General features: G+C 46.6%; 8 protein-coding genes and 2 long non-coding RNA genes across 13 annotated transcripts; 6 read left to right on the forward strand and 4 right to left on the reverse strand.

The window, feature by feature from the left end:
* The first annotated feature begins 2,102 nt into the window (after nucleotides 1-2,102).
* Tlx2 (T cell leukemia homeobox 2) lies at nucleotides 2,103-3,407 on the forward strand. The gene is made up of 3 exons (XM_057788228.1): nucleotides 2,103-2,502; nucleotides 2,874-3,111; nucleotides 3,191-3,407. The coding sequence occupies exons 1-3, from the start codon at nucleotides 2,103-2,105 to the stop codon at nucleotides 3,405-3,407; spliced, it is 855 nt and encodes a 284-aa protein (XP_057644211.1).
* Nucleotides 3,408-5,112: 1,705 nt separating this feature from the next.
* On the reverse strand, nucleotides 5,113-13,894 carry Dqx1 (DEAQ-box RNA dependent ATPase 1). Its single transcript, XM_057782134.1, has 11 exons — nucleotides 13,502-13,894; nucleotides 13,097-13,290; nucleotides 12,428-12,815; nucleotides 11,846-12,079; nucleotides 11,657-11,756; nucleotides 11,416-11,574; nucleotides 11,147-11,338; nucleotides 7,237-7,356; nucleotides 6,890-7,080; nucleotides 5,483-5,667; nucleotides 5,113-5,367 (listed from the first exon to the last, which is right to left on the reverse strand). Exons 1-11 carry the CDS (start codon nucleotides 13,727-13,729, stop codon nucleotides 5,208-5,210), a joined length of 2,151 nt encoding a protein of 716 aa, XP_057638117.1. The 5' UTR covers nucleotides 13,730-13,894; the 3' UTR covers nucleotides 5,113-5,207.
* A 639-nt stretch (nucleotides 13,895-14,533) lies between these two features.
* Aup1 (AUP1 lipid droplet regulating VLDL assembly factor) lies at nucleotides 14,534-17,560 on the reverse strand. 2 transcript variants are annotated; one of them, XM_057777211.1, is made up of 12 exons: nucleotides 17,395-17,557; nucleotides 17,179-17,316; nucleotides 16,949-17,099; nucleotides 16,573-16,757; nucleotides 16,281-16,353; nucleotides 16,046-16,119; nucleotides 15,769-15,835; nucleotides 15,569-15,671; nucleotides 15,340-15,456; nucleotides 15,124-15,239; nucleotides 14,822-14,940; nucleotides 14,534-14,718 (listed from the first exon to the last, which is right to left on the reverse strand). In XM_057777211.1, the coding sequence occupies exons 1-12, from the start codon at nucleotides 17,529-17,531 to the stop codon at nucleotides 14,682-14,684; spliced, it is 1,317 nt and encodes a 438-aa protein (XP_057633194.1). In that variant the 5' UTR covers nucleotides 17,532-17,557; the 3' UTR covers nucleotides 14,534-14,681. The 2 variants fall into 2 exon arrangements, with proteins under 2 accessions (XP_057633194.1, XP_057633204.1); XM_057777221.1 differs by lacking the exon at nucleotides 14,534-14,718 and having other exon boundaries at nucleotides 14,877-15,001; nucleotides 17,395-17,560.
* Nucleotides 17,561-17,760: 200 nt separating this feature from the next.
* On the forward strand, nucleotides 17,761-21,193 carry Htra2 (HtrA serine peptidase 2). Its single transcript, XM_057777419.1, has 8 exons — nucleotides 17,761-18,308; nucleotides 18,413-18,617; nucleotides 18,707-18,901; nucleotides 19,160-19,192; nucleotides 19,396-19,501; nucleotides 19,654-19,723; nucleotides 20,636-20,731; nucleotides 20,830-21,193. The coding sequence occupies exons 1-8, from the start codon at nucleotides 17,803-17,805 to the stop codon at nucleotides 20,993-20,995; spliced, it is 1,377 nt and encodes a 458-aa protein (XP_057633402.1). The 5' UTR covers nucleotides 17,761-17,802; the 3' UTR covers nucleotides 20,996-21,193.
* On the reverse strand, nucleotides 21,134-38,852 carry Loxl3 (lysyl oxidase like 3). 2 transcript variants are annotated; one of them, XM_057777405.1, is made up of 14 exons: nucleotides 38,755-38,852; nucleotides 37,319-37,657; nucleotides 35,590-35,753; nucleotides 34,525-34,739; nucleotides 24,406-24,625; nucleotides 23,717-23,897; nucleotides 23,449-23,603; nucleotides 23,087-23,254; nucleotides 22,788-22,950; nucleotides 22,375-22,618; nucleotides 22,158-22,273; nucleotides 21,948-22,084; nucleotides 21,723-21,834; nucleotides 21,134-21,602 (listed from the first exon to the last, which is right to left on the reverse strand). In XM_057777405.1, exons 2-14 carry the CDS (start codon nucleotides 37,632-37,634, stop codon nucleotides 21,529-21,531), a joined length of 2,265 nt encoding a protein of 754 aa, XP_057633388.1. In that variant the 5' UTR covers nucleotides 37,635-37,657; nucleotides 38,755-38,852; the 3' UTR covers nucleotides 21,134-21,528. The 2 variants fall into 2 exon arrangements, with proteins under 2 accessions (XP_057633388.1, XP_057633379.1); XM_057777396.1 differs by lacking the exon at nucleotides 38,755-38,852 and having other exon boundaries at nucleotides 37,319-37,911.
* Nucleotides 38,853-39,581: 729 nt separating this feature from the next.
* Dok1 (docking protein 1) lies at nucleotides 39,582-42,158 on the forward strand. Of its 2 annotated transcripts, XM_057777954.1 has the most exons (5): nucleotides 39,582-39,665; nucleotides 39,980-40,279; nucleotides 40,421-40,514; nucleotides 40,635-40,819; nucleotides 40,983-42,158. In XM_057777954.1, the coding sequence occupies exons 1-5, from the start codon at nucleotides 39,606-39,608 to the stop codon at nucleotides 41,790-41,792; spliced, it is 1,449 nt and encodes a 482-aa protein (XP_057633937.1). In that variant the 5' UTR covers nucleotides 39,582-39,605; the 3' UTR covers nucleotides 41,793-42,158. The 2 variants fall into 2 exon arrangements, with proteins under 2 accessions (XP_057633937.1, XP_057633946.1); XM_057777963.1 differs by lacking the exons at nucleotides 39,980-40,279; nucleotides 40,421-40,514; nucleotides 40,635-40,819.
* A 726-nt stretch (nucleotides 42,159-42,884) lies between these two features.
* Nucleotides 42,885-126,099, reverse strand: M1ap (meiosis 1 associated protein). Its single transcript, XM_057776476.1, has 10 exons — nucleotides 125,997-126,099; nucleotides 117,234-117,532; nucleotides 109,939-110,124; nucleotides 92,018-92,186; nucleotides 72,443-72,616; nucleotides 68,861-69,023; nucleotides 68,095-68,236; nucleotides 47,476-47,682; nucleotides 44,352-44,492; nucleotides 42,885-43,210 (listed from the first exon to the last, which is right to left on the reverse strand). The coding sequence occupies exons 2-10, from the start codon at nucleotides 117,471-117,473 to the stop codon at nucleotides 43,052-43,054; spliced, it is 1,581 nt and encodes a 526-aa protein (XP_057632459.1). The 5' UTR covers nucleotides 117,474-117,532; nucleotides 125,997-126,099; the 3' UTR covers nucleotides 42,885-43,051.
* On the forward strand, nucleotides 65,905-67,188 carry LOC130878498 (uncharacterized). The gene is made up of 3 exons (XR_009057445.1): nucleotides 65,905-65,919; nucleotides 66,175-66,295; nucleotides 66,964-67,188. It is a non-coding gene; the product is annotated as an uncharacterized LOC130878498 (long non-coding RNA).
* Nucleotides 69,966-72,672, forward strand: LOC130878491 (uncharacterized). Its single transcript, XR_009057443.1, has 3 exons — nucleotides 69,966-70,023; nucleotides 70,511-70,670; nucleotides 72,433-72,672. It is a non-coding gene; the product is annotated as an uncharacterized LOC130878491 (long non-coding RNA).
* Nucleotides 126,100-128,461: 2,362 nt separating the features above from the next.
* Nucleotides 128,462-157,528, forward strand: Sema4f (ssemaphorin 4F). The gene is made up of 14 exons (XM_057788520.1): nucleotides 128,462-128,744; nucleotides 131,088-131,239; nucleotides 132,249-132,308; nucleotides 132,529-132,627; nucleotides 137,384-137,477; nucleotides 149,501-149,620; nucleotides 149,724-149,875; nucleotides 150,489-150,667; nucleotides 150,865-151,012; nucleotides 151,142-151,364; nucleotides 151,501-151,610; nucleotides 151,717-151,877; nucleotides 155,090-155,148; nucleotides 155,391-157,528. Exons 1-14 carry the CDS (start codon nucleotides 128,579-128,581, stop codon nucleotides 156,002-156,004), a joined length of 2,337 nt encoding a protein of 778 aa, XP_057644503.1. The 5' UTR covers nucleotides 128,462-128,578; the 3' UTR covers nucleotides 156,005-157,528.
* Nucleotides 157,529-284,074: the final 126,546 nt, after the last annotated feature.

Raw genomic sequence — 284,074 nt, forward strand, 5'->3', positions numbered from 1 at the left:
AGACTGCCTTTCTAGGCCAGGTCCCTAGACTCCCATGGAGCAGAAGGCTTTGCTTGGGGCTTCATGTTAGGAGCACCTTCCCTCTGCAGCTCAGAACAGGGAGGGTCCTGTGGAAGGAAGAAGTGATAGTGTTCTCTAGGGACGTACATAAAAAGCACCAAAGCCAAATTGCCGCCCTCGTCCCGCGCACCCTCTGTGGCCAGTGCGGTGGAAGGAATAGCTGAAAAGGATAGAGATGGCCAAGGTGGGAGAGGGCTCTCACACAGTACTGATGCCCTCCTGGGTCCGGAACCACTATCCTCCGTCGCCCCTCCCCCCGCCCTTGCAGGCTTCTGAGAACACTGGAAAGGAGGGCCCACTTTTATCTACTTTTATGTTCCTGTCCAGATGCCCAAATATCCTGGTTCCCAGGAGAGAAAAGACCCCTTCACCCTGCCCCAGGCGCCAGGCTGCCAGCCCATCTGCTGGGAGAAAGGAGGGGCGCCTTTCCCTGGGGGATCCTGGAGAAACAACCAGAACTAGTATAGGGAGGTCTACACTTGCTAGACACTTCGCTTCACGCGGGAAAGCCGCAGGGTGGAGCAGAGCTCTGAGGCGGGCAGGGGTGAGGGTCCAGGCTTGGCAGAGCGGGGCGGGGTCTTCTGGCCAGAATGTATCCAAGGCAAGCTGAGCAGCTCCTCCGTGCCCACCCGCTGCCCCCCTCCCCGGGCCCAGTCTCACCGGCTCGGAGGCGCCAGGGCCCCCCCTAGGGCCGGGGCGGGCTGGGGAAGGTAATGTAATTCCGGCCCAGCTAACCCGATTATGGCGGCCTGCACCGGGCAGGGTGGCGGCGGGGGCGTGTCTTCGGCTTAGGGGCCCGCCCGGCAGGGGTCCCATCCAAGAGAGGGACACGGAGGTCACACACTCTCAGCTCCTGGGTCCGCGCCCAGAGGTCACAAGGTCACCGAGCCACTTCATCCTTCCCCCACTCTACTAGGCTGGCATGCTCCGGGCCCGTTTTCTGAGCCTTGGGTGGGGAGAAGTGTCTGTAGGATGCGGAGCGGGGAGCCTCCCAAGGCCTAAGCGAGTCCCCAAGAGAAGGGAGGAGAGTGTGTGAGGATAGATTTCCGAGATGCAAAATAGAGTGGAATCCCGCGGTGGAGGCCCGGGTTGGTCCATTTGAGACCCAGGTCCGATTTACAGCAATTTCAGAAAATCGAAATTCAAAGAAACAGGGCACCGATTCCTGGCCGGCCAGGACCAGGGTGAGGAGTGCTACAGGAAAAGCCAGGAGGTGTGCCACAACCCCAAGTTCAGATGTTCGTTCCCTGCCCGAGCCCACCAAACACGCCCTGTCACCGTCTGCTTCCCACACCTGGCCTCTTCCTGGGACTCCAGGTCGCGGATCGCCGTCCCCCAGCCGCTTCTTACATAGCCAGGAAGCCACAACGAGATTTGGTCTCAGAGGGCATTTGGGTAGGGGCCACAACGAATCCAGTAGCTGGCCAGCGGCACCCATCGGGAGGCGAAGAGTGGGGGCTGGGGACAGAAGCACCAGCCGAGGAACCTGCGAGGTCGAGGCAGCCCGAAGGCGGAGGCCGGCGAGGATGCGGGCGCACGAGCATCCCGGCTGAGTCAGCGGCCCCTCCCGCGCACCGCGCCTTCCTGACACCCGCGCCCTCCTCTGCCCTGCCTGCGCCTGGCACATCCAACCATCCCTTTCCCTTTAACAACAGGGCCCCGCCCCTGCCCTCCCTCAGCCCCTTCTGCCCACCGGAGGCCGATCTGTCAGTCACTGCCCCTGCCTGAGCTGGCCACCCTTCTCCACACCGGACTCGGGCAGCGGCCTGGGTAGCCTAGTGTCCACCTGCGCTCCCGAGACCCCCGCCCGCCACGCTCCTCCGGGATGCGAGTCCCTTCGCTGACGCCCGGGAGGGGCGGGCACGCGCGCGGCTGCGCCCGGTGCACAGGGATGCTGCTGTCCCGGGGGCCCCGTCGCCCGGCCGTGGCCACCCCTGCCGGCCCCTGAAGCCGCTGGCCCGAGCGCGCCGCCGCCGGGCTCCCGCAGCCGTCAGAGACACCTTTGCTAGCCATCCAGCCTCCGGGTCCTCTCATTTGGACCCATGGAGCCGGCGGTGTTGGCTCCGCACCACCTTCCGCACCACGAACCCATCAGCTTCGGCATTGATCAGATCCTGAGCGGTCCCGAACCCCCGGGGGGCAGTCTGGGCCAGGGTCAGGCGGGCCAGAGCCACGGGGAGAATGCAACGTTCTCGGGTGGATTCCACGGAGCCTCCGGCTACGCTCCGGCCGGCTCATTGGCCCCGTTGCCCAGAGGCTCGGGAGTGGGCCCGGGCGGCGTGATCCGTGTCCCCGCGCACCGCCCGTTGCCGGTGCCGCCGCCCTCGGGTGCGGCCCCCGCGGTGCCCGGACCCTCGGGTTTGGGCGGCGCCGGGGGCCTAGCGGGACTCACCTTCCCCTGGATGGACAGCGGCCGCCGTTTTGCTAAGGACAGGCTTACGGGTGAGATTGCCCAACCCCTCGTAGACCCCGTTTCTTCGCTCTTAGCTTTCTGCCCCAACTCTCTTACCCCTTTCTCCCTCCCTCTCTGCTCATCCCCGTGAAACCTCCGCGACCCCACATTTCTCGGTCCCACAGAGGAGAGGCAGTAAGGAGAGAGCTGCTGTCGTCGGGTGCATGCGCCCTTCCTCTGCAGTCCTACCGTACTCATTGTAAGGAGGGACAGAGTGAAGTTTGGGAGGGACCCCATTCTTCCTAGGTCCCTTCTTGAACGAGGCCTCAGTGGATGCGGGGCCCCAGTAAGGACTAGGGGCTCTCTTCTTAGTGTCACCTCGGACCACCCCCAAACTTTGCCCTACTCTTCCGCCCCATAGCTGCGCTCTCGCCCTTCTCTGGGACACGTCGCATAGGCCACCCCTACCAAAACCGGACCCCCCCGAAGCGCAAGAAGCCGCGCACCTCCTTTTCCCGCTCGCAGGTGCTGGAGCTGGAGCGCCGCTTCCTGCGCCAGAAGTACCTGGCTTCGGCAGAGAGGGCGGCGCTGGCCAAGGCCCTGCGCATGACCGACGCGCAGGTCAAGACCTGGTTCCAGAATCGACGCACCAAGTGGCGGTGAGGCGAGGGACGCGGGCGGGCCGAGTGGCGGGGAAGGGCTCTCCGCCACTCTGACCCCGGCTCTCCGCTCGCCCAGGCGTCAGACGGCTGAGGAGCGCGAGGCGGAGCGGCACCGTGCGGGTCGCCTGCTGTTGCACCTGCAGCAGGACGCACTGCCCCGGCCGCTGAGGCCGCCGCTGCCCCCGGACCCGCTCTGCCTGCACAACTCTTCGCTCTTCGCGCTGCAGAATCTGCAGCCCTGGGCCGAGGACAACAAGGTGGCTTCGGTGTCCGGACTCGCCTCGGTGGTGTGAGCGACCCCTTCCCGAGGAGCGTTACCGCGGCTGTGTGCGGTGCCGCCAGCGGAGCGTGCAGAGCAGAAGGCCTGCGACTGTCCTCCGAGGCTCCTCGGCCACCAAGCGGCCCCTGTCCTGCACTTTGACTCTGCCCTCCCACTGCATTTTTGGACCCGCTGGAACTTGGGTCGCGAGGGCAACCTGCAGGATGTAGTAAATGGGGCACGGATGCTGCCATGCACTTGCGATTCTGCCCAGAGTGGGCTCAGAGCTCAGGTTCCACTGGGAAAGGGTCATTGAGCTGGTGTGAAGGAAGATCTCAAGGACATCGGGGTAATGGAAGAGGTGTTGGTACGGGAGCGTGCGAATGTGGCTGACTGTGACAGGAACCAGATTGTCCACCTCATCCCCTCAACGGTAAAACAATCGCTAAGGATTCCTTCTTGACTCAGTCTTACACGTTGTCTTGTGTCTAACCTGCGGGCCACTCCCCCATCTTGAAAGTCACACTGCACCTATGCTGTAGGTAAGATAGCTACTTACATACTCAAAGGATAAAAATCTAGGAGAATCTGGCTCCGGTGCCATACAGGGTCAGAGAACCAAGAGGAGAAGCCAGTGGACAGTTTCTTGGTCCAGTGTTATAGTGATCAAGGTATACTTTGGGACTGGCAAACCTAAGACTCCGAGACTGGAGATGTGGAGGTCAGGAAGTCAGTGGTGCTGTGGACCAGGAGGGGAAACTGGGGACCTGTGGCAAGATTAACTGTAGGGAAAACTAATGCTAGATCTAGAAAGAAGATTCCGGATGCCTGCCTTTGGGGGAGCTCTCTGACAGCATAGGGGTGGAGACAATGGATTGGTGAGACCAGGATCTCCAGGGGAGAGAACTCTGGGGTTCCAGGGATTAAACCTTTCTTTTCACCATATGCCACAGATACATTTACAATGTGTGGGATGGCGGTGGCTTCAGAAATAAATAGACTAAGGGCAGAGGGAAGGAGTACCCAGACAGAAGGAAAACATTACACCTTTTAGATAGAAAGAGGAGATGGCTTTGCAGGCTAAGACACTTGCCCCTACTCCTGACCATCCGAGTTTGAGCCTTAGGACCAACTTGCTGGAAGAAGAGAACTAATTTCTACAAATTGTTCTGTCCACCGTATGTGTGTCATGGCATGCTCGTGTATGCACACACACACACACACAATGTAATGAAAAATCAGAAAGACTTCAGAGTATAGGTGAGCCAAAGGCTGCCGCAGGCTTTCTGATAGTCAGTCAGTGGGAGGGTTGCAAAGCTTTCTGGTCTAAAGGGGTACTTTGTCTCTCTCCAGTATTCCCATCTTGCTTCTGGCAGAGGCTTTGACACTGTGACAAGGACAGAGACCTATGGCAGCCAGACCACTCACGTTCCGTGCTAATGACAGCTATGCAGGCTGCACAAAGACTTGGTCTGAGGTGGAAAGGGGGAAGAGGCTGCACCTGCAGAGGTCGGTGTCGTTTCTAAAGTGTCATCTCTAACTCACAGATGTTGTATATGGCACTGGAGAATCAAACTCAAACTCGGCATCATAGGACAAGCTTTTATAGCCCCTAGGAGAGTGCAAGGTTGTGTGGGGTGAGCAGTGTTTGCTCCTTTGCCGGTGGACAAAGGGGAAAGAAAGGTCTGCATCCTTCTGGACCGTGGCTCCCATTCCCTCCCCGCCCACTGTGTCTTGGATCTTGGGTTCCAGGAGTATATTTGACTTTGGGTTTCTAAGACTGGCCAACTGCCTTGGTGCTGTGCGGTGAGGTTGGCTCCATTCCTTAGGCAGCTCACTGCAGAACACAGCCATCCCCATATTCCCGGGGAGAGGAAGATTCAGGCTCTGCTGATGGCTCTTCTGCAGTTCCTTCTCTCAGCTGATTCAGGAAGTCTCTGCTCTCACTGGGGGGTAAGTTACTCAGGAAGTATGGAGGGGCTAGCTCCACCAGCCTGTGGGAGAAAGTCAGAATGAGATCCTATGTGTCTCCCCTCAGCCTCCTTCACAAACCCTTTTAAGTCCCCCTCCCCAGCGTTAGGTTTGGTGAGTGGGGGTCAGAAAACTCACATCTGAGGTTGAATCTCAGAGACGATGTAAAGGCAGTTGTCTTTAGATATGGAGAAACTGTGGTATAGCACCCAGGCCGGTGGTGGGGCCCTGCGATTTCGGTAGCTGCAATATGAAGACAGCTGGGCTACGTGGTTGTGGGTGAGAAGCAGGTAATTTCCAGCTCCGTCTATGTCTTGGGCCACCTCATTGAAATACAAATACATGGATGGAATAAGTAACAGAACACAGGGGAAAAAAAGAAAGAAAAAAGGAGGCCAATACTGGGTGTGGCGACACACACTGTAATCCGAGCATTAGGGATGCAGAGGCAGAAAGAGCAGGAGTTTGTGGCCAGCCTGAGGTACACAGGAAGTCCGAAGTCAGCTTGGACAGCATGAGACCCTGCCTGTCTTATCATTGCCTTTAAGAAGAGAGGAGAAGAGTCACACTTTTAATCCCAGCACTTGGGAGGCAGAGGCAGGTGGATTTCTGTGAGTCTGAGACCAAGGCTACATAGGAAGCCTGACTTGAAACAAAACAAAACAAAACAATCAAACAAACACCCCCCAACCCCCCCCACCCCACACACACAAGGAGAAAAAAAAAGGAAGAAATGAGGAGAAAAAAATGAGGGAGCATGAAAGGATTAAGAGTATTGTGGAGCCTAAAAGTGAATCTTCAGTTGTGGTCTGGTCCTTGCTTCACCATATGGCATTTTCCATGGCCCCTTGTCCTCTAAACCCTCAGATTCTTAGTTCTAAGAAATCATGTGTGTTTGTCTGTGTTCATGGAAATGCGTGTGTGTTAATCTTCAGGTCATTCCTCAGGTGCCACCCACCGTTTTGGAAAGTGCCAACAGGCTAGGGTGGCTGCTAGACAGCCCCAGGGGCCCGAGAGTCTCTGCCTCCCCAGTGGCAGAATTGCAAGTGAACCCATAGTTCTGGGGACCAAAGTCTATCCCTGAGACTGAAGCAAGGTGCTTAGCCTATTCAGCTCTTCCCCTAGACAACCCCCCCCAGGCCTTTGATCTTTTCCCTAAAATTAAAATAATATTTATTTATTTTATTTTATGTGTATGAATGTTTTGCTTGCACATACATATGTATGCACACCATGTGCCTACCCTTGAAGGTCAGAAAAATGTCGAATTCTCTGGAATTGGAGTTGAGGATGAACCTGGGTTCCTTGGGGCCTCTGAGGAGCCTTAACTGTTAAGCTCACCTTCCAGCTGTGCCGTCACTCCTTTTGGAGACAGAATCTCACTATGTAGCCCTAGCTGTCCCAGAACTTACTTTGTAGACCAGGATGGCCTCAAACTTAGAGAGCTCTGCCTGCCTCTGGAGTGCTGGGATTAGAGATGTGCACCACCACATTGGGCAAAGCGCCCTTTCATTCTATCAAGTTCCCTTCCGCCCCCTCCCCAACCTTAAGGAAGAATCCTGACAGCAGCGCTTTCTGAAGGTCTCTGCGATTCTGCTCAGAGCCAAAGGCTGGCTGAGACAGGGGAAGCTCAATCTGTTGCATGAGTTCCACGAGCTCGGCTCGCAGTTTACGGGCTTGGCACAATGCTGCCCAGTTCAGCCCCCGAGCCTGACACCAAACCTCATCGGCTCCACCTAGGAGAAGAAAGGAAACAGCTATGATTAAGTCCTTCAGACTGGCACAAAGAATGACCCCGGCAGAGGGCCTCCTCTTCCCGCACACACAGAGAGGTCTGCTGGCTGATTGGGTATTTCCTGGGAGTCTTTGAGGGTGTAGAGTGAGCCACTCACTTTGTACAAAGGCTTCATAAATCTGGATCAGCGAGCTGTGATCGCCATCTGCATGTTCCAGGGCCCGACGCAAGGCAGCTTCTTCTGCACACAGTGGAGGTCCCGTAAACCCAGGAGCAGCTGGAGGTGGAGACAGGAAGGTGGTTGGAGAGGAACCAGGAATGACAGCAGCACAGACAGACTACTGAAGAAGTAGGAGTAACCCTCTGGGAACTTAATTTAAAAGAAAATAGATTCCTGGGTGCTCTGCCCTTGACTCTACTTTGTTGACAGATGCAGCCAGCCCTCCACAGCCAAGGCTCTGCATCTGGGGATTCAACCAACTGCTGGGCCGAAAGAAAGTATTCAGAGAAAACTGCATCTCTAGAGGACATGCAGATTGTCCTTTGCTGTTATTTCTTAATAACGTAGGGTACCATTTACATAATGTTTGCACACAGTCCAGGGTACTGTCAGTGACCCGGAGGCTATGCAGCAGCAGCAGAGGATACAGGAGAACAAGCACAGGTTTTGTTCAAGCACTCCAGCATTTTATCCCAGAGACTGAAGCACTATGGGCTATGGTATCCACAGGGAGTCCTGGAACCCATCTCCCACAGATACTGGTGGCTGGAGGTCCAAGTCTTTGCCTTTAAGATTAGAATCTGGTAGGAGAAAGGTCGGGCAGATGAAACTCAGTGGGTACTTGCTGTACAAGAATAAAGACTTGAGTCTGAATCCCATCACCCACATAAAACCAACCAAACAAACAGAAAAAACGGCACTGCTACCTGTGCCCGTAATCCCAGAACCTAAGAGGCAGAGACAGGCAGATCTGGGGAGCTTGCTGTCCAGTCAGTCTAGCAGAAAAATGAGCTCCTTCCTCTGGCCTTTGCGTGCAAGCACAGTGATGCATCTACACACACACACACACACGCACGCACACACACACGCACACGCACACACACACACACACACACACACGCCCAAGTCTGGTAGGAGAGTTCAACAAGGAAGTGGAAGAGTAAGAAAAACAAGTGTGTCTGGCATTCTGGAAGAAAAGAGAAGGTGAGCTGATCCAGGCTCTGGTGGTGGAAATGAGGGTGAAGTGGGAGAAAAGCCCCAGCTCTTTGAGTCAGCGTCAGAAGTGTGAGGGGAGAAGGGACAGAGGGACCATTTGAGACTGCAGGACGGCATGGCACAGAGGTTAATGGCACGGCTTATTTGGAGCACTAGAAGCCATCTGGTCTGGGTGGGACGAGTGACACGTGGCAGAAGGGCAAGGGAGGTGCAGAAGAGTTGGCACAGTCTAGGAGGCAGAAGAGCTCCGAGGAAGGCTAAAGTAAGAAAGTCCAAAAGTCGTCTACGTGACTGGTTAGGAGCTCACGGCAGGAATCCAGCAGAGCAGGGGGGAGGATCCCACACCGGCATTGGCCGTGATTATGCAGCAGGAGCTAAAAGGAAAACTCTAGAGGCGGATGAGCACAGGGGAGTGGTAGGATTATCAGAAACAGAACAGAGAGGGAAAGACAGGTAAGGGCGGGTGGGGGCAGAGTGCCCGAGCTCAGTTCTGAGCTGAGACGCTAGGGACTAGTCTAGCAGAGATACTTATTAGGAAAGACAGGAATGTGGCGCATGTCTGGAGCCCTACTACCTGGGAGACTGTGGTAGGAGGAATGCCGCAAGCTTGAGACTAGCTTGGAATATACAGTAGATTTCAGGCCAGCCTGGGCTACAGAGGAAAACCCTGTCTTAAAAAAATAAAATTGGGGCTGGAGATATACTCTTCCTGAGGTCCTGAGTTCAGTTCCCAGCAACTACATGGTGGCTCACAGCCATCTAGAATGAGATTTGGCGCCCTCTTCTGGTGTGCAGACAAAACACATGGACAGAACACTATACATAATAAATAAAAATCTTTTTTAAGATCACACACACACACACACACACACACACACACACACACACCTGCAAACCTGGCCGCCTGAGCTTGATCCTCAGAATCCATACATATATAGAAGGAAAGAATTCTACACTCTTGTCCCCTGACTACACGTGAGCTATGGCACACCCCATCAGCCCACATCATACATCATGCACAATAATAACACTTTTTAAAAAGAAAGGAACACGGGACTGGAGAGATTGCTTAGCAGTTAAAAGCCCTGGCTACTCTTGCAGAGGACCTGAGTTTGGTTCCCAGCAGTTACATGTGGCTCACAATCACCTAAAATTCCAGGTGTGTGTGTGTGTGTGTGTGTGTGTGTGTGTGAGAGAGAGAGAGAGAGAGAGAGAGAGAGAGAGAGAGAGAGAGAAAGAGAGAGACAGAGAGATCAGATGCCCTCTTATGGCACCCACAGGTACTGCATGCTGTGATGTACAGATAAAAATAAAATAAAATCTTAGGGGGGTAGTCTTCAGGAGTTGAATGTCTCTTTTCCTCTTCTTCCATTTCTCCCTGTACCCTTCTTTCTTCTTCCTCCTCAGCTCCTTTTTGCCTCCCCATCTCCTCCTTTCTAAGTTCTAAAAAAATGGTACTGGGGAGGGGAGGGTGGGAAGCCAGGAGAGGTGGCACAGACCTTTTATATCCCAGGACTTCGGAGGCAGAAGTAGGCTGTGAGTTCGAGGCCAGCCTGGTCTACATAGTGAGACCCTGTTTGTTTGTTTGTTGTTTAAATGGCACTGGCAGAGAGCTGCAAAGCACAGTCTGGGATGTCGGTACAGAAGCAGCACTTCTGTGAATGGGCTTGCTCAGAATTCTTGGAATGAGAAGACACACAGGTCAAAGGTTAGAGCCCCGAGGGGAGTTCACGATGGAAAAGCAGAAGATGAAAATTCCAAGGACAAGATGAAGACAGAATGGCCAAAGAGGTGGGATGAAAACTACAGGATGCCGGAAGTGATGGTGCACATCTATAATCCCAACATCCAGGAGCCTGAGCCACAAGGGCCTCAAGTTCAAGGCCAGCTTGGGCTCCATAGCAAGATCCTGCTTCAAAAAGAAGGGGATGGCTGGTGAGGTGGCTCAGTGGTTGAGAGCACTTGTTATACAAGCATGAGGACCTGAGTTCAAATTCCAGGCACCAGTGAAAATGCCACCTGATGTGGCCAAACACAACCTGTAACCTCAAAACTGCAGGGGGCGGAGACAAGAGGGCCACTTGGGCTTGAGGGATGCCAGCCTAGGTCCAGATTCAGGAAGAGACCCAGTCTCAAGGGAATACAGTAGAGAGTGACAGAGAGTGAGTAGGAACCCGACACCCTCTGGCCTCACAGTGCGTGTGTTTTCACGCACATGTTTACATACATGTGTAAGCACTACACACAAATAAAAAAACCAGAATTCCACCCCCCAAAGAAATCACAAATAAAAATGGTAACAGAGGCATAGGGAAGAGACAGTTTAGTTTAAAGTGGAAAGTGGTAAGCATTCTTGTGTCAGAAAGTTGTGAATAAATGCTCAAAAGTGTCCCTCGAGTTAAATATCTGGAACCTCACTAGATAGTTGCCATTCGGGGGTGGGGGTGTATGGCTTTGCTGCTGGAACTCAGCAGGTGAGATTTCCATAGGGATCATGTTGCATAGCTGAAGGCGGGGGTGGGGTGGTGCAGTGGTGGTGGTGGCAGGGGATGGGGACATAGGAGGACAGGTGAGTGGATGTAGTCACAGTGTGGGTGAGATGATGTACCCCGAGAAGAAAGAAGCATTAGAGAAAAGGCTATGTTAGGGAGAGATGGGGAAACATCTGGCTCGCTAGGCACTACGAGGGGGTGAAGGCTGACGTAGCTGAAGAACCAGTGAGTCTGGCTTCACCCTAGTGCAGGGCTGAACAGCTGCCTAACATAACATTCCCAGCACAGCAAAAACCCAAAGTCCCTACTAACACGTGACAGGATTCCTAACCCAAGGAAGATTAAATCTAGAAATGTACCAGTGAGCATGGCAGCAAGAGTGAGCATTTCATCCACACAGTTAAACTCGCAGGAGGCCAGCAGGGCTTTGGCCAGCTCAGGGGGCAGGGGAAACTCCGACAGAATGATCCCCAGATCCGACAGGTCCCCATCGTCATCCAGCGCAGCCAGATAGTCCAAGTCTTCCAGGGCCTGCATCAGTGCTTCTGGTGCTGGTATTGACACAAGGCTTCAACCTCAGGTCTGAGCCCGCAGTCAGAGGTAGCCCCGGGGCAGGATGGGGGCTCACCAGGCCTGTCCAGGAAGTGGCATTCCCCTGGCTCTGCAATCTGTTTCCTCATGAGTAGCAACACCAGGGAGTTTAGATTCTCCTCAAACACTTTGGGATGGGGCAGCGGGGGAGCCTCTAGTTCTAGGACTGACTCAGAGTACAGGCGGAGGCAGGATCCTGAGAGGAGAAAGGCCTGGGGAAGTAACTTCTCAGGGCTTGTGTGAGATTGTTTTGGGGGTTCTGAGGCAAAGGCTCTTACCTGGTGGGGACCCCTTTGCCCGCAATCGTCTTGCCTCTGCCTGACACTTGCTAACTGGTCTCAAAACCTGGGATTCTGCCCGGATCCGAGGATTGTAAACCTGTTATCCAGTCCCCAAACAAGGCCAAGACAGATCAGAGCGGTCCCTTTCCAGCTGAAGCTCCATTCCCCCTTGTTTCTCTCACTCACACTGCGAAGTTCCAGTCCTGAGTCAATGACATGTCGGATGGACGGGAGGGAGAAGGAGAAATCTGCCAGCCAATGAGTGACCACGATCTTCCGGACACTCACGCCTGTGTCCTCATACACAGCTTGGATGGCCTGACCGCAGCCTGGGTGAAGGGGCAGTACCCGTGGTGGATGCCCTGGGCCAGCCAATGTCCCCAACTCCCTGGACAAGGATTCACAGCACAGGGAAATTTCCTAAGGAGAGGGGTGGGGCATTAGGGCAGGTCTCACCTTTTTTTGGGGAGCACAGTTTTTTTGACAAACTGATGAAAGTTAAGGCTTTTCACTCATAGAAAAAAAATACATACTTCTAAAGGTGGGGACATTATAATTTCAATTAGCTGTGCATACAGTTCTGCATTATAATGCAGAATTTTAAAAGGTGAGTGGCAAATTTCTTCATTTTAAAATCTTTGGTCTCCCACTAAGACTCTAGCAGAGCAAACACAATCACTGCTCCGAACGAACGTTATGTTGCCCCATTCCTGGGACAGGAAGGCAGCACTAAATGCTTTCGATAATCCACTATGTCATTTTGTTTACCTCCTCACCGGGCAGGTACACCAGCACATCTCCTGGTGCCTCCTCTCGCCGACACAGCTCAAGCACAGCTTGGCAGGCAGCTTCCACTAAGTCACTAGGGACAGTGTCTCTGTAGACAAGAGTGGGATCTCCACCAGGATCTCTGGGTACACGCACAATAGGAGAATTGCCCCAGAAAGCTTGGAGTTTGGGCTCAAGATCTGGGTCAGTAACCACAACCACTCGGGGATCCCCTGGAAGGTTTTTCAGTCTGGTGTCTCTCAGGAGACCCTGCAGTAAATCTGAGGCCACTGACCGCTCCTGAGCTTCATCCAGGATCAGCACACTCCAGGCTCCAGGGCCCCGGGTGGAGGCTACTTCCTGCAGAAGCAGCCTGTCCCAGCAGAACCTGTTGGCATTGGTAATGGGCAAGGAGTCAGTGAGGACACCGACCAGACCCAAATTCAAAACCTTTCCCCCAAGGTGCCTAGATTTTGAAACTGAAGGTCAGAAAAAGATGTTGTCATGGATTTCCTAAGCCTGTGGACCACTAACTGTGGCCCCACCTCTTTGCTGAGGATAGCTGGTTCACACAGCATAACCTGTACCTTGGGGTGAGGGTGAGGGGAGGGCCTAGACAACTGGGCTTGTTTCCACTCTGTAAAGGGAACAGGGCTGCAAATGGCCCACCTGAGCATGGTGCTGGGCCCTGTGCAGTCCTCCTGAGGAACGCTGTATCCAATCTCATGACCCAGGGTCAGGTCCATCTCATCAGCCACCCTTGAAGCCAGGCTCATGGCTGCAAGAGGGTAGGGCTGAGTGACAGTAACTTGGCCTGTCTGGAACCCCCTGGCCAGTGCAAACTCTGCACACCATTGAGGAATCTGGGGTGGGGAGAAGGAAGGGTCATGGTCAGGGGACTGGAGGACTGGAGACAGAAGAGCGCAGGAACTATGGCCAATTGACTTGGGATTCCTTACCACCGAGGCCAGCCAATCCCATCTTCATTTGCCCGCCTCTCCCACATGCCCATTCTTTACCCAGGAAAAGGCAACTTAACCCTGCCCTCTGTCCACTCCCAGAATCTTCCTCCACCTGGGTGCTCTTGCCAGAGCCGGGCTCCCCAGACACCAGCACCACTCCAGTGGGGCTACTCTCCAAATGTTCCAAGAACAGGAAGCGAGCAGCCCAGATGGGCAAGGCTCTGCGCTGCTCAAGCAGCTCATAGTAGCCGGAAGAGAAGGGGAGCCCATCAAAGGGGTTCACAGCCAGTTCAGACTCCCCAAGACTTGGTTCAGACTCTTCTGCCAGCCCAGAGGCCATGGAGGCTGTCCATAGAACCTACGGGAAGCAGGGCAGCCAGTAAGGCCTTGGATCTGGTGGCTGATACCGAATTCGCATCTCAGCTTGATCCCCAACCTCAGCCCATACAGGATAATGCCTTGGGGTCCATCCTTCCCAGCGAAACTTGCTTGCCAGGAAACAGTGCTGGGTGTTTCTAAGGAGCCATCACAAGTGGACTTTTACCCTGTTGTAGTTGGGACAGTAAAGACCTTGTGACTAGCACAGGGCCCCTTGTGGGCATCAGGAGTTATGTGAAGCATAGTAATCTGTGGGAAGGACCCAAGGTGGGAAAAAGTAAGAAATCTGGGAAAGAGAGCGAGCAGGACAGCAGGGCCATAAGGATCCTGGATTCAAACCTGTCAGCAGCTCTGAGACGCGTCAGGACAGCAGCCAGTTCTGGACACACCCAGCCAGTCACCACCAACCCAGACCCGCCTGAAGTACAAAGGTAAATTCTGGCCCCACCCTGAGGCTGAGCTCCAACTCCAATCCCCGAGCTTGCTTTTAGGGGTGGGGCCTTTTGCTCCACCTTAGTTAATTTAGCTAGGAACCCATGGAAAGCCGGTTCCTGCCACCACACTGAGCATGTGTGAACCTGACAGGCCTGTGCTCATGAAATGCATTCTGGGACTTGTAGTTTTCCAGTGATAGCCTCCAACCATAGCCAAGCTGGGATCCAGTTTTCTTCAGTTTCATGGGGATCATCCTCACCCATATACTCTCTGATTGAGGAAAAGGAACCTACTTGAGGGGCTTTTGACACCCAGAGAGGCAACAAAGACATTGAGTGAAAACCCTGAATTTAATGTGACATTGGGGGAGCTCCATCCCTCCCTTTTTACCACCCACTCATCCCGCCTGTTCTGAGCTGGATGAGGGCTGCCCCCAGTCTCCGTCCTGCGGCTCTGGGTACCATCCTGTTCCTTTGGGCTCAGTCAGCCTCCTGGGCCTGTTTCTCTCTGAATCTCCTGTGGGACATGGGAGAGACAGGGTGTAGACTTTGTCACATTAGCTTCATTGGGCTCTTCTCCAACTCGCTCCTTCCTACATACTGTCCTCTCACCCCCTCACCTTCTCGCATATTCATACAGTGCCTGCTTGCGCTCCTGCAGGCTCTCCTGCCGGGCCCAGGAAGACTTGGCAAATGTTAGGGCTGTGGGCTGAGGGGTCACCAGGCCAGAGCTGGGGAACTGAGGTGATCACAATGTCAGAGGGCTTGCGAAGTCATCATCATTAAACACCCATCGATGCCTACTTTGCAAGAGAGGCACTGTGCTAGGGTCTCAACATCAAAAAGAGAGTCAGGGAGAGGGAGCAAAGAGACTGCCCCGACCTGCCCTAAGTCTTGGCCTTTATTTATCCCTGGGTCTCACCTTTGGGGCAGAGGCTGTGGGCAGGGGCTGAGTTCCCTCAGTGACATCTTCAGGCATGAAAGCCACAGCCCCCTCAAGCAGATTTGTGATGGTCAAGTCTACACACCCGGTTCTGGCTGGGAAGAGAGGGGCAGAGGGTCCATTTCCTGTACACCCTCTCTGCCACAACCCACTTTTCCTGTATCTGTCATTCTGTGAAGCTACCCTGTCCCGTACCCAGGTCTCTCTGGATGATATTCAATGGCACATGGGGCAAAACCTCCTTGACTCTTTGAGCCAGAGTTGTCATCTGCACATTAGAAGGACTGGGAGAAGAAGGGAAAGAAGACTGTGCTGTTAAAAAAACAGAAGCATTGGGTGAGTAGAGAGATAACGAGGCGGCTGACAAGCACACACCACTAAAGCCACCACAGGAGGCAAATGTCTCTGCACAGAGACCACACACCTGATGGCGGGCGTACTCTGGGGTGTCTCTGTCGCTTCATGTGCTCTGCTTTGTCTGCTGGAGTAAGCCGGGTCCCTGTCTGGCCCAATTCCTTGGCCACCAGCTAGGGAGAATTGTTAGGCTATAACTCCAGCCCCTTCAGGCCTTCTTCCCAGCCCCTGAAGAGGGGCCCCACCTCCACCGCCTGTGTTCACTACCACCTGCTGGACACGGAGGGCAAACTCCTCATTCTCCTCCCCCACTTGCCGGTGAACGGGTTGGAGCCACCTGTAGAAAACAAAACAGTACCCTGCTAAGGCACCAGGGCGAAGGGTCTCATCCCCTCCCCATTTATTCTGCGACAGTGGTGATGAGACGGGGAGGTGGTAGGTAAGTGTTGCCTCTGTGGAGGAACTTTGACATTAACCAGAGGTCACTATGTCCATGACCTTGAAGTGAGCAACTTCCCAGCCACCAAAAACTGAGGACAATTAGTACCTTACTTGATACACCGTGAAAGGGACGAAAAGTGACCACAGCAGTTCTGAGACCCAGGAGGCATCTGACACCGTCTGAAGGGAGGGCATGAAGTGAGGTCTAATCCAGGGCCAAAGGTGGGAAACTTCCCCTCCAACCCTAACACGCCTCCCCCGCCCCCCCCCCCCCCCCCCCGCATCTTCCCCTCCAATCCTAACACCCTCCCCCCACCATGCCCTGTCCAGCAGGCACTCACCACAGAGACCAGGGGTCTCTGAACTTGCAGCGTAAGAGGTTGTACCACATCCTGGATAGAAAACGGCCACGAACTAAGAAAGAGAGAGTAAGATGGGAGTGCAGTGTAGCCCAGCCAACAACTCATACTTGCCTTAAACAAGGAAACTGTCCAACTACATAAGCAGATAACCATGGAATTCAGAATTTCGGGGGCAGTACAGAAAGCAGGCAGAGAGGAAATGAACTAGGGCAGGTTCACCCAGGAGCTTGACAACCCACTCCACTGGAGCCTGGGCCCTGTGCTTACCCACCTGAAACGCAGGAGTCCCTCTCGGCCGTTGGTAGCCTCTTCTTCAGGGAAGAGAAGCAAAGGTGTGGGCGGGAGCCTCGTGGAAGCACAGAATTTCTTGAGTGATTCCACTAGCTCCACCCGCCTATCCACCTCCATGAAGCCCCGAGACCAGCACACAAAGCTGGGGGGGCTATTGAGCAGAGGCTGGGAGCAGCGAGAAGAAAAGAATAAGGGGAAATGTCAAAAAAAAAAAAAAAGCAACATGTAAGGGGGGGTGTTTATAGGGTGAGGGAAAAGGATCGGTGTTCCCCAAGAGACCCTAATGGGTAAAGGTGAGCACTGAGTTCGGGCCTAGGGGGCCACCCGGTGGCGCTCTCGGCCTCGCCCCCACTCACGGTGCTACAGGTGGTGAGCAGGTTGACTATGTTGTGGTCAAAGGGTGTGACATGGTTGGAAATAAGGACCCTGACGCGGTGATCCCGGAGTCCGGCGTCCTCCTGCCGGGCCACGAGCCCCAGTACCGCACACATGGTCCGTACCACGAACCTGGGGACACAGGCGGCGGTGACTGTGCGGTCCTGAACCAGGCCCAGCCCGGGGGCTCCCCAGGCACCGCAGTTCGCACCTGCGGAGCACGCTGTCAGGCAGGGCACAGCTGACCAGGAAGACGTGGAGTCCTAGGAAGAGGCGCAGCACCAGGAGGCAGAGGCCGACCGGAGCGTAGAGCAGCAGCGCGAGCAGCAGGAAGCCGTCACTCGGGAGCCTGCGGCGAGAGGCGACGCGATCAGGCGCCGAAGCCGAGAGGACCCGCTGACCGGTCTCTTCCCTCCGCAGCGCTTACCGGTGCGAGTCAAAGAGCCGCTCCGGCCCCGGAGCTGGGGGAGGTTCCATCGCAGCCGCCTCAGGAAAGCAGGGCCTCTGTCGCCGCCATCTTCGCAGGGCCGCGGGGGCTCCTGGGAAGGCGGAGTCTTCGGGCATCCACAGGGATGCCAGAACCCGAGGTTGAGAAGCGCCCCGGAAGGGGTAGCGCTCCCAGCATGCCTTGCGGCCTGGGGGGGAACTTGTGTGTGCGTGTGTGTGCGTGTGCGCGCACGCCTAAAAGAGCGCGTCCTGGGTCCTGAAGGGACTACAATTCCCGGCACACACTGGACAGATACCGGCGTGCCTCGCTTCTCCAAGTGGGCTAGCTGGGCTTTAGGCCTCCGCCTCTTAGTAGGGCGGGCGCAAGGAGAGAGCCGAGGCGGAGCTGATGGCTGCGCTGAAGGCGGGGCGGGGTGCAGGCAGGAGCCTTCGGGCATGGAGGGCTTTGGGGGGCATCTTCTGGGGGAAGGGTCCCCTGTTAACCCCTGACCTCCGGGTTCTGATGACGTCAGGAACTCCTGACCCTCAGGCCCGGATGACTTATGGGACCCCCAGTTTCCCGGCCCGGGTGCCTGTAGGGGTCCCTGCATCACGGGCATGTCTGACGCCTGGGACCCCGGATATCTGGGCACGACTGACTGTGGGGACTCCAGACTCCGATGCCCAGGATGCCTGCAGGAGCTCTGGAACCCGTCGGCGCGAATGGCTGGCGGTGGCGGTCGGCGCAGGGGGAGCAATGTTGCTGCTGTTGTGGGGCTGGGGGCGGGGCCCTCCCGCGGTGCTGGCTGCTGTTCCGGCTCCGCCACCCAAGTCTCCCCGGAGCCAGTACAATTTCATCGCAGATGTGGTGGAGAAGACTGCCCCTGCTGTGGTCTATATCGAAATCCTGGACCGGTAATGGTGAAGTTGACCGGGAGGTGTTGAAACCAACTGCCCTCAGGCAAGTGAGCAGAATGGGGTGGCAGCTGCAGTGTAATCGGTGCTCTCCCCCCTCCCAGGCACCCTTTCTCGGGCCGTGAAGTCCCCATCTCAAACGGTTCAGGATTCGTAGTGGCTTCCGATGGCCTCATCGTTACCAACGCCCACGTGGTGGCTGATCGGCGCCGAGTGCGAGTGAGGCTGCCTAGCGGAGACACTTATGAGGCCATGGTCACAGCTGTGGATCCTGTGGCAGACATTGCCACGTTGAGGATTCAAACAAAGGTGGGGATGGAGGAGGCCTGGTCCGATGGCAGCTGTTCACTTACTCCCTTCTTAAACTGATCAGTTTGGGTGTTCTCATTTCCCTTAAGGAGCCTCTTCCCACACTGCCCCTCGGCCGCTCTGCTGACGTCCGGCAAGGGGAGTTTGTCGTTGCCATGGGAAGTCCCTTTGCACTGCAGAACACGATCACATCTGGCATTGTCAGCTCTGCTCAGCGTCCAGCCAGGGACCTAGGACTTCCTCAGAACAACGTGGAATACATTCAGACTGACGCAGCTATTGATGTGCGTCCCGATAGGGGAGAAATGATGTGGAGCTAGGTTGGAGTTGGGGAGAATGGCGGTCTGTTGTGGGCACCAACTGACAGGTGGTGGCTGGGCCTATATTAGAGGTTGGGCTGCAAAATGCAGCCAGTGTAGGTCATGGACTGGGAACAGAATTTGAAGAATTTCCCAACATCCTGGTTATGCCTACAGTCATAGAATTCCCAGAGGCATAGACTTTCAGATTCCTTTGATGTTTTCTTTCATCTTATCTCACAGTTTGGAAATTCTGGAGGCCCCCTGGTTAACCTGGTGAGTGCCATGTTCTTCTAAAAGAATCCATACCCCAGGTCAGTGTTGGGGAAGGATGGCTTTTCCTCTCATTTTTAAGGATTTTTGGTTAAGTTTCTGTAGTTTCTTGTTTATCTCCTGGTATCCAATCAGACCCCTGCCCCCAAATCCTTGCTGCTCTGCCGTCTGTGTGGGTTAGGGGACAGAGGGCTGTGTCCCTGCAGGATGGGGAGGTGATTGGAGTGAACACCATGAAGGTGACAGCTGGAATCTCCTTTGCCATCCCTTCTGATCGTCTTAGGGAGTTTCTACACCGCGGGGAAAAGAAAAGTGAGCCTTTCTTAGTAGGAAAGGGGCACCTTTAAAATGGAGGGTGGGACATAGGGGAGGGGCGTTCATTGCAGCTTGTTGGAGAGGGCTCTACTGGTAGGAGGGAGGGAAGCAGGCGTAGCTGGGTGGGTTCATCTGTTCTCTTTTTACAGATTCCTGGTTTGGAATCAGTGGGTCCCAGCGCCGCTACATTGGAGTGATGATGCTGACTCTGACTCCCAGGTATACTAGGGGTTATGGTCTGGAGGACCACGAGTGTATCTGTGCTTTACAGCTGGACTCCGTTATGGGTCATGAGATGGGGGACCATTGCAGTTGGACTCCGTTTTCGGTTTTGCTTTCATGTCTGTCTTTATCTAACATGAGCTGTCGCAAGAGCTCGTCCCTCTTCATCATAACTTTCCATCCTACTGCATCTTGTACCTTTCACTAGATTGGCCGCATCATGTTATTGCTTTGCTGCTGTGATTCAGAATCTTCATGGAGCTAGCATTAAAGGGCCATTTCCACTTGTCTCTAACCATCTTGTTGCTTCTCCAGAACCACTTTGATTTTCTACTTCTATTTTTTTGTTTGTTTGTTTTTGTTTTTTGAGATGGGTTTCTCTGTGTAGCCTTAGCTGTCCTGAAACTTGTTCTGTAGACCAGGCTGGCCTCAAACTCACAGAGATCCGCCTACTGTGCCTCCCTAATGCTGGGATTAAAGACGTGTACTACCACCGCCTGGCTCATTTCTGTGTCTTTTTTTTTTTTTTTTTGGTTTTTCGAGACAGGGTTTCTCTGTAGCTTTGGAGCCTGTCCTGGAACTTCCTTTGTAGACCAGCCTGGTCTCAAACTCACAGAGATCCGCCTGCCTCTGCCTCCTGAGTGCTGGGATTAAAGGCGTGTGCCCGGCTCATTTCTTATCTCATATGGTTGATAGGACCCATCCTTCTAGGCTCAGCTTAGGTCCTGCCTTTCCCCAAGGTGTAATTCCAGAGTGACGCAAGTGCAGTTGGTTTAACACTGCACGTCATTTGGAATCAACACCTTTCACATATATATCCCACCTCCTAAACACTGGATGACAAACAGCGACCTGCCGAGATGAGAGAGGGCCTGGGTGCTGCTAACAGGGTGGTCTGTACCCTTCCAGCATCCTGGCTGAGCTGCAGCTCCGAGAGCCAAGCTTTCCTGATGTTCAGCACGGTGTCCTCATCCACAAAGTTATCCTGGGCTCCCCTGCACACAGGTGATGGAAGGCCTGCTCTGTGAGGTGGGGTGGAGTGGGGTGCGTGTACCCTTGAACTCAGCTGTCTACCCCTTCCTCTCCCTGCTCATCCTCCACAGGGCTGGTCTGCGGCCCGGTGACGTGATCTTGGCCATCGGGGAGAAAACGGTACAAAGTGCTGAAGATGTTTACGAGGCTGTTCGAACCCAATCACAGCTGGCAGTGCGGATCCGGCGGGGATCAGAAACACTGACCTTATATGTGACCCCTGAGGTCACAGAATGACTGGACTAGCAAGAGTATGAAACTCCTGCTCTGATTTCCTTCTTGCCTTCCTAGCCTAGGTTCTGAGTGTACCTGGGCCAAGGAGTCAATGGACCTATAGAGGGCGGGTTCCTCTAACCACCAGTACCAATCCTGGGCTCTGAAGAACACATTTTATATAAAATAAAATTATATCTAGCAACACGTTTCAGTCAAAAACGGGGGCTGGATCTTTTCCCCCACCAGAAGGCTAGAGGTAAAGCAGCACTTAGAGCGTGAGAGCTGACCTCCCGGACCTCCCTGTTCAAGGAACGCGCTGCTGCCATCACGCGTGGGCAGTTCTCTGTGTGCTGTCTGTTGACTGAATCTCCATGCTTGGCCCAGTAGGGGACGCACCAACTTTTTTTCACCAGTTCGTCATCCGCAGTGCACAGCTGGATGGGTGTAGTGGGCCTGCTGACATCAGGAGTTCTTGTGGGGCGCTCCTGACGTAATGGCAGCCTCAGACCCCTGCCATGGGGTCAGTGGTGGTTTGCTGAGAGGGCGGTGTCATTTCAGACGATCTGGTTGCTGGTCTGGCCAGGGTAGCGCTCAAACCTCCTGTTGGCTTCCTCACTGAAGGCATCACCTGCAGAGCAGACAGGCACTGTGAAGGGCTCCCCGCAGAGTCACAAGGGGGGGGGGGATGCAGAAACCAGGCAGGGATGAAAGCTTTCTCCTATCCCCATTCGCCCTTCCAGTCACCTACCAATGTGACAGTTGTGTACCCAGATGCGATGCCCGTCATATTTGCAGTTACACTTCATCGCATTGTTGGTGAAGTCACTCTCTGCCACCTCAAAATTCGGGTTGATAACCACCTGTGAGTTAGAAAGAAGGCTGGTGTGACCCAGCCGCACTCCTCCTGTCCAAAGGTGTCTCCACCACCCACCCCAAACCGCAGTATCCGAAAGCCCAGGCAGATGCCAGACACCTGGAGAATGTAGTTTCCTGGTTTCACATCTGTGATGTCAATCCACTGACAGTCAATATCGTGCCTGTAGAGATCCCAGCATCCCACGGTGATGCCCTGCTCGCCAAAGTTGGCACACTCGTACCTCTTGGAGACATCTGAAGGGAGGGTTATATGTCAGTGAAGGGCAAGACAATGCTTGGACTTAAGTCCACTCTAGCCTCAACTCACCCTCCAGACACTCGGTGTCTTCTAGACAGAAACTAGCTTTGTGGCCCTCAGCCACCTTGGTGCCATTGGGGGTCAGGATATCATAATGAGTGAAGATGTCCATACTGTGGTAATGCCTGCGGGACAAGGGAACTTGTGATTCTTTCCCAGATTCCAGCAGGCTTGTCATATCCCCTGCAGCCTTGCCTGTTTCTCTGGCCCCCATCTGCCCTCTCACCCATGGCACTCATGCCACACCCAAGAATGGCGCCCAGCCTTGGGCCTAAAGTCGGCTCTTCCTAAGTTATGGATCTGGGAAGAGAATCGGAGCAGACGCCGGTGGCCGTAAGGCCAGTTGGCCGAGCGGGCGGAGCTGGCCAGGCAGTTCTCCTCAGCAGCGCAGTACAGCATGTGCAGCGGTCGGTCCTCAATGTAGGCAGTCTCCTGTACCAGTGCGGAGTGCAGCAGCAGGTCGGAAGCAGCTGCGTGGGACAAGAGTGATGGAGTTACCACTGAGGGCATTCCAGCTCCCTGTGGGACGCTGGGTTCTCACGGCCTAGAAGTGCCCCTCCAGGTCACAGCGCATCTCCTCCAAGGGAGGGCTGGTCCAGGCCTGCCTTCTCCAGCGCACACTACCCAGTGGTCACTCACTCTCAGAACAGATGACTCCTGCAGTGAAGCGGGTTCCGGTCCTCTTGCAGGTGACGTGGGTGCTGTGATGGGCACATTGGCTCAGGGACAGCTCAGACCCCGTGCAGCGCACTCCGCTCATTACCACCTCAGTTACGTTCCCCGAGTCCCAGTACCATGTCTCCTGGGGAGCGTGTAGGGAGGAGTTCTGGTGAGGCCATAGACTCCAGTTTCCAGGGCCAAAGGACTTGCTTCTAGTCCTTTGCCCAAAGCACAGACTTTGGTGACAACAGCTTCGTTTCCCACTTCTCCCCACTCACCTGCAGGCCATGGTTGGCGTAGCCCAGACCAAGTTGCCTGCAGGCCACCATGGCCTCCAGTGTTCCCCAGTCATCTCCACAGATGAGGCCCCAGCGAAGATGCCCAGGTACCCCTATTTGCACCTCAACTCGCCCCTCATAACGGCTTCGGCCCCCACTCAGTCGGATCTGTAGAGGTACAGGAGAAGCTTTGGGGGTGACAGGCTACAGCAGGGAGCAGAGACAGAGAAAGGACTAGCAAATGGCAGGGTTTGTGGGAGCTGTGGGCTGTGTGGGCCTGGGATGAAGGGCTGGATGCAGGCAAGCTGTCTTCCGGATGCTGGGCCTGTGTAGAAAGACCCAAAGTGGAGTGCATGACTGACCTTAGTCTCCACTCCAGTGTGGGGGAGGTTGCATCGTACAGCGGCGTCCTGGCTATGGGAACAGTCCTCAGCTGTGATGTTCTTGGAGGGACACTTCCAGAGGGAGGGCTCCTGGCCAGAGCACCGGACTTCACTCAAGTGGATCGCACCCATGCCTAGAGTCGGAAGTCAAGGCTGAGGAGGTTGTAGCTAGACCTTCATTGCCCAGAGGACTCCATACCTTCCTAAGGAATGTACCCATGGTAGTGTGAACATCCGCTCCCCTCACCCTGCCCCATGCGGGCACCACTCAGGGCCTCTCGAGCAGTGCCAAAGCCCAGCTCTCGACACACCACGCTGGCTGCTTGCAGGTCCCATTTTCGGTCACAGACTGTCCCCCACGTGCCAGCCTTCAGGACTTCCACTCTGCCCTCTCCCGGGTGGGCACCGCCCTTCAGACGCACACGGGCCTGTAGGAGACAGACGTGTCCAAAGAGGTGATGAGAAATGTTGGTTTAGCCGGGCGGTGGTGGCGTACGCCTTTAATCCCAGCACTTGGGAGGCAGAGGCAGGCGGATCTCTGTGAGTTCGAGACCAGCCTGGTCTACAAGAGCTAGTTCCAGGACAGGCTCCAAAGCCACAGAGAAACCCTGTCTCGAAAAAGAAAAAAAAAAAAGAAAAAAAGAAAAAAAAAAAAAAAGAAACGTTGGTTTAGGGAGGGCTGTGCAGCCCAAAGAGCTGAATGAGATTTTAGTGACAGTGGGTGTTATCAGGTCTATGGCACAGCTACCGGAGTGTTCCGTGTCTTCAAAGATCAGAGCTGTGCTTAGTGAGTAGAGGATGGGCTAGGGAGCTCCCACACTGGGTGGGAAAAGGTCCCATTGACTGTCTTGGGCTGGGGGTGTAGGTGAACGATAGGTTTGCCTATCACGTGTCATCCTCAGTGCTGCAGAATGAAAACATTCATGTGTGACATACCTCCCCCTGAGGCTTCGTCTGTTGGTGCTTCCTCTGAGCAGTCAAGGTGGCATAAAGAGGACCCAGCACACAGCTCACCACCGCAGGGTTTCCCCCAGGGCATCTGGTGGTGTCATTGGCGCGATAGAATTCCAGAGAACAGAGGGAGAGGTGGGCTTCTGTGCCCACACATGTTATCCCATGCAGACCGAAGGAGTGCTTCTGCTTCTGGGCCAGCATCCTGTGGGGAGGAGTGAGGTGCAGCAGGGTGAGGCCAAGTTCTTGCTTACCTGCCCCTCAGTCATCTGCCACCTCCACTCCCTACCCCACCCCAACTTCTCATGACCCCTCCTCCTTCTTCTTCCCCCTCTGTGTTCTCCTTGGGAGAAACAGGATTGTTAGTGCGTAGAGAGATATTGTGTAGTCTAAAAGAACTTTGGCTACTCAGTCAGGGGATTTGAGGAACTTTCAGCAGCAGAACCCTAGGGGAAGGGTGGCCAGGTTTGATAGCAATCTTGTTCTTTTTGTTGTTTTTGCTTTTTTGAGACAGGGTTTCTCTGTATAGCCCTGGCTGTCCCGGAACTAGCTCTGTAGACCAGACTGGCCTCGAACTCACAGAGATCCGCCTGCCTCTGCCTTCTGAGTGCTGGGATTAGTGTGTGCTACCACCACCAGGCTGCAGTCTTGTTCTTAATGACCCAAAAGGGAGGCTGAGGCCAATGAGGCCATGCAAATCGAATGGGAAGAGAGAAGAGATGGCTCAGAAGGAGTGCCTGACACAAAACTGGCTTGAATAGCCAGCGAGCGGGCCTTTCTGTCATGCTGTGACTGAACAAGCCAAATGACAATGAGCCAGGATGCGGAGGACCAAGGAAGTCTGCCTCTAAGTGGTTTCTCAGAGGTCAGAGGGCTTCCAGGTTAGAAGCCCTGTCATAATATGACAGGCGGCTATGGCAAGAATCGACTAGAAGACAACAGTATGAAGGACTAGCGGTGACCCTCTCTGGAACAAAGACGGATGCAAGACAAACGAAAGTTGGAGGGAAGGTGGCTGTGGACACCCCAGTGGCAAACATGACCCAAGACCTGAGTTGAGCTGCAGATGTCTGTAATGAGGTAGTTCATGCTTGTGCAATTTCAACTAAGCACCGTTGCACAGCCATTTGAGCAGGGAAACAGGACACAATTAGAGATGCTAACACTCAGAAACACGGTAGAGATGTCTGAGAGAAGAGGGGGTTTGTAGATAACAACAGAACGGGGGCTTCAGCTAGGTGACTGGAGGAAGACTCCAGTCCTGGAGGCTGAACGGGCTCAGGGAGAAAGGGAATTATTGCAGTCAGGTGCCCTATCCCTGACACCAGAGAAAAGAGGGAATTTGACAATTTAAAGCCATTGGATATGAAGACAAGAGGAAAGGATATTTGGCAAAGGGTGGCGCATGCCTTTGATCCCAGTACTTAGGAGGCAGAGCCAGAAGGATCTCTGAGTTTGAGGCCACCCTGGTTTACAAAGGGGCTTCCAGAACAGCCTGGGATACACAGAGAAACCATGTCTCAGAAAACAAACAAACAAAAACCACACACACAAAACAGGCAAAGGAAGTAGGACACTTTACAGAATACCTTCGGAAGCCCAGGATAAACGGATCCTGAAAACCAAAGTGAACAGGTACTGTCAGTGTCCTGTTTGGCTGAAATCACAGGAACAGACATCTAACTTCTACGCTCATGCTCACTCACTCCCTATAACCAATACAAAATGGTTATAAAGTGCATGCTTTAATGTGGGGGTCAGGAAGGACAGTTATGGTGGGCAAAGATGACTCAAGCCAAAGACGGTTGCAAGAACTTACACTCCTCAAATCCTGAGCTCGTTGACAGCTACCGGGGACAGAAGCCCATGGGTTTGGCATACCATTGTGGGGACAGGGAGGTAACCGGGGAAGACCGGAGCTTGCTGAGGAGGGGACAATGGAAAGGATGCCTGCACTGGTCCTCAGTCACAGGTTATCAGGGAGATTTTAGTGGTGCTGTCTGCCTTTTAGAGACGAGTTGGATGGGTTGGAAGTCTCCTACTCCTTTGAATTCTGAGGGAGCCCAGGAAGAAAATATGGGACCGGATGCCTAACTATTAGCAGGTAGCCAGGCAGGAGCCATGATTCTTAAGCTATTCCCAGAGAGGTTCCATATGCCACCCTCCACACCAGGTAAAATTAAAGTATTATGTGTAAATGCATGTGGGTTTGTGCCCAAGAAAGTGGGAGGAGGGCAGCAGCACCAGATCCTCTGGAGCTGTAGATAAAGGCTTTTACAGGTAGCCCAATGTGGGTATCAGGAATTGAATTCAGATTCCCCGGAAAAGCAGTGTGCACTCTTAACCATGAAGCCATCTCTCCAGCCCCTGGTAATATTTACTTTAAAAAATGGAAATAAGAAACATTCATCGAACAAAGCAGGACTAGAAAACTGATCTCTCGGCTGCACTGGGATCTTATGGGGAGAGCCCGGCATGGCACAGAGGGCTAGATTCTACTGGAACTCACAGGAGGAAGACAAGTACACAAGGCAAGAACCAAAAGCCCTATGACTAACAATCCCCAGAGACTCGCATTACAGCGCCTTACTTCACATTTCTAGAAGGATCTGGAAGGTGACTGTCACCGCTGCCACTCCGCCTCTCAACACTTCCATAGTCCAACCGGCTTGCCTTGGACCCTTCCCTGGTTACAGCCCTGCCCCTGCCCGCCCTGCTTTTTCTCTGCTTCCAACCCCAAACTCATTTACCTCTTGCTTGAGCCCCTGCCCACCCGGGGCTTGTGTTTGACTTTAAACTTGTTGATTGCTCTGCAAAAAGGACAAAGACATTGACAGAGGCGGTGCTTGAGGTTATGGTCCAGGAAAATGAAGCGTTCTGCATCTAGAAGGACCCTCTGTTCACAGGCGGGGAGAGCAACTGGCTTCCCTGTGCACTGAGATGCCTGATGCCACCGGAGCGCATGCACTTAGCAACTCCCAACACTCACTGGGATCGGTGCCACTGAAGGCAAATCCAGTTATGGGAAATCCAGGTGAGGGAGTGGTGGGAGGTCAGTTGAAGGTCAAGGGAGGAGAGAGTGGAAATGGTTTTGGATCAAGGGAGTGGTGGTGGGTGGAGAGGAGGAAGAACGCAGGGGCTGAGGCTGCAATGGAAGCCTTTTGGGAGAAAGACACAGTATTTCCTCAGCTGTTCCCACACAACTCCTTAGGATTAAAGCTTCCTAAGATCAAAGCTCACCCGACTCCCATGCTTGCCTCCCTCCCTCCCTTGGGAGTAACCACTATCCAGCTACATTCCTAATCCATAGGTTGGGTTCTGGGATGGATATGGATAGGTTTTCCATCCATCCATCCACCTCCTGAGCCCCAGGGGACTGGCAGGAGGTCCCGGGGCTCTTGCCCCTTTACCTTCCAAGGGGCTTGGGGCGTCGGGCTGCTCGCTTCCTCAACTTTCTGTGAGGGTAAGACAAGATCAAGTCAGAATTGGTGCAACACCAAGTGGAAAAGGCCAATGCAGCCAGAACCAGGGGCAAGATTCCTTTCCCAATAGAGAGCTTCCAAAAGTAGCGTGATGTCATGAGCTATTGCCATGACAGTTATAGGCTGTCCTAGCCCATGAACAGGGGTGAGCTTCAGTGAAAGCCACGGACTCAGAACGGTGTCCTAGTACCAAGACTGTTAGAAACTGGATCAAGACAAATGAGCTGGGCTGGGTGGTGGTGGCATACACCTTTAACCCCAGCACTCGAGAGGTAGAAGTAGGCCTATCTCTGTGCATTTGAGGTCTGCCTGGTCTACAAACTGAGTTCCAGGACAGTTGAGGGAAAACTCTAGGGGAGTCCAGAGGATGGGTGTTGCCGAATATTTGTTCACACTCTGTGAAGATGTGTCATTGTGATTGGTTTACTAGAGAGCTTAATGGCCAATAGCTAGGCAGGAGAGAATAGGCATGACTTCCTGGCAGAGAGAGGAACTCTGGATGAATCTAGGTGTGCATGAGATGCCAGGGAGACATTAAAGTTGGACATACAGTACAGAGGAGAGGTAGCTGAGCCACATGGCAGAACATTGATTAATAGAACAGGTTAATTTCAGTTATAAGAGCTAGTTGGGAAAAAGCCCAAGCTAGGGAAAACCTTTCATAATCAATAATAAGCCTCTGTGTTGTTATTTGTGAGATGGTGGCCCAAAAGGAAAGTCTGACTACAGAGGGGGCACTGGGATTTGGAGGACATAGGAATAGCTTGGGTCAGGTCTAGGGAAGCTGAGTGCACCTCTTTTACTCCTCTTTGTTTCTTTCTCTCTCTCTCTCTGTGTTTGTATGTGTCTATATATGTGTGTATGTGTGTGTGTGTATGTGTGATTCCTGATTCTTGGATGGTCTCTCCAAGGACCTGAGACTTCTGGAGCATGAATGAAGAACCACATATTTGAAGATGTTAGCTTGGTTTGGCTGTGAGTCTTCTTCCTGCCCAGGTTCCAATCCCATAAGTCTGATCATTCACAAGCTGAGCTCCTCTCCCAAAGGTGCTTGCAGGGAAGTCAATCTTTTTTTTTTTAAATATTTATTTATTATGTATACAATATTCTGTCTGTGTGTGTGCCTGCAGGCCAGAAGAGGGCACCAGACCTCATTACAGATGGTGTGAGCCACCATGTGGTTGCTGGGAATTGAACTCAGGACCTTTGGAAGAGCAGTCAGTGCTCTTAACCGCTGAGCCATCTCTCCAGCCCCGGGAAGTCAATCTTTTAAATTGGCCTCAAAAATTGACTTCCTTCCTTCTCCAGGAGGTTTCCTAAATTCAATTTATCCTTATTGTCTCTCTAATTTCGAAGACTTTAATTACGGCCACTCTTTGTCCTGCCCAATACTATGTATGGCTTTGTTTTGGTGGGGGATGGGGGCGTGCAGTGAGGTGGGGTACAGGGTTGAGGTAGGGTCTTGATGTAAGTTCTGCCTGGTCTATCACTTGAGCCAGTGTCGCACACCAGGGTTACAGGATAGAGCATGGCCTGGTCAGCGCAGGCCTCATCTGGTTTTGAAAAGGTTTGTGACTCCCTGTTGTCACCTTGGTTAGCATTTCTTTGTCCATATCCCTGCCCTGTCACTTCTCTTCAGTACTCACGTATTCTGGCATAGTATACCGTGTGAAGGTGCATAGGATTTTATATGTGCATTTTTATTGGTTTGCTTTTCTTCCCCTGAATGCTGTCCAGGCTGGCCTTGAACTTGGAATCCTCTTGCCTGAGTAATTAGAGATTACAAACATGTGCTATTGTTAGGCATGACATAATTCTCTTGCCCGAGTTTCCCAAGTACTATGATTACAAACACGTGCTATCATTGGGTATGACTTTTTAAAATTTTTTTGTGAGTTTAGTTTTATGTGTGTGGGTATTTTGCCTGCATGTATGTCTGTGTACCATGTGTGTGCCTGATGCTCTCAGAGATCAGAAGAGGGCATCAGAGTTGCAGAACCAGAGTTCTAGAACCACGGTGTAGGTGCTGGGACTTGAACCTTGTGTGGTCTGGAAATGCAGCTGGTACTCTTAACTGTTGAGCAATCTCTCCAGTCCTTGTATTTTTTGAGATAGGTCTCACTATGTAGCCGAGGCAGGCCTCAAATTTAAATGTAGCCAAGGATGGCTTTTAATGCCCGTGCTACATACCCAGCTTGTAATTGTTTTAAAAGGCATTTGTTTCATTAAAGTAATTATTTAAAGGTTAAATAATTTACTTATGTGTGTGTGTTTGTGCATGTGTGTTTGGTGTGTGTGTGTTTGGTGTGTGTGTGTTTGGTGTGTGTGTTTGTGCGTGTGTGCAGGCATCCATGGAAGCCAGAAGACATTGGATTTCCTGGAGCTAGAGTTATAAGTGTTTGTGGGACCTGATGTGGAAGCTGGGAATTAGCTCAAGTTCTCTGAAAGAACAGCAAGTACTTTTGACCACTGAGTCATCTCTCCAGCCCTGTGATTATATTATTATGAAAATCCATCTGAAAAAATAGAGCTACAGCCTGATCATGTAATCTCATAGACCTCTTCATTAAAACACCCTTTTTCCTCTCTTTTGGAGACAGGGTCTTCAAGTTGGCCTAGAATTCCAGATCATCCTGCCTTAGGCTCCAGGCTGCTGTTTGTATGGGTGAATACCAGCATTTATAGCTTCAGTGAAACACTCTACTGTCATGTGATGTGGTGGCGCCTTTAATCCCAGCACTTGGGAGGCAGAGGCAGGTGGATCTCTGTGAGTTGAGGCCAGCCTGGTCTACTCAGTGATTTCCAGGACAGTCCCGCCCCCGAACAAAATAACACCACAACCAACCTCGTTACTGTCTTTTCCCCATTGCCTTTAGTAGGAAGGTCCATGGTCTGGTACCCGACTACCTCCCTCATCATTTATCATCTTTATACTCTCCACACCTCGCACGGAGGTCAGGAAGCATGCGCCATAGTGACATAAACGAAAAGGTGACCTCTTAAACTGGGCACAGTGGGAAAAGCCTGTGTTCCCAGGACTCAAAGCTGAGGCAGAGGGCTTGCCAGTTCAACTGCTACATAGGGAGGCTGTCTTTTATAAAGAAGTGTCTTCTTATACAACAGGGAAGCTCCGAGAGCCTCGGTTTCATAACCTGCATAAGAGCAGCAAAGGATTCTGATAGCTATACATTTGTTCTTTCTTTTAAAATTCTGTAGCTTTCACATATTCTAGAACACCAAAGCAAGTTTGAAAATTATCGGTGCAAAACTGGGCATGGTGGTGCACACCTGCAATTTAGTTAAAAAAAGAAACACCTGAAGTTGATTGCTGGTCTACACATACACACACTCATGCACACATATGTGTGCATGCAACATAAACACACACACATAATAATAAATAACACAAATAAAACAATCCAAAGTCAAAGTAATGATTAGAAATGTGTCAAATGCCATACATCAGCTGGGCATGGAGATAGACAGACCCATAACCCCAGTACTTGGGAGGTGGGGGCAGAAGGATCAGAAGCTGAAGCCAGGGATATATGAGATGTAATTTAAAACAAAAAGAAAAGCAAAACAAAAACAGTTCTGGGAACAGGACAGGTGAGATGCTTCGCATATAAAGGAGCTTGGTGTCTAGACTGCCGATCTGAGTTCAGTCCCTGGGACCCACATGGGAGAGAGCCTCCTCTGGCACACCACCCTCTGACATCCATCTCTTCATAGTGGCACTCAAGTTAAGTGAAAATGTAATAAAAATTTAAAAAAACAGCAAAACCTCTGCTCAAAATCCTCCAATGGTCCCGCATCTCACAGAGTGAAGCCATTGTCTCCCAAGTGGCCCTTCTTGATCTAGCTCACCAATCCTCCTCTGCCATTTCCTGTATCATGTCACCTACCACGTTCTCCCTCGCCTCTCAGCGCCAGCCACACTGACCGGAAGAGAAGAATGCTTTCTCACCATCGCGTTCTCCTAATTCCTCATCCTCTCCGACACGTCTGGGTAGCTGTGCCCTCGCCGCTCCCACTTCCTTACCCCTTACTCCCTGCACACGACGGAGACAGGCAAACCTAGGAATCGCTTAGCAAACTGGACTCAATTGCCTTGAGATATACATACACATCCCCTTTCTCAACAGACCACGTAGCACCCTGGGACCTCTGCCTGCATCTTGCCACATGCACACCCATCTCTGAACAAAGCAATTAGGTCACTCTGGCAGACGGCTGACCTAGCAACCCTTAGTAACTCCCTTTTTGGCACAAATACATCCTGGAACATATTCAGGAACTAGGGAAGTGACCCTGTCCAGCCTAGGCAGGCAAACTGTATTCTCTGAGTATAATTTCAGGGAAAGGCCACAGTTTACCATTGCATGCCTATGCCATGATTGGGTATGCATAAGATTAAAATCAGATGCATCATGGGAAAAGATATGAGCAGTAAACAAAGGCTTCTATAACCCAAGTCTGTCAATCAAAATAGGAAATTGCCCACAGTTCATCCCTTAACAACCAGCTCTTCTCCCAGACCTCAAAAGGAAGTCTTGGCCAGTGACTAGGTGTCCTGGAGCACTCTGGCTCAGGTGTCCTGGAGCACTCTGGCTCCGTCCTGGAGCACTCTAGCTCAGGTGTCTTGGAGCGCTCTGGCTCAGGTGTCCTGGAGCACTCTGGCTCTGTCCTGGAGCATCCTGGCTCAGGTGGCCTGGAGTGCTCTAGCTCGTGTGTCCTGGAACACTCTGGCTCTGTCCTGGAGCACTCTAGCTCAGGCGTCCTAGAGCACTCTGGCTCAGGTGTCCTGGAGCACTCTGGCTCTGTCCTGGAGCACTCTAGCTCAAGCATCCTGGAGCACCCTGGCTCAGGTGGCCTGGAGTGCTCTAGCTCGTGTGTCCTGGAACACTCTGACTCAGGCGTCCTGGAGCACTCTGGCTCAGGCGTCCTGGAGCACTCTGGCTCAGGCGTCCTGGAGCACTCTAGCTCAGGCATCCTGGAGCACCCTGGCTCAGGTGGCCTGGAGTGCTCTAGCTCGTGTGTCCTGGAACACTCTGGCTCTGTCCTGGAGCACTCTGGCTCAGGAGTCCTGGAGCACTCTGGCTCAGGCGTCCTGGAGCACTCTGGCTCAGGCGTCCTGGAGCACTCTGGCTCAGGCGGCCTGCTGGCCTCTTGTGGTCCATCTGTTCCATATGTTTCACATTAGAATAAAATCCTTTCCCACGTGGCTATTTGCATGTGCTCTTTCAATTCTTTGAGTAAGAAGCCATGACACGCTAACACTACCATGCTCACATTTTATAAGTTCACTTATTTTTCAGTTGTCCCCTGGTCTGTGCTCACTGTGGAATCTCCAAAGTCTACAGTGGAAGCCGTCACAGAGTGGGTCATCAACTATGCTGGATGAGCGACTCTCTAGGCCTTGGTTCACTCCATCCTCTTCTCCTGGAAAAGCTTGAACTTAAATCCCACCACTGTTTTAGAACCTAGTGTTTGGTCCTGAAGGACAGCCTGGGTGACAACCAGGGCACAGCACAGCTTTTGTAAAATGGTGTCAGTCCACAGACAGCTCAACTGTCTGCCTTTGTACCACGACAAAGAAAGTTCCAATAAATATGGAAATGAATGGATATTAGAGAATGTGTTGACTTTAAAAAAACATTTTCTTACTCTACAGACAAATGCTATTTGAGAGGAAGTTGCTAAACAGAAAGTTTGTGAACACTTAAGGAACACGTGGTACTCCTTAGTGATCTAAAATTATTGAAATAATAAAATTGCGCTCAAGCTGCGCTGAGCGCTTCCTATGGAGGAGTACTGAATTCAGAGGCTGGAGGCCGCTGCGAGAACAATCAGCTAGAGTTTAGAAAGACTACAGAAATCCCCCATAATTTCATTAGAGACGAGAGAATGAAATATTGGTTACATTATCGCCGCTTTCTGCCCAGCGTATATTCAGGTTCAAAAGGCAGCTTTATCGGTATTAGAGATAAGACCTGAAACGGTTTCCTGTCTCAACATGAGGCAAATGCCAACTTTCTTCAAAGACTGGCACTTCTACAACACACTTCCCCAATGGATCACATCTTATGCAGTGTGCTCAATGGAAAGCCACCAGGCCGGCAAGGAGCCTGGCAGCAAGTGAAATAAGTAAGAGTCGAAGAAGGCGAACATTTTGGGCCTACAACTCTCCAACTGGCTGCCAGGCTAGTAGGGGCTGTTTATCCAAACTATCAAACGAGATGCTTCAGGAAGGAAGCTGCACAGAACCGTTCACTAGGGTGGGTGACTCGGTGCTGGCCAGTCCCAGTTCTGAGGCCCCAGGCGCAGCCTGGAGAAGACACCCGCAGGCCGCACCCTCGGTGAACTCTGAACTCTGAACTTGTAAAACTCCAAGGCCCAGGCTCGAGAAATCTGCCTGACGACCGATGACGTCACCCTCACGTCCTCTCATCCTGCCACTCGCCTATCTGCCTGTTTCCTATCCTGGGTAGGAGAGCCTTCGAGGTCGATTTCCCTGTTGCCTTGTGGCACAGCAGACTCCCAGGTTCCCTCTCTTACACCCGGGCTCCCCCTAGTACCCATCATCCTCGCCAAAGTCTGCCAACACCCCTGAGCCCCGCACCTGTAGAAGGCAATGTTGACTCTCTTTGCTCCGGGGAAGCCCAGCATACCGCAGACCACGTGGCTGTTGTGAGCACTCCAGCCTTTATCACACACTTGTGACCATCCTTCAGGAAGCCTGACTTCCACCAGGCCTTCAGTCACAGGCAGGGGTCGCCTGCCCCAATCCACAGCTGGTCGGAGCCGCACCTCCTCCACTTGCAGGTGATGCTCCACCTGAGATGGGACCAGAGGCAGGGGCAGAATAGATAGATAGATAGATAGATAGATAGATAGATAGATAGATAGATAGATAGATAGATAGATAGATAGACAGACAGATAGATAGATAAAAGAATAAAAATCCCATTAGCAATGCCGTGCCACCCTGAAGGAGCCCCGGTTGTGTCTACTGTTGGGACCACCGAGACAAGGCAAGGGGGAAGCCAGGCCAACTGCCTGTCAGGGGGATGTGCCCCAGGGCAGTGTGCCCCACGCGGCAGTGTGTGACAGGGGCAGAATGTGCCATGCCCGAGAGATAATAACAGGGCCCGAAGGCACTTAGGAAGGGAAGCTATAATAAGTCTGCTCGAAGCAGGAGGCAAGCTTCACAGGAACTGTCACCGGACGGGGAGAAAGTAAGAAAGACACCGAAGGAGAGCAGCGACGTCGGAGGGAGGGACAGGTGACCAGGAATGAACTGGAGAGGCTCGTGCCAGGTTTAGTAACTCGAATGTGAATACTTAAAATAGTTGAATTTGGGAGCTAGAGCTCTTCCAGAGGACCTGGGGTTCAGTTCCCAAGACCCCAAGACAACCACCTGCAATCCAGTTCCATGGGATCCAGCGGCCTTTTCTAGCCTCTGCCTGCACAGACACACATGACTGCAAAGCACTCATATGCAGCTTTTAAAACTGGATTTTGCAGGGCAGCAGCATCTCTTTTGCCTATACCTTCCAAGTTTTCCAGAAATTTACATTATCCCATAAAGGTTTATGGGATCCCTTTATATCTCTCCTAACCACATATGGCCATCCCACAGCTTTTTGGGGGTGTGTGTGCATGCGCGCACGTGCGTACTGCGTACCTCGATGACATTGGAGTCTGAGAAGCCAGGAAGGCGCTGGTCCTTGCAGATGACCCCAGCATCCTCATCGTGGGTGCAGTCACTGTTTCCCCAGCCCCGGGAGGCACATTCTGTCACACTTCCCTCAGTCCCACGGCAGCTCAGATTGTCCAACCAGATTCGGCCTGTGGAAAGGGAGGTGAGCAGACAGAGAAATGCTTGAGGAAGAAGGGTGAAGAAGAAATGGGGCTAGAGAGGAAGCTGGTGGCTTCCTGTGGCCTTAAGGATAATTCTGCCCCCTCCCTTTTTTATGAGAAGGGACAGGGGACTCTGGAGGGGAAGAGGAAAGAGGGTATAAGGTTGATTGCAAGGTTGGTGGTGATCTGGGACACTGAAAAATTGATGAATTAAAACAACACCAACCAAGAATCAATGTTTGAATTCTCGTCAATAAGGATTCATTCAATAGTAGCTATAATTAAGTCTCTATTATTGCCAAACGCTCTGCCATAGACTGGAGCTGACAGATGACGACTATATGTAAACAGACGGGGGCTCCAAATATGACGTAACTTACCTAAGAGTCTGACTTCTCACTGAGACTTGGGAATCCTAGATTCTTTTACTTCACTCTGGCGTTCTTCCCTGTGGCATTTTTCTGTATGCCTACGTTGCCTGCTGCCACAGAAACCCTATTTTTACTTTCCAGATCATATTGAGTATTCGCTGACCACTCAGAACTGGGAAGGACCTTCTCAAAGGTATGTGTCACAGCCGGTGTTCAGTGTGCCTCACCTAGTCGAACAAAGCTTACCGTTCTGCCTCACAAGTCCACATAATCACCAGAAAGTCCTTGTGCCTCTTTACAACTTTCCCCATCCAGGTCTGATTTAGTCCTTCAATGCCACCCAGAAAACCCTCCAGCCATGACCGGCCTTCCCGAATTTGAACATGTAATTGCTAACTGAGGCTTGTTTGCTTCTGGGCCAGACTTTTGGTTTTTTTTTTTTTTTAGCCATTCCTCCTGAAACGTGGCTTCTGAGAGCCGTTTCTCTCTCCCATCTCTCTAGAAGACTGAGCGGGGCAAACACCACCTCTTGAGCTACACCCGCCCAGCACTTCTACTTTCCTCTCTAGGTGTGCCATCTCCAAGTGGCACCCTGTCTCAGAAGGGGCGGAGCCAGTGGGCACAGGGGCATCAACACAACAGCTTGCATGTATATCTGCCGACCAGTCCACTGTGGGTCCTTCTGGTCTGCGCACTTCCAGCCTCAGAGGATTGTGTCCCAGTCCTCACACTCATACTTGTGCCCTGAGTTCCAGCTTGCTCATTTTCGCTCTAGCCTGGATCCTGATTTTGCCAGCTGTAGTATATGACCCCTTCTAGCCATGGACATGCACACACCATTCACCAGCTCTCACATTCTCATCAAATTAGCTGCATTTGGATCAGTCAGGGGTCACCTGCACTGGGCCATCCGCGTGCATGGCTCTGAAGAATCTTTGCAGAAGAGAACTTATCAGTGCCCCCTTTGTGCACATAGAGCATTGGAGGCTCATGGGAAGCCTGGGCTAGCTCCGGGGCATATGGCCCGGAAATCACTGTTAGATGGTTTATCATCCATGGAATTACTTAATTCAATCCACTCTCGGTGTACCACGTCCCCATGGCTGTGCCATCATGGTATTCTTCTTTCTGTGTCTTGAGCTACGTTAGGTAATGTCTGGGCTAGCCCGAAGCATCACTCACCTGTTCCTGGGCCATATTTGGCACTATGAGTCCAACCCGTGGCTTCCGTGAAGCCCAGCTCCCGGCAGAGGACGTGGGCAGCCTGCAGTGTGAAGTCATCATCACAGACGGTGCCCCATTCACCGGCACGTTGTATTTCCACACGGCCCTCATAGGGCTTTCTAGGAAAGCCAGCCAGTCGGAACCTCAGCCCCTGGCTTCCCGCCTTCTTCTCTGGGTCAGTGGAAGGGGATGGAGACCCCACACTGGTGCCACACAGCAAGGGCAGCAGCAGCAGTCCCCAGGAGCAGCAATACCACACACTGACAGGTCTCATGGCAGGCAAGGCCCGAGGGGGCACTAAGGGACAAAGAGGGAGAGACGCTAAATGAGATAGGGAACAAAACAGGCACAGCCTTAGAAACCCAGTTATGGGGTGCGGGGGGGGGAGGCTCGTTTTTCCCTTTGCAAATAACAAAACTGTTATAAGTTGTTCTGTCCCACAATGTCCTTCCATCATTCCCTTCCTCTTCATTTACTCCCATTCATGTGGAGGCGGGGTTACAGGCCAAGTGTGAGGATGGTCCAGATAAACAGAGCGATTGGGAAGAGACACACAGAGAGGGTGACCCAGACAGACAGGATGTGAGAGGAAGGAGGGAGACTGTGGGAATGGAGGGAAAAACCAGAAGGACACAGACTGGGTGACAGACACATTGAGTATGGATAGACATGATACAAACCCAAACGCATAGTACGGGGCGGGGTGACACAGAAGGAACAAGCCACGAGGAGAGGGAATAAAGGCCACAGTGCAGGCACAGAAGAAATGACAGGAGGAGCCTGCAGCAGCAGGCTCAGACAGCAGTACAGGCGCGGAGAGCCTGGGAGAACAGCCGCAGCGAGCTGAGAACTATGAATGAGAGGACTATGAGCAGCTTTCTGTGGAAGCAAACGCCCAGGCAGGACAGGCTGAGGCTAAACAGAAGGAGGACTTTCAGCCACCCTCCCTAGCACATGGGCTCCCGGAAAGCTAGGTTCAGCCGGGCAGGGTTTGTCCAATCTTCCTTTAACACTACTGTTTCTGTCACCGGGCAACCACAAGCTAGGGCTGGCTCCTTAGTTCAGGCCTTCTCTATCCAAGGCTGAAAACAGCCCTCCACAGCAAGGGGGCCCCCAGAACTGCTTCCCCCAACTCAGACAAGACAGCTTTGTTTGGGGGGCATTTGGCTTGGCAGCCCTGGTTAAGGGCCTCCTAACTACACCCTAAAGTCTCCATCCCCAAGATCTGCTCAGCTCGCCACTCTTGCTATTCGCTCCTTTAGCAATAAGAAAACTGTCAGTTGGTCGGTTTTTGGCTTTTCCGACTGACTCCATCCCAAATCAACTTTCCCCCTGGTCCACAGTCCTCTCCATCCCCAACTCCTCTTCCTCCTGGCCTGCAGTGACTCCCCTACCTTCTTCGCCTAGGCAGAGCTCCAGGGGCTGGGTGCAGAGTGCTGGTCCTGGAGATTAGTTTTAGGACTTCCCCCAAAAAATTGTTCGGCCAGGGGAGACTGGACCCCCCCTTTCTCCCCCCTCTTCGTTGGTCCCTCCCACATCCCCTAGAGCCCTCCCACATTCCGCTTTCTCCCTCCATTCCAGCCAGGCCAGTTCCCTCCTCTAGATCTTCCCCTCCCCCGTGGAGCTGGCTGCAGCCGTCCCCCTACCCCCCACCCCTCTCCCGATTCAATGAAGCTTTCTTCCCCCCCACCCCCCGCAGGTTGGAGGTCCGTCAGACGCCGTCAGGGTGCTAGACTTGCAAACCGTTTCGGGATCGGCCCCTGTGGAGGCGGGAAACTTTCCAGCCCCCAGCCGTTCCTTCACATCCCCCGCTAGGCAGAGTATCAACAGTCCAGTTCAGCTCCAGGGCTGGGCCATGGGAACTGGTCCCGCAAGGGGAACTAATGTTCCGAGGGCCCCCGTAGTCGTTGTGGTGGCCCCGGGGGCCTGCGGGTGATGTCACGGCCTTCACTCTGATGTCACGTTAAGCATCTGACATCAGTCTCAGCCCCCCACCTCCCAGGCACCACGGCCCTCTGGTTGGGAATCACAGCTTCCCTGAGTGGCACCACTGTGCGAACAGTAGGATAAAGGCCCCCGTTAGTTTATCTGGGCACCCTGACTTCTTCCTGCAGGCTCCTCTTCCTCCAACCCCCATCATCGCCGCAGGGGCCGAGGAGCGGGCACGCCTCCGGCACCCTGCAGCCCCGCCCCGCCCCACCCCCCCGCCCTCGGGCCAGGAAGCGCGGAAGGAACCGCCCGGGCCATGGAAGGGGCTGTGATGGAGGGTCCGCTCTTTCTGCAGAGTCAGCGCTTTGGGACCAAGGTAGTGTGTGTATGTGTTTGTGTGTGGCGTGGGGGATGGAGAAACCCCTCTGGACTAGAAGTGGGTGAAAGTATTCAGAAAGAGGGAAGGGGCCGGAAGCAGGTCGGAACGCCGCGAGGGCAATTGTAGAGCCCCACGACGTTCCCTTTGAAGCCCCAGGCTGTGCCCTTCTTGGTGCGGAGTTGGGATGGTATTATCTTTGGGAAAGTGTCCCTGCCTGGGAAACCACAGGCTCAGATCGGCCTGCATGGGGTCTCTTCTTCCCCGTGGGGCGCGTGCTGCCGCGCACTACCGCGTCTTTCGTTTTTTCCCAGAGGTGGAGGAAAACCTGGGCTGTGCTCTACCCGGCTAGTCCTCACGGTGTAGCGCGGCTGGAGTTCTTTGACCACAAGGGGTCGAGCTCTGGAGGGGGTCGAGGCGGCTCTCGCCGTCTGGACTGCAAGATGATCCGCCTGGCTGAGTGTGTGAGCGTGGCCCCTGTGTCTGTGGAGAGTCCCCCAGAGCCCGGCGCCACTGCCTTCCGCCTGGACACCGCGCAGCGCTCGCACCTGCTGGCGGCGGACGCCCCGTCCAGCGCTGCCTGGGTGCAAACTTTATGCAGAAACGCCTTTCCGGTGAGGGGTTGGGGGTGAGCTGCCCTGGGCCTAAGGGACCCTACGAGAATGGGGCTATTAGAGCGGCACTGGACCTCTTTGCACCTACACCAGACCCAAGGGAATTCTATATAAGGTTCTCTATGTGCCTTTTTTCCGCAGAAAGGCGGCTGGGCTTTGGCGCAGACCGAGAACCCGCCTAAGTTTTCTGCCTTGGAGATGCTGGAAAATTCACTGTACAGCCCCACCTGGGAAGGTAGATGCCTGGCATGAATGGAGTGGGGGAAAGGATGTGCTCTTGGGGAGGTAGTGTTGGAGTCTACCGAGTCCCTAGCCTGCCCCAGCGCTCCTTCCCCTTTCTGTGTGTTCCTTCCAGGCTCCCAGTTCTGGGTAACCACGCAGAGGACCGAGGCTTCTGAACGCTGTGGCCTGCAAGGCTCCTACATACTGAGGGTGGAGGCCGAGAAGTTGACCCTCCTGACTTTGGGGGCCCAAAGTCAAATACTGGAGCCGCTCCTTTTCTGGCCCTACACTCTGTTGCGACGCTATGGCCGGGACAAGGTGCAGGGGCTTTCTGGGAGGATGATTGTCAGAGAGGGCGTAGGGTAGCTGTAAGCCACCAATTCCGTCCCCAGGTGGTCTCTTCTCTGCAGGTACACTAACTTGGTCAGACCTGTGGGCATCTCTTGTGGCACTCGTAACGTGTTTCCCTTCACACCCCCAGGTAATGTTCTCTTTTGAAGCGGGCCGCCGCTGCCCCTCTGGCCCTGGGACCTTCACCTTCCAGACTGCACAGGGAAATGACATCTTTCAGGCAGTTGAGGCCGCCATCCAGCAGCAGAAAGCCCAAGGAAAGGTGGGACAGGGACAAGATGTCCTCAGAACTGACTCCCATGAAGGGGAGGTCGAGGGGAAGGTGGTTTCCTCTCCTGTTCCTCAGGAGCCCCTGGGCAGCCCCCCGGCCCTATATGCTGAGCCTTTAGACTCCCTGCGAATTCTCCCAGGCCCTTCTCAGGACTCTCTCTACTCGGACCCCCTGGGCAGCACCCCTGCTAGGGCAGGGGAGGGGGTGCACGCAAAGAAACCTCTCTACTGGGACTTGTATGGGCACGTGCAGCACCAGCTGCAGAAAACCAAGCTGACGGACTCCAAAGAGGACCCCATCTATGATGAACCTGAGGGCCTGGCCCCAGCCCCTACCCGGGGCCTTTATGATCTGCCTCAGGAGCCCAAGGATGCATGGTGGTGCCAGGCTAGGGCGAAGGAGGAAGGCTATGAGCTCCCTTACAACCCTGCTACGGATGACTATGCTGTGCCACCTCCTCGCAGCTCGAAGCCTGTGCCTGCCCCCAAGCCGCAGGGCTTGGTCCTTCCTGAACCTGGTCCCACAGGTGGCAGTGGCAGCAAAGGCCACAGCTTAGACACAGCTCTGTACAGCAAGGTCCAGAAGAGTGGGACCTCAGGGACTTGGGACTGTGGGCTTTCTAGAGTAGGGAATGACAGGGGAGGGGTCAAGTCGGAGGGCTCCACCTGAGGCAGCTGCCGATAGTTCACGGGGAGTTCATGCTGATAGTTCATGGGCACTGAAAATCAAACCTGTTATAACCAGCAGGAACCAGAGGGTGGGAGGGGCCTATGTTAATGCTAGGGGACCAGAGGCATCAAGGGATGGCCAGCTCCAGGAAGTCACAGAAGTAGAACAGATGAGAAGGACAAGAGATAGGCTTGTGGGGAGGCTCGTGGTGCTAAGGAATGGATGGCTCATGGACTAGGCCTGTGGAAGGGACCCCTAGTCAGAGGATACACTCTGGGGAGGCCAGTGTGGATCCTAACTCTTGTGTTGTTCTTTGCCAGATATATTTTTAATTTATAAAACAAATCTCATTAAAGCCACTTTGGGTTGAAACAGTTTCTCTGTGTGAATAGACACAGTGGCCATGTGCTGGGAGGGGTGTGGAGGGATCAGGACAAGGACCAGAAAGATGTTGGGGGCCGGGGAAGAAGGAAAGGGCCCCAGCGAAATGAAGTCTGCAGTGTGGTGGCCCTGGGTCAGTTGTCTGCTAGCCATGATCCTTAACTTTCCTCCGCAGTCCTTCCACCAAGGGGAGAATTTGGCTCAGCTTGCATTGAAATGGATACATTTCGCGAGCACTGAATGTCATCCAAAGCCTAGGGAAGGGACTTGACAAATGGTAGCTATGTTTCTGTAGTTCAGAGGATCTGACAGGAAGGTAGGCAGGTGTGGGGAGAGGAGATGGGACAGGGAGAAGGCTTCTTTCACAGTGTCCTCTCCCTTCTACTGGGCACCAGACAGCGCCCTGTCCGCTCCGCAGACACAAGCTTGCCTACAGGGACCGAATGTCTGACGCTGAAGGAACTGCTGTGGGCGGTTTGGGAAGGGTACTCTTCTGGACCAGGGTGCAGGTTCCAATGTCTTCATTTTTCTTGAGCTGTGAAAACCTCACCGTGATTCTCGAATTGCAGTTTCCCCAAGGGTGACCCAAGCTCATCCACCTTCTTACACAAAGCTGCAGGAAGAAATTCTGGCCTAGCAATGCTCCTAACAATGGTAGAGGCTTACTGGACATTTATTTGTGTCAACACTATCAAATAACCCAAAAGAGGAAGAAAATCCCTGCCGGACCAAAGACAGGCCTCGGTGTACTGCTTTCAGCCCCAAGTTGGGCAATGGCAGTACTGGGGACAGAAGTGGGGAGGCTCAGATGGAGAGCAGGCAGATCCGCACTCAGGCAGCCATCCTGTGCGGTGTGGCTGTGTCCTGGTGCTGGAGGCTTAGGTCTGAGAAGGATACTCTTCCTCTGAGTCAGAGGGAAGGAAGGTTCCCGAGGAAGTTTTGTTGGCTGCTGACATCTTGGGAGCTCTACGTGGGGCTGGAGCCACTGTCAGGGGGACCACCGTTGTTCGAACTCTGTTGGTCTGGGACTGTCCACTCTGCAAAGGACAACGGGAGTCTTGTATCCAGACCAGACAGTATCCACATTCTCGTCACTGTCTCTGCCAGACTCTGGTCCCAATTCCTTCCCAGATCTCATTTCTAGAGCGGCACCCTGAAGGCCCAGGGTAGTGACTGCATTCCCTAGGCTGCAGTACCATCTCCTTGCCCAATGCCCTTCTCTGCCAGCTTGCCCTCCAAGCCCTCATCTGGCCATTGCTACTACTTCTGGAGTTCAGAAACATCCTGCAATTTTAGCTGAGACAAAAATGGAAGTTTTTCCTAAATGCTCAGTTACAGAGAAACCAGGAAAAACCACTGAGCAAAAGGAAATGTTAATGCCAGGTGGTGGTGGCACACACCTTTAATCTCTGGCACTTAGGAGGCAGAGGAAGGAGGACCTCTGTGAGTTCAAGGCCAGCCTGGTCTACAAGAACTACTCCCAGAAGCAGCTCCAAAGCTACAGAGAAACCTTGTCTCAAAAAGGGAACCCTTAATACAATAGTCGGTTTGGCTTCAGAGGTACAACAATCCTCTTGCCTTAGCTTCCTGAGTGCTGCGACACAGGTATGAGCCACCACGCTTGGCTTCTGGCTTTAAGCCTTTTCTCTGGAGCCCCATTTTGAGGTACTGGTCCAGGTCTGTTTCCTCACCAGTCCTCAGCGGGGCTTCCCTTGCTGGTGTTGTGATTAGTGATAGGAGCCGAAGCTCTGGTCAGAAAGCCTGAAGCTCTAGATCCTTTCCCTTCCCTTAGGCGGTTCTACTTCCGCCTCCCTGTCAGCCTGTTAATCTTATTTTTAATTTTTTTTTCCCCAAAGAGAGGGCTGTAGTTCCAGTGTGGCCTGTATGCATAACAAGACAGGTAGTGGATGACTAAGAGTCACAGACAGAATACCTAAGCCACAGGCGTGGTGACCTCAGGAGGCTGAAGCGAGGTGAGGGCAAGCTCAAGATCAGTCTGGGCTATAATGTTACATCATGAGCCCAGTTTCAGGAAACCAAACCAGAACCCAAACCAACCGACCCCCTCCCTCCCACAACTGCTGCTGTTGCAGGGTGGAGATAAAGGACTCTCTTAGACCCAGGGCACAAAGGGGATGGGAGGCTAAAGGGAAGGATTGGGGAAGGAGGGAGAGGTACCTTTCTAAGGCCCCTGCTCTCCCTGCTTGTGGAGAGGCGTCCCTGAGGCTTGGCATAGGTGCTACTCAGATGTGAGTACAGGTGGCTCTCAACTTGCAGGGGGTTGTAGGTGGTTCCCAGCTCCAGGCCGTCTAGTGTGCTCTGAGGAGGAGAGGAGGCATTTTATTCCGGGAACTCAAAGTCATGGAATTCGAGTCCTGAGAGGCTGGGGGAGGGGAGGGCCCCAGCCTGCGGTTGAGGCTGAGACAGCTGAGTCCCATTGGTGTTCCGCCCCACGAGGATGTGCTGTTTCAGGCGAAGGAGTAGAGGGAGATGGGAGACTCTGAAGCCCTTAATATTGGCCCCAGGAAGGGATGCTGGATTCTGAGAAAAACCAGAACTCTCCCAGAGGTACAAGGGGTCCAGTGTGGAAGGAAGGGGAGGTGTGTCTCCAGGTTACACGTAGGGTAGGGGTGCTCCAGGCCTTAAAACAAGTACGGGGAGTTCCCAGCCAGAGGTGAGTGGGGCACAGCAGGAGGACATTGGAGCACAGCATTCCTGAGTAGTTAGGTTTTCCGGCCACAACATCCTGTGCCAGGAGCCGCTGGCCCTGAAGTGAGACCCGCCAGGGAACCACGGCACTCCTGCCCACCTCTTAGCTGCCAAGCAGCGAGCACAATCCCCGGCTCTGTCCTTCTGCTCCTCAGCCGGGAGCCAGCTGTGACTGTGGTTCCCATTCTCCCCATCCAGAGCCTCCTCTGTCACCCTAACCTGAGGGGCGCAGACACAGAGAGGAGGGGAGGGAGAGTAGAGAGGGAGGAGGTGGAGACTTGTACTCCTTTTCCCCAGCAGAGGCCCAGAGCACAGGAATGCGCACGCATATGACAGGACTACAGTGTCACACAGGTGCACAGGTGGAGTCACAGACATGCTGCCATCTGTCTAGAGGCTTGGCATGAACACACTCGAACACCATAACGAACACTTGAAGACATGAAAGTCCACCCACATCTCCCTTATTGGCCATCATCCCTTTGTTCCCACTCCTTTGATCCCTCCTCCCTGTGGTGCTCCTCATGGTCCCCTCTCCAAGGCAAGTGCAGATGACAGGAGGGTCATGATGGCTGGCTTTTGCAAAGGGCACTCCTAACCAAGCTAAACAAATCAAATTCAACTCCTGGACCTGAACTGCCTGTCTGGACTTCCTCCCCTGGCTGCTGGGATACTTGCCCTTTTCCCTTCACAGCTAGCTACCTGTTGAAACTCATTTAAATTATACATATATATATATATATATATTATGTATGCACTGATATATTGTGCATTTTGATAAATAAATCTTGCCTGAAGACCAGAGGCTACTAGAGGTCAGACAATGGTGGCACACACCAGGATTTGGGAGACAGAGTTAGATGGACCTCTGTGAGTTCAAGGTGACCCTGGGCTACACAAGATCAATGCAGAAATAAATCCAGGTGGTGGTGGCTCATACCTTAACCCCAGTCCTAGGGAGTCACACGTCTTTAATCCCAGCACGAGAGGGAATATAAAATGGGAGGAGAGAGACTTAGTTGGTTTAGTCTGCGGTCAGTCACTCAGCCTTGGTAGAGGTAAGACTTCTCTAGTGACTTGGCTGCCTTGATTTTCTGGTTTTCGGGTTGAACCCCAATATAAGGCTCTGGGTTTTTATTATTTGTGCTACATATATATTTTTTCTCTTAATTTATTATGTTGAATTTGATACCATAGGTAAGATTTTTTCATGTGTTTGACATCAAACACAGTATGTTCATTTTAAAATACAGAATGACAAAAATATCCATTTTTTGTACAAAGCACATGTTTTCATGGGCATAAGATTCAAGGAGGTGGTGGCAAGTCTATCATAAGGTGTATAGTATGATCATCTATACCTAAAGAAAACCAGTAAGAAAAAGAACCTACATAGAATTACATTTCTTCCCTAAACTCTGCAATTCTTTCAAGTGCTGGGATTGTCTTCTCTAATCACCTTTATCGTCCCTCTATCAAGAAGCCCATCCTATGAATATATATAATGCATAGTTGGTCTGTCTTTACAAGGCCACCAAATAATTTTTTCTCATTTTACAATCCCAGTTCCCTCTCCCTCATCTCCTCCCGCTCCCCCACCTTCCACTCACCCCACTCCCCAACCACTCCTCAGAGAGGGTAAGACCTCCCATGGGAAGTCAACAAAGTCTGGCATCACTTTGAGGCTGAGCAAGGTATACCTCCAAAGAGAATGGGCTGCAAAAAGCCAATTTAAGCACTGGGGATAAATCCTGGTTCCACTGCCAGTGAATCCACAGATTGCCCCAGCCACACAACTGTCACCCACATTCGAGGGCTTAGTTCAGGCCTATACATGTTCCCCCGCTGTCAGTCCAGAGTTGGTGAGCTCCCACTAGCTCAGGTCAGTGTTTCTGTGGGTATCCTTAGGGGTATGTGTGTGTGTACATGTTCATGCATGTGCCCATGTCTATGGGATCTTCTAAAATGGATGGCACTAATTCCAAATTACTTGCCTATGTCAAGGCCCATTTCTCTCTCAACTCTCTGCACAAATCTCTCCCTCAAACTAGGCTTGCTTCTCAATTAATCTTTGCTTTAATCAGACCATTGCCTTCTTCCCACTTCATTTTCTACTTTTGTTTTTATTTCTGATGGCCGCAACAAACCCTGCCTGCTCCCCATCTCTTCCTTATGACTGTTTTTCTCCCTCACGCCTTTCTCAAGCTCTGCTCTATTTCCCCATGGTATGGTGGTTTAAATGAGATTGACTACCGAAGGCTCATATATTTGCATGCTCAATCCCCAGTTGGTGAATACTTTGGAAAGATTAGGAGATGTGGCCCTGCTGGAGAAGGTGTGTCGCTGGGAGTGGGTTTTGAGGTTTCAGAAGCCCACAGCAGGCCCAGTGTCTCTCTGCTGAGCATTAGGATGTAGCTCTCAACGACTACCCCAGTGCCATGTGTGCCACCATGTTCTCCGCCACATTGATAATGGACTAAGCCTCTGAAACTGTAAGCAAACCCCCAGTTGAATGCTTTCTTTTTATAAGAATTTCTTGGTCATGGTTTCTCTTCGCAGCAATAGAACTCCAAGACACACAGGCTTCACTTGCCTCTATGACCTTTAGGCTGTCTTCAGGTGGCTCCTCGGACAGCGGGGGGAAGAAGCCAGGCAGCATCAGTTCCCTGGTGGCCACCAACTTCGCCAGCAGTGTGAGAGACTGAGACGGCGTGATCACATAGAAGTTGCTGGCAGGGACATTCTGGTTGCGTCTGGGGATCTGGGGTTCCCCTCTGGCCAACAGCAGCCAATCTCTTTTCTGCAACAAGGACACACATCTTCAGTCTTTGGCTTGTTTTGAGGACAGCCCCGACTGCAGATTCTGAGTTCTCTTTGGAGTGTCAAGGAGGCCTTTAAAAGGGAGGAGTTCCTAAAAGCACCATTACTGTTCTTCCTGCCTGGTTTAGGATATGCCCGAGAGAATACCCAAAAGGTTTTGGGGAAGATACAAACTAAATGTTCTTTAGCTTGAAGTGAGTTCATTCTAGTTAGACATCAGACTATTAAATACTAAGTGTAGAGTCTAAAAAAAAATGATAATCTTGTGTATGTTGTATGTATGTAATTTATGTGAGTGTGTGTGCAGGCATGCATGTGCCATGGTGTGTGTATGTCAGGGGACAAGATTTGGAACTTGGTTCTTACCTTCCACCTTGTTGTAGCAAGATATTTGTTTTTGAAATATATTCTAGGCTAGCTGACCCACAGTCTTCTGGGTAATTTTCCTATCTCCACTCCTATCTTGCCATAGATTAAAGACACATGCCACCAGGGCCTAGAAAGATGGCTCAGCAGTTAAAGGCACTGATTGCTCTTCCAGAGGATCTGGATTCAATGTCCAGGATCCACATGGTGGCTCACAACCATCTGTACTTCCAGTTCCAGGGGATCCAATACCTGTTTCTTCTGGCCTTCTTGGGCACCAGGCACCCAAGTGGTGCTTGGATGTACACGTGGGCAAAATATGTATAAAATAAAATAAAACAAAATAAAATGGACTAGAGTGCTTGGATTGAGCTTGAATGGGCAGGGTTGCACAGCTACTGGTTTTACTCACTGACCCATCTCTTCTACCTCAGATTTTTGTTTACTATTGGGTGTGGGGGTATTTACCTTTAATCCCTGTACTCAGGAGATGGAGGCTGGAGGCTCACCACTTGAAGGTCAGCCTGGGCCTATACATGAGACCTTCTCTCCAGAAAACAAAAACAAACAAAAGAACAATTCTTTCTAGAATTACAATTCTTTGTAAATATATTTTTTGTACCAGAAATTTAATATGATAACATTAAGCAACCTCCCTCCCAAGACAGTTTTTGCTTTGTGACCCCAGTTATCTAAGAACTCACTACTGTAGCCCAGGCTTCACTATTGCTAGGCTGCTCCAACACCCTGTGCTGGGGTGACTCACCATGCCTGGTTCCAAGAATTATAATTGTGTGTGTGTGTGTGTGTGTGTGTGTGTAGGACAACCTCAGGTGTCATTTTTCAGGTGTCGTTTTCTTAAACAGGGTTTCTCTTTGGCCTGGAACTCACCCAGTAGGCTAGGCTAGCTATCTGGTTTCTGCCTCTCCATCACTGGGATTATAAACATGTACCACAATGGTAATTTTTTTTAATGTGGGTTGTTCTAGGGATCAAACTCAGGTCTGACTGAGGCATTTTTCCAGCCTCTCTTTCTTTTTAATTTTTTTTGTGTGTCACTAGAAATGAAACGTCGGGCCTCCCACATGCTAAACAAACACTCCACCACTGAGCTATTCTTCCCACCCCTAATTCTTAAAGTTAGTCTTGAAATGGAGGTGTGTAGAGGATGGTGAGGGACATAGGGTCTTATTTTGAGAATAAAGTCTGGTGGTGTTGGCACCGAAGGCAGTTGGGATGGGATGGATGACTGTGGGGATGCCCCTGGAATACCCAGTGAAGGTTTAAGAAGAGGCTGAAGTAGCCTGCAGACCAAGAAGAGAAAGAGGAAGTGTACAGGGGAAAGTTTTAGTACAGCAAGACAGTGGGTGGGGACAGGACCCTTGAGATCAACTCGGTGAGTCCACAGAACAAAGTGAGGTGCTAGACCCTGTGGGCAGTGGCTCTGTGAATGTCACATGCCACAGAGACAGCAGAGGTTAGCACCCAGACAGGAAGACGAGACAAGCATTTACAAATGAATTTGTAGGCACACCCTTTTTTTATGAGATGGAAACAAGGCAACTTTCTTGGGTCCTTTTTCAAGGAAAACCACAAATCTCCAAGAAACATGGAGTCAAATGGTCATAGTCATCGGTAAGTTATGTCCTCTTGCTGGCAGAGACCATTAATCATCTCTGGCACAAATGTAACAGTTTCCCAGTTACACAACATGGGGAACAACAAACCCTTACTAGTTCTATCATTCTAATATAAGAACGATGTGGAAGACAACAGGAAAAGGGACCATCAGTGCTGAGTGGAAGACCATGGGAAAGGACCATCCATCAGTGCTGAGTGGAAGACCATGGGAAAATGACCATTAGTGTTGAGTGGAAGACCACGAGAAAGGGACTGTCCATCAGTGCTGAGTGGAAGACCATGGGAAAGGGACCTTCTGTAGCATGAATTCTAATTGTTCTTAATAATAAAAACTCAGAGTCAGATATTAGGAGATGAAAGTTGAAGGGTCAGAGAAGCAGAGCGGCCAGCCACTAGAGTTCTTACCTCTACCAATATTCAGACCTAAGGGACGATCCTGTTTCTATGAATCCTCAAACTGCATCTCCATACCGAATCTTGACTGCATCTGAGCTCCTGTCTCTTCCACCTTATATTCCTCTCTCTGCCCAGCCATATCACTCCTGTCTCCACCTCCCTAGTGCTGGGATTAAAGACATGGGATCCCAAGTGCTGGGATCACCTTTGTATGAATTCTGTTTCTCTTTTAGGCAGATTCAATCTTGTGTAGCCTAGGGTGGCCTTGAACTCACAGACTCCATCTGCTTCTGTCTCCCGAGAGGTGGGATTAAAGTGTGGGCCACCACTGCCTGGTCTTTTATGGCTAACTAGTGGCTTAGCTTTGTACTCTGATCTTCAGGCAAGGTTTATTTGTTAGATTACAAACAAAATAGCACCACACCCATCAGTACTTTGTGGAAGACAAGAGAAAGTGACACAGGGAGTCATCTAACACCTGCTGGTGGCTTCGGAGGGAGGAGGGAAATCTCTGCCATCTTAACTCAGTGTCATCAAACCACACAGCACAGAATACCACAGAGTCTGGTAGTCTTTGGCAAGGGGCAGGGAACCTGCTCATGTGTCCAAGAAGAAAAGCTGTGACTGATTATTCTTGTGGTTGACAGTCATGGGCTGATAAGGGAAGTATGGTGCCTCTTAAATAAAATCTCGGATGAAGATAGGTGAGAAGCATGATGCTTCCTCAAGAAAAGCATGGGTGGAGATGGGTGATCCAGGCATGGGAAAGCTAACTGTAACTATAATAATAATAATATACAACAGTGGAATGCTTACCCAGCCCCAGGCACTGTGTGAAGAGCATGTGGAGACCTTAGAAGTTCATATGTGGGCTGGAGAGATGGCTCAGCAGTTAAGAGCACTGACTGCTCTTCCAGAGGACCTGGGTTCTATTCCCAGCACTCATATGGCAGCTTACAACTGTTTATAACTCCAGTTCCAGAGGATCTGACACCCTCACACAGACACACATGCAGGCAAAATACCGATACACACAAATAAAAATAATAGTAGAAAGAACTTCATATGCTGATACTATCTTTCTTATATCTAGAGTTTTCCCCCTGAAGAACAGATTCAAACTGTGATACAAAGTCCATCTGAGGCTTACTGAATCCATCAAGCTAGGAGCAAATAATATTAAAATTATGGTGTATGTGCTTGTCAGGGTATTTGCCTACTCTACAACCTTGCTAAGTCTGAGGGAAGACTAGACAATTGCTTAGCTTCCACTGACTAAGGTAACTTCTGATTAGGGTTCAGGATTTTAATCATCATTGTTTTTCAAACTTCTTTTTGTATCAATCTAGGCATTTGTAAGTTTGTTAAAAATTTATTGAGTGGGGTGCTGCAAAGATGGCTCACTTGCAGAACTGAATACCTAGGTTTAGCTCCTGGCACCCTGGTGTTCACAATCACCTGTAACTCCAGTTTCAGGAGATCTGACATCTTGTGATCTTCATGGGCACTAGGCATTCAGGAGGTTCATACACATACATACAGGTAAAACATTTATGCATATAAAGTTTTTTTATTGAATAGTTATTAGGTTCTAAGCACTAGGTGTGTAGAAACTCACTAGATACTGTGTCCTCTTGGCATTTATAATTGAGTAAGGGGAAGCTTGTAAGGGATGTTTATCTAAGATGTCACGTGATCCACTCTTCTGACTGGTCTATATTTAGGAACGATTGTCCAGTGCCCAGAAAAGTTCTCAGTCCTAAACAAACTGATAATGTCAACTGTGTGCACAAGACTTAACTAAGCATGAGATATCTTGCCACTGAGACAAATGAGCTAGGGAGCATGGCATGTGATGTTTCTTGGATCTCATCATTAAAGAAGAATAATCTCTATTACACTATGGGCTTGCTAAGAATCTCTGAGTGCTGCACACATAACACCTTTGGCTACTGGACTTCGAGTCGACCAACCTGAGACGACAGCTAAGACTCTGTAGTCAGCTGGTATGTAGCAAAGACAGAGGAAAGACAGAAGTCTCAGAAGTCCCTGCTAACACTGGGACCATCAGAGGACCAAGAAGATTTGCTTTTTGCTGCTTAAATAATTTTATAATTTTTTTTTTTTGGTTTTTCAAGACAGGATTTCTCTGTAGCTTTGGAGCCTGTCCTGGAACTTGCTCTTGTAGACCAGGCTGGCCTTGAACTCACAGAGATCTGCCTGCCTCTGCCTCCCAAGTGCTGGAATTAAAGGCCGGCACCACCACCGCCTGGCTATAGAATATTTTTAAAATTTATGGGCTGGAGACAGAAAGAGATTGTCAGAAAACTCTGGAAGAGAAATAAATATGTTTGTATTAGATGGCAATGTTAATTTGTATTCAATTCCCAGGAGCACCTGGAGAGAGTGGGAGGAAGCTGAACTTTAAGGCTCCCGTTTAGGACAGTAGATTTCTAGCTTCTCCTCTGGGTAGTGGTTTATGGCACTAGAGACTTGAGGTCCAGGGTGTTAGCTAATTTATGGGTTGACCTGTTAGGAAAAGCAAGTATGACTAACTGCCACAGCAGGTATCTGAAGCTGAGAAAAAGCACTACTTGGGAACGTCTCAAAACCAGCAGCCTTTGGGGTCCTCGAGGGGAACAGTGCTAATGACCGTAGGTAAACAACTGCTAAGTTCTTTCTAATATACTTTGACTGGTTCTAAGGAAAAGAGCACGAATTAGATGCTGAACTTACCAGAAGGAAGATATGATGCTATGGATATAAAATATCTCCTATGGGCTCGTGTTTGCTGTGGTCCCGTCCGTGGAGCTGTTTGGGGAGGGAACCCTTAGGAGGTGGGGCCTAGCCTAAGGAAGTGAGTCAGTGGAGGGTTATAGTCTGGCCTGGATTCCTGGTTTGGTCCACCAAGATGTGATCAGACAGCTTGTGCTTCTGCCACTGTGAGCCTTCCTCGTGGAGCACGTCCCCCACCATGATGTATCTCCTCACTGTGAGACAAAATACATCTCTCTTCCTTCAAGTCAGTTGTATTTGCTCACATCTAGAAGAAAGGTAGCTAATATACAGTATGGGAAAATACCTGTGCTTAGGCTGGGATTGGAGATGCCACAGAATGTGGCTTAGACTTCACAAAGTGGGTGCCTTCTCTTCAGAGCAGGTGTGGATGGGGCAGGGTTGAACGGCATGCCTTACTCCAAGTTCAGCCTCAGTAAGGTCATCCACCCCCAACTTCTTTACGGTTATACTGACTTTCTTCTGGGTATAGCTTAATCATCCATTATGGATACCAGAGAGAAGGAAGAGGAGATGGTTACTGACCTCGGGCTGAAAGGAGTAGAAGTGGCACCCATACAAACCCTGCAAGGAGGTCAGCTGGGTATTTGTTATAGCTGGTAGGGACCTTAGTCTGCGGTTAATGAAGCATGGCCGGGTGTGGAGTGAGGCACGCACAGGGAGCAGGGGGGAACAAACACCCCCTTAGCCTTGCTTGTGGAAAGAGATACACCTCCTTGGTATAATGCACCCAGGAAAAGAAACACCAAGCTAAGCATATGCTGGGCCTTTGGAAATGGGAAGGGAAACAAGAAAGAAATTGGGTTTGTTTAGCATTTGCTTTTTCTCTCACCCCAGCAAGGAAGGAACGGGAAGAGAGAAGTAGCTGCTGCAGCACCCAATACTCTTCTCGTGGTTTGGATCTAAAATAACTCCCATAGACTGTCTGTAGAAATCTTGGTCCTCGGTCGTTGGGACCCTGCTGCAGAAGCTAGAAACTTTAGGAGGTGGGGCTTAGCTGCAGGAAATAGGTCACCTAGGGGAGTGTCCTTGGAAGTTAGACCTTACCTTGGTCTCCCTTCCTGTCTCTCTCTGCTTCCTGTCTATCACAAACTGAGTGATCTGTGCCACGTGATCTTTCTCATCCTGAGCCCAGAATCAGCTGAACCCAGGACTATGTTCTGAACATTGAAACTGTGATCCCAAGTAAGTTCCCCTCTCTTGATTATAGCAGGGATTTTGACATAGTGATAAAAATCTGACTAATAAAACCATTCTGCTCTCACACTGGCCCCCATAATCATTGTAAAAGATCCCCAGCCCTCTAAAACAGATTACCCAGTCCTCTCCTCGCAGGTGAACATTCTTCAGGACAGACAACAATGCAAGCCTTTATACATTTAAAAAGACTAAATGTTCCAAAATGTGTTCTTCAACCACTAGAAATCAGTACCGAAAGCATCTTGGGAATTTATGAATATGTGCAGACAATATGCTTCTATCTGTACTTAACTGAGGAACTCACAGGAGACGTTAGAAAATCATTAACTGTGAATGGAAATTAGAACCTAACACAGCAAAGTTGCCGATAACCTGCTAAGGCAGGGTTTACAGAGAGACAGGAGAAAAGGAACCACCAACTTTCTTAGCTGTGAACAGGGTGGGCCGCAGCAGCAACTGGTCTGCAAGTCATGTCCACTGGTGTCATAGTGGCATGAATGTCATCAAAGTAACAAGGCCCACTTCACAAGTTGAACCCACACCTGACATCATTACTGGGACCAAGAACCTATGACTAGACAGAGCATAGGCCCGATGGGAGAACCTACTTCTATTACTCTGCTAAGTGGACATTGTTATGGTCAAAATAAAACGGCGATGTTCCCCGAGTGGCTGCATTGGGCAGCAGGCCATGAGGAGCTGTGGTGGTAAAAATGCTGCGGTTCTGGAGTGGCCCAGGGCCACGAGGGGCAGCAGATCCCAGACAGGGAGCCTCATGGTGGGTGAGAGACAGAGGCACACCATGCAGAGAAAGTGGGTATTTATTTAGTGGGTTATGGAGGGGAAAGGGGGGAAGGGGAGAAGAGTGGGGGAGGGGTAAGGAGAGAAGTGGGAGAAGGTAGGGAGGGTAGAAGCTGCCTCTTCAGGAGACTGAAAGGGAAGGACTCAGGCTGGAAGTAGAAGATCAGCTTGCCTCAGCACTGGGGGAGATGGAGTAGGCGGGGCTTGTCTCTTAAAGGGACAGGACAGACCATTACAGACATAGTATTAAACCAACTCCTGATGAGTTGTCTTTATACCCATAGATTAGAGTGTATCTCTGCCCTCACCAGAGAAGCTTCTTTTTTGCAGTAGGTAGTGATCACAACTGGTCAAGGTGCAGAGAAAAAGAGACTGTGGACATTTATATGACACTCCTCCACCCGAAGCGCAGGGATGGCAGTGAAGGGGAGAGGCAGAAAGACTGCGAGCCACAGGGGTAGGTGACTACAAGGAAACTGCCTTCTGCACTTAGCAGGGGAGTGACACATACAAATCCACAGCAGCTGAGACAGCAAGCAAAGACAAGATTTGTTTTAATGTGTATAGGTGTTTTGCCTGAAGGTATATCTATGTATCACATGCACGCCTGTCTGGGAGGTGAGAAGAAGGCATCGGACATGCTGGAACTGTAGTTACAGAGGGCTGTGAGTCACTGTGAGGGTTCTGGACCTGAACTTGGGTCCTCTGTAAGAGCAACAAGTGCTCTTAACTGCTGAGTTATCTCTCTAATCCCTTTGCTTAATATTTTAAAAAATCAGTCAATAGATTATGCTATACTAATAAAATGAAGAGAAAAAGTTATATAATCATCCAGTAGATTTATTTATTTTTAACAAAATTCAATGACCTTCCACAATAAAAACGAACAACAAACTAGGAGTCAGGATAGAACTTCCTTATCTTGACAAAGTGCTAAAACCAAAATAAAACAACAAAAATGAAAAGGAACTTCATAGCTGCCTGCCGTAGTGGCTCATGGGAAACTGATGTAGGGGGATCACAAGTTGAAAACCAGCCTGGGCTGGATAGTGAGTTCCAGGCCAACCTAGACTACAGTATAAGACTCTGTTTCAGAACAAACAGGCAAGCAAACAACCCTATCCCTACAAAACTTCAAAATTCTAACTCACAGTGGTAAACGGTAGCTTAAATAAGAATGGCCCCACAGGCTTATGTTTGAATGGTTAGTCACCAGGGAGGGGCACTACCTCAGAAAGCCAAGGAGGTGTGGCCTTGTTGGAATAAGTGTGGCCTTATTGGAGGAAGCATGCCATTGGGGGTGGGCTTCCAGGTTTCAAAAGCTCAAGCCAGACCCAGTGACTCTCTCTTCCTCCTGTCTATGAAAACAGATGCAGAACTCTCAGCTGGTTTGCTAGCACCAGCATGCCTACATGCCGTCATGCTTCCTGCTAAGATGACAATAAACTAAACCTCTGAAACTGTAAGCCAGCTCCAATTAAATGTCTTCCTTTATAAGAGTTGCTGTGGTCATGGTGTCTCTTCACAGCAATAGAAACCCTGACTAAGTCTTATCCCTTGTCTACATTACTATACTAGGGGTGTGCTGAGGCCCAGAGGCCTTTTAGGAGGTTAGGATTCTGGGTGTGACCGCAGGGGAGAGGCATCCATGTAGATACCAAGTATATTAACAACATGGTGCATGGGAACCTGTATTTTCTGAATCTGATTTAAGAAAACAGCAAGGTGACAGTCATCACAGCAGGGAGCTACAGTGCAAATCCATGCTATTATTGGTGCTGTGAGGGCCAAGAAAGCTGTGACAACAGCCACAGGGATGGAAAAGGATAAACAAACAAACCAATAATGAGTGGGGACAAGGTCTGATTGAGCGGAAAAGGTTCACAGTGAAGACATTTAAGCAGAACCAGGGAAACATGAATAAAACTTTGTTAGGCGGACAGAGGCAAGAGCACAGTGTGTGAGCATGTGAAATCAGTTAGCGTATTTGGAGAACACTTAGCAATTTATTAATGTCTCTGGAATGGAGACTAGACAAGGCTGGGTGAAAGATGAAGCAGGAAAAGTAGACTAGGCTGGCTCACAGAAGGCCCTGGGACCTCATGCTAGCCTGCTGCCTTAGAGTTCTTCCCCACACAACCTTCAGATTCTAGGCTCCGCCCTCATTCTTTTTTTTTTTTTTTTTTTTTTTTTGGTTCTTGACCTGCCATCACCCCACTCTCTGCTTGGAATCTTGGTCTTGACTCTTGGCCTCTACAGCCAAGGCTTTTCATCTCCACACCCCACTCACAGCCCAACCAGCCCATAGCCTGTGTGCTCAGACTCCCGCTGGACGTGTCCTGGCTGGAACGCTGTCACTGCTGTGGCCAACTGGGGCAGACATGGACTGGAAACTCAGGAATGTGTCTCTCGAGACGCCGACATTTGAAGTAAGAAGCCGAAAGACTTCGGGGGTGTTTTCATTTCTTTTTCTAGTTCACACAGACCCGACTTTGTCGGGAACGAGGATGTGGACAGTGAGTCACCAGCTACATAACTGGGACTACACAGCAGTCTTCGGTGACTGGAACAGCTTTTTCCTGGCAAGGGATGGATTCATCTTGTAAAGACTTGGTAAAAATTAGTTTTATTTACTTATGTATTTATTCCCTACCACATTTCATAAAATTGTTGTGCAAACTTAGAACAAAAATGCACCAGCACATAAAGACCACATGATGAGTTAAGGAGGGAGATTGGCTAGAGGAAGGAGCTAAGAACAGGGCAATAACGAAGCCAGGACCAGGGACACTGCCAGAAATTCTAGAGGTCCCTATGGTTCTCCTTGACAAACAATAAGGAAGACTTGAATGGATGCTACCAAGAAGCAATGTTTCAGAGACCACCTGCAATCAACATGACAGCACACTCCACATGGCTGTAGAGTGGTTTAAAATTTGGGGCCTGGAACAAGCTTTCTGGGTTCAGTCCTGACTCCACCATTTCTCTGCACCCTACTTTCCTCATCTGCACGCCAGAGATGGCTTTTACAGAAGGGAGAGTAGCCCACTGGAGCAGGTGGCTCTGGTAGCCTCACCCATCTCCCCCATCCCCTCTGCCTTGCAGAAACTAGTAGATTACATTCCTCAAGCTGGCCACCAAGGTCCCTTCCACTATTTGTCCACTCCCTCCTCCTGAGGATGACTGCCAAGGTCTAGCTATCAAAGTATGGAAGTCCAGTAATCTCCTTGGCAGACTTATTAACATGCCCAAATAAAATTAAATACTTCATCCTCACGTGGGCTTTTCCATTTCACCTTTTTTTTTTTTTTTGAGACAGGGTTTCTCTGTAGTTTTGAGGCCTATCCTGGAACTAGCTCTTGTAGACCAGGCTGGCCTCGAACTCACAAAGATCCACTAGCCTCTGCCTCTCGAGTGCTGGGATTAAAGGCGTGCCCCACAACCGTGGCCCATTTTACCTTTATAAACTGCCATTTTCTTACACGCCTGTCTGTCTCGTCTCCCCTCTATCCAGGGGCGGTCCTCTGTGCCTGCAGGGACAGATATCCCCGCCCCCTCTCCCTTGTTCCCTTCCCCTTCTCCTTCTTCCTCTTTCTCTGACTTTGTCTCTTATTCCCTGTCCTCTATCCTCTAGGGCAAATAAATCTCCTTTGTGTTGAGAACTTGGCCTTGGGGTCCTGAGTCAATGTTTTTCCTTTCAGTTATTTTATAGGATGGTTATGGTAATAAAATAATACTTGCAAAGTACTTGGAACTGTGTTAGGTACAAAGTCAGCATAATAAAGGACTACATTTCTAAAATTAGCTACGCATAATAGTGTATATGTTTAATCCCAGAATTCAAGAGGAAAAGGCATGTGGATCTCTATGAATCCAAGGCCAGCTTGGTCTAGATAATGAATTCCAGGCCAGCCAGGGTTATGCAGTGAGACTTCTTTTTTTTTTCCTCCCTAAAATTAAGATGAATTTAATTATTAGTTGCTTCTTATTTTGTTAAATGTAAAATAATTGGGTAATTTTTAGATATAGGTCTATAAAAACATCAAAGGACGCTGTAAGGGCGCAGACACTTAGGATCTGGATTAATCTAAGAGTGAAATTGATGAGACTGTAGATGTTGTGTAGTTTTCTCTGGGAGTAAAACCCTCCATCCTGGAGGGAAGCTCCATAAGATACAGGAGTCAGAAAGGAGGTGAGACAACAGGATAGTCTAAGGGAGGTGAAACACTCCATCCTTCAGGGATGGTCATTAAGTTCGGGAAGTAAAAACCTTCAGGAAGTCCCTGAAACTGACCAGACTCTCTAGGCCCCTTTCCCTCAAGCACACACACACACACACACACACACACACACACACAGATACACACACACATGCACATACACACACGCATGCACACACGTGTGTACACTCACATGCACGTGCACACACACACATGCACACACGCACGCATGTATGCACACTGTAAGAACTGTTGGAGATATCCTGCTTACAGGAGGCTCAGAACAAGCAAGCCGCCTGGAAGAAACAGAGAGCAATTTAGTTGCTGGAAGAGGCATAGATCAACTCAGTTACCTGGAGTCAACACTCTAGGCTTGCAGATTTTGTGAGCTGTCACCCATGCTGGGGTGGACTTTTGGTGATTTCTGCTCCTGTAAATAACCCGTCACCCATCCTCTTGTAAGTAATTCCAATAAAACTCATTGGTTTCCCAAACTGAGCAGTGGTGGCATCTGTGCTTCGGTCTGTCATCAGTTTCCTATCTAGGATAAGGAGATGTTTGTTCATGTCTCCCGAGAAATGTCACACAACACTGGAGAATACCTATCTTCCAGAAAGACTGGGTAAAGCATTTTTGACGAAAGCAAACACTCAAATAAAGGAAGGTAACCTTTGGGGAAGACAGAAATGGAGTGGTCCCCAGAAAAACCTATCAGGGACTGGAAAGCAGACATCTGACTGCAAGTGACTCCGGCTTAGAGTGCGCAAAACGCAGCTGGAAAAGTTACACATTTGCAGCTGTGGAGTCTGTCAGGGTGGCACTAATGGCGAGGGTTTGACTATTGCAGCGTGTATTTGGTCCAGAAGAGCTGCTCTGAGTTAAGGCTGGAGGAGAGGGAGCAGCGAACCAACCGCCCTGTGCCTTCACCTGTGGGGAAGTTCACGAACCTGAAAGTGAAAACCTGGAGTCAACTAACTGGCCGGGGACAAGTTAGAAAATGTGCTGTGTATGTCGTCAGATGGCAAAGGGGACTAGTGGGCACGTGATGGGGTTACTTCTGCATTCAGAGGTCAGCGCAGGCTGCTTCTCCTTCTGAGGACAGTCAGAAAAGCTTGGTCGTGTATAGAGGCCGTTTGGAGTGAGGCATTGTCAAGGGTTTGAATACAGGGAGATGAGAAAGGGGCAGCATGAACAGGGGAGGATCAAAGGCGGGGAAATGCAACGCTCTTCATCTGGTTGGAAAATACGCTATGTGAAGGAAATAATGGGAGATAAAGCTGGACCTTGACTACTGGACTAAGAAATATACATAACAGTTTCTAGAGCGGGAAGAATCCAGACAGAGGAGGGAATTACACGGCTTCATTTACCCTGAGGGCACATGTGAATTCAAGTTGAAGGGAATGGCGGTAGTGGTGGTGAAGCTCAGAATCTAGATCCCCACCTGCTAAGAGACTTTTGCCGGGAAACACAGCGACTAGCAGATCTTTTGGTGGAGACCTGGGGGTGCGGTAGGGTGGGGTGCGGTAAAGTGTGGCTCCAGCCAGTTTTCCACTTAGAACATTTGTGATGCGCTGGAGTTATATGGGTCAGGAGGCAGAAATACTTGAGAAAAGCTGAGAGTGTTTCAGCAGACGTGGGGGCAGTGGGTAGAGTTGAGACCTTGAGGACAGACTGAGCTGAAGCAGGATGGCTACCCAGCCATGACTCAGCACAGTGCCCGAGGACTCTATCTGCCTGGTCCAGAGAAGGGTGAACCCTCTCTGCCAACTCCAGCCTCTACAGTGCACTTATACACAGGGGTGGCTTTCATTAAATAGTGCTAGACATGGAAAAAAAAAAAAAAAGAAAGGACCACAAGTTTGAAAACCAAAAGACAAATAAAAGGTCATGAGGCTTGAACTGACTTGTACAAGTTCTGTAATCTCCACATTTGTGGTCACTCTCTTATGCACACAGACACAAACATATGCAAGCAAACAAATAAATGTAATGATAGTAGAAGAAAACAGAAAGATCTGGACACCATGGTGCACACCTTTAATACTAGCCCTCAGGAGGCAGAGGCAGGTGGAGCTCTGGGAGTTTGAGGCCAGCCTGGTGTACAGAGTGAGTTTCAGGAAAGTCAGCACTATGTAGAGAGAGACACTGGCTCAAAAACACCAAACCAAACCAAAAACCAAAAAACCCCCAAGAGAACAGGAAGAAACAAGTGGAAATTATAAAAGCACTAACCAATAATGTTGCAAACCACGTGGCCGATATGCGCCAGGTGCTGTCCACATCTGGTTATCTTCCCTCCCAGACATGCAAGGCCCACCTTATAGCTTCTGTTAGACAGGACAGAGACAAGAGTTACTAGCGGGTCTCACACGTGCCTCCCTTTCCTTCTTTCTCCCTGCTGTATTGCTCATGGGAGAAGCTAGCGCTGGACTTGATCATTTTACACAGGAGCTGGCAGCGAGGCGGAGTTCACGTCAGAGAGCCAGTTTAGAATACGTGGCTGAGTGGGAGGAGGAAGGCGAGGAGCAGGGCCCCAAGGATGTGGTGAGAGCCTGAGCATGTGCACGCTTGTGTGTAGAGGGCCCAGGGTCAGCGCCAGGTTACAGATAATTAAGCGGAGGAGAAAGAACTGAGAAACACCATTGTGTTTATAAGATGGCTCTTCTTTGAAAACACATTAATTAATTAAAAAATTACTTTTGGGTCAGTGGATAACGTTTTTTTTAACATGTCATCTGTGCAGAGACTAAACCACATGGGGCCAGTGTGCTTGTCAGAGTAATGAATACATAAATACAGCATCATTAGAGATGTGTCTGTTGCTTAAGTTCACAGCCAGGAAACGAGGAGCAGGGCTGGAGGGTATCAGATGCAAAGCACGGGCTTTCCTTGAGCAATAGGGATATTTTCAGCAGAGTAGCTTAGAAAACTGCCTCAAACCACTCAAAAGTGGAGGTACTGGGGTAGGAGAGATGGCTCTGCAATTCTAAAGTGTCTGCTATTTAACAGAGGACTGGAGTCTGGATCCCAGCACCCATGGAACAAGCCGGGTGTGCTTGCAAGGATCTATAGCCAAGCTCTGAGGGGGTAGAGGCAGGAAGATCACTGGGGCGTGCTGGCTTCCTGCCTAGTCTAGAATTTACAAACTCCACTTCAAGGAGAGATACTGCCTCAGATGAAAAGGCAGAGAGAAGCTCTTTTCCACCCCATCACCCCATACATCCATACCCACGCACCCATCACCCCATACATCCATACCCACGCACCCATCACCCCATACATCCATACCCACGCACCCATCACCCCATACATCCATACCCACGCACCCATCACCCCATACATCCATACCCACGCATATAAACAAATATTTTAAAAAATAGAGGTAACAAAAGAGGGGAATTTCTGCTCTCAGCCAAAATTTGACTAAAGCTGAGGATTTGGTTGGTGAAGTGGGGAAGTGGCAGAAATACCAGGAAAAGGCAAGTGTGCCATTCGGATTTTAGGGTAAGTCACATTTACACCTCAACCTTTAAGTCAAATCAAGGACACATACTTAAAAAAAATGACTTGAAATATGCTTTTCTCTAAAAGGGAATAGAATACATAAATTCTAATTAAAAAAGGCAAGTGGGAAGGGTTCACTAAGGAAGCACCATTTGAGCTGAGTCTTTCAGGTTAGGGCAGGATTTGAACACATGAAGATGAGAGAAGAGACAGCATGAACAGAGGACCAAAGGAGAAATCTCATGCTTCTCATTTATTTGGTTGTAATATATACTATGTAAAGAGATAGTGAGTGATAAGGCTGGACCTTGAACACTAACTAGACTAAGAAATACAGGGCACAAGTAGTAGCAAGATAGTGTGTGTGCGTGTGTATTCACGTGTGCGTGTGCGCATATATATGCATGTGTGTGCTTGTGGTGCTGGGGACCAAATCTAGGGCATCACACACACCAGGCAAGTTCTCTCTCACTAAGCTACAACACTAGGTGCAGACACAAAATATTTTGAAGCTAAAGATGACAGACTCAAGGCCATTCTTCAAGGTTAGCTTATGGGCACTGCCATAAACCACACCGAGAAGGGGAAACAAGGAAAGCATCCGGACCAGTGAAGAAATGGCTGCAATATTAAAGCACAAGCAAAGCAGGATTTGAGTAGCACAGTGAGGATGTAGGGGAGAGAACATGCTGGCAGACTAGGACAAGCAAGGCTCACTAAACCAGTGGGTGTAGCTTCAAGAAGGTAATATGAGGGCTGGAGAGACGGCTCAGCAGTGAAGAGCACTGACTGCTCCTCCAGAGGGTCTGAGTTCAATTCCCAGCACCCACATGGCAGCTCACAACCACCTATAACTCCAGGATGCAACACCCTCACACAGACATACGTGCAGACAAAACACCAATGCACATAAAAATAAAACAAAAAGAAGGTAATCTGAAGCTGGGCATGGCGGTAGACGCCTTTAATCCCAGCATTTTGCAGGCAGAGGCAGGTGGATCTCTGTGAGTTCAAGGTCAGCTTGATCTACATAGTAAATTCCGAGTTGGCCAGGATTATACAGCAAGACCCTGTCTAAAAAGGAAAAAAAAAAAGGAAATAAGTTAAAAAAAAAAAAAAAGAAAAGAAAAAGTAATTTAGTGTCAATGTCCAGGTAAAATGGAACTGGAAGGTCAGGTAAGGGAAGTTAGGAGTTTATAAAAAAATTGTGAGTCAAGCATTGGAGACAGGAAACAAGGACATCTCCAGGTTAGGAGAGGACAACTGATGTGGCCTGGGGTGACTCGAGTGTGAAGGACACCACAGCTGAAAGTGGCTGAGGTTTCAAGCGTGGGTGGCTTAGACAATGGTGGGTGCTATTAACAGAAAGACAGAAGTCAGAGACAGAAGTTGGCTGCAGTGGAAACATCGGTGCGAGGAGAGGGCAACAAGGGCTCTGGGAACTGAGCAGTCACCAGATTTGACAAGAACAAACAAGCGTGAAAATATAAGACGAAAGATGGAGGTAAAGTTTTATAAATACGGGGCTGGGGGTATAGATCAGCAGTTAGGAACTCTTGGTATTCTTCCAGATGACCCAGTTTGGTTCCAGTACCCTTGTCAGACAGGTCTCAACTTCCTGCAGCTCCAGCTCTGGTCGCTGTGGGCAGCCAAACAGAGGAGATGCCCTCACATAGATATACATGCATACATAGATATACATACATACATGATATACATGCATACATAGATATACAATGCACACATAGATATACATGCATACATAGATATACATACATACATGATATACATGCATACATAGATATACATGCATATATAGATTTATGTATAATGCATACATAGATATATATGCGTACATGTCAATAAAAATAAATGGGGGCCCTCATTAGCTTCTTGTCAACTTGACACAAGCTAAAGTTATCTGGGAAGAGGCAACTGAGAAACGGTTTCTATGACATTGATTGGCAAGCAAGGCTGTAGGGTGTTTTCTTGATTAATGGTTTATGTGGGAGGGCCCAGTCCATTATAGCTTCCCCTGGGCAGGTGGTCCTGGGCTGTATAAAAATGTAGGCTGAGCTAGCCATAGAGAGCATCCTCTGTGTTCTCTGCTTCCGTTCCTGACTTGGCTTCCTCTGACGCTAGGTTGTCAGCTATAAGGGAAGCCTTTCCTCTCTAAGCCGCCTTTGGACTCTGTTCCCTCCTCTCTCCACTCATGCTGCAGGCTCCTGCACACCGCTGGGCTAGTCTCCAGTATCCAGGCATTCACAACTGCGCTTTGTTCATCTTTTACGTTTATTCACCTCCCTAACCCTGTTTTCACAAGTTGCCCAAACTTGTTTTCCAGATTTTTGTTTTTATTAATCCCAGTATGCAGCAGGTAGAGACATCTCAGCGAGTTCGAGACCAGCCTGGTCTATATGGTAATCGCCAGAATAGCCAGGGCTACATAAAAGAGAGAACTTGTCTCAAAATACAAAAACCAACACCAAAATTCCTGTACTCTAAGCACTGAACAAGGCATTGATGGTTCCTGCCCACAACACTAATACTCAGAAAGCATAGAGGTCATCCTCAGCCACACAGCAAAAAGGTCGACCTGGGCTACATGAGACCCTACCTTAAAAAAATCTTATTGTATTAAGATTGCAGACTCAGGCCTGTCATTCTAGCTACTTCAGGGTGGCTGAGACAGGAAGGTCTGGGATACAAGGCTTGCTTGCGCTGCAGATTAAGTTCAATTCCCTGGGTAACATAACATAAATGAGATTTGTCTCAGAACAAAAATAAGTAAATAGATAGATAGAAGGAAGGTTGGGGACCCAAGAGAGGGATAGGGTGTTTGCCTAGCATGTGTGAGATCCTGGGTTCAATCTCCAATATGTCAAAAAGAAAAGAAAAAGGATTGAAAGCACCTGGGAGAACCACCTGCTGAGTGATGGATGCTCTCAGAGATTTTGAGGAAATGGGTGGAGCACACAGTAAGCTGAGCTGCTGAGCACTCACTGAACTGATTGATCTGTGCTCTGCAAACACAGGAGGTGGGCGTTCTTCAGACCAGAAACAGGAACTGGGTGGGTGGGCCCCCAAAGGGAGTGTGAGCGAACTGGGTGGGTGGGTGGGTGGGCCCCCAAAGGGAGTGTGAGCTTTGAAACAGAAGTCCTCTCCTGATAGCGGAAGACACAGTGCTGTGCTGCCCTTCCATTCGGAGCCATCCTGCCGATCCGTCACCAGTGCCCACCTGGTCAAGCCTTTGCTTTTTAGTTTTATTATATATGTGTGGATCTGTGCAAGTGAGTGTGGGTACCTGTGCAGAACAGAGGTGTTGGGTCTCTCTAGAGTTCGGGTTACAGGGGGTTGTGAGCAGTCCAAGGTGGGTGCTGGGAACAGAACTCAGGTCTGCTGGAAGAACAGCATGTCCCCTTAGAGTCTGTGCCATCTCTCCTGCTCCAGGTCGATTATTTACTCAGTATCTCGTCTTGGATTCTCTTTTCACTTAGTTTATTTTGGTTTAAGTGTGGCATTAATTTTCTTTTTTCCTTTTTTAGGTTTTTGAGATAAGGTCTCACTCTGTAGTTCTGGCTGGTCCAGAACTTGCAACGTAGACCAGGCTAGTCTTGAACTCACAGACATTCACCTGCCTCTGTTTCCCAAGGACTGGGATTAAAGGTGAGTGTCACCACACCTGGTTTCTTTCCTTTTTTTTTTAAATTTGTATGAATGCACGTGGGCCTGAATGTGTGTGTGTGTGTGTGTGCATGGTGTGTGTCAGTGGAGACCAGAAGAAGGCATCAGACCCCCTGGAACTTGAATCACAGGAAGTTACGAGCCTTCTGATGTGGGCACTGAGAACTGAACCTGTGCCCTCTGCAGGAGCAGTAAGCTCTCTTAGCTGCAAAGTTATCTCTCTAGCCCCTTGTTAGTTTCCTTTTTCTCTTAAAAATTACTTATTGTGTAAAAATTATTTATTGTGTATATGTGTATAATTTGTGTGTGTGTGCGCACGTGCCATAGCACATGTGTAGCGTTAGAGGGCAACTGTGTGGAGCTGGTTCTCTCCTACCTTTGCCTTCTGAGTCATCTGGCCAGGCCACATTAGTTTTCCATGCATGTGCTGTGCTTTCTATTTGCTTTTGCTCCAAGCTGACATCTTGATGTTCAAGGCAGATGCCAAGCAATTGTTGGATATTGCATTTATCCTCCTCCCCACACTCCATCCTTCCCCAGGTTCTAATTGGTTATCTATGCCCACAAATGATTCTATGTTGGGTTTTGTTAACCTTGATTTCTGATGCTCATAGTAAGCCATGTATGTGTTTCTATCTCTTCCATTACAGGCTGTTTCTTGAGGACACAGCTGTATCTATTATACCACAACTGAATGCGTATCTAGGGCTTCACACAATGTCTGAGAGGGATCGGGACTAGAGACTTCTTCAAATGACCTGTGATGATGAGTACAGTGTTAGAAAGGCTGTGGGACTTTAAACATTTATCATTATTATCGTGTGTGTATGTGCAATGTGTGTGTATGTACAGGTGTGCCACAGTGCGTGAGTAGAGGCCAGAGGACAATTTCCTGAGTCCATTTTCATTCTCCACTGTGGATCGCGGGGATTGAACTCAGACTCACAAGGCGTATGTGGCAAGCACTTTTACCCACTGACCTGTTTTTTTTGAGCCCAGAAAGGAAGTGGGTTTTAAAGCAACATAACTTATGTCTAAAGTTTGTACACTAAGGGGTTCTGACTGATTTCAGGAAGCCTTCTGCTACAAACTGAGTAGCCTCGCTTTACGTTTTCATCAGTGCTTGTAACTGCCACCCCAAAACTGACCTTTCCTGACAGAGATATGATCTGAATTTCTGTTTCTAGCCATGCTATCGATGAGAACAGCACCTAGGCCCAGTGAAATGGCATGGTTGGCAAAGATTTTTGCTGCCAAACCTGAAACCACACGACTGAGGGGCAGCACTGACTCCCAGAAGTTGTCCTCCTCACTCTGCACATGTGCTGTGGCATTCACGCACCACCCCCCATGCACACAAAATAAAAAGATCCACTATACAAAAAAATGGCATTTGTCTCACACTCAGGAGCCAGAGGCAGGGGGATCTCTGTGAGTTCGAGGTCAGCCTGGTCTACAGAACTAGTTCTAAGACAGTCAAGGCTACGTAGAGAAATCCTGTCTCAAAAACAAACAAACAAACAATAGTGGGGAAGTTCTTTGATACCACACTTGATCAGTTGGTCAGACTGTAACAGACTGATGCCTGAAAAGCCATCTGGTAGAGTGTATTAATGTTTCCTTTGGGTTCATCTAACAAAAGTATTGTTAAATTTACTGTAAAATTCAAAGTATTTCCAGTTTCCCTATCCTTTCCAGGGTTGCTGCAGGTCTGGGGTTAGGGAGGAGTGAATGGCTGTTTTTCTCTAGTTGTTACTCTTGCCCGGGCACAGGGCACTCACCAGCAAGCAGTGACACAGAGCGTGAAAATGTTGCTGATTTGTCTCCAGCTCATCCCAGTCCAGCTTCCAGCAGCTTGTGGGTCTGAGGATGAAGGGGAGTCCGTAGGTCAGGGACTCACAGATCCCACTGGATTTTAGAGCCCTGGAAAAGAAAGCTTCTTAGTGGTGCCAGGACCTCTGACCACACCCAGCTCTGATCTAGGACTGTCTTGGGGGAGCTGATGAATCAGGGTGTGTAATTTAGAATGTGTGGTCAGTAGCACGGAATCTGGCACGCGGGAAGTTCTCAGAGCTCAACAGCCTTCGCCCGGGGCCCTATAGTATGAGCTGAAGGGAGCAAAGTCGGGCTTTCCCATTGTTCTGCCTGAGAGTTGGATCCCCTGAAGCAGCACTTAGAGGAATAGTAGGGTTGAAATAGACCTGGATATACTTTGTCCCTGAAAGGCTCATTCCCATACTAACCCCATGGCTTTTGGCAAGTGCACTGGGTGGCTGAACGCCTTTGCATCAATCTTGCTTTTCTCTGCACACAGAGCCCATGTTTCCAATTCCTGCCTATATCTCCAAGTGTTCTGTGGTAGCAAGTCTACATCTACCCCTCTGGCTGCCACTTGCTGAGGAGCCCAACCTTACTTTTTTTTTTTTTTTTTTTTTTGTGACATGCTTGTAACTGCCTGACTGCCAAGATAGACCCTGAATCTCTGCACTTCCAAGCCATGGGATTAAGAAGAATAAAGAAGAACGTTGAGGCCTTTTCAAAGCATACTTGATCACTTGCAGCTTGTACGGAGAGTCTGGAGACAGGGAAGCCATCTGGTAGAGTGTGCTGATGTCTCCTTTGGGATCATCTGTCCTCAATGTGCCATCGGCTGTCCCAGGAAGCAGGGATGGGCTGAGAAATCGCTCGTGGAGGTCACATTTCAGGCACACTACAATCAAAGGAGAGTTAGAGAAGAGGCTGGGTTACAAGTTATCTCAGGCTGCTATTAAGAGGCAAGTTCACTTTTGCTAGGCAGTCCAGGGTTAGAAGGAGGCAGAGGGATGGGAAGAAGAAGGCACGCTTGGTTGGAGGAGGAGAAGCAGATCTGCCCCCTCTGCTCCAGCTTTTGCTCCTCACTGTTTTCTTAGCCTCTGAGCTGGGCACGATCTTCCTTGGCTTTACAGCTGGGCTCATTGTCTCAGAGCAAGAGGTCTGGTTTGTCTTTCATTTCAGGAAAGACGTGTCCTTGCTGGAGCAGCTAACACTTGTTAAGTCTCGAACCTGGGATAATCCACAGAGGCCCTTGGGGAATCTTGCCTCTGCTTCCCTGAGGCTTATCAGATGAAGGAAGAGCAGGAAAGCAGAACTCAGATAGTCAGCTGACTGCTACTGTTTCTCTCTGGGCTCTTCTAGGGGGCGTTCAGGACTATGGGAGGAACAAGTTCCTGAAATAGCAGCTTATGTTTAATGTCTGGAAGGAACTGAGTATTGGACCTTCAAGGCCTCAGCGCACAGCAGTGGCATTAGATATCAGGAGTGCGTGGACTGGTACTGAGCTATGCTGTTCTCAGGGTCTGGCACTCTATTAAGCTTTTGATTTCTTTTCTTTTAAACTTTTTTCTTTTTTTATAATTTATTTTTGTGTTCACTGGTGTTTTACCTGCGTGTGTGTCTGGGTGAGGGGGTAAGAGGCCCTGGAAATGGAGTTACAGACAGGTGTGAGATGCCATGTGGGTGCTGGGAATTGAACTTGGGTCCTGTGGAAGAGCAGCCAGTGCTTTTAACTGCTGAGTCATCTCTCCAGCCCCCAACACCATTCCTCCCCCCCCCCCCAGCCTTTGAGAGAGGCTCTCCTGCAGCTCAGACTGACTTCTGACTTGCTCCATAGCTGAAGATGACCTTGAACTCCTGCCCCTTCTGCCTTTACCTCACAGGTGCTGTGGTTTCAGGTGTGTATTACTGTTCCTGCTCCTGGTTGTGTTAGGTTTCTACGCCAGCAATTACCTTCAGGTGCCAAACGATTTGTTGCTCTAAGCCTGAGTCCTTGATGCTACAAAGCATATATATATATATATATAGCAGAAGCAAACTTCAATGGCATACATCTATGAGCATGTTATCTAACTAAATCTGTCATGTTCTAATTTTAAAACCAAATAAAACAATGTCAAAGTAACCTGGGGAAAATGGAGTGGGTGATAGATTCAGGTGGATTTCCCGGGCCCAGTTTATAAGATGTAGACTTCAATTCACCTACATTGAACCCAGGAGGAACTCTGTCTAGGAATGTGGCTCCCTTCATTTCTTCTCTGCCCGACTCTCCATTACTGGTCACTGGGATTTAGGATTGGGAAGCTTTGTCCATCTGGACGAAAGTCTCATTGGTAGCAGTAGGAAAAACCCTAAGAGGTAACTACAGTCTGATCTTTATTGTAGTTGTTTATAATCTCCATGGGCCTCATCACTCTGGAGAAGACCTAATTTCTCCAGACTCCATTCCAGTTGTGCCTGACATCTGGATTCCAGTGTAGCAGTAGAGATAAAACAGTCTGCAGGAGTTCCTGGCCTTTGAGGGTCCCAGCTCCACTAGAGAACGGTGAGTCACTGTCCCTTTTGTTTAGAGTAGCCTAAACACCAGGTGGGTAAGTGGTAGAAGACAAAGGTAGAAGTTCTGGAGGTAGATAGACCTGTGTTTGATGAGCATATTCCTGACAAGAATTGTCAAGTGTACAAATAGAGATTTCTGGTCCCAAGACGAAGGGGCCCTGGAATCGCTTTTCTATGAAGCCCGAGGAAAGTGTTTAATTCTTTGTCTTACTTTCCTCATGTGTAAAAACAGGTATAGTATTATATTTGGTTTGTAGGCAGATTTTTCACACACTAAGACAGATCTTTAGATCTTTAGATCTGTCTTACAATTGCTATTGGCCAGGCGGACAATCTTAGGACTTATATTCTCCCAGGAACGATAACATTATTCTATGTCCTGTTTAATTGACAGCGCTCCCATTCTTATTTGTATAAAAACAGTGGTATGTCTTATCATTGACAGTGTCTTAGATCTGGTGATATATTCAGTGACAGCATTTGCCTGATGGTGCTGTGTAAAGCAGAATGGGATTAGGCAAGAAAAGAAGTTAGTATGGCGGGGGAAAAGCACAGAGATGTCAAACACAAGCTGGCTTCTGTGTACAGTTGCCGGCCACTTTTAATTGAGTGAAGTGAATTAGTGGATTCCAGAGGGTGAGATAGAGAGGGATTGGTAGGAGCAGCTTGGGACACAATACGAAGGAGGCCCTGGGAAGACATTTTACAGGCAAAGGAAAGACAGATTATGATATCATCAAGTTAAGCCATCCAAGGTATTTTAGGCCCTAGGTGCTATAAAAGAAAAATTCCTTATTTAGTGTATATTTGAGTGTGTGTGTGTGTGTGTGTGTGTGTGTGTGTGTGTATGTATGTATGTATGTATGTATGTATGGCATGGAACATATGTGTAGACCAATGAACAACCTGTGGGAATCTGTTCTTCCATAACATAGGACCTGGGGATTGAATTCCAGTTGTCAGGCTTAGTGGCAAGTGCCTTTATCCACTGAGCCATCTTGCTGGTCCCAAGCCCTAGGTTTAAATGGAGAAAGAAGCAAAATCTGATAGGTGTCCCTGGAAAGAGGGGAAGCATCCTTCCTATTTAATTATACTTTCAGAGGGCTTTTCCCCATCCTGAAAAAGCAATAGTCATGGCAGAGTTCTATTACCGTAGGAGAAGAGATTTCAAACAGACTGCTAACTGGGGTTGGAGAGATGGCTCAGCAGTGCAATGGCAGAAGAAGGTGTCAGGTGCCCTGGAGCTGGGGTTCCAGGAGGTTGTGAGCTGCCACGTGGGTGCTGGGAACTGATTCTAGGTCCTCCACAAGAGTAGCCAGTGCCTTTAGCCACTGAGCCGTCTCCCCAGACCCCTGAGAAGATTTTTATTTACTGTTATTATTCTTACCAAGGCAGCGTTGATATTATCAAGGTAAAAGTCTCTTGGATTATAGTACCAACAATACCTACCACATTAAGAGCGAGAATATTGAGGACAGTGCACGATTCAGTATATCCTGCTATGGTGCAGCGAATATCTTATCACTGAGGCATCGAGGACTTTGCCTCTATAACTACTTGGCTCTCGCTGGCTGGAATGGTCACCATTTAGAGCCTTTCTCTTTAAAGCCAAGCTGTCACTAGACAGTGTCACCCAGTCCTCCTCCAACCCATAGGCCTCAAATGATCTGTATTGTGAGGACTCCCCAGAGTCATCTAGACTTGTAATCTTAGACAAGGAGAGACTTCGCCTACAGAACCTATCTTTACAGGGTTGTGTACTTGGATTATCCTTGGCTGTGGAAGAAGGAGGAAGGCTCTGTGGAGCAAGAAGAAGATGGATGTGTTCTCGGTCAGTTTCACTGTTATGCAGCCAGGCTTTGAAGAAGACCTCCATGCTGACGACATTGTTGTCAAGAGTCTGAAGGACAATGTCAGCTTCCAGGAGAGCACTCTCTGCAGAAGGAGAAAGGAGAATGGTGGTTAAGGGGGTCTCTTTGTTTGTGTGTGTGTGGGGGGGTGAGGCTGGAAAGATGACCGACTGTAAGAATATTTTCTGCTCTTGCAGAGGACCTGCGTTCAATCCCTGGCACCTGTGCCAGGTGGCGCACAGCTGCCTGCAACTCCAGCTTCTGGAATCTGATGCTCTCTCTTCTAAACTCCTAGCCCCTGTACTCACATAATTAAAAATAAAAATAAGTCTTTATAATTATTTAAATACAGATTTATTTTAATTAAAATTATTTCTGTGTTGGGGCTGGAGAGATGGCTCAGCTGTTGAGAGCACTGTGCTTACGGAGGATCCGGGTTTGATTCCCAGCACCCACACGGTGGCTCAAAACTGTCTGTAATTCAAGTCCCAGGAGATCCAACACCCTCTTTGAACCTCAGCAGGCACCAGACATGCATGTGGTACACATATATGCATGCAGGCAAAATGATCATACGTGTAAAATAATAAAATAAATCTTGAAAAGGATAAAAATTGTTGTGTTTGGGTGTTTGGTCTGCATATAAGTTTGTGCACCACAAACGTGCCTGACACCCACAGAGGGCAGAAGAGGGTATCAGATGCCTCAGAACTGGAGGCATAGATGGCAGAAGATCAGATGCCTTAGAACTGGAGGTAGAGATGGCAGAAGAGGGTATCAGATGTCCTGAAACTGGAGGTATAGACAGCAGAAGAGGGTATTGGATGCCTTGGAACTGGACTAGCGGTATAGACAGCTGCTGTGAGCTATCTTGAGGGTGCCTGGAATTGAATTTAGCAGAGTACTCTTAACTGCTGAGTCATTTCTCTACCCACTTATTTTCATTTTTTTAAATTACGTGTCTCTGTGTGTGTGTCTGCATGTAGGTATGTGCATGTAAATGCAGGTGTCTGTTGCACTCAGAAGAGGGTGTCAGATTCCCCTGAGCTGGAGTTACAGATGGCTATGAGCTATCTGTGTGCTGGAAACCTCTGCTATGAGCTATCTGTGTGCTGGGAACCTCTGAGAGCACAGCAAGTACTAAACCATTTCTTCATCCCAATTATTATTATTGTTGTTGTTGTTGTTATTATTTTTGAGACAGGGTTTAACTGTGTATCCCTGGCTGTCCTTGGTCTCACTACATAGATCAGGATGGTCTTGAACTATTGGGATCTACCTGCCTCTACTTCTCAAGTGCTGGTATTAAAAGCATGCACCACCACACCCAGCTAAGTGTTAATTTTTTTCTATTTTTTTCTTTTTATTATTGTTATTATTATTATTAAAAATTTCCACCTCCTCCCATTTCCCTTCAAGGTGAGCATCCAAACAGACTAGGCTCCCACAAAGCCAGTACGTGCAGTAGGATCAAAACCCAGCTAAGTGTTTAATTTTTAACTAAACATTTTTTTCCAAGATAGAGTCCTGCTGGGCGGTGGTGGCGCACGCCTTTAATCCCAGCACTTGGGAGGTAGAGGCAGGCGGATCTCTGTGAGTTCGAGACCAGCCTGGTCTACAAGAGCTAGTTCCAGGACAGGCTCCAAAGCCACAGAGAAACCCTGTCTCGAAAAACAAAACAAAACAAAAAAGCAAACCAAGATAGAGTCCTGCTATGCAGCTCTGGCTGACCCAGCACTCACTGTGTAGAGCAGGCCTTGAACCTACCACAAGCCTCCTACCTTTGTTTCTCAGTTGCTGGGATTACAAACATGAACCGTTACACACATCTAAGTTTGTAATTATAAATTTTGAAAAGTATGAGCTTTAAGTATACCTGTCTTCTGACACATCAATTGTACGTCTCAATATCTGTCCTAGACACATTCTTGAAGCATACACAAGAGACATATAAAAAGACATCAGGCACAACATTGTCATACCAACAATCAAACTCCAAACAGGAAGCAAATCTAATGTCTAACAATAGAGGAATGTTTAAACAAATTACAAAATTACAACACACTCAAACTGGTGTGTACTATGTAACTGTTAGAAATTTAAAGATAAATATACCAACATGGGATCTAGAAGGGAGTAATGAAGGAAGTTGTAGGGCAGATATGATCCCATTTGTATAAACATAAAACTACCTGTATAAGTGCACACATGCGTATGTACAAGTACTTTATAAAAGTCTGGAAGGCTGCCATCCAACTGTTAGTTCTTAGACACATTCCCTTTTCATTCACACGCCTTCATTCTCTATATTTTTATGGGGGGGGATAGGGGGAGTTAAGACAGGGTTTCTCTGTAGCCTGTCCTGGAACTAGCTCTTGTAGACCAGACTGGCTTCAAACTCACAGAAATCCGCCTGTCTCTGCCTCCTGAGGGCTGGGATTAAAGGTGTGTGCCACTACTGTCTGGCTTCTACATTTAATCTAATTGTGTATTTCTGTTATAAAATACCCCAAAGGTCTGCAGAGATGACTCAGCAGTTAAGAATGCTTGTTGTTCTTGCAAAGGACCAGAGTTCAGTTCCAGCACTCACACTGGGCAACTCGCAAACACCTGAAACTCTAGCTCTAAGGGATCCAATGTCCTCTTCTGGCATCCATGGGCACTTGCACAAACATGGCATGTGTACATACATATACACACACACCCCAAATAAATAAAATATATCTTTTTAAAAAACACTAAAAATATTAAAGCGATGGAAAATTAAATTAACCCGCATAACAATGCAGGTTTAGTTATTAGTAAGGGACTAATTTTGTGTTGTCATTTATATATTTAGTTATTACCTCTTAAGATGAATCTGAACATCTAAAAGGAAAAGGATGAACCGCTGTATTGCTTTACCTTATGATATAGATTACAGAGTTAGCTGTAGGCAAACTGTCTCACAAGTGTGTTTGGCATGAAGAGAGGGGACTGTCTGGAGTGATGAGTGGCTTTGGGTAGGTGGGTTGACAGGCTTTCCTGGGTACTTCTGACTTCAACCAGATCTACCTCTGGTGCTGGGATCTGGTTCTGTAGATAACTGTTGTCAGGGAAAGTCAAACAGAAAAATCTGCGGGAAGAGTTGAGGAGAAACCCTGAGGGGCTTGCTGAGATACAAAGGGCCTAAGAAAAGCCAGTGGCTCAAATGAATTAACTTCTGTGTATGACTCATGAATGCCGGGCGGTTTATTTCTAGAGCGACATTCCTGAGGACAAGTTGGTAGAGGTGGCAGACTCCCCGCCATGAGAACAAAGAAGGTTCAGTCCAAGGTGCTGGCTCCACACAGGCAGTGCAGGGCGTTAGATGACTTCACATCTCGTTCAAGGACAGGGAGAGCAAGTACAGCTTTTTCTTTTTTCTGGTCAGCATGATTAACTCTGCTAAATAGTTCTGCAAATTCATTCACTACTAGCTGTTTCATTCACTCCATCGTGAGCACACAGCTCTCTGTCCCCAATGGAATTTTAAAAGCTGCATTAGTCTTGAACATTCATTCTCAATTACCCATCTGTACCATTGTGTTTTATGGTACTATGATAATAAGTACAATGATATTGAGTAATTAAAACTATAACTTTAACATAGAATGCTGAAGCCACAGAAAAACAGTTCCTTTAAGAAAAAAAGAATGGGCCAGGCGGTGGCGCATGCCTTTAATCCCAGCACTCGGGAGGTAGAGGCAGGCGGATCTCTGTGAGTTCGAGACCAGCCTGGTCTACAAGAGCTAGTTCCAGGACAGGCTCCAAAACCACAGAGAAACTCTGTCTCAAAAAACCAAAAAAAAAAAAAAAAAAGGAAAAAAGGAATGGGACTGGAGAGATGGCTCAGAGGTTAAGAACACTGACTGTGCTTCCAGAGGTCCTGAGTTCAATTCCCAGCAACCATATAGTGGCTCACAACCATCTACAATGAGATCTGGTGTCCTCTTCTGGCCTGCAGTCATACATGGAGGTAGAACACTGTGTACATAATAAATAAAATGTTTAAAAAAAAAAAAGAAAAAAGGAATGAAGTTGGATGTGTTGGTTCATGGTTTACCCAGTACACAGGAGGCAGAGGTAGGTGGATCTCTAGAAGTTCGAAGCCATCCTGTTTTACTTAGAGACTTCCAGGCCAGGCAGAGAAACACAGTGAAACCATATCTTAAAAAAAAAAAAAAAAAAAAAAAAAAGGAGAAATGTTTCCTTTAACAGCAAATACGCTAAGACTAGAACAAAACAAAACACAAGCATGATCCCCTGCACAAGGATGATGTGCAAAATTGTGAGACTTTGCAGTAGCTCTATTGTTGGTCTTGCAGCTTGGAGGATGGATATAGACACTGGAGGGAGAGAAGACTCACCAGAAATGGAACACAGATAAAGCAGCAAGGATGTGGGGACCTACACCTAAGCGTGGCTTCTACATTTGTACCAGTGGCAGAGATGTGGGTGTCATCTCTGTTCTTGTGAACTATGGCAGCTACAATTTTTTCTCTAAAATATCCTAGCTTTTCCATTAGTTCTGAACTAAATGTCTGAAAGGGTGCTGGCAAAAGATGCTCAGAATGACCAGTCCTTGAACATGGCACCTCTACAATGGAAAATGCCATGTCATCAAATGAGCCAAGCAGTCAGTCTTCCCCAGAGTGTGCATTGTTTGTGTTTCTAACTTTTCAAAAATTTAACTAATTTATTTTTATGAGAATAAGTATTTTGTCTGCACGCATATCTGGGGCCAAGTATGTGGAGTATCCACAGAGGCCAAAAAATGGCATTGGGTCCCCTGGAGCTGGATTTCCAGATGGTTGTGAGGCACCTTGTGGGTGATGGGAATTGCTGGGAATCAAACCTGAGTCCTCTGGAAGAGTAGCCTGTGTTTGTAACTGCGGAGCCATCTCTCCAACCCCATTTTTTCTTTCTCCCTTTCTCTCTTTCTCTTCTTCTTTCTTGTTTCTCTCTCTCTTTCACTTTCTTTTAGTTTTTTTGAGATAAGGTTTCTCTGTGTGACAGTCCTGGCATCCTGGAACTCCCTCTGCAGACCAGCCTGTCCTCAAACTCACAGATCCACCTGCCTCTGCCTCCTGAGTGCTGGGATTAAAGACGTGTGTCACCAGTGCCCAGCTCCACACCCCATTTCTAATTTCTTAACCTAAACATTCGGGGAATAGCAACAGCAGAATGTTTCCTTTGAAGGAATTCTCATGTTGTCTTCACAGCGGTGCTGCGCTTCTGGTTTGAGTCTTCATTTCGCTGCCTCAGGAGGAGTGGCATCCTTTCAGGGACAAGAAACAGATGGTTCCTCTGATGATGGCCGTTCTTCCAAAGGATTCAGGGTTGATTCTATTGTAACCTACTCATCTTGAAGCGCTTAGTATGACCCTTCACTCCTCAGGGATCCCACACTCCTCTTCCTCTGTGATGGCCCAGGCTGTTCCTCCTCATTGCCACCTGTTGACACCTTATTTTTCAAGATCAAGTTCAAATGCCACCTGCTACACGTTCTGATCTGTTTGTAGGTGGTGCTGGCAGGTCATATAGTTCATTTCACATTCTATGCTGTCACTGTGGTGATTTGGGAACACATTTGATCATCCCCCATTTAAACGTAGGCTTCTTTTCACGGACATCCTCCCCATCCCCCAGCTCAGGGCCTTGGCCAGAGCTGGAGCTGAGCAAAGCCTGTTGTTCCCTTTGCTTTTCCTGTGTCTCTTCTGCTTCAGCTAAGTTTGTCTCCTCGTCACATGACTTCCTTCCTTCCTTAGGGCTTTTATTACTCCATTAATCCATGGTGTGCGGCTCCTCCAGCATTTGACTCAGAACTTTGTCCAGGAGCTATGTTTAAATATCTTCTTTTGTCTGCTTTAATTAGCATCTTCTGGGTGTTTGTGGGCTCATTTCTACGCTGTTAATCATACTCGTTATTTCTTCCGCAGGATCTCTCTTCCTGAGCGTATGAAAGGCTGTGAGATTTAGTGGATAGAGCAGGGCTCGAATTGTGCCGTGCATATTGTTAGTTGTGTGTTCTTGGGTGGAGTGGGGACTCGAACCTATTTCCTACTTATCATGAAACACTACAGTGTGAGATGTTTGTGAACAGCATGCAGTAGGTACAACTCCTTCCTTCTCCTCCTCCCCTTCCCTCTCCCTGACACTCTGAGAAGAAACAGGGTCTCCTGCGGCCCAGGTTGGTATCACACGGTTCTGTAGCCAGGGATGATCCTGAACGTCCCATCTTCCTATTTTCACTTTCTGGGTGTGGGATGATAAGGACTGGCTATATCCAGTTTATGCGCTGCCTAGGGCCAAGCCCAGGGCTTTGTGTGTGTAAGATAAGCATGCCAGTAACCAAGCCACGTGCCCAGCCCTTTTCCTCTTCTCTCATCTATGGAACGGTTCACTCTCACAGGCCAAAAAAAAAAAAAAAAAAAAAACCAACAAAAAAAAACCAAAAAACTTTTATTTTTTCTTGGTCATCATTCTTGGCTTCTATTGCGGTGTTACTCATAAATATAACTAGATGTGCTAGACCTGGGAGTTGGAAAGGAAATATTGCCCTTAGCTGCTGGAGAGCAGCTCCCACATTGGCTGGAAGGCAGGGCACTGTGTGTCTGATGAAACAGGCTCCCTAGATTGGGTGCTCCGGTGAAACTACAGCTAAGTGTTCCGGTGGCCTCGCCTGAGTCATTGTGTCCCCAGGAGGCCGCATTCATATTCTATGTATGGACTTATTCTGCCCTCTAGTGGCTACAAGCCATGGCAGCCTTCATTGAGCCCTCCGAAGTGTGTTGTTTATGGGATTCTCTAATGTGTACCAGATGACTGGGTTCTTCTTGACATAAAATGTCTAAGTCCTCAGGCGGCTCCAGCGAAAGGGAACTCCCAGACCGTCCTGCATCTCATACCCACTCCCTCAAAAGCCCAGAGACTAGCCCTGTTCTACCAACGGCCCTGTGGTGGCCTGCCTTTGGGAATCCTGGGTGAGAGCCCTCTGGAATTGCATGCGGTGTCATCTGTATGTGTAAAGGTGCATTTGGGTTGGGTAGGGGAAGAGGACAGGCACTTAACTTTTACCAGATTCTCAGAAAGTCTCTGTGAGCCTGAAGGTACCAGTCAAGATTTATTACTCTTATTACTTGTATACGTGGGGCTACGTGCTTGTAAATGATGGTGCCTGTGGAGGCCAGAGGCACTAGGTCCCCTGAGTCTGGAATTGTGTGCAGTTATGAGTCACTTGATGTGGGTCCTGGGAATTGAATCCCGTCCTCTGCAAGGGCTTGACACTTTTAACCAGCAAGCCATATTTCTAGTCCCTGAAGCTCTCTCTTTAAATGTATTTGTTTATTTGGGGTGTGTGTATATGTCTGTGCACACACATGTGCATATGTGTGGAGGTCAGAGGACACTTGCAGGAGTCATTTCTCTCCTTCCACCATGTGGGTCTTGGAGGTCAAGCTCAGGTCATCAGGCTTAGCGACAACCACTAAGCCATCTCCCTAGTCCCCCAATTTCTTGTTCTTTGGTTCGTGTGTTTTAAGGGAACACAAATGGGGACTGTCCGTTAGGAGGAGCAGTCTTCGGAATATTTCTTGACAGTTAAGCTTGCATTGGGTTTTGGGACGCTAGCCAGACAAGCGCATACATATGCTGCTTGCACCAAGCCTGCTTCCTTATCCTCTCCTGTGCCGCCAGGACTAGCCTAGTGCCTGGCATACAGCAGGGTTCAGTAAATGCTTCAATGAACAGAAGGAATGAATTCTATCCAGGCTGCTGAATAGTTTCTCTGTGACCTCTGGCCAGTCACAGCTCTGTAACTTCAACTCTTACATCTGTGTGATGGTTTGAATGGGATGTCCATACAGTCTCGGGCATTTGAATACCTGGTCCTCAGTTAGTGGCATTATTTGTGGAGAATTAGGAAATGTGGCATTGCTGGAGGAAGTGTGTGGCTGGGAGTGGGTCTGAAGAGCTTAAGGCCTGGCTCAACTGCCGCTTTGTCTTCTTTGCTTTGTGTTTGTGTTTGAAGATGTGAGCTTTTCTGCTGCTGCTGTCGTGCCTAGTGTCTGCTGCCTGGTGCCTGCTGCCATGCCTGGTGCCTGGTGCCATGCCTGGTGCCTGCTGTCGTGCCTGGTGCCATGCCTGGTGCCTGCTGCCGTGCCTGCTGCCATGCCTGCTGCCTGCTGCCATGCCTGCTGCCATGCCTGCTGCCTGCTGCCATGCCTGCTGCCATGCCTGGTGCCTGCTGCCATGCCTGGTGCCATGCCTGGTGTCTGCTGCCGTGCCTGGTGCCATGCCTGCTGCCATGCCTGGTGTCTGCTGCCATGCCTGCTGCCTGGTGCCAGGCTGTCCCCACCATTTTGAACTCTGCCCTCTCTGCAACCATAAGTCAAGACAGCTCTTCCTTCTCTAAGTTGTCTTGGTCATGGTGGTCCACCACAGCGACAGGAAGGTAACTGATGCTATGAGCTGGAAGTGATAGCGATGCCCAGGCTGAGCACCCGCTGAACAGAAAGGAAGGACCCCAGACACCAGGAAGCACGGCAGACTTTAAAGCACCATGCAGCTCCAGGCATAAAGATTAAAACGTTGCCTCTCAGAAGTCTACCAAGATGAGAACATTTTAGACACTAAAAGCCTTGTCATTTCTTTTTCTTTTTTTTTCGTGTGTGCTGAAAATGTCAATGAAGTATATCATCCAAATTGGAAGAAAAATATTTTAACTATAGTTCTCAATGGTCCTGTTTTCATTTTATTAAAAAAGTGAAGCCCCTATGTAAAATAGGTTGCTTAGTGGTTATTGAGATACGATGAAGCCTAAAGTATTATTTGGAACCGAAGAGGGCTCAGTTGGTAAAGTCTTGCTTCACAAGCACGAGGACCTGGGTTTAATCTCTAGATTCTACATACAAATGTTGGGGCGTGGCGGTGTGCGTCTGCAGTTCAAGCACCGGGGAGGTGGGGCAGGAGGGCAGCTGGTGTTCACTGGACAGCAGTTTAGTCTAGCTGGTGAACCTCAGAGCCACGGGAGACTCTGTCCCAAAGGAGGGTGACACCCGAGATGGTGTCCTGACTTCCACATGCATATCCCCCCATATCAATAAAACATAAAAACAGTTAGATAAAGTATTATTTGGCTTGGTAAACACTAGTCTTAGAAGATATTTAAAACTCTTCCATGGTGGCACATGCCGGTGACTTCAGCATTAGGGAGACTGAGGCAGAATTGCTGTGAATTTGTCTGTGGGATAGGTACCAAGTACTAGAGCTGTTGGATCCATAAAGAGACCCTGTTTCAAAACCAAAAGTCTTTTATTACCCCGGCAGACATTAATTTACTTGTTATACAACTTAAAAATATTTATTGTAACCTGATATTCAAAGATTTAAAGCTGACTGGGAAGTAGTGGTTTTATGGGCACTGTGGTCAGAGAGGACAAGGAAGGGTGGATGAAGACAGGGCTAGGAAGACATTCAATCTGATGGCATGGCCCCACAGCAAAGCATTCCTCCTTTGAACACTTAACATTTTATTTATCGATTATCATTATTTGTGTGTGCAAACAGGCACACACGGCTGCACGTGTATCAGGGCACGAGTGTGGAGGTCAGAGCACCTTAGGGAGTCAGTGCTCTAATTTCACGTGAAATCCAGGGATTGGACTCGGGGCATTGGGCTTGCATAGTGAGCTGAGTGGAGTAAGAAGGAGTTGGAAAGTTCTCTGAAACGAAGCACATCCCAAAACATGTGTACACACGCACACCTAGACTGCATGACTGTGACTCTGTGCACGTTTGCATCACTGGGGGAAGATTTTCAGAATACTGCATTCGTGAAAGAGGAACTGGGGACTCAAAGGTCAGCCCATACAAACTTTAAAAGATATTTACAAATTCCCCTCCAAAAGAGTTGTAGCACTGTGTTTCGGTATCAGTTCCCCTGTGTTATAAATCCCAGTGCTTTCCCCTAGTTTTCCAGTTGTCCTTTGATAGCACTGTGCCTTCTTATCATGTCAACAATATTAATTAAAAATTACATTTATTTATCTGTCTGTTTATCGGTGTGTGTGCATGGTGTAGGTGTATGATGGTGTGCATGTTGTAGTCTGATGGCAAGAGTCAGTTCTCCTCTAGAGATTGGACTAAGGTACGGAGCCCGGGTCTTTGGGCTTGGCAGTAAGTACCTTTACTTGCTGAGACAACTCACTGTCTTAGATTTTAATTAAAAACATTTATTCCTTTATTTCTGTGTGTGGGAGTGTATGTATGTGTGCACAGGTATGTGTCCCCACGCTTGCATGTGTGGAGGCCAGAGGTCAATTTCAATGTCTTCCTCTATGGCTCTCCACCTTATTTCTGAGATAGTTTCTCTCTGAACACGGAGCTCACTGTTTTGGTAGACGGCCTGGCCAGTTAGCCACTAGGATCCTCCTGCCTCCACCCACCAGTTCTGGAATTACAGGAGGTGTTGCGGTGTCTGGCCCTTTAATATGAATGCTGGAAGTCAAACTCTGGTCCTCACGTTTGCGTAGCAAGCTCTTTATCCTTTAGCCATTTCCCAGTCCAAACCTCGAGGAAGAAAAGAGGTGAGCCAGGTTCTCGGGAAAGTGAGGAGGATGGCCACCAGAAGAGAGAGCCCAAGAGCACCGAATGGTGGGCCTAAGCACAGTCCAAGGCCCTATCTGCCCTTGCCCTACACATATGGGGCAAATGGAACACAGCTTAGAGTTTAGGCTAAAGAATGGGACTGAGGCCAGGCGTGGTGGCACACACCTTTAATCCCAGCACTCGAGAGGCAGGCAGGTCTCTGAGTTCAAGGTCAGTCTAGTCTACATAGTGAGTTCCACAGCTGCCAGAGTTACCTAATGAGAGACCCTGTCTCAAATAACATCAACAAGCAAAACAAATAGGGAAAGAATGGGACTGGGAATTTGAGTGCTCACTGCAGGACCAACGTGTGGCAGTCTGAGGCTAACAAAGTTAATTGTCTGACAAAACGAACAAAAACCGCTCCAAAACAACACAATAGAACCTAAAATCTCTATATCATAGCATTCACAAAATAAAATCAAAATATTTTTGGCATATAGAGAAAGAAACCATGGCTCAGTCTCAATGGAAAACACAGATCACAGATGCAAACCCTAACATGATAAAGATGTTGCATCTACCAGATAAGGACTTCGTACTAGCATAACTGAAATAATTCTATGTTCACAAAAAACGAATAGAAATGTAAGATATGTCGGTAGAGAAACAGAAACAATAAAAGGTAGACAAACGAAGCTTTTGGACTTAAAAATACAATATCTAATCAAAAATAATCACATGGGCTTAAAAGCAGGACATGAAATGAAAGAGGAAGGAGTGACTGAAAGAGTGACTTAGGGACCTGAAGAGACAAAATTGAACAAAATAAATAAACAGGGGCGAGGACACAGCACAGCTGGCAGAGGGCTTGCTTAGTTTGCACAGTCTTGGGTTCTGTTTCCAGGACTATGAAATCAGATGAGAGCACACACCACTTTAACATGTGGGTAACTGGAGCCCTAGAAGGAGAGAAGGGCTATAGCACAAGTATTCGAAGAAATAATGGTGGAAAACTTTTCAACTTAGGTTACAGATTTAAGTGAATAGGTTTGGTAAGGTGTGGTGGCGCACACCTTTAACTTCAGCACTTGGGAGGCAGAGGCAGATGGGTCTCTGTGAGTTTGGGGCCAGTCTGGTCAACAAATTGAGTTCTAGGCCAGTCAAGGTTACACAGTGAGACCCTGTCTTAAAAAGGAAAATAAAGCGTATAGACTCAAGTACTTTTTCCTGGAGCCTCCTCACTGGTCAGCTGTGTATATTTCCTTCCCACTCAGCAGCATCAGAAACACACCGAGAAACACAGCCAAGTGAATGATGAATGCCGGATTTGTGCTTTCTGTGCGAAACACGGGGGCCACAAAAGTTGCTGCCGATGCTCTGGTGAAGAGTGGAAGGGCTATGTGGTCCGAGTCAGTGGTGGGAGAGGAAAGCAAGGTTTTCCCATGAAGCAAGGCATCTTGAGCCCCATGGCAGAGCGCACCTGCTGATGAGTGAGTGAGTGGCATCTCTCATATGGAGAGCTGCAGAGAGGAAGCACAAGTCTGTCTGATACGGTGGAGGCCAATCTGAGTTCTCAGTTTGATCACAGTAAAAAAAAAAAGTGAGAGAAGGATATTCCTAGACCGACTGATACTACTGTTTCTCAGCAGTTGCAGCCCCCAAAGACTAGCAGAATCATGAAGCTGCTGCTCAGTCTCTCTAAAGAGGATGATGTCTGCCAATAAGCTGTCAGAAAGTCCTTAAGCAAAGAAGGCAAGCCCGGAACCAAAGTACCCAAGGTTCAGAGTCTTGTCACTCCACTCATCCTGCAACACAGGTGCTAAAATATTGCTCTGAAGAAACAATGCATTAAGAGAAACAAAGAGGAGGCTGCAGAATATGCTAAGCTTTTGTCCAAGAGAATGAAGGAAGCCAAAGGAAAATGCCAAGAACAGAACGTGAAAAGATGTCGGCTGTCCTGACTGAGAGCTTCTATTTTTGAATCTAGGCAAAAATAAGTTTTAAAGAGTAACAAATAAATGATCAGATCTTGAAAATAATATGATTCAAGAGGCTAGTGAACTCTAGACAAGATAAATGAGGAGAAATCTATGCTTAGTTATGTTATTATCAAGCTGCCGAATGCAAACATAAAGACGAATTTCATGAAAGCAGCCAGAAAAGTGATCCTTTCCAGATAGCCAAAAATGATTTAAGGGCTGTCACTTTTAGATAGAAACCAGGGGAGGCCAGAAGACAGTGAAATATCTTTAAATTACTGCAGCAGCCCGGGCAATCTATAATTGTATGTATGAGTCAAATATACTTCAAGAATGAAAGTGGAAGAAACATTTTAATGACAATGAGGAGAATCATCACTACCAGAACCATGCTATATAAAATACCAAGGCTCTTCGAGGGAAGGGAAACTTAGATATACATCTAGTAAAGAATGAGGAGCTTTAGAAGAGGCAACAATAGATGGGTAAAATGGAGGATCCAGGATTTAAGACTAGGGGCTGGAGAGACAGCTCAGCAGTTAAGAGCAATTCCCAGAACACACATGTCAGCTCACAGCCATCTGCCACTCCAGTCCCAGGAGACCTGATACCCTTTTATGGCCTCCACTATGAGCACTGAACACATATGTTAACTACAACATAAACAATAGTGTATATGTAACCCTAGGACTCAGAATTTGAGAGGAGGAGACAAGAGTCAGGAGTTCAAGGTTATTCTTGCCTGTATATTGAGTTCAAGGCCAGTCTGGGCTCTAGGAGACCCTGTTTCAAACAAACAAACAAACAAGAGAATAAGTAAAAGATAGACTATATGTTTGAGGCAGGACAAATAAACCTATATAACTGTGAAATTTCTGTATTTTACATGAAAGATATTGATTTTAATTAGGCTATAAAATGTTTAAAATAGATTTTAAGCCCTATGGTATTATGTTAACTCTAATTAGAGTTAGATTAGAGTGAGAATTAGATTGTAAAAAGACAAAAGATATGTAATGTAAGCCCTCCAGAGAAGCCACAAAAAATAACATGAATTATTTTTGTGAATTCAAATGTGAATTTGAAGATGAATCTCTAAATTATAATAGATAAAATAGAATTAAAATGCTTTTTCTGTTTTTTTGGAGGGGGGGCAGAGTCTCATTTTGTAGCCCTAGCTGGTCTGGAGTCCATTATGTAAATCATGTTGGCTTTGAACTCACAGAGATCTACCTCCCTCTGCCTCCTGAGTGCTGGGATTAAAGGCATGCACCACCACACCAAGCTAAATTAAAAAAAAATTATGTATATGCGTGTGTCTCTCAGTGTGTGTACTATGTGTATTCAGGTGTCTTTGGAGGCCAGAAGATGTTGTATTCCCTGGAGGGAGTTGCAGGTGGTTGTGAGTTGCCTGATGTGGTCACAGGGTCCTTTGGAAGAGTGCAAGAGCTTATAACATCTCGGCCATCTCTCTAGCCCCCAATTTAAAAAACATTTAAGGCAGACCCCTCAAAGGCAGGAAAGCAGGAGGAAAAAAGACCACAAAAATAGAGTTAATAGACAAAAAAATATACAACTGTAGACCTAAAACCAACCATATCAATACTTATGGTAATTATTAATGGAATATACATTACAAGTAAAACTTAGAAGTTATCAAAATGAATATAAAGATATGTTTATACAACAAGTTTACTTTACTTATCTTAATTAACTATTATTTTATTATTTATATTACATATTTATTTTTGTTTGTTTTTTGAGACAGAATCTCTCTGTGTAGCCCTGGCTGTCCTGGAGGTCACTCTGTAGATCAGGCTGGCCTCAAACTCAGAGATTCACATGGCTCTGTCACTGAGTGCTGGCCTGAAGCATTCGCCACCATTACTGGCTCAAATATACTTTAAATGTAAACACACAAATGGTGGCTTGAAAGTACATGTGTGAGAAAAGATGAATAAGAACCCAGGAGAAATGAAACATACATACACAGAAAGACCTGTGCATAGATATTGATACCAGCTTTATCCATGGATAAAAACTGGAAACCAAAGTGTCCCTTGAGACATGAATAGTTAAAACATAATACTTATGTAAAATATTACTACTCAACAATAAAAACAAATTAATTGATATAAACAATGTGGAAAAATCTCAGTATCTGAATGAAAAAGGTTAGACACAGAAGTATCTATTGTATGACTCTACTTATGTTAAATGTAATCGATGAGACTGAGCGCAGTGCGGTGGGAGGGGCCTTTTGAGCATGAGGGAAGCGTCTGTGTCTTGTCTGAGGTGATGGTTTGTAGGTGTACACTACTATGAAAACTTGTTGAGCTGTATGTGCTGAGCGGCTGTAACTTCCGGTGTGTAGATCATTCCTCAAGCTGGCAAGGTCAAACTTTTAAAATTTCAATTTTGAAACAACTTCAAATATTCGGCTAAATTCCTACTACTTTAAATTACAAAAGGGAGGTTGCTATTTCTCTTAGAGCATGGCTTCTCTTACTGAAACAAATGTCTGTCTGTGTTAAAAATCTTTAGGTAGCAAGAATAGCAGAGCTTCTAATTTAGTCTCAACGCCACAGGAAAATGACTTTAATGCAGTTATCAAAACCAAACTCGTCAAGCAGCTGTTCATTCTGGCCCGTTCTCTAAGACGCTGGAGTCTGACAACTGCTGGCAGTACAGAGGGGATGCCCAGTCCCCTACCTAGGTCTTTCTGGAATCTTCCAAGAAGCAATGAATCTCTATCTTCTTTGTTTGGATTGTTAACATTTGGTGTTTCCTGAGAAAACATATGGCTAGACTACCTTTGCAAGGGAGCTTGACATCGATCCCTGGTAAACTCTAGGAGGAAATTCTAAACAGATGGCTTGTGAGCACTTAGCAAAGGAACCTGATACCCTTGTGTACATGGCTGAGAAATGTAGGCTCGTTGGCAGCCTCGTTAAGTTGATTTCTAACTGGTTCAAGACTTATATACCCAATCAGTGCAGACGGTTGTCAACCTGGACAGATGCTGTCTAGATGCCAAAGGATATTGATCACTGCGGCCTTTTTAGTTTTGGCATATTTATTGCTTACCCATTCTTTATAAGGCGATCATAAAAATTTATTATATGCAAATGAAGACATACTATGTGTGTTCATGTAAGTTCCAAATGCTCAACGATAACCGGACAGCCACGGATTCTTTGTTTAATTTGAGATGTAGAATAGCATTACTAGCACTGATACGTCTGTGTGCTGTTCTCTGATCTTCAGAGGAGGCCTTGCCACGTTGAGTTTCCTTATCACTCTTTCCCCTTTAAAAACTAGTTTACTACTTTAAGTGATATCTTGTTGCTTTAATTTCCCTGAGCTTTGTGCAGAAGCATTACTTCCCTCCTCCCCTCCGCCTCACATTGTTCTACATGGCTACAGTTCATTCACTGTGATGCTCTGCTTCGGGAAGATGTCTCAAGTTCTGTATTCCACACAGCGGTGTTTTACTGGTTATAGGAGGCAGATTCTCTGATTCGTTCTCACTACATTTTCACGGCATCTTCTTACAAACAGAAATTCTGACTTTTAATATAGCGACACTATTTCAATGTCCTGTCATCAGCAGACTCTGTATCTCATTTGGGAAGAACTTCCTTCTTTTTCTCACCCACCGTCAGAAAATTCTTTTCTTACACATTTTCTTCCACAGGTTTCATCTTTCCTAGTTAGGTTTTTGACCCATTTAAAATGCTATACATTTTGTAAAGTAGAGATCCAATTTCCCCTTTTCCTGTAAAGAATGCTGATAGCTCTAGAATGATTGAGTAACTGCATTAATCTCTTTTCATTGCTTTTCTATGGCAGCCACACCACATATCAAGTTTTCATGTGACTTTCTACTTCTGGACTCAGTAATCCACTCCAGACAGAACAGATCATCTATTCCTGGGTCAGTATGATGCTATCTGTTATTTTTTGTAGTGCTGGGTGTAACACCCAGAGCATCATGCATGAAGCAAAGGATCTGGGGTTGGGCTGTGTGACAAGTCTCAAATTTTATGAATGATCTTTACACCTGATGAGGAACATCCTCAGTTTTAACACGCATCCATGCATGCACACGAGCACTTGAGCACACACACTTTCCATAGGATTAGCTCATCAGATTAGCAACCACAGCAAAAAAAAAAAAAAAGGGGGAGCTGGATTTCTGAGATGGGAATAGGAGGATCTTATCTTCCAGAGCAGCCTAGGTAATATGGAACTTAGGCTTTGGCAAAACAAAATAATCAAAACAAAACAAAATAAACAAAATGAAGCTGGGCATGGCAGTGCATACTTGTAATCCTAACATTCAGGAGGTTGAAGCAGGAGGATTACTGTAAGTTCATGCCAGTCAGAACTACATAGTGAGACCCTGTTTCAAAGAACAATAAAACAAACCAAGCCCAAACAAAATCAACCAAAATGCTCTGATAGGATTTTGACTGGAATCACATTAGCAGGTCAGTTTGGGGAGAACTGAATTCTATGATATCGAGTGTTTTATCTACCATCATGTTCCAATTCTGACTTCTTTAAGGAACACTAATGAAGCTTTAGGCATCCCCAAGAAGTACTATAATATATATCCCTGTTGAGATTTCTTTCTTTTTTTGAAAAATATGTATATATATATATGTATCTGTGAACATATGCCATATGTATATGGGTTCCTGAGGAAACAAGAAGAGGGCCTTGGATACTCTCGAGCTGTATTTAAAGGTGGTTGTAAACTACTCATAGTGAATGATAGGAAACCTGGGTTCTCTGGAAGAGCATTATCTTAGTTACTGTTCTATGGCTGTGAAGACACCATGACCAAGGCAACTCTTATCAAAGAAAACATTTAATTGGGGTCTTGCTACAGTTTCAGGGGGGTTAGTCCATGATCATTATGGTGAGAAGCAGACAGGCATGGCACTGGGGCATAGCTGAGAGCTTTATATGCTGATGCACAGGCAGCAGGCAGAGAGAAAGAGAAGGAGGGAGAGAAAAGGGAAGGAGAGAGAGAGAGAGAGAGAGAGAGAGAGAGAGAGCGCGAAGGAGAGAGAGAAGAGGAAGAGGGATGAAGGAAGGGAGAGAGAGAAAGACAGAGAGACGGAGAGAAAGAGAGAGACAGACAGATAGATACTAGGCTTGGCACTATCTTTTGAAACCTCAAAGCCTACTTCTAGTGACACACCTCCTCCAAAAAGGCCATACCTCCTAATGCTATCCAAACAATCCATCATGGGTGACTAAGCTTGCAAGTGTATGAGCCTATGGGGGCCATTTTCATTCACACCGCTACAAGCATCATGCACTCCTAACGGCTGAGTTCTCTCTCCAACCCCCCAAATTTATTTTTAAGGAGCAAGAGATCTAGCCCAGTGGTAGAATGCTTGTGCCTTGGTGCAAGGGTCAAGAGTTTGATCCCCAGCACTGCAGCAAATCGGAAAACAAGAAGAAAAAAATTAAAAAATCTTTACTTCCAGGTTGAATTAGCTCAAGGGGTAAAAAGCACTTGCTACACAAACCCAACAAGCTGAGTTTGATCCATGGAACATACTGAAAGATGTGGCATGCACCTGTAATCCCAGCATCCCAGGAGGCGCCCACAGGAGAGTCATCTGGAAGCTCGTACACCAGTTATCCTGCAGTACACAGGACAGCAGAAACCAGGGGCACCCTGCTTCAAAACCAGGTGGAAAGCTAAAAATGAACTCTAACTTCAACAAGCATGTGACCTCATGCACATACATGTGTGTAAACAGAATACTAATAACAAATAAGAAATAAAACAGTAACACACAAAAAAATCCCGAAAGAAGATAGCAGCATTACTCCCATTATCTGTGGCTCTTCTATGAGGCCAATCTTGGGTGCTAGAATTAGCAGAATTTCCTAGATCCTAAATTGATTAAAACCATTAGGAATTTGCTGTCGATACAGGGCTGGCTCACATGTAAAGAGAGAAAATAGGGTAAAGACAGCATACTGGTTTCCCTGTAAGAGTTTGTACCTATTTCTTGGGTACACACTTTTTTTTTGTTTTCTTTTAAGAGTGAAAGAGGAACAAAAATAGACAAAAAGCAGAAAAGAAGGAGCATGAGAACTATGCAAAAGTTTTATATTATGTTAGAGGAAAATAAAAAATTAGACAAATTCCACCTATGTAACATAAATGTGACAGAGGACAACTGAGGGACAATGTACAAAAATAAAAGTACTGTAATTGGGTTAGGGGAGGCTTCGAAGTTGAAAAGTATTATGATGGTCATATAATCTTTCTAGTAAAACAATAAATGGCTAGGGCTTGAAATTTTATCGGTAACAGGCATATTAAAAAGCACTACAAAGACTTCTCCTAACCTACCATTAATATCAGCACACGGCATTTATCTGTGCCAGGCACTGTTCTAAGTGCTTTATGTCACAAAATCTGAAAATTTGGGTCTCTCTTTCTCTTCATAGGTAGCCTAGGCTAGCTTCTATGTATGGACTTCTAATCCTACCTGTCTCCATCTTCCAGAAGTTTCAATTACAGGTATAGGTCATTATATCTTACTTTTTCCCTTTAAAAATGCTTGGTTTATGTATTTTATTTTATTTTTTGTGTGTGTAGGGCATGTTCCTTACATGTACATCTATGTACCATATGCATACCCAGCACCCATTAAGGCCAGAGAGGGCATGGGATCCCCAGAACTGGAGTTACAAACAATTGCAAGCCACCGTGTGGGTGCTGGGAACTACACCGGAATCCTCCATAAGAGCAAGTTATCTTAAGCACTGAGCTATCTCTCCAGCCCCAAATAAACATTTTTGAGGCAGGAAGAGTGCAAGGTCAAGACCAGCATGGGAAACAGCAAAAGCCCAATTCTTACCATCATTGCTGGGTTCTTCAATGGGAGATGGTGAGTCTCTATTTTCTTGGGTGTCTTTTGGGATCTCAACCACTTGCAGCCTTCTGACACAAAGTAGGTTTATATCCTTCAACCCTTCCTCCAGTTGTCTGATCACTTCTTTTCCAGGCTGAGAAGTCAGGATAGTAATCTAAAACGAAATCCATGAAAATAATGAATATGTTTGTTTTTCTTATATCCAGAGTGAGGAACATACAATTTATTCTGGAAGACTGTAGTAGGAGCTGCGGGCTGCGTTCCTGCCGCCCCAGCTCCTGGTCGCCTGGCTAGCTTATGCCCCGAAATAACAACACACAAACTGTATTCTTTTAAACACTGCTTGGCCCATTATATCTAGCCTCTTCTTGGCTAATTCTCACGTATTAATTTAGCCCATTTCTAATAATCTGTGTAGCATTCCAAGGTGCGCTTACCAGGAAGATTCTAGCCTACGTCCATCCTGGGTCGGAGCTTCATCGCGTCTGCCCTGGAGAGGAGAGCTATCGAGTCTGAGCTCACTTCCTCTTCCTCCCAGCATTCTGTTCTGTTTACTCCACCCACCTATGTTCTAACCTATAAGGGCCAAGCAGTTTCTTTATTTTTTAACCAATGACCTTCCTCCATCATTTCCCCTTTTTCTGTATAAACAAAAAAAAAGGAAGGCTTTAACTTTAACATAGCAAAATTACATATAACAAAACAGTTATCAAGTAAAAATTACAGTTACAATATTTATATCTACTTTATCTTTTATCATAACAAAGGAAAACAACTATAACTATCTATCTATTCTTCAACTCCATCAAAGACTCCAGAAGGATATAATATTACCTAAGTAAATGAGAAGTAAGCAACTTACAAAACTCTAGAAATCACAGAGACATCTCGCTGCCTGGACAGTCACCCAAAGTTCCTCTGTACCGTTGGGGCATCCATCTTCGGCCTACAGGCCCATAGTATCCAGAGACATTTCCATGAAGCAGGAAATTTCAAAGTCAGTTCAGTCACTATCTGCTGTGTCCTACAGAATGTCTTGCAGACTTCTTCATGAATCAGGAACCCCGAAAGATCATCTCACCTTTAGTCAAGTTCAGCAGTCCTCTCTCTGAGGGTTTTCTGTGTCCAGTTTATGCAATAGTCCAGGCAAGAGCAGTTTCTTGCCCAAATGGCTATCAAATTCCATAAGGATCCTCTTCTATGCCCATCTTCCTCTTGAAGTAGATTGGTGCTGCCAGGAGCAGACATGTCTCATTGTCATGAAAAACCCTAAGTTATTAAAACATTTAAAATGCCATATTCTATAATCTTTGAAAGATATGAAGAATGTCTATCTAAAATATATCTATGTACATCTAGAAAATCTTAACTAACATGACTACAAACTTGACTATTATGATTATCTATTAACAACCTATATACATTACATTTTTAAATGAACTACACAATCACAATACCTTAATCAAGATCAGAAATACATATACATATAACAAAACTGACCTTAAATTAATATCAGTAAACCAAGATTAATATCAATGCAAATTATTCACACCTATATCATATCCCCCTTTAAATGTAAAAGAACATTTATAAACAATATTTGGGAATATGGACGTAGTTATTTCTCTCCAAACTGCTTCCTGCTGAATGGGGGCGCTGTTAATTAGATATTTCAGGGTATAACCTGTGTGCTAGGTTCATTTCAGTTGTCAATTGAGTGAAGTAATTTTTTGAAAGTGTTCACAGCAACCTTTCAGGAGGGCGTGGTCTATCATACCATATCGGGATGGAAGCAATCCGCAGGGTGTCATCGTCTGTGAAAACAAAAGAAGAATCTCTTTTCCAAAGTATCATATCCTTAGATCCAAATTCTGAAGTCAAGGTATTTTCAAAATATCTATATTGGATTAGTTCAGTAGCATTTATAAACAAATATCTTTTTAGCAGCTGTTGCTCCTTCCTCAGCATTCAAACAATTCAAACAGAGCATAATAGCATACAGTATCAAAATTCTCTGTGTATTTTCCATCTTTGTGCGCTTCATTTTAACCTTTATTTCATTTATTTTCACTTTTATTTTTTGAGACACGTTCTCTGTATATCTTTGTCCTGGAATAACTCTGTAGATCAGGCTCTCCTTGAACTCTCAGAGATTTGTCTGTCTCTGCCTTCCAGGTATTGGGATTAAAGGTGTGTACTGCCACACCTTGAAGTCACAGAGGTCAACCTCCCTCTGCCTCCCAAGTGTTGGGATTAAAGGTGTGTACTACCACACCCAACTACCTCTTCCTTATTTTTGTTTTTTTTTTTACTTTAAGAACTTTAACTTTTAGCCTGCATATATTTTTAACACACTGTAAACCATTTAGAAATTTTCTTTGTCTTTGAATCTCTCTTTACTGTATCTCTCTCTCTTTTTCTGACCACATGAGCCTTTAAATTACTGAGCAATATGGGTAGGATTAATGCCCTGGCTTTGGTGGCTGGATCCAGCCCATTCCTTAGCTTTCCAGCCTCATGGCAGAGATACTACTGGAGCCATTTTTATTGCCACAACTCTGTGGCGTTTCAAAGTCCCTGCCAGCAAGCAAGTTGCAGCGTTCTGCTCACAGATTACACTCATTCGGACTGACTGCCTGAAAGAGTCAGAGTTTGCACTGGCAGGACAGACCAGAAAGCCAGCATTTTAAAACAGCACAACTTTTTTTCCTGCTATGGCTGAAAACAAACAAGCATGCAGCCAGCTTTTATCAATACCATTTAAGTGTTTAAGACATTTTAAGTCTCTGGTAGTAGCTATTGTGTTTAGTACAAAGAGAGAGATTTAAATATAATTTAAACTTCACTTGATCTTAGTTGACAGGTTAAGAATGGTACAAATAAAGTTTCACGTGACAGATTCCAATGAAACATACAGTCATCAGAAATCCTTTCCAGTAATCCCAGATAGTTTCTAGATGGTATCCAGACAGCGACCAGAGAGAAGCCATGCGCTCTGGTCTTTCTCTTATTCATCCTGGGTAAAAAACATTAAACACTGGTAGCATTTCCTCTGCTCAAAGTATTTTCTTTCAGAGGAAAGCAGAGGAACAGGGTACTGAGGTTCTCACACTACAGAAGCACTACATTTTAGAGAGCTCATCTCCCAGTGGAGTTTCCATGTTTTCCATTCTCAGATGTGATGTGGGACAATGGTCTATAGTCTGTCAATTATATTTTATTTATTTATTTATTTATTGATTGATTTTGGTTTTTCGAGACAGGGTTTCTCTGTGGCTTTGGAGCCTGTCCTGGAACTAGCTCTTGTAGACCAGGCTGGTCTCGAACTCACAGAGATCCGCCTGCCTCTGCCTCCCGAGTGCTGGGATTAAAGGCGTGCGCCACCATCGCCCGGCTGTCAATTATATTTTAAATAGATGCTGATTGGCCAGTAGCCAGGAAGGAAGCAGAAGCAGGACAACCAGACAGGAAGTAGAGGTAGGTCAATTAGAACAGGAGAATTCTGGGAAGAAGGAAGTCCTAGTCTGAGTCCTGACCCAGCCAAAGAAGAAGCAAGATATGGCTGCCTCGACGAATAAGGTACTAAGGCACGTGGCTAATATAGACAAGAATAATGGGCTAATATAAGTTATAAGAGTTACTAAGAAGCCTGAGCTAATGGGCCAATCAGTTTATAACTAATGTAAACCCCTGTGTGATTTCTTTGGGACTTAACGATTGCAGGAACTGGGCAGGACAGAAAACCAAAAGCCCTGACAACAGAATGGTAGAAAACTAAGACAGCACAGATGGATTCCCTGTTTTTTCAGTGTGGATCCAGAGAAACAATTTCATTTGACTCTAAAATGTATTTAACCCTTGACCAGTATGTTGGGCATGAAGACATATTAAGGCATTTGTGTATAATTAGGATCTTTTATACCATTGAAATGAATGTTTTCAATGATCAGTTTTGCCTTGGATCTTGAGACTCTGGAAGACAATTGTATACGCAATTATTTTTTATGTAGATATTTTTAATTAGCCAAGAGGGATGTAGGTCAAAGCACAATTGCTAGTACTATTTCTGAATGCTTTACTGTTGTAGAATAGTTTTCTGTTCACAGTAACCCTGAGAACTAGAGTTACAGATACTTATGAGCCACCATGGAGGTGCTGGGAACCAATACCCAGTCCTCTGGAAGAGCAGCCAAGGCTCTTAACCACTGAGCCATCTTTCCAACTCAAGTTCTTTATATAGTGTGAACATCCATTAACTGTCTGAAAGGATTTTCTCTGTGTCTTCACTCTGCTGATTCTCTCCCCTCTCCCCTTCTCTCGTCCCCTCTCTCTTTCTGAACAGGGTTTCTCTGTGTAGCACTGACTGTCCTGGAACTCGCTCTGCAGACCAGGCTGGTCTTGAGCTCACAGAGATTCCCTTGTCTCTGCTTCCTGAGTGCTGGGATTAAATGGAAGCGCCACCATCACCCTGATTTATTGTTTCTTTTGTGGAGCCAACGCTTTTAAATTTAATGCAGCCCCTTTATGTATTTTTATTATTGCTTGAGCTATTGGAATCCTATTCAGAAAATCATTGTATATGCCTCAAATGTTTCCCCTTAATTTTTCTCTTATAGTCTTATTGTTTTTGGTCTTACATAAAGGTCTGTGATGTCTTTTGAGTCTATTTTTGTAGAGGACAAGAGAAAAGGATTTGCTTTAGTCTTCTACACGTGTATGTACCAATTTCCCAGCACTGTTTCTCAGAAGGGCTGTCCTTACTACTATGCATGCAATACTCTGAGTGCTGTGAATATAGGTATGTATAACCAAGCCAGACAGTCCTGTGGGTGTGGTTTTATTTCAAGTGTCACTTGTTCACTGTGTATATCGAAGAGTTTTTTTAATATTTACTTATTTATTGTATACAATATTCTGTCTGTGCATATGCCTGAAGGCCAGAAGAGGGTGCCAGACCTCTTTACAGATGGTTGTGAGCCACCATGTGGTTGCTGGGAATTGAACTCAGGACCTTTGGAAGAGCAGGTAATGCTCTCAACCACTGAGCCATCTCTCCAGCCCTATCGAAGAGTTTTAAATTATTTTATTATTCTTTAGAAACCTGTTTGTTTTCTAATGAGAGATAGAAAGGGGGTGAACCCAATGGGAGAGGAAGCAGAGAAAAACTGGAAAGAGCAGAGGGATGAGAAATCGTAATCAGGATATATTATGTGAGAAAAAAAAATATTTTCAATAAAAGGGAGAAAAGAAACAATGTATAATTATATATAGCTATTTAGGTATCCTGTGGCCCTGCTAAGCTGATGCATAAGACTAGTCATTTCAATAATCCAGCCCTTGCCTATTCCTCCTGTGCTTTGGAAGCCAGTGAATATTGTTCCAGTCTGGTCATTCTAACAAATTTTACACTTTGAGAACCCTGGAGGGGAATTTTGATCATGGATCCTCCACTCAGAGCTCACTGGTGACTTTCAGAAGTTAAGCTATAGTGGAAACAATCATTTCTGTAGCTAGGAAGACAGTGGTGGAGAGACCTGCTTCTGCGATTTTATAGCTCTGTGACATTACGTGAGTTACTAAATTTCCCGAACCCCATTTTCCTCATCGTACAAGCAATGACTATTGTCACGAGGGCGGTGTCTGGCATGGAAGACCGTCAACATTTGCAGTTATGTACAGCTTCATGCTTTGTCGCTGTCTCCACGTCTTCATCCTTGTTTCCCTCCATCAGAGAGACACCAGAACACTTCTAACTTCATGTTTTGGACCCTAAGTGTGATGTCTGAGCCTCTCTGGCTCACAAGCTTCCAAACAGCCCACTGTCCCCTCATGGTTGTCTCTAGACAGAAGCCACCTGTCTTCTCAGTTACTGAGAACAACCACAAAGGAGAACACTTTGTCAGAGTGAACAGCCGCGGTTGTCATCTACCTTAAATTAGAATAAATAAAGGAAAAATTACCTAAACTACTAAAGTGCTTTTAGTAGCCCTTTACCTAAATATGCACACCACAAAACAAGACATGAATTCTATGTGGCTCTAGTTCTTATCATGCTGAAGTGAAATCCAATTTAAATTAAATAAAAGCAAATTATAATGTAGTAAATTTTAATAAACAGTATATTTATATATTTATATGACAAATGATACCATTTTGCTGAAGTAAAATGGCCATTGTTTATGTTGTGCAGTGTGTTTACAGTAGTGTGTCATATATTTGACTGATTTAACTTTATCACCATTTATTTTTATTTATAAAATCTTTGATAATAAAAAAAGAATCATTGTGTTGGTGCTGGGGAGATGGCTTGGCAGTTAAGAGCACTGGCTGCTCTTTCAAGAACTGGGCTCAGTTCACAACCCTCAGCAATTCCAGCATCAGGGAATTCAGAACCCTCTCTGGCCTTCTGGACACCAAGCATGCAAGAAATGCACTTATATATGTGCAGGCAAAACACCCATACATATAAAACAAAGTTTTTGTGTGTGTTTCTGAGATAGGGTCTTACTGTATAGCTCCGGCTATCTTAGAACTCAGTATATAGACCAGGCTGGCCTTGAACTCACAGAAATCTGGCTGCCTCTGCCTCCAGAGTGCTAGGATCAAAGGTCTGTGCCACCACATGTGGGGAGCTGCGGGCTGCTTCCCGCCTCCCAGCTCCTGGCCACCTGGCTAGCTTATGCCCCAAAATAACAACACACAAACTGTATTCTTTTAAACACTGCCTGGCCCATCATATCTAGCCTCTTCTAGGCTAATTCTCATGTATTAATTTAGCCCATTTCTAACAATCTGCGTAGCACCACTAGGTGCGCTTACCGGGAAAGATTCAGCATGTCTGACCTGTTGGCTGGCTGCATCGCATCTGGCTCTGAGAGGAGCTGCCCTGCATCTCAGCTCACTTCCTCTTCCTCCCAGCATTCTGTTCTGTTTACTCTGCCTACCTAAATTCTGCCCTATCAGATGGGCCAAGGCAGTTTCTTTATTGATCAATGAAATCCCACAGCAACCACACCCCACAATAAATAAATATTTTAAAAAATTGTTAAAAAACAAAAAAGTTAAAACATTAAAAAGAGTTGTCATATCATTTGGAATAACGGATTTACCATTGTATAATATTCTTTTTGCCCCTGATAACTTTGTGTACCTTGACATTTCTTTGCCTGAATTAATACAGCTCCTCTTGCTTTGACTGGTGTTTTTCTCTACACACTTGCTTTTAAGCTCTCTATATATTTCTATTTAATGTGGGCTTCTTATAACATAAATTATTTATTTTATTATTGGGGTGTGTGTGTATGTGTGCACGTGTGCGCGTGCACGCACGCACACGCATGCACATGTGTCATGGAGTAAGTATGGAGGTCAGAGGACAACTTTCAGTTGTTTTCTCTGTCTACTGCGGGTTTCAAGGATCCAGTTCAGGTTTTCAAGTTTGAGCAGGAAGAGTTTTTAGTGGTTGAGAAAATTCTAGTGCGGGTTTCTTGTAGACGAAACATAACCAAGTCTTTATTTTGATCCATTTTGACTTTCTCTACTTTTTACCTGGGGCTCCTAGGTCACTGACGTTAAGTAACTAGTGACACTGTGGCACTGACCTACACTGTCACCACTGTATGTCTGTCACACATGCCTTTTTTCCTGTTTCACCCCCTTCCTCCTTTCCTCTCTTTCTCTTTTTTCTCTGCAGGGATAGAACCTGGCCTTTTTACATGTTTGGAAAATGCCCTGCCTTGAGCCATACTGCCATGCTTCTAATGATTTTAGTTAAGCAGCTCCTATGATTTTATTTTCTTTCCAATTTTTAGCACATTGGCTGTACTTTTTTTTTAACTTTATAAAGTAGTCATCCAAGAGCTTGTAACATATACTCATGACTAATCCAGGTCCACTCTCAAATAACACTACTATGTTACGGGAAGTATAAGCATGCTACAGAAATAATTTTGAGCCAGGCATGGTGAATCAGAAGTTCAAGACCACCCTCAGCTACACAGCAAGTGTGAGGCCAGCAGGGGCCATGACTCTCAAACATGCAATAACTATTTTAATTTCCACCCCTCTTTCACATCACTGCTGCCACCTTCTCACTGACTTATAAACATAAGTGTGTATGCACGACCAGCATGCTGTTGCTGTCATTTTGAACACAATGTTACCTGTTTCATGAGTTAAGACTAGGAGAAATGCCTTCATTTATCTTCACAGTTCTTCTTTGATACGTTTTACTTTTCAGGTATAGATACACATTTATAACCGGTATTATCCTCCTTCTCTTTTCCCCACACAAAGATAATTTCTCACAAATTGTAGTTCGGTGAACTCTTTTAATCTAGCTATTTTATTCTCCCCTCTTCTTTTCTTGAATGGTTTTGGAGACGTTGAATAGAACCCTTGTGCTCCCACCCCTTTCCCTCCCTGTTAGTTCTCTTCATTCCACAGGACAGTCTGCTTCTACTTTATGACTTTATGTCATATATACATATGATTTTATCTGTCTGTATAAAATCTGGGATCCACAAATGAGAAAATGTGACTTTTGTCCTCCTGGGTCTGACTTAATTCACTTAATTTGATATCTTCTTGTTACATCCATTTTCTGCAAATGACGCAATTCATTTTTCCTTCTCATTGAACAAAATTCCATTGTGCACATAAACCACATTTCCATCCATTCCTCTGTTGAGAGACATCCAGACTGACTCTATAGCTTAGCTATTATAAATAATGCTACAATAAGCATTGCTGTAGACTATCTTTGTGGTATATTGCTTATTTGTATGTTTCATGATTTCATTTAGGAGTTAGGAGTTTGTGCCTTCTTTGATTTATTACTCCAAGTTCAATGCCCCATACATATGTAACACACAATCTATATCATATATTATATACCATTAGTCAGGACTTCTTCCTTGAGAGGATGGGTTTTGAATTCCTCCTTTCCCTCTGACGGATCTGTGGGTACGCAGTGTCCTAGTGGATAGTGGAGAGCAAACCACCTTTTGGGTTGAGTTTTGCTGAGTGGCCAGTAGGTGTCAGGATTTTCTCATTTTTTTGGTCCCAGGCCTCCACATGGACTAGAATTTTGGGTAGTTTCCACCTGGTAGTGTTTCATGTGTACTGGAAGATTGAATTTCCCAAGCTTGGTTTGTTGCACATTCTTATTATGTAAATTGGGTTTCTGTTTTTTTTTTTTTGAAGCAGAGCATTTTAAAAATTATTAGGACAAAGTGACAACTTCCAACTTCTTCACATGTGAACTGGAAATGGGAAGTTCCACACTATTATTTTTCAAGTCATCTGTTTGCAGCCAGAGGTCACCAAAACTGAGACTATTTTAGCTACTCACAAACGTACTCATAGAACATCCACCCACTACTTATTTAAGATTATTTTAAGATTGTCTCAGCCTGGAGCCAGATTAGCATCGATTTTGACATTTGCTAATTCCAAGAAAATTTAGTCAATTTGAGTCAAAATTTGATTAAAGACCAATATTTCTCAGAAAATTGGGAATCAGTCTACCTCAAGGCCCAGCCATACTACTCTTGGGCATATACCCGGATGACCATTCCCCATCCTACCATAAGGATACCTGCTTAACTATCTTTATAGCTGCTTTATTCATAACAGCCAGGAACTGGAAACAACCTAGATTTCCCTCAATTGAAGAATGGATAAAGAAAATGTGGTTCATTAAACAATGGAATGTTATTTGGCTGTTGAAAACAATAAAATTTTCAAGCAAATGGATGGAACTAGAAAAAAAAATCATCCTGAATGAGGTAACCCAGAAGACAAGCATGGTACATACTCACTTATAAATGGACATTAGTTGTTAAGTAAAGAATAATGACACAATCCACAGGCCCAGAAACGCTAAGTAACAAAGAGGGCTCATGTGGGTGGGGGCATGGATCTTCCTGGAAAGGGAAATAGGATAAATTTTGTAGGGGAACATGGGGCAAGTAGAGATGCGAACAGTAGGGTTCAGGATGGGAGGAGATGAAGGGAGAGAATTTTGGGAGAGATGACTGGAATTGGGGGACATCCAGGGAGGCAGTGTAGAAAACCAGTGCATTGGAAACCCCCCATAATCTACAAGAGGGACGCAGTGAAGTCTCCTAGTAATGGGATCCAGAGCCTGAACTGGCCATCTTCTATAATCAGACAAGGCTCCCCGGAGTGGGATTGGGACATAACCCAGCTATAAAACCTTCAGCATACATTATGTCCTGCCTGCAAGACGTGTTGGGGTAATGGTGGTGCAGAACTTACAGGAGTGGCCAACCAATGACTGGTCCAACTTGAAGCCCATGCCATGAGAATCCTACACCTAACATTGCTTGGACAGCAGGATCCAGAAGGAGGATATCCCAGAGACCCAAGGCAGGACCAATACAACTGGCAAAAGACGTCAGTGAAATGGTTCCTAATGATATTTTGCTATATTCATATTATAAGTGCCTGGCCCAATTGTCATTAGAGAGGCTTCCTCTGGCAGCTGATAGGGGCAGATGCAGAGACACACAGCTAAACACCAGGTGAAACCACGGGCAGCCTGAAGAAGAGGGAGGAGGAAGGGCTGTAGGAGCCAGAGGGGTCAAGAACACCACGAGAGCCCGGCGGTGGTGGCGCACGCCTTTAATCCCAGCACTCGGGAGGCAGAGGCAGGCGGATCTCTGGGAGTTCGAGGCCAGCCTGGTCTACAAGAGCTAGTTCCGGGACGGACACCAAAGCTACAGAGAAACCCTGTCTCGAAAAAAACCAAAAAAAAAAAAAAAAAAAAAAAGAACACCACAAGAAAACAACCCACAGAATCAAGTAAACGGGGCTGATAGGGGCTCACAGACACTGAAGAGACTATCAAGCAGCCTGTGTGGGTCTGAGCTAGGTGCTCTGAATGTCCGAATGTCCATTAAGGCGTGTAGCTCGGTCCCTACACGTTCTTGTAGGGTCCCTAACAGAATGAGTAGTAGGTAGCTCTGTTTCTTTTGCCTGCATTTGGGACCCTTTCTCTCCCACAGAGTTGCCTCTTCCAGCCTTGATATGAGGGTTTGTGCCTAATTTTGGTTGATATCCCTAGGAATCCTGCTCTTTCCTTTCTCCTTTCCTTTCCTCTCCTCTCCTCTCCTCTCCTCTCCTCTCCTCTCCTCTCCTCTCCTCTCCTCTCCTCTCCTCTCCTCTCCTCTTTCTTTCTCTCTTTCTTTCTGGAAATGGAGAAAGGGATCTAGTGGGGCAGAGGGGCACTTGGAGGAGTAAAGGTAGGGATAACTGTGGTTGGGAAGTGGTGTATGTAAAGAATAAAAATAAAAAAATTTAAAAATCTGATAAAAGACAATTTCATTGAAGAGGCTCCTCATGGAGTTTGTTAGCCATTTGGACAAGAAACTGCTCTTTCCTGGACTGCTTGATGTTATTTATGCTGTATGAATTGGACATGCAGGGCCCACAGAGAAATGACTGCTGAACTTCCTAAAGGTGAGACCGTCCTTCAGGGTTCCTGCTTCATGAAAGAGTCTGCCAGACATTTTGCAAGACACAGAAGAAAGCAACTGATAAACTTTGCAATTACAAGGTAGAACAGATCTTCAAATTTCCTGCTTCATGGAAAAGTGGACCTGTAGGCTGAAGATGGATGCCCCAATGTTATAGAAGAACTTTGGGTGACTGTCCAGGCAACAAGATGTCTCTGTCAATTCTAGGGTTTTGGAAGTTGCTTACAATGAACTTCCTTTAACTTAGGTAATATTATATGCTCCTGGGGTCTTTGATGGAGTTGAAGAATAGATAGTTATAATTTCCTTAGTTATGATAAAGATAAAGTAGATATAACTATTGTAACTGTAATTCTTGTTTGATACCTGTTTTCTTTTATGTAATTTTACTATGTTAAAGTTAAAACCTTCCTTTTTATCTAAACAGAAAATGAAAAATAGTGTGGGAAGTCCTTCTATATACGTATTGCTTTTATTGGTTAACAAATAAAGAAGCTGCTTTTGGCCAATGTCTTAACAGAATATAACAAGACTGGAAAAGATATATATATATATAGAGAGAGAGTAGGTGAAGTCAGGGAGAAGCCATGGGGCTGCCAGAGGAGAAAGATGTGAGCCACTAGCTGGAACCTTGCTGGTAGGCCACAAGCCTCACAGTGAAACATAAAATAATAGAAATGGGTTATTTAATACATAAGAGCTAGCTAGCAATATGCTTAAGTGATTGGCCAAGCAGTGATTTAAATAATATAGTTTCTGTGTGATTATTTTGAGTCAGGGTGGTCAGGAAATGAACTAGCAGTCTCCATCAACAGAAGATTTTCCCACAGGGGATGTTAAATAGCCCTACTATGTGTCAGTATTTTGTAATTTAGCCATTGGAAATGATACATAAGCAATTTCCTGAATCTGTAGTTTACCATTACATGGACAACATTTGACTATACTTTAGAAAGAATGTTTGAAAAGTAAAGAAAATTTTGCCTTGGTGGGGATTACAAATTGCTCCTGAAAAAAAATATAAAGAGGAGATTCTATTAAGTATTTAGGTTATAAAATAGGTTTACAAAAACTAGACCCCAAAAGGTGCAAATTAGGAGAGATCTATTGAAGACTCTTAATGACTTCCAAAGATTGCTAGGAGACATTTCCCACATTACTGGGATAGGTCCTGATGACCTGATTAATTAAAAAAACAAACAACAACAACAAAAAAAACTTAGATGGTGACAAGGACTTGAACAGCCCCAGGGAATTACCAGTTGAAGTGAGAGAGAATTGACTTTGATTGAAGAGAAATTACAGAAGGTACATGCGGATCATGTAAATCCGAAACTTAACTGCATCTGGTCATATTACCCTCCAAATATTTCCCTACAGGAATTTTAATGCAGAGGGTAGATATTATTTTGGAGTGGATTTTTTTTACCACATAAACCGAGTAAAAAATTAAAAACTTATGTGGAAAAGGTCTCTGAGTCAATTCAAAAAGGAAAACTAAGACCTCGTCAATTAGTGGGAATAAACCCAGCAGAAATTATAGTACCTTTTAATAATGATGAAATTGACAAATTATGGGAAGAAAGTGAACCCTGGCAAAGAGCTTGTAGTAATTTTTTGGGACAGATTATCAAAAACTATCCCAAAAGCAAGAGAATTAAACTTATAAAGAGAACTAACTGGATCCTTCCTCACACTGTACAGGACACACCAATAACTGGAGCCTCTACAGTCTATACTGATGCAAATAAATCAGGAAAGGCAGGCTACAAATCAGAAAATTTAAGTAAAGTGGATTAAAGCCCCTATGATTCTGTTCAAAATCAGAATTAGATGCTATTCTTATGGTACAAAGGAATTTTAAAGAATCTCTCAACATAGTTAATGATTCACAATATTCAAAAAGATTTTTTTGCATATTGAAACTGCTGAATTTATATCAGTGGATATAGAATTGATTATATTATTTATTTAGTTACAAGATATAATCAGGAATAGGAATTATTCCCATATACATAACACACATCTGATCCCATATAGGTCTGCCAGGTCCTCTAGCACAAGGTAATGCAGAAATCGATCAATTATTGATTGGAAATGGCTGAAGGCCTCCAAATTTCATTAAAAAAATCATGTCAGGGGGCTGGAAAGATGGCTCAGAGATTGAGAGCACTGGCTGCCCTTCTAGATGTCCTGAGTTCAATTCCCAGCAAGCATATGGTGGCTCACAACCATCTGTAATGAGATCTGGCACCCTCTTCTGGCATGCAGGGGTACATGCAGGCAGAGCACTGTATACATAATAAATAAATAAATCTTTTTAAAAAATCATGTCAAAAGCAAAGGTTTACAAAAAGACTTTTCTATCACAAGGCAAAAAAACCAAGGAAAGTATAAGGAAATGTCCTACTTGTTCTTTATACAACCAAACACCACTACCTGGAGGAAGTAACCCAAAGGGTACTCAAAGGAGTAAAATCTGGCAGATGAATGTGTTCCATTTTTTTTTAATATTTATTTATTATGTATACAATATTCTGTCAGTGTATGTGCCTGCAGGCCAGAAGAGGGCACCAGACCTCATTACAGATGGTTGTGAGCCACCATGTGGTTGCCGGGAATTGAACTCAGGACCCTTGGAAGAGCAGGCAGTGCTCTTAACCGCTGAGCCATCTCTCCAGCCCATGTGTTCCATTTTGTAGAATTTGGAAAACTAAAATATGTACAACACACCATTGATACCTATTCAGTTTTTTAATGGGCAACTGCCTTGAGTTGGAAAAGGCTGATTTGGTAATTACACATTTGCTACAAGTTATGGCCATCAAGGGTATACCTGTACAAATAAAGACAGACAATGCTCCAGCACATGTCTATAAGAAAATGAAAGTTTTTGCTTATTATAATATAAAGCATATTACAGGTATACCACATAATACTACAGGAAAGTTATAGACAGATCAAATTGAACTCTAAAGGATATGTTAAATAAACAGAAAGGGATGATAAATACCCCTAGGAATAGACTGAATAATGTTTTATTAACTTTGAATTTTATAAATGCTAATGAGAAAGGAACAACAATGAGAGACATTGGACAGTAGAAAAGAAACTACAGAATTAAATCAGTTGATATACTTTTAAGATGTACTGACCTCAGAATGGAAACCAGGACATGTATTACATTGGGGAAGGGGTTTTGTTTTTGTTTCCACAGAAGAAGAAAAGTTATGGATACTATCAAAATTGATAAATATTAGATTTGAACAAGAGACACCTCTTAATGGGAAGAGATGATAGTTCATCTAACAGCATGGTTCTTTAATCTAAACTAACCTATAAAACTAACAAAGGCTTTTCATTTGATCAAATATAACTTGTCAAAAGAGCATCTCAACCAGAATTAGGGTTGGGGAAAGGTTTTGTTTTTTTCTTTTCAGGAGAAGAGAGGCATCCAGCTCAGGAATCTGAAGACCACTGGACAAATGAGACAAGCAAAGAAAAAGGAAAAATCATCCAGAAAATAATGTCTCAAGAAAAAGGACAAATCATGGAGAAAAAAATGTCTCAAGAAAAAGAGTAATTGGCTTATTGGTATATCACATTTCCAACAGGTTAAAATTTCCTAAATGTTTGTTTCTTCTATTCTCTACAGACATATAATGCAAATGGTCTTTCTGTGGTCCCAGTCAAATTAAAGATTAAAGCTGGCTCTGGAGTTGGAGTGTGGCTCTTCTCTAAACCCAAGCATGCTTATTAAAGTGAAAGCCAAAATCTCTGTCTCATGTCAGAAGAGTCACCTGATGTGACAGAAGAAAACAAATATTTAAGGATTATTTTATTGCCACTAATCTCATAATCCTTTGGTTTTATATCAACTCTTTAACAGCTTTTCTTAAGGTATTTATATATATATATATATATATATATATATATATATATATATATATATATATAAACTTTTTGTCATGGTATGAATGGTCATATAGAGTACTAACTAATTCTAGAAAAATGTTTCATCTACCTTTCTGTACATAGTTTCAGGTTTGAGTTTCTATCAGTCTTTTGTAGTGAACTATGAGCATGTCTAACAGCGACTTCTGTAGTCTCCAAAGAGGATGGATCCTCACAATGACAATTCATCCAGGACTCTGATAACACCACTAAGCTGAAATACACCATTTAAGATTGGTTTTGGACTACAAACTGCTCAGAACAATTTCGAGGTGGCTGGCTGAGATGATCCAGCCTTACAGACTGCTCTAGCCAGGACTTGAGAGTAGCCCTGCACTTTTCTAATTATGCAGAGCCTGGACAACAAATGATACAGCCACCTCTCCCAGGACTCAATGGTTAACCCAAATTTTTCTGTTCAGGATCCCCTAAATATACCTTCATCCCCAGACAGCAGGAAGTAAATTTAAAAATACAACGTCCACATTCCCAAGAGGTGGGGTGTTGGGTTTTGGTTGTTTAATGGGTTATGGATATTTAACATTACTTAGGGGGTTTGGTTACCAGTTGTTATTGATTATGGCCAGGAGAAAAGTTGAACAAAGGAGATTAGATTCTCCTTTGAAAAACAGGGGGGAATATAGATATGATAGGATAAAAAAGTAAATTATTGAATTTACTTTTAAAAAGTAACTAGTAGTTTTATACTGGATTGGATTTTATACAATTTATATAGATACAAATTTTGTATATTTGATATTATTATTTTGTTAGAACATACTGTACATCACTTCTACTCTAGTTCAAGCTATTGTACCTATATAACTCATTTAACAATGTAATGTAAATTTCTAGTCTTGAAAATTATTATTACCAGCTGTTTAGGATAATAAGGAAATACAGGTTAGTAATTAATCACCTATTATAAATGAACTTGTAGTCACATTAAGTATGTTTTCAAGGTCAAACAAAGATATATTTTAGATAGACAGGTTATCTTCAAACACTTCAGAGATCTACAGACTATGGCATTTAAGGTGTTTTTAATAACATAGTTTTTTTTTTTGTTTTTTTTTTTTTTTTTTTTTTTTTTGATAATGAGACATGCCTGCTCCTGGCAGCACCAATCCACTTCAGAGAAGATATCAAGCACTGAAGAACTACACAAGGAGTTTACTTTCAAAAGTAAGCCATTGGGCAAGAACATGCCTTTGCCTTGACTGCTGACAGTATGCTGTCCTTATTGGACAAGCAGGACACAAAACAAAGTGACTACCAAACACTGTCAAGACAAGGAGGGAGAGCCCTTCAGAATATCCTGCTTCACAGAAAAGTCTGTTGATATGCTAGGCCTGTAGGCCAAAGATGGATGCCCCAACTTTACAGTAGAACTTCAGGTGACTGTCCAGGAAGACAGCGTTTTTGTCATTACTCACAGTTTTTGGAACTTTCTTACTTGCACTTCCTGCTTACTCAGTTAATATTACTTCCTTCTTCGGTCTCTGAGAGAGTTGAAGACTAGATAGTTACAGTTACAGTTTTTCTTGTTTACCAGACACAGAAAACAAGTTACAATAGAAAGTAAATTAGGTACAAGACTTTGGACTCACCACAATAGGATAGATATGGAGTATTTTCTCTGAATTCGTCAAGTGCAAATGGACTAGACATTGTTGATGTATTTATTGCCTGTATATATTGTATATAATTATTGTACTTACTATATATAGTTTTTCTTATATTAGTTATAGCCTTCTTTATCATTTTAGACAAAAAAGGGGAAATGTAGTGATATTTCATTTGTATTTTAATAAATAAAACTTGCCTAAAGAACAGAACACAAAAGAGCTACACTAGTCAGCCATACAGGCCAGGCAGTGATGACACACACCTTTAATCCCAGCAGCCACACTAGTTAACCATAGAGGCCGGGTGGTGGTGAAGCACGCCTTTAATCCCAGCACTAGAGAGGAATATAAGGCAGGATGAGACAGGAACTTGCTCTTTTTTAGTCTGAAGATTTCATAGAGGTAAGAGCTCTCTAGTGGTTTGGCTGCTGCTTTGCTTTTCTGATTTTCAGGTTGAACCCCAATATCTTTCTCTGGGTTTGTATTATTCATGCTAAACAGTTCCCAGTGCTTGACTGGGCAACTTACAACTGCATATAACTCCAGGTCTGAGTATCCAACACACACGTAACACAACACGCAAACACACACACACATGTGCATGCGTGTGCTCATGCATATGCACATGCACAGAAAAAAAAGGATAAAGTACTGAGGAGAAAAGAAAAAAAGGACTGAACTCATTATGGTTCATGGGAAAGGGAAATAATCTTTTACTTGCAGGTAGCTGAACATTTAGCCAACATAAGGATAATAAATATGAAACGCCTACACAGATGGAAATGGGAAAATGGCTTAGTGCCCCAAAGGCAGCATCACTTACCTCCAGGGAAGTACTGGGCTGAGTAGCACTGGTGGCCGTGTATCTGCTGAACTGTTTGAACTGTTGGAGCCCATCCTCTACAGCCAGTGGCAGTAAGGTATGATGGGGTCTGTAACAACCTTCTACCTGCAGCATGCGCAGCTCTGAGATGCAGGTCTGCAACCTAACGAAGTTCCCTCTCACTTGCTGCAGAGAAAAGGGAATCAAAGACACAAATCTTTAGTAACCCAGTATGCTGGCTAGCTTCTGTCAAATCAACACAGACTTGAGTTACCTGGGAAGAAGAAACCACAATCGAGGAATTGCTTCCCTCACATTGGTCTATTAGCTTGTCTATGTGGCATTTTCTTGATTAACGATTGATGTAGGAGGGCCTAGCCTCCTATGGGCTGTAGCTGGACTGGCAGCTCTGAGTTGTGTAAGGAATTAGGCTGAGAAAGCAAGGGGAGCAAGTCAGTAAGGAGCTTTCCTCCTAAACCAGGGAGTGGTGGTACACCCCTTTAATCCCAGCACTTGGTAGGCAGAGGCTAGTAGATTTCTGAGTTCAAGGCCAGCCTGGTCTACAGACTGAATTCCAGGGCTACACAAAGAAACCGTGTCTTGAAAATCAAAACAACAAAAAGAGCTTTAGATTCCCTGAAGTGAAGTCTGGCAATTGAACTAGGGTCCTCTGAAAAAGCAGTGCATGCTCTTAACTTGTGAGCCGTCTCTCCACCCCAACACTGTGTTTCATAGCTTTTAGAAAAATCACTGCCCTGTGTATTTCCCTTTTTTTTTTTTTTTTTTTTTTTTTTTTTTTTTTTTTTGGTTTTTCGAGAGAGGGTTTCTCTGTGGTTTTGGAGCCTGTCCTGGAACTAGCTCTGTAGACCAGGCTGGTCTCGAACTCACAGAGATCCGCCTGCCTCTGCCTCCCGAGTGCTGGGATTAAAGGCGTGCGCCACCACCGCCCAGCCTGTTTTCCCTTTTATATCTGCTTTTCTTGCCACACTAGGAAGAGTTGAGCCTGCTGTGGTTTCTATCTTCAGAACTCCATGTCTATCTGATTCCTTCAAATCGTCTCTCTAGCAGTATTGATTCCCTGCCTTCTCCCTCTCGTGCTGCTCTCAGCACAGTCATCCATGCGTCTCTCTTAGAACATACCCTTACCTGCTGCTTGACATGATCAAACGCCAGCTACTGAGCATGACGAAGTAAGCACTACAGGCAGACCAGAGCATTCTGAACCCTAATACCTCATTGTAGACAATGCAAAATTTCAATAATTCTTTATAATGGAAATTTTAAAGGAATTAGGAAGAGTTTCACTATAGGGACATTCTTCTGGAATCCTTCTTTGGGAGGGAAGTTAATCATCTGGGTTAGAATTATTTATATTCATGTCACAATGGCTATAAAAGGAATTCTAATATTTTAATTATGAATTCTGTGTCATTATTCCTTATAAAAGGTTCAGAATTATTTGATGATACTAAAAAATTAAATGTGAGGGGTAATCTTGGGTCTGTCCTGGATATGTTCCCCCATTCAGTATTTCTCTGCATTTACATTTTGAGGTATCCCTGCAGACAGGAAATGTCAGCTGTCTTTCTTGTGCAGTGGAAATGGAATTAAGAGCCTGTTTTCCTGTAGATTGGATTGTTGGTCCATCCATGATGTGGACATCACGTGGTCGCATCGCTCCTGCGATTTTCTTGAGTTTCTAACTAGCATTGAGTTTATTGTTGTCCAGGGAGGAAATTTTGGCTTGTCATCTTTCCTGAGTACCGGTGGGGAGTCCTAAATTTTTTTTTTTTTTTTTCAGGACTGACTACAGGCAATGAAAAGCTCTACCTGGCAGGTTTCATGGGGTAGCGGTGGAAGAGAAACAGCAGTTTCCACCCTGGATCTGGCATACAGCCAATCCCCCAAAGGACGTGGCCAAGGACTCAGGCTGCCCTGGCACAGGCTGTTCTTGGGAGGTTTGTCTCCCTCGCCCTGACACCTGCATCCCTAGGTCTCTGAGGCCTACGGCTACACTTTCCTCAAGGGCTTCTGTCAAGACTTCTTTCTGAGAGAAACGAATACACTTTTCTCTAGCCTGACTCGGTTCTTTTCTACTGCTAGCCTTTCCTCTTTGCTTTCTCCAACCCCAGGTTGATAAGACCACCAAAGTGTTTTGTCTGGGGTTCATTCAACAGTGAGCCTGTTCTGGGCCAATGTATTCATCTCTCAACCCTTTGGAGAAAAATGGAAAAACTGGGTGTGGATTACTCCCCCCTGTAATCCTAGCAGTCGGTGGAATAAACTGGAGGAATTGTCACAACTTTGAAGCCAGCGTGAGCCAGATAGTGATCCCCGGGCCAGGCTGGTTGACAGAGTAACACCATTGTAAATAAACAAAGGAATGAAATAAACAGTCACCACCAGCACCACCACCAGCAATCGGAATGGGGGAGCGGGCACTTTGCCCAGGTTACACTCTTGGCTATTCACTTTCAGGAGGCAATTAGCCTCAACCCTTTCCTGTGGTTTGTCTGTTCCTTTGGCACCTGGCAGATCAGCTGTTTCCCAGCTTAGTGAAACACCTGACCACTTCATGGTTTTCAGTATAAAACTGCCCGCCTTTCCTAATGGAGGGGTTAAGGGATCAACTGATTTAACAATGGCCACCTATACTGGGAGTAGCAGTGAGACAAACTACCTGAAGAAAAATTATCACAGCACTCAAATCCGGGAAGTTTTTGTTTGCCTTCCAGGTCACTGTCCACTTTTCTCTCCCTGGTTTTGTATTCTTGGAGGCCGATCTCTAGGGATCAATTCCATGTGTTTCTTCACATTCCTGCTTCTAAAAAGGCCTGTCCAATGGGAGGTACTAGCTGGCGATTTACCTGCGGGAGCCCCACGTACCAATGCTGTACTTAGGTGAGCTCAGGCTCTCCTCCACAGCCAAATTCCACTGTCAAGGTCCTCGTACCTACTGCAGTGGTCCTGAATAAAATCTATGGAGCTTTAACAAGAGTCACTGTGTTTTCTTTAACAAAGGTCCCAGATCCCACAAGGCAGCTCTCTCTAGTCTTGGGTGGCCTGGCTGAGGCACTATCCTTTGTTGACTCTGCCTAAACTCTGCCTTAACTTCTGCAAATATTCTCTTTCTGTATCTCTGAAAAATTTTCAGCTTGGATATGCCATCTGTTCTTGCCTGCAACTTGATTGACTTATATAGCTCCTTAAAGAGCTTCCTTTAAAAGGGAAAATGGGAATTCTGTTTCCTTTCCCATATATAGTTCTTTCTCCTCTAGCTACCTAGGTCTCTTTGAAGTCCCAGAGCCCACTTCTAGACTCAAGAGGATGGCTGGCACCTGCCTGGTTTCCTCTTTTGTGCTTAGGCTTGGAAACTTAAGGGAGTAGATTGTAACAGCCCAAGGTTTCCCTCATTGTACTATGTGATGAGTACAGTGTCCTGAGAAGTGTGTGTGTGTGTGCGTGCCCGCGTGTGTGGAGGCCAGAGGTCAACCTCCAGTGTCATGCCTCAGATGCTGTCCTAGTTTGCTTTTTGTTGCTGTGATAAACACCACGACCAAAGTGGCTTGGGGGAGGAAAGGGTTATTTTAATTTATAGCTTATGGTCCAGCACTGAGGGAAGCTGGGGCAGGAACTCCAGAACCGAAGTGAAGACCTTGGAGGAGTGCTGCTCACTGACTTGCTCAGCTACCTGACTGGCTTACGCAGTCCACTTGCCCAGGGAGGCACTGCCCACAGGAGGTTAGGTCCTCCTATATCAGTTAGCAATCAAGAAAATGCTCCTACATGCCAATCTGTGAGAGGCAATTCCGCAGTTAAGGTTTCTTCTTCCCAGGTGTGTAAGTTGACAGCCAAGATTGTCATTACAGGCGCCATCTCCCTTTCATTGTATCCTGTTGAGCCCGGGTCTCCCTGGGAGCCGAGGCATGCTGACTGGGCTGTGCTGGAGCACCAGGAACCCCCTGTTTCTGCCTCCCCAGCTCTGGGGTAACAAGCACACACCACACCCAGCTCTTTACTCAAGGCTCAGGATCAAGCTCAGGTTCTCATCCTTGGGCCAGCAGGACCAGCTTTAACTGTGTGTGCTCATGCTCCAAACAGGCCCTTGAACCCAGGTCTCACGCTTGTGCAGGCAAGCTCCTTATCTGTGAACTACCTCTGCAGCCTCTTGTCACGTGTTTCCTTTGGGTTATATCAGGCAAGAGGGTGCATCTGGTAATTGTTGCTTTGCCTGGATGGAACAGTGGCTTGTTTCGGATGAATGGAATAAATGGAATGTGGAAGAAGCGAACTTTTTGTGGCCAGGACATAAAGCATCTCTCTCTCTCTCTCTCTCTCTCTCTCTCTCTCTCTCTCTCTCTCTCTCTCTCTCTCTCTCTCTCTCTCTCTCTCTCAACTGCTTGCAGAAGAGCTAGAATGAGAACATGCAAATGACTCCATGGAGAGATCCAGGTGGTGAGGAAACATGAACTTCTAATTTTCATCTGAATATTCTGCTTTAGAACCTGCTCCTCCAGCTCTAGTCAAGCTTCAGAAGATTATAATCATAGCTGCCATATTTAAAACAACCTCATGAGAAACTCCATGCCTGAGCCACCTACCTGAGCTGCTTGTGCACTTTTAAAAATTTTATTTATTTATTTATTATGTATACAATATTCTGTTTGTGTGTATGCCTGAAGGCCAGAAGAGGGCACCAGACCCCATTACAGATGGTTGTGAGCCACCATGTGGTTGCTGGGAATTGAACTCAGAACCTTTGGGCCATCTCTCCAGCCCCCTGCTTGTGCATTTTTAACTCACAATAATCATGAAACAATAAATGTTTATTATGTTAAGACACCACATTTTCATATAATCTGGCAGAAAAAGTTAATGATCTGAGGAACCAAATTCTACTCACCTTGTAGAAAGTATCAGATGAACTCCTTAATTAATTTAATTTAATTTTTTAAAAGATGTATTTGTTTATTATGTATAGTGTTCTGTCTGCATGTATGCCTGCAGGCCAGAAGAGGGCATCAGATCTCATTACAGATGACTATGAGCCACCATGTGGTTGCTGGGAATTGAACTCAGGACCTCTGGAAGAGCAGGCAGTGCTCTTAACCACTGAGCCATCTCTCCAGCATCCCCTTAATTAATTTTTAATGATTTTCTATCCCAATCCAGCTGAAACAACAATGTATAAACAAACTCACTAGACTAATTACTCTGAGAGTTTATATAAAATCCTTTCCCTGACTGGGTGGTCTTGGAGACTGAGGTAGGTGATCTCTGTGAGTTCTACACCAGCCTGGTCTACGTGAGTGAGTTCCAGGATAGGCATGGTAGTTACACAGAGAAACCCTGTCTAAGAAACTAAAAACAACAACAACCCCCCCAAAAACCCCAAAAACCTTTCCCTGTAGGATTCATTTTGAGACACAATACCCAGGTTCTATAAACCCAAAGTATAATCAAAGTAATCCAAGTATATTAAATTTTTACAAAGCTGTAACCCAAAAAGCATGAAATATAAAACTGGCAAGAGGTCAATTGTGTTGGTTAGTGGCTTTTTCCTTCCTCCCCCGCCCCCTTTTTTTTTTTCAGTTTGACAGAGACTGGGGTAATCTTGGAAGAGGGAAGCTCAGTTGAGAAAATGCCTCGTTCAGACTGGCCTGTAGACAAGTCTGTAGGACATTTTCCTGATTGATAGTTGACATGGAAGGGCCCGACCCGTTGTGGATGGCGCCATTCCTAGGCAGCTTGGTCCTGGCTTGTATAAGAAAACATACTGCCAAGCCTTGAGGAACAAATCAGAAAGCGGTACCCCTCCATGGCTTCTCCTTCAGTTCCTGCCCTGACTTCCCTTCAGGATGGACTGTGATCCGAACATGTAAGTCCCACAAACCCTTTTTCTCTGTGAACAAGAACTCCTGAGAAGAAACTGTGTCTTCGGAGAATTTCAGTACCACATAGATACTGGAATGTTGCAAGTCCAAAGGCTAATAACCTTATTGTGGACTAGTTCCAGCCCTCTGGAAACCATCCTTGCCCGCCTCTGTGTGGCTATTAACATCTTATGACTAATAGAGTAAAGCCTTTAGTATCTATTAACTTAGCAGACCACTGAGCTTCTACCAATTCAGACTAAGAACATCATTAGATAAACTCCTGGGCCTCCCCCACCTCGCTGTAACAGCATTCAGATGAGTCCATCGATGTATTTTAAACTTGCCTTGATTTATAAATTTTTTTGTCCTATAAAACTTCCTAAAACTGCTTCCACATTGGAACATGGAATTTGGGGTAACTTGCATTTGTGTTCCCTGATTGTGGTCACTCAAAATGGCTTCAGCATAAACTATCTTATTCCCTTTAAGACAAGAACTGTAGTTTTTGCAAGGACCCCTCCAAGTTGTTTCTGGTCATGGTGTTTGATCACAACAGTAGAAAGCAAACCCAAACAGATGTGTATTATTTTCATACCTTATAGTACTGAAAGAGATATTATTTCCCACTTTGAATAAGGAGCATGAGACATTAATTAAAAAACGAGTGGATTCTAGTTGAGTCTTACACACACAATCAGTAACAAGTCTGTGCAATTCCTTCCTTTAGTTACCTTAAAGACAGAATCTATGTCCACTGAATTAGCAGCAAGAGTGACTCAAAAAAGGCTTTTGTAATTTTGAATTATGTTGTGATTTTGAATCCTGCCTGAGAGACCAGGAAGACTTGAATTTTCTTTGAGGAGAAGAGTAGTTGATTGTGCAGGAGCTTTGTAAAGATAATGGTCCCTGCCTCAGTCACTCCTTCTAGATCCTTAAGTGGAGTTTTACCCAAAGGAATTGAGTGTAACACAGGGAAAACAGTTTCTGTTTTGCAGTTAGGATTTTCTGAGCAGAGAGAATTAGGGCCTTGAGTTTCGCCCCAGGACAAGTTCTGCAGAAAAAGAGTGACTGAATAGCCAGACCTCTGAAGAGATTTAGAAACTTCTCTAAGTGTTTACATTTTAAAGAGGGCAAAAGGATCTAGCTGTTTACATTTTAAGGAACTGCAGCTGCTAAAGTCTCTGCTCTCTCCTGGAGGAGAGGGATGGTATGCAGCCTATTTCAACCCCCAAATTACCAGCTCAGAGACTTCCCTCTTGCAGCACCCTTCTCCCCCCCCCCCCAGGATGACTACTGGTTCACGTGGGCTGACTAGGAACGAGGGACCAATGCGGTTTTCACTGTAGGTGATAACAACTGCGGCCTCTGCTGTGGAAATCTCATTTGCTTTCGGGGTACCATGAGTACAGACAGACTTACCACAAACGGGAGGACACACTCATGTTGGTTTTGTACTGTGTATAAGCTGAACAGAGACATGCGGCTGGGGCCCATCAAATTGCAGGCGATGGAGAAGAAGTTCTGTAAGGCCTCACAGAGGTTGGGGCAGATGTCGGCCCAGGAGGGTGCAGCGACCTGCACAATGAGCAGCCTCGGGGGTTGGTGACTTATCTGCGTGGTAGAAGCGGTCCCTCTACTACCGGATCTCCTTCGATTCATGGCAGCCACACCAGTGCGGGACTGTAGCCACCACTTGAATAACTGATATTCTAAACCTACTGGAAAAGAAAAAGAAACAACTGGCTTTCATAAAACTGCATTACTCTAATGTGTAAATGTACCCCCCCCCTTTTTTTTATCCATTCTTCGATTGAGGGGCATCTAGGTTGTTTCCAGGTTCTGGCTATTACAAATAATGCTGCTATGAACATAGTTGAACAAATGTCTTTTAGTAGGCTGCCTTTATGTCTTATTGATTTGTGTCCTTTGCTTTACAGAAGCTTCTCAGTTTCAGGAAGTCCCATTTATTTATTGTTGCTCTCAGTGTCTGTGCTACTGGCGTTATATTTAGGAAGTGGTCTCCTGTGCCCATGCATTGAAGGCTACTTCCCACTTTCTCTTCTATCATCAGGTTCAGTGTGGTCGGATTTATACTGAAGTCTTTAATCCATTTGTGTATGGGGATAGATATGGATCTATTTTCATTCTTCTACATGCAAATCAAAACAACTCTGAGATACCACCTTACACCAGTCAGAATGGCTAAGATCAAAAACACCAGTTATATATGAACTGCTAAGCTCAGGATCACACAGATGACCCTACTTGAACTCTGTGGGACACTAAACAAGACAAAAACTAGTAAACATGGGAAAGAGGAAGGAAATAAGAGAAGACGATAGGGTGGAGAGTAACCAGAATGCATTATACACATATATAAAATTGTCAAAAAACATTTTTTGTTAATAAAAAGGAGAAAAGTAAGATAATTTTTATTCGTGAACTTAGATATAAAAGTCCCAAACAAGAGAGGAATATTAAAGCTAGGAGCATGTGAAAAAAATAACTCATCATGGACTGGAGAGATGGTTCGGCAGTAAAGAGCACTTGTTGCTCATCCAGAGGTTCATTCCCAGCACCTATATGATAGCGCATAGCTGCGTGTGACACAAGTCCCGGGGGATCCGCATCCTCTGTAGGCCTTTTCAGCACCAGACACACCCAGGTGGTACACAGACACACATACAGGCATGACCGTTATACACACGACATAAAGATAACATATTATAACCAAATTGGGTTTATTTCAGAAGCATAATGTTAGTTAGGAATATGGCTTACACATACCTCTAACCTCAGCTTTTGGGAGGTTGGGGCAGGAGAATTGCTTCTAGTTTGAGGCTGACTTGGGTTACAGAGTAAGAAAAACTAGTCTTGAAAGAAAGAAACCAGAGAACCTAATGATGTGGGACGTCCCTCTGTATGCTGTGAATATATTTCATTATAGTTGGTTAATAAAAAAGTTACTTTGGCCTATGGCAGGGCAGAATGTAGTTAGGTGGGAAATCCAAACAGACACAGGGAAAAAGAAGGCAGATTCGAGGGAGGCACCAGCAGCCGCCAGAGAAGCAAGATGTGAGGTAACAAGCCAAGGGCCTTGTGGTAAAATATAAACTAATATAAATGGGTTAATTTAAGATCAAAAAGCTAGTTAGCAAAAATCCTGAGCCATCAGCCAACCAGTTTGTAATTAAAATTAATTCTCAGAGTGGATATTTGGGAACCGGCAGGTGGGAGAGAAACCTCCAGTTTCAACCTAAGTTTAATAAAACACCAGAATAATAATAATTTATTACACTGGAAGATTAAACGGGAAAAATATATGATCATTTATAGATGTGCAAAAACTTTTTGTTAAAATCCAGTATTCATGCATAACAAAGTCCCTTAGTAACTTGGAATAGAATAATCTGATTAAAATATGTTAGTAAAAACTTAGAGCAGCAAGTCATGGTGGCTCATGCCTATAATCCTACCAGGTGTGAGGGTGAGGCGGGAAGATTGAGGCCTGGCTGGGCTATTTTGTGAGCTTTAGGCCAGACTAATCTAACATTGATTCCATCTCAAAAAAGTCTAGCATACCTAGGCCTATAGCATGCATCTGTAACCATGAGGAGAGGCAGGTGGTTGATGTGTTTGGGACCAGTTGGAGATTTGCGTTAGTCTTCTGATACTGAGTGAGACCTTGCATAATAAAAACAACCACCACCAAAACAAAGACCCCAGACCAAACACCACTCTATATTTTCAGATGGTGAATTGAACCTAGGGCCTCACCCACACAGCCACTATGATGTCGTCTACCACTAAGACACATCCCCAGCTACATGGGTACACATATATGTACACATGTGTTTTCATGCACATGTGCATGTGTGAAGGCCATAAGATGATCTCTGGTGTCATTCCTCAGGAGCCACCCAACTTATTATTTGTGACACGGACTGAGATTGAGACCTTGGGCTTGCTGATTAAGTTGGCCATTGAACCCCAAGAATCCATACCTTTCTGCCTTCACAGTGCTGGGATTCCAAGTGCACATAATCATGTGTGGCTTCTTATGTGGGTACTGAGGATCCCAATTTGGCAAGCCGTTTACTGATTAAGCTATCTTTGGTCTCACAATCATTCTCTTTTTAAAAGGATTGTTTTCATTTTATGTGTATTTGTGTGTGTGAGGGTGCCAGATCTCCTGGAACTGAATTCAGACAGTTGTGAACGATCCATGTAGATCCTGGGAATTGAACCTGGGTCCTCTGGAAGAGTAGTAGTGCTCTCAACCACTGAGCCATCTCTGCAGCACCACAATCATCCCCCGACCCCCAGGAACTAAATGAGAGTCTTCATTGGCCACAGTTACTTGAGGGGAATGAAGCAGGCGGGGAGGGGGTAAGAGAGTGGCAGTGATACCAAGCCTGCCCTGCTTCACTGATTTGGAGGTGATAAAGAACTAGCCCAGATAGTGATCGATTGTCTCTGGTTTGATTTCCACCTGATTGAAGATCTTGCCATTGTACACGCCCACCATGCTGTCAACCATCTTCTGGCAGAATGATCATGTCTCTGCAGTAGGTCTTCATCACCTTGGGTTTTGCTGTGGGTGACGCCTCCTTCTCTGGTGCTTGAGTTGAGAGTGCTGTTTCTGCAGCAGGCCACTGTTCAGGCACTGCCTCTATAGGGCCTGTACAACTACATCAGCTCCTTATAGGATAAGTGCAGTGGTTGGTCCAGGTCCACACCGCAGTAGGTAGGTGGACTTGTAGAAGGTTCACTTCTGCTGCTCTACTTCAGCCATCTTGGCAGCTGCTCTGAAAAGGAAGTGCTGGCTACATCTGCACAGTTCAACAATTATTCTTCATAGTTTTTTCCATGAGCTGAAGATGACAGTTTTCTCTATGAGATGAAGCACTTACTACAATCACCCCCATTTAATACCACAGTGAAAGTGGCAACAAAGCAAAGCAAATAAATAAAAGGTAGTACAGGTAGGTATGGTGACACAAGCCTTCAGAGGTTGAGGCAGGAGGATCTGAGTTCACGGTCAACCTGGGATACATAGTGACATCCTGTCACAAATAAACATTTAATTTTTGATGTTTTATCCCCTACTGTATAGAATCATAATTGACCTTATCCTTCATTTCAGACAGGGGCTTGCTTTATGTGGGTTGCCCTTCTGTATGTTGTGAATATGTTTTATCACCATTGGTTAATAGAGAAGCTGCTTTGGCCTATGGCAGGAAAGAATATAGCTAGGTGGAAAAGCCAAACTGAATACAGGGAAAAAGAAGGTGGAGTCGAGGAAGAAGCAAGCTGCCACAGGAGAAGCAAGATGTAAGGTAGCACCACGGCCATGTGGCAATACATAGATTGATAAAAATGAGTTAAGTTGTAAGAGCTAGTTAATAATAAGCCTGAGCTAATAGGCCAATCAGTTTGTAATTAGTATTAAGCCTCTGAGTGGTTATTTTAAGAGTGGCTGCGAGACCAGGCAGGATGAGAAACCTCCAGTTACAACTTGTTAAATCATCCCAAGCAGGTCTGGACTCAATCTGTGGCCCAAGCTGTCCTTGAACATGATGCCTTCCTGCCTCAGTCTCCCCAGTAGTTGTAATTACATGCCTGACTTGAAAGTACTCTTTGAAATCTTAAATTCAATTTTATTACTATTGTGTTCATGTATGGATGATGTATATATACAGGGTACATTTGCTACGACATGTATACAGAGGTCAGTGGACTAACTTTGTGCAGTTGGTTCTCTTTCCACTTTTATGTGCATTCTGGGGACTGAACTTGAGGCAAGTATCTTTATCCACTGAATCATTTCACTAACTCTGGCTTGAAAGCACTCTAGGAACCGGAAATCAGATCAATGCCTAATGTATTTACCAAGAAAGCGATGATAGTATTTAATCTTTTAGCTGCTCTTTTAAAGTAGTGCCTGGCTTAGCAGCCTAAAGCAGGAGGATTATCACAAGATCGAGGCCAGATAAAACTACAGAGTGAGACCGTCTCAAAAACAAACAAAATAAAGACGAACAAATAAACTGGTGTACAAGGCCAATTCTAAATGGAACGTTCTGTTTGAAGGTGACATATATATTGATACAGAAAAAATAGGTACCCAGGAGGCTCATTTACTACCCCTAGACTATTTTCCTTCATATATATGAAAACATCATTTATTCTATCTATCTATCTATCTATCTATCTATCTATCTATCTATCTATCCATCGATCATCTATCTATCTATCTATCTATCTATCTATCTATCTATCTATCTATCTATCATCTATCTATCTGAAACAAGGTCTCACTTTGTAGTCCAAGTTGACCTTAAACTCACATTGTTTCTGCCCCCTCAGTTTCCCAAATGTTGGGGTTACAGAGGTGAGTCACCATGTTCAGTTTCAAAATATCACCTTAGACATAGGCAGTCTGCACTTTGCATAGTTCCACTACACACCAATTTCAGCTGCTACTTCAGAGTTGGTCATTAACATTATCCCATCAGAACAATTCAGGCATCAAGTCGCTGTGCAGAACTAATCAAGTAATTACATAAACCATTATAGCCATAGCAGATGTATATCAATCACAATGATCAGTGAACAATTATATAACTCCTTTTAAAGTCTCTCAGCTAATGGTCACTGCAGGGTCCAGACAGCAAAGCAAGGAAGTGTGTTGCTTCTTTGCTCTTTGTGACTAGTCTGTGTGGAGTTTTATAGGAAATTGGTTATGATGAAAGGGATGTAGATATTGCAGGGGGAAGTGCCGCTAGCAAAACCATTACAGAGTGCTCCGGAAAATGTTCAAGCAGATCCAAACATAGGGATCTAACAATTTTCTGAGGTGTAGAGAAACATGTGGTCTATCGTAAATTATCCTGTGAGAAGAAAGAAAGCACAAGGCATTGTTCAGACCACTGAAGTTTGTTTGTTGTTATTGTTTAGACAGATCCCACTCTATAGCCCAGGTTGGCATTGAACCGTTGTCCTCCTGATACCTTCAAAGTACTGAGATTACAGGGTGATGACATCACACCAATGCCCAGAAGCTGTTTCTCCCCTTTTGAAGACAAACAAAACATTTTCAATGCTACTGGTGCTTTCAGTTACAGCATGTGAAATATCAGCTCTCCATTCTCCTAAAGACGTCCACAGGAAGGGAGCGTTCGGTGTTCCCCACTGATTGGCTCTGTGTTCCAGGTGGTCCGGTTGTTTTTTTTTTAGGTCAGTGTGAAGTCATTCTAATAAAAACATTGTCTATCTTCTCACACAACTGTTTTGTTTTAGGGAATGGATTGTGATTCATTCCAATGCAAGTAAAATATTACAAAATACTTACAGGAAAGTATTACAAATAAACACAAAGTCAAGATGAAATACAGCGGGGAGATGACTCAGTGGGCAAAGTGCTTGCTGAACAAGCCTGGCAACTTGGAATGTGAATCCCTGAAACCAACCGAAAGACGACATCACACTCCTGCTAGCCCAGTTACCTCAACACAGGAAGCAGAGACAGGAGACTTCCCAGAAGACTTTGAGCCTTTTGCTTAGCATGTGGCTATGAACAACAAAAAGAAATCATGTTTCATACAGGATGGAAAGTAAGAACCAACATCTGAGGTTGTTCTTTGACTTACTTGAGTGTGTTTGCATACAAATGAACATGCACACACACATATATCATACAGATAAACACACACCACACACATACACAAAACGAGAAAAAAAGACAAAGATGAAATAAGTTTTTTTTCCCTCAGAAATCTTTAGTGCCCATAGTCTAAGAGCAGTTTAAGCTTCTGCTTAAAAAATTCCCAAGAAATGGAGGGAAAAATGGGATGGAAACGATGGTAAGAAAGGGATGGTGCTAGCAGTGACTCTATCCAGTTTGTTCTCAATGAAACACCTCGTGCAGTAAGTTCTGAGTGAGCTTTAAGGTATCCCTTGAGCTGAAATTAGAAGAGGCCCTGACAGTGTGTGGCAGTTTGAATGTAACTGTGAGATTATAGGTTATTAGGAGGTGTGGCTTTGTTGGCAAGGGTATGGCCCTGTTAGAGAGAGTGTGTCACTGTAGGGCAGGCTTAGATGTTTCCTATGCTCAGGAGACCACCTAGTGTGTCAGTTGACTTCCTGTTGCCCACAGGATGTAGCACTCTCAGCTCCAGCACCATGTCTGTGTGCACACCACCATGCTCTAGGTCATGATGACAATGGACTGAACCTCTAACTGTATTCAAGTCACCATTTCCTGTGGCTGTGGTCACGGTGCCTCTTCACAGCAATGAAAGCCGTAACTAAGCCACACTCTTTCCCCTGGGTTTACTAAAATCCCCTTGTACTGTGACACACTGTGGTTTCACAGTCAGTTTAGATCTCACAGTAACCTGCAACGGGAAGGCTCGCTTTAAATGAAGCGACTCCCCTTAAACATGACCAGACAGCACATCTGAAGTGTTTGACCCCATGAACTCTCCTTTTATTAAGAACAACCACTGAATTTTTATTTTTTTTCCTCCGTAATGTGGTTAAACCTGGAATTGGGACTTGAACTACCCCAAACCAAGTTACTTTAGTACTAAAATACCTTCACTGGGTTTCAACTATGCTTGGAACAAAATCCAAAACTCCTCATCCTGGCCTCAAATTTTTGCCTGCGTGTTTTCCCGGATCTCTATCCCTGGGCCGTGCTGTGGATGTTCCCAGGCTTCTTTCATCACGAACACATTCAGGCTCCAGTTAGGCTCCAGTTGGGCTCCGAGTACTTTTTCCCCCAGCATTCTCTCACCACAGATTAGGGCCCCATTACATGCCCTCCTCAAAGTACCTGTGCTGTGAATTTTTACATCTTAGAACACTTTACTGTGTAGTAAATTATCCAACTGTTCTCCCTCCAGCAGAGCTCCATCAACATTTTCCGTGTGTGTGTGTGTGTGTGTGTGTGTGTGTGTGTGTTGTGGGGACGGTGTCACCCTGTGGAGGAATACTGACCTAGCAGGTCACTGGATTACCCCCTAGTACCACAGACCAAACCAAACCATACTTCTTGGGGGTTCAAAGAACTTTTGCTTTGATGAACCCTATCCTCAAATTAAAAAAAATTAATAGATTTTTAAGAGTCTTAAAGACGTCAAGGCTCCTCTTGAAGAAGGGAAATAAAAACAGTTTCTTTGACTCAGGGGTGGGGTGGGGAGAGAGAGAGAAAGAGAGAGAGAGAGGGAGGGAGGGAGGGAGGGAGGGAGGGAGGGAGGGAGGGAGGGAGGGAGGGAGGGAGGGAGGGAGGGAGGGAGGGAGGAGAGAGAGAGAGAGAGAGAGAGAGAGAGAGAGAGAGAGAGAGAGAGAGAGAGAGAGAGAGAGAGAGAGAGAGAGAGAGAGAGAATATTAAGCCCGCCTCCTGCTAGTCAGCACTGCTTTCACCGGGCCGACCGCTGGCCCTGCGGCCCCTCACCGAGCCAGCAGATGGCGACGCAGCCCTCAGCACCGCGCCCACGCACCTGCCCGGAGAACTGACTTCAGTGTGTTCCCTAAACCAGGCTCTGAGGCGGTCCTGACTCCCAAGTCCTTCAGTCTCTTCCCTTGCCCAGAGGCCTGAAGACAGAGCGTCGTTACCCGCCAGCCAGACAGCCTGCTCCTACCGTGCCCGCCGGCTATGGCAAGGCTCACCTCAGGCACCCCAGGAGAACTCTCTCAGACACCGCTCCTCAGACACAGTCACCTCAGGCATCGCCCTCTCCGGCGCCTCACCTCAGGCAGATGCCTCCCCTGGGCAACTTCCCCAGGCTCTACCGCCTGCCTATCCCCCTCCCCATGAAAATAAAGCATAGCTCTAGCATTCTAGAGAGTTCTAGCCTATAAACTTAAGTGTCCACGAGACTTCAGTCGCTCATTCACTTAATCAACTATTTTACTCAATTAGCAGGTTCGTCTTCAGACACCCAGGTGGCGTCTCCCTCAGAATTTCCCCATTTTTTCAGGTGTCTCTCTGTGGGGTAACCCATCAGATCCCAGTTCAGGCAGCTCCTCCCGCAGGGGAATCTTTTCTGAGGTACCCGCTGAAGGGAGTCCCCTTTCGGGCATCTGTCCTCTGGAGTCCCTCTCTAGGTAGCACCCTCAGGCCCACCCCACCCATCTCAGGTACCCCTGCTCAGATATTCCCTGAGATATACTCACCTCAAGTTCAGGCTCCTCCCCTAGAGGAAACTCCTCCTCACTGCCAGCTTCCTCTGAGGCTTTTCTCTAGGTACCGCCTCCAGGCCTCCTCGACCTGTCTTCCCTCAGGGGCTCCTTCGTCTGAGCTCCTCCCCTTTAGGGACCTTCCTGTAGGACCGCCCCCTCCCCGAGGCTCCTCCCACTGAGACTCCTTCCCGCTGGGGCTTCTTCCCCTCAGGGTCCTCCAGTTCAGACAAGGCTATAGTATTGGGATGTGTGCCCTCAGGCCGTCTCACTGCAGATGGCGCCTTTTCGTCCCAACCTCGACTTCCGGGGTCACTCATCTTCATCCACTCCTGATGCTGTTGTTCAAGTTACAAAACGTCCCGAGAACAGTCCTTCCTCTACGGTCCATGAGCAGTTGTAGATCTCAGAAAAGCTGAGTGAAGCTGAACGGCTTTCTCTTAGTTGTCCTCTCCCTATCAAACACAGGCATAACATTCTAGTGCGGTCTTGCCTTTAGCCTTTCACATCCACAGCTTCACCTGGTCAACTATTTCATTCAGTAAGCCCCGATGGGGAACACACACTATCACGCGGCATGCTGTGATTGGGGTATGGAAGAATGCAAGCAATGACCATCGTGCCCTCAGAAAGTACTTTTTCTTTTCTTTTTTTTTTTTTTTTTTTTTTTTTTTTTTTTTTTTTTTGTCTTCAGTGGCTCTGCTTTGGTCTTAGCTGGGATTACAGGTACATGCCACCATGTCTGACTCAATGACATTTGTTTATGTATTTCTCAGCCTTCTTAACTTGGATTTTAGACATACTAGAACTATTTTTACTTCTCTTCATCTTTTATGTATGTGTTTATATTTATGAAATAGCTAAGGAAAACACTATTAAACAGAAATTCTGGCTGGGAGGCTGAAGTAGGAAGAGTTAAAGGTGACAGAATTAGAGTCTGTCTATAAAAAGTCTCTTTTTTTTCTGGTGAAAAAAAAAAGATGGCCTTGCGGCTTCATTTCTTCTGTCTTTGCCTTTTAAGAAAGATTTATTTCGTTTTATTTTATGTGTATGAGTGTTTCACCTGCATGTACGTCTGTGCATTGTGTGTGCAGTGCCTGAGGAGGCCAGAAGAGGGTACTGGATCCTCTGCACCTGGAGTTACAGAGGTCCTTGGCACAATATGGGTGCTGTAAAGAAACCCAGGGCCTCTGTAACAAGTGCTCTTAACTGCTGAGTCGCCTCTTTCGCCCTGCTTTTACTTTTTGAGACTGGGTCTCTCTGTCTACTCCAGTCTGGCCTTGAACTCAAGTTGCTCAGGCAATCCTCCTACCTTCCTGGATGTTTTGATTACAAAGTGAGTCACACTGCCTGACTGAAAGCATCAATTCCTTTCTTTTTTTCCCTCTTCTCTTCTCCTCCATCCCTCCGTCCCTCTGTCCCTCCATCCCTCTTCCTCCCTCCTTTCCTCCTGCGCTCTCTCCCTCCCTCCTCCTCTTCTCTCCTAATCTCCACCACAGATCTCTTCCACAGGCTAGATCCCCATCCCCTAACTTTAGGTCTATAGAGTGAGTTCCTTCCAGGACAGCCAGGTTACACAGATACACAGAGAAACCCTGCTTGGAAAAAAACGGTGGGGGAGGCTAGTAGCAGGTGATTGGAGCAGGAAGCTGAAAAATCCATCTTCAGCTACAACAAGGAAGCAGAGAGGGCAAAGTAGAGTGAGTTGATAAACTCCCAAAGCCCCAAACTTCCTCCAGCAAGGCAGTTCCTGCTACCGTTTCAACAACCTCCCTAAACAGTGTCACAAACTGGGGATCAAGTACTCAAATACCTGAACTTATGGGGGACATGTCTCATTCAAACCACCACAATAATTATGTAACTTTTACAAATTCTTAATAATTGTTGATAACTAAATAATGTCACAATTTTGTTGTGAATTATTTGGTTAATTCTTAGTAAATTAACAGATGTTTACATCCATATTATTTGAAACCCAAGTGCTCTCTCTTTAAAGAATATCTTGATCGAATGTCATATATCTGTGTGAGCAGAGGTGAGAAATCAAACTCAGACTTCAAGCTCAGCAGCAGGTGCCTTTACCTACTGAGTCATCTTTCCAGCCCTTACAACCCTATCTTTGTGCGTACAGGGAACAAAGAAATAATTCTAAGAAATTTGGTGTATGCTCCAATGTACCCACATATTTTCCATAGTATTACATATATATTCCTAGTAGTACAGATATGGATACTTGGAGATTTAGCGTGACTGCAACAAACTCACGGGTGACTCCAGGCCTAGGAAATCTCCGTTCTTCTGGGGAAGACACTCACACCTGCACCTGATCTAGCTCCGCCTCCACCTGGGTTGAGCCTCTCTTACTTGTCCCTCCTCCACTCAATCTTGATTGGTTACAGGAAGAAACGGGTTCTCAATTGGTTCCTTCGCGAGGGGGTGGAGTCGGATTGTGTTTCATCTCGCCGCCGCCGGCCGATCTCAGCCGAGCGGATCCGAGAGGCACCGAGGCCCGCGTAGTAGCGGTACTGATCAGAGGCTACCGGACGCGCCCCACCCGGCATCAGGCGGAGCCAGAGATGCTGGCCGGAGCCGAGCGGCCCCGCCCGGGCCCCCGGCCGCCTCCGATCTCGCCCTTCTCAGCGCTGCCACCGTCGCTGCTGCTGCTGCTGCTGGCGATGCTGAGCGCCCCGGTGTGGGGCCGCGTCCCCCGCTCGGTGCCCAGAACCTCGCTGCCCATCTCTGGTAAGACGCAGGGATCCTTGTCCTCAGCCCTTTGCACGGAGCCCAGCCCTTGGCAGCAGGCGCCCACACCCACCTACCCTGCTAACCCCAGCGGCAGCATCTAGGGCCCCTCTCTGCACGGTGCACACCCCTCTGAGACCAAGACTGAGACCTGTACCCTATGTCTCTCCATCTCATTCATCCCATCCCACCCAACCCTATCCCACCCTATCCTACCCCCAGCCTGGCCTGGCATCTCAGCTCCCAAGACACAACCACAGTGCTCTCGAAGCTCTTTCAACAGGATGCAGCCCCACGTCCTGCAGACCTGGATACTGAAGCCCAGGGAACACCTGGGCTTTGCCCAAGGTTGTCCATTTCAGCCCTTTATTCCTGTTTCCCACACCTACAACCACACCCAACACTTCACTTCCAAATCCACGCTATTCCCTATTCTTTCTTTCATTCTAGTTGAGGTACCCACCTTGATCCCTAACCTAGCACTTCAGGCTTTTCAACTTCTTTTCCCCCTTGTCCTTTCAAACGCCCTCCCAATGCCGTCGAGACCCAGATCTTTCCACCCACTTCCTATATGGCTGACATCTCTGGTTTTATCCTTCCCATCCTGTTACCAACTTGCTTTAACTTGATTTTCTGAACGTTCGCTGCTCCCTCAACCCATCTCCTACTTTGAATGCTGGAAAATACTTCAATGAGTCCATTCAAAAGCACTTCATAAAGGGGCCTGGAGAGATGGCGCAGGTGTTAAGAGTGTTTAGCCGCTTTTCCAGGATATATGCGTTTTTGTTACCAGCATCCATACTGGGTGGCTTACGACCACCAGCAGTTCCAACTCCAAGGGAACAGGACTCTGTGGTTACCTGTGTGACCAAATATACAGACAAAGATGTATATACTAATAATAACAGATGATGATGAAACCTAAAAATTATATATTAAAAACAGAGGTTAGGACTGAGGTCGTTGATGAAGGCATGGGAAAAGTCGGGGTACGTGCTAAAGTTTCAAATGGCATTCACATTTTAAATATTCTTTGCTGAGTTGGACATGAGTGTAGCATGGGGCTTGTTTTCTTCTCAATGAAGCCAAAACTCACAATTAGGTGACACTTAGGCCAAATGACATCTAAGGATGCCATGAGTCCAGAAGGCAAAGCTGGGACCAGAGCCTCTGGAGTTTCAGTCTGTGGCAAAGCCGTACCCCACAAAGAGAGTTGTGGGTGCCAGTCTTTACTGATATCCAGGAACCCAGAGAGGCTAGCTGGCAAGGCAAAGCAGAGAAGGTAACACAAAAGGAGTTCTGACCATTCGGGGCTTATACTAGCATCAGAGTAGAGAGCGGGATGAGTGTGGATGTGGAAGAATGGGATGGGTGGGGCTCACACTGGCACGTCTAGGGATGAATGGGCCCGTAGCTGGTCTACTCTCTTGAGAGCGTCTGAGCTGATGAGGCAGCCAGAATCAGGATGTGCAGAGCTCAGGTCTCCAGAACCAGATCTTGAACGAAGGTGAATTTACGGTATTGAACTTTAAAGAGCTAAGAGTTCTTGATGCGGATAATGAGTTTCGTTTGGGTCTAAGTAGAATGCATGCTAAGGGAGGAAGGATGTGACCACTGAGACTGGTGGTATGCCCACTCGTTCCCCCTGTACTCTCCCAACACTCCTGGATGGTGGTGTTTACACACGAGAAAGATGAGGCCCTCACAGGGCTCACATGAGCACACACAGTGGTAAGTAGAAAAACCACATTTAAATGCAGGTTGATCTAGCTCAGAAACACATATTCACCCCACTCTGGCTTTGGGTGAATGGGTAAGGGTAAGCCAAGGGTGTAGGGTGAGAGAGAAAAGGCACTCCAAATGTGTTGGCCAAAGAGCGCCCGCTGTGGTGGTACACACGTTTAATCCTGGCTGCCAGGAAGCTGAGGTAGGAGTATTTGGAGTTCAAGGCCAGCTTGGGTTACATAATGAGAGTTTAGCTAAAAAGAAATAATTGAGGTGTATCAGGAAAGTACTAACACTTTTTTATAGGTATTTTAATGTTTTGTATCACATTGCTTTGAATGGAAATGACAGATTCAATAGTTGTGCCATTATTCGTTTAAAGTGTTCTTTTTATAGAAAAAGCATGCCTGACTGGATTGTGTGCTAACTATTCTGGCCTCCTCAGGAAGATGGTTGACTTGTTGGGGTTCTGTTTTCTTTCTTTCTTCTTCTTTTTAAAATCCTAGCTGGCTGTCAAATAAATAGACCCCAGAAGACAGCAAAACCCAGCCCCTATGGGGACCTTATGTTTCTGAAGGGATGGCTGATGTCACTCTCCCCCTCTTCTCTTCCTGCCAGAGGCTGACTCCTATCTCACACGGTTTGCCGCCCCTCGCACATACAATTACTCTGCTCTCCTCGTGGACCCTGCTTCTCATACACTTTATGTCGGAGCTCGGGACAGCATCTTCGCTTTAACCCTGCCCTTCTCAGGGGAAAGACCCCGCAGGGTGAGAGATGACAGTGGGGTTGACCCAGAGTCCATAGCATGCATTTAAAGCCATCATTCCGTGGGCTGTAGGTGGGAGAGTTTCATAATAACTAAAGATGTAACGGAGCAGAAGGAGAGAGAGGGAGCCTGCGGCAGCGTGAGTTACTTGCGGGTGGTGGGTGATGGGTGGGAGGGAAGGGTTTTTGGTGAGTGACTGTGGTTGTATGGTTAAGACCATTACTGTGTGGAATAGAGGATGAAGCAGAGGACACCTTCTCAGGGTGTAAAGCCTTTGTCTGCCAGTCAGGGAGGGGATGATGGGAAGGGGGTCTTCCTACCTGTTTTGGCTGTGATGGGGAGACACGGTTGGGGGAGGTTTTGAGGGACGCATGATGATGGAGGAAGAGTACAAGGACATGTTTCACGTGGCAGTGGGCAGAGGTGTAACTGGAATGGTGATTTTCCAGGGAGTTTGCAGACGGTTTTCACGATGTATTTGTCATAGCTCTAGTGCATGTCCTAACATGGTGCACAAGTATGTAAATGGGTCCTGACAAAAAATTTCCTTGGACCAGCATTGAAAGTCACATATGTGACAAATTCTGATATATTGTGTTTCCTTAAAATGTGGTAGGAATTTGTTTAGTAGGTGATTGCTTAGCCTGGACAGAGTCCTGGATTTGATCTCCACCACCACATAAAATCTTGTGTGGTGGTGTATGGTGTATGGGTTCTGTGAGAGACAGGAGGATCAGAAGTTCAAGGTCGTCCTCGGCCCTACAAAGAGTTTGAGGCCAGCCTGGGCTGCTGAGACCCTGTCTCAAAAATAAGAGCGTGGTTTTGATTTCACAGTTGATTTCGTTACTCGTTAATGGGTGGGGTACTTCCAGTTTGAAAAGAAGTGCAGTGAGTGCTTGGAATCCTGGAAGTTTCCAGATTGTTGAGATTTGTAGAACCTTCTCTTCTTCCCCGACCTCAGTGTGCAGGGAGAAGGGAACCCGGGGAAAAGAATTCTTCTTCTTTCTCAGATTGACTGGATGGTGCCTGAGGCGCACAGACAGAACTGTAGGAAAAAAGGCAAGAAAGAGGTAGGTGTAAACCCACAGCCGTCCTGTGTGTCTGTGGGGGCCTTGGTCCAGCCCTGACTTCGGGTCATCCCGCAGTGGCACTCCTGTCCTGAAGGGTCCAGGCAAGGACCCAACGTCACACATCACCTGTACTTCCCCATACCACAGCTGCCTCTAACTGTCCCAGTCCTCCCTCATCCCCACGGCTTCTGATTCTCTCTAACCATCTCTGACCCCCCAGGACGAATGTCACAATTTTATCCAGATTCTCGCCATTGCCAATGCCTCTCACCTCTTCACTTGTGGCACCTTCGCCTTTGATCCGAAGTGCGGGGTTATTGTGAGTGACAGGGGCAGAAGGGGAGGGAGAGGGAGCCTGCAGCAGTGTGAGTTACTTGGGGGTGGTGGGTGGGAAGGTGGGAAGGGCTTTTTTGTGAGTGACCGTGCTGGGCATGGTTAAGACAACCACTGTGTAAGATAAGTATTGGTGGGGCCTCGGGGGTAGAGGATGCCCTCGTAATGGACGGGAAAGGCTGCTTGTCTGTAGCGGGTAGAGTATGCTAAGTGTAAAACCATGCTGTGAGACAGGGAATGGAGTTCGGGTTGTTGGGAATTGGTTGGGCTGGGGATGGGACCACTCCAAGAGATACTTCAGAAGCCAGACACTTGTGTTTCTTTGCCCACTAAGTGCTTTGGCCCAGCAGCGGAGCCCGACTCCTCGTCAGAACAGCTCAATTTCTCTTCTCCCACAGCATGACTCCTCATCTTCTGGCATCCTCTGCCAACCCCACTCTCTACAGTGTGTGACTCTCATGACCTCTGATGTCATCACCATGTAATGCGGTCCCAGCTGGCTCTGTGCTCTTGACATTGCCTTTGGCATGAGCCACTCTGTCAACCACATTTTCTTCAAGATCTTGTTTACTGGGGAAGGCCTGTGGACTTTCCCACCCTCCAACCCGGGAAGCCTTGGTGTGATATATTGTTGATGATATCTAGTCTAGTCACAGCTGCAAGTTTGGAACTCTGACCTTTCTCTGTTCATTGTACAGTGGTCACCACTGGTCTTCTGGTCACAGATTTGTGACTCAGTCCTGGGGTAAATAAAAAACTCCATGTCCTTTGCACACAGGCTGTGAGCGTATTTCTTTCTTGACTCTGATTCTGAACTGCAGATAGTGACTGGATGGTTCTGCAGTCTGCAGTAATACAGTGATCCGCTTGGGCCTAGGCAGTATACATCTCCAAAAACCTCTGTTCAGGGGCACCCTCCTGTCTCTCTCTGGCTTGGGATGGATTCCGTCAGTACCCAGAGCTTTCCTCAGGGCTAGCTGGCCTTGTTGAATTCTTTCCATATGCTCTTCACAAAAAAGGTGATTCTCTCACTCTGGGATGGCTTATTAGTTCTGGATGGTGTTTGCAAACCTCTGTATTCTAGCAATCAATATTGGGGGTTTAGGTCTTTACAATTCTCACCAGGCCCACAGGTAGCAGAGCTGTTTTTCCTACTCTGCTCAGGCATAGGGATCCCAGAGGCCTGACTACCAGAGTCAGGGATTGTGCATAGTCCGATCATCCCAGCTCATCTCCTTTAGCTTTTCTTTCTTCCTGGGATCTCTGAGTTAGACCCCAATGGGTCCTAGTCAACACACCAAGATGGAAAATGTTCTGGCCATGCCTGGGGTTATCGGTATGACTTGGGCCCCATTCATTCTTGAGAGATGTCAGCCAGGGTTCTGTGCCCTACCAGTTCATCTCACCAGATCAGTGTTTTCTCTGAAGCCATCTCTCTCACAGGCTCATGAGATGAGGGGCCATTCTTTGGAGGGGGAGATTAGCTCTGTTAGCCCCCTCCAAGCTCTATCCCAAGCCTGCTCTGTAGACATTTCGAACACCCTCTGCTGCTTTTACCTGTCCTATTCTGCTTGACTACGTCCTTGCTTTACCCATAGTGCTGAACCTCCCATGCCCCAACTTGATGATATTGAGGCTGTGGATAGCTGTTTCCTGAAAGCTTTGATCTGGACGCAGCTCACCCAGTGATGGGCATGGGGAAATCAAGGTTCTAAGGAAGCCCTGGATCTACCAGTTTTAGCAATGAGGTGCTAGCTTTCAGTTCCAGCTTCCATCGTGCATTGGAAGAAGATACTTGCATGTGACTTGTTGAGGGAACTCCAGCCATTCATAGAGCAGAAAAATATTAAGTAATGATCACCAGAAAAGCAATGGCCATTCACTCTGTTGTGGGCTTGGGTTACTTATGTTCACAATTAAGCTTAATTTTATCACCGTATCATGGTATTCAGGTATGTTTTGTTTCTATTTTATAAGCAAGGAAACTGATATTCAGAGAAATTAGATACCATGGCTAAGATTATGTAGCTAGCAGAGACAGAGCCAATATTTGAACCTGGGCTAGTATAGATATGTTCTACAACCTTGTCCTTGTGTCCAGCCTGCAACCCAGGGGGCTTCATCTGGCTTCCGTCTCTTGTAGCATCTGACATGGTTCATGCATCTTGGGTCCTTAATATGCCTTCTCTTTTCTTTGGACAAGCCCAAAAGACCAACCATAACTTCACTGCTCAGAGAGAGACTTCTTATCCATCCCCAGATTTAGCTTTAGGAACTTGCCTTCACTGCAGCTGATAGAGACTGGCTGCTGACGTGATGAAGAATCTCCACATACAAACAGAGAAAATCAGCGAGATGATCTTCCATTTTCACAGCCCAGTTCAAGGTCATTTTGAACAGAGGACAATGAGAAGCTGTTTCTTAGCAGGTGGCTCACATTCTCAAAGGTTAGAAGGTTAGATAGTAGGATAATGGCACTGGGGAAAACTGGGAGAGGGCTAGTCCTGACATGTTGGGTTTTAAGAAACTGACAAACTTTGTGAGAAAGCCCACTGGCCAGTGGAAATATGAACTCGATTTGGAGGACATGGGGCTCACTGGAGAGCATCAGTCTCAGAGGGTCTGGCTGATGGTTTAAACAGAAAGGCTGGAAACAGAGGGACGAATGGGATATTTGAATGATATGTTAGAAAGACTACAGATGGATCCTAAGGATATACATGGGGGGGGCGCTAGACAAAGAAGGAGCTAGAGAAACAAATATCAAATGGGAAGGATTCCAGGAAGATACAGTCTCAAGAGCCAAGGAATGGAATGTTTCAAGGAAATGAACTGAACATGCCAACTGATACATAGAGATTGAAGCGGGTGGGGATCAGGAAAAGGCCTGTCTTTTTGGTCTTTGCTGAAAAGAAAGAGAGCAGTTGTAGGGACAGAGATAGGAAAACAGTTTGTTTTCCAGACATAATAGGTGATTTTTTTTGGAACGAAGATAATTTTGAGAAGCAGTAGAAAATTAATAGTTTGGGTTAGAGTTTGTATTTCAGGCAATATAGTGGTATATTATTTGTATTTTAATAAATAAATTCAACCTGAAAACCAGAAAATCAAAGCAACCAAGCCACTAGAGAAGTCTTACCTCTACCAAAGCTGGGTGACCGTAAACTAAGCAGCCGGAGCCTCTCTCTCCTCTCATTTTATATTCCCTCTCTGACTGGGATTAAAGGTGTGTGATTCCCTACTAGTACAGGGAATAAAGGAGGAGGCCACTGAGCCAACAATGGCCTCCTCCAACACACCGCCACCTGCATTTGTTTCTGCATTGATCTTTTGTAGCCCAGGGAATCCTTGAACTCACAGAAATCCATCTGCCTCTGTGCGTCACCATTACCTGACCTCTAGTGGCTTTATCTTTGCCTCTGCTCTTCAGACAAGATTTATTTATTAAAATACAAACAATATACCACTACAAGGCAATGATGGGTTGTATGTGTGTGTGTGTGCACGCGTGCACAGATGTGTGCAATTCTCAAAAATTGATGTGAAGTAAATATGGAGGTAAATTGGGGGTGGATCTGTTCCACATGGGGTAAAGAGTAGCTCAGGTGAGAGGGAAGAAAAGCAGCCCCAGTTGGTGCTCACTGCACTCCAGGAGGGGCAGAGCACTTTGATAGTGCAGAACCACCATCTTTCTCCTCAGACAAGGATCTTCTCATTACCACACACTTGGAGTGCTGGGGTCTTCCATTCCAATATCTTCTTCCGGAGAAGCCATCAGGTTACGTCGCGTTTTTACCAGACTTCTTTAAGAATTATATCAGCACACTCAAACCTTGTTTGCCATCTGCAGCAAAGAGAGGAGCAATGCGAATAGTCGGAACGTAGCAGCATTAAGCTTAGGATCTGTCTTTACTGCACACCTCTGACTAGCATCAGAACAATCAAGCTGCTGCCACCGTGGGCGTCTACTTGAGTTTGCGAGCTAGTGACAGCATGCCTGGCATGCCCATGTCATAACTTTGATCTGAAGCCAACTACAGTAATGTTCCTCTGAGTCCTAGTGAAACCGTTCATTTCCACTTCTAGGTGTTAGCTGGACCCTCTCTTAGTGCTCTAGGCTAGACTAAGATCACTTGTGACTGGCCCTGATGGCATTCTTCCGTCTGTCACCTCCACCCCTCTGGAGGTCTCTGGGAGAAGACAGTCCTTGCCTAGCAAGCCCTCAGAGCATCATCTGAGCTTTGGGTCATTCTTCATTGGCTTTACAGTTTCCTTCTCTGCTTGGATGTGGGACCCTGACCCATCCTCCTTGAGGAAGAATGATACTTTGTTTTCTCTAAGTTCCCAGGCTTTAGCTGATTTCTGTGACTTCTGCTTTTCCTTGCCCTTCCTCAGAGCTCCAACCCTCAAAAGGCTGTCTGCTCCCTTCCATCTCTCTGGCTCTAGCACATCCAGGTAGTTACAAACTCCAGAATTTCTGAGGAGAGACCTATGACCGGCCTCGTGGTATTTTCTAGGGCTGTTCTAGGTATGCCTTCATGAGGAAGTGTGGGGGATGGGTCTTAGGGCAAAGTGGAGGAACGCAGAGAAAATGAGCGGGTAAAGTGACTGGGTATGGGGGTGAGAGTGGGGAGAGGGGGTGAATGGAAATGGCCTTTTCCTCCATTTGATCTGTTTCATTCTCACCATGAACCTTCCCCATGAACCCTAAACCACCTGCCCCACCCCCTTCTGGTCTGTAGGATGTGTCCAGTTTCCAGCAGGTTGAAAGACTTGAGAGTGGCCGGGGGAAATGTCCTTTTGAGCCAGCTCAACGGTCAGCAGCTGTAATGGCTGGTGAGTGGGGAGAGACAAGAACCGGTGATTCTGGCCCTAACGACCTCCTTCCCCACCCTTGCCGCTTGAGTTTCTGTGTCTTGTCTTCCCTTGGAATGTCTACTACACTCACGTCTCCCTTGAGCCTTTCCTGATGGCCCCTGAGTACCTGTGACTGCTCTGTGTCCCCACAGGATACTATTCCCCCAGGCTCCTCTCCAGAGAATGTGGCCCCCCCGCGCTTGCAGTGTGATTGCTTTTTTTGTGGACCCCGTTTTCTTCTCTTACAGCATCCCCACCCCGCCCTGTTTGTAAGAGGAATTGACTGTAGTGCATATTGTAAAACATCCAGAAAGAGCATGATTTAGAATAGCACCATCCAAATGATCTTTATGTGATAACCGAAATGACCTGGATCTTTGTCTGATTTGGTAGCCACTGGCTACCCTGGCTGTTAAGCCCTTGAAATGTGACTACTGCAACGGAATGAGGAAATTTTAAATTAAGTTGAATTCAATTTGGTGTAAATGGCCCCATGCGTCTTGAGGCGATCACTTAATGTACTTCTAGAATATCTCTGCTTCGAAAACCACTGCCGGTGTTTTAGGATATTCCTTTCCAGCTTAAATGTGTCCACACACCCGCATACCCTTACACGCGGTTCGTCGGCTTGTCCTTTGTTTTCAGAGGAACGGCTATTTTTCAGTTCCTTTCATTGCCTCCTTTGAGGCAACCTGCAATTGTTCAAGTGCGGACCCCGCCCAAACTTCTTTTGGAGAATGACGAATTCATCGGCATAGAGAACAGATTGCTTTTGTACTACATAACCCTTTTTTTAGGGGAGGTTACCCCATGTAGACTCTCCACAGTCAGAGAAAAGCCAGCTGTCTCCTTCTGACAGTGCAGAACAAGCAGGGACAGAATAGAATCTTAGGTGTACGATGTAGTATTTAAACCACTTAACTTCCAGTTTGAATATAATTTTGAACTTTGCCATGTAACTTTAGTTTGTAGAACGTTCTATGATTTTTAATTATTTTTTGTTATTTTGAGACAAAGTAACATGTAGTCCAGGCTAGCCTCAAGCTCTCTATGTAGCCAGAGGTGAGCCTGAGCTCCTGATCCTCCTGTCTCCACCTTTGAAGGCTGGAAGGAGAGGTATGTATCCGCCTTAGTGACAGTGGTGACAGAACCCAGGCGTTGTGTGTGCTCGGCAAGCCCTCTACTGACTGAGCTGTCCCCAGCCTCCGAAAGTACTTTGTGAAGACATTTTTAAAGTAATTATTCCATTAGCTTGCTTGCTTGTTTGTTTATTTATTTATTTATTTATTTATTTATTTATTTATTTATGGTTCTTTGAGGCAGGGTTTTACTACGTAGCTCCGTCCTGGAACTCACTTTGTAAACTAGGCTAGCCTTGAACTCAAAGAGACTCACCTGCCTCTAACTTCCAAGTGCTAGGGTTAAAGGTATGTGCCACTATGCCCAGCTGTGAAGACAGGTTTTTTTTTTTTTTTTTTTTGGTTTTTCGAGACAGGGTTTCTCTGTGGCTTTGGAGCCTGTCCTGGAACTAGCTCTGTAGACCAGGCTGGTCTCGAACTCACAGAGATCCGCCTGCCTCTGCCTCCCGAGTGCTGGGATTAAAGGCATGCGCCACCATCTCCCGGCTTGAAGACAGTTTTTAATGGCATTATACTCTTCATCTTCTGAGAATACTGTAAGTTGATTAAATAATTTCAAGTTGTTGTTATTCTATGCTTCCTTCAAAGTTTTTAGTGTTATCCATATTGCTATAGTGAACACGTATGTGCATATGTTTGTCCTCGGTTTTGCTCATCTCAGGATTCCTAGAAATGGATTACCACGTCAAAGGGTGTGAGATTTTCTGGCTCATTAGCAGATGCTAATTGAATTTTAGATGGGGTGTACCAATTCACACCCTAAGCCAGCAGTGTATGAGGGTGTCTTTTTTCTCACATTAATTTTGCCATAATATATTGTTGTCATTTAAGAAAATCTATGCTAATCTGAGACTGAAAGTGGTACTTGGTTTTAATTTGTGTTTCTTTAACTGACAGTGAAGTTGAACTTTTTTTTTTAATGTTATAGTTCTTATTTTTCTTGGGTAAATTCCCAGTTGAGATAGGGCACTAGTACTCCAACTCACACCTTTTCCTCTGTGGGGTGTGCGCGTGTGTGTGTGTTTGTGTGAGTGTGCGTGCATGTGTGTGTGTGTATGTGTCTCTGTGTGTGCATGTGTGTCTGTGTGTGTGTGCATGTGTGTGTCTCTGTGTGTGCATGTGTATGATTTCTTTGTTTTATTTTATGTGTATGAGTGCTTTGCCTACGTGTGTGCCAGTGAGACATGTTCATGCCTGTTGTCTTCAGAGGTCAGAAGAGGGGATCAAACCCCGTGGAACTGGAGTTATCGCTGATTGTGGGCAACCATGTGCCTGCTTAGAATTGAACCTGGGACATCATGAAGAACAGCAAGTGCTCTTAACCACTGAACCATCTTTTCAGCCCTGATTTTTATTTTATTTTATTTTTGAGACAGAGTATTTCTATGCATCCCTGACTGTTCTGGAACTTACCATGTAGATTAGGCTGGCCTCAAACTCACAGAGCTCTGCCTGACTCTGCCTTCCTAGACTGTGATTCAAGACTTGTAGCTCCACACTTGGCTTCAGATTTTTATATTTTTTAAAGCTTAGTTGGTGTGAGTGGGCTCAAAGTCAGTGTACCTTTCCCAGCTGGTTAATCACGGATCACAGTTCTTCTTTCTTGCTGATACTTGTTGCCAAGGTTATCATAAAATATATTTTTACTTAAATTTTTGGACTCTTCATAAAAATTTTATTGCTTATTCCTTCCTTTCTTTCTTCCTCCCTCTATCTCCTCCTCCTCCTCCTCTTCCTCCTCCTCCTCCTCTTCTTCTTCTCTTCTCTTTTCTTTTCTTTTCTTTTCTTTTCTTTTCTTTTCTTTTCTTTTTTTTTGAGACAGGGTTTCTATGTGTAGCCCTGGCTGTTTTGGAATTCACTTTGTAGACCATGCTGTCATTGAACCCAGAGATCACCATGCTTCTGTTTCCTGAGTGCTTGCATTAAAGGCTGCCCTAACTACACCTGGCTTATTAATTTATTTTTGAGACAGGGTCTCACTATGTGGACCAGGCTGGTCTTGAACTCACAGAACTCTACATGCTTCTGGATTTAGACTGCTGGGATTAAAAGTGTGCACCACCATGCCAGCTTGTATAATATTTTATATAAAACAAAAGTTGAGACTTGGGCTACATATGTGAATTTTTGTTCCTTATGTAGAAGTTTATTTTTAGGAAAAGTCTTAAAAGATAAACAGATTAAATCACTCTCCAGTAATGTGGTTGGTGATTCTGTGTTTGAAAGCAAGCAGAGATCTGAGAAGCTACAGCATCCAGACATCATGGTTATCACCATCTAGTGTTGGAATCGATGAGACCTTGTTTGTACTAGTTCATGTTTGAATAAAATAGTTCAGTCAATATTTTTCTTGGCTCTGAACTGGTTGCTGGGGTCATTAAGAAGGATTTCTGAGTTGTAGCTGTTGTAAACATTGCTAGAGTCTGCGGAATTGGTACCAAGACAAGAAACATGAAGGAGGAACACGAAGTGTGCTTTCTTCAGAGCAATATTCCTTAAGCATGTGTGAGTCTCTGGAGAGCTTCTTTGTTTCGGCAGGAAGAAAATTCATATTAGGACATAGCTTAAGGAGGCAAGCTTCATTTTAAATTTATTTTATTGATTGAAAGCTATTATTTTATTATTATTTAATTAAAAATTCTTATCTAAAGTCCAATTTGATTTGTATTTTTCCTTTCCTTTTCTTCTTTCCTTCTTTCTTTTTTTTTCTCACCATGTATCATTTGCTGGCATGGACCTGGCTAAGTAGATTAGAATGGCCTTGAACTTGTAGGGATCTCAGCCTGCCTTTGCCTCCCAAGTGCTGAGATTAAAGATGTACACCACCCTGGGTCCTGATTGCATTTTGATTGGCATTTCTCCTGGAGATGTCAAACAGCTTGTCTTGTTACTGGTACTTGTATTTCTTTTTGGGTAAACCTAATAATTCTAGGGTTTGTTATTGTCGTTATTGTTTTTTTAGACAGGTCTCTTTGTTGCTCAGGCTGGCTGTGATCTAGTCATCTTGCCTCAGTCTCTTGAGTGCTGAGATAGCAGACATAGGCCACCATGTCTAGCTGCAAGTTCAATTTCGAAATATGACATTTATCTGTACTGTAGTCAGATAAAATTAGCAAAATCATCTCAGTGTCTTCATTTGTGATACTTATTCTAGGAAAAATGTGACTATTTTGGCAATCGATTCACATTAGCCTGAACTTATTGGTGAGTCCTTGGCAGTTCCCTTGTTTTAGGCGTGCTCTTTGAAGGCTGGCTTCCGCCCAAAAGCCTCTTCTCATCCACACGGTCGTGATCTCAGCCAGCCCCATGGCTTCTTCCTCCACCACATTCTGAGGGCTCCTGGTTCCGTACCTGCCTCCCAGACCTTACCTGGATGGAGAACATCATCCAGCTGCCTTTCAGACAGCTGTGCTTAAGTGTCCACAAGAATCACAACCATCACGCCTCGACATTAGCTCATCATATTCATCTGCTCACCCACCAGCCTTCTCCCTGGTCTCAGAGACCACTACTCACCCAGGCATCCACACTGGAGCCAGCAGCCCATTGCCTTTGGTCTTTCCTACAGCATTTTGAGTCAGGTTTCTGTGACAGTGACCCGAAGCTTTTGCTACTGCTTTTTTTTTGTTTGTTTTGTTTTGTTTTTTGTTTTTCGAGACAGGTTTTCTCTGTAGCTATGGAGCTTGTCCTGGAACTAGCTCTTACAGACCAGGCTGGCCTCGAACTCACAAAGATCCGCCTGTCTCTGCCTCCCAAGTGCTGGGATTAAAGGCGTGCTCCACCACCGCCCGGCCCTTTTTTTTTTTTTTTTTTAAAGCTGCCCAGTACCTTTTCTTTTATGGACTCCAGGATCATCCCTGCTGGTGGTAATGCTTCTGCCAAGAAGTCCTGAAAGTGTTCAGGTGTACAGTTGCCGCCAACATCTTAGGTCAAATCCAACCTCTTCAATCCCCTTCTGCTCCTGGACAACCAAGCATACACTGAAACATGGCAGGCATAGGATCCCGTATGCCCATAGAGAGCAATGAGGGGTAAACACGGGATCTCTGTCCAGTTGTGTCTTACAAATAGATTGCCGAAGAAAGGGATCCCGGTGACCTAATTCTTAGATAAGGAAGTGGAAAACGTTTGATAGAATCGAAGCTGTCCATCTTGAAAGACTGTCTGGCCAGCAGAATGTGGTAGCATAGGCCTGTCATCCTGGCACTAGGGAGAAGGAGGATGTGGGAGATCAAGAGTTCAAAGCCAGTCTCAGCCACATAATGAGTTCTAGGCCAGATTGGGTATCATGAGACCATGTCAAAAGAGGAACAGAAAGAAAGGAACAGAAGGAAGGAAGGAGGGAGTCTGATCTTAAGAAGGAAAACTAGAGCACGTTCATAATCTTTTTTAAAAAACAGATAATCCCTAGTGCTAATTTCCTATAAAAGTGAGCATTTTGAGAGGACCTGGAGTTCAAGGCCATCCTAGACTTCAAAAGGAGGTAGTGTGTTGTTTATTTTTAAATTATTTTAGATTTATTTTATTTTGTGTGTGTGAGTGTTTGTCCTGAATGTATATCTGTGTACAGTGTGCTTGCTTGGTGTTCACAGAGGCTAGAAAAGGGCATTAGGTCCCCTGAAACCGAGCCACCATGGGGGTGCTGGGAATCAAACCCAAGCTTTTTGTGAGATCAGCAACTGCTCTTTACCACGGAGCCATCTCTCCAGCCTCCCAAATGCAAATTTGAAATCCGATGGTGTAATGGATACTTGCTGCTGGATGCACAACCTAGCCTGTTAATTTTAGGGTGGCTGATCCTTCTGAGACCTGTGTCCACAGGCCACCTGGACAAGCAGGGACCTGTTACAGATACAGTTATATGTTTTATTCAGCTGTGAGTCCTCATCTTTTGTGGCTTTCAATATCTTTTTAATTTCCTTTTTTCTATTTTGGAAATGAAAGTGTGTTAATTTCTGGGTTATAAAAGTAAAAGGTGATAACTTCAAAAAAATCAACAATGACTACAAAAGTATAAAGCATTTCTTTTTTTAAAAAAGATACTACCCAGGTGTAGAGGTATATACCTTTAGTTCAGGCTCTTGGAAGGTGGAGGCAGGAAAGTCAAGGTTGTCCTTCCCTGCATGGGAAGTGTGAGGCTAGCTTGGGTTACATGAGATGCTGTCTCAACCCTTTCTACCCCTTCCCCCAGAGGAAAACAGTCAGAGTAGGAAGGTGGTTTAAACTGGGAATCCCAGCACTTGGGGGTTATATCAGGAGAATCAAAAGTTCAATACCATCCCAGGAAGATTCTTTTTCAAAAAACCCAACGCAAAGCAATTTTTCTAATAACATTGGTCAGAAACAAACATCATAAGCACTGTAGTTGTACCATCTTTAACAATCTGTCTGAAGCCGGGCGGTGGTGGCGCACGCCTTTAATCCCAGCACTTGGGAGGCAGAGGCAGGTGGATCTCTGTGAGTTCGAGACCAGCCTGGTCTACAAGAGCTAGTTCCAGGACAGGCTCCAAAACCACAGAGAAACCCTGTCTCGAAAAACCAAAAAAAAAAAAAAAAAAAAAAAAAAAAACCAATCTGTCTGAAGACCATATACATACATACATACACATGCATGCACACATGCATGCATACACACACTATGTGTGGTGTGGTGTGTGCACACATCTGTTTGAGTGCCGGTGCGTGTGAGTGTGGAGGCCACCAGAGCATGCCAGAAGTCCTACTCTGTTACTCCGCTTTGTCCCCTTGAGGCAGGGTCTGTCACTGAATCTGGGGCTAAGGTCAGCAAGCTCCTGTGATCCTACTGTTTCTGTCCCACTTGGTGCTGGGACTACAGGCTCGCATACAATCATGCTAGCTTTTTATGTGGGTGCCAGGGACCTGAACTCAGGTCCTCATGCTTGCGCAGATGTGCTCTTATCCGCTGAGTGCTCCCCCCAGCTCCTCTCTATGGATATATTTAAATATGTTTTATAAAAATAGGACTGAATTATCCCCAGTGTTGTTTTCTAATCAGCTTTTTCATTAACCTCTACGTAGTACTGTGGTCATTGTGCCGTGGTCATTTCTTCACTCTCTTTTGCATTTTAGCTTTTATTGTCATTTGTTTTGGTGCTGAGGTTAGATTCCAGGGCTTTTGCAAGCATCTTACTGCAGAGTTCTACCCCCAGACCACAGGCTCTTTTGGTTTTGTTGTTGTTTGTTTTTGTTTGTTTGTTTGTTTTTGAGATTGAGTCTCACTATATAGCTCTGGCTGCTCTGGAACTCCTTATGTAGATCAGGCTGGCTTTGAAACCCCCTTGGCTCTGCTGGGGTTAAAGAATGCACCACTATGCCTTGCCTTCAGCCTCTTGAGACAGGGTCTAACTCTATAGCCCAGGCTGACCTGAGTACCTAATACTCTTACTTAAACTTCCTAAGTGTTGCCTGCATCACTGGACTGGCTGTGTATTTGAATGTTTACTTGATTGAGCCATTCAGCAATAATTGACGGAACAGTTACACGTTTATGAATATTTTACTACATTAAGGTTGCAGTTCTGTCACACCGAAATTAAGAAAGCCTTGGAGAATCTAGACTCTAATGACTGTATGACCTCCTGTGGACATGGTCTTCATGCCTGTGTGGTTGATGTCCCTTCTGTGTTTATCAGAGACCATGGTGAGCCCATTGATTCTCCCAAAGCACCTGGATACCTGCTACTTCCATTCCTGTTCCCAGAGTGTCTGTCCCTTCTTCGGTGGCTTAGTGTCAGTGACACTCTTCTATTCCACCCTGAGCGGAGGTCTCTGCGCTTGCAGGTTCCAGTGTTGCTAACTATATAGGGTATTGATCCCTTAGAGCGTTTGGGGACCATTTGCCTCCAGGGACAGCTAGGCTTTTGCGTGCGTATCTGTGGTTCTTCCCCATTAATGTTTTATCACCTTGATCCCTAAAGACATGCTCTCTAAATATGCACACCTGTCCCCTTTTATCCTCTACTCCCAGGGCAGTCATGGCCCAGCTTCTGCCAGAGTTTTGGTTTTAGAGCCTTCTGTGTATGGTGTTCTTGGGACCACTTTTCTTTTTTCTTTCTGAGATAGGGTTTCTCTATGTAGCCCTGTCTGTTCTGGAACTTGCTTTGTTAACTAGGTTAGCCTTGAACTCAGAGATCCACCTACTTCTGCCTCCCACGTGCTGGGGTTAAAGGTGGTGTCATCACATGACTAGGGACCCTTTTTCAATTATCTTTTCTGTGTCAGTTCTCTCTCCACCTACTACCTTGTAAGTCCAGAGAGTTGGGCCATATCGGGTTCCATTTGTTGCTGGGACCTACAACTAACTTTTGAGTTTTCTTTTCTCTACTTCTCTGGGAAGGATTGGGGTGTCACTTGACAGCTGCCCCTCCTCTACTAGCAGCAAGTCCAGCATATGTCACTGAAGTTTCACAAGGAGCTGTAACTGGTTGTATGGAATGCCTGCCACGTGTCAGACTCTAGCTAGGGCTCTGTGGTTGTTATCTAGAATCTGCATTAATTCTGAGTAGAGGTGGCTTTCTCTCTATTCTGCATTTGAAGAATCTGGGATTTAGGAAAGTTGGTTTGCCCAAGATCCTATTATCTAGTAGGTAGTTCAAACCGAAATCTTCTGAGGTTGAAACCCTTTCTGAAATCTCAAGTAGTGAAATCATTTCCCCTTCTTATCTCTACCCCACAAGGTTTTCAACCCACATGTCTCCCAGGCTTCCTGGCTGTTTTTCAGTCTGCGTTGAGTACTGTGTCAAGGCTGGGTATCTGGCCACTGATAACAGCAAATAGCCTTTCTGGAGCATCTGCGACCTAGGGTGTCTGACTTCCTTCTGTGTGACCCTGCCCTCCTGCATCCCCTGGCTAGCACAAGCCCCTTCAAGCCCTTGCTCAAGTATCTCCTCCTTCTGTGTGACCCTGCCCATCCCCCTATCCCCCTGCATCCCCTGGCTAGCACAAACCCCTTCAAGCCCTTCTCAAGTATCTCCTCCTTCTGCATGACCCTGCCTTCCTGCATCCCCTGGCTAGCACAAGCCCCTTCAAGCCCTTGCTAAAGTTTCTGCCTTGCTTCTCCTGGCTCTCTGCTCTGACCCCTTAGCTGCCCGCAGAATCCTCTCCTTTAAAAGGTGGTGTTCCCAAGGGCATTCCTACTGGGGCCTAAACATGATGTGCACTGAGTCCCAGGTGCTGGCTCTGGCTGTGTTTCCCGGACCTTTCTTAATCGCCTTCTGGAATCTCTGATCTGTTTTGAAAGCCCCTTTGTCTTAGCATGTCCAGAAGTGAATGTCCTTCCTCTCCAGCCACCTTCTTCATGGCTCTTCCTCTAGTGTTCCCTGTCCTGGGTACTTATGGGTGATAAGCCATAGAGAAATTATCTTAGTTTATTCTTTCATTTCTCTTATCTCAATTCATGCTCATATATTACTAACATACTCTACCTTAGGAATATCTCCTTTATTCTCTCTGCCTTGTTCAGGACTTCCACTCTTCTTGAACTGGGTGAATGGTTCTTTGTTGCCGTTACTCCTCTTCTGCCTCCTCTCTTTCTGTCTTTTGTTTTCTCCTTATTCCCCTTTCCCATTTCCTCCTTCTACTTCCTCCTCCTTTTCTCTTTTTTAAACATAAAAATCACTTTCTTTCAATGAATTCACAAGTAAAAACATCACACGGTGAATTTAATGTAGGAATGGTTTCTTCTCCCTCTCTTTTTCTATTTTCATTTTATGTGAATGTGTGTTTTGCATGGAAGATTGGGTACTACATGCCCGTAGTACCCAAGGAGGCCAGAAGAGGGTGTTGGATCCTCCGAGTCTAGAGTCCAAGGATGACTGTGTGAGCCTCCATGTGGGTGTTGGAAATCAAATACAGGTCCTTTGTAAGAGCAGCCTGTGCTCTTAATGGCTGAACCATCTTCGTTGTTGCTGTTTTGTTTTTGAGACAGGGTCTCTCTGTGGAACCCTGGCTGTCCTAGAACTTGATATGTAGACCACGCCGGCTTCGAATGCACAGAGATGTGTCTGCATGGCTTTGAGAGCACTGTGACAAAAGGCATACACTACCATGGCTTCCTTCTTTTCATTGACAGCAGCTTGTTTTGTAGTCCAGGCTGGGCTCCAGTTTGTCACCCTCTTGTCAGCCTCCCGACTGCTGGGAGTACAGATCCACACCACCAGGACTAGATTGTCGTCAATGTCATTGTTGCCGTTGTCATCACTATGGGTTCTAACCCAGTACCTCGGCTTTATTAGGTCAATGCTCTACCGTCAAGCTACACCTCCAGCCCTCGGTATCTTCTTAACAACCACAAATTGATTGTTACTCTCCCCATTAAAAAAAAATCTGTAAGGCGGGTGGTGGCCATGGTGGCGCACCCCTTTAATCCCAGCACTCGGGAGGCAGAGGCAGGCGGATCTCTGTGAGTTCGAGGCCAGCCTGGTCTACAAGAGCTAGTTCCATGACAGGAACCAAAAAGCTACGGAGAAACCCTGTCTCAAAAAAAAAAAAACAAAAAACAAAAAAAAAAAACCTCTGTAGTTCTATTCTTCTGTGAGGGATAAAGACTACTTTTCCTGGCGTGGCAGAGCACACTTCACAAATAGGGTACATCTCCATGCCTCTGGCCTCACCTCTGCGCACGTGCTTGACCCAGAAGCCTCTGCCCCTCTGGGCATCAGCCACCATGCTCCTTAGGCCCGAAAATGGCTCCTCTATTCACGTCTCTCCCATCTTTCTCCTTGAAGTGCTCTAAGTGGCAACCTTTATTCTTCAGAGGTGCTGTGGGGCTGTCTGGGGATACAGCTCAGTTGGTAGAGCACTTGCTTGGCTTATGCAGGGTGCTGGTTTCAATGCCTGGTACTTCCCTGCCACCCTAGGTAGATATGGCTGGATCACCCACTGAGCCCACCTCCATCCACTAGTTCAAGACTCTGGTCTCTGGACATGTGCTCGTCTGCCTCTCCCCAGTGGGAGTCTGTGGGGACAGTGATGTGTTCAGCACCGTGCCTTGTGCACAGTAGCTGATGGGCTCTTGCCACCTTGCTTTCTCCAGACTGCCCTTGGTGCTTGAGACCTCGCAGATGCCCATGACTTTCTTTTGCCCTCAGCCACTTTCTTACTCCTGTGTCTGGGCTTTGCCCGTGTTACTCATGGTGACAGAGCTGTCGGTCTCCTCGGAACCAAAGCGTCTGTGGTCTCTTCATTCCCTTACCACTACTACCCTGGAGTGCTCGCAGCCGTTTCGGGACGGGGACGGAGGAAGAGCCCACTCTTCTGTTGTGCCCGCTGCCTGGAGCTTCTTCTCATCAAACTGGGCTGGCATTTCCCAAAGTGACCCTGAGCTGCTTGCATCAGAGTAACCCCTGCTTGTTTGAAATGTCCCGATTTTACAGTTAGTCACTGGGCCTGAGGACACTTTCCCTGTGATCAAGTCTGCAAGCAATTCCCGTGGCTCTTTAGTTGGGAATTGTCCCAGACTAGCATACTCAGCGGCTTTTGGAAAAAAACACAGGTTCCCTGACTGCTCCATCGTGGACAACTTGAGCAAAGCAAATGCCTCCTCTTGGGGAGTCTCAGGACAGTCAGCTTATCACCAGGTTACCGCAGCGCCCCCCAGCGCCCCCTAGAGAGGCCTTTCTGCTTTTGTTGTACCGTACAGTCTCTGGCAGTTCCTCAGTGTGGGCTTCCTACTACAGCGCTTCCTTCCCCATTTTTTGTAAGGCAGGTGCTCCCCTGTGGTGACATTTGGTGGGTGCTCAGTCGAGTGTGTTGCTGCTCTGCTTTGTCCCATGCTCTGCCTGTGACCGCTTCTGCTTCTGGGTGTGTGTCTCTGACAGCCGGTCTCCTCCCTGTCGCCCACAGGGGGCGTCCTCTACACTGCCACTGTGAAAAACTTCCTGGGCACAGAGCCGATCATCTCCCGAGCCGTGGGTCGTGCTGAGGACTGGATTCGAACAGAGACCTTGTCATCCTGGCTTAATGGTGGGGAGAGGGACAGGGCCGCCTGCGGCACAGGTGGGGGGGAGGGGAGGCTGGGTAGCCCCAGGCTCTGTCTGTGAAGATCTGAGGTCACTGGTTTCTTCAGCCCCAGCCTTTGTCGCTGCTATGGTCCTGAGCCCGGCTGAGTGGGGGGATGAAGGTGGAGATGATGAAATTTTCTTCTTCTTCACGGAGACCTCCCGAGTGCTGAACTCCTATGAGCGCATCAAGGTCCCGCGGGTGGCCCGAGTGTGTGCGGTGAGCTCTCTGTCCTGGCTGTGTGTCATCTACTGGCGTTTGTCCTTCTGTCTTCTCCTCTCTGGGTCTGCTTTGCCTCTCTCCTCTGCTCTGTTCTCTACCTAGGCTTCTTTCATCGGAGCTTGCGGAATGTGAGGGAGAGTCTCCATCTCCACCCTCACACTTACCCTTGTGACACACTGTCTACACAGGAGGTTGGTTTACATTAGAAGTTCAAGGCAGGAGCTAATGATGGTCCCAGGTTCAAGTCCTGCCGCACCACTTCCTGCCTCTGTGATCTAGTTTACTCTTTAGCAACTTTGAAACACATATATAGAATTACGTGACAACTGATGTCAACCTGTAAGTGTTTGGGGAGTACGTGAGGTCACAGTTCTTTGTCAGTACTCATCTGGCATTGTCTCTGTCGCTGTTATCACAATCCTGTCTGCCTCTGCATCTCATTACCCCCGGCTTCTCAGGCTATATGTCTGTTCTTCCACCTCTGTATGTCCGTCTTCTCATCTGTCCATGTGCACTGTGAAGTCAGGGAGGAAACTAGAAGGTTGACCTACACACGTTTTGCCTAATATTGATCTTCTGAAGAGTGTTTCTCATATTCTTGTTACCCCAGGGGGACCTAGGGGGCCGGAAGACCCTTCAACAGAGATGGACAACATTTCTAAAGGCCGACCTGCTGTGTCCAGGGCCTGAGCATGGCCAGGCCTCCGGGGTCCTGCAGGATATGACAGAGCTCCGACCTCAGCCAGGAGTGGGGACTCCCGTCTTCTACGGCATCTTTTCCTCTCAGTGGTGAGGGGGATCCTGGTGCGGGTGAGAGTGACGGGGCGGGAGGTCTGCGGAGTTGGTGTGGTCACTGCCGGCGGACTCTCTTTCCCTCAGCTGCATGGCTCCCGTGTGTTTCTCGGGGAGGACCTCATTTGATAAGGCATGAGTTGCTGTCACCTAGCCCTCTCCAGATACCTGGCTCCAATCTGTGACTCCTCCAGGGAAGGAGCTGCCATCTCTGCTGTGTGTGCCTTCCGACCCCAAGATATTCGGGCAGTGCTGAATGGTCCCTTTAGAGAGTTAAAGCATGACTGCAACAGGGGACTGCCTGTCATGGACAACGAGGTGCCCCAGCCCAGACCTGGAGAGGTGAGAGCATGGGGCATGTCTTCATCTCAGGCCTGATTTTTGCCATCACAAAGGACAAGCGTCATGCTAAACGTCCCTGACACTCCCTGTTCCCTGAGACACACTGTCACCCAGACCTGTCTCTTTTAGTGTCTCACCAACAACATGAAACTCCAACAGTTTGGGTCCTCACTCTCCCTGCCTGACCGAGTGCTCACCTTCATCAGAGACCACCCGCTCATGGACAGGCCCGTGTTTCCAGCTGATGGCCGCCCCCTGCTGGTCACTACAGATACAGCCTATCTCAGAGTTGTGGCCCACAGGGTGACCAGCCTCTCAGGGAAAGAATATGATGTGCTCTTCCTGGGGACAGGTATATCTAAACATCAAACATGTTCTCTGCATAGTGCATACGGTCATTACAGAGAGGTCCCCTGTGATGTACTGGAATCAGAGCCGCAGGCACAGGGCCAACCGTGCCATTTTCTTGCCCTTTGCCTGCCTTCTAGAGGATGGACACATCCACCGAGCTGTGCGCATCGGAGCTCAGCTCAGCGTCCTGGAAGATCTGGCCTTGTTCCCAGAGCCACAGCCGGTTGAGAGCATGAAACTGTACCATGTGAGTTGTGAATCAGAGGAGCCGGGGGGAGAACGGAGTCTGTGGCCAGCTCATGGTCCGGCCTGGAAAATGTAGCACATTTTCTCTCCTGGCTCCATTTCTGTAGGGTTGGCTCCTGGTGGGCTCCCCTACCGAGGTAACACAAGTGAACACCAGCAACTGCGGCCGTCTCCAGAGCTGCTCCGAGTGTATCCTGGCCCAGGACCCTGTGTGTGCCTGGAGCTTCCGGCTTGATGCTTGTGTGGCCCATGCAGGGGAGCACCGCGGGTGAGTGGGGCTGCTTTGCTTTGGTCTTGTGCCTGCCCTCCGTGGCTCCGCCCCTCCCATATGCCTGTCTCATCTGCTAATGCCACCCTGTGTGTGTGCCTTCTTCTTGTTTAGTGTCTGCATCACTTGCCCTTCCCTCTGCCAGCTCATATTAGCTCATCCGTCTGTCTGTCTGTCCGTCTGTCTGTCTGTCTGATGCTGCCTAATTAATGCTAGGCCTGCCCTGACGTGGGAATGAGTCCATGTCAGCTGGTGACGACATCTCTCGGTTTTCAGCCTGCTAGCTGCTCTCACACAGCCCGCCCTTGCCCTTCCTCTCCTAGCTGGAGTTTCTCCCTCTTGCCTTCTTTGGTCTCCTCTCACCCTACTGATTGCTGTCTCCTCCTCCAGCTGCTGAACACCGATATTCCTCAGGGTTTAGTCCTAGATTCTTCTTTTACACTCCACTGAGGTGATTTCGTTCCTGTGATTGTCACAGACATGTCTGAAGCAGAGCTGCAGTGTAGCAGGCTCTCTGTTTGGGGTCACCAATCAGCTCCCATGTCAGGACATGGAGCTTTTTTATCAGTTATGAGTGCTCGACTTCAGCTTATGCTTGCCCCTCCAGCTCCTATAACTTAACCCGTTTCTCTTCATCTATGTTTTGCCTTAGGGTTTCTTTTTCCTTTCTTTCTTTCTTTCTTTCTTTCTTTCTTTCTTTCTTTCTTTCTTTCTTTCTTTCTTTCTTTCTTTCTTTCTTTCTTAATGTCCTACTTTCCCTGCTTCCCTTGTCTGTCTGTCTGGTGGTCACCTGACTTCTGGCTCCAGACATGTCCCTCTCTTTCTCCCTTTCTCTCTCCTCCTCCTTCTTTCTTGAGCCCAGATATCTCCTCCTACTTATTTTCACCACTCACCCCTCTCCTGCCTAGCCATCAGCTGTTCAGCATTTTATTAGACCAATCAGGTGCCTTAGGCAGACAAGGTGAATCAAACGAAACACATCCTTACATCATTAAACAAATGCAGCACAAACAAACGAAACACATCTTTACACAGTTAAAGCATCCACAGCGTAAACAAATGTGATATATCTCTACACAGTTAAAATAACACCCCACAGCCCTGCAGAACTCCCCTGCAAACCCATACTTCGTACTCCCCGACAGTGCTTCGTAAGCAGCTCAGACACAGCCGTTCTTAAGCAAGCACTCTGGATTCCCTCACTTGCACATCTCAGTAGGAGGACTGCCATCCCTTCAGGTGCTCGCAGCAAACGCTGCGCACATTGGACTGCGACTGATACCAACTCCGGTTCCAGGGTGTATCATTGCTCTACCGGCTTCCTCCACCTCCATGGCCACCAAGCTCGTGTCACTTCTTTATGTGTCCATACGATGCATTGTGATGGAAATGTGAACACGCGTGTTTGTGTATGCTGTGTGTGTGATGTGTATTTGTATATGTGTGCTATATATATGAGTACCAGCAAGTTTATGTTATTTCCACAACACGTGTGTGTGACTCACAGGACAACCTCGAGTTCTGGTCTTTACCTCCCAGTCTGTCTCCTCTTCCTCAGTCAGCAGAGGGCACTTTATCCACTGAGCCGGCCTCCACCCGGCCACTTCTCAGTGGGCTGCTCTTCCACCTCCTCATTGACCTTCTCTTGCTCATTTTGGCTCTCCCACCCATTTGCCTCTCAGCAGTGACCTTCAAATATGCCATATGAAAATAAATCCTGACATCCCACTCACCCTGAGTATTTCAGGCTGGCTTTCTATCTCATAAAGATGATCCTGAAAATATTTCATCCTTGGGGATTTTAAGCATATTCCACAGTAGAGAGACTGCTATGATGAATTTCCATGTGCCTATCCCTCCCACCATTGTTGCCTGGCCAATCCTGTGTTTTTAATAACTTCACTCTCAGTTGTTTTGAAGCAAATCTTAGATATCATATTACTTTATCCATGAAACTTTGAGTATCTCTAACATCCAAGGGCACTTTCAAAGGGTGTTGGTGGGTGTTGGAGGGATGGCTCAACAGTTAAGAGCATGACTGTTCTTCTAGAAGACTCTGGTTCAGTTCTCAGCACCTACATGATGGCCCACAGTTCCGGGGCTTCTGTGCCCCCTTCTGGCCTGTCAGGGCATAGCACAAATGTAGGGCATTTTGAGGGGAAAAAAGCCATAGACGCTGCCTGATGACTCCTGAGATCGTCTTCTGACCTCCCTGTGTACGTACACATGTGCATGTTCATTTGTGTGCACACACAAACACATGCATATACACATGCAAAATAAATAGCCATGTTACATAATGATACATAATACTACTCTAGCCATACCCAATCATTAATTTCTTAGTGTTATCAAATATCATGCCAATATTTCAATTTTCTCATTTGCATATACTTAAAACAGCCTGTATAAGTCAAGATTCAAATAATACCATCAATCCTGATAGGCTTATAGGTATCATGAGTGTCTTTCAATTTGAAGAAAATTGAGTACTACAGTCCACTCCATATAATCAGGCTAGAACTCATTCTATGTAACCTGAACTGGCCTCAAATTCATAGTGATCTCTCCTGCTTCATCCTCTCGCACGCTGAGATTATAGGCATCATGATTCATACTTGATTCAAACCTAGGGTCTGCACATGCTAGGCAGGCATTCTCCCCGAGCTAAATTCTCAGCTGTTAATTTTTAATATTGATTCCTTCAATGAAATAAATTTTTTTTGGCCTGCTGTTTGCAAAATCCTTTTTCAAAGTAAGGCTGAGATTTTCTGTTCTGAAGCCCTGCTGTGCACCACCAGTCTGGCCCCACGCCCAGTCTTTTACCTGGGGTTTAAGCTTAAGTCCTCATTGCACAACCAGTGCCCCCACTGGCTGAGTCACCTCCCTGGACCACTCAGGTTTAAATATAGAAATCTTGCAGTTAGGACAGCCAGTCTCGCTTCTTAGGACACTTCTCTTCCTCTTCGGGCAGACCCACCAAGCATCTTTCCAACAGATTGCAGGAATATGTATAGAACTGGGCAGGACAAGCACCTCAAGGGACGTAAGGGGAATTAAGGAAAGATATGGTGGTGGGGTGACTGACTCCAGGGGTGACTTTTATGATGGGGGCTGTGTAGTAAGTAAGGAGTACCGTGGTACCGTGAGGCTCTGAGGAGGATGCAGGCGCGTGTGAACTCCAGAGTTACCATATGTTCTCTTCTTTGTAGGATGGTCCAAGACATAGAGTCAGCCGATGTCTCGTCTTTGTGTCCGAAAGAGCCTGGAGGTTTGTATGGCTCACAGAAATGTGGGTGGGATACACAGAAAGGGCGAGGAAGTTGTTCACTTTTGACTTAATCGAAAAGCTTGGACCCATGAAGGCATGAGATTCAGAGATCCAGGGCCGTCCCCTCTTTGAGAAACCCTTTTTGGCAAAGTCCCTACAACTCCATCTCGTATCTGACATCTTTCCGTATGCCCCCTCATCCTGGTAACCTCATGTCTTTTGCCTGTGCCTTCTCTCCGCAGAACACCCGGTAGTGTTTGAAGTTCCAGTGGCTACCAAGGGCCATGTGGTCCTGCCATGTTCCCCCAGCTCTGCCTGGGCATCATGTGTCTGGCACCAGCCCAGTGGAGTAACTGCACTCACCCCCCGAAGGGATGGGCTAGAGGTTGTGGTGACCCCAGGGGCCATGGGTGCTTATGCCTGTGAGTGTCAGGAGGGTGGAGCGGCCCGTGTGGTAGCTGCTTACAGCTTGGTGTGGGGCAGCCAGCAGGGACCCTCAAACCGGGCCCACACAGTGGTAGGGGCTGGACTGGTTGGCTTTCTCCTGGGGGTTCTTGTGGCATCCCTCACTCTCCTCCTGATTGGTCGCCGTCAGCAGCGTCGGCGTCAGAGGGAACTTCTGGCTAGAGACAAAGTGGGCTTAGACCTGGGGGCCCCGGCTTCCGGAACTACAAGCTATAGCCAAGACCCTCCCTCCCCTTCTCCTGAAGATGAACGGCTGCCCCTGGCCCTGGCCAAGAGGGGCAGTGGTTTTGGTGGCTTCCCTCCACCCTTTCTGCTTGACTCTTGCTCGAGCCCTGCCCACATCCGGCTCACAGGGGCTCCTCTAGCCACCTGTGATGAGACATCCATCTAGGGCCAGGAAAATGACTGCTAGTCCATGAGCAGTCACCGGAACTAGCAGCTACCAAGACCAGGGTTATTGGACCTGGGAGAGGATCATGGCTGCTCAGTTGTCTTGGAGTCTGTGTGATCACCTGGACATCAGTGTCTGTCCTCTAGACTCGGACGAACTGAGGGCCAGACCTTTGCCTGAGTCCTATGAGAGACCGATCCCTGTGACCCTTCTGCCATGGCCTCCTATCTTGGGCCCATCAGTTGGGGATGGAGCAAGGATCTATCTCAGACTTGCTTTCTGGTGGTTCCCAGATAGAAGGAAGCACCACAGAGGTAGCTGGGGCTGGTGTGCACTGCATCCTTGTGGTGGCTGTATGATTTTCCAGATTGCTGACTCTGGGGAGTGCATGATCCCTTGACCGCCTTGAGGTCTCTCCCATCTCAGTTTCCCGTTGTTCCTGGAAGAGTGTGTGTCTGTACACTGGTGTGCCTAGAAGGCCTGTCCACGTGTGCATGAATGGCAGGGCCAGTGCCTAGGTGCTTTTGGGGGGTGAGAGGGGAAGGTTGGAATGGGGGACACTGCCCATACAATTTTACCCTCTGTAGCCAGTGAGGGAAACCACACCCCAATCACCCCACAGAGCTTCTCTAACTTCGAGCAAAGTTCCCAAAGTGACCTTCTGGGTGGGAAGGGCAGCAGGACACGTGGCCCCCATCCCTCTCCTTGTCTTTACCCTCTGGCTGCCACCACTGCCATTGCCACTGCTGCACTTTCCCCAGCTAGAGTGGAGGCTGAGCCCTCTTTCCCTGGCTCCCATTTAAAATTAACTTCATGACATTCTAAGGACTGGGGGATGATGAAGGAAATGTGTGTCGGGATACACACAGGTTAAAGGTGGCTTTCACCCTTGCCCTAAGATAGGAGTCCCCTGGCTGGGGTCCACGGACTCCCAGAAATGGTATGCAAAGTGTTTGTCCATGTGTGTCTGTTTTTTGGAGTAAAATGGCTTTCATCAGAGCTTAAGGCCTTAATGAGGTAAAAAGATGAGTGCCCATAGTCGCCACATGGGCTGTGTGCTGGAGGTGCTGCTCCGTGGCAGCTCCTCCCTGCCCCGCTGCCTGTAGCAGCTCCTCCCTGCCCTGCTGCCTGTGGTCAGTCCCTGGACACGTTGCTGCTGGAGATCCGACATCTCTCCGGTCATCGGAAGCTAGGCTCTGCACGGCTTGAAGACACCGTCACCTTGTTTCTTGCTTGTACTCCCAGTGTGCTCTGCTTCTGCTCAGTCCCGGTCTTGGCCTGTGAATGTGACTCATCAATCCCTGGTAAGGGACCTCAGACTCCAGTGGTGACACAGTCCTTTCCAGATAACATTTTCTGCTCCACCTTCCTTGACAGCAGCCTGTGAACTACTCAAGAGTCCCCTAGGTTTGGAGTTAGCAGTGGGTTTGTGTGGGATCTGTGGCACGTACTTTAATGTAGGGATTGGATTATTCATCTGTAAAGTGGGGATATACCTACCTCAGGGATGCTGCAAGGAGCAAATGAGGAAATGTGTAAACAATAAAGCATTACCTATAGCAGTAGATGTTGTTGTTATTGTAACTTACTTTATTATACCATCATAGCTTAACCACTTGACAACCATGACAGGTGCAGTCACTGTGATCCCCACGCAGTGGGATGTAGTAAGAGTGGCTGTGGGCTGTGTTCCTGGCGCCCGGCCGCCCACATGGCTAGCTTTATCCGAAATAATTACGCGGAAACTGTATTCTTTTAAACACTGCTTGGCCCATTAGTTTTAACCTCTTATTAGCCAGCTCTTACATATTGATCTAACCCATTTTTAATATTTTGTGTAGCACCATGAGGTGGCTTGCCAGGGAAGATCTTAACCTGCGTCTGTGTTGGGTGGGAGAATCATGGCGACTGACTGACTCTGCTTCTTTCTCCCAGCATTCTGTTCTGTCTACTCCGCCTACCTAATTTTCTGTCCTATCAAAGGCCAAGCAGTTTCTTTATTAATTAACCAATGAAAGCAACAGATAGATACAAGACCCACCTCCATCAGTGGGAGTTGGGCCATCCTTTCACAGATGTCTGGTCTTGGTCCATCTCTGGATGGGTCTTAGCCTCTCATGTCTAGGCTTTATTCAAATCCGTGATTTGTTTATTTTTAATGATGTATATATGTGCATGTCAATGTATACGTATGTGAATGCGGTACCTCCAGAGGCCAGAAGAGGGCACTGGATCCCTGCAGCTAAAGTTATAGGCACTTGTGAGGTGGTTGATGTGGGTGCTAGGAACTGAACTCAGGCCTTCTGAAAGAATAGCAAGTGCTTTAATTGTTCAGCCATCTTTCTAGTCCTCTAATCTTAAACATTTTGAGCAGTGTTTATAGCCAAAGTTTCCTTTTGCTAGACCAGGGGCCAGACATCATTGTTGCTTCTCTGTGGAAGGGGCAAATGTTGTAGGAGGCCACTTGTTTGTCCCTGGCTACCCAGACCATGAAATAATCACACAGAAACTATATTATTTGCAATACTGTTTGGCTAATAGCTTAAGCATATTGCTAGCTAGGTCTTATATCTTTGGTTAGCCCATTTCTATTAATCTATGTATCACTACATGGCTGTGGCTTACCAACAAGGTTCCATCCAGTGTCTGTCTCTGGCGGGGCTACATGGCTTCTCGTAATTCTGCCTTTTTTTCTCCCAGTGTTCAGTTTAGTTTTCCCTGCCTAGCTCTACTTTACCTATCACAGGCCAAGCGAGCTTCTTTATTCATTAACCAATAAAAGCAACACATATACAGAATGACTTCCCACACCAAGCAAATGTACTAAGTCTTTGTGCTATTCTAGTTTCAAGATGGAAGTGAATTTTCCCTCAGAATGATGGAGATTAGGCACACACAAAAAATCCTGTTGACTGAATTTTATGTCCCGCCTGGTCCTGCAGCCATCAAGTCCCAAAGAACCACACAGAGGTCTACATTAGTTATAAACTGATTGACCCATTAGCTCAGGCTTCTTATTTACTAATCCTTATAACTTACATTAGCTTATAATTCTTGTCTGAGGTAGCCGCGTGGCTCAGTACCTTTTTAGGTGAGGCAGTCACATCTTACATCCTCTGTGGCTGAGTCACGACTGCAGAATGCGCTTTCCTCTTCCCAGAATTCTCATTGCTCCGCCTCTACTTCCTGCTTGGCTACTGGCCAATCAGCATTTATTTAAAATATAAGTGACAGGGTACAGACCATTGTCCCACAGCAAAATCCAGCTAAGGAAGAGATGCTGAAGTAATCTTACTACATAGCTCAGGCTGGCCTTGATCTCAATATGTATCCCAACTGGCACAGAACTTGTGATTCTCCTGCTTTAGTTCCCCAAAGTCTTGGGACTACAAATATATACACTGGCATACCTGGCTTTAAGAAGGCCCAGGTTAAGTAAAATGAGAAATTCATCCCTCACTTAAAGAAGACAAGGATAAGACACTCTCAGTACAGCAGAAAAGACTTTGGGAATCAAGGTGCCAACCTCTGGAATCAGGATTCAGCATTAGAGGGGGGTCTCTCTGTCCTACTGTCTGCCACCTCTGCTTGTTCTGCCGGATTTCTTTCTGTCCAGCTGTAAATGGTTCACTTATAGAGGTAGACCAGATGGCTGCTGCTCGAATGACTCAATGGTTAAAGGCACTTGCTGCTACATTTGATCTCCAGGACCCACATGGGAGGAGAGAACTGACTCAAGTTGTCCTCTGACTTCTACATGCATGGTTTGGCGTACATGCACATGTGCACACGTGTATACATATACAAAATAATTTTTTTCTTTTTTCTTTTCTTTCTTTTTTTTTCAAAACAGGGTTTCTTGGTGTAGCTTTGGGGCCTGTAGCTCTTGTAGACCAGGCTGACCTTGAACTCACAGAGATTTGCCTGCTCCCCAGGGCTGGAATTAAAGGTGTGCACCACCACTGCCCGACTAAAATAAACGTTTTTTTTTAAATTTATTTATTTATTTTATTTATTTATTTTTGGTTTTTCGAGACAGAGTTTCTCTGTAGCTTTGGAGTCTGTCCTGGAACTCCCTTTGTAGACCAGGCTGGCCTCGAAAACGGTTTTTTAAAAGAAAAGAAAATAAAGATGGCTGCTTTCATATTCTTTGAGTTACAGATCTCAGATGTCAAAGCTACTTCTTCCACTCCAAACCAAAAATCACAAGGAAGGCTCTGCTTATGTTACACGACTACACCGAACCAATGATTGTGTTCAAGGAAATGGGATGCTGTGATTGGCCAAGCCTAAGTCACATGCATGTCCAAGAAGGGGAAAAATTAAAATTTCAGAATGTGCATAAGGATAACCAAAAAAATGTTGTATTTTACTAAAGCCATTTTAGATGTAGACAGTGGTCTTTCAAAAATTAAATATGAATATATTCCTTCCAGTTGAAAACTTTTTATGGTTTCTTATGACACTTAGGAGAAATTCCAAACCCTTTCTTCTAAATTAGAGTCCTACAGGTGAGGATACTTATTCACTTGTCCACGCATTTTTTTCCTTTCCCCTCATGCAAAGAAACCACCATACTAGCCTGTAAAATTCAGGGTTCTCAAGAGTCACAGAACTTATGGGATAAATCTCTATGTACAAGGAATTTATTTACTAGCCTGTATTAGTCAGGGTTCTCTAGGGTCGCAGAACTTAGGGAATGAATCTCTCTATATAAAAGGAATTTACTGGGGTGACTTACAGACTGCAGTACAACTAACCCAACAATGATTAGCTGTGAATGGAACATCCAAGGATCCTGTAGTTGTTCAGTCTCATGGGGCTCAGTGTCTCAGCTGGCCTTCTGTATGTGCTGGAAGAAGTCGGCTCCGATGCCAGCGGAATGGATGTGCTAGCAAGGTAAGGCCCAGCAGACAGCAAAACCTTCCTTCTTCCAGGTCCTTATAGAGGCTTCCAGCAGAAGGTGTGGCCCAGATTAAAGGTCTATCTTCCATCTCAAGATCTGGATCAGAGGCATATCTTCCTACCTCAAAGGTCCAGACTAAAAGAGGATTCACATACTTCAAACAAAGCAAAAATCTCTCACAGATGTGCCCTCCATTTCTGGATTGTAGTTCATTCCAGACATAGTCAAGCTGACAATCGAGACTAGTCATCACACACCATTTATTCACATCTGTGGACACATTAAGCTTTTCCTTAATGGCATTTAAGCTCATTATTCTTGGCAAGCCTGGCTCCTTCTAGCTATTTAGCCTTCCTCATAATATCACTTCCAGAGTGAGGCCCACCCTGACCACTCAGTATAGATGTGGTGTGCTTGTCTGTTGCTGGGACAAAAGGGCCTGACCAAAAGCAACTTATGGGAGAAAGGATTTATTGGGAAAAGAGCCCATTGTGGTGAGGAAAGCATGGCAGCAAGAGCATAAGCAGGGCCTGGCAGTCAGAAAGCAGAGAGACATTTCATCCCCACAAAGGAAACACGGGCACACGAGAAGTAGGGCTAGGTGATAAAGCTGTAAAGCTGGTCCCCAGTGATTAACTTCCTCCAACAAGGCTCCACCTCGCAAAGGTTCTATGGCCTTTGCGAACAGAGCCACCAGCTGGGGACCAAGTGTTCAGATACATGAACCTGTGAGGGACATTTCATATTCAATCCACAAGACTGCCTCCACATCCTTCTCGGTCCAGCATTTATAATTAACATGCATTTCCCTTTTTCACTGGTTTATTCTGTTTGAGTTATTTTTCTTCTTACCAAACTATATTTTGTATCAACCTGAACCATAGCTCTTTAGCATACTCCTAAGTACTGCCTAAGGAGTACCTTACAGAAACATCAAAAAATATTTATTGAATGAGTCAATACGGCATTGCTGACCTGGCTCACTGGATAATGGAGAGAACAGGGGAGCACTCCTGCAGAGCCCACATAGCTCCAGCTACCTTGGTTCTACAGTACTTAGTCATAGGCCCTGGAGCTTTCGGTTGCTGTGATAAAATACCACATGCAAAAATACCACATGCAAAAGCAACTTGAGAGAGAGAGAGAGAGAGAGAGAGAGAGAGAGAGAGGAGAGAGAGAGAGATTTTGGCTTATGGTTCCTGAGGGATAAAAGTCCATCATGGCGAGAAAGCATGGCAGCAGGTGGCAGACATGGTCCCTGGAGCAGGAAGCTGGGAATTCACATCCTCATCATCCAGTTGGGAGAGTGAACTGCAAGTAGGGTGAAGTTATACGATCTTGAAGCCCAACCCCGGCGACACACTTCCTACAGCAACCTTGGGGACACACTTCCTATAGCAACCTCGGGGACACACTTCCTATAGCAACCCCTGGGACACACTTCCTATAGCAAGACCTCGCATCCCAAACCTCCGCAAACATCACCACCAACAGGGCCTAAGATGTTCATATATCTGGGCCTGTGGAGTTCGTATTCAAGCCACCAGATAGAAAATCTTCAACAGGTGGCTTTTGGGTGTTTCCCTTTCAGAACTCCAGAAACCTCTTTCTATCTTGGTTTCTGAAAAACAGCTTAGACCTTTATTTTCTTTGGGTTCTATAAATAGTGTTTGGTTATTTGCAGATGGGTCTTTTCTGCTCTCCCTTTTGATCAAAGAAATTAAACTATTTATCTGAGATACATTATTTTTCCAAGAATAAATGTCCTAAATAAGAATAATTGCTCTAACAACTAATAAATGGGACCTCCTGAAACTGAGAAGCTTCTGTAAAGCAAAGGACATGGTCAACAAGACAAAACGGCAGCCTACAAAATGGGAAAAGATCTCATCAACCCCAAATCAAACAGAGGATTAATTTCTAAAATATACAAAGAACTCAAGAAACTTGACATCAGAAGAACAAATAACCTAATAAAAAATGGTGTACAGACCTAAACAGAGAATTCTCAACAGACGAATCTCAAATGACTGAAAGACACTTGAGGAAATGCTCAACATTCTTAGTCATCAGAGAAATGCAAATCAAAACAATTCTGAGATTCCATCTTACACCTGTCAGAATGACCAAGATCAAAAACACCGATGATAGCTTATGTTGGAGAGGATGTGGGGTAAGGGAAACACTCCTGCATTGCCGGTGGGAGTGCAAACTTGTATAGCTTTTTTGGAAATCAATATGGTGATTTCTCAGAAAATTAGAAAACAATCTACCTCAAGACTCAACAAAATCACTTTTGGGTATATACCCAAAGGATGCTCAATCATATCACAAGAACATGTGCTCACCTATGTTCATAGCATCATTATTCATAATAGCCAGAACCTGGAAACAACCTAGAGGCCCCTCAACCAAAGAATGGATAAATTTATCGCTGAGTAGTACTCTACATTTACACAGTGGAGTACTACTCGGTGATAAAGAATAATGACACCTTAAAATTTGCAGGCAAATGGATGGAACCAGAAAAAACCATACTGAGTGAGAGCCAGAAAGACAAAAATAATATGTACTCACTCATAAGTGACTTTAGACACAAAGCAAAGAAAAATCAGCCTACAGGCCACAACCCCAGAGAACCTAAACAGCAAAGAGGATCTTAAGAGAGACATTCAAGGATCTAAATAAGAAGGAGGAAAAGACAAGATCTCCTGAGTACATTAGGAGCAAGGGGATCACAGGAGAGGAAGGGAGGGGAGTGGAAAAAATGTATAACTCAATAAAAACAATAAAAATAATTGATTAATTGATTCTAATGTGTGTCTACATCATTGCAGTGAATTTTCTTTTCTTTTTTTAAAGATTTATTTATTTATTTATATAGTATCTTGTCTGTAGGCCAGAAGAGGGCACCAGATCTCATTATGGGTGGTTGTGAGCCACCATGTGGTTGCTGGGAATTGAACTCAGGACCTCTGGTAGAGCAGTCAGTGCTCTTAACCGCTGAGCCACCTCTCCAGCCCCTGCAGTGAATTTTCAAGTCACAAATATTTTTCTGACCCTCAAATAAAAATTATAAGCTTTATGTATTATATAATTAGCTTACGACCTGGTGGATTTTCATTTTCAGACGTAGTCATACATCTTTCGTTTTGCTAGTCCCCGCCTACGCCCTGTTTACCCCTCCCCTATACCCATTTAAACCTTTCACCCAGTGCATACCCCATGTTTTTTCACGCTACTTATTTTTATATTTTTATTTTTTTGGATTTTTTAAGACAGGCTTTCTCTGTAGCTTTGAAGCCTGTCCTGGAATTAGTTCTTGTAGACCAGGCTGGCCTTGAACTCACAGAGATCCACGTGCCTCTGCCTCCTAAGTGCTGGGATTAAAGGTGTGCACCCCACCACCTGGCCATGCTACTCATTTTCTACTACCCCTTCTAAATTACCTTTTTTGCAGGATTATAGACTTCCATGTTGCTTTTTCATGTACATTTAATTTTTGTTAAGTCTTCCTAAGAGGGATCTTCTGAACAAGCCACAAATTAATGAAGTCTTTCTGCCTTTTTTAAACCCAAATTATTATTTTTTTAAAATATTTATTTATTCATTATGTATACAATATTCTGTCTGTGTTATGCCTGCAGGCCAGAAGAGGGCACCAGACTCCATTACAGATGGTTGTGAGCCACCATGTGGTTGCTGGGAATTGAACTCAGGACCTTTGGAAGAGCAGGCAATGCTCTTAACGTCTGAACCATCTCTCCAGCCCCCCAAATTATTTTTTAAACATTTAATTTTTTATTGTTTTTATTAAGCTATACATTTTTCTCTGCTCCCCTTCCTCCCTCCCCTCCCCCCTTCTATCCTCTCCCATGACCCCCACACTCACAATTTACTCAGGAGATCTGGTCTTTTTCTCCGTCCTATGTAGATCCATGTGTGCCACTCTTAGGGTCCTCTTTGTTGTCTAGGCTCTCTGGGGTTGTGGCTTGTAGGCTGGTTTTTCCTTTTCTTTATGTCTAAAAGCCACTCACGAGTCAGTACTTATGATATTTGTCTTTCTGGGTCTGGGTTACCTCTCTCAGTATGTTTTTTTCTAGATCCATCCATTTGCCTGCGAATTTCATGATGTCATTGTTTTTAACTGCTGAGAAATACTCCATTGTGAAAATGCACCACATTTTCTTTATCCATTCTTTGATTGAGGACCATCTAGGTTGTTTCCAGGTCTGGCTATTATGAATAATGCTGCTATCAACTTAGTTGAGCACATGTTCTTGTGGTATGATTGAGCATCCCCATTTTCTTTCAAACTACCACAAGAGCAATGATAATCACTGTCATCTCACTATTGTTTGTCATGATAACACATCTCTGTTGTCACAAATTTTTTGGGGGACAACACATGCCAAACTATTCATGATGGCTAGCTCTGGTAGAGTCTACCTTTAACTTAAATGTGATGAGCATATGTTCATGTATGTGTATGTATAGAGGCCATAGGTTGAGGCTAGGCATCTTCCTCAATCATTCTGCACAGTCTTTCAGTGAACCTGGCTGGCCAATGAGCTCCATAGATTCTCTTGTCTCTGCCCTCCCAGTGCTGGGGTTACAGGCATATACCACTGTGCCCATTATCTTACATGAGCATGGGGGATTTGAACTTAGGTCTTCATGCTTGCCCCATGATCACTGTACTGAATGAGCTATCTCCTCAGCTTCAACTTAAATTTTTAACTAAAAAATTAACATTCATTTATTTGTTTGGTATGTGTGTTTGGGTGTGTGTGGCATGGCTTGTATGTAGATGTGAGAGGGCAATGTGGGAGTCAATTCTTTCCTTCCATCATGTGGGTCCCAGGGTCTGAATGAGTATTTTTTGTACACATACACACACATACACTTTGTATTTTTATATTTATATAACCTATATATTTAAATATAATATTGTATTTTAGTGTAGATTTACATGTTTTATATCACATCCTGGCTTATAATGAAGTTATATAGAGAGGAGACTGATAGAAAGCTGCTGCTGGATAGATGAGGAATGACTATACCAATATATTCCAAAGTCCCAAGTGGGTTGAGGCCAGACTTGATCTCAGTACACTAAGTCACCCTGGGCCATCTGTGCGGCTTGATCATTGTCTCAGATTTGAAGGGAATGATCCTGGCAGAGGCCGTCCAGCCTGGCTCCCCACCAATGGTGTGGTTGGTCAGAAAGGAAGATGGAAGGGCAAGGATGGAAGGCTGAGGGCAAGGCTGCTGGGCAACGCTAGAGAGTGACTGTATCAGTCACTTCTCTCGTGGCTGTGACAAAATAGCTGGCAAAAGAAGTCGAAGGAAGGAAAGGCTTATTTGGTCTCCAAGTTTAAGGGTCATAATCGGTTATGGAGAGAAGTCATGGCGGCAAGTATGGCTCTAGATGAGGCTCTAGGAGCACAAGGTGGGGTCACCCTGTGTACTGAGTCAAGGAGGACAGGGAGCTGCGTGCTGCTGCTCTGCTTGCTTTGTCCTCTCCCCCTTTTATCAAGCCCAGTACCCAAACACAGGATGGTGCTGCCTACATTTAGGGCAGGTCTTCCCTCCTCACTTAAAACTTTCTGGATGTGCCCTCTGCTGTGCCCAGAGCTGCGTAGTGCAACGCCTGCTCTATGTGCTATGAGCTACAGTACTATTCACAAGTCGGGTAAGAGCCTGGAGATTGAAATACACACACACACACACACACACAGACATGGGTAATGCCAAGAATTCCCCAAGAATGCTCTCTTTATTGTGTTCCAGGGCAGCTTATATAGGGTCTCCTTGACTAACGGCCACACCCTAACTCTCAGCTGCAAGCCTACCAGAAATCACTCCCCCTGCCACCAGGAATTCCCGAGGGTCTCATGCTCAGAGCAGCTGTAAAACAAATTGTTTGCTCAGAGCAGCTGCAAGCATAGGAAAACAACCTGTTTACTCCGGCAGGCCGGGAGTCACAGAAAATTCAGGGTCTGGGGTCCACAGTCCCCAACAGTCTCCCAGTTGACTATCAACAACGAAACCAAGGAATCATGATGACTGGGATAGATAGAAGAAAACGGCCACTTCAGTCCTCTCCTGGGAAGCACTGAGACCCGGGAGGGGATGTGTCACAACTTCAGGGCAGAGAGGAGAAGGAGAAGACTAGGCGTGGGTGGGGCTACAGCTCTGTCATGAGCACTAACCTAGCTTGTGCAAGGCCTTGAGTCAGTTCACGGGTCAGAAGCAGCATACATGGCAGCCACCTGCGTATGTATGCCAGTGGGCATGTGGTCTTCAGGAGTAAAATGCCAGGAGCTCAAGGGAGGAGACAAGAACCGTGGAAAGAGATGGCTGGAGTCTGTGACCGTCAGCTCAACAGTGGGACATAGAAGCCTGTCCTTTGAAGATTGGAAGCAGCCAGAGAGATTTCCAAATCTGCCTACTGGGGAGGGATAGCTTCTGGTGGACCTACTGTGAGGCAGAACCCTTTCAGTTGGGCAAGACCTTTGGGGGAAGTGATCTTTGCTGCTAAGGTTTGTGTGTGTGTGTGGGGGGACTTGCCCTGGTGTACATTCTCACACCAGTCTGTGGACTCAGCCCAGACTAGGCCTTTCCCATCCAGAGACGCGAAGTCTCCCATCCAGAGATGTGAAGTCTCCCATCCAGAGACGTGAAGCCTCCCATCCAGAGATGTGAAGTCTCCCATACAGAGACGTGAAGCCTCCCATCCAGAGATGTGAAGTCTCCCATACAGAGATGTGAAGTCTCCCATACAGAGATGTGAAGTCTCCGATACAGAGATGTGAAGTCTCCCATCCAGAGACGTGAAGTCTCCCATACAGAGATGTGAAGCCTCCCATCCAGAGACGTGAAGCCTCCATCCAGAGATGTGAAGTCTCCGATACAGAGATGTGAAGCTTTCCATTGAATGAAATACTGCAACCAGGCAGAGCAGAGCAATTTGAGAGTTCAGAGGTGGAGGTGAGTTGGGACATGGTCTCAGATTACAAACATCACCACTTTGTGAGAAATGTACCCCGAAATGGGTTTCCATACACACAAACCATTAATGGGTAAAACAGATTTATTGATTTTTTTTAAATTGTTATATAAATACACGCCATAGGGCCTGGAGAGATGTCTCAGAAGTTCAGAGCACTGGCTGCTCTTCCAGAGATCCTGAGTCCAATTCCCAGCCACCACATGGTGGCTCACAACCATCTGTAATGAGATCTGGTGCCCTCTTCTGGTGTACATTGTAGGCAGAACACTGTATATATAATAAATAAAAAAATCTTAAAAAAAAATAAATATACCCAACAATAAAGCATTCAGGAAATACTGAAAGATGTGGGAAACTAACCCCATAGGTCAGGGGTATAATCTCAGATATGGAAAAATTTATTCAACATAAGCATGCATATATATATATATATATATATATATATGTGTGTGTGTGTGTGTGTGTGTGTGTGTGTGTGTGTGTGTGTGTACATGTAGGAGCCAGAGGGCAACCTTGGGTGTCTTTACTCAGGATGCAGTACACTTGATTGTGGTTTAGTTAAAAAAAACACAAACACAGTAATTTTTTGAAAGATTTATCCATTTTTATTTCATGCATGTGAGTGTTGGCCTGCATGTGTGCAAATGCACCATATATGTGCCTGATTCTTGTGGATGTCAGAAGACAGTGTCAGATTCCCCGCAACTGGAGTCACAGGTGGCTGGAGTTACATGTGCGTCCCGGAATCTGAACTTGGGTCCTCTGGAAGAGCATCAAATGCTTTTAATTGCTGAGCCATCTCTCCAGCTCCACCCCTTTTTTGAGACACGGTTTCACTATGTAGCCCTGGATGCTGGAACTCACTATGGTTAAACCAGGCTGCCCTCAAATTCACAAGAGATCTTCCTGCCTCTAATTCCAGAGTTCTGGGATGAAAGGCCTGCTCCACCATGCTCTGGAAATTTCAAAATGCATTTTGTCTTTTGAGACAGGGTCTTGTTCACCAAGTAGACTAGGCCGGCTGACCAATGAGTGAGTTCCAGGGATCCACTTGTCTCCATCTCCCTTGTGCTAAGATCACCAAGCCCTGTATGTTTATGTGAGGTCTGGGATTTGAACTCAGATCCCTGGGCTGGTACAACAAGCACTTCACCAACTGAGCTTTCTGCTTATCTGTAAATATATTTATAAATGGAATCTGAGTTTGAAATGGTCTTGTGATCTGCTTCTTCTATTTGATACACCTCTGAATAAATTTGTTTCTCTTATTTCAACAAGATGTCTAGAACTCCCAAAACAAACGTAATCAGAATCCAATTGGTTTTGTATCTGAGCTTCTAGTGTTCTTGCATTATTGTTCATTTTTCTTGTTTATTTTCAGTAAGTTCATAGCATTTAAAAATATTTATTGTATTATTTATTTATAGGTATATGTGCCTCTGTGGGCAATACCTGCAGAGGCCAGAAGAGGGCGCTAAATCCCCTGGCGCTGGAATTACGTGTGGTTTTGAGCAGCCTGGCACAAGTGCCCAGGTCTGAACTCAGATCCTCTGGAAAAGCAGCAAGCATTTTAAACTGCTGAGCCATCTCTCTGGGCCCCAGATTGATAGAATCAAGGAAGTATTTTTGTGGTTTTTCTAAGATACATAGGGTTTTATATTTTTACTTTAAGATAATTGGGAGTGAGGTATGGTGTCACATGTCTAAAATCCCAACCCTTGGGAAGTAGAGGCAGGAAGATGAGGAACTTAAGGTCATCCTTGGCTACACATGGAACTCTAGGCTAGCCTGAGCTATTTAAGAGTCGGTGTCAACAAATTACAATCCCAGAGAACTTAGACAACAGTGAGGACCCTAAGAGAGACATACATGAATCTAATTTACATGGGAAGTAGAAAAAGACAAGATCTCCTGAGTAAATTGGGAGCATGGGGACTTTGGGGGAGGGAGGGAAGGACGCAGAGAAAAATGTAGAGCTCAGTAAAAACCAATAAAAAGAGTCGTGTCAAAAAATAAAAAAACACACAGAGATACACATAAGAATCAGAGTAGATGCTGAATTACCTCAGACAGCTAACTTCCTGGCTTCCTCCTATATGATGTAGTTTTTCTCCTTTGCCCGTGAGTGCCCTGGTGTAGAGCCTGCCTTCGCTTTCTGGGATGAGCCCTGGGTTAATGATTCCGTGAAGTCGGAAGGGTTAGTGGCTGCTCTCGGAAGTCTTAGAGAAAAGATAGCATGTTTTATAACCCATGAGACACCTGCTTTTTTTACTTCACCATAAATCCCGGAAGCTATTCCCTATCAGCTCTGAGAGCATTTCCTCATTCTCTGTTTATAGCCGCAGAGTGTTCATTTGTGTGACGGTCACAGTTTATTGATCCGGTTCCTGAGTGAGAGGCGGTTGAGGTGTCTCCAGATGTCTGTTGCGGCAGTCGTTTCGTACGTGCGTTGTTTTATGGGAGTGCATTTCAGCAGCCGTTCTTGGAAATGGGAAGCTTTGTGTACTGAGGTGAAAAGAGCGTTCAGCCCCTTAGAGACAGCAACGGATGACGATAACAGCTCTCAGAGACTCAGAGTTCAGATCACTCAGCTGTGAGCAGCTACATGTGATAAAATAGCCCCTGCAAATACTGTTCAGCAGGAATTGCACACGCGCATGCGTGATAGTGTGCATGTGTGTGTGTGTGTGCTTCTTTTACACTTTTTACATTTCCTTTTTTATGTTCATGCTTTTGCCGAGCCGTGTGTAACCTCTAGGCTTTCAAGGATTTTATTTTGTGTTGAGATGGGGGAGTCTTACTGTATAGTGCTGGCTGGACAGGAACTCAGTATGTACACAAGGCTGACTTTGAACCCATAGAGATCTACCTGCCTCTGCCTCCTAAACATTTTTATTTCTGTGATAAAACACCATAATCAAGGCAGCTGGTGGAAGGGATTATTTGAGTTTATCGTTCAAGGAAAGGAGCCCATCTCCCTCATGGTGGGAGAGCCTGGCAGTCGGCAGGCATGGTGGCCGGAGTGGTGACTGAGAGCTCACAGCTCAAACTGCAATTAGGAAACAGGGAGAGAGAATTGAGACTAGGATGAGGCTCTGAAACCTCAAAGCCCTCAGGGATGTACTTTATCCAGCAAGCTGTACCTCCTAAGCCTTTCCAAACAGTGCCACCAACTGGGGACCAAGTATTAAAATGCCCAAGACTCTTCTCATTCAAACCACAATACTTATCAGGCATTGAACAGTTTTCTAGGGCCAGGCACTGTGCTAGCGGCTCTGAGTGTGTTATTTCTCCTTTCCTTAAAACAAAACAGCTGGGTGGTGGTGGTGATGGTGCATGCCTTTAATCCCAGAACTCAGGTGGTGGAGGCAGGGGGATCTCTGTGAGTTTGAGGCCAACCTGGTCTACAAAGTGAATGCCAGGATAGCCAAAACTGTCACACAGAGAAAACCTGTCTCAAAAAATGATGTCAAATTGTATCAGCTTAATGGTGTCTGCCGTGGGAAAGTTGCTATAGGGAGTGTAGAAGTCAGGACTCACAGTGAGACAAATGGAAGCTTGGTCTTGCATAGCAATGTGAAAATCGACTGGTTAACTATGAGTTAACTTATGAATTAGCACCCACATTGGATAATTAATGCTGCTCAACCAGCATCACCAGGAAGCAGGACTGTATATATTGTGTGATAAACACACTCAGTCAATGCAAATTCCTGCTCCTTCCTGGCGCCCCTTTCCACACAACTGAAGTAAACTTTACATCTGCAAGTTTATTAACATCTAGGTCAAGTTATAAAAAAACCAGCAAAGAATATCCCCCCTCATTTGGTGCCTCCCTCCCTCCCTTCATCTATTTTTCCTCCATTCCTTCTTTCCTCCCCCTTCTCTTTCTCCATTTCTCTCTCGATTTCTTTCTTTATCAACAGGTTCTCCTTGTAGCCCAAGTTGTCCTCGAACTCACAGCATGCCTTGCAACAATCTCTTCTGTGCTGTGGTTCCAGCCGTGGGCTTCCATGCCTGTCCGGACCACCCATTTCTACTGTGGAGTTATCACTTCAAAAGAAAGGAGGCTGTGAAGAGCACTGGAGATCTTCAAAGTAGATCTTCAGACTCCAGTGGATGACATAAATTGGTCTGATAGCGTTGCTTTGTAATGAAAATACTGTGCTTTTTCTTGCTGCCTATTTCTGGCTTTATTCTTCTGTGACCTGATGGGGTGCAAAGAATTATCTCAGTTATGTTTGATTGGTTAAGACTTTATTTGTGTCCTATGACATAAGCGATGTTGGGGAAGGGTTCATGTGTCCTGAGGAAAATATGTGGCCCTCTCTGCTGGGTATTCTGTGTATCCCATCTGTGCAGGCCAGTAGATGCAGAGTATGTTTTAGCTCTGAGATTTCTTCACTTGAGGTTAGTTTGGAAGACTTATCTAGATATGAGAAGGGGGTATTAAAATCCCTCCCTTCTTATTATGTTCGGACCTGTGTGGTCTTTTTGTGTCTCTTGCTGTTTGTTCTATGACATTATTCTATCCAACACTTGGTACATAAATACTTACAATTGTTATTACTCCTTGACAAATCATTCCCTTTATTAACATAGTGTCCCCTGTTATCACTTCTAATTATTTTGGTTTGAAAATGGCCGTTCTATCAAAATTAATCTACAGGTTGAATGTAGTACCTACAAAAACTCCAATTTCACAGACCTAGAAAAACAATTCAAAGATTCATATGGAGCCACAAAAGACCATGAGTAGCCAAAACAATCATAAGGAGTAAGAACATTGTTGGAGGTATTGCAATACCTGACCTCAAATTATACTACAGAGCTATAGTGATCAAAACAGCCTGGCATTGGCATGAAACAGACAGGAGGACCAACAGGACAAACAGAGGACCTGGGAATAGAACAATATAGCTATAACTACCCTTTTTGTTTGTTTTTTGTTTTGTTTTTCGAGATAGAGTTTCTCTGTGGCTTTTTTGAGCCTGTCCTGGAACTAGCTCTTGTAGACCAGGCCGGCCTTGAACTCACAGAGATCCACCTGCCTCTGCCTCCCGGGTGCTGGGATTAAAGACATGCGCCACCACCACCCAGCTAGTTACCTAATTTTTGACAAAGGAAACAAAAACATACATTGAAGAAAAAGAGTTGGTTCAACAAATGATGCTGTCAAAACTGGATAACCATCTGTTAAAAAAACAACGAAGTTGGATTAATCATTTTCGCTTTGTACAAAAATAAGTTTGAAATAGATCTGAAACATAAAATCAGGGACTGAAGAAATGGCTCAGCGGTTAACAGCACTGGCTCTTCTTCCAGAGGACCCAGGTTCAATTCCCAGCATCTACATGGCAGCTCACAACTATGTGTAACTCCAAGATCTGATACCCTCACACAGACATACATGCAGGCAAAACACTAATGCACGTAAAAATTTTTAAAAAGAATTATTTTAAAATACCCTAAAATCAGAAAAAACGAAATATAGGAAACACTCTTCAAGACATTGGGGTAGACTAGAATTTTCTGAACAGTTTCAATAGCACTGGAACTGGGCCCAAGAATCAACACATGAATCTATATGAAATTAAAAACTTGGGCTGTGGTGGTGCATGCCCTTAATCCCAGCACTTGGGAGGCAGAGGCAGGAGGATCTCTGTGAGTTTGAGGTCAGCCTGGTCTACAAATTGAGTTCCAGGGTAGCCAGGGCTACAAAACAAATAAACAAAAAGAAATTGAAAAGTTTCTGCACAGAGAGATGGGAATTATCACCAGATCACACTAAGAGACCACAGAATGGGAGGAACTCTTTGCCATTTAAGCTACAGACAAGGGGCTAACAACCAGAATTTACAAAGAATGACAGAAATTAGACACCCAGGAAATAATAAAACTGCCAGTACAATATACCAAGTAAACAGTTTCTTTAAGAACAAATGGCCAATAACTATTTTAAAAGTGCTCATTATCCCTAGATACCAGGTAAATGTAAATGAAAACTACTTTGAGATACTGCTTCATACCAGTCAGAATGGCTGTCATCGAGAAATGCTGGAGAGGATGTGGGAAATAGGAAACTTTAGTCCCAGCACTCCAGAGGCAGAGATGGGCAGATGCCTGTGAGGTCAAGGCCAGGCCCGTCTACACAGTAAGTTTCAAGACAGCCAGGGCTACGTAGAGAGACTCTGTCTCAAAAACAAAAAAAACCAAAACTCTCAAGACACTGCTGGTGGGGGTACAAATTAATACACCCATTTTGGAAATCAGTTTGGAGGGACCTTAAAATTGTTTAAAGATAGAATCGGATATGACCCAGCCACCCCACTCTTTATGTACACACAGAGAACCCCACATTCCCCCACAGAGATTCCTGCACATCCACTTTATTGCTTGGTTCAGTATGGCAAGTGGATGGAAGCAGCCGAGATGCCCATCAGCACATGAATGGGCAGTGAAAAGTTGGCACATGTATAAAACAGAACACTATTCAGTTCAAAGGAGAAGTGAAATTACAAATTTGGCAGGAGAACAGATCAACTTAGACTGTATGAAGAAGTGAGGTCACTCCGTCTCAGACGGAGGGTGAGACAGGATCTCACGTAACCAAGTCCGGCTTTGAACTCCTAGTCCTCCTGTTTCCAACTCCTGTGCTCTGGGATTACAGGAGAAGGACACTACCCTCAGCTAGAGCTCATTTATTCTAGTGCTGAATAGTATTTGGGGCTCAATAGTACTCCATTGCTGGAGTGTACACAGCTTATTGACCTGTTCACCTCCCGAAGCACATGTTGGTCGCCTTGAAGTTTTGCATACGCTTTGCATGGATGTAAGTTTTTAACTCTTTGGGTAAATATCAAGGGACATGGTTATTGCATCAGAGAACTTCTTTAGTTATTTTTTTTTTTAATATGTGCCAGAATGACTTAACTATTGGTTGGAGGGGCGTCTCAGGGGTGATCACAACCCTGCCCATCAGACACTAGCCTATGTGACATCCAGCAGCTCCTTTTGGAGCTGGGACCAGATTTAACTGTGGAGCTAGCTGGCACATAACAGCTATAGAAACACCTCCACTGTCCTTCATTTGTTATTGTGATTTTGATGGCTTCAGGACGAGGTCTCTGTACGCAGCCTGGAACTTGCTAAGTTGACCAAGCTGGCTTCAAATTTGCTTCAGTTCTCCGGCCTCTGCTTCTAGCTTCTGAGATGACGATGCCTGGCCCCCATCCTCCTTTAGCCCTTGGTTGACTTCCTGTTACTCCAGCTGTTTCACACTTACTGCCACAAGTATCAGACCATAGAGGAGAGCAACGGAAAGTCCCCAGATCCAACACAGCCCTGACCAGCTCTGCAGTCCCAAGCTCAGCCTTTCTCCACTTTAGACACAGCAGGGTAATCCGTTCACCTCTACCCATCCCGCACCCACGGGCTTCTACGGCCCTTGTTCCCTCAGCCTCACAAACCTTAACTGAAATGAATGAATCTAAATGAATGAATCTAAACAAACGAACAAGCCAGAATTGGACTTTGTCATGTAGAGGGCAATTAACCAAGGAACAGGATGCTCTGCCCCTCTCTTCCACTATTACCTTTTATATGAATTACTTTCTAACAGGATTAACTCCAGCCAGAGTGTAAAATTAAGTTTCTAAATTAAGCCTAAGAGAGAAACAAGTGTTTACGGATAACTGACACGTCAGTCCAAGAGAAGGAAGTAAACCGTGCAGGAATCGTGAGATGCTAGGGGTTCTCCCAACACCGGTGAGCCAGCCCTACTGGGCAGCTTGCAATTGTGTGCACAATGCAATGTGAAAGGGCACAGAAAGTAACAATGACATGAAATAGGGTGCATTCCCGGAAAGTCTTGCGTTTATGGAAGAGGAGGCCTGGAAGGAACTGAGGGCTCACAGGGCCAACCCTCCTGTCTTTCAGGTAAGGAAGTGCAGAGTGGGCAAGGCCCAGCCAGGATCAAGACCTTTGTCAACCATGCCAGTTGCTCTTCTGGGAAACATTCCCGAGAAAGCTTGTTTTCCTTGCTTTGTCTTTTCTTTTTCCCTTCTGGCCTCTTCCTCCTTCCTCCCCCTCTCCCTTTCCTTCTCTCTCTCCTTCTTCTCCTCCCTCCCTCCCTCCCTCCCTCCCTCCCTCCCTCCCTCCTTCTCATTCTTAGCAGGTTCTTGTGTATCCTAGGCTAGTCTGGAACTCACTGTGTACCTGAGGATGACCTTGAACTACTGATCTTCCTGCCTCCACCTTGAATGATAGATCCCAGACATGCACCATGATTCTTGTTTATACAGTGCTGGGCATGGAACCCAAGGTTCCTTGCATGCTAGAGAAGCAAACCATCAACTGAGATTCTCCCAACTAACCCCATAGGCCTTCAGTCCATTTTTGAAAATTAAAATATTGGGATCATTTAAAAATAAAAATATAGAGACTGGATATATTCAAGATACATTGTATGTATATATAAAATTGGCAAAGAATAAATAAGATATTAAAATATAAAAAGATGTATTGGAAAGACTTTCCTTCTCTCTTAGTAATTCTTTAGGCACCTTTGTGTGTGTGTGTGCACGCACACGCGTGTGTGTGCATGTGAAGGCCCAAGACTGGTGTTGGCTATCTTCCTCAATTGCTTTCCATCTTTTAAAAATGTTATTTGTATGTATGTATGTATGTATGTATGTATGCATGTATTGTGTGTGATGTATACATGTATGTGCCAACACATGGATACTAGTGCCTATAGAGACCAAAAGAAGGTGTCATATTCCCTGGATTGGAGTTGCATGTGGTTGTGAGATGCTGTATGAGGGTGCTGGGAACCGAACTCTGGCCCTCTGGTCCTCTTAACCATTGAGCTATTTCTCCACCCTGATCTTATTTTCTTTTGAGGAACAGTTTCTCACTGAACCTGGAACTCATCAGTTCAGCTAGTCTGACTGGCCAATGAGCTTCCAGGATCCACCGGCCTCTTTTTCCCTGGCATTGGGGTCACATATGTGTGCCACATCTGACTTTTATGTGTGCTGCAGATCTAAACTTAGGTCTTAATTCTTGTGTGTGTGTGTGTGTGTGTGTGTTAAGATAGGATTTCTCTGTGTAGCCTTAGAACTCCCTTTGTAGATCAGGCTGGCCTCAAACTCAGAGATCTGCCTGCCTCTGCCTCCTCAGTGCTCGGATTAAAGGTCTGCACCATCACCTCCTGGCAGGTCTTCATTCTTGTGTGGCAAGCATGTTACTGACTGAGCCATCTCTCCAGCCCTGCATATATAGTTTTGGCAGATATTATTCAAATACCTTCCAAAAAGCTTGTACCACTTTGAAATCCTTCTGGCAGAACAGATGTGTTAGTCTTTGTGGGAGATCTGTCTCCTCAAGCTGAATTCTGCCTGGACTACAGTCCCATGTTGTTTCAGATCTTGAGTACACAATTTTGGGCCATGCTCGGTAACATGAAGATGGAACCAGTATAGACTTACAAACTTGGCACAACTGGTGCCTAGAGTATTGGTGTTTCTCGCCCCAGGTCTCCTCCTCCTTTGGCTTCTCTTTGGGAGGTCATTGCTTAGAATAGCTCCGAATGTTGAGCTATCAGGTGGCCAGTTCTAAACTTATCCTCAAAATGACCCTGCGAATGCAAGGCACAGTTATGAAGAGTTCGGTCTAACCCATGAAGACCCTGAGGCAGAGAGGGCTAAGACACTCTTCCAGGATGGGCTGAGAGAAAGTAGCATTTGTGGAGGGAGACACCTTAAGCCATGGTTGCCTCTTGCAAGAGATGCTGGTTCTTGGAAGACAGCAAGGAGTAACACTAAGGGCTGGCTTTAGACTAAGCTCTGGACAGACAATAGAAACAGTCCTTAGTTTAAATATAACTGAATTCTTTTAATGAAAGTCATAAGGGATAGGGGAGGGAGGAGGGCAAAGGGAGTCCAGAGTAACAGTAACACTGTGTGAAAGAATCTAGTCAAATCATCAATCTGAAGGCATCGCATAAGGTGGGAGAATCTAGGTGTAGATCAAGAGATCTATCCAGTAATAATGTTTCAATCAAAAGAAGGCCCTCAGAGATTGTAGGTTGTAAACAATAAAACACAAGCATAATTCATGTTGCAGAGTGGAATAGCCAGGGATGGAGGTGCCATCCAGATAGGACTGAGCTATCCCGTCTCAGAGAGCAGTGTCTATCTTCTGTTCTCTACCCAAGAAACAGACATGCATAATACAAAACTCATACGGATGGCTCCACACAGAGAAAAAGAGCAGAGACACTCCAAGAGGCCAACTAATCTCTGTGGTGAGTTTGTTTGTTTGTTTTTGGACAGTTAGCCTCTTCTAGTCTTTTGAGTGTCTTGAAGTGTCCCTGCTTCTCTTTCTATCTCAAGGGTTTAGAGCAGTGGTTCTCAACCTGTAGGTTATTACCTCTTTGGCAAGCCCCTGTCTCCAAAAATATTTACATTATGGTTAGTAACAGTAGCAAAAGAACAGTTATGAAGTAGCAATGAAAATAATTGTATGATTGGAGGTCACCACAACATGAGGAACCGTATTAAAGGGTCATGGCACCAGGAAGATTGAGAACCACTGATTTACAGACTGCATCCAGCAAACCCATGACCAGTCAACAGCAAAAATGCCAGGTTTCATTGTATTTGATGAATTCTCTGTAAACTCAGATTTTATTTTTTAGAGAGTGGTAGATTTCTGAAGTTTGAAGGAGTCAACAACACTTTTTTGGGGGGGATCTGAGGACTGAACCCATAGCTTCAGGCTTACCAGGCAAGTGCTCTGTGACCAAGGTAAATTATAGCCGTAGAGACTGGTAACGAGAGCTTTAGTAATTTCAGTAACTGAAGTCTTAACAATATTTTAAGGCAGAGTTAATTCCACTTCCGAGCCACTCTGATTCCCAAGGTTCCTTTTTAGGGTCAGCTAAGTTTTTATCTTTTTCAATTTTTCAGTCATTGGCCTTCCTTTGGGGCATGTGGTGGTGAAGTTTCATTGTCAGTTTGGCTGGATTTGGAACTACCAAGGAGACGCGCATTTCTAGAGGCATTTCTAGAGAGGGTTAGCTGGAGATGAAGGAGCCGCCATCATTGTAGGTGGCTCCATCCCAGGAGGTGGAGTCCTGGACTGAATGAGAAGGAAAAAACCAGCTTGCCGCTGGCATGTGTGTCTGTCTGCTTCCTTGTTGTGGACATGGAGTGACCCCCTGCTTCATTCTCTTGCCATGTCTTCCCCCAGGGATGAATGGCACCCTCAGACTGGGAGCCCATATAAGTCCTTCCTCAAGTTGACTTTGTTAAATATTTTTGTCACTGCAATAAGAACAGTAACTAGTGCACCACACTGTCAACTCTTTTCCTGGTTGACCACAATGGTCCAGGTTAGAACCGCAGACTGCTGGAATTGCCACCAAGGATAGGTACCTATTGTGTCTCCAGCTGTTTGCTACAAGGTAGTTCTTCTGGAATGTGCTGAGGGTATTGAAGCCCCTGGGAGGGCTCCAAGAAAAGACGCCTCTTGGGCTGTCAGATGCTCTGATACACAGAGGGAGGATGAAGTTGGTGGGTGTAGAATTGAGAATCATTATCGTGTATGGGTCACAATTAAGACCTTGAAAATAGATGGCACTCCATAGGGACACCATTAGATGAAAAGACAGTGGAATCTGGGGGACTGTGGGTTCTTCAAGGATGACAGAAGAGGGAGGTACCCGCAAAACACAAGGAGTGATTGAAGAGGCGCAGTCATGGAAAGAGAGCATTGGTGACCATCATCCAGAAGGAGAAAAGTGAACACAGGAACGGTGATGTCAAGTGGCAGTGCCCCAGACATTGGCAGCTGTGGGCAGGTGTCAGTGAGTGAGACCAGATCAGAGGGAAGGGAGACAGTAGGGAAGGAGAAAATGGTCAGGGAGAGGAGGCAGCTTTCTGCGGTGCCTGTTGGGGAAAAGGGCGAGGCGCTTGGCTTTCTGTGGGATAGATTTCAGCATTGCTTCCTCTTCCTCCTCTTGCTTCTCTCCTCCTTCTTCCTCATCTCTCTTCTTCTCCTCTGCCTGTTCTTCCTTCTCCTTCTTCAACTGGGTCTCTTGTAGCACAAGCTGGTTTGACTATGGAGGGACAGTGACTCTTCTGCTCCTTACCTTGCCCTGGACCCACTGGCAGTTGTTTCCATTACGTCTTTGTCGGTGACCCCCAGCTTGCTCTCCCTGTCCCTGTGCCAGGTCATATCCTGACACGGTCATTCCTGCCATTTGTTGTCTAGACTGGAGTTGAGCTAGAGAAAACTCAGTCAGATCCGCCACCAGGGAACCGACCAATGACACCTTCCCTGACTGCTTCTTAGTGTTGCTAAAAGATCTCTATATTCTGCCCTCAGGCAGTACATTTCCGATGTCTCATAGCAACCGGTCAGGCCTTCTGAGGCCCCTCCCTTCTTCCCACATTCTCCATACCCTCCAGATTCATGCACAGTGAAGGGCAGGGATGAGTACTGACTGGGTCGTGAGCGACTGCAGCAAGTTCTGTACCCAGAATACGAAGAGACATTGGACGGTCCTTGCAATGAGACTGATGTCACCTGCATCAGTACAGAAGAGCTCAAAGTGGTAAGCAAGAGTCCAGGACTGGATTCTTTAAGGGTGATTCCAACCCTTAAAAAAAGACATTTATTTCCAGGTGCTTCGGGCAGTCACAGAAACCAGGGTAAAAGAGAATCTCAAAGGGGCTGGAGAGATGGCTCAGTGGTTAAGAGCACTGACTGCTCTTCTCAAGGACCCGGGTTCAATTCCCAGCACCCACATGGCAGCTCACAACTGTCTGAAAATCCAGTTCCAGGGAATCTGACACCTTCACACCAATGCACATAAAATAAAGTTAAATAAACCATAAAAATTTGAAAAAAAAATTAATCTCTGAGGTTAGCCATTCCAGTCACCAAAGCGTGGTGACTGATCATGTGTGTTCATGGGATGCTAGCAGGATCCAGAGAGAAGGGAGTGCAGGAAACCTGAGCCTACTAACGCAGGGGCTGCAGCAACTGTGGCCTTCCGGATACTTCTCTATTTCCTCTTTCAAGAATCTGTTATTACTTTATAAATTTATGTGTGTGTGAGACTATGTGCATGTGAGTGCAGTGTCCATGGAGGCCTGTAGAGGGCGTCAGATCCCCTAGAATGGGAGCTACAGGTAGTTGTAAACCACTAGCTCTTCAGCCCTGTTTTTGTTGTTTGTTGTTTGTTTTTGTCTTGAGACAGAGCCTCCAAGCTGGTGTGGAACTCACTATATAGACACCCTGGCCTTGAACTCACAGAGATCGAGCTGTCTCTGCCTCCTGAGGGCTGGAATTAAAGGCGTGTGTAATCATGCATAGCCTCAGTTGTTAATAAGCAGAAGTAATCATCATGAATGTTTTCACAGGTTGGTGAGATCAGGTCAGACCTCAGGAACAGACGTCCCATCAACAGATAAACAAGCCTGCAGTTCAGGCAAAAGGGTGCCAGGAGCTAGAGAGAGAGCTCCATGTTAAGCACATGCTCTTGCAGAGGACCAGAACTCACTTCCCAGAGCCCACATGGCAGTGTACAACCATCCATAACTCCAGTTTCAGGGAATCTGACGCCCTTCCTGACCTCTGCGGGTACCAGGCCCAAACATGGTGCATAGAGATACATACATGCTGAACAGTCATGCACATACAATAAAGTAAATCTTAAAACAAAACTCACACACAAAATAAAGAAATAAGATAAGGAAACAAGCAAATAACTAGGGCATTAGTGGAGCACATTTTGGGTGTGTGCATGAGAGAAATATAGATACAGAGAAAAGATACACACACACACACACACACACACACAGAGAGAGAGAGAGAGAGAGAGAGAGAGAGACAGATGGAGACAGAAAGAGACAGAAAGCTTTTCCAAAGAGGATTAACTGGGGAGGAGGAGTAGCTTGAGTGTGAGTGGTACCTTCCCATGGGATGGGGACCAAACTTTAACCAAAAGGGATAAAAGAAAAAAATCCAGCTGGGCACCAGCACCAGGCCCCCTCCCGTTCTACTTCCTGCAGAAGAAGCAGACAGGGCATTGCCGCCCCAGGGAAAACCTGCTACTATTATTCCTCTAAGAGAAACACAGCAACAAAGTGACAACGTGCACTCCAAGCAAATGTCTTCTCCAGGAGGGAAAGGAAAGATCCCATGTCCGGGAGCAAAAAGGCTGGGGAGATTCCTAAGGGCCCACTGCCAACAGAAGGGAAGGAAGGGAGTGAGCAGCTGCCAGAGGCAAGGGTAGGAACCAATGTTAGTGTTGTGCTTTGTTGTCCCTTTAAGGGACAAGCCACGCCCACTCTGACCTGCCCACGCCATCTGACCTCTGACCTGCCCGCGCCATCTTGTCTCTCCTTCTGTTTCTTCAGCGTGGCCGCGCTCTCTCTGGTTCTCTCTCTCTCTCTCTCCCTCCCTCCCTCCCTCCCTCCCTCCCTCTCTCTCTCTCTCTCTCTCTCTCTCTCTCTCCCTCCCTCTCTCTCTCTCCCTCCCTCTCCCCTTTCTCCCCTTTTAATAAATGCTTTTATGGCTACTTTCTGTGTCCATGGGTCTGCTCACAACCGCCGGGCATTGGGAACTCTGCGGGACCCACCGGAGCTTGCTGCTCCATGAGCCCCCCGGGGGACTCCCCCACATTATTTTAGGAATAAGATGGGACTCCCCCACATTATTTTAGGAATAAGATTGGTGCCGCGACTCGGATGATTCATGCACCCGGACTTCCACCCGGGGCCAGAGTTCTGGCTTTAGGCGCCGTCTGGGACTCTGAGCTCCCTCCCGGGGCAGGATCAGGACCCGAGGACCTTCTCTACACGACCCACGTGTTCCATCTGCCTGGACACAGCTCCTCCAAACAACACCGGCTTCTAATCGTGAGTGCCCCCATTTTGGCCAGCTTAACCATCTTTTTTAACCCAAGGGATTGACCGTTGAGCTCCCGGCAACCCTTTGCGGTTTCTAGAGATGGGGGAAACCTCCAACCGCGGGCCTTCAGGGCCTCGGTTTTTCCCTTCGCTGGCATTCAATTCGGCTTGTCTCCTGTGCTAAGCTTGTGCCTGGGACGGCGTGGCCTTAGCCTGCCCCTCAGCTCACCCGCCCCTGGAGGCCCGGGGTCTCCAGTTCTCACTTTTTTTTTTCTCTCGTTTCATTCCTTTTCTTCCTTCTTTTCGTCGTAACTGCCGCTACGGTGCGGCACGCCGCTACGGTGCGGCCTGACCTTGGCTGAATTCGACTCAGCCAGGTAATAGCACCCCCCCCCCCCGTGAAATCGGACGCCTTTTCACAGGGCCTGGGTGTTCGTGCCATCTACATCTCGCCTTAACGGGGAGCCGTTCCCCTTGTAGGCTTGAGATGCCACGGTTTTTTGCGGGTGTTTTCACGGCCTTGACCATGGGAGCCAAGCCATCCAGACCTATCACTACGGTCTCATGCTTTAATGCCTTACATTTATCAGTCTCTGTCCAAATAAGTGGCCCCTATAGACAGCCGTTTTTCGGTTCCAGCCTTTTGCCCCTCCCCGCTGCAGCTTTTGTTATGGCATGGCTGCTTTCCAAGAGCAGACTACACGCGGCAGTCGCCATCTTGGCTGAGGGCCAGATGGGTCAGGTGACTTTTTCCCTCTCTCTACCTTTTTACAAATGTAAATCTTACCTGTTGAGAGCCAGTGTGGTCAAGCTCAGACCCAGCTTTCCAAACAAATTCTATACTATAGTTATACCTGATAAACAGCTCTCAATTGCTCAAAGATCTGGAGAATGTGATATTTAAGTATTTAATTATTAAAAACTTCTCACAACAACAAAAAGAGACAGGTTGGCTTCTAGCAGCAGCTCTCTGCTCCCTCCAAAGAAGACAGAAGACAGACACGCGCAGAACAACGTCCTTCTGCATTTCGCTTCAACTGCAGAGCGCTGACCATTGGGCAAAGCTGCCTTTCGTCTAAAGTAAAGATCTCCAGACGTGGACGAAATCACTGGAATCGACAGCCTAGCTGCTCAGGTCAAGGGACACCAGACAATTCTCATGCCACAGACACCGGTCAAAGCAAAGAGACCAGCCATGCCAGGATGCGACCAACACCCAGCCTTCTCTCGCGCCCCCCCCAAAAAGACGACACCCACAATCAGCAGGAAGCAGTCTTGAGAGTTCGCTGCCCCAGTTCCTTTGGGCTGTGGTGTCTTGTCTCCTGCTTTTTATTATAAAGAAGACCTGGGAATGTTGTGCTTTGTTGTCCCTTTAAGGGACAAGCCACGCCCACTCTGACCTGCCCACGCCATCTGACCTCTGACCTGCCCGTGCCATCTTGTCTCTCCTTCTGTTTCTTCAGCGTGGCCGCGCTCTCTCTGGTTCTCTTTCCCTCTCTTTCCCTCTCTCTCTCTCTCTCTCTCTCTCTCTCTCTCTCCCTCTCTCTCCCTCTCTCTCTCTCCTTCCCTCTCCCCTTTCTCCCCTTTTAATAAATGCTTTTATGGCTACTTTCTGTGTCCATGGGTCTGCTCACAACCGCCGGGCATTGGGAACTCTGCGGGACCCACCGGAGCTTGCTGCTCCGTGAGCCCCCCGGGGGACTCCCCCACATTATTTTAGGAATAAGAGTTAGGACTGTGGAGTTGTCTGGAGGCTGCACAGACAGCTCTTGGGTTGCAGTTTTGGGGACATGTCACTCATGTTATGGTGGGCTTTCTGGTGACACAGCTGCTTTTGAGTCATTCTTGCTCTTTGTAAGTGACCCCTTCCCCACAGTCCTATTAGTAACTCCAGTAAAAACTCACTGGTTTACCAAGGTGGACATCGGGGCAATTGTTCCTTCGGTTTGCCCTAGCCTCCCTTTCTGGGGTGAGCAGGTAGTGTGTGGTGTCTCCCCATGAAAAGGTCTGTCACACAATGGCTAGGCAAGCACTCCGTCAACTGAGCTGCAGCTCTAGTCTGTCTCCCTCCCCCCCCATCCCCCCAAATATCCTAAAATGTAGCCTTAGCTCTTCAGAAATGCACAAGCTGGTTAGGGAGACAAGGCACATTCAATTATCAAGCAGGCATGGAACAAACGAGGCATTATGGGCATAGCTGGCGGGGACAAACAAGGCTCTAGAAGGCCAGAGAAGCTGCAAAGCAGGGAAGATTGTTGACAACAGTGGTCTGGAAAAGTGTCATGCAGGCAGGGAATGGGCTTCAGCTGGGAACCAATGAAGCAAGCTTCCCCTGCCCTCCCTCCTGCGCCAGCTGCTGGGAAGCCCTTTGTGTTGCAAGGGCCAGAAAGAAAGGCTAACTCTGGCCTTTTCCAGGAAGATGCAGTCATTAGGAGACACTAACAAGAGCAGAAAACCACCCCAGTGGCTTCAGTAGCTTCCTTCAGAGCCTGCTCAGAAGTGGCTGGAGAGGGTGCCAGTCTTTCAAGTCAAGCCCAGTCTTTGGCTCCATTAATAACTAAACTCCCGGCGTTTCAAGCAAACAGCTTTTGCTTCCAGATCGTGAGAACTGAGGGGCACATGGCTACCCTGGATTGACCCCCACATGAGCTGCTGGTGAGAAGGAATGGCATGGCTCTTTTGCTAAGTTCCATTTGCAGCTGTTTGTCAATGAGTGGTGTGGGCAAATCCCACTGTGCCCTGTGGTTTTCCAGTCCTCAGGGACAAATGGCTGAGGTGCCTATTTAACATATCAAAGCGGACACTGGCAGCCAGGTTCTTCAGAGTCTCCCCGTATCCCTCAGTCCCCACCTGTTAGAGTCCTCCTAGCTGGCACATTCTACCCCCTACCTTGAACTCTTCAGCCCAGGGGACTGGGCTGCCCTCTCCTATATAACAGGACTATTTTGATTACCCGCCCTCATTGAACTTTTGGGCCTCCAGGCTGCTGTACCTGGTTCTGCTCCTTCTCCTCTCCCTTCCTCTCCCCCTCCATGGCCCAGCTCAGTCTAGTCATGACCACTCTGGACTCTCCCAGAGGTCCTTGCCTCTGGCTATTCTCTCCCACAGATCTATAATAAACCTTCTCCTCCACTTCCCTAGGAGCAATTGAAAGACCTGGATAAATCCAGACCCTTCCCTCCCCAGCAGGAAGAAAATAGCCAAAAATCCAAGCAGGAAGAGGAGAATCAAAAATTTAGGATTAGCCGGTTCAGTGACTGTGTTTCAGAAACTAGCTGAAGATAAAGTTAGACTGTAATCTTGAGAATAATCTTAAGAAACAGGGAGTTTCCCCCTTGTGATTATTATTGTACTGTGTTTTAGGAACTAGCTGATTATGACCTTGGGAGTGGTCCTGAGAGGCAGGGAGTTGCCCCCTTGTGACCATCACTGGATTTTCAGAATTTTCTATGACCCTTTTGGATTATTGGACTGTGGTTTCTTCCCTTAAAAACTCCTTCTCCGGATCACTCAGGGTCGAACTCTTCCCCTGCCTGGGTTAGGTGTCTTGGCCCCAGTGCACTGATTCCCATCTCATCTCATCCATTAAAGCCTCATGTGATTGCAGCAAGGACGGTCTCTTGTGAGATACTGGGGGGGGGGTCGTGTTATCCCGAGACTTGAGTGAGAGTCTCCCCAGCACTGGGGGGGGGGTCTTTCACTTGGGGGCTTGTCCGGGATTAGCGACTGCCCTCATCTCTGAAGACCCACTTGGGGGTTAGAGATGAGACATTGTCTGTATGTCTTTGTCTTTGTGCCGGCAGGTCCTTTATGTTTTTGTGCCAGTTGTGCCAGTTGAATTCAGATTCAGGTTCTGTACATTCGGGTTTACAGTCGTGACTTATTTTGTGTTTCCGTGCCGGTTGAATTCAGGTTCAGGTTCTGTACTTTGAGGTTACAACCTTGTTTGGGTCTTTGTGTTTCCATGCAAGCTGAGTTCAGGTTCTGTATTTTTGGTTTTGCAGTTGCTCGTGTCTTGGGAGGAGACGGAGTGAGTGATCAGCAGACATGCTAGATCACTGACTGCTGTCCTGCAAGACGTCCTGGGAGGTGAGAAGGGACCCAGGGACGCCTGGGAGACTCCCTTCTGGGTGCTGGTGAGGATATGGAAGTTCTCCTGGATTGGAGGAACTATGTCCTCTCAGCTGTCTGTATTTCTGGAATGTTTTTGTCTGTCTTGGTGGAGACAGACATTTGTTTGCATGTCTTGTGTGTCTTCAGTCCTTTGTTTTCTTACTTGTGACGTTGACCCTGGATCAGTGGTTTTGTCTTTCTAAGTTTTGTTAGCCTTTGTCTATATATCTTTGGTCTCTGTATTGTCTTACATGCAGGTAGTGTGTTTAGTTATCTGGTGAGATACGTGGGTGGCGTTTCTCAGTTCTGTGGTATGACACATGAATGGCATGGTCAGAGACTGCGTGGATAGCGGTCTCATTTCTAAAGTGGGACGGGTCACACCCGCGAAGCAGCTTGAAACTGTGTCTTTGGTTTGTTTGGCGCCTTTATCCTGTATGTCTGTATAATGTGTGTTGTGCTTTTGTCCTGACTTAGACTGACGCTGACGTACTCAAATCATGACTTCTTTGACTTTGATATTGTGACCACTTACAAGACTTTGGAGATAGGGCCATAAGCATAAGGGTACATTTCATTTAAAAAGTCAGCCTCGGCCCCAAGCACATGGCTGCGGAGCACCATGCTTATATGGATGGCTGGGCTATTCAGCTTTGTTGTTACAAGGTATTAGAAGCTGCCAGACACAGTTGTAGAAGGCAGATGTACCCCAATAGGATTTCAAACACTAAACAAAAAAATCTGAGGGTAATCGCTATGGCCTAAAGAGGTTAACAATCTTTTTTTCCCCAGTGCTGCGTACCACCCTGCCCCCTGTGCTGATGGACAAGTTCCCACCGCCTGTCCTGGGAGCTGCACGCCTCAAACCTTTGGTCAAAATTGACCAAGGCTTGGCTCCGCAGGTGAAGGACTCTTTCAGACCCTATGGATTGTAAGTATCTGTCATCATTTATAGGGGCTGGTTACAAATTAGTGTTGGTCTCAACTACTGCTGGTCTCAAATGTTCCAAACTGATACAGGATTTTATGTGCTGTTCTTGTTTACAAATTATTGTTGGGTAATTAAAAAAAAAGCCTATTGTTGATCTCAAATGTTTCATACTGGTACAGGATTTTATGTGATGTTCTTGTTTAAAATGTAGCCATACATCCCCACTGAGAAAAACCATAAGAAAGACTTTGGTAAGAGTTTTTATGCTGTCTAAAAGGCAAGAGAGATTTTTGCTATGTTGTCTAAAAAACAAGAGAGATTTTGGTTAAAAAAATATGTAAACAGGGGGGCTGGAGAGATGGCTCTGTGGTTAAGAGTGCTGACTGCTCTTCCAGAGGACCCAGGTTCAATTCATACCACCCACATGGCAGTCAACAGCTGTCTGTAACTCCAAGATCTGACACCCTCAGATAGACATACATGCAGGCAAAACACCAATGCAAATAAAATAAAAATAAGTAAAGTATAAAAAAATATGTAAACAGATGTGGGCCTTATCTAGTTCTCTGTGTCTGTTTTCAAGGTCAAACTTAAAGCAGGTGAGGTGCAGCTGACAGCCAATCACCTCAGGGCTCTGCCATCTGTGTTTCTTAAACATTTAAAGGAGGCTTACAGGCGTTATACTCCCTTTGACCCAACCTCTGAGGGTCAGCAGTAGCTATGGCCTACATAGGACAGTCAGCATCAGATATTAAGAAAAGTTACAGTGGTTAGAAGGATTGCAGGATTATATCTTGCAGGATTTGGTTAAGGAGGCAGAGAAAATGTTTCATAAGCGAGAGACTGAGGAAGAGAAGAGAGAGAGAGAGAGAGAGGCAGGAGGCAGAAGAGAGAACCAGAGGGATCATAGACAAGAGAGAAATTTGATAGAATTTTGGCTACAGTGATAGGAGAGAAAGGAAAGACAGGACCTAGACAGATAGTGAAAGCCCTGGATAAATCCAGGTCCCCCCCGCCCCCCAGCAGGAAGAAAATAGCCAAAAATCCAAGCAGGAAGAGAAGAATCAAAAATCTAGGATTAGCCAGTTAGTGACTGTGTTTCAGGAACTAGCTGAAGATAAAGTTAGGTTGTAATCTTGAGAAACAGGGAGTTTCCCCTTTGTGATTGTCATTGTAAAGAACTAGCTGATTATGACCTTGGGAGTGGTCCTGAGAGGCAGGGGATTGTCCCCTTGTAATCTTCACTGGTATTTTTGGAATTTTCTGTGACACACTCCCTGCCAATTCCGGATCACTGGGCTGTGGTTTTTCCCTTAAAAATCGCTTCTCCCGGTCACTCGGGGTCAAACTCTTCCCCTGCGTGGGTTCTGAGTCTCGGCCCCAGTGCACTGGTTCCCATCTCATCTCATCATTAAAGCCTCGCATGATTGCAGCAAGGACGGTCTCTTGTGAGTTACTGGGGGGGGGGGGGTTGTGTTATCCCAAGACTTGAGTGAGAGTCTCTCCAGCACTGGGGGGTCTTTCAATAGAACCTGGGCAACCGAAGACCAAAGATGAGTGAAGATGGACAGAGGCACCCCTTAGACAAAGACCAATGTGCTTATTGCAAAGAAAAAGGACATTGGGCAAGAGAATGCCCAAAGGAGAAAGGAAGGGCCTCTAAGGTACTGGCCCTAGAAGAAGATGGATTAGAGGGGCGGGGCTCGGACCCCCTCCCCCGTGCCTAGGGTAACCCTGACTGTGGAGGGGACCCCTATGGACTTTCTAGTGCACAAAGGGGCTGAGCACTCTGTGCTGAAACAACCATTGGGAAAGTTAAAGAATAAAAAAAGACTATAGTAATTGGAGCAACTGGACAGAAACAATATCTGTGGACCACCTTATGAACTGTAGATTTGGGGGAAGGACAAGTGACTCATTCCTTCCTGGTTTTCCTTGAGTGTCCCACGCCTTTATTAGAAAGAGACTCAAACCGGCAGGAGGCGATTAAAGCCTTTTGTTGACTGAACCAGTGACCTTCGCTCCCCCTGCTGTCCTCAATCCCCCTACCCTACTGCCTGAGACAGATGACACCTGACCTACCCACCACTGTGCTGACATTTTGGCAGAAGAAGCTGGTACCCAAAATGATCTGAAGGATCAGCCTTGGTCTGGAAGTCCGAGCTGGTATATGGACGGCAGCAGTTTCGTGGGTGAAGGTAAGCGGAAGGCGGGGGCAGCAGTGGTGGATGGGAAGCAAGTAGTCTGGGCATAGCCTCCCTGAAGGACATCGGCGCAGAAAGCTGAACTTGTGACTCTTATACCAGCTCTATGAATGGCAGAAGGAAAAGTCTCAACAGGTATGCTTTTGCCACTGCCCATATACATGGGGCAATATACAAAGAGGACTGTTAACGTCTTCAGGAAAAGACATAAAAAATAGGGAAGAAATTTTGAGGCCATACATTTGCTAAAGAAGGTAGCCATCATACATTGTCCAGGACACCAAAAAGCTCAAGATGCTGTGGCTAAAGGAAATCAGATGGCAGACCTGCTAAACAGGTGGCTCAGGGAGCAATGATCCTGGCAGTAAAGGAGTCTAAAGATTATCATGACATCAGTGAAACCAACTTTAGATACACCCCCAAGGACTATCAAGTTATGGGAAAATTAGGACTGGTAAAGAAAACCTCATACGGGGCAGTAGAGACAGGAGGAGGGAAACTAGTCCTCCCCCAAAAAGAAGGGCACAAGTATGTTACCAGCTTACATTACCCGACCCACTTGGGGGCCAAGAAACTAAAAGATGTGGCTATGTCCTCAGACTGTTATGTTATGGGACTCTCTGATTGGCAGAAGAAGTAGTCAAAAGCTGCAAGGCCTGTGCTATGACTAATGCAGGACACTCCTGGGAAGAGGCTCAGGGGCCACCAGCCTGGGGCCTACTGGGAAGAAGATTTTACAGAAATTAAGCCAGCCAGGTGTGGTAACAAGTACTTATTAGTTTTTATAGACACCTTTTCAGGATGGGTAGAAGCTTTTCCTACCAGGACTGAGACAGCCAATGTGGTGGCTCAGAAGAGCATATAAGAAATCTTCCTAGCCTGCGATGGTGGCGCATGCCTTTAATCCCAGCACTTGGGAGGCAGAGGCAGGCAGATCTCTGTGAGTTCGAGACCAGCCTGGTCTACAGAGCTAGTTCCAGGACAGGCTCCAAAGCCACAGAGAAACCCAATCTCGAAAAACCAAAAAAAAAAAAAAAAAAAAAAAAAAAAAAAAAAAAAAAAAAAAAAAGAAAGAAAGAAAGAAAGAAAGAAAGAAAGAAAAAGAAATCTTCCTAAGGTTTGTGATACCCAAGGTAATTGAGTCTGATAATGGACCTGCCTTTGTTGCCCAGGTAAGTCAGGGACTGGCCACCCAACTGGGGATCAATTGAAAATTACATTGTGTTTACCGACCCCAGAGTCAGGTCAGGTAGAAAGGATGAACAGAATTCTAAAACAGACCTTTACAAAATTGGTGCATGGGCTGGGAAGAGACCCGCGGGAATGACTGGACAGCCCTCCTTCCCTTTGCCCTGTTCCGGGTTTGGAACACCCCAGGGCGATTTAAACTCACACCCTATGAGATTCTATGTGGAGAACTGCCACCACTCACTGAGTCAGGTGGAATGTATAATCCTGATACTATTCTTTCTAGACCTTTATTTTCCCACCTAAAGGCCCTTGAAATGGTGAGATGCCAGCCCTGGGAACAACTGAAAGAAGTATCCACGCCTCCCACGTGAAGCGAGCTCCTGAACTACCCAAATTGAAGTGTCTGGGACTTTGACAACACTACCAGTCAAGAGGCTTATGTTTGGGGGACGAATCATAGGCTGACTCTTATTGAGGTTATGTAATGAGACTCTTATGAGCCCTAAGACTCCTGACACCAGGTACTCAGTTCCCGGTTTAGCTAAATGGTGGGCCTGTAATACAGGTCTGACACCTTGCCTGTCGACATGGGTTTTTAATGACACCAAAGATTACTGTGTGCTTGTACAACTGGTACCTAGGGTCTTTTATCATCCAGCTAACATGCTTGAAGATGAGTTTGACAAGCACCCAACTTGCTTTTGATGAGAACCTGTTTCTCTGACATTAGCAGTAATCCTGGGCCTCGGGGTAGCTGCCCTAATACAGGCCCCTCAGTACTTTACTGAATTAAAACTACCTTCATTAGAGAAAGAATAAGTGCTCTTCAGATTTTGATGTTATGCCACCAATATAGTGCTTTACAAGGTCAAGAAGATACTGAAATCTAGTTCGAACTAGGTACTAGAAGAAGTGGGGAGATGAAAGACCTGGATAGATCCAGACCCCACCCTCCCCAGCAGGAAGAAAATAGCCAAAAATCCAAGCAGGAAGAGAAGAATCAAAAATCTAGGATCAGTTCAGTGACTGTGTTTCAGGAACTAGCTGAAGATAAAGTTAGATTGTAATCTTGAGAATAATCTTGAGAAACAGGGAGTTTCCCCCTTGTGATTATTATTGTACTGTGTTTTAGGAACTAGCTGATTATGACCTTGGGAGTGGTCCTGAGAGGCAGGGAGTTGCCCCCTTGTGACCATCACTGGATTTTTGGAATTTTCTATGACCCTTTTGGATTACTGGGCTGTGGTTTCTTCCCTTAAAAACTCCTCTTTTTTTTTTTTAATTGAAAAAATTTCCGCCTCCTCCCAGCCTCCCATTTTCCTCCCCCTCCCCCCACTCCTGTCCCCCTCCTTCTCCAGTCCGAAGAGCAGTCAGGGTTCCCTGCCCTGTGGGAAGTCCAAGGTCCTCCCCCCTCCATCCAGGTCCAGGAAGGTGAGCATCCAAACTGGCTAGGCTCCCACAAAGCCAGTACATGCCGTAGGATCAAAACCCAGTGCCATTGTCCTTGGCTTCTCATCAGATAAAAAAAAAAAAAAAAAAAAAAAAAAAAAAAAAAAAAAAAAAAAACCAAAACAAATAAAATGATGCTCCATGCCTGCACTCTCAACATTGGGAGGCTGGGGCAAAATGACTGCCACGAGTCTGTGGCCAATCCAGGCCATATGAGCAAGTTCTGCGCAAGCCTACGCTTCACAGTGAGACATCTCAAAGGAACACAGAAATGCATGGGGAGGGGCTCACAAGAATGAAAAGTGGCTTTGAATTATCACGTTCCTCCTTAGGAATATGCATACAAGCTGGGCGGTGGTGGTGCACGCCTTTAATCCCAGCACTCGGGAGGCAGAGGCAGGCAGATCTCTGTGAGTTTGAGGCCAGCCTGGTCTACAAGAGCTAGTTCCAGGATAAGATCCAAAAGCTACAGAGAAACCCTGTCTCGAAAAGTCAAAAAAAAAAAAAAAAAAAAAAAAAAAAAGAATATGCATACAGCTATACACATATGTGGGGAAAGGGATGGATGGCTACACAGAAATGATGAAGATTAGTCCTAGATATTATAACTTGTTATTTTATATTCTCCAACTTTTACAATCTATGTTTTGTACATTTCCTACTATGGATACATATCAATTATACAGGAAAAAAAGATACCATTTTAAGATTCAATTCTAAAGTTCTCTTAGGGAAATGACACTTTTGTTTCCTTCTGCTCTTCAAGAAATAAAACTATTATTTAAATCAACCACATCTGAAAAGACCAGGTAATGTGTCAAATAAAGCTTTTGGGGAAAAAAATATCTCCTTCTCCCAGTCACTCAGGGTCGAACTCTTCCCCTGTGTGGGTTATGAGTCTCAGCCCCAGTGCACTGGTTCCCGTCTCATCGATTAAAGCCTCGTGTGATTGCAGCAAGGACGGTCTCTTGTGAGTTACTGGGGGGTCGTGTTATCCCGAGACTTGAGTGAGAGTCTCCCCAGCACTGGGGTCTTTCACAATCATGTTCCTTTTCCCTTTTATTTTATTTTTTATTCATTTGGTGCCAAAAGCCAGGACCAGTCTCGTTTTCTTTTTATTTGTTTTCTATTCAGTACTCAGATGAAGAAGGTTCTTGAGATGTGTAGGTCCTAGTATCCATTTATTTAATTGTATCTCTTATTTGCTTATTTTCCACTCTAGGACTTGAACCCAGGACTTGATGTATGCTAGCTGAGTATTCTACCACTAAGTTACACTCCTAGCCTCTTAGTTTCCACTTCAGTTGAGAGAAAGAGGTCAGGATGAGGCTCGGGAGGCAGATTCATTCTTTGGGCCTCTGAGGTGTCATATGGGGGGGGGGTCAAGTACATTAATCTACCCTGGGGGGCTGGGCAGAGGCTGAGATGCTCTATCAAAGCAGGGCGGGGGTTGGGAGCTCTTTTTTTTTTTTCCTTTTCCATTCTGCAGTTTAACTTTGGCTTTCTTCTGTCTGTGTAGCTTCAGACTTGAAATAGTATCTAGAGTGGCGCCCAGACTACCTGAACTACATGTGCTTTTTTTAAAGATAGATGGACCTGAGTTCTGAGCCTCAGTTTCCCTTTCTGTAAAATAAGAATAATGATGGTGTAAACATTACGGCATTGTTGGAAGGGTCTTAGAGACCTCAAGTAGAGTCCAGCATACGACATAGGGAAGGGGTTCAGCCAATGCTGCTGCTACTGCTGGGTTATACAATCCATTGCGACAGAGAAACAGTGACTACCAGTGGCCCCGGGAAGCTGCTCTGCTCCTGCCCCAGAGTCTCTGAGGCCTCCTCTGCTTCCTGCAGCTGTGGATGCTTTTCCTCAAGCAACACATTGGCGCGAGTGCGTCTTTCCTACAGGCTCCAGCACGTGACCTAGGACCCGCCACGGGCTTAGTAATTGTTTAGATTCAAAGACAACAGGAACACGAGTTTTAAATTCTAAACAACTCTTCTGTCCTTGTCAGCCTGGGGTCATGTGAGAAGAAAACCTTGATTGAAGAACTGTCTAGAGTGTACTGGCTTTTGGAATGAGGGATTGTCTTGATCATTAGCTGATTTAGGAGGCCCAGCCCACTGTGGGTGGTACCACCCCAGGGCAGACAGAAATGGAATATGATGGAATAATGTGGAATAATGAGAAAGTCGAGAGAGAAGGCTCAGCAATTAAGAGTACTTGCTGCTCTTCTAGAGGGTCCTGGTTCCCACAAGGCAGCTCCCAACCTTCTGTAATTCCCATCCCCGGGGATCGTATACACATTAAAAATTAATTAATTAATTGGAATTCATGTAGTGTCTGTTAGGCTTTAAAAAAGAAAAAAGGTAGCTGAGCACGGCCTGTGAGGGAGTCAGAAATAGACGTTTCCGTGGTTGCGGTCTCCAGGTTCTGCAATTTAACCTTTTCTTTCTGTCAGCACTGCTGTTCCTGCCCTGAATTTCCTTGGTGATGGAGGTCTCTCTCGAGTTGCTTTTGGGTGGGGTATTTTGTCAGAACGACCAAAGGAAACCAAGGTACCTTTAAAAGCCTTTAAAATAATCATAAGCATGGGCCATTGGATGTTCTGGGGCCGCCTGCCCAGTCGCTGCCAAAATGACTGGGACTGTGGAGTGTTCAGAAATCAACTGGAGAGCATATGGCTCTGGTTCAGGACGGCTTTCTGCGAAGGGACCATAGAGGACATGGGTAGAGGAACGAGGAGGCATTAGGACTGCCGAACTGAGTGGAAAACTTTGGCCTTTGGGGCCAGACACCTGCGAGGAGCAGCTGCTCTGTGACCCAGCTTCTGCGACCGGCTGCGCAAGAGCCGTGGCCTCGCTTTGGTTACCCGCCATTGAAAACACTCGCTGGAAACGTGGCCGCAGTGTGCTGGGAAGACGAGCGCCAGTCTGTGGGTGGTCACATGGAGGGCTTTGCTAATCTCTAACATTGGAGAGCCTTCCTTGCCTGTTCCAGGGTCGGGTTGATAGAGGTCCCTGGGGACGAGTTAGGGCCAGGATCGCCAGGCACTTGGGGAACGAACCCAGAAAGGAGCCCCCACAACCGAGGCCAAAAAGAAAGAGAAGACACGGATGGCCGATGTAGGAAGGGTGCTGCTTGATTGTACACCATGGTTCGTTTTTCTTCACATCGAGAGCTTCCCCTGAGACGGCTGTCACTTCTTCAGCTGTTCTGCTGCTCCCAGAGGCAGGAAGCACAGAGCTGAAAATCTTCTTGCTCTGTGTTGGACAGCCGTGTGCTCAAGTCTGGGTTCTTAGGCCTGTGACGCTGGCTGATCCAAGCTCTCTGAGCCTTCTCGGTACAGTGACTGGAGTAGTAACTAGCACAGCCATCCTTCAGCGTCGTGGGTATTGGCTCTAGAAACCCCTACTGACAGCATGATCCAGGAGAGCTCAAATCTCTGGAGTGATGGCTCAGCAGTTAAGAGAGTTGACTGTTATTTCAAAGGACCCAGAGTTGGCTCCCAGCTACCTACCGCCTTCAACTCCAGTTCCAGGAGATTTAACTCTTGCTTCTGGCCTCTGCGGGCACTACATGTACATAGTGCACGACCGTGACACCTTGTTGATAAACACAGAATAAAACTATAATTTTTTAAAAGCCGCCTCCAACAGAATGACTTGTAGTCACGCATGTGGAGGCATTTTCTTGATTGCTAATCCTCCTACATCAGTAGGAGGGCCCAGCCCACTGTGGATGGTGCCATCCCTAAGCAGGGGGTCTGGGATATGAGATAGCTAGCTGGACAAGCCAGAGGAAACAAGTCAGTAACAGGGTTCCTGCCTTGAGTTTCTGCTGGGGTTTCCTTCACTGATGGACTCTAACTTGAATGATAAAATACCTCTTCCTCCCCAAGTTGCTTTTGGTCAGTGTTTAATCACAGCAGCAGAGAAGCGAATTAGGACAGACAAGATCTCGCTGCATAGCCTACACTGGTCTCAAACTCCAGCGACTCTCTTGCCTTGGGTCCCCAAGTACTTGGGTTACAGGTGTTTGCCGCCGTGCCTCGACAGGGTGATGGCGCTTTCAGGGAACGGATGTATGAGGCTCTGTCTTGAGCTTCTTAGAACTCACAGTCTGTCAGAGGTGAAGTGTGACGAACAGCACAACAGTGGAGGAGTATCTGCAAAGAGCTGTGTCAGGTCTTGGGGAAGGCAATGAAGTCTGAAGTCCCAGCTGCCTCCTTCTGCCCCCTCTGGCCTTTCTTCTAGAACAGAGGTTCTCAACCTCTGGGCCACAAACCCCTTGGGAGTCAAATGAATCTTTCACAGGGGTCACACATCAGATATCCTGCATATCGGATGTTTACATTATGATTCATAACTGTAGAACTGTTGTGATTATGAAGTAGCAATGACAATGTTATAGCCGGGGTCACCATCTCGTGAGGAGCTGTACTAAAGGGTTGCAGTGTTATGGAAGGTGGAGAACTCCTGTCCTAGAAGCATTACCTATTGGGCCACTGAGAAGTCATGGAGACGAGTTGTTAGCCTTCTAGGTAGATTTCTTTCAGTTTTCTTGAAATTTTGAGGTCTGGATAGGAAGTGTCTGTAACTTGAAAAAGGTAAAAACTGAGGCCAGGCATAGTGTCACATTCCTTTAATCCTAGCACTTGGGTGGCAGAGGCAGGAGGATCGTTGTGAGTTCAAGGCCAGCCTGGTTGACATAGTTAGTTTCAGTCCAGCTATGAGATCCTGTCTTGAAAAAAGAAAGACAAACAAACAAACCTGCATGGGTATCTGGCAAAGGATCAAAAGTGTGCACTGGAGCTGAGAACATGGCTTAGTGACAGAAGTGCCAGCAGAGCAGCCGTGGGGACCTGAGTTCGATTCCCATAACCTGCTCCAAAAAGCAGCTGTGACGCCAGTCAGTGCTGAGCAGGCAGAAACAGTGAGTCCATGCAACTCTTTGGCCTCTCAGCCTGCTTGGCAAGCTCCAGGCAGATGAGAGACTCTATCTCAAAATGAACGTAGTGTTCTGAGAAATGACACTGAGGTTGATCTCTGGCCACACACATGCACAGACACACACAGACACACACACACACACGTGTGTAGGTACGCACGCATGCACACACTTCCCCATTTAGAGGTTTCTTTAAGGAAGCTGTGCTATGGTAAACGAAGGAAGGATCTCTGTGTACCCTGGCTCCACTTACAATACATATTTGGTGAGTCAACAAACCTCCCTGAGCCTGTGCACCTTGGTCCATAAACGTGAGGTGAGGGCACCTTCCTTCTAAGGTGGTGGCAGGGTCACATATAACTCACAAGGGACAAATGTCAAAGATAAACAAGCAGAGGAAGACTGTTTACCCAGGAGTCTAAAATTTGGGATGAAAGCAGTCCTCTAAACAGCAGAATGCTAAAACAAAACAAAACGAAACGAAAACAGACACCAGAGTTAAAAGACTCTCAGTGCCCTAGTTTGTGGCACCCATCTGTGATCCCAGTGCTTGGGAAATGGAGGCTAAAAGACAAGAGCTCAAGGCTAGCCTCAGCTATAGAGTATGTTTGAGGCTAGCCTGGCCTAGATGGACCTTGTCTCAAACAATCAGGGAAAAAAGACTAATGTTCATTGAGTCTTCCCTGTGTCTAAGCACAATAGATGCATCCCATTTAATCTCGTAAACAACTGGTGAGATTCTCTTATACCATTTTACTTTATTATCTGACTTTTCATTCTAAGCCTCACTCTGGCTCAGACTGGTCTGGAACTCATGATGTAGCCCCAGTTTGTCTTTGAACTCATAACACTCCTCCTGCCTCAACCTCTCCAGTGCCCGAATTTCATGAACAAACTTCTCAAAGCCATTTCATCCATTTTATAGATGAAAAACTGAGGTACAGAGAAAGGAAGTAACTCACCCCAAGTCCCCCCAACGGTAAGTGTTAATCTAAGGCTTGAGTTCACATCAGGTGTCAGGCTCAGTGCTGCCCAGGAGTGTGTATACCACCTCATTTACAGTGAACAGTGGAGGCTGTGGCTGTAACTTGGCCGGCTGGTGCCTGGCTTCAAATTCCAGTGCCACATAAACAGGTGTGGCAGTACGAGCCTGTGATCCCACTCTCAGGAGGTGGAGACCAGGAGATCATCAGTTCAAGGTCATCCTTGGCTACTAGTGAGTTTGAGGCTAGCCTGGGGTACCTGAGACCCACCCAGTCTTAAAGAAGAACCTGAGAGTCGCGTGAGGACTAAAGCACACAGAAAACAACTTCAGGATGAGAAGCTAGTAGTAACTGGTGTCAAGACTTTCAAATTCTGAGCTCTGCTGTGAACCACCACTCAAAGACAATCATTGAAAAACTGCTTTTGTGATATCCACTTACGTCCGGAACCATGGTGTTAGAATGTTGAGGAAAGTGTTCCTTGCTCACAGTCAGGGTGGTGGAGTAACCACTACACTGTGAATGATCCTGGAAATGACCTCTGGTGAGTCAGTCTGGTCACTCTGAGCAATGCAGACAGGGCGGAACAGACTATCGGGGAAATCTCAGTGATATCATTGCGTAGGGGTAGAAAACCTGTTCTAACTGAGGAGCCCCAACTACGAGCTTTGGTGGTGAACATCACCTTACAGGTACTGAATAGCATTTGTGTGAGTTTACCAACCCAAATAAGTGACCAGGCGTGGTGGTACATTTCCATAACTCAACACTTGATGAACTGAGGCTGGAGAATTGCTGGGAGTCCAAGGCCAGTTTCGACTACATAGAGAGTCTGGCTCAGAAGAGGAGTAAGGTGGACAAAAAGGGGAAAGGATGGAAAGACGGAGGCGAGGGAGGAAAAGAAGGAAGGAAGGAAAGCGATCAAGTTAGATTCTTTTGACAGTTATTGTATACTTCAGAACAAGCACATCTAAACAGCAAGCATAAACTGGAATATCTGCTTCCCGGCTCGGAATTCTCATCCGGTCCGGCCCAGTTTTGCGGTCTGGTTGGCTCCACCGAGGGAGTGCGCGGGGCGTCCGCGCGAGGGCGCTTGGGGCTGTGAGTCACTCGCGCGTCAGAACGAGGTACCAGAAACTCGCGGTAGAAGATGTCACTCATGTAACCCCCACCAGTTTAGCTCCACTCTAAAAGCCACTAGAACAGGCTTGGTGGGTCCTGCAGACCTGTAGCTCAGGGTGGGCCCCAGGCTAGGGCAGGCGTAGCAGTCTTTGCCCAGCAGGTGGGAGGCCTTTGCGGGTGGGGTGGGGGCTGGGAGGGCGGTGAGCAGAGGCTGAATGATCAATAGCTCAGATGGCTGTGAGGCTCTCCTCCGCCCTCCTGCCGGCTCCAGGGCCAGTCCAGCCTAGTTCACAAGATCTTATGTAACCTTGCCCACGGCCACCCGGATGTGAGCACGGAGGCCCTCCCACATGCCGCCACTCCTGGGGACCACAAGGCCTGCTGCTTGGTACGCCAAGGGCGGGCTGCTTTTCATTCCGCCTGACTGACTGCCTGGCCCCTGAAGGGGCAGAGAAACTGGTCTTGGGTCCCAGGTCTTGAGACAGGAGGCTTTTTGTTTTAGACCAGGCAGGGTGTTAATTATTTTACACAGCACCTTTCCTCCCCAGGGATCTCTTTTTCTCCCCTTAAAGATAGGCTAATCATATTAAAATAAACAGGTAACATACATGGGTGGGAGGGATGTCTTAGCAGTGACCAGAGTTTAGAGCAGTTTGCTGTTCAATTCCCAGTTCCCATGACAGATGGCTCATAACCCCCTGGAAAGCAACACCCTCTCCTGTTCTCCTTAGGTACCCCTGCGCACACATAAACAAATAAGATAACTGGTGTTGTTATGATCCCTTGCTGCTCTTGTTGGGGTTCAGAGTTCAGTCAAATGGTTCACAACTGCCTGTAATTTCAATTTCAGCTCTAGGGGTCCTGATGCCCACTTCTGCCTTCTAATGGTGCCTACATGCATACATATGTACACACACACACACACACACACGTCTAAGGATAGATAACAGACTTCAATGTGCCTTGTGCAGGAAAGCTCACGTCCACGAGGCAGGGAGGGGACAACTCTGCAGGGTGTAATACAGCAGCGGTGGCAGGCAGACAAGCTCTAGGGAACAGGCTCGCGCACTGCAGTTTTCTTTCTTAGAGCCTTTAACTGTGTCTCATAGCTCATGGTCAGTTGTGCTCCTTTAAGAAAGGATAGTTGAACGTCCCAATATCACTCAGGAGAAACATGAAGACATATGACCTTGCAAATCCAAACAGTAACCCAGACTCTCAAAGAAAGCCCCAACACTCCATGAGTCATGAACGGATCTCCAAGCATGGAACTTGTGTTTACCCGGCGACAGGGATGGGAGACGTCTGTTACTCAGGCAGTCTGACAGGTAAATGGTGCTCCCCGGGGTTTATAATTATGACAACGACCACACGTGAACAATGCAGCTGGCATCAATTGTCACCTACTGGCACTCCAACACAAAGAATCATTAACTTCGTGGGTGGCAGACTCGCCTCAGTTTACCCTCTCCTGCCCGCCACGAAAGCTGGAGTGATTAGTCTTCTGGGAAGTTGTTCCTCACTGAACTTTCCTTCCCTGCCATGGACTTCCTTTTGGCCAGCCCAGCCTTCACGTGACTCCTGTTGTCTCTGCCCCTCCCCGCCTCACCGACTCATTGCTACCCACTGAGACCTGGTCACCCAGGAAACCATGTGTCTAAATCACACCCTGCAGAATTTGGTGATGGCTGACTAAATGCATTGGTACAGATCGCCCTGACTTGTCCTCGCCTTTCTTAGTGAAAGAGTTACCTTCTGTGCTTCTGTGTGCAGTGAACGATGGTTAACATGGACATCAGAAATGGTTAAAGTGCAAAGAACTAGCGTCAGTGAAGCAGTGCTCACTCATGAGTTGGTAACTGACATCCCACACACTCCCACAAGGCTTCAGGATCAAGGGGACGGAAAGACGGCAAGCCAGAGGTCAGGAAGGACTGGGGGAAGACAGTGTCTTCTGGATACGACAGGATTGCTGCACTCATGACCTCATGGTGCCTGTGGTGCCTGCACATGGCCTTTACAAGGTCCAGTCAGTCATTCCAGCATGGAATTCAGGGGTCTGTGAGCCCCCATCCCTGTGGACAGTTAATAACCACCCCTGTGGTTGGGGGAGGGTTCTTTCAGGGTGTGACTCCCAGTTGGTTGATATGATCCAGGGATGGCCCCATATCCATGAGAATATGGACAGCCCAAATTGGACTCCCAAGGACATGAAATTGGGAGGGTATGGATGTGTGGGTCAATCTGAGATGAGGTAGGGAGAGGAGTGGAGGCTAGATATGACCAAAATACGTGATATGAAATTCTCAAGGAATTAATTATGTATCTATATCCTTATATAAAGGAATCTTTATATCTATATAAAGGAATAATCCAGGCTAAAGAGATGGCTCAGTGGTTAAGCGAGCTTGTCCTGCTCTTGCAGAGAACCCAAGTTCAGTTCCCAGCACCCACACCAGGCAGCTCACAATTACCTGTGGCTCTAGCTCCAGAGGATTTGACACCCTCTTCTGGTCAGTCACATGCATGTGCACATATATACACAATGTATGCATATCTTTTACAAAATGAATCTTAAAAAAGAGTAGTCTTCTGACTAAGCTGTAAGCCTTGAGAATGTAAGGGCCACCAAGTCCATTTAATCTCAGATATAGCAATAACATGGTCTGTAAACATTTGTCTATTTGTCTAATAGAGGCATATCAAAATGGGATGTCAGGACGTAGCCAGAGTACATTATACACACATATTAAATTGTCTAAGCAGAAAGTTAATAGATTATAAAACAATGGAATTTCATTGAAGAGAAACAAGAAAGGATTACTTAAGGAATATTTTGTAATGGAAAAATTGTAAACAAAGTCGAGAGTCATGAACTTGATTTGCAGGCCACTCATCTCCAGCAGTTATTAGTGCACAGCTAATCTGTGTCACTTACTCCTTACCTGCCCCACCCACGACTCTGAAGTAGTCATTGCTCCTGCAAATATTTCCACAAGTATCTCTAAAATGAATATCTGTGGGCCCACACGATGGCTCAGCAGACCTTAGTGTTTGCCAGCAAGCCTGATAACCTGAGTTGGATACCCAGGACCCACACAAAAGAAGGAAAGAAGGAAAGAAGCAACTCCCTAAAGTTGCCCTCTGGCTTCCACACCTGCCTTATAGCGCTTGCACACGCTTCTCCAAGTAAATAACATTTAAGATGAATATTTCTTGTATAAGCATAGTGCCATTGGCACATTTAAAAGCTAGCATTTTTCCATCACCATATAAATAGTTATAGCTCACAGACTAGAGATTCTATTAGGTTTTGTTTTTTACAGCATATTGAAATGGGACCCAGCTAGAGTTTACGCGTTGCAGTGAGTTTATCTCATGAATTCCTTAGAAAGCAGGCTGTCTTCTCATGTCATCTTAGACACTGCTGACACCACCCCGCAGTGCGTAATCACAGGCTTTTCTGTCGTCAGTGTGCCCAATAAGTGGGTATTTTTGTCTTGGGTCAGTATGGGTGTATTTTATATTCTTCGCGTAGGTCTTGCTATAGTTTTCTGTGTTTCCCTCTCGCCATTTCTTATGTTTATATTCAGAACCCTAGAAGTTAAAAACAGCCCTTTGGTGTGACGTTAGTACAAAGATTTTTCAAAAGATAGTTTTAGAAACTGGGAAACATTGGGCAATTGGCAAAGTTATTTCTAAAAAATATCTAATTGATTCTTATTTTATGTGCGTTGGCATTTTACATGTATGTCTGTGTGAGAAGCCCTGGAACTGGAGTTCCAGACAGGTGTGGTCTGCCATGTAGGTGCTGAGAATTGAACCTGGGACCTCTAGAAGAATTGGGGCCAGTGCTCTTAACAACTGAATCATCTTTCCACGCCAAAATTCTAAAAGATTCTGTAATTTAGTGGATAGTATTATTTCCTTGCTGCTTTATATTGCTAGAATTATTTTATATTGCTAGTATATTTCATTGCTATTTCCTAGTGTTGATAAATACACTCTGGCCAGATAACATGTTGCTATTTGAGGATGTGGGATGGGGTGGAGATTGCACGCATATAATCTTTAGCACGAGGAGGCAGAGGCAGTGAGATTAAGAGTTCAAACTATGTAGCTGTGTAGTAATTTCAAGGCCAGCCTAGACCATGTGATCACGTGTCTCAATAAAATGAAATTTAAAAAAGGAATAGAGATGAGAACTTTTCCACAGACTTCCTAAAACTTAAAGAAAAGTCTGGAGAGGAGGCTCAGTGTTGCCAGCATTGGCTGCTCTGTTCCCAGCACCCACAGAGTAGCTCCAACCATCTAAACATTCAGGCAAGTCACGCATGCACAGAAAATAAAATAAATCCCTAAATACAGTTATGATAATTTTGCTAAGAAAACTTAGAAACTCTAGAATAAACAGGAGTGAGGCTTGGCATTGGGAACAAGGCCAACAGGCAGATAAAACAGTCCCAGAGACAAAGATATAAACAAGGATGACACTAAATAGCTTTTCTGTTTTTGAGTCAGGGTCTCAATACATACTGCAGCCTTGGCTAGCTTGGAACTCATTGTGTAGATCAGGCTGTCCTCGAACTCACAAAGGGTTGCCCGCCTCTGTTTCCTGAGTGCTGGAATTAAAGGTGTGAGCCCCTACCTTGGCACTGAGTATCTGAGCCTGAACCTGTGTTGGGAGGGAGGATGAAGGGGGACAAGAATGACTCTGAGAAAAACTCCTGTCCCATGCCAGCTGCTGCGCCATTGGCCGTCATACAGGGAGTTCTTAGAAACTGTTTAGCCAAGGAGGGGGCAGAGTACAGACCAAGCCACTAAATGGCAGGCAGGTTTCGCTTTATTTTTACTTCTCCATTTATTCTTACAGGTTGTTCCTACATTCCCACCCTCTCTGGATAAACCAGCAGGGAGGTGTACATGGCATTAAGAAACAAGTCTCTGTTGCAGTTTGCTCTCTCCTCAGCTCCTATGTTTGCACACTTGGTCCCCCAGCTGGTGGGATGGTCATGGAGGGATGTTGCTCCTTAGAGTTCAAGTCTCACTGAAGGAAGTGGGTCACGGAGGTGGGGCTCAGGTGGGCAGAACTTGGCTGTCATGACCTGGTCACACTTCCTGTTCATGTGAGGGCACCCGGTGACCACTCCTGCTATCATAAAGGTGTCTGCCACCACACCTTCCTCTCCCTAATGGGCTGTGTCACCTCACACGGAGCCAGAGCGAACCCTTCCACCCTGACGTTACTTCTTGTCAGGTGTTTGGTGACAGCAAGAAAGGAAATGGCTATGGCCTCACTTTCCCGTGGGAGATTGGCCGTAGTCTAAGGTTTCTTCCTCAGGTAGGCAGAATGAACTTCCCTTCCCTCACAGAAGTGTCTTTGCCCTCACCTTTTCAACTGTGGGAACATGTGCTGTTTAAAAAATAAAAGACTTAAAATCCACACATCAGGAGCTGGGCAGGTGGTTCAGAGGGCTCTTGCTCTGTAAGCATGAAGACCCAAGTCTGAATTTGCAGCACCCACATAAAAAGGCAGGCATGGTTGTGTGTGCCTGGAGCCCCAGAATTGTGGGGTGGAGATAGGGGGATCCTGATAGCCAGCTTCTGGTTCAGTGAGAGACCTTTATTTCTAGACAATAAGATGGAAAAGGATGGAGAACACCTGACGTCTTGCCTTGTCCTCTGCATGTGTGTTAAGCTGTGCACAGCTGCACACTCACATATATGTATTCTACACACATATACAACACACATGAACAAAACATTAAGAGTCACAAAATGGAGTTCTGTAAGCCAGGAGATCCTGCCTCAGACAAGCTTGAATTAAAAAAGAAATGAAAAAATCAACCAAAGTCTGGGAGGACTTCTTCAGAAGTGATTGATTTTTGGCTTGCAGATCTTCCTGAAAGACTCAGACTTTTCCCTCCTTTCTTTAAAAAAAAGTATATATTTTTATTTTATGTGTATGTGTTTCTTCATGTGTGTATTTCTGTGCACCATGTGCAGCAGTACCCATGGATGTCAGAAGAGGGCATCAGAATCATTAGAATTGTAGTTATAGATGGTTGTGAGCAGCTGAACGCGTGCTGGGAATGGGGCCTGGGTCCTCTGCAAGAACAGTCACCGTTCTTAACCACTGAGCCATCTCTCTGGGTCCTTTTCCTTTCTCCCTTCCTCCCTCCCTATGTTAATTCCAAGGCCATCATTACAGGGAGTTCTTGAGATCAGCCTGGGCTGAGAGAGGAAGAGAGGGAACAAGATTGGACAGTGTTGGACAGAGCGGAAATTGGGCTGTGATATTATTTTAACACCCTCGTTGGTCCCATAGATAGTGATTGGTGTTCAGAGTTGTCTGGAGTAGGGTGGGAGAGGCAGGTGTTAATTACCTGCTCCCTTGCCCCTGCGCCCCAGTGACTGTCACACTCCAAGGGCAGGCTAGCTATTGAAACACACCTGGACCACAGCATAGCTTCGTCTGCAGAGTCGGAAACAGAGATGTCCAGGGCTGAAAATGCACACAGGGTGAGATAGGAGGAGACTGTTTCTCACCAAGTCCCTGGATTCAGATGACATCACCATGAACCAATTATTCTACTTAGGCAGCAGGTTTGCAGCTCTGGTAAGCCTGCCATGGAGTGGACAGTAGCCACGGGGCTCTGATCTATGGTCCAAACAGATGAGTCTTTCGTGCTTACGGCTAAGTTGCTTATCATATACTTGCCCACGTCACAAACCACATGCAGTTTTGTTTTCCTACCAAAATAAAGCTCCCCATTAGAAACTGAATAACCATGAGATAATTTCTAATCTTCCTCCCACTTATAAGGCAGCTGACCTGCAATTTAGAGCAAGATTTAAAGCGATAGACATCTCAGTCGGCCTCCCTCACCCCAGCCCATCTGCTTCAGTGCGGGGGAATCTTTGTTTAATCTGACTCCCAGTCCTCCTTTGTGTTTGAGAAAAACATTCCGTGTTCTTCTTCTGCGGCTTCTCTGTGTCCCAGTTGCAACTTTAGGAACTGGGATCAGTGCCATCAAAGTTGTAATTTAAAGCTTTCGGGTGGCCCAGGCTTTCTGGGCCTCGGACAGTTATCAGTCCTCATTATCGAAACCGCTCATCCCTTCTTGTTTGTATAACAGAGAAAGCAGCTTCCTGCTTCTGGTGACTTGGCAGAAAGTAAGGAAAGGGAAGGCAGGGAGGCAAGAGGAGTGAGGAATAGACAGAGAAGAGAGGGAAGAGAGAAAGAGAAAGTTAGAGACAGAGACAGAGAGAGAGAGACAGAAAGATAGAGACAGACAGACACACAGAATATGCCCACTCTGGGTTTGTAAGGCTCTTTTACCTCCCCATTCTCTGAGGTCTTTTTCATCAGGTGGGATTTTTTTACTCCTCCCCAACCCCTTTCCTTGACAGGGTCTCTACGTCCTAGGTTTGAGGCCAAGGATGACCTTGAACTTCTGCTCCTCTTGCCTCTACCTCCTGAGTGCTGGGATTTTAAACACTACCAGCACATCCAGTTTAGGGTGTTACGTGGTGCTGGGGATCAAACCCAGGATTTCCTGCATGCTAGGCAGGCTCTCTGCTAGGCGAGCCATGTCCCTGGTCCTGGGTTCCCTTTTCAGAGGAGCTGTTGTGTGTAGCCTCATCAACCCGAAGAGAGGCATTCACTGTTTAAAGTCAGCTTAAGAATGAACAGTCCTTCTTGCTTTTGGAAGTTTCTAGATCACTTCTATTAATTTTTTGAAATTAGTTTTCACTTTTTCCTAAGATGCACACACTTAGCTTAAAAAGCTAAACACTAGCAGGGGCTCCTAAAGGAAGCCAGCTGACACCTGCCAGATCTATGCTCTCCTAGTGCACACCATTAGGCCTTGGGCATGGAAGGCAGAAGCAGGTGGATCTTTGTGCACTTGAGGTCTGGTCTATACAGCAACTTCTAGGCCAGCCAGGGCTGTGTGGTGAGACCCCATCTAAAAGATAAAAATAATAAGGTTGAGAATAGTAGAGGAAGATAGGACAACCTCTGACTGCCACGCGCTCCCTCCCAGGCAAGGGCACTTGGGCATGTGACTGCCCAGCAGTTTCAAGGTTTGATACCCAGCACCAGGGAAACTGGGTGTGCTTGCTTGCGATACCTAGAATTCCAGGACTCAAAAGGCAGAGGTAGGTGGAGCTCTGTAAGTTCAAGGCCATCCTGCTCTACTTACCAAGTTCCAGGCCTGCTGGGCTACATAATGAGACTCTTTCTCAAAAATATTGTATGCAGATATACATATATAATTTTATATGTTTTAGTGAGTCTATAATAACTCTGCATAGTTGGGATTTTGCATACATAGTTATATTGGTTGTATCAAGGTCACATTGTCATAATATTCCATTGTGTAGGGCAGCTGGCATACTGATAGATCATTCATGCTTTTATCATATCCTTGTAACAAGGGCACTCCCAAACAGCTAATTTAAAATTTTAGGGACTGGGAGGATGTCTCAGTAGTTAAAGTGTTGTCATGTGTGCTGGCTAGTTTCATGTCAACTTGACACAAGCTAGAATCATTTTGGAAGAGGGAACCCCAATAGAAAAAAATACCTCCACCAGCTGGGCGGTGGTGGTGCACGCCTTTAATCCCAGCACTCGGGAGGCAGAGGCAGGTGGATCTCTGTAAGTTCGAGGCCAGCCTGGTCTACAAGAGCTAGTTTCAGGACAGAACCCAAAAGCTATGGAGAAACCCTATCTCGAAAAATCCAAAAAAAAAAAAAAAAAAAAAAAAATACCTCCACCAGATTGGCTTGTGGGCTAGCCTTTGATGAATTTTCTTTTTAAATTTTCTTCCTTCCTTCCTTCCTTCCTTCCTTCCTTCCTTCCTTCCTTCCTTCCTTCCTTCCTTCCTTCCTTCCTTCCTTCCTCCTTCCTTCCTTCTCCATGCTCCCCCGGCCCCGCCGCTCTTTTTTTTTTTTTTTTTTTTTTTTTTTTTTTTTTTTTTTTTTTTTTTTTAACCGGGTCTCTCTATGTAGCCTTGGCTGACCTGGAACTCAGATATAGACTGGGCTGGCCTCAAACTCACAGAGATCTGTCTGCTTCTGCCTACCAGCGCTGGGTGCCCGGCTTGGTACATTTTCTTGATGGATGTAAGAGGACCCAGTTCACTGTGGATGAGGCCACCCTCAGGCTGGTGGTCCTGGGTACAGCAAGAAAGCAGGCTGAGCAGGCTGTGAAAGGAAGCCAGTAAGCATCCTCCTCCATGGCTTCTACGTTAGTTCCAGCCTCCAGGATCCCGTCCTGCTGAGCTTCTGCCCTGGCTTCCCTCAGTGATGGAGTGTTACCTGGAAGTGGAAGAGGAAATCGACTTTTTCCTCTCAGTGACGCTTTTGGTCACAGTGTTTCATCACAGCAATAGAAACCCTAACTAAGACAGCATACAAGGGGCTGGAGAGATGGCTCAGTGGTTAAGAGCATTGCCTGTTCTTCCAAAGGTCCTGAGTTCAATTGGTGGCTCACAACCATCTGCAATGAGGTCTGGTGCCCTCTTCTGGCCTGCAGACATACACACAGACAGAATATTATATACATAATAAATAAATAAGTATTTTTTTAAAAAAGATAGCATACAAGCCCGATGTCACAAGTTCAAACACAGGACCCTCTCCCTCCCTTCTGCCCTGACCCCCACCCCTGAGTCTTTTGTAACCACTATCTTCCTAGGCAGAATTATATGTTACACCAGCTTCTTAGATTCCACACGTCAGAGAAATCATATAGTATTTGGTTTTTATGTATTTGATTTATGCTGCTTAACACAATGGCTTCCTGATTCACTGGCATTGCCACAAATGACAGGATTGCATTCTTGTTTATGACAGAGTAGTATTCCACTGTATAGACATACCACGGTTTTTTTACCCATTCATTTGCTGTTAGACAATTATGATTATTCTATTTCTCAGCTTTTATGAAGAGTGCTGCGTTGGGTGTGTCTGATATACTGGTTTCATTTCCTGTGGTTATATCCCCAGTAGTGGGCCTGCTGGATCCCAAGAACATTTTAGTTTCCTTCCTTCTTACCGCTCATATATTTCCCTGTGTGATATGTTGATGGCTTGAGTCATCAGCTTCAAACTTTATCAACTGCTTCCTCATATGAGATGACTTTCCTGCTGTCTCTCTCCATTTCTGGCTCCTCTTTCTGCCAAAATAACTACATTTTATTGCCAGTTAAATCTGATTGTGGGCTTACGCTTTACGACCATATAAATGGTGTTTAATGAAGAGCCAAAAAATGTGTGGAATTATGTAAACAACATACTTGAGAACAAAATTTAGGAGAGATTTTGTTCTCTGATGCTTTTACAAATGTATACAATGTATTTTAATTACATATACTTTCTACTACCCCGTTATCCCCCTCTGATCCCTTCCAAACCCTTTCTTCTTCCCCCAAAGTTCTCTTACTTCCGTATCTTTTGGGGCTTTGTGATCTGCTGAATTAATTACAGCTTGCATGAGCGTGGGTGTGGGACAACTCTGTTTATGATTATTTGATACACGGCATCCAGTTTGCTTATATGCAGACACAAGTAATGTTAAAACATGAGTTTAATATACCCTGTGATTTAGAAAAAAGATTTGTTGTTCATTTATTTTTTTGTGTATGAGTGTTTGTCTGCGTGTGTGTTAGGCCTCCATATCCTCTAGAGCAGTGGGTTTCAACCTTTCTAATGCTATGACCCTTTAGTACAGTTCATTGTGTTGTGGTGACCCCCCAACTATAAAATTATTTTGCTGCTTTATAACTTAACTTGCCACTGTTCTGAACTGTAATGTAATATCTGATATTCAGGATATCTGATATGAGACCCCTGTGAAAGGGTCATTTGACCCCCAAAGGGGTTGAGACCCACAGATTGAGAACCTCTGCTCTAGCGCTAGTATTCCAGGTGGTCGTGAGCCACCAACCAGATGGGTGCCGGGAACTGAACCTGGGTTCTCTACAAGAGCAGCAATCACTATTAACCACTGAACCGTCTCTCTAGCATCTACCCTTTTTAAAGAGCGCAACTACTGTGTAAGTCGAGGGGAGACTGGACTTTTATTGATAACTGAAGGCTGTGTCTTAGAAAAACATGTCACTGTCAACACCACTGCTGGTGATTAAATATCCTGAAATCTGCGTGTAAATGCCCCTTCCTCATGAGAATTCAAATCCAGGAATTTAGAGGTTTTTTTTTTTTTTATGACAAATGCAATATAAGAAATACAACACCATATAATGAGGAAAGTGTGGCTGTCATTCGGCTGAACTGCTTTAATTTGTCTCAGCTTATCCGCTGTGGGATGATGGAACCATCTAATGCCTTTATTGTGTTTCCCAGAAGGTACAGCTCACACTGTGGAGCACCTGCATTGTATCACAAATTGCCTCTTTTCTTCTTCCTTTGTTAGGACAATTTAAGTGTGTGTGTTTGTGTGTGTGTGTGTGTGTGTGTGTGTGTGTGTGTACCGGTATGCTTGTTCAGGCATGCAAGTGTGGAGGATGCAGATCATTGTTAAATATCTTCCTCCGTTGATCTCTACTGTACGTTTTGAGGCAAGGTGTTGTGAGTTATTTGAACACTGGGTGAAGATATATTGCTGTGATTGGTTTAGTAACGAGCTGAGTGGTACTAGCTAGGTAGGCGGTGTAGGCGGGACTTCTAGGAACAGAGAGGAAGTAGAAGGAGATAATTGGGGCAAAGGGGAGATGTCAATGAGACCTGGAGGGAAAAGAAAGGTTGAAAGCCATATGGTAAAATGTAGATTCCTAAAAGCAGCTTAATTTAAGTTATAAGAGCTAGTGGGACAAGCCTAGGCTAAGACCTAGCTCTCATAATCAATAATGAGTCTCCATGTTGTATTTGTGAGCTGGCGGCCCAAAGAAAAGTCTGGCTACAGCAGGGTCTCCCACTGAAATGGAACCTTGCTGTTTTAGCTCATCTGCTGCCCAGTGAGCCCTGGGCTCTGTCTGTCTCATTTCTCCCCAGTTCAAGGGTTGCAGACCAGCCTGCTGTGCCAGCTTTGATGTGGGTGCTGGAGATCTGAACTCACGTCCTAACGACTCCACAGCAAGCACTATATCCATGATTCCATCTCCCTATCCCCTTAGTCTATATTTTTAAACAAAATTATTGGTATGTTATTTTAACTAGGAATTTCAGCGTAGAGAGCAAAAGATGTTTCAAAATGCTAACGAATTAGTTGCAGAAGGAAGGCTGGAGATTGCCTGGCAACATGAAGCGGGAAAATAACACATGGACACAAGGGCGCTGTGACCCTGAGCTTTAACTGTCAGCTTGGCACAACCTGGAATCGCCTGGGATGAGAATTTCAATGAGAGATTGTGCCCATCAGGTTGGCCTGCGGGTATGTCTGCAAGGCCTTGTCTTGATTACATCAACTGAGGGTGGGGGAAGGCCTGCCCACTGTGGGTGACGTCATTCTCTAGGCTGATGTAAGAGTGGAGACGGTTGAGCTGAATGCAAGCCAGCCGGCATGAATGTGTTCATTTCTCTCTGCTCTTAGTTGTGGATGCGATGTGAGCAGCTGTTTTAAGATCTTGCCTCTGCTACTTCCCTGCTGTAACTGGGAACTGTGAGCCAAATTAGTCACCTTCTTCCCTAAGCTGCTTTTCCTCGGGTATTTTACCACAGCAACAGAACCGCAGAGGACACCGGGACAGCAGCCGGACCTTCCTTCACACTAAGGTGCTTTCAGACACTAGCAGCTGTCGGACCTGTAGCTGTTGCTCCTGATTTTTTTTTTTTTTTGGTTTTTCAAGACAGGGTTTCTCTGTGGTTTTGGAGCCTGTCCTGGAAATAGCTCTTGTAGACCTGGCTGGTCTCGAACTCACAGAGATCCGCCTGCCTCTGCCTCCCGAGTGCTGGGATTAAAGGTGTGCACTTGCTCCTGCTTTTGATTCAGTTCTCTGAACCTGGTTTCCAGCACTTTGGGAAACAAACAGCATAAAGATATGTGGGTCTCCTTTTTTGATATACAAAGCTAATGCCTTGTTTTCAGGCCATGTCCTCACTCTAACTTCTCCCGTACCTGCAGGATTCATCCAATGTCTCCCCTATTCTTAATTTTCCCTGACCTTTTCTCCTGGAATATATTAGGCTTTCAGTATGCTCAAATAGAAGTCGGGTGTGGTAGCTCATATCTCAGGAAGCAGAAGCAAGAAGATTGCTATGAACCTGAGGACAGTCTGAGCTACACAGTTAGGGCAGTCTTGTCTCAAAAGCTAAACATGTTCAGACAGAACAGTTATGTGAGTAAATTATAAACACCCATTCAGAGAAAGTTAGATAAACTTCTTAGAAGAAATTAGGCATGGTAGCAGTCACACTCAAGGTTGATCTCTAGCCTACACAACACATGCATGTACACATATCATGTATACTCCCTACAAACACACACACACACACACACACACACACTTTTGGGGTAGCAGAAGTGATTTCTTCTTCTTCTTCTTCTTCTTCTTCTTCTTCTTCTTCTTCTTCTTCTTCTTCTTCTTCTTCTTCATCTCCTCCACCTCCTCCTCCTCCTCCTCCTCCTCCTTCTTTCCTTTTTTCATTTATACTTCTCTCATACAATACATCCCACCACAGCTTTCTCTTCCTCCACTCCTTCCAGGCCCTGCCCCCCCATGCCCACCAGATCCACTGCTCCTCTGTTTCCTTTCAGAAAAGAGCAGACCTCCCAGTGACATCAACCAAACATGGCATAACAAGATACAATAAGACTAGGCACAAACCCTCATATCCAGGCTGGACGAGGCAACCCATCAGGAGGAAAAGGGTCTCAAGAACAAGCAAAAGAGTCAGAGAGGCACCCCACTCCCACTATTAGGAGTCCCACAAACTTCCCAAGCTCAACAACCCCAGTATGTATGCAGAATATGCAGAAGACCTTGTGCAGACCCATACAGGCTCTGTAATCCTGCTCCCGACTCTGTGAGCCCTACTTGATTCGGTGGCTCTGTTTGCAGAAGAGACTTTTAATCTTTTGTAGAGGATGCTTTGAAGTGCTCTGATCTGTCCCCCTCAGCAATTTCCTTAGTTAGGATTTCTATTGCTGTGACAAAACACCATGACCAAAAAGCAATTTGGGGATGAAAAGGTTTATTCAACTTTTGCTTCCACAGCACTGTTCATCATTGGAGGAAGTCAGGACAGGAACAAAAATAAAGCAGGACCCTGGAGGCAGGAGCTGGTGCAGAGGTCCTGTGGTTTGCTCAGCCTGCCTTCTTAGAGAAGCCAGGACCACCACCCCAGGGACGGTACTACCCACAAAGGGTTATGTCTTCTCCCGCCAGTTACTAACTAAGAAAATGCCCTGTAGACTGACGTACAGCTCAGTCTTATGAATGCGTCTTCTCAGTTGAGGTTCCCTCCTTGCAGATAACTCTAACTCGTGTCAAGTTTACATAAGACTAGCTGACATAGCAATCATCTACTTTGGGCTACTGCCAGAAAGACACCACGGCATGGAATGTGGCCATTCCAACGTTCTCACACAGGGATATCTGCACCCATCAGGCAGAGGCCTAAAAAGGATATCACACCAGGCATTGACTGTGCTCAGCACTTTCCACAAATTAGCTTGATGATTTCACAACAGCCTATAGCTTTTATCTTATCATATGTGTGAGGTGATGGAGACTCAGATAAGTTAGCTTACCTGCCCCACGTCATGGAGCTAGGAAATGTCTGTGGCAGAGCCATATCCAGACAAACATATTTGGAATCTGACCTGGTTCCATACACAATCACTATAAAAGTTCCAGCTATGAGAGTTCTCACCTGCCTCTGCCTCCCGAGTGCTGGGATTAAAGCTGAGAGCCACCACACCTGGCTCAGCTATGAGACCTCTAAATGGAACTTGGAGAGTATGAGAAAACCCTTTGGGGTTGGAAGGCAGGAAGAAGGAGCCCCTAAGAACTGTCCCATGGGCCGGGCAGTGGTGGCGCATGCCTTTAATCCCAGGACTCGGGAGGCAGAGGCAGGCGGATCTCTGGGAGTTTGAGGCCAGCCTGGTCTACAAGAGCTAGTTCCGGGCACCAAAGCTACAGAGAAACCCTGTCTCGAAAAACAAAACAAAAAAAAAAACCAAACAAACAAACAAACAAACAAACAAACAAAAAACAAAAAAAAAAAACTGTCCCATGGATTTGAAGGGCCAGGATTTTGCAGTTGCATTAGTGACTCCCACTTCCCGTTAGAAACCGCTCTTCTCTCAGTCGTCCCAGGCCTTAGAGTTTAGATTTCGGTTGTTGCTCACAGTCACTGGGCTTGAGGGGTTTTGGTTTTGTTTTTGCCTCTTTGGTTTTGGCTTGATTGAGACAAGTTCTCATACTATTCCCCAGGCTGCCCTGAAACTTACTATGAAGGCCAAGATGGAAATCCCATGCCCTCAGCCTCCCCACCAAGGGCTGGAATTACAGACATGAGCCACCTTGCCCAGCTTCCTATCTGTTCAAGGAGAATTCTAAAGAGTCTCTCAGCTCTGAAGCACTATTAAAAAATGAGTGAGACAGGTCATGAGACAAGTTTCACGGTGTAGCTCTGGCTAGCCTTGAACTTGCTATGGAGATCGTGCTGGCCTTGCACTCTCAAGGAGTCACCTGCCCTGTGTCCCTGCGTTGGGATTAAAGGCATGTGCCACTGTGCCTAACCTTAACCTCTCAGCTTTGAAATGCTGGGATGTTTTTCCTCTCTCATATGCTCATGTAAACAACTCTAGTTAAACATAGTGGGACACACACGCATATATACACAGCCCAGAGTTAAGTGGTGGGGGGAGGTGAGATGGTTAAATAGGTAAAGGCACTTACCAGAAAGTCTAACGACCTGAGTTTAACCCCCAGGATCTACACAGTGGGAGGAGAGAGCTGGCTCCTGTAAGTGTACTCTGACCGTGACACGTGTGTACATGCACATGTTCTCCCCAACACACACAAACACACACGTATACAAAGTAAATAAGTAATGTAACTCTTTTAAGTAGGAGGGAGACTTGCTAGGAAGTAGAAAGGGTTCAGTGGGAGGGGAAGGAGGAGAGATAGAAATGGGTGAAAATGACCAAAATTTAGTATGTGCATTTGAGACATTGTTAAAGAATGCCTAAAACCAAAATAGGACTGCTGGGATTCCAAGAGTCACCTTTCACGGGGACATTCGCACGGTGGACTGCTGCTGTCTCAGAGAAGTATTTCGGGGGCCAGGGGTTCCCCTCCAGATGAAGCGAGCTCGGAGTCTTGAGTCTACCAGCAGGTAGCTCTCCTGTGCCAGGCTGTGGCAGCAGAGGGCTGTGTTGGACTCCTGCTGCAGGCGGAGGTTCTGAAGAACCTGCTGCCGCTGCGCCCACAGCAGTCCTCGTGATACCTACGTGTGGCAGCCACTGGCCTCTGCCGACCCATGTGCTACAGCTCCTCCCCCGCTCGCCATCTCTTGGATGTGTGCTTCTTTTGAGTTCATCTTTGGAATGGGAAGACGTATGCTCAGAAAACAGGTGGGACAGGAACTGTCCCATTTATGGGAGGGAGCCCAGCTCCCAGGAGAAGCTGGAGTCAGCACGTGGAAGGCCTGGGCTGGGAGCCTGTATCGCCAAGCTCTGGCTTGCCCCTGTCCTCCTCTGTCATTCTTCCCTCCAACGTGCCCCACCCTCACTAGGTTCCTCAGGCAGGAAAAGTGAGGCCCCAGAAAAGGGAAGGCTCCAGAGATTCGGAAAGGGCAGTAAAGAGTCGGGATTCTGTGGCTGGGGCAGTGGCCTTTTCAATAGTTAGAGGGGAGGAAAGGCTATCCGCCCATTTCTCAGGTTCTTGGGTCAGATTGCATGCTCCCATCTCTCAGCCATTCCCAGGGGAACCCTGAAATGTGAACTTTTGCTTTCTCCCCATATCGAAGACTAATGTCCATACCCAGGTTTACCAGTCCCTGCCTGCTTTCCCGGGGGCGCTGTTCCCTGGCCAGAGCTCCTCGCTTCACTCCCACCCCTGCAAACAAAAACTGCAACACAAACCAGCCTGGGAGAGGTGGAGGCAGGGGGATTAGGGGTTTAAGGTCAGCTATTGCTACGCGACACCTCAACACATACTTGGGGCAGGGTGGCATCACTTGGGAGAGTCAGATTGAAACGTTAGCTGTGTTGAGTTCAAGGCCAGCCTGGGCTACATGAGACTCTACCTCATACAAAAACAAAAGACAACGAACAACGAAAAGCTCTCCCCTAGTCGCCCCCCCCTCCACGAAAGACAGCAGTCGAAAGCTCCCCCTTCACTTCGCCCCAGGCTCCCTTTCCCTCCGCAGACTGCTTGCTGGACTGCACGTCTGTCTTTCCTGCCTGTACCTCTTTATCTGACACTTAACGTGGTCCTGGGTGACCTTCTCATCACTCAATCCCTGGGTCTTTTTATAGTCCTCATCCAATTTAACCTCCAGGGACATGTGACACGCAGACCAGCTGCTCCCTCCTCTGACTCTCTGCTGCCTTCTGCGACCTGTTTATTTACTCTGCCTGTTTCTGTGGTCCCTGCTGCCCCCACCTCCATTTCCTTCTTGCCCTTTTCTCTCCCCTGGCCTGCACTCCCCCAAGTCTATGCATGTGTGTGTATACCTGTAGGCTGTAGGTAGGTAGATGCCCTGTGTCCTTCTGAGCAGGATTTAAATAGCAGAACCATATACTACACTAGAACATTAAAATGGGGACCTTGACAGAGGTAACAGAAAGTAGACAGGGCTGGAGCCATGATGAATGGCAAACTTTGATTCTTTTTTTTTTTTTTTTTTTTGGTTTTTCGAGACAGGGTTTCTCTGTAGCTTTGGTGCCTGTCCCGGAACTAGCTCTTGTAGACCAGGCTGGCCTAGAACTCCCAGAGATCCACCTGCCTCTGTCTCGCAAACTTTGATTCTAAAAGACACAGTGAAATCATGAGTTCACCTAGGATAACCGACCCGGTCAGGTGATTATCCTTTTCAAAGCCAGGGATGACCTATCACTACCCAACTCCTCAGCACCGACTCCCCAAGTCTAATCCCCCCTCTAGCTTTCCAGCTCATTTCCTGTTCTGGGCCATGGTGTAACCTGATCTCTGCTCACTTGATACCCACTCGCTTTTAAAAAGGTATTTCCAGGGACTGCAGAGATGGCTCAGTGGTTAAGAGCACTTGCTGTTCTTGCAGAAGATCCAAGTTTGGTTCTCAACACCCACATCATGTAAGTCCAGGTCCGGGGGATCCAGCACCTCTAGCTTTCATAAGCACCCACCCACGTGCATATGCCAAAATATAGGTACACATATACATAATTAAAATAAGTATTTAAAATAAAGGTTTGTCCAGCATTACCCTGAAGTCTTTTGCACTTCTACAATAACTTCTTTCACTGTCAGTAGCAAGTAAACCTCTGTAATCCTCAGCTTCCACATCTGAACCATGGAAATAATCGTGGGACTCGCTGCACTGAAAACAGGGTTGCATACGCTAAGTGCTTCACGTGGTGTCTGGGATATTGTAAGCACTTACTAGTCTCCAACTTCTGCTTTACTGTTGGGCTGGAGTATGAAATGTCTCTATGTATCTGAACACTTGGTCTTCTGCTGGTTGAAATATTCTGGAAGATTATAGAACTTTTAGGAGGTGGGATCTTTCTGGAGAAAGTGGGCCACAGGAAGTAGGCCTTGAGTTTCATAGCCCAGTCGAACTTCCTGCCTCTTCTCTGCTTCCTCATTGTGGATGCGATGTGACTAGCCACCCTCCAGCTGTCGTGACTTCCTCACCGTTATGCACAATATCCCCTAGAACTGAGAGCTGAAAGAAGCCCTTCTGCTGTCAAGGTACCTTTGTCTGGTATTTTTTAAATATATTTTTAAAAACTTTTTTTAAAAAAAGATTTATTTTGCCAGGTGTTGGTGGTGCATGCCTTTAATCCCGGCACTCGGGAGGCAGAGGCAGGCAGATCTCTGTGAGTTCGAGGCCAGTCTGGTCTACAAGAGCTAGTTCCAGGACAGTCTCCAAAGCTATAGAGAAATCCTGTCTCAAAAAAACAGAACAAACAAACAAAAGATTTATTTTTATTTTCACTTATGTGTATGTGTGTCTGTCTATGTGTGGGTTTGCACATATGTGTGCAAGTTTCTCCCAGAGGGCAGAGGTGCAGGATTTCCCTAGAGCTGGGGTAACAACAGGCAGATGTGAACCACCTGACATGGGTGCTGGGAATCGAACCTGGATCCTCTGAAAGAGTAGAACGCCTTCTTAACCACTGAGCCATCTCTCCAGCTCCTCGCCTGGTATTTTGTAAAAACAGCAACAAGAGGAGTAACCAATTCCTCTTCACAGTGGAGGAAAATGACAATTAGGGTCTCCCCAAGTTTCATTCCTACCCAAATGATAACATTTAGGATGTATCCTTGACCCCTCTAGTTGAGGCCACAGTCGGTTTTGTCCCCATAGCTTCTTCATGTCACTCTTCTTCCGTTCCTTCCCCCAGAAACAATTTCTCTACCCTGAATGCTGAGCTTCTCAAGCTGAGGCACTACCAGGCTTGTGCAACCTGCTCAGAGGCCGGGCGGGCGTGTGAGCACAGGTGCCCGCCCATTGCCCTCCGCTCTAATCCTGTTGCTTCAGTTCTACTGAGGTCATTGTCTTTGCAATTCTTTGCTACAGCAGTCTGGTCTCAGAATGTACCAAGACTGCCAAATGGATTCAGAAGTCAAGGAGAGGTGTTCTGGTGCCAGTTGGTACAGAGGCCACCAGGTCCAGCCAGTGAGCTTGCTGGTTCTTTCTTTCTTTTTTTTTTTCTTCTGTTTTTTTTTTTTTTTTCTTCTGTAGACCAGGCTGGCATCAAACTCACAGAGATCAGCTTGCCTCTGCCTTCCAGGTACTGGTGCTAAAGGTGTGTACCACCATGCCCAACTGCTTGCTGGTTTTTGATGCCAGAAAAGCCCAGGTGACCTGAAGTTGGGTTTGCAGGGTTGATGGGAGTATGAAAGCAGCCAGGGTGAATTTCCAATAGCCACTTTTTTAGCAGCCTGCCGGCTAGGCTTCTGACACTGTGCATGTATACATGGGCTCAAGTGTGTATCTCCTTTGCTGGTTTTATTTGCTGTTTCCTAAGATGTCACTTGTTGGGCTGGGGATACAACACAGTAGCAGAACTCTTGCTGGGCATGCTCTGGGTCAGGGTTCAGTCCTGGAAAAAAATGAATCCTGTGTTAAAGTGGGCCAGGTGGCCAAGTGAGATGACTCAGTGGGTGAAAGCACTCGCCACGTGAGCCTAACCTGATAGAGGAAGGTCATTGGGGTGCTACACACATTATTAGAAATGGGCTAGTCCAGGTGCGAGAGTTCGCCGAGAAGAGGCTAGATATAATGGGCCAAGCAGTGTTTAAAAGAATACAGCCTGTGTGTTGTTATTTCGGGCATAAAGCTAACCATGTGGGATCCGGGCAGGACAAAAAGCAGGCCAGCAGCTCCTACTACAGAATGGCACCCAATGTGGGGCTTGAACCCATGACCCTGAGATTAAGAGTCTCATGCTCTACCGACTGAGCTAGCCGGGTGACCAGGAGCTAGGGTGGCAGGAACACAGCCTGCAGCTCCCCACTACACTAACCCATGGGGGAAGGAGAGACCCATCCCTCAAAGCTGTTCTCTGACCTCTAAAGGACTACCACATGAATGTCACCATACCTGTAACACATGCAAGCACTCCTGTGCGTGCATACACACACTACATACACACAGAGTAAACAAAAATAAATCAGAAAGCTGAAACAGGTGTTGGTTGTTCGTACCTTCAGTCCTAGCACTGGGGAGGCAAAAGCAGGAGGCTCTCTGGGAGTCTGAGGACAGCCTGGTCTACATAGTTAGTTCCAGGACAGCCAGGGCTATATAGAGAAACCCTGTCTTAGAAAGACAAGAAAGATGAGAAAAAGGAAGGGAGGAAGGAAGGGGGAGAAGAAGAAGCAATATTGCAACATTCTTGGACAAACTCAGAGGCCTTGTGTCTCAGTTACTTAAAACATGTTTTTAGCTGGAGAATGGAGAACTCTAGTAATAACTATAAACACTAACATGTAACTAATACATCCAGGCAAGAAAAGAAGGTCTTAAAAACACCAAATATACCCCCACACAGTCACACTTGTTCAAGACCACCCTGGGCTACACTAGATTGATACAGGCAGTGGTTTCTCACACCTTTAATCCCAGTACATGGGAGTCACACACCTTTAATTCCAACACCAGGGAGGTGAAGACAGAAAGGAATATGACTGGGCACAGAGAGGAATATAAGGCAGGAGGAGACAGGCGCTCGAGGCATTCAGCTGAGGATTCACAGAGGCAGGATCTTGCTCCCTTGGTTCTGAGGATTTCATGGAGGTAAGAAATAGTGGCTGGCTGTTCTACTTCTCTGAGCTTTCAGCTTTCACCCCCTAATATCTGACTCCAGGTTTTTATTATAAGGGCCAATTAAAAATCACATGACATTACCCATCTGCCTTATGGCAGCATGGGCAGAGGAGAGTTGCCTCCCTGCCCATCAATGCCTGAAGCAGGTGGGAGAGCTGGCCCTGTGATCATAAGAGAGAGAGCCATCCTTGACCCCCACCAGCCGCAGCACTTGGGAGAGCAGGCCCTGCACCTCACCAGGGCACCACAATTGAGCCAACACTGTCGGCACGTGTGTGGAAGAGCCAATCCCAAAACCATGACCATAGAGAGCAGCCTCCACTACCCATCTGTCTTGTGGTGACATGGGTGAGGGAGAAGTACCCCCCCCACACACACACACACTCATGTCTGAGAAGATGAGAGAGATGGCCCTGTGGGGGGGGAGAGAGAGAGAGAGAGAGAGAGAGAGAGAGAGAGAGAGAGAGAGTTATCCCTGACCCTCACCATCAGGAGAGCAGGCCCTGCACCTCATTAGGACAGCACAATAGAGCCAACTCTATTAGCTAAGGTGTGCATGAGCCAGCCCCAAAATTGGGAGCATTGGAGAGCTGTCCCCACTACCCATCTGTCCTGTGGTGGAGTGGACAGGGGAGAGCTTCCCTCCCCACACACACCCATCAACATCTGGGGCAGGTGGGAGAGCTGGCCTGGTGGTCACAAAAGTAGGAAGGCTGTCCCTGACCCACACCAACTGCAACGCTCAGGAAAGCAGACCCTGTACCTAGATGGAGCAGCACAATAGAGTCAACTTGGTTAGAGCAGGTGTGGGTGAGCCAGCCCTGAGACCATGAGCATGAGATAGCTCATTTCCCATCTGGCAGACCAACCCTACAGTTGCCCAGACCCAGACCCAGGCTTCTGACTTGGCCTGTCCCAGCATCCACCTCGCCTATGGTCTGCTGGAGTATATGAAGGGAATGACCCAAGGCCCAAAGCTGCAGGATCTGCACAACCAGGGCACCAATGGGATGACCTGGAAGAGTCCTGGTGATGCCCAGCATCAAATGTATAATGGAGACCTGGGGCCTTGAACCTGAGCAGTGATTCTCTGCAATGAGCACTTGCAAGTAGAGCTGTACAGACAAAGGGAATGGCATGGGCCACACTGCAGCTTCCATGATGAGATTTTTAATTCCTTCCCTTTTTTATTTTTTTTAAGCTTTCTCATTTTATTTTCTTCATCTTTTGCTCTTGAATTTTGTTTTATTCATGGTGGGGAGGAGTGCTGGAACAGAAGGACGGAGGTGAAGGGACAGGGAAGGAATGGGATCATGATACATGATATAAAAAACCTAGAATAAATAAATTTTATTAATAAAAAATGAAGATAATTTTAAAACATCAGTATTTGGGGCTTCTACTGAAAAGTGGGATGATGGGAAGCCTCTGTCTGTATCCCTATATGATTGACATTAGCCAGCTGCTCCTCCACTGTCCTGTCCAGTCCGGAGCACCTGTTCTCTCACCAGGTCATCTCTGGCCATATTCTCTGATGACTTAGCCACCTATGTCCTGACATGTGGGGTCAGGTCACACTCAGTAAGTTTCCTAGTGAGTACATTTCCAAGGTGGGGTGATATAATTTGACCCATTGTGTGTGTTCATAAATGGGTTGCTGTACCAAGTGAGGTTCTAGTTGGGTGTGGTGGTGCACACCTATAACCTCAACATTTACGAAGGGGTACACAGGGATCCTGAGAGTCTGCTGCCGGACTGAGCTACACACCGAGTCCGGGGCGTGTGGTATGAGACCCTGAGAGTCTGCGGCCAGACTGAGCTACACACCGAGTCCGGGGCGTGTGGTATGAGACCCTGAGAGTCTGAGGCCGGACTGAGCTACACACTGAGTCCGGGGCGTGTGGTATGAGACCCTGTCTCAGAATCGCTGAATGGGAGGTGAGGGAGCTGTAGTCAGTAAAGGATCTGCTTGAACCCCAGAACTCATGGCCGTGACTCACGCAGGGAGGCCAGACAAGTAGATTACCGGGGATCATAAGCAGCCCAGTCTAGTTTGCTCAGCTAGCTCCAGGCCAACAGGAGACCCTGTCTCAGAACTAAGGCGAGCAGCTTCTGAGGAATGGCACCTGAGGCGGCGTTCCACCTCTGTGTGTAAGGGCACATATTGCACATGCACCCTCCTCACAGGAGCTCACACGGACACACCCCCATGCATGTCAGGACACCCCACACACACACCCCACACACAAACACAGTAGCATAGGGCTTGGGATGTGGCTGAGCACCTGCCTGGTAAGTTTGACTGGATTTCAACCCCAGAACAGCCAAAATGCAGCCAAATGAATAAAAACAGAGTAATGAATGACTTAGTTAAAAAGATAGCTCCAGAGGAGGCTGCCAAGGGAGGAGTCTTTCTGTGTTGGAAGCTCTGGTTCCCGGTGAGCATGGTTTGAATTGCTTATGTGTTTATTTTATTTATTTACTTTTCTGAGACAAGGTTTCCCTGTGTAGCCTTGGCTGGACTGGGAATTTGCTATGTAGACCAGGCTGGCTTTGAGCCCACAAAGATCCACCTGCCTCTGCCTCCAGAATGCTGGAACCACCCGTCCTGTTTATAGATTTAAACAGCCACCTCATGCATGCAGCAGCTACTAACGCCCCCATTTCATACACGGAGAAACTGAGGCACAGGAAGGTGAGACAACTTGCTGTGTACCACGGAGTCAGGAAATGTATAGAATTGAGATGGGAATCCAGACAACCAGCGTCCACTCACTCCCATAAGTCCTGTGACACTGTGTGAGGCATCTTGGTGTGTCTGTCTTCTCTCATTTCAGGCCTGCCTGAGACGAAACCAACCAGGACTCCAAGATATAGGCCTGTGTGTGTGTGTGTGTGTGTGTGTGCTCACGTGCATGCGTTGTGAGTGTGGTGTGTGTGTGCTTGCGTGCGTGCGTTGTGTGGTGTGTGTGTGCTCACGTGCATGCGTTGTGAGTGTGGTGTGTGTGTGCTTGCGTGCGTGCGTTGTGTGGTGTGTGTGTGCTCACGTGCATGCGTTGTGAGAGGTGTGTGTGCGTGTGCGTGCGTGTATTGTGAGTGGTGTGTGTGTGTGATGTGGGGAAGGGTCAGGATGTGATGCTGTGGGGTGGGACTGTGAGGTGGCAGGGGAGAGACTGCATGTTTAAGCCCTTATAGTTGTCTCAGCTAATTAGGCCGCAGGTCGGACTTTTGGCTGCAGGCTGTGGTTGAGTACCTAGCTCATCAGCCCTTCTCCAGTTCTGGTCCTGGGACTGCAAGGTGGGGAGGGGTTCTTACCAGCTTTCATTCTTGGAATTCCAAGCCCTGTGGACTAGGGATCAGTTAAGGAGCCATCCCCTAGGAGGCCAGGGTGGGATGGGGGACCAGGGTGTGGGGCTGGCTTTTCAACCTAAACCATAATCACTTCCTCTGCCCGAGTTAAGCCCACCTCAGTCACTACTCCTCACTGGGTGGCCTGGGCTTGCCCACAGCCAGGGGGAACAGGTGGGTCCCTAAGTCTTCTCCCTGAGCTGTTCCCAGGGCATCCACACACAGGTATGTGGTGTGTGGCCCGCAACTGAGGCTAACCTAGTGGGCACTCAAATCTACTCCTCTGTCCATAGCTGTGTGCCCAGGTGTGAGGTGCATCTGTAGAAAGTAGAAACCTTCCCGACAGAAGTGGCGTCTATATACCATTGCTGTCTAGTAGGACACCATTTTCAGGTCACTCGTAGAGACCTTGGTTGTGCCCGCGAAGGTTCAGATAACACACTCTTTGCCTCTCTAGAATTCCACCTTTTCCTCGTCTCAGTCACACGTCTCCCAGGCAGGTGTCTAGCCCATATTCCCTTACAACGTCATGGCTTGCATTTTCTTTCCTGTTCCTTATCTAACATGATGACTTAGGGCCTCCTTCTGAGATCCAAGGCAGAACCTTGTTTCTCTTGGACCTGTGTTCCTGGGTCCTTTTCTTGTCGATCTTCTGAGGCCTCTGCCCATTCCCCAGCTGTGGACTTGAGAGCTCTCCTAAACCCCAGAGCAAGGCTACAAATGCCTCCAATGGCACCCTGCTTGGCTGTGCTTCAGGTGGCTGCTTTGTCAATGTTATTTCACTGCCCTGCCCCCACTCTGGCCGGGCATTGCCCCATTGTCCATCAGAGCCGCGGCTCTGTGGGCCTGACACCCTGCCTTACTGGCCTGGCTTCCGAGGACCAGGCTGGGCTAGTAGGTCACTCTGCTCAGAGTTCCTCCCAGCCTTAGGCTGAGGCTGCCCTGACCCTCCTGTGTTGTGACTGGGTATGTGGCTAAACAACTGTCACACGCAAAGAAACCCAGAGTGGTGACACCAGGAGCACGGCTCTCCACTTACGTCTGTCCCAGTACCGAGCAGAACACACACCAAAGGTGCCAGGACACAGGAGGAGCTCAACAGAGAGACACTGTAGCTTTCTGCCCGCCACTCTGTGGCTGTTTTGTTTATTTGTTTTGTGGGTGTGTATGTTTGCATGCATGCGTTTCTGCTCATGTGGGTGCACATAGATGTGAGGGTGTGTGTGTGTGCCTGTGGAGACCCAATATGGATGCCAGGTATCTTCCTTAATTACTCTTCATTTTATTTATGGAGGCAGGGGATCCAAAGCAGGATTGGAGACCTTGCCCTCTCTCCCCAAACCCATGGGACTGGTGACCACAAGCGGAGCGCTACTCTGGAGGGAGCCCCTTTCCTTCTCTGACCCAGTTCTGAGAAGTCCCCAGGGATGTGCCAAAACCAGGCGCCAGACCAGGCAGTAAAGGTCAAGCTTGGAGCTGTCCGGACCATACCCGGGACCTCCTTCACTTGCCGGCAGAGGCGGACAGGAAGGAGACAATTATGCTAATATGCAGACCCAGGAAGTGACAAGGGATCAAAAGGCCAACCCAGAGCTGAAAAGCCTTTCTGTTCCTAAGAGTCACTGCTCTCCGGGTCTCCCTGTCTCCTAGATGTGTGTGTGTGTGTGTGTGTGTGTGTGCGCGCGCGCGCACACACACACACACACACACACACACACGCAGTGGGGAGAACGCGCGGGCGGGGCGGTGGGGGGAGGAATTCGTCAGTCCCTGCCTTCTCGGAGCAGTTGTGCTGAGTCCGATGACCTCAGCTCTCTAGACTTGTGTAAGTCTCCAGGGCTCCGGCCCACACCCACGCCCCGTGCAGCTTGGCGGGGCCCTGATTCATTTCCACGTGGTTGGGTAACTAGCTTCGGGAGCCTGACCTTGGGAAGAGGAGCCTGGCTCGGCTCACATCCACAATGGTCACGCTGGCCCTAGTGAGACCGTGTCCACGTGAAGCAGGACATGACAGACACGGTCTTTTTCCACTCCTCTCATCCCCTGGAGACCACGCCCCCCAGCTGTGAAGTCACCCTCCTGAGCTCCGGGTGTCAAAACTTCGCTCCAGATTATCCATTTCCCTTCCTCAGTTTCCACACTATGCTCTATCCCCCTAAGTGTTTCCACTGCTTCTCCGCGGCAACCGTTCTGGGGGCCCCACTTCTTTGGCTGCCCCTCTCACTTTTGTCGCTCCCTCATTTTTGCTGTAAGGCAGGATCTCACTGTGTAGCTCAGACTGGCCTGGAATTCAGGGTAATCCTCCTGTCTTAGGCTCCTGAGCAAAGGTTGGGATTAGGGCACCACAGCCTGCTTATTCTCTGCCTCTCTATGCTTCCCCTTTCGTTGCTGCTACTCCTCCACACAGGCCGTTTTTGGAGTCATTCCCCATGGAGAACAAAAATCGTTGTTGTCTGTTGTTCTTTTACTCAGGTATCATTGGAAGAATAACAGGGGTGTACACTTAAAGATAGATACACTTAGATGTCCCTCAACCAAAGAACGGATAAAAAAAAATGCAATGGAGTAATACTTACCTGTTAAAAATGACATCATGAAATTTGAAGGCAAATGGATAGAACTAGAAAAAAAAATCATCCTGAGAGAGGTAACCTAGCTCTAGAAAGACAAACATGGTATGGACTCATAAGTGGATATTAGCTGTAAAGGATAACCATGTATAATCCACAGCCCCAGAGAGGCTAGGTAACGAAGGGCAAAGGTGTGACACTTGCATCTCCCTAGAAAGAGTAAACAGAAAATTCATGGGTGGACTGGGGACAGCTGGAGACGGAGCATGAGGGATCAGGTGGGAGGGATGGAGGAGGAGAGTTCTTAAAGAGACTGGTGGAAAGGGGGTCATTCCAGGGTCAGGTAGAAACCTGGCACAAGAGAAACTCCCAAGAATATTCAAGGATGACCCAATCTAATACTCTAACCAATAACGGATACATAGCCTCAACTGGCAAGATTTTTTTTCAGTGGAGGGATTGGGACACCAACCCAGTCACAAAGCCTTTGACCTACAGTCTGTCCTGCTTATGGGACGTACTGGGATTGGTGTCTTGCTCAATTGCCATCAGAGAGATTTTATCAAGCTACTGCTGGAAAGAGATACAGAAATCCATAGCCAGACATTAGGCTGAACTCAGGGAATCATGCTGGAGAGAGAAATGAAGGACTGTAGAATCCAGAGGGGTCGAGAACACCACAGGAAAACTCACAGAATCAACTCACCTGGGCTCACAGGGGCTCACAGAGACTGAACCGGCCACCAGGGAGCCTGCATGGGACTGACTTAGGTCCTCTGAATATAAGTGACGGTTGTGTAGCTTGGTCTTCTTGTGGGGCTAACAGTGGGGACAGGGGCTGTCTGTGATGCTTTTGCTGACTTTTGGGACCCTGTTCCTCATATTGAGTTGCCTTGCCCAGTCTTAATACAAAGGGAGGTGTTTAGTCTTACTTCAACTTGATATGCCATGTTTTATTGATGCTCATGGGAAGCCTGCCCTTTTCTGAATAGAAGCAGAGGAGGAGTGGATGGGGGGTGGTTCAAAGGGGAAGTTGCAGGGGGTGGGTACTGGGAGGAGAGGAAGGAGGGGAAACTGACTGGGATGTAAAATACATAAAAAATAAATATTAAAAATAAATAAATCATCAAAAACAAAAATAAAGTTAAAAAGAAGAGTCAAAGGTTTATGAATACCTAGTTTTTACAGTTGCTTTGTTTCTCTGTCATTTTGTGGGATAAACTGGGATTTTGCCCAGGGAATGACTATACTGTGAGATTTCTGCCAAGGATGCAAATGTACGCTCCAGCTGGGATGCCCGGAGGCAGGATGAGGCCCAGCACCTGCATCCCAGAACCCTTGATGCCTTGCCAGGATTCCTACACAGCCTCAGTGCAGCAGACTGTCAGTCAGGTTCTTCTCAACATCTGTGGCACGATACTGTGAAAACCATCAGGTGCCAGGAAAGATGTTGGGAACTTGAAAATTACGAGAGTGCTGGAGCCACGGCTGTGCTGGAGCTGTGGCTGTGCTGGGGCCGTGGCTGTCCTGGGACCGTGGCTGTGCTAGGGCCAGGGCTGTGCTGGGGCCGGGGCTGTGCTGGAGCCAGGCTGGGCTGGGGCTGGGGCCGTGGCTGTGCTGGGGCTGTGGCTGTGCTGGGGCCGTGGCTGTGCTGGGCATGGCTTTGCTGGGGCTGTGGCTGTGCTGGGGCCGTGGCTGTGCTGGGCGTGACTGTGCTGGAGCTGTGGCTGTGCTGGGGCCGTGGCTGTGCTGGGCATGGCTTTGCTGGGGCTGTGGCTGTGCTGGGGCCGTGGCTGTTCTGGGCGTGACTGTCCTGGGGTTGGGGCTGTGCTGGGGCTGTGGCTATGCTGGGCATGGCTTTGCTGGGGCTGTGGCTGTGCTGGGGTTGTGGCTGTGCTGTCTGATCCTGCTGTATATGCTTTCCTAGAAAACTTGTTTAAATTTTTTAAGACTTATTTTAAGTAAGTGTGTGTGTGTGTGTGTGTGTGTGTGTAAACGCTGGTACTCTCAGAGGCCACGAGTACTCTGAGCTGGAGTTATAAGCAGTGTGAGCTACCCACATGGGTGCTGGGTACCAAACTCACATACTCTAGAACAACAGTATCTGCTCTTAACTGCCGTGCCATCTCTCTAAATCATATTTGTTTTTGAGATTGGGTCTCACTATGGGGCCTAGCAGGCCTGAAACTTATTATATAGGCCAAGAGTAACCTTGAACTTGCAGCCATTCTCTTGCCCCTGCCTGCCAAGTGCTAATATTACAAATATGTGTGCCACACCCAGCTTTCTGGCCTTTAAAAAGTATATTTGGGATAGGATGTCAGCATGGTGACTGTATAAGAAAAGCACATATATTCTCAATATGTCTCTTACAATACCAGGTATGCATGTTTCCTTCCCATGTCAACCCATCCTCTGTCTCTCTGAGATGCCACCTGCAATCTCACAACTTAATTTAGTGCAGAGCCATACATAGGTGAAGGGCCCAGTCACATAAAACTCAGACATCAATCAAAAGAAGCAAGCTGTGCAAATGTTACAGTGATATGTCAATCGGAGCACATTAATGATAATAAAAATTACAGACTGAATAACACATAGTTTGTCTCCGAGCTGCCAGGCTCTTGGCTTGGTTGCACAACAAGGCTTGGTGACTTCCAAGACAGCTCAAAGAACTGGCGGGAGAGCACAACATTTACTGGTTTATTATAAAGGACAGCGATACAAAGGAGCGTGCTGGTGAAGAGGCACAGGGTCCATCCTGGAAGAGTCTCCAGTGCAAGAGCTTCTGTTCTGGTGGGTGTGTGCACACAGGTGTGTGCACATGGGTGTGTCCGCTTCCCCAACAGCTCTCCAAACCTTGCACTTAAGTCATTCTTTAAAAAAACATTATTTTTATTTTGTGTGTATGTGTGCTTGCCTGTGTGTATGCATATGTACTATGGTGGACCTGGTGCCCTTGGAGGTCAGAAGAGGGCATTGAATGCCCTGAAACTGGAATTCCCAGCAGTTGAGAGCTGTCGTGTGGGTAGCTGGAAACTGAACCTAGATTGCAGTACTGACATAACTCTCTAACCAAAGATTATTATTAATTTTTTAGAAAGGGTTTCATGTAGACCAGGTTGGCCTTGAGCTCATATATAGCTATGGATGAACTTGAACTGTTTTTGTTTGTTTTTCAAGCCAGGATTTCTCTGTGTAGCCTCAGGGCCTGTCTTGGAACTCACTCTGTAGACCAGGCTGGCCTTGAACTCACAGAGACGCACCTGCCTCTGCCTCCCAAGTCCTGGGATTAAAGGTGAGCACTACCACCGCCAAGCAAACTTGAACTTTTGATCCTCCTGTTTCACCTCCCAAGTCCTAGGATTCTAGGCCTGTACCACTACTCTCCAGTCATCCTCAGATTTTATGGAGACTTCGTGAGACGGCACGATTGATGAACTCCTTCTGAAGTCTCTCTCCTCTTCCCCAGGGATGGAGGGGTGGGGTTGAAAGCTGCAAGCCTTTAACTGCGGCTTGGTCTTTCTCATGAGAGGCCCTCTATGCTGAAGGTACCCAAGAGCCTTTAATAAAAGACATACCTACTACCCAAGAAACTGCAGAAGAGTAAGGCAGGGGCTTCCATTCTAGGTTGCTCACGGTCTAAAAGAGCTGCTGCAGTCCAGCCTTCACATGCAGATTCAAGGGAGGAAGCTTGAGGAATTGAGTGGGTGAGGGGTACTCGCATGCTTGGACTTACATACTGATGATGATGATGATGATGATGATAAATTTAATGTAAATATGCTACTAAAGCTGGGCGATGGTGGCGCACGCCTTTAATCCCAGCACTCAGAAGGCAGCGGATCTCTGTGAGTTCGAGACCAGCCTGGTCTACAAGAGCTAGTTCCAGGACAGGCTCCAAAGTCACAGAGAAACCCTGTCTCAAAAAACCAAATATATATATATATATGCTACTAAAGAGCTGGGGAGATTAGTCAGTGGGTCATGCACTTGCTGTACAAGCCTGAATAAGGGAGTTCAAATCCCCAACATGCATGTAAATGAGGAATGGGCATAGCACTGAAAGGCAGAGAGAGGATCCCTGGGGCAACCTGGCAAGCTAGACAAACCACATGGCTAGTTTTGAGTTTGAGAGACTCCACCTCAGTGAAGACAGTAATGACTGAGGAAGAATCCAGACATCAGCCACAGGCTTACATACAAGCATACACACATCAGCAGACACATACCACACACACAAATGTGAATATCCATGCAAACATACATACCACACATAGAAACACATAGAAAGACTACCAATAAAAAACATGTTTGATAACATACAAGATAAAAGCTGGAATCTGTGAGGGACAGCTGAGAAGAGTTTCCCAGAATATGGTAGAAATGTATATGTAGAAGAATATAGAGAATAGAAAATTGAGACATGACTTCTAAGTGCTTGTAAGTAATTCTAATAATTGAAGAAGAGGGGATTGAAATGATATTTAAGAGTAGAATGAAGATGTACCTTTGGAGAGCCAGAAAAAAACTATATATAGGGATCAAATTGATACAACTGGAGCCGGCAAGATGAAGAGTGGGTACAGGCACTTACCACCAAGCCTAATAGTCCTCAGGCGTGCACAGTGGAAGGAGAGAGCCAACTCCTGAAAATCATCCTCTGACCTCCACGAGTTTGCTGTGGCACAAGTACCCCCTCCACCAATCAACCAAGCAACCAACAACCAAACAAACAACCAAACAAACAAACAACCAAACAACCAAACATTTTAGAGTGGCATGCTTTCTGGTGTGGTGACTCATGCCTATAATCCCAGCACTCAAGAAGTTGAGGAAGGAAGATTGAAGATTGAAGACCTGCCTGTGCTACACAAAGCAAGTTCAAGGTCAGTCTGGGCAACTTAGTGAGACCTCTCGGAGCTGAGACTGTAGCTCAGTGGTGGAGTGCTTGTCTTGTATGCCCTAAGGCCCTAGGACCAATCTATAGCACTGCAGAAAGTTGTGTGTGGGCATGAAGGTGCAAATATGATATGTGTTGGGTATGTGCACATGTATATGTGCAAAAAGTTGTATATGTGTGTAAATATGAGTGTGTGTATATATGAATGCATGTATGTGGGTGGCTGTAGAGGCCAGAAGAGTTACAGGCAGTTGTAAGATGCCTGATATGGGTACCAGGAACTGTCCTCTAAAGGAGTAGCAAGCACTCTTAACATTTCTTCAGTCCCAAACTTTATTTTTAAAATTCTTACTATCATCATCATCATCATCATCATCATCATCATCAGCAGCAGCAGCAGCAGCAGCAGCAGCAGCAGCAGCAGCAGCAGCAGCAGCAGCATTTTGAACAAGGACTCAGGGTGTCCTCTGACTCACTATGGAGCTAAGGTTGGTCTTGGACTCCTTGGGTCCTTCTGTCTTTCTTTCCTGAGTACTGGGATTTCAGGCATGCATCTCCTTGCCTAGCAGGTTTTTGAAACTTTAAAACTATTTTTAAACATTTGAAATTTATGGACTGAAAAATAGGAGCGCTTGAGTTTATGTAACTGGCACCTGATGGTAGGATTTAAATTAACCCAAAGACCAGCCAGCTGGCGCAGAGGCGGGACGTGTCCGTGCAATCCGGAAGACCAGAGCTCGAGGCCCAGAGCCTACAGTGGAAGGAGAGCTGACGCCTAGAACGTGTCCTCTAACCTCCACAGGAGTGTTGTACCACACATATGCCTGCACTTACATATAGCATACACACTCAATAAAAATAATGAACTAAGACGAACTAAGAAAGGTCGCCAAAAATGTATTCTGTGCAAATTATCTAGGACAGGCTGGAGTTAAAGTTTAGGACACAGAAACAATTATTAGAAGACATTTTGTTCTATAATGGCATTCAGGTTATGGATCTCAGTAAATAATTCAGTGCAAGAAATTGACTAGCGTAATGAATAGGAAATGAATACCCAGGTGAAAATAGATTTAAAAATGATAATTCTATGTCTCAAGAACAGGTGCAATGTGCTGAACTCCGCTCCTAGATACGGTAGATTAAACAGCTGCATAACTCAGTTGGTGATAGACCAAAGATGAAAAACACAAAGAGTACATGTTACTATGTCCACTGTCAAGACCGACATGACTAATCTAGTTCTGCTTTCCTGATGATTGACTCCACACAGATGAAAAGGTGATTTTTTTTTTCATGGAAAGATAGGTTTTGGAGTCCTGTCCTTATGGAAGATCAAGGTCCTTTATCAGGTTGCTTGGCAATGGATCCCAGACTGTGAATGTGGAAGTGAATGAACAGTGGCCTGGTGTGGTGTGACCTTTCCTAGGGACACATGAACGGTGTCTAGGTGTCTGTTCGCCCTGCGTAGGGCCCTAGCGACAGAACAAAGAACTGATTCTACCCACATCTAGCCAAGTGACCCAGTGAGCTTGTTGGGGTTATTTGCAGAAGCAGGGGTGACCAAAGGTAGATGTATCCCCTACAGCCCACCCCAGCGTGGATGATGACTCACATCCCTGGAATTCCCTGAACAACTGCAAGCAACTCCACCGAAATGTTTCTCCTTCTTTAGAAATTGTTCAGTCCTGAGTAACCTTGGGGAGGGGGTTGTGAGTCTTGTGATTTCTTGAGTGTTGATTAGCTTCCTGAGCGTATAAAGAGGGACTGCCTTAATTTTCTTCTCTAAACAAACCAAATGACACTGGAGTCTGATCCCCCACCCTGGCACTGCCCTGGTCAAAGGAGCTTGGTATTTAGACAGTGACAGATGAGACAACCTCCCTGGTAACATCCAAAAGCACACAACAACACCCGGGAGGCGAAGACAGGAGGATTGCCACAAGTTTGAGCTAGCCTGGGCTACAGAGTGAGTTCCAAGTCAGCTGGACTACCTAGTGAGATTATCTCAAGAAAACAAAAACAAGGGGCTTGAGAGATGACTCAATAGTGCATGGTCCTGCATAAGGCCTGGGTTAGGTTCTCAGCACCCATGTGATGTCTCACAACCGCCTATAACTAGTTCTAGGGTATCTGATGCCCTCCCTCTCCTCCAGGGTATCGGATGCCCTCTCCTCCAGGGGATCATCTGATGCTCTCTCCTGTATATTTTCAGCCCTGATCACATGAGGCACAAATTTGCATGCAGGTAAATCACTCATATGAATAAGATAAAATAGGAGAAAAATGTTAAAACAACAACACTAAAAAACAGAAAAAAATAGAAAGAGGTGCAAATGAGTTGAGGGAAGGGCATCTTCTGGCCTGGTTCTGAACATTATGGGGGAAAGGAGACATAGAAGGTGGGAGCAGAAACATTAAAGTATGCGTGAAACTAGTATTCAACTTGTAATGCTGGGGCTTCCTAAAACTAGCACAAAAATGAACAAACCAGGACATCCAACAAGTCACAACCACACCTACAATGGCCCACATGGAACTAAGTACCACAACCGTCTCCATGGTTTTGCCTCCTCCCAACCACACATGCACCATACACAACTGCAGAAAAATTCCCCGCTACAACCTGAGAGCCCCTACCCAACACAGGCAGTCCCCATGCTGGCTGAGAGACAGTCTTCCCCAATGTGAGTGACCTAAAGTCACTTTGTCAAGGGCATCAACATGGCCAAGCAAGCACACAAAACCGAAGAGTGGAAACAGACTCTTGACTCACCTCCAGTCCGTCTTGCTCTGGCCCTTGCTCCTGACTTTGCAATACAGTAGTGATGGGTCCTGAGCTGACCTGAAAAAGGAGGCTAGGCAGAGGGTGTGGTTAGGTCTTGGTCAAACACTGCCAACTTCTTCTAGAAGACGGAGAGTCATCAGAGTCAGGAATGCATGAAACCTAAAGAATGGGCTTGCATGTATCCTTTGGGGGTGGCACCCTGCTCACAAAGAGGACAAAAGGCAGAGCAGGGTGGAATCCAGAGAGGCATGTGGAGGCTTGGGGACTCTGTAGGAAATGAGTCACCTGTCAGGTTGCAGAAGAGTAGGGACAGCACCTCCCAGATGTGGGTCTCCTCGCCTGGGTCGTTCCCCACTTCCCTGACCTTCCCACTCTTCTCTGCCTCATGTGTCCTTATTTTTAAAGAAGCCACTACTTGTCCTCAGTTCCCTTTCCACCTCTCACAGGGTCTCTTTTCTATCCTCAAACTGCTAGGGCCACATTATCTAGAGCGGCCGCTTCTTCTTAGCCTTGAGGTTACTGGATCTGTACAAGACAGTGTTTAGACAATCTTGCCTTTAGTCCTTGCAACAATAAGAAGGATATCGCGGTGAACTAACCACTATCTGCTTCATGTTAGGACACACTACAACAAGACCAAAGAGATGTGAAGCAGCAGATCTATTTATTCATTTATTCACTTGTCATGGTGATTACGTTGTAGCTCGGGCTGGCCTCAAACTTGTTATACAGCCAAGGATAAGGTTGAACTCCTAAGCTTCAGAACTTTGTCCTTCTGAAATGGTAAAATTGAGATTTAAACCTGGTGGTGTCTGCTTTTAACCTCTAATGCACTATTTTCCAGTGTCTTGCTGTGAAGAACTGCATGCTCTTTAGCAACAGTGTAAGCAAGCTTGGGGATTTTATACTTCAGAAGAGTGTTGTGTCCTTGGCCTTGTTATGATGGGGGAAATGGCCTCTAGAAATACCTTGTAGTGCAGGCTTTCCCCAGTGGGGGTGCTGTCAGGCTTCTGTCTGAGTCTGTGCGCTAGCATGTTTAAGATTCCGTTTCTCCATCCACTAAGTCCCTCGGTGTGCAGCTAAGAGTGTCCCTCACTTCTGCTGAATCCCGAGGATTTCTAGGTCTCCCTCCAGCTGGTGACAAACCTAGAGCATTCTTGCCATGAGATCAGGGGCTGTAACTTTCTTACCGTTTACTGTGTCCCAGCACCTGGTTCCCGGAAAGCCTGTGGCAGATGTCAGAGCGTCACCTCTTGCATGAATGGTAGATGGCTGAGAGGCGGACAGCATTTCCCCATCACACCACGTGCTATCCTGTTTGATCTTGTTAGGCATCCTCTCTATATTATTTCAATAGGCCTGGGGTGTTTATTATCTATTCAATAATCACTATGTCATATATCAAACTTTTATCATCTTGTGTCAATGAAATAAGATTGTTTCAATACAGGCATTAACTCTGCTGTCTGTCTCATGAGTTCCTGTGACTGTACATCCTAAACAATAATGTCTCGTTTTTAAATGTTTGGGCTAAGACACACTCCACAATACTGCCCACCAACAAATTCTGGTCCACAGAAGCACCAGCCCTTGCCCCCTGTTGCTTTGACTGTTTCCTGATCTTTATCCAACAGATCTTTTCATTTCATTCCTAATGGCAGAGCTTCCCTAGTTTGCTTCAGATGGTTTCTTGTCATTCATGTTGGCCTCTTCCTTCAAGAACATTCTTTGCTTGTCCTTCTTTCTCTCCTCCTCCTTCTTCTCTGTCTTCTCCTCCTTCAAGAACACTCTTTTCTGGTCCTCCTTCTCTCCTCCTTCTCCTTCTCTGTCTCCTCCTTCTTTTTTGAGGTAGAGTCTTAAGTAACCCAGGCTGGATGAAAACCTGCTCTGAGGCAGATGGTGACCTTGAACTTGGGATCCTCCTGACTCCTCTTCCTGAGTGTTAGGGTTGCAGGGGTGCACCCCAGTGCTAAGACACAGACCCAGACTTCTGTGTATGCTAGGTAACTGCTCTACTGAGCCCGAGGCCACTAAAGTTATTTTTGTATCTAAGGTGCACGGTGAATGTAAAAATGGGCACAGATCTCTGGTGGCTCTTCCCATGCCCACGTGCCACCAATAGTTTAGTTTTCAATTCTGAGAGGAGACTCCAAAGTCCGTGACAGCCGGGTGGTGGTGGCGCACGCCTTTAATCCCAGCACTTGGGAGGCAGAGGCAGGTGGATCTCTGTGAGTTAGAGACCAGCCTGGTCTACAAGAGCTAGTTCCAGGACAGGCTCCAAAACCACAGAGAAACCCTGTCTCGAAAAACCAAAAAAAAAAAACCAAAAAAACAAACAAAAAAAAAAAAACAAAAACAAAGTCCATGACAATCAACCTGCTGGCAGTTCTTCTGGCCATTTTGTGTAACTTCCGGGAGTCTGCTATCATTTCTTGAATTTCTTTACCCTCTCCCTGTTTTCAGTGACCCTAATAGACACGGGAATTGGTATTTATAGAAGATACCAGTAGTTATGGGGAGTTCAAGTCTCAGAGCTACCCAGTGTGGGGAGGGACAGGCCATAGGGTGGGGTGGGGGTTGGCCTGGTCACAGAAGCTACAGTTGGACTTAGTGCTTCAGGGAAACCAAGGCTACTGTCGTAATGCAAAAAGGCCCTGCAAGCTGCTGGCTAAAGAGTTGAGGGGAGAGGAGGCGCGGTGAGGGCTGAGTTGTCATCAAGGAGCAAACTCATGCAGGGATCCAGCGCTGGAGTCTGTCCTGATCTATAAACCTTGACCACACAACTGATGAAGCCTACATGGGCTATTGGAAGATACCGGGATTGGGCTGAAGAAAGGCAGGAAGCAGAATTGACAGGAACGTGACATACCACTTCCTGTGAGACAGGTCATGCATCTCAGGGATTTACACCTAAATGGGACATTTCTGAAGTTTACCTGTGAGCTAACTGGACCAGCCCTCAGGCCTCAATGATGGCTCACACGGGGCAGTTGAGGTAACTTCCTGCAGAGAAGTGACCTGGGGCTGAACTGACGCTTCACTGTGTGGTCTGAGCAAGCTGACCAAGTCCAGTTCAGTCAGTGTGCTGACTCCACACACTTTAAGGGATCTGAACAGAGTTCAGAGACTCGTGCCTATAAACCCAGCTCTGGAGAGGCTGAGGGAGCAGGAGTGTGAGTTTGAGGAAAGCCTGACTATACACATCAAGATACGACCTCAAAACAACAACAACACAAACAAAAACTACGACAGCAGCAAAAGCAAACAAAGTCGATAAGTTGAGGGAGGAGCTCCCGGTCTGTAAACCCAGTTTGGGAGGTGGAGGCAGGAGAATCAGGAATTTAAATTAGGTCAGGGCTAGAGACTCTAAAAAAAAAAAAAAAAAAAAAAAAAAATTAGAGTTGGGTGTGGCAGTGCATGCCTTTAATTCCAATATTTGGGAGGCAGAGGCAGACAGACCTCTGCCATACACCTAGCCTACGTAGTGAGTTTTTGGATAGCCAAGGCTACAGAGATCCTATCTCAAAAGGAACCTAAATAAGAGAAAAATACCTAGATAAAAATAGATAAATAAAAACAACAAATCAGGGCCAGCTAGCTGGCTCAGAGAATAAAGGCTGCGGAGTTCAGTGACCTGGGCTCCACCCCAGGACTTACGTGGTAGAAGAGAACCCACAAGCTATCCTTGACTTCCACATGCACACTGCGGCACATGAGCACATACACATGCTGTGGCACACGTGTGTGCACTCTGGCAATGCTCCTCTCCTGAAACAAGTCAATGAAAAGCTGGAGCAATACTGCAACAGACTCCGTGGTGTCCGTTCCTCAGGCCACCACAGGCATTTGCTCCCTCGGCCTTGAGGGCTCCTCTGAACTGCTTATCCTGCCCTCAGCACCACGAGTTTGCAAATCTGCGGAGGCTTTTCCCTGATAACCAATCAACTCATCTGATGTCCATGAGCGATTCCATAGTCCTTCTGTTGACGCGCTATAGGTCTTACCCACTCTACTGAGGCCTCAGAGAGTTCAAAACAAACCAAAGGCAAGCCTGCACTGGTCAGAGTCCTGTTTGTGAGACTCTTTGGAGATGAGGCACTTCAGATCAGGCTAAACATTTAAGTACTTGTGACCAAACAGGACTCAAAATGGCCAACTAACCAGATGGTGCCAGACTTTGAGATACACACATAATCCAAGGTACAAGGAGGCTGCAGAAGAGAGGAAAGAGTTCAAGGCCAGTCTAGGCTACCTAGCAAGTGCTATTAAATAAATAAAGGGGCCGGGTGGTGGTGGTGCACACCCTTAATCCCAGTACTAGGATAGGAGGCAGAGGTGGGCAGATCTCTGTGAGTTCAAGACCAGCCTGGTCTACAAAGTAAGTTCCAGGACAGTCAAAGCTATATAGAGCCATATAGAGAAACCCTGTCTCAAAAGAAAAAAGAAAGAAAGAAAACAAACAAAGGAACACTTCCTGTGCTAGCACTTGGACCTGAGTTTGCATCTCCATTATCTAAGGGAAAAAGTCACCTACGGCCACTAGCCTGTAATTCTAGCCTGTGGGAGGCTGAGACAGGAGGATCACCGGGGCTTGCTGGTCTCCCGGTTCAGTGGGAGGGAAACGGTGGGGAGTGATTGAACAGGACAAGGCTGCCATCTCTGGCCTCCATGAGCATGCACGGGTGTGTGCAATAGCACATACAGATGTGTATATACCCCCCACACATGTGTGTATATATCACACACTAAAGATCTGAAAAACCTATTGTGATATTAATAATCTTGATGCATTTGATAAGGATGTTCAGTTGTTCTGTTGGGTACAGCCATCTCAAGATAGTGACTTGAATTACAATTGACAGCATCCTGACAGAATGTCAGAGCTCTATGAATTTCACTGAATTTGAAACACACTGGTATTTTCATATAAATACTAGTAAGATACAACCGTACAGAACTGGGAATGGTGATACACACCTGCAAGCCTGGCACTCAAAAGACTGATGTAGGTGGCTTGCCATAAACTCCGGCCTTTGGTGCCAGTGCATACCTGTGAAAGCTAGGTCAGCCTGGTCTACATAGTGAGTTCCAGGACAGCCAGATCTGTGTAGAGAGACCCTGTCTTAAAAAACCAAAGCTAACCAACCAAACAAGCAGGAGCTAAAGAGAGGCTCAGTTGGTAAAGTGGTTGCCGAGCAAGTAGGAGGACCTGAGTTCCAGCCCCGGAACCTGGATGGGAAGCTGGTGTGGTAACCTCAACCACCGTGGGAAGAAATCAGTGACAGGTGAATCCCTGGAAGCTGCTTGGCCAGGGAGTCTAAGCTACCTGACTGAGTTCCAGCCAGTCTAAGACCCTGTTCAAATGAAAGGTGGTGTCTAAGTGAAGACACCAGGTTGTCCTCCGATCCTCACATATGTGTGTATGCACCCCCACATACATGTGCACCCCCCACAAAACAGCAGCAACAGAAGAAGCCAAAAGAACTTATAATTTGATTTGTGGGGAAATTAGTCACAAAGAAAGGTTAAAAACAAAAAACAAAACAAGAAAACAGCATAGAGGCTCGTGTTTGGGAGGCTAGCCTGGGCTACTGAGAGACATTTGTCTCAAAACCCAAACACATAAAGAAAAGAAAAAGAAACTAAAGTTCAAATTCTTAATGAAATAATGTCACAGGTTACTAAAAAATAATTATTCACCTAACAAAAGTGACAAAATATTTCAAAAATGAATCAAGAAGTTCCACACTGCAAGGTCATTTCTCTCTCTCTCTCTCTCTCTCTCTCTCTCTCTCTCTCTCTCTCTCTCTCTTTCTCTCTCTGTGTGTATGTATGTGTGTGTGTGTGTGTGTGTGTGTGATGGTACACATGACTGTATGCTAGTAGAGAGGACTCAGTTTTCCTAATCAAGGACCTAGTGGGTATAGTTTAACCTCGGTACTTTGGTAGCTGAGGCAGGAGAATCACTCCAAGTCTGAGGCTAGCCTGGGACACACAGTGAGACTAAGGCCAGTCTGGGTTCCATATGGGGACCCTGACTCACGTAAATAAACAAATGTCCGACATTACACAATACCACTTCATTCAGCAAAATACAGCCCCAAGATTTTACTCACATGCATTCATGTGTGTCATATATTTTCATTAACTAATTCACTCTTCATTCTTTCGTGGTTCTTTGAGACAGGGTCTCCTGTAGCCGAGGCCAGCCTTAAATTCCTGCTCATCCCGCCTCCACTTCCCAAGCGCTAGGATTACCAGCTGTACCACCACATCCGGTTCATCATCCTTAAATATCTGCTATGACGGAGTTCAGGAAGCATTACCTGAAAGTACCTGGCTGTAGAATACTGTCTCCTAAGAACACTGGCTGCCCTGCCATTGCGGGGGTTACAGTAGTTTGGTTCCAAGCTGTGACGTGGTGACTCACAACCACTGGTAACTCCAGTCCCAGGGCATCTGATGCCCCTTTTGTGACCTCCTCAGGCTCTAGGCATGCACATAGTGCACAGACATACATACAGGCAGCCCATGCCATAGAATTTAAAAAGAAAAAGCCTTTTGGTTTCTCTGAGAGGACGGCCTGTCTCCCTGAGTGAGTTCCTCTTCGTTTAGATGAAGACATCCACCTGCTGTCTCTTCACGGACGACAAACTCTTATCAGAGGAGACATTTCCCCATCCAGACAGGATGTTTTCAACCGTCTTCCATCCTTCCAAAGCCATTCACGGAATGGCTATTCATGCCGAGGGTATTCTTATCACCTCTGACATTTTACTCACGTGTGCAAGAGGGTCAAGGACACCAAATTTTCTCTTGATTGACCCGCCCAGTTCTGAATGGAGCTGCACACTATAATCGAATTTCAGGCCTAAGTACCATAACCTGAGCAGAGGGAAAACAGAGTAAGTAGGAAAGCCACTTAAGACGCCATCAGGGTTCAGCAGCTCCTTACCGACCTAAATCTTGGTTCTTCTTTTTGGAGGCTTTTGGGATTTCCTCTGCTGCCAGTGTAGAAAGGGAGGCATCTATACAATAAAGACTTCTAGCTAGGTGATGTGACCCAGGCCTGCAAAACTGGTACTCCAGGGGCAGAGACAGGAGGATTTCTGCAAGCTGGTGGCTAGCCTGGTCTGTATAGTGAATTCCAGGCCCGTGAGGACTAGATGGTGAGACCCTGTCTCCAAAACAAGCAATCAAAACAAAATAAAATGCAAATGAGTACCAAAAATAAATAATAAAGATTTCATGGTCATTCTTAGGTAAATAGCAAGTTTGTGGCCAGCCTGGGACTACATGAGACTGGTTAAAAAAAAAAAAAAAAGTAAAGATTTTTCTCATAGAATAACTTGAAGTTTCAGGTTATTTTTGCTAATGTTCATAAATCTCCCTTCACTAAAAATAGATCTCAAAATTATGAAACCAGGCAGCTTCCTAACTCAGCCTGTGTTCAAGTTGCTGCATTCAGGGCAGAGACCATTACTGAAGAGGGTAGGCAAGGCACCTTACAATGTTCTGAGCATGAGGGTTTGGGTTTCTTCGTTGTTCTCAGTACTGGGAATCGAACCTAGGGACTATCATACATGGTAGTAAGTCTCCACCACTGAGTTACATTACATCCTTAGTCTTTTTTTTTTTTTTTTTAGTTTTTAATTTGAGACAATGCCACACTGTAGTTGTATCAAAGAGTTCCACAGTAGCCCAGAATGGAGTATAACAAAGGTTTATTTATTTAGGGATAAACTCACAGTAAGGCCAGTGACCTGCAGTCCTCTGCATGCGCTGGGAACTGGAACCGAATCCCAGAAAAAAGGGGCCACACTTATAATACATGAGACCATGCCCGAAGTGGGCCAGTATCTTAAAGGTTATGGCCTGAAGGAGTTCCTACAACATCATGCTGTGTTGGTAGACTGCCTGACCTTGAACTCTTTAAGAAGCTCAGGTCGTGTTTGAACTTGTGACCCTATTGCCTCTACCACCTCAGTGCTAGGACTGTAGGCAAATGTCTCTGTGCCCAGGTGGGCTGGACTTTTTAAAGTCTCTGTGTCCTCAATTATAGAATACTTCTTTTTGTTTTGAGACATGGTCTTGCTCTGGCTAGCATGGCAATGTGGTATGGAGTACAAGATAGTCTGGAACTCTTGGTAATCCTCCTGCTTCAGTCTTCTGAGTCCTCTGTTTATAAGCATGGCCATTTTTAATCTTCCTTTTCTTTTATTTTTTTTTACTTAGTTTTATTTATGGGCATGTGTGCATCAGTTACTTTACTATTGCTGAGATAAAATACCACAACCAAAAGCAACTTCTATGCAAAAGCATTTATTTGACTTATGGCTCTGGAGGGAGGAGGGCCATCTTGGCAGAGGCATAGCAGCAGCAGCAGGAAGTTGAGAGTTCACATCACAACCACAAATAGGAGGCAGAAAGCAGCCTGGAAGTGGGCTTTTAGCTCTCAAATCACACATGATTCCAGGTAGAGCCGTGGGTCCTCGATTCTTGGTGTGAAGCTTACCCAGCTGACTTCACAGATTTGCGATTCTCCTGCCTCAGCCTCCTGAGTGCTGGGATCATAGGTGTGTGCTATGCCACTCAGCTGGGACTCATCGCTTCAGTCTCACTCAATCCAGCATGGCCTTCCTCAGGAAGCTACACCATTGTTGCTTCCTTGTTTATCTCCTCCAGAAGGCTGAGGGCTGCTGGAAGGTGAGGGATGGGGTTTATTTTATGTTATTTTTCCCAGAGTTCCCAGAGCTGTCTCTGCTGCTGTCTCATAGAGGGCCTGAATAAATCACTGAAAATACATGAAAGAGAAGAAAACCAGTCACCACGCCAACTATTTGAACTGGGAAGGCCTTTGATGCCTGAGCTGACTGGCTGGGTTCTCTGTTGCTGCTTCTGATAGCAGCTGAAGGGGACTCACTTATCATGCCATTGCAGAACTCTTGTGGAATATTTGTTTAACTATGTAAAGGTGTGTTACATTTGTTTATGTTGCAGATTATTTGTTTAATTATATAAAGATATGTTGCTGCTTTAAGTTGCCTGCCTAAGACACCTGATTGGTCTAATAAAAAGCTGAATAGTCAACAGTGAGGGAGGAGGTATAAGCGGAACTTCCAGGCAGGGAGAGTAGGAGGAAGAATTTAGGCTTGAGATAAGTGGAGAAGAAAGAGGGAGGTGCCAGGATGATGCCAGCCAGCCAGACATGGGGGAAGCAAAAAGAGTAGGACCTACAACATGAAAGAAAAGTAAAAAGCCCTGAAGAAAAATGTAGATGGATAGGAAAGGGTTAAATTAAGCTAAAGGAGCTAGTGGGACAAGCCAAAGCCAAGGCCGAGCGCTCATAATTAATAATAAGTCTCTGTCTTTAGTTGGGAACTGGTTGGTGGCCCAGAGATAAACCTCTTAGTATACAGAACCCACAGCAGGAGCAAGTGGGGTCCTTGCAATTCTCCTGCCTCAGCTGACTTCGGGATGTGGCCCTCGACACACATTTCCCCATAGAAATAAGGCTGCAAATGCGGACTTTCCAAATGAGAAATGAACCAAGGAAGTCGTTACAGCTGACCGTTTCCTCCTGCCCTCTAACTTCCTTTCCCTCCACTCTCCCTCACGGGGACTCCCGGGGCTCAGATTGGAGACTATACTCCTGATTAAGGCCTAGGTCCCCGGACATCCTCCCCTGGGAATCTTTAAAGACAAAGGCGAAATTGTGAGGGCTGAAGTTAGGTGATGAGTTTAAATTACTGTACTTAAGAGATCTATGAACCAAAAATGCCTCTAACCTGTAAGCCCCACTTGCCCTAGGACAGTTAACTTCCTGGAGTGCAGGGGCAGTAGTTCATGGAAGATAACAAACCCCGTAGTTTTGCTCCTGTAAACAAGCTTGGTTGCTCCAGCTGTGCAGGATGTGCTTGATCACACGTAGGTGGGAGGCGTGTAGGCAGAAAGTATATAAGGATGTATGCTTACCTCTGATTGGACAAAGGCGGAAAGGGTAGCTTTGTGGGGTTTGCCTTTATAAGTCCCTGAATAATGTAATTCATAGCCGTATTCCGGGAATCTTGAGTATGGACCTGGCCAGTGTCCATTGTCCTGGCCAGTATTTAATAAAGCTTTCTTCAATTTTGGCTCAAAAATTGTGGTAGTGGTCTTATTCTTGCCCAGTGTGATAAATGTTTTCTTCCTTTCTCCCTCCTGTCCTTCCTTCTTCTTCTTCTTCTTCTTCTTCTTCTTCTTCTTCTTCTTCTTCTTCTTCTTCTTCTTCTTCTTCTTCTTCTTCTTCATAATAATAATAATAATAATAACAACAACAACAACAACAACAACAATAATAATAATAAAGTCTCGTGTTGTCCAAACTGGCTTCAAACTTATTACATAGGCAAAGATAACCTTGGATTTTGAATCTTCCTGCTTCCACCTCTCAAGTGTTGCAATATTAGATAGGAAACACCATATCTAACTTAGACACATATCTACTATTTCCAGCTTTAAATAAAAGTTCCTAATGACATATATGAAGCTAAAGATGGAAAGTCAGCTTTGAAGCCATCTGTGTTTAACATTGAACTTTGAAGAGACAAGGGAAGTCAGGCACGATGGCACGTGTCTTTAATCCCAGTACTCTGAAGGCAGATGCTGGAGGATCTCTGTGAGTTCTAAGCCAGCCTGGCCTGCATAGGGAGTTCCAGGATATCCAGGGCTATAAAGAGAGACCCTGTCTCAAAAAAACAAGAGAGGGAGAGAGATAGAGAGAGACAGACAGACAGATATGGGGAGACAAATGTATTGGGGACCACAAAGTTGCTGCCCAAAGAAAGGCCCCTGTGCGAGAGGGTTGTTTCAGAGACCAGGCTTAGTTTGGGAAGATCTAGAAATATACTTAACAACACAAAACACAATTTCCCTTTAAAATATCCACTAATGATGCAGGCCTTATGACGTGTCTGTATTTGTTTTGGTATGGCGTTTTAACTTCCAAACTTCTATCTATAGCTCATGGTGGGAAAGCCCAGGCACACAGTGTTTGCTCCCCAAGACTTTGACACAGCCAGCTGTGCTTATCACCTCTGTAAGTCTACTCGCTTCCTCCCCTCTCTGTCCCTCCCCCTTAGTTTTGGGTAAAGGAAAGGACTTAATAGACAGAACAACAGCAAAAAACCCACAAACAAACCTTCAACACTCAGAAAAGAAGAGCAAACCACCTCCACGATGGCCACCATAAAACCTAGGAAAGCAAATACCTCTGGAGTAAGGACCTGGTTCCAGATGGTTCCTTGGGCCTCAGCCCAGTGTGGCGTGTGGCAGCCTCAGGGCAGCTTGGGAACAGGAATGCAGCAAAAGACACAGCCCAGGTCCTCATGTGGCTTGTGGATTCCAGTCCACAGTGTAGGAAAGGAACTTTCTCTGTGCTCCGATGTCCCAGAGGCAGAACAGTCAGCTGGTAAGCCAGAGACAGCTGAGAGAGAGACAGACAGAAAGACAGAGAGAGAGAGAGAGACAGACAGAGAGAGAGACAGACAGAGAGACAGAGAGAGACTCTGATGCTTTCATTATCTACCCCCTTCCCAGGCCCCCATACTTGCAGTTTGGTAGGTTGTTCCTGTTCCTAAGAAGAGAGGGGTGGGGGGGGAGAAAGGGGGTTCCTCATAGCTCCAGAGAAACTCTGAGCTGCAGCTGGTTCCCGTTCTTGCTTTTCACCTTCTTCCCTCCTAAATGCAGACCTTGTTGGTGATAAAGCAAATTGATTCACCTTAGAGGCAGGGAAGTAGGGTGGGCCTGGTTTCTGAAGTAAGAGACTGGCAGCTCAGTCCAGATCTGTCACTATTCGCTGTGTGGTGGGCCAGTCCCTCTTTAGTCCCCCTGCTCCCTTTGGCTGTGAAAGGGGAAAAGACCACGGCCTTGGAGTTGGGTCCTGTGGCTGCACAACGTTTAGTGAGTTCTTGGAGGGCTCCTGCTTAGGGAATGATTGCCCAGAGGAATGTAGGGGAAGACACATCTAAGATCTGCCTAGAGGAGGAGGATGATGGCCAGACAGCCAGATGCTCCGCAGGAAGTGCCATAGTGTGGGGTTGCATGCTGGTAAGGAAGTTAAAAATCCTCAAGCCCGGCCGGGCGGTGGTGGCGCACGCCTTTAATCCCAGCACTCGGGAGGCAGAGACAGGCGGATCTCTGTGAGTTCGAGACCAGCCTGGTCTACAAGAGCTAGTTCCAGGACAGGCTCTAAAACCACAGAGAAACCCTGTCTCAAAAAACCAAAAAAAAAAAAAAAACCCAAAAATAAATAAATAAATAAATAAATAAATCCTCAAGCCCAAAACTTGACTTTTCCAGTTTTCAATCATCTTTAGTGCAAGAGGCAATGATGACAGCAACGTTCAGAGACCACACCCACCTCCTCCAGCTGGTACAGGGTGAAACTCCATATAGAGCGGGAATGCGGGAATGTGGGAAGGGCTCACTGTAGGTTACATGGGATTGCCGTGTTTCCCTTTGCTTTCTCTGTATCGAGGGACAGAAACATCAAGCTGTCACCACTACCAATCATGTCCTCCTTCCCTTTCTTCTTTTTTAACATGCATGTGTATGCATACGTGTATTAGTTACTCTTCTCATGACTGTGATAAAAATACCTGAGAAGAAGCAACCTTATCTGCTAAACTATCTTGTTGACTTTTTGTATCTCTCTCTTTCTCTTTGATACAAGGACTCCTGTAGCCCAGGCTGGTCTCAAACTTGCTATGTAGCTGAGGATGACCCCAAACTTCTGATTCTTTTGCTTCTATCTCCTAAGTAATGGATTATAGGTATGCACCAAAACAGCTTTTCTTTCTTCTTCCTTCTTCCTTCCTTCCTTCCTTCCTTCCTTCCTTCCTTCCTTCCTTCCTTCCTTCCTTTCCTTCTTTCTTCTCTTTCTCTCTCTTTTCTTTTTTTGGCCATTATCTTGCTATGTGGTCCCAGCTGGCCTTGAACTTGTTATGCAGAGAAGGATGACCTTAAACTTCTTATCCTCCTGTCCCAGCTTCTCAAACACTGAGATTATATGTGTGAGCCATTAGGCCTGGCTGTCATTCCTTTCTTTGACAAAGAACTTAGGGTGACTGTCTTAGTTATTGTTCTATTGCTGTGGTAAGAAACCATGACCAAGGCACCTTATAGACGAGTTTAGTGGGGGTTTACAATTGCAGAGGTTTGGAGCTCATGCCCGTCAGGGAGAGGAGCAGAGCTAACAGACAGGCAGGCATGACGTCAGATTAGGAGCTGAGAGTCTACATCTTGATCCACAAGCATGAAGCAGAAAGAACTAACTGGGAATGGCATGGGCTTTTGAAACCTCAAAGCCCACCCCCAATGATATTCCTCCTCCAGCAAGGCCATACCAAATTCTTCCCTGAAAGTTCCACCCATTGGGGACCAAGTATTCAAGTATATGAGCCTATGTGGGTTATTCTCAAACCACTAGAGACTCGACCCCTCTGAAACCATGAGCCCCCAACAAACTCTTTGGTAAAATTGCCATAAAAGATGTTATTTAACCATTTTGAACAATTTTCACACCTTAGCAAAGGGTTGATTTGCTTGTGTTTTCAGATTTTATTTATTTAGAATGTTATCTTGTGCATGTGTGTTCATGTGTACATGTGTGTGTGTGTTTGGAGTTTAGGACAACTTTCTGTCATGGCTTCCAGAGGTTGAACTCAGGTCATCAGGCCTTTGAAGCAAACACTTTACCTACTTAGCCATCTTGCCTGCCATGGATTTTGTGTAAAAAGAACATATTATGGGGGGTGTTTAGAAGTTGGGGGTTTTATTGCTGTAGCCCCACCCAGCCTGGAACTTTCTGAAATTTGGCCTGCCTCTGCTGTGCCTGAGGGTGTACACCACCCTGCTCTGTGGAAGTTTATTCTTTGAAAAAGTTTTAGTGATGACAAAACTCATTTCTAGGAAGGCTATCTAGGTCTGGAGTCCCCTTGACCTTCTCCTAATATTACTCCTTTGAGTTCTAGCCTAGGGTTGCAAGAAGACCACACCCACTTACTGGAAGGTTCCCAGTAGACACGGATGGCTCACAGGAACCCTGGAAAGAAAAAATTGAAATCAAGGGTGGGTATCCAAAGTAAGAAGTACAAAACTTGTTCAAAATTCCACCACCGAGTTTGTCTTCAGTCTCAGAGAAGCTTCTAGAGTAGATTATTTTAAATAACAGTAAAACTAAAGTTTGGAAGGCTTTTGGCATAATGGCAATCACCAACATTCATTCAACCTGGAATTTAAAGTATGTCAGCCTGACCTTTGTCCTGTCCTTGATATTGTTCCAGATTCATTCATTAGGGAAATACAACAAGGCCTGGGGCACAATGATCAGTAGTTCTTGACTGAATGAATGAAGGCTTTTGCAAGGTTTTCCAGGGGGCTCTCATAACCTGGTTCACAAAGCCATACTATATGCAGGCTGAGTGCGAGGGTGGTGACCTGGCTTAGAAATGCCCAGAGAATGTCACTCATAGTGTCTGGGAGGCAAAACCCCCACACTAGACTGTCTCTGCCCCAGAAGTCTGCCTGTGACATAGACGGTAAAGATAGTGGGTTTTTCAACTTTTGAGCAGCCTGTGAGACCATGCTGGGTAGGACAGTGGCCAGAGCAATGACCCGGCTTAGCCTTTTATTCAAAGTCCTATCTCCTTCATCCTGAGCATAAGGAATGCAGTTCATCATAGGCAACCTGAGAAAGACTGAAAAGATTTGGAAAGAAGAAGGTCATGCTGGAGAGAGTAATTAAAAGCACTTACTAGCTGGGCGGTGGTTGTGCACGCCTTTAATCCCAGCATTCAGGAGGCAGAGGCAGGTGGATCTCTGTGAGTTCGAGGTCAGCCTGGTCTACAAGAGCTAGTTCCAGGTCAGGCTCCAAAGCTACAGATAAATCCTTGTCTTGAAAAACCAAACCAAACCAAACAAACAAAAACAAAGAGCACCTACTATTCTTACAGTGAAGCCATATTCAGTTCCTAGCATCCATATCGGGTGGTTCACCCTTTTCTGGTCTCCATAGGTACCAGGCATACATGTGGCATATACATGCAGGCACTCTTAGATACACATAAAATAAAAGTAAACTTTTAAAAGAAGAGTCATTTGTTTTTATTTGCTTGTTTGCCTGTGTACATGTATGTGTACCATGTGCAGACCTGGTGCCCTCAGAGGCCAGAAGAGGGCGTCAAATTCCCAGAACTGGAGTTGGAGATGGTTGTGAGCCACCACATAGGTGCTGGGAACCACACTTAGTTGCCCCGAAAGAGTACCTCCAGCCCACTTCTCCGGGCCCCAAAACAGATAAATTAAGGAAAAAGCAAAAACTGGTAAGCTTCTAGACAGAATGAGTGCAACAAGGACTAACATTTTAGTCTATTCCTTTGCACTATTTGTTGCGCTTTGTTACACTATTTCTTTGCACTTTGTTACACTATTCCTTTGCACTATTTGTTGCGCTTTGTTACACTATTTCTTTGCACTTTGTTCACTATTCCTTTATCCCATATTTTTCTCTAGACGGGTTAATTTTATATTACTGTTTTTAAAAACTAAAACAAAAGTCCTTTGTTGTTTTAGATTTTTTAAAAAAGATTTATTTTATTTAAAAATCTGTGTTATGTGTCTCTGTGTGGGTGTGTTCACATGAGTACAGAGTCAGAAGAGACCAGAAGTGGGAATCTGATGCCCTGGGACTGGAGTTATAGGCTATTGTGAGCTCAGTGTGGGAACTGAACTTGGGTCTTGTACAAGAGAAGCAACCACTGAGACATATCGCCAGACCCTACTTTTTATTTATTTATTTATTTTCAATTTTTCAAGACAGGGTTTCTCTGTGTAGTCTTGGCTGTCCTGGAGCTCACGCTGTAAACCAGGTTGGTCTTGAGCTCACAGAGATCCACCTGCCTCTGCCTTCCAAGAGCTGGACTTAAAGGCCACTACTGCCTGGCCCTATTTTTAATTCTTAATTATGTGTATGTGTGTGTGGGGGGTGCACCTGTGAATGCAGGTACCTGAGGGGTGCAGAAGAGGAAGCTGGAGCCCCTGATCTGGAGTGAAAGGCAATTGTGAGCTTCCCAACATGGGTGCCGGGATGAACTCAGCTCCTCTGTAAGCTGTCTCGCCAGCTCCACTGCTGTTGTTTATCGGTGTCTCACACAGCTCAGGCTGGCCTCAAACTCCAATTTTCTCTACAGCTAAGAATGATCTTGAGTTCCAGATCCTCCGACTTCTGTCTCCTAGGTGCTGGGATCACAGGACTGCTCCACCCCGCCCAGCACGGAAGTCTTTAAAGCACAGTTTGTAATGATGATAAAATAGTCTGTAATATTTGTGTTGGTTGAATATGCTAGTGAAGCAAATGTCGCGTAGGAGGGGGCACTGGTGTATGAAGGAGACTTTTCTGTGTGTTTTCTTATTTCTTAAACCCCAATACTAGCCTTTCCCAGAGAATTCTTTTTTCCTTTAATAAACTTCATCAGGGAAGTGGCATCTCTTTGGGGTCAGAGGGTCAGGTTGTTGTTATTGCTGTGGTGCAGGCTTGTTTGTAGACAGCAGGGAAGCCCTGGTTATGTCTCTTTCTGTAACTGGAGATTTAAAAAAAAAAAAAACCAGCAGAAAGGAAAAGTATGGTGCAGGCCAGTTCTCTAGGGAGAAGGAAGGAGTGAAGACAGGACCCGGAAATGAGGCCTTGGCAGAGTAAGCAGGCCTCCTTCCTTTCAGCTGTGAGGCTTCGAAGAGGGAGAGGAAGTGGAGGGAGAGGAAGTGGAGGGCCCGGTCGTGTTGCTAGAGTGTCTGTCTCAAGGCCTCTATTTCTTCAGAAATTATTAGATAAACTATCTGTGACGAGTGGTGGAGGAGGTGATGGTTCAGGGGCCTGAGGACAGTGATTAAGAATCAAGCAGCTGCTATCTTGAAGCTGCGATGAGAACCAGCAGGCACCTCCCTCCCCCATCAGAGCAGAGGGATCATAGAGGTTTTAGCAGTGGGGAAGTACACTGAACCGAGAGCCAAGAGAAAGTGACAAAGGGAAGAGACCAGTGAGCTGGGCGAGTTAGAGGGTGGACAATGTCCCCAGCTAAGTAGTTATGTGTTGGGCTGCAAGACTGTATCTCTAAAGGACAAAAATTCCTTCCTGACCCCTCCCCCACCTTGCAGGAAGCCACACCCTACCCTGGACTCACTGCTCAACATACCCAGGAACAAGCTCCAGAAGGTGTACTTTGATTTTATTATTTTTAAAGATTTCAATTTTTGTTATTTGTGTGAGTGTGTGCGCGTTGCACGTGTGTGCTTGAGCGTGCCTGCATGCACGCGTGAGCACAGGGGCCCAGGAAAGCCCGAGGCACCATATTTCCCTGCAACTGCAGTTCCGGGCAGTGGTGAGCCGCTCAATGCAAATTCCTCTGAAAGACTGAAGTGTACTTTTAAGGTCAGCGCCACCTCTTCACCCCCACGAGGAGTTCAGAAACCACTCGGTGGCCTCTGCAACACAAAAGCAAGCGGAACCCATCTCTACTGATGTGTGCGCTCAGGAGGTTCCTGGCTCACCAGTTTATTTACCTACTCATTCCCAAGAAACGCTTGTTAGATTTAGACTGAGGAAGGAGAGGAAGCTGTTGGGATTTATGTTTTCCTTTCTCTGCTGGGATCAAGCTAAGGGCCTTGTGTGTGTTTGCTAGGCTGGTGTTCCGTCTCAGTGCTATGTACAGCAACAGGCTTAAGGATATGGTGTGAAAATACACTCCGGACCGGGAAGGCCAGATTACACATAGCCTTACCTCTTTCTGACACTTTCAGTGGGGTTTGAAATTCCACTCTTGGTCAGCCACAGTCATCTCTGCCAGAGTATGCATGCATGTGAGTGGTATGCATGCTTGTATGTGTGTGCACGGCTGAGTGTGTGTATGCACATTTGCATGTGTGTGTGGCTGAGTGTGTGTATGCACGCTTGCATGTGTGCGCACGGCTGAGTGTGTGTATGCACGCTTGCATGTGTGTGTGTGGCTGAGTGTGTGTATGCATGCTTGCATGTGTGTGCACAGCTGAGTGTGTGTATGCATGCTTTCACGTGTGTGCACAACTGAGTGTGTGTATGCACGCTTGCATGTGTGTGTGGCTGAGTGTGTGTATGCATGCTTGCATGTGTGTGCACAGCTGAGTGTGTGTATGCATGCTTTCATGTGTGTGCATGACTGAGTGTGTGTATGCACACTTGCTTGTGTGTGTGTGGCTGAGTGTGTATGCATGCTTGCATGTGTGTGCACAGTTGAGTGTGTGTATGCATGCTTTCATGTGTGTGCACGACTGAGTGTGTGTATGCAAGCTTGCATGTGTGCTTATGCATTCATGCATGTGTGTATGGAGGAGAGAGGTGGAGAAGGGTGTGAAGTGTTGGAAGGACTCAGCAGAGGCAAGGGAGCACCTGATCCAGGGAAATCACAGTTTTAAAAGTACTTATTTTAATTATGTGTGTGTGTGTGTGTGTGTGTGTGTGTGTGTGATCATGGATGCCAAAGGATTGGAGCCTCTGGGACTGGAATGGCAGGCTGTCGTGGGTCACCTGACAGGGCTGTTGGGAATCAACAGCAGTACATGCTTGCACCTGCTGAGACGACTCTCCAGTTGGACAAAAGTCCAGTGGGGACACTTTCTTTCTAAAATTTATTTTTAAGCTGATTGTGGTGAAACACACCTTTAAGCTAAGCCCTTGGAAGACAGAGGCAGGAAGATCTCTTTGAGTTCAATGCCAGTCTGGTGTACCTAGGGAGTTCTAGATCAGCCAGGGCTACATAGAGAGACCCTATCTCAAAATAAACAAAGCTAGATTTTCATTATTTTGAATTATAGAAATGTATATCTGTATGTGGGTATGTGCACGAGAGTGCGGGTACCAGTCGAGGTCAGAGGTATCAGATCCCCTGGAAGCTGGAGTTACGAGTGGCTGTGAGCTGCCAAATGTGCGTGCTGGGACCCGAACTCTGGTCCTCAGCTACATCAGTAAGTGTCTTAACCACTAAGTCGGGTCTTTAGCCTTTTTGAAACATGATGATCACACTTCTGAAACATGATGGCTTGTAGTTCGGGTCCTAGTCGACCAGTGAACCACAGGTACAGGCGGAATGAAGACAGAGCTCTCAGTAACCATCCGAAGAACTGACGAGACCTTGCCCTCCTTCTCCGCCCCCACCAAGTCCTGCAGCCCTTTTACTTCCTCCCCCAGAAGAGCTTCCCAGAGCCCCGGGAGAGGCCTTCCTGCATTCACCCACTCTCTAAGCTGGCCCTGAGGTAGGAGGAGAATACAGGGGCCTCTCCCCGAGGAGGAGCCGCATTCCGGAGCCTTCAGCCCCAGATAATTTAAGATCCCATGATTGCTGTTGCATATTACTGTCTGAATCCCAGGATTAACGTCTCGCTTCTGAAGCCTGGGCAAAGAGAGAGACAGCAGTGCCCTCCAGGGACCTGGTGGAGCACACATGTCGGGCTGCACGTAGCAGCTAGGGCAGGGTTAGAAGTGTTACCATGGCAACTATCAGGGACGCCTTTCCACTCGCAACCTCTAGGGGCCTTCGTGTTATGGGTTTGAAGGGCATTCACGCAGAGCTGTCTTCTCGTTCCTTCTCATCTCTGGGAATAGCTGAGGAGGAGAAAGTGAGCAGCCGCTTGTGGAAGAAAACAGCCTCTCCTGCTGGGGCTTCCTGAGGCTGGGTGGAGTATTTAGCAGTTAGGTGTCTTGCAAGCACCTGAGCTGCTCTGGTGAGAAATTCCTTAGTTCCTTGCTTCTCTAGTCACGTGATAGCTTCCCTACAGTCCTCTCTTCCCCTTGCTCCCTCAGATTGCAGGGTGAGTAGAGGCAATGTCAGATGAAACAGAATTCACTGTTACTAAGTCTCATTCAGTTTTGCGTGAGCCAGGTAAAAGGGTCAATGGAGAGCCACTGAGGAAGCATCAAGATTGGAATCGGGGTTCTAGGTTTTAGGCCTCATAGTCATTTCTGTTCTTTTGGCTCCGTTTGCTCATCCAGAAAGTGGGAGGGTTAGGGTGATTTCCAGGTGTTGGAAGAGAATTGTGTGAGGGGACTGGGGATATAGTTTAGTTGGTAGAGCACTTACCTGGCAGGCACAAAACCCCAGCCCTGCATACACTAGGCACAGTGGTACATGCCTGCAATTCCAGGGTTCAGGAGGTGGAGGCAGGAGGATCATCCTTGACCATGTAGTGAGTTTGAAGCCAACCTGGGCTATGTGAGTTCCCCCATAAAACACTAGACATCATGCAAATGTCTGTGCCAGTGCAGAGGTTTTCATTGCACATGTCTGAGAGGGATGTAGAAACCTGTGGGAAGGCGAGTGTAAATTCTTCCCATCGTGAGGATCTGCTGAAACACTTGAGTTAGCGAGAGGCACTTGAAGAGCAGTCACACCATAACTAGGAGTCAGGAGTAGAGAGATAAGCATCAGCATCAGGAGCACTTCAGGACGAGCAGAATCCACCAAGCCTGCCACGTGATGGCTCCCAGGCCTTTATGGCGGCAACGGCATTTATCTCACTGTATAGAACCTTTTATCACACACACACACACACACACACACACACACACGACGATCACAGAGACCCTCTTAGGCAGATGCGACCTCAAAGTGTCTTTAGCTTTTATTTTAATTTTTCAAAATCACGTTTAATAGAGTGGAAGTGTGGCTCAGTGAAGGACAGTGCTTGCAGACCAGCCCAGCAACCAGAGTTTGATCCCTGGGATCCACATGGAGGAAGGAGAGGAATGACTCCCACCAGCTGACCTCTGACTCCCACACACCTACCGGGGCACTCACACAACCTTCCCCAATTAATAAATGTAAACAAACCAACAAATACATATGGTTACCTGGGCCTCGGAGAGACAGGTCATCAGCAGTTAAGAGCACTAGTTACTCTTGCAGAGGCTGGGTTCTCAGCACTCACATAGTGGCTCACAACATCTGTAGTTTTGGTTCCAGAGAATCCGACACCCTCTTCTAGTCTTTGTGCTCACCGCACACACTTGGTGCACAGATATATATGCAGGCAGGTCATCCGTACACATACAATAATAAATTTTTAAGGTTTTTTTTTTTTTTTTTTTTTTTTTGGTGTGTGTAATTAGGCTTGTGGATCCACCTGCTGCTTTCTGGAAACCCTGCTCCAATGAAGTCATTCTCCCTGTCTTTCTCTGACTCTGCAGTTTTGGGTTTAGTTATTCGACAAATACTGATTGCATGTATATGCATGTTGGGTACTGGGGTGTGGTGGAGGGCAGCGTTTAGAACACGGAAGTGTCAGGTATGCTCTAAAGGTGCTATGAGGAACCAGGCATGTTGGGAGGTAAAGGCAGGAAGGTCAGGAGTTTGAGGTCAACCTCAGCTGCATGCTAACTTCACACCAACCTGGGTTCCACGAGACCTCATCAACTCCAATGTCTGAAAACAAACAAACAAAGCCACAAAATCTTTAACAAACAGAAATAATCTCCTGGGCAACATAGAAGAGATCATTAACCCAGACTGGCCAAAGTACCCTCCCCTCCCTCCCTCCCTCCCTCCCTCCCTCCCTCCCTCCCTCCCTCCCTCCCTCCCTCTCCCTCCCTTTTTCCTTCCTTCCTTCTCCTTCTCCTCATCCACCTCCTCTTCCTCCTCCTCCCTCCTCCTCCTCCTCCTCCTCTTCTTCTTCTTTTTCCTGTATATCAGAGATTTCCCCACATTAATTTCTGTGCAGACATAAAATGACATTGACTGAAAGTGTGGTGGGGCAGAGAAAAGCTAGTCCCGATGAGCAGACAGACTAATGGTGAACCTGGCATGGAGAATTCCACAAACGGTGATGAAAAGTTCAGACTGGAGATTAGTGCATCAAGCTGCTAGAAAGAGATGAACATCTGACAGGCAGATGGAAGGAAGCTACCTCCATAGGTGTGTTCTGGCACAGCTCAGTATTAGAGTGCTTATATTTACTGAAAGCATGGTGGTAGGGCAGAGAAAGGCTAGTCACACTGAGCAGACAGACTGGGCTAATAATAATAATAATATTAATAATAATGTACTTATTGGAGTATATGAGGCCTGGGTTTAATTTCTAGCATAGGGAAAAGAACCATATCAGTTAGCTCTGTGTTGCTATAGTAAAATATTGGAGGCTGAGGAACTTCTGGAAGAAAAGAGGTTTTGTCTCATGGCTCTAGAGTCTGAGGCCGACAGAGTCCTAACGTAGAAAAGTCCAAGAAAGTCTATGTGCATTTAACCTCTGGACTCTCTCCCTGTTATATAGTTATGACTGTTCAATTACAGGAAGGCCACTGTGAGGGCTCTGTCTAGACCTGATCACCTCCCAAAAGTCCCAACTCTGAGTACCACAGTCAGAGTGTTTCCACCCTCAAGAGGGGATTAAACGGAGACTCGCAAGCCCTTGGGAGACACACCCATAGCAGTAGTAGCTCGGCCATAGATAATACAGCTGTGGTCATATGGGTTCATAGATTTTGCAGCAGGATAAAGGTGATGCCTTGTCCAGAGAAGCTTGGATAGGATCGAGGCCTCCAGGTGTGGACACCGGTGTGGGGCACAATGAGGAAGGGCAATGGTCAGTGGGGGAATTGTCTAGGAAATGACGTATGAGCCAAAACCTGAGGAATGAGTCAGAATGAACTAGATAAACTGGCTACTTTTCAAGAACGAAAGGCAGAGTGTGGCAGATCTGGACAAGAGGTGGTCAACACTGGAGTCCAAAGAGAAACAGAAGATCAGTGGAGAGTGAATAAGAGCTTGGGAACCCAGGACTCGGGAGAAGCTCAATGAGCACAGTGCTTGCCCTGAGATCCTGAGTTCCATCCTCAGGAACCATGTGCAAAAGCTGTGTATGCACTCATGCTTGTATCCCAACACAGGGGGAGGTGAGAGAGGGGGATCCTTGGATCTAAGCGAGACAACCTATCTTACTTACTCAGTGAGCTCCCGTGAGACCCCGCCTCAAGACAACAAGCTCACATGCACACACACAACCCTTACACATCTAGGCAGATTGACCAGGCTCATGAAGATATCAAGAAGTCTATAAAGCCCCTTCTAAGGCTCACAGAAGGTGCGCATGCAGGGTGGGGTGGGAGTTGGGTGGATTGGAAGGAGATAAGAGACAGAGGACAGGGGAAGGGCTGCAAGGTGCCTTCTGGGCTCAACTCGGACAAAGCAGCCTTGAACTGCACTGGGCCTGCACCAGACTGGCCCTAGCAACAATCAATTATGGGCTCCTGGGGCCTTCCCTGTCCCTGAGAAACTATTGGCGACTGGAAGATTCTGGGAGAAGGGAAGTTATTCCCCCAGTTGTGTACCCAAGTGAACTCTTTAGGATCCAGTGGAGAGTTTCAATTTCAGCCACACAGACGGCCTTGGTTAAACTCAGTGAGTCACAAGACAGAATGTGGGAAAAGGACTTGTTTAAGAGTCTTTAGGATGCAATGTTAAGAACAATTTTAATGTAAAAAAAAAGCCAGAAGGATAGCCAGTTTGAGGCTAACATGGATGAGTGGCAACCTGTCTCAAAGTTGAGGGTGGGCAAGTTAAACTGTGTGTAGAAGAGAGAGACCCTGTTACCTGGGCCTTGGCTCTGGAGGAGAACGGTTTATCATCTACAGGAAGCTGCAAAAGGCAGATGGGAGTGGGGGCAGGGACAGGAATGCATTCTGGGTACATGGCATAGAGGACCAGAGGCTTTCCAAGAAGTTCAGTACACCAGAGGCAGACCACATGGATCTAAGGAAGGTGGGGTATGGGGACCAGCATCCATACTGGGTATAGTGACTCTAACTCATTTCCTTGGACACAGGGAGGTTTCTCCTCCAGGGCAGTTTTAAATGTGTATTTTGTGTGTCTATGTTGGTGCACATGAGTGCAGGTGCCCCAGGAGATCGGAGGTGTCAGATTCCCCTGGAGCTGGAATCACAGGCATTTGTGTGATGCCCAACATGGGGACTGGTAACTGAATTTGAGTCCTCTGGGAGAACAGCAAATGTTCTTATCTGAGGTGCCTTCTCTTAAGCAACTTGTCCCTAGCGAAGCAATCCCAGATATAAAGGGCAACACCAAAAATGCTCTGCAGGCCAGGTGGTGCACACCTTTTATCCAAGCATGAGGGAGGCAGAGGCAGGAGGATCTCTGTGAGTTTGAGGCCAGCCTGGTCTACAGAGTGAGTTCCACAACAGGCCCCAAAGCTACAGAGAAACCCTGTCTCGAAAATAAACAAAACCCCCCAAACAAACAAACAGACAAAAAGCCACAACCAAATAAACAAATAAAAAATACTCTTCAGTCTGGCTTATCACTCCTTGGGTTGTAAACGACTAAGATAGAGACCCAAGGCACTAGCCATGCTTACATCATTCTAGAAGCCTTTTGCTACTCTGGCCAGTAATACATTCTTGTGTTCTTTCCTTTGTCTTCTATCAGGGGGAAGCTTCCAGGTTGGCTCAACCCTGATTTCTCTATGTCTTGCAACCAAAGCATGTGGTGTCTTCAGCGGTGGGTTATCACCATCTAATTCTAGTGGACAGGCAAGAGCAATGGCGATAGCCGATATCATTTCGAGGGCCTTTGGGTTCCTTGACCAATCATTCATAAGGAGGTATTCATACCAGAGCCTGGACTTTTTGTTCAGTAACCCACACCCAGATTCTGGGAGCAGCAGCAGCCACCCACGCACAAAGTACCATCATTCAAACTCTACTTATTTATTTAAAGATTTCTCTTTTATCTTATTGTGTATGGGTGTTTGCCTATGTGTATACATGTTAATTAGATGTATACCTGCTGTCTATAGAGGCCGGAAGAGGGCATCAAATCCCCTAGAACTGGAATTCCAGAACCGTTATGACTTGCCATATTGGTGCTGTGAGCTAAACCTGCAGCAGCAAGTGCTGTTAATCACAAAGCCATCTCTCCAGCTTCCAAAGTCTTTGAAATATATGTGCATGTATATACATATATGTGTTTATATATGCGTTTGTATATATGTGTGTAATTAGCTTACAAAATACTAGGCTTCCATGAGGCTTTTTTCATTAGTGTTTTGTATACAAAGTCATTAGTCTCACACAGAACCCTCGAGAGAAAACATATCCAGATGCCACCAAATGTTCTTCCCCACCTCGAGGAGATGAGAGTAAAACTGAGCCAAAGTAAGACTACCAAATAGGGGCTGGAGAGATGGCTCAGAGGTTAAGAGCATTGCCTGCTCTTCCAAAGGTCCTGAGTTCAATTCCCAGCAACCACATGGTGGCTCACAACCATCTGTAATGGGGGTCTGGTGCCCTCTTCTGGCCTGCAGACATACACACAGACAGAATATTGTATACATAATAAAATTTTAAAAAAAAAAAAAAAAAAAAAAAAAAAAAGACTACCAAATAGCTGAGATTTACCGTGGTCTGCTGCCCCAGGCCATGTTAAAGCCGAAGGTTCGTGTGGATGGCCAAGGCCCTTGCTACTGCCGGAGTCCAGGTGGACTTCCATAGTCTGTGCTACTGCAGGAGGCCATATTAGTGTCCATGGTCCAGGTTGCCTCTGGAGGACATGTTGATGTGAGTGACCTGTACTGCCTGCCACTGGTCTGGGTCTGTGGTCCCACTGAAGCCCGGGGGCCATACTGATGTCTGTGGTCCATGTTACCACTGAAGGCCATGCAGCCGTCCTTGGTCTGTGCTACCATCTGAAGTCACATTGATGTCTGGGGGCTGTGCTGCTGCCAGGGGCCATGTTGATGCCTGTGGGCTGGGCTGCCACTGGGGACCACACTAGTGTCCCTGGCATGTGCTGATGCCAGAGACCATGTGGAAGTCCATGTAAAGAACTGTAAAGGGCAAAGAAGCTGCTTCTGCAGTGGCCCTGATGGTTGAAAACTCACAGTTGAGGAAGAGGGACAGGGAAGGCTCCTGTGACAACCCTACTCCCACTCTACCACCCTTCCAAAAAAGGTACAACCTAGACAGGAAAGCATCGAAGAGAAAAGAGTAGCTCTCCACACTGATGGCCTCTGGCAGGGCTGTGGGTGGGAAAGCACTCAGTGTTCTTCAGGGAACTGGCTGCTGGGAGTTGACCTTGCTCCGGTGAAAGAACACAAACTGGACTTGTGGGTTTTTTCTTTTCTTCTTTTTTTGGGGGTGGGGTGAGGGCAACAAGAGTCAGGGATGAACCTGGGAGGATTGGGAAGTGACTGTGGTCAGATGCATGATGTGAAATTCCCAGATAATCAATAACAATATTGTGTTGGAAAAAAAATAACTGAGCTTTGCTCTCTCATGACCTAATCGCTTCTCGGAGGCCCCACTTCCCAATGCTGTTGTCTTGAGAGTTGTCTTAGGATGATATACAACTTTGGAAGCTAGGGGACACAGAATCACAGACCAATAAGAAAAGGGTCTGAGGTTAGTTCAAGTAACATAAGTCACCAAAACAAACAAAACCCCAAATTCCCATGAGACCAGTGTATTTCTGTTAATTGACAGTGGTTGTTGGCAATTGGTTCTCCTCTGAAAGGAGCCCCCAGCTCTGCCATCTTGCGTCTCCAGTTTTACTCAGGGAACACAAGACTCAGGGACGCCCACTTCACCAGTGAGTTAGTTACTGGTCTCATGGCTGTAACAAAATACCCTGGCAAAGGCAATAAGGGAACAGGGCTTTATTTGGCTTGCAGTTTGAAAGCAAAGTCCCAGCAGGGCAGTGGTAGCACATGCCTTTAATCCCAACACTCTGGAATCAGAGGCAAGTGGATCTCTGAGCTCGAGGTCAGTCTGGTCTACAGAGCGAGTTCCAGGACAGTCAGGGCTATACAGAGAAACCCTGTCTGGAAAAAACAAAACAAAACAAAAAAAAAAACCAAAATACAAAAAAGCAAAGAAAGTAGTGTCTTGTGGCAGAAAGGCATGGTGGTGGGAAGTGAGATGTGTCTTCATACTGTATATTGTATCTATAGTCAGGAAGCAGAGAGAGATGAATGCTGAGTCTCAGCTCACTCTTCTCTCTCACTCAGCCTGGATGCCTCTGACTCAGTTTAATCTCTCTGGAGAAATGCTCATTAACACACCCAAAGGCGTGCTTTTGCCAGGATCCAGCTTTAGTGCCAGTTCAGGTCCTTGGGTGCAAGGAAAACTTTCGACCATCAAGTGGATTGCACCCAAGAGACCCTGAGTAGCTCAGGCCTTCTTTATTTACACTTAAACAAAGTTTTTCTTACCAGGGTTACATGAACAGTTTTATTATTGGTTTCTATTTTTGACTTTAAGAAATCGTGACAATTTAAAGACTACATTATGATCTTTATGAAAGTCCTCATTGTCCCCCTTTCTGCTTTCCCAAACACACCTTCATATCCCCTACATAACCCTATTCTAGACGTAGAGTTCAGCATTTTTGTAGGCTTAACTAAATATCAAGTCAGACACATCCTTGCTCTCACAGGACTTATGTCAGCTGGCAGTTACCTGTAGTTACAAGGTTAAAAGTAATAGACATGGGTATAATGCTTTAGGGACAATATTCAAACCCAGATGGTGTGGGAAGTCCTTCTGTTTATGTGTTGCTTTTTTTTTGGTTAATGAATAAAGAAACTGTCTTGGGCCTGTGCAGGGCAGAATAGAGGTAGGCGGGGAAAACTAAACTGAATGCTGGGAGAAAGAAGGTGGAGCGAGGAGAAGGCATGTAGCTGCGACTGAGAACAGACAAGCAGGAACCTTACCGGTAAGCCACAGTCACATGACAGTACACAGATTAATAGAAATGAGTTAAATTAAGATGTAAGAGCTAACCAATAAGTAGCTAGCACTAATAGGTCAAGCAGTGATTTAATTAATACAGTTTCTGTGTGGTTATTTTGAGCCTGGGCAGCCGGGAATGAACAAGCAGTTTCCACTAACACCCAGACAATTCTTTTATGTCTGCAAGATATGCTTTTATACAGTTCCGTTTTCTACAAGAGGGCCCCATGTTTCAATCCCTCTGTCAAAGGCAGGCTTTGATAAGGCACTTTTCCTCATTTTACTATACCACATTTCTCCACCAGTATACGCTCCTGTGTGTGGTAAGATGCATCTCTCCATCCCATATTTTACATTGCATTTTCCCTATCAGGATATATTAGATCTTATCATTGATTCTCTATGATTGGTGCCCAGGGAAGTTACTCTCAACAGTCGGCACTACGTGTATTCCTGAGGTCTTTTCCCTATTCTGTGTTTGCAAGCCCTTTTCTCCTTCCAGAAGGGTGAGCCATAGCTAATGTTCCAAGTCTTGTTTTCTCAGGTGTACCTAACTATCTCTGTTGAGTCAGAAAAACTCCCAGGATTAGGACTTGTTGTTAGTAACTCCAGATAAGAGATTTGGAAAACATTAGCCCCCTGTTGAATCTTAGGGGAAAAAATTTTAAGAACAGAATTTCTATGGAAGATTACAGCTGTTGCATGGGTGACTGACAAAGTAAAACTAAAAACCACCCGAAGAATCACCAATATGATGAGAGAGAAAAGAACCTGCAAGCTGCATGGGTTTTACAAATTCATACGCTGTCCTGTGGACTGCGTTTGCCCCGCAGAAACCCACTGGACAGTAGTCATATGCTTATCTGAGGCGGGGCTGCATGGCTCCCAGCAGGTTTCCGTCACCATGACTTTAAAAGTTTTACAAATTATTTATCTTGGGCCAGGCGGTGGTAGCGCACGCCTTTAATCCCAGCACTCGGGAGGCAGAGGCAGGCAGATCTCTGTGAGTTCGAGACCAGCCTGGTCTACAAGAGCTAGTTCCAGGACAGGCTCCAAAACCACAGAGAAACCCTGTCTCGAAAAACCAAAAAAAAAAAAAAATTATTTATCTTGTTGCATGTGCATAAGTCTTTTGCCCATACTACGTATATGCTCGGTGTCTGGTGTCTGAAGAGGCCAGAAGAGGGTGTTGGATATGTTGCAACCGGGGTTGCAGATAGATGGTTGTGAGCTACCATGAGGGTACTAGGAACTGAACACACTGCAAGAGCAGCACGTGCCCTTAACCACTGAGCCATCTCTTCAGCCCCAACCATGACTATTTTATATCCCATCAAGGTGACAATGAAAATTGACTGTCACGTCTTCTAGCTTCAAGACAACATTTAGACGCAAGGGGGCATCTGGGAAACATGCAGGGAAAGATACCACCTAGCTGCCCAGTTTCTTGTGGAAGGGAGTTCAGATCTGTATTGGGCTACAGTGACATTCTTTAAAGAGAACGTTTGTATAGATGATGATACTAATTAAGGGTGGATTCACAAACCAAGGTTAACAGAGGACAAACATGACTTGCAAGATTTCATTCCTAATATCACCTCGAACTGGATGTATCCTGATTCAAGCTCCAACATGTCAGTGGCGACTGTGTCAGTCCAAAGCATGACTGTATTGTATTTAATCTGGAAAAGCTTCAAAGAGTTGTGACCATTTGCTCAATATGGCAATGAATAATCATGAACCAAAAGTTTCCAGGGAACTTTTATATGTTGTAACTGATAACATAAGGATGAGACCTTCTGTTGAACTTTCCAAGCACAGTCATCTTGTGACATAAATCCAGGGGAATCACAGAGCTGTCTCTCTGCACAACATAGGCTGAATAAGTAGAGGGGACTGTGTACATTACAGGATGGTAGCAGTTTCCTTGGGCTTAAAACACAGATGGAAGCAGTATTTTCTACCCTCTATTTGAGACAAGCAAAGATGTTTCCAGTTGTTGCACTCCTGGAGGACAGAATTGCCCCAAGTTGAGAAGTGCTGAATAACTGAATTCTAGAAGTGACCGGACAAAGTCGATGACCACAATCAGACCTAAATGCTACACAACTGTCTGGTAACTTCTCCATTGTTGTGGTAAAATATCCCAGGCAAAAAAACTCTAGGGAGAAAGTTTGTTTTGGCTCACAGTTTGAGGTTGTAGTCCATCCAGACGGGGAAACCACAGAGACAAGATCGTGAAGCAACTGGTCACATTCACTTGATACACATTGTATCTAGAGCCAGTGCCCACCCCTCTCTCAGCTCACTATCCACTTTATTTAGTCCAGGAATTCCACTCCCAGGAAGAGTGCCATCCACAGTTACCGTGGGTCCTCTGCTGGGCGGGGTGATGCACACCTCTGGAGGCAAGGGCAGCAGATCTCTGTGGGTTCTAGGCGAGCCTATGCAACATAGTGAGTTTCCGTTTAGTAAGAATCTCAAATGTCAAAACAAACCAAGCAAAAATATCTGAAACTTTAAAAAAGATGGGCCTTCCTACATCATTTAACCTAACCATAATGATCTCCTAGGTGACTCTGAATTTCATCAAGTTGACAGTTGAGATGAACCCACAAGGACCTGAAGCCGCAAATGACAATGTTCTGGAGTGGTCTTGGGTAGTCTTTATGAAATCATAAATAATCTGACCTTTTCCCCAAAAAGATTTAATTTTTTTAAATGTATTGGTGTTTTACCTGTGTGCATGTCTGTGTACCATGTTTGCCTCATGCCTGAAGAGGCCAGAAGAGGGCACCAGACCCCATGGACCTGAATTTCAGATGGTTGTGAGCTGCCTGTAGGTGCTGAGAATTGGACCCGGATCCTCTGGACCCACATTAAGGGCTCTTAACTGCTTAGCCATCTTTTCTGTCTCTCCAAGGGTATTTGAAGCTCCTCTACCCTTGAAGATGTTTATTTAGGAGCTCTTAGGTGGGTCCAGGCAGCAGAGATTTTTTTTAGAGACCCCCTACAGTTTTTGTGAATGGTGAGCTAACAAGCTGTGACCCTTGTAGTATGAATAATAATAATGTAGAGTTAGATATTGGGGTTCAACATGAAGATCATAAGATCAAAGCAGTCAACTGGAGAGACCTTTTACCTCTATCAAATATTCAGACCGAAAGGGCGAGATCCTGTCTCCACGAATCTGAGGCATCTGAGGAGACTCCGCCCTGCACTGAGCTCCTGTCTCTTCCCCTTCATATTCTTCTCTCTGCCCAACCATATCACTCCTGTCTCCACCTCCCTAGTGCTGGGATTAAAGGTGTGGGACTCCCAACACTGGGGTGAAAGGTGTGAACCACCACCACCTGGGTCCATTTCTGGATCCATCTTGTGTAGCCCAGGGTGGCCTTAAACTAACAGAGATCCGTCTGCCTCTGTCTCCCAAGTCCTGGGTTAAAGGATTGTGCCACTACTCCCTGGCCTGTAAGGCTGACTAGTGTGGTGGCTTTGCCCTCTGATCTCCAGGCAAGCTTTAATCATTAAAGCACATGTAATATACTGCTATATTCCCTGAGCGTTTTTCTAGGGCTGCACCTGGCTCCATGAGAGATGCTGGAGGGAAGTGGAACCAGATGCTCCATCTAGCCTGCGCTCCCTCTGCATGGACGGGTGGCTGCCCCACAGTGCTACTGTAGCAGAGGCCTGGGCTGGCTGGACACGGGGAGCAGAGCCACAGGCTCCAGAGGGTAAGAAAAAAGAGCTTCTACTTCTGGACTCTCTCCTAAGCACGAGGGATGAAGAGTAAGGCCCAGGGTTTGTACAGAGCTGGGAGTGCATTAGACTAGTGGTGCTTTATGGTCAGGGGTGGGTGATATGTGTCAGTCCTAAAAGAAACTCTCATTTTGTGGAAAGTCCCTTTAAAGCAGGGTTGTGATGTGGTTCAGGACATAAACCCAGCATGGTGGTGTACACGCCGGTGATCTCCACACAGGAGTGGAGGGAAGAGAATGAACGACAAAAGTCACTCTTAGCTACATGTGGAGTTTAAGGCCAACCTGGGCTACATGAGCATGAGACCCTGTCTTTAAAAAAAGAAAGAAAAAAAAGGAGGAAAGAAGTGAGACAGAGAAATCCAAAGAATTCTGACCTGTCTAAGTGGTTTATTCTATTCCAGATTTTCCTTTTAGAATGAAAAACACACTCAAGTAATGACAAGAGCCAACCCCGAATCCAGGACCCAGCTTCAACAACCTTTTTAGCTTCGCCTATTTTCCTCCGGCTCATTTCTTTGTTTTGAGACAAGTCTGGATCTGTAGCCCAGGCTGCCCTTGAACTTGTATGGCTCTTTCTGCTCTGTCTCGTAGGTGCTAAGACTACAGGGTGTGCACGTCATGCCCAGACAACCTCACAAAGCATCCAGTCAGTCCACACAGGGCTTGTCAGGGAAGCACAATCAGATGTCCAAAGCTCGTGGGGGATCGGTGGATTCACAGGGATCGGGGTGAAAGGTGACTGCACTGGCATTGCATCAGGCTCAGATGGTACTGGGTGGTGAGATTTGGGGTCTCGCTTTCAGGTTACCCACTTTCTAAAGTGAGGACTCTGTGTTTACAACTCCCCCTCTCCTGCCGCCACACTCCTGGGCGATGTCCTAGCCTCTAGCTTCGGGGTTCCCTGAGCCAGATGGAACCCACTCTCTACTGACTACCCACTACCCACCTACTGACTTCTGAATATTGCCGTTATGATCCCCTCTCACTGAAGGGTGGTGGCTGGTGACAGGGGACACAAGTCACCAGGAGTGTGGCCTGTAGATGAGGGTTTTGAGATCCCTGGTTTCTGTCCCAGTGTTTGGCAGGGTCAGTGGGGACAGAATGGGGGCAGGTATAGGCCTGTAGGACAAAAGCTTTTAGAAGTGGTAATACTGGGCTTGGTAGTTCACGGCAAAGGCAGAAGGGACTCTGAGTTTGAGGCCAGCCTGGCCTACAAAGCTAGTAGAAGCAGAGAAACCCTGTTTTAAAAAGCAAAGCAAAAGAAGCAAACAAAAGGAGGAGGAGGAGGAGGAGGAGGAGAAGGAGGAGGAGGAGGAGGAGGAGGAGGAGGAGAAGTGGTAAACAGCATGATGGTGATTACCTTTTTTCTTGAGGGAGGCTATGGTTGCTGTTTTTGAAGGTCGTAGGCAAAGGCACCTTGGCCTGAGTACTGCCATTTTGACTTCAGACCTGTAGGGTGAAACAAAGTTCAGGTTCCCAAGCCCTACTGTAGTAAGGAGCTGCAGGCTGTGTTCCCGCACAGCTCCCGCACGGCTAGCTTTATACCCGAAATAACAACACACAAATTGTATTCTTTTAAACACTGCCTAGCCCATTAGCTCTAGCCTCTTACTGGCTAATTCTCACATCTTGATTAACCCATATCTAATAATCTGTGTAGCACCACGAGGTGGTATCTTACGGGGAAAGATTCAGCATGTCTGACCTGCGTCCATCTTGGGCCGGAGCTTCATCACGACCCAGAGAGGAGAAGCATGGCGATTGCCTCACTTCCTCCCAGCATTCTGTTCTGTCTACTCCACCCACCTAAGGGCTGGCCTATCAAATGGGCCAAGGCAGTTTCTTTATTAACCAATGAAATCAACAGATTGACATATGACCTTCACACATCACCCCAGGGGAGCTGAGAACTCTCCAATGACTGACCAACCTCCCTCTAAATCATGGAAACAGTTGTTACACATCTTTAGTTCTGTAGAAACATTACGGCTGTTCCTAACACCAGAAGGAACAGATGAATCTGGTTGTTTGGGTTGAAAGCTTGCATTGTGTGTTGGTTAACAATGATGAAAAACACAAGGAAAGTCTCTACCATCCTTCAGGCAAGGACTTCTGACTGGTGTACTAAGGCACTGAGAAGAAGCACTGGAGAAATCCCTTTGCTAGTGTGGTTTTATGGAGACTGGTGACTTGCTAGTGGCTTCTTTCATTCAGTTCTCTTCCCAGCTACATTCAGAGACTAGTACCTGGGTGACAGATTATAGCTGGTGCGTCTTCTGGTTTTTATGTATGTGTTTGTGTTTTAGTTATTTATTTGGAGTGCTGGGGATTGAATGCAGAGCCACGCACATGCAAGACTGAGCTACACTCCAAACTTGGTTCGGCACTTGACAAAGAACGGTTGGTGAAAAAAATCTCAGTGAGTTGATTGGGGAGATGATCAGAGACTAATTGTGGCTGGGATGAGTGGATGTGGAGGGGCTGAGGGAGAACTCAAGGATAGCCACGAAAGTGAGTCTTTAGCGGGGGTAGGGGGGAGTGGGACTTTAGGTGTTCGAGGAACCCAATTTTCAGGAGACCCTAAAGAGTGACTCTGCCAGGGTGGTGCTTGCTGTGTAAGTGTGAGAACCTGAGTGTGAGTTCCCAGATGCCACAGAAAAAGCTGGCAGTAGTGGTACACACCTAAAGCTCTAGCTCTGGAAAGCCAGAGACAAGGGGGCCCTAGAGCTCACTGGCTAGCCATGTACACACCTCTAAGTCCAGACCTTGGAAGTGAGCTCCAGGCTAGCCAAGGCTACAGAGTGAGACCTTGTCTAAAAATAAATAAACAAAATGTGCTGGCTGATTTTATTTCAACTTGACACAAGCTAGAGTCATCTAAAAGGAAGGAGCCTCAATTGAGAAAATGCTACCATAAGATTACTGTAGGCAAGCCTGTAGGGCATTTTCTTAATATGATCAAAGGGACGGGGCACAAGCCATTGCGCCGTCCCTGACCTGGTGGTCTTGGGTTGTATAGGAAAGCAGGCTGAGCAAACCATGATGAGCAGGTCAACAAGCCGCACCTCCCCATGGTCTTTGCATCAGTTCCTGCCTCCAGGTTCCTGCCCTGCTTGAGTGACTCTCCTAACTTCCTTCATGATGAACAGTGAGGGAAGTGTAAGCCAAATAAACCCTTTTCTCCCCAAGTTGCTTTGGTCATGCTGTTTCATCACAGCAATAAGAACCCTAACTAAGGCATTTTAAAAAAAAAAAAGAAAGAAAGAAAGTAGAAGAGGAAAACATTGACATTGACCCTGGCTGCCACATGTGTACAGACACACAGACTATTTCTCATACATACATGCATGCATGCATGCACATGCATACATTTTTTAAAAGAAAAAGAGGGCTAGAGAAATATTCCCTGTCTAAAAAAAAAAAGAAAGGAAGGAAGGAAGGGATGAAGAAAGAAAGAAAGGGGGAGAAGGAAAAAAGAGAGAGAAAGGAAGAAAAGAAAGAAAGAAAAGAAAGAAATGCAAGTTTTTGTTCCCACCCTAGTGAGAAAGATCAGACAGACCCAGTTCTTAAGGTATTGAGGTTCACACAGATAGAAAGGCAGGGGAAATGGGCTGGAGAGATGACTCAGTGGTGAAGACCACTGTCTGCTCTTCTAGAGGACTCAGGCTCTTTCCCCAGCACCCACGTGTGGCTAATGCTCACCTGTAACTCCATTCCAGGCGCTCACATACCCTCTTCTGCCCCCATGGGCACTGTGCACACATGGCACACACACACACACACACACACACACACACACACACATGCAGACAAAATACCTGTGAACATAAAATTATTATAAATAATTGTTTTTGTTTTTTGAGACAGGGTTTCTCTGTGTAACAGCCCTCACTGTCCTGGAACTCACTTTGTAGACCAGGCTGGCCTAGAACTCACAGAGATCTAAAGTTCGCCAGGTCTTGTCTTGCCTGGAGTGAAGGGTATAGGCACTGGTGCAGGCTGTGACTCAAACAGAACCTTTCAGGGGAGGCATGTCCTCGAAGGCAAAGTCCAGAAGCTTCACTATTCATAGAAAAATACCAAAGGGGACTCAGAGACAAATATGGGACAAGGGCTTCCTAATGTGCTCATGCCACAGTGCTTGCTAGTGCTTGGCCCTGACTGTGTCTGCAAGGGACTGGCCTGGAACCGCAGCCAGCAGCCTGCGGAGGTTTCTTTATCATTGCTCTCCACTCAAGAGAAGCTGAATCCTTGATGTCACTACAGAAAAGAATTTCATGATGGTCGGTATGAAGCAGGGTTGATGTTTATTAAAATTAGAAAGGTGTTTGCAGAACGAATAAGGCACTTGTCACCAGACTGACCATCTGAGACTGAATCCCCGGGGCCCACATGATAAGAGGAGAGAGCTGACTCTCACATGTTGTTGTATGTGATGTAGTTAAAACACGAATGTAAACGGGGCGGTGGTGGCGCACGCCTTTAATCCCAGCACTCGGGAAGCAGAGGCAGCTGGATCTCTGAGTTAGAGGCCGGCCTGGTCCACAGAGCGAGTTCCAGGACACAGAGAAACCCTGTCTCAAAAGAACAAATGTAATTTTTTTTTTTTTTTTTTTTTTTTTTGGTTTTTCGAGACAGGGTTTCTCTGTGGTTTTGGAGCCTGTCCTGGAACTAGCTCTTGTAGACCAGGCTGGTCTCAAACTCACAGAGATCCGCCTGCCTCTGCCTCCCAAGTGCTGGGATTAAAGGCGTGCGCCACCACCGCCTGGCACAAATGTAATTTTTAAAATGAAAGAATAAGAGTTTTTAAAAAGATGATTGAAAGACCATGGCAGTCACTTTGTAAAAGAAAGCTGACACATAAATCCCTTCGGGAATCCTGTTTATTCTATAGTGAAAAGACTTCAAAGCATGACGGGGCCTCACGGTGGAGGGAAACCTTAGATGGGAATAATACATCTGAGCATGACCTTAGAGGGGGAGGAGTTTCCCTCTAAAGCCTTGCGAGAACTCCTGGGCTTGGTAGTGCACAATTCTCACCCAGTGGCTTGGGAGGCAAAAGCAAAGGAAGCTCTGTGAGTTCGAGGCTAGTCTGGCCCAGCAAGGGAGCTCAAAGTCAGCTAAGGCTACAAAGTGAAACCCTGTCTCAATCTCCACCCCCAAATAAACAAAAACTGGAGGGGGGCTTCATTAAGAGTGAGCATGAGGGCCCGAAGAGATGGTTCAGAGCTTAAAAATCCTTGTCTTTTCTTGCAAAAGACCAGAGTTCCGTTCCTAACACCCACATGGTGGCTCACAACCATCTGTACTCCAGTTCTGGGGGATCTGTCACCAGGTGAGCAAATGATGCACAAATAGTCATGTAGGCCAAACACTTGCCCATACACATAAAATAACATAAATCTAAAATAAAAAATTTGTCTTGATTTTGAGACTGGGAGTGGTGGTACACACCTTTAATCCCAGCACTCAGGAGGCAGAGGTGGGCTGACCTCTGTGAGTCTGAGGCCAGCCTGGTCTACAAGAGCTAGTTCCAGAACAACTAGGACTGTTACACAGAGAAACCCTGTCTCGAAAAACAAAACAAAACAAAAACAAAACAAAACAAAACAAAGTGAGAAAGAGAGGGGATAGGAGGGAGAGGGAGAAATGAGGGCTAGCATGTCGGGGTGCAGAGAAGCCTCTTCAGAGTGTAGCCTTCGTTGCCAGACCAAATCCCTGGACAGTATCCCACAGGAATCCTGAGCCACTCCTGAGAACAAGGGGAAGGTCTGACTTTTATAACCTTGGGTTGTAACGACTCAGCTTCGGGGAGGTGTGGTGGGACTCAGGTTGTGGGATTAGGTGGAGAGGTGCAGGCCTGAGTTCTAGTAAAGGGTTTTAATTAATTATTTTATTCTATTTGTTTGTTTTTGAGACATGGGTCTTACACGGCTCAAAGCAGCCTTAAATTCCTTATGTAGCTGAGAAGGACCTGAATTTCTGATTCTCCTGCGTCCACCTCCTGCGTGCTAGGACTACAAGCGGGTACCACCGTGTGGCACTGGGGTCTGACTCGAGTTTCTCTCACGCTAGGCAAGCACTCTACCAGCTGAGCCAGATCACCAACCTTGTTTTCTCTGTAGCTTTGAAGCCTGTCCTGGAACTCACTCTGTAGACCAGGCTGACCCTGAACTCACAGAGATCCACTACTGTGAAGAAATTCTAGGACCAAGGCAATTTATAAAAGAAAGGTTTTAATTTGAGTTCCAGAGGGTAGCATAGTTTATGACCATGATGGCAGCAGGCATGGCTCCAGAGCAGCATCTGAGCGTTTACACCTGATCCACAACCAGGAGGCAGAGGGAGGAAGGGAGAGAGGTCTGGGAATGATGTGGGCTTTGACGTTTTAAATGACACACCTCCTCCAATAAGGCCACTCCTCCCAATTCTTCCCCAATAGTTCCACCAAACAAGGACCAAGCTTTCAAATGCATGAGCCTATGAGGGCCATTCTCTTTCTCATTCATTGTTAGCTTTGCTTCGTTTCTGTGCTACAGCCTCACTTTGTAGCCCAGGCTTTTCTGGAATCCACATTTCCCAGGTTGACCTTGAACCTGCCACTACCCTGCTACCCCCATCTCCTGATGCTAGGATTATAGTGTATTCCACCACACAGGCTTATTCAGCACTTGGGATGGGACCCCAATCTTCCTACTTTTTATGGAAGAGTCTCTATGTGTGTCCAGGTAGCCTCTAAATCATGACAATCTATTGCTTCAGCATTCCTGGATTGCATGTGAGCACCACCATGCTTGGCTCCACCAGATGATTTTGGTGCACACTGAAACTTCAAAACATTAAAACCACTGCTTTAAAGTATTCCAGGCTTGGGACAATGCTTCCTCCACCCAGTGAGCTAGCAAAACCGTTAGCCACTCCTAAGGGTCTAACAGTCCACGCTGGGAGGCCTTGGAGTGCTTTTCTGTTTTTCTCAGATGACGGCAGTGCAGAAGGATTTGGCTTTGGGAGTATACGTGGGCAGAGAATCTCAGAGAGATTCTCCTTCTCTCTTTGGGTTAAAAAGATGTGGCGTTATAAATGAGGTGTTCAGAAGGTACAGGGTCATCCAGGGCAGGCCGTTACAGTGTGTTCTCAGCCTCCTCTTCCCACTGTGAGGCTCTCCCAGCCTGTTTCCATTATTCAAGGACAGAGCCTCCCACCCTGTCTCCTCCACAGAAAGAACAAAGAGGCCCTGAGCGCTTGAGTTGCTGGGCCCTTGGGCTTGCTTTCCCTCCTTTGACTTCAGAGTCCTTATCCCACATCTGCTTCAGCTGAAAAATCTCTGTTCCCAAACTCTTTCCAGGTTACAGCCAGCCTGACAGCGGGAAGGGCTTGGCCTCTGGTTATAGACCTTATAGCTCCTACTATTGCTATTGCTACTTTGTGTGAAATGAAGTAGAAGAGGAGAAAGGAATTCTGGGGAGAGGGCCTATTAGGGCTATCTACACAATCTGTGGAAATGGGAACATGACAGGGTAGTGGCATCAGGGCTAATCACCATTGTCAGCTTGAGTAGATTTAGAACGCTCCGGAAACACACATCGGGGAATGTCTCTGAAGGTGTTTCCTAAAAGGTGGAGCCGAGGAAGAGAGACCCACTCTGTGTGTGGGTGGCACTATCTCACAGCCGGGAATCCAGACTGAATTAAAAGGAGGAAGCAGCGAGTGGCTGAGCCCAGCTTCCCCCACCCTCCTGACTGAGGACCCTGTGCCACCAGCAGCTGGACCAGCTGCCCTTACCACTTTCTTGCCTCAACAGAGTATGAACCTCAAGCCGGGAACCAACATATACCCCTCCTTTCTTAAGCAGTTTTGGTGGGGTGTCTTGTCACAGCCATAAGACAGACAACTATGACGGGGTGTTCTGGAAAACCATTCTCCTCTTCTACAGGCTCAGTTTCCTTCCCCATGTCTGACAAGTGACTCCCAAGAAATGTCTCCTGCTGAGTGGGGACTTAGCTGGGAACCTGGCAAGAGGCCCCAGCTGAGTTATCGTCACAGGGCACTTGCTGTCCAAGTCGGGGTGACTGTTACTTTATCCTGCAGGGACATGCCAACTCTGCCTATCCCTACTCAAGTATCTTGGCCCTGGCTGGGACTAGAAGTCATTTGGAGAGTTGTTGTCCCCGGCAGACAGTGTCAGCTGTCATGGCCAGGAAAGAGGGTATTGAATTCCTGGTTCTGGAAGAAGGGCCTAAGAACTCATCTGAAGGAAGTGGTGGCAAAAGGGACTGCACTTGAACCACCTGACTACCTCACTTTGTCTCATGGGGACATTGGTGGCTTTCCAGAGAGGACCAACTTCATAGGCTTGTGACCTGGGAGTCATACAGTCTATACTCGAGAGGACCGTGAGCTTGATTTTATACCCTGCTGATGTCATCTTACGGTTCTCTCCCACCTCCCCTCTGGTGTGTGTGTGTGTGTGTGTGTGTGTATGTGTGTGTGTGTGCGAAGGCTAGAGGTCGACCTTGGTTGTCAGGGTGTCATTCCTTAGGAACTGTCTTCATAGGCTTGGTTGATTGACAGCAAGCCCCAGGTGTCTGCCTGTGTCCTTTCCGGGGTTGGGACGAGTATATGTTGGCACACCCAGCACTTTTACTTCATGCTGGGCACTCAAGCTCAGGTTCCCACGCTTGCAAGGCAAGCACTTTGGCTATGGAGCATCTCTCAGCCCCATCTTCCTCCTCCTTTTTCTTCTAGAAGAATGAATGTAGACTTACCAAGGAAAAGTAAGAAAGACCTGAGAGTGAGAGAGTTCAAGAAAGACACTGCCATCTTAAAGTTTATATTTCCTTATGATCTTTTTGAGATAAGTTCTCATGTAACACAGGCTTGATTCAAACTCAAGTGACAGCTGGTTTTGTACACCCTATCCTCCTGCTTCTATATCCCAAATTCTGAAACTACTGGCATGCGTCACCATACCCAGGTAATAATTTCTATTTTTTAACTTGGGTTTAGTTAGTCCAATGTGATAATGGACATAAGGACCAACAAATGCATGTGTGTGACATGTGTGTTTGCCATTCTGGATGCCCTTTGCTTAGAGCTGACAGTCGGGAGGCCTGTGAGTTAAACAAGAACCTTTGAAGGCAGGCACAGTGGAGTAAGCCTGTAATCTGAGCACCCAGAAGCTGGAGGCTGAGGAATCAGGAGTTCAAGGCCATCTGGTACATAATGAGTCAAAGGTCAGCTATATGAGACAAAAGAAGTGGTGGGTGGGGGGAGAGAGAAAAAGAATGCAAAGTAAGCATGTTGATGTGGGATTCCCCTCTGGGTGATGTCACAGTGTCTAGATTATGCATATTATTGTGCTTTCTTTAATTTTTTTTTTTACTATGAATGAGCTAAGAACAGAGAGATATTTGATTCTGGGGGGCTGCTAAGTTAAGCCAACATATATACTTTAAAAGTGTCTTGACTTCAAAATTTGGGTATAAGGATATGTTGCTTTGAAAAAGAGGTTCTGCTTTTGTTTCCACAGAGGAAGAGAACCTGTGGATTCCTTCCAGACTAATGTGGTTTGATAGAATAAGACCCCCCAAAAGGTCTCCATAAACCCCCCAAATGCTTCACTCAACACAAAGCAAAAAGCAGGTTAGAACTATGCCACCAAAATTTCCAAATATTTATAAATGTTTGTTTCCATTTAAAGGGGAATATAACATAGAGATAAATACTTTGCATTAGTAAAGATCTTGGTTTATTGATACAAATTTAAGGTCAATTTTGTTATATGTATATTTCTGCTCTTAAGGTATTATGTTTGTTCAGCTCATTTAAAAATGTAATGTATAGTTAAAATACAAATTAATAGTCATTTATAATAGTCAAACTTGTAGTCATGTTAGTTAGGTTTTCTAAACGTACAGAGATATATTTCAAATGGATAGGTATTCTTCAAACCTTTCAAAGACTAACAAAATATGACATTTAAAATGTTTTAAGAACTTAGACTTTTCATGCCGAATGGTGGTGGTGCACACCTTTCATCCCAGCACTCGGGAGGCAGAGGCAGGTGGATCTCTGTGAGTTTGAGGCCAGCCTGGTCTACAAGAGCTAATTCCAGGACAGGCTCCAAAGCTACAGAGAAACCTTGTCTTGAAAAACCAAAAAGAAGAAGTAGAAGAAGAAGAAGAAGGAGGAGGAGGAGGAGGAGGAGGAGGAGGAGGAGAAGGAGGAGAAGAAGAAGAAGGAGGAGGAGGAGGAGGAGGAGGAGGAGGAGAAGGAGAAGGAGAAGAAGAAGAAGAAGAAGAAGAAGAAGAAGAAGAAGAAGAAGAAGAAGAAGAAGAAGAAGAAGAAGAAGAAGAAGAAGAACTTAAACTTTTGGTGACAATGAGACTCCTGGCATCTGCTCCTGGCAGCACCAATCTACTTCAAGAAGATAATGGGCGTCAAAGAGGCTCCTTATAGCATTTGCTAGCCATTTGGGCAAAAACCTGCTCTTGCCTGGACTGTTTGATGGTATACTGTATAAATTGGACATGAAGGACCCACAAAAAAGTAACTGCTGAACTTGCCAATAGAAGGTGAGATGGTACTTCGGGGTCCCTCCTTCATGAGAAAACTGTCAAACATTTAAAAGAACACACTAAACAGCAACTAATAAACTTTGTCAGTACAGGCATAAAAGATCTTCACATTTCCTGCTTCATAAAAAAAGCCAGATACTATAGGCCTATAGGCTAAAGATGGAAGCAACAACTTTACAAAAAAAACAAAAAACAAAACAAAACAAAAACTTTGTGTGACTGTCCAGGTAGCAAGATGTCTCTTTCAATTCTAGAGTTTTAAAAGTTGCTTACAATGCACTTCCTGTTTACTTAGGTAATGTTATATCCTTCTAAAGTCTTTGGTGGAGTTTAAAAAAGATAGTTATAATTATAAATGATAAGTTAAATATAAATAAAACTTTATACTCACAAAGACAGGATAGATAATAGAGTATTTTTCTTAATTTGCCAAATGTAAATGGTTAAATATTATCGCGAAAATTCTTGCTTGGTAACTGTTTTTTGTATGTAATTTTACAATGTTAAAGTTAAAACCTTCCTTTTTATTTAGACAAAAAAGGGCAGGTGATGTGGGATTCCCTTTGTATGCTGTGAATATGTTTTATTATCATTAGTTACTACAGAAGGCTCTTTGGCCTGTGGCAGGGTAGAATAGAGCTAGGTGGGAAAACTAAACTAAATGCTGGGAGAAAGAAGGCGGAGTCATGTAGCCAAAAGAGACAGATGCCCCAAAACCTTACCGGCAAACCACAAGCCTTGTGGTAAAATATAAAATAATAGGAATGGTTAATTTAAGATGTAAGAGTTAGTTAATAAAAAGCCTGAGCTAATAGGTCAAACAGTGTTGTAACTAATATAGTTTCTGTGTAATTATTTTGGGTCTGGGCAGCCAGGAAATGAACAAACAGCCTCTGCCTACAGCATGTTATATACAACTCAATCAGTGAGAAGTGTGACAAGTCCAGAGGTCACTTTATATTCCAACTAGAAATTTCTTCAAATGTAGAAAATGTTTGTGTGTGCATGCATGCACTTGTGTGTGTGTGAGTGTGCGTGTGCGTGTGTGTGTTATGCATGTGGAGCCCAGAAGTTAACCTCTGGTATTGTGTCTCAAATAGTATCCATCTTTTTCTTTTTTGTGTCAGCACCTCCCAGTGACCTGGAACTTACCAACTGGGCTAGGCTGCTGACCAGCAAGATCCCCCTCCCCAGAACTGGGATCACAGTGTAAGTTACCATGTGTGGCTTTAAAAAAAAGTCTGAGTTCTGAGCATTGAAGTCAGCCTCATGCCTACAAGGCAAACACTTTATTGACTAAGCCCTTCCCCAGTCCCAAGGAAAGTATTCTGAGAATCAAGAAACAATCAGCAAGTCCTCTCAGATCCTCTCTATTGTGCTATCCTGTCCCCTGTGCTGAAGCCCATGAACTGGAAGGAAAGAGAAAGTTTGTGCAACACACAGTTTCCTGACATTCAGTCTTGCCTTACTCAGCTTAGAGACAAAAATCAGTGTTGGAACACTGTGCACATATCCAGAACTGGAAGACAAACAGCAATGTATTCTCCGTGGCCTGGAGTGATTAGAGGTACCTTTGTCCTCTGCAATTATATATGACTTGTGTTTGGGATGTAAGGCAGGGAGGCGTGTGTGTGTGTGTGTGTGTGTGTGTGTGTGAGAGAGAGAGAGAGAGAGAGAGAGAGAGAGAGAGAGAGAAGAATGTATATACAGACATACATATGAAAAAGGCTATAGTACAACATTTTTAAGCAAAGGTCCAAAGAAGGCTTAGAGAATCCCACTTTTCCATTCAGAGGGAAGACAACATCCTGGATAGGAGAAGAACTGCCCTGGGAAGGAGGCTAGGGTAGGAATACCGAAATCAGCACTGACGCTTGGACTTGAGCTATGGGTGGCGAGGCTTGATCAAAGCAGGAGAGTAGAAAAGTCTGACCTGTATAGGTTGGGGCTAAGGGTTCTGTGCTTAAGAGGAGAGTGGCCGGAACATGATGGACCCGGAACATCAGAGGGTGAGATGCTATCTTCTAGGCTGTCTTTTTCTTTCTTCTTCTGTTTTCTTCTTTCTTCATTTTAATTTTTAAATTTTAAGACAAGGCCTCCTGAACCTGACCTTGAACTCACTATATTGGATGACCTTGAACTTATGATCCTTCTTGCTCTACCTGATGAGTGCTGGGGTAACAGGCATACAATCCCCCCAAATTTTGTGCAGTGCTTCCTTATGTGTATTTATTGTGTTGGGGGAGCATGCTGCCGTGGCATCAGTATGGCGGTCAGAAGATAGCTTGCAGGAGCTGGTTTTCTTCTGCCATGTGGATCATGGGGAAATGAACGCAGGTCATCAGGCTTGGTGGTAGGTGCCTTTACCCACTGAGCCATCTCGCAAGCTCGGTGACAACTTTGAGGGTCATTTCTTTCTTACCATCAAGGATTCTAGGGGTCAAATTCAGGTCATGAGGCTTGTACGGCAAGTGCTGTTACCTACTGAGTCACCTTACCTGCCCTTAAGCTGTAAGTCATTGCAGCAGCAAGGAGGAACTAATCTGCTGTTATAGCATTCATTCCTTAGATCCCATTTGCCATGAAAGGACGTATAGAGTCAAGTAACAATTGTGCATGTATTGGGTCAGATGACAAGACGTGACCCTGTAAGCTTAAGGAACTCCAAACTTTTATAAAGTTCAGTGAGCCTACATCAGTGTGATGGTTTGAATGAGGACAGCCCTATGGGTTCACATATTTGAATGGTTGGCCCACAGTTGGCAGAACTGTTCCAGCAGAATTAGGGGATGTGGCCTTGTTGGAGGAGGTGTATCACTGGTTGTGGGCCTTGAGATTTCAAAGGCCTATGCCATTACCATTTCTCTCTCTCTCTCTCTCCCATCAAATGCAAGCTCTCAGCTACTGCTCCATCGCCATGTCTGCCTGTCTGCCTGCTACCATGCTTCCCACCGTGATGGTGATGGACGCTACCCTTCTTTAGAATTGTGAGGTCAAACTGAAATGAAACACTTTCTTCTATGAGTTGCTTTGGCTATGGTGTCTCTCCACGGCGATATAAAAGTAACTAAGACACTCAGGTTTGCCCCGAAGAGACACTGCCATTATAGCCAGCAGCAAACAAGCCTGCATGCTATTCTAGAAGAAGACAACATCTCCATCTTCTACAACACCTTCCTACACAGAGGCCCTTGAGCGGAAGATATGGAGAGGGGAGAGGAAAGAGGTGTCGGGGAGGGCTGTCTGTGAAGAATCGCTTGCTAACACAAGACTGAAGGGATGGTAAATTTCTTTCATGCCACCCGTTACTCACTCGTGACGTTCCCGATTGTTCAGAAAGGTCAAGTCCTCCATCACACAGGCATCTTTGGCAGTGCCTTACAGACACGTCTGCTGGAACCTGATGTTCTGCTCTAAGGGGAAGTTCTATTTGTCTGTACAAATCTGGCTCAAGGAGCCTCCGCTGTGTGGGTTCTTCATGCTGTTTTTGTTCTTCCTGCTTCAGAGCCCTTGGGTGCCTTGCTAGGTTCAAGTGTTGTAAGACTGAATCAGAGCCAAGTGTGGTGGTGCAAGTTCATAATCCCAGATTTCCAGGGGCAACAAGAGCACAGTTCGAGGATGGACAGGCGTGGTATCAAACTGTTTTAAACCCAGTGCTTGGAGGCAGAGGCAGGCAGATGGATCACTGTGAGTCTGAGGCCAGCCTAGACTACATGGCAAGTTCCAGGATAGTCAGGGCTATACAGTGAAGGTCTGTCTACAACAACAGCAAAAAACCCCACAAAACAAAAAGAGACAATAAATAAATGTAAAAATAATTTTAAGACAAATAAATGGACATTGAAAGGTGCATTTAATTCTATGTACTTGGACCCAAATGAGAACTCAGAATAAATGAATGTATAAGGGATGTATTAAAACTGTCCTGAAGATTTTCTCATTTGAAATAAATAAATAAATATGTGTTTAAAACTTTTCAGGTCTAAGATGCCTCAACAGTTAAGAACACTGACCACTCTTCCAGATGACCCAGGTCCCATTCCCAGCATCTACACAGCAGCTCACAACTATCTGTAATTCCCATTCCAGAGGATCCCACAACCTCTTCTGACCTCCATGGGCACTAGGTATGTAAGCAGGGCACGGAACACATGCAGGCAAAACCCCTTACATACTAAAAACAACAACAACAGTAGCAGCAACAGTAGCAACAACAACAACGCTTCTTGCTGTTCTTTCAGAAAACTCAAGTTCAGTTCCCAGCACCCACTTCAGGTAGCTTACATCTCAGCTCATGAGTGTTGGAACTCAGACTCAGAGGCTGCAAGAGCAGCCAGTACTCTCTCCTCACCCCCATGCCACTCTTTTAAAAAAACAGGTTTGTTAGCTACAGTACTGAAAACAGCCTGGTACTGGCATAAGAACAGACAGGAGGACCAATGGAACCGAATCGAAGACCAGAATATCAATCTTCAAACACCTGATCTTTGATAAAGAAGCAAAAGATATCAAATGGAAAAAGAAAGCATATTTAACAAGTGGTGCTGGCATAACTGGATATCAACATGTAGAAGAATGAAAATAGACCCATATCCATCACCATGCACAAAACTCAAGTCCAAATGGATCAAAGACCTCAACATAAAGCCAGCCACACTGAACCTTATAGAAGAAAAAGTGGGAAGTACACTTGAACACATTGGCATGGGGAACCACTTCTTAAATAGAACCCCAGCAGCACAGGCACTGAGAGAAAAAATTAATAAATGGGACCTCCTGAAACTTAAAAGCTTCTGTAAAGCAAAGGACGCGGTCAACAAGACAAAATGACAGCCTACAGAATAGGAAAAGATCTTCACTAACCCTACATGAGACAGAGGTCTGATCTCAAAAATATACAAAGAACTCAAGAAATAGGACACCAAAAATTCACATAATCCAATAAAAAAATGGAAGCCGGGCGGTGGTGGCGCACGCCTTTAATCCCAGCACTTGGGAGGCAGAGGCAGGCGGATCTCTGTGAGTTCGAGACCAGCCTGGTCTACAAGAGCTAGTTCCAGGACAGGCTCCAAAACCACAGAGAAACCCTGTCTCGAAAAAAGAAAAAAAAAAGAAAAAGAAAAAGGAGTACAGACCTAAATAAGGAACTCTCAACAGAGAAATCTAAAATGGCTGAAAGACACTTAAAGAAATATTCAACACCCTTAGTCATCAGAGAAATGCAAATCAAAACAACTCTGAGATTCCATCTTACACATGTAAGAATGTCCAAGATCAAAAACACTGATGACAACTTATGCTGGAGAGGTTGTGGGGAAAAGGGAACATTGCTGGTGGGAATGCAAGCTGGTACAACCTCTTTGGATGTCAGTGTGGTGATTTCTCAGAAAATTAGGAAACAACCTTCCTCAAGACCCAGTAATACCACTCTTGGGTATATATCCAAAGGATGCTCAATTGTGGCACAAGGACATGTGCTCAACTATGTTCATAGCAGCTCTGTTTGTCATAGCCAGAACCTGGAAACAACCTAAATGCCCCTCAACTGAAGAATGGATGAGGAAAATGTGGTACATTTACACAATGGAGTACTACACAGCAGAAAAAAATAATGACAGCTTGAATTTTGCAGGAAAATGGATGGAGCTAGAAAACATCATTTTGAGTGAGGTAATCCATACACAGAAAGACAATTATCACATGTACTTGTTGTAGGTGGAGCGGCGGGCTGCATCCTGCCACCCAACTGGCTTACACCCAGGCTGGTGGGCTGCTTGTCGTCCCGACCACCCAGCTATCTTATGCCCGAAATAATCACACGGAGATCTGTATTAATTAAATTGCTGCCTGGTCCATTAGCTCTAGCCTCTTATTAGCTAACTCTCACATCTTGATTCAACCCATTTCTAATGATCTGTATGTCACCATGAGGCCGTGACTTACTGGGAAAGATTCAGCATGTCTGACCTGGCAGCTTCATTGTGGGCGGCTCTCTGCCACCTTCTTCCTCCCATAATTCTGTTCTGTCTACTCCACCCACCTAAGAGCTGTCCTATCAAAAGGCCAAGGCAACTTCTTTATTCAACTAATGAAATCAACACAAATGCAGAAGGACCTTCTACACCATGTACTCACTCATAAGTGGTTTTTAAACATAAAGTAAAGAAAGCCAACCTACAAACCACAATCCCAAAGAATTTAGACAACAATGTGGACACTAAGAGAGACTTACATAGATATAATCTACATGGGAAGTAGAAAGTAGAAAAAGACAAGATCTCCTGAGTAAATTGGGAGCATGGGGACCTTGGGGGAGGATTGAAGGGAGGAGGAGAGAGGCAGGGAGGGGAGCAGAGAAAAATGTAGAGCTCAATAAATATCAATAAAAAATTAAAAAAAAAACAGGTTTGTTTACTTTTATTTCCTGTGAATGTTTGCCTGCATGTATGTATTTGTACCACATGTGTGCCCGGTGTCCTCAGAGGTCAGAAGAAGACATCAGACCCCTAGAATTGGAGTTACATACAATTGGGAGCCACTATGTTGGTGCTGGGCCCAAACCTGGGTCCTCTCAAGAGCAGCAAGTGATTTTAACCACTAGACCATCTCTCCAGTGCCTAAACTTCTGCATTTTGAGGGTAATTCTAGGCCATGGGTGTCATTACTCGGTAATCTCAAGGCAGTGAAGACTGATACTCTGGAAGCTTCAAATGACTGAGTTGTCACAGTAGCCCTGAAAACAGTTCTGGGAACCTTGCTCTACTGCAAGACTCACCTTTGGTTCCATCCAAGCCTTGCGGTTTCAAGTAGAAGTCGCATCTTACAGCAGTGGCCCTACATGTATGCTGAGCCAGGAATCAGCACCACACCAGAGATAACTGGGGACAAACCGAGCATCACGGAGCTCAACCCTCTGTGAAGAAGAATCAGCTTGGTAAAGGGAACCTATGTTGGACAGGGCACATAAGCACTACCACATCTGAGAGGAGGGTAAGCGTCAGATCCACAAAGATGTTCACGTGTCCCAGATGGAATTCTAGATCTAGCCACTAAGTCCAGCTTCCCTGGCATTTTCCTGCCTTAACG

This window comes from Chionomys nivalis, chromosome 1, assembly GCF_950005125.1.
Source record: "Chionomys nivalis chromosome 1, mChiNiv1.1, whole genome shotgun sequence".
Taxonomy (NCBI): Eukaryota; Metazoa; Chordata; class Mammalia; order Rodentia; family Cricetidae; genus Chionomys; species Chionomys nivalis.

What these genes read in the sequence shown, in the direction of transcription:
- Tlx2 (XM_057788228.1), top strand. Translation starts at nt 2,103, where the DNA reads ATGGAGCCGGCGGTGTTGGCTCCGCACCACCTTCCGCACCACGAACCC. An exon ending in TGCTAAGGACAGGCTTACGG is followed by an intron (nt 2,503 to 2,873) that starts GTGAGATTGCCC and finishes TCCGCCCCATAG; the next exon opens with CTGCGCTCTCGCCCTTCTCT. An exon ending in AATCGACGCACCAAGTGGCG is followed by an intron (nt 3,112 to 3,190) that starts GTGAGGCGAGGG and finishes CCGCTCGCCCAG; the next exon opens with GCGTCAGACGGCTGAGGAGC.
- Dqx1 (XM_057782134.1), bottom strand. Translation starts at nt 13,729, where the DNA reads ATGGCCTCTGGGCTGGCAGAAGAGTCTGAACCAAGTCTTGGGGAGTCT. An exon ending in TGTACCTGCCCGGTGAGGAG is followed by an intron (nt 12,080 to 12,427) that starts GTAAACAAAATG and finishes CCCTCTCCTTAG; the next exon opens with GAAATTTCCCTGTGCTGTGA. An exon ending in TGTCAGGATTCTTCCTTAAG is followed by an intron (nt 5,668 to 6,889) that starts GTTGGGGAGGGG and finishes TATTTCAATGAG; the next exon opens with GTGGCCCAAGACATAGACGG.
- Aup1 (XM_057777211.1), bottom strand. Translation starts at nt 17,531, where the DNA reads ATGCCCGAAGACTCCGCCTTCCCAGGAGCCCCCGCGGCCCTGCGAAGA. An exon ending in TATCATCCAGAGAGACCTGG is followed by an intron (nt 15,240 to 15,339) that starts GTACGGGACAGG and finishes CTCTCTTCCCAG; the next exon opens with CCAGAACCGGGTGTGTAGAC. An exon ending in CTGTATGAATATGCGAGAAG is followed by an intron (nt 14,719 to 14,821) that starts GTGAGGGGGTGA and finishes CATGTCCCACAG; the next exon opens with GAGATTCAGAGAGAAACAGG.
- Htra2 (XM_057777419.1), top strand. Translation starts at nt 17,803, where the DNA reads ATGGCTGCGCTGAAGGCGGGGCGGGGTGCAGGCAGGAGCCTTCGGGCA. An exon ending in ACACCGCGGGGAAAAGAAAA is followed by an intron (nt 19,502 to 19,653) that starts GTGAGCCTTTCT and finishes CTCTTTTTACAG; the next exon opens with ATTCCTGGTTTGGAATCAGT. An exon ending in ATGCTGACTCTGACTCCCAG is followed by an intron (nt 19,724 to 20,635) that starts GTATACTAGGGG and finishes GTACCCTTCCAG; the next exon opens with CATCCTGGCTGAGCTGCAGC.
- Loxl3 (XM_057777396.1), bottom strand. Translation starts at nt 37,832, where the DNA reads ATGAAGAGGAAGGGAATGATGGAAGGACATTGTGGGACAGAACAACTT. An exon ending in ACACTGGAGTGGAGACTAAG is followed by an intron (nt 23,255 to 23,448) that starts GTCAGTCATGCA and finishes GTACCTCTACAG; the next exon opens with ATCCGACTGAGTGGGGGCCG. An exon ending in CAGGAAACTACATTCTCCAG is followed by an intron (nt 21,835 to 21,947) that starts GTGTCTGGCATC and finishes TCTAACTCACAG; the next exon opens with GTGGTTATCAACCCGAATTT.
- Dok1 (XM_057777954.1), top strand. Translation starts at nt 39,606, where the DNA reads ATGGAAGGGGCTGTGATGGAGGGTCCGCTCTTTCTGCAGAGTCAGCGC. An exon ending in TATGCAGAAACGCCTTTCCG is followed by an intron (nt 40,280 to 40,420) that starts GTGAGGGGTTGG and finishes TTTTTTCCGCAG; the next exon opens with AAAGGCGGCTGGGCTTTGGC. An exon ending in GACGCTATGGCCGGGACAAG is followed by an intron (nt 40,820 to 40,982) that starts GTGCAGGGGCTT and finishes TCACACCCCCAG; the next exon opens with GTAATGTTCTCTTTTGAAGC.
- M1ap (XM_057776476.1), bottom strand. Translation starts at nt 117,473, where the DNA reads ATGAATCGAAGGAGATCCGGTAGTAGAGGGACCGCTTCTACCACGCAG. An exon ending in AGTGTGTCCTCCCGTTTGTG is followed by an intron (nt 110,125 to 117,233) that starts GTAAGTCTGTCT and finishes TTTTCTCTGCAG; the next exon opens with CAAGTGAGAGGGAACTTCGT. An exon ending in TACAAGCTGCAAGTGATCAA is followed by an intron (nt 68,237 to 68,860) that starts GTATGCTTTGAA and finishes TTTCTTTTCCAG; the next exon opens with GGCTCTAAAATCCAGTGGGA.
- Sema4f (XM_057788520.1), top strand. Translation starts at nt 128,579, where the DNA reads ATGCTGGCCGGAGCCGAGCGGCCCCGCCCGGGCCCCCGGCCGCCTCCG. An exon ending in CTTGTCATCCTGGCTTAATG is followed by an intron (nt 149,621 to 149,723) that starts GTGGGGAGAGGG and finishes TGGTTTCTTCAG; the next exon opens with CCCCAGCCTTTGTCGCTGCT. An exon ending in TGTGCTCTTCCTGGGGACAG is followed by an intron (nt 151,365 to 151,500) that starts GTATATCTAAAC and finishes CCTGCCTTCTAG; the next exon opens with AGGATGGACACATCCACCGA.